The sequence below is a fragment of the Ammospiza caudacuta genome, chromosome 6 (assembly GCF_027887145.1).
Source record: "Ammospiza caudacuta isolate bAmmCau1 chromosome 6, bAmmCau1.pri, whole genome shotgun sequence".
Classification (NCBI taxonomy): domain Eukaryota; kingdom Metazoa; phylum Chordata; class Aves; order Passeriformes; family Passerellidae; genus Ammospiza; species Ammospiza caudacuta.
In genome coordinates, this window is record NC_080598.1 from 53483524 (window position 1) to 53771881 (window position 288358).

The window sequence follows — 288358 nt, forward strand, 5'->3', positions numbered from 1 at the left end:
TTCAGAACATAATGAACTGAAAAATTTCACACTCTCTAAAGTGAGATAAGTATGAAGTGAAGAAGAGAGAATTAAGAAATAGTGCTCTGAAAGTGGCACCAGCTAGTGCCTGATGAGACTCAGGCAGAAACACAACAGAACAGTTTGTGAATTAGGATGTTATGTTTTTTGGGGGTTTTTGTTTGTTTGTTTTTTTTTTTTTTCCAAATTCCTCAGAGTATAGGAAATGGTCAGGTCCTTTTTTTTTTTTTTTTTTTTTTTTAACAAAGGGTGACTTTGTAATTGTGCTGAAATTGGGGATGCACATACCCTGTGAGCTTGGTTCAGTCATGTCTGAAGTTAGGCACTTCTGGAGGCACAGTTTGTCAGCTGCTCCCTGCTGTGGGATCAGTGGATAATCTGGAGCACAAGTCCAAGGTTCTGGCCTGATATTTTGCTAACACCAACTCCTTCTGCAGTTCTTGCATTTACTAATGAAGTAATGTTCTCCTATGACTCCTATGACCAGACACACAGAGTACATTTGAAAATGCTCATATGCAGCTATGGAGAATGATGCAGCAAAGACTGTCCATGCTGTCCATTTCCTCTGAATGTCAATTAGAGGAGAAAAGGGATGAGCAAAGGTAGAGATCTGCACCACAGCATGAGGCACTTGCTCCGGAATACTGTAGAATGCTTTACAAAAGGGAAAACTGACACTCAGAGTGCCAACACACTGCATTTTGGTAACTGCTGACTTCAAACTGGGGCTATTCTCCCTTTGTTCCATGGCTGGCTTGTTAGCTTTGGAGGCAAATCCCTTTACAGACTTCCATGATCTCTAAAGCACACTTATTTGGTTTGAAATGGAACAAAATGAGCTCTCATTGCAGTAAGTACCGTATTTATCCTGTTACCAGAAAGGGCACGGGTGTCTTTAGAGATCTTGCAAATAGAAAGATGTTTAAAAAAACCAACAAACGTAAAAACCAGGCAAATTGACACACTTCAGATTTTTAGGCTTATTAGGTTTAACATTTCTATGTTTGAGGTTTTAACTGACTCATTACTATTTTTCTGTCTGTATTATTTTATAGCAACCTTTCAAATAACTTGGTAGCAACTGCTCTAGGCACATCCTTGTTCATTTTTTTAGCTGGTGAGCTCCTATAGCCAAATCCCAGCTGACCAAAGCAGCTGTACTCTCTAGGAGCCCAAGAAGACTGAAGATGATGGACAGCCATATCAATCTCTTCCAAAGCTGATGTGTCACTTACACACTGCATTTGACTTGAAACTCTTGAAACTAGACCAGAAAGGACCAAAAGCTGAAAAGTAAGTCAATCTTATTTAGTGGCTACTTTAAGTCATGGACAGTTAACTCAGTTTGCCAGCAGGTGTTCATGGGGATATTAATAATCAGGTGGGAGTCAGGAGCCTGCATGTATTCCAGTTTACCTGACATAAACCCAGCATATGAAAAAACTGAAGACTACAAAACCCATTTATAAGCATATGTTGCAAGCCTAATGATTTAGGGGTTCTATAAAAATTGTAAGTATGCTCTGATCTTCAAAAAAAGGTTGTCAAATAAAATAAAATAGGAGGGAAACTTATGCACATTTCCTCAAGCTCCATATTGTCAAACTGATGAGTCTGTTATCAGACTTGGTCTGACTGGTCTTTTGAGGAATGTAGGAAATCCAGCCCAAACCACTGAACTTTCATTCTGTTATGCATAGAAAAAGCATCAAAAGCAATGCAAAAACCTTGCTCCTTAGACAACCACATAATTATTTGCCCATGGAATAAGTTTCTACCTTTCCCCCTCAATTCAAATCTGCTTGCAATCTTAGAACTGAGGGCCAATTGTCATCCTAATTTTGCCTATTTCCTTTTACAGAAATCTGAAGCATTGAGGCCAATGCTTAGCCTTTTCAGACTCCTCCGGAGTGGTAGGTTTCTTGTTTTGTTTGCCATAGCATGAAGTGTCAGTGGTTAACTATATTTTGTTGGGTCAGTCTGATGCTCTCTGCCTTTCAGAATCTGGTTCTCCTCCGTAAAGGAGGATGAATGGGATTGCAGCTGGACCAAACAGCAACTTCACAATTCAGCTTCAAGGTTGTTCTTCAATTTGCAGCAAAATGCGTTCTTGACCACTTGCACCAGAGGACAAAAAGCTGTTAAGATATTGAGCTCTTCAAATCTTTGACTTCAAGATTTCAAAGAAAAGGGTTGAAGTCATAGAATCATACAAGCTTATACTCTTCAAAGGTCATTTCAAACACAAAGCAGGGTTTAAATTTTAAGTTGCTTTTATGAACAAGGCATAGATTTCTTCTGACTCTCATGACTGACCATGAACTGTGTTTTGGCCTGTCTCCACATGCATTTTCTGCTAGCAACATATTAGCTAATGAAGAAGGTTTGTCCCTAAAGCAGGGCCCTATCTGACTGGTGATATTAATGGGATTCAGCAATCTCTGAGCTTTCCACAATTTTGCTAGATTTGAAGATGACCAACAAATTCTTAACATTTGACACATAAGTAACATATGAAATGCTTAAACAACATGTAGGGAAATGCAGAGATCATGTCACTGCCCTGTTGTTGTTTTTTTCTTTAACAAATCAGCCTTGAAATATCAAAATAGGATGTTTTGACAGATCAAATGTTTTCAGTTTTTTATATGAGGATATGCTAAATCTCACCATTTCCTGCAGATTTGTGCAGTTTAGACTAACACACCCCTAAGAGAACATTTTTGTCAGTAAGCCAACCAGCTATGCCTTTCCCTAAATACCTTTTCTTACTTCATATATCTTTATCACAACTAGCCATTACCTTAGTCTTTAGAGGTTCTCTCATTTGGAGACTTCACCTTGAGTTCATTGTCTGTATTTGACTCTGTGTCTTCTTGGAAATGGGATGTTTCTGAGTGTTTTCCAAGTTAACAGTTTATTTGCATTTGCCACCACTGACCAAGCTCAGGAAGATGCCAGACCAGAACAGGTAAAATTACACCTGTGGATCCCAGTCTGTCCTTGGGGGAGGCTTAGCACTGCTGTCACAGCAATACTTTCTTCCCTCAGTCCATAGCTAGGGAGAAAAAATCCCAACAATTAATGATCTTCTGTTCATAAAGAGGAACTGCTTATTTTAGTAAACATTTGTTCTAAACAAGTACCAGGCACATCTCTTTTCCTCTTTCTAGAAACAATCGTGTAGTTTGTTCACAAAACTGTTTCAGATGAACTTAGAAACGTAACCCGCTCTTGTGACCAGAACTAGAGATTCAGGCTCTGCCACCCTATTGCAGCCCCTTCTTCATGTCAGAAAACATAATAATGCTTCTTCATCTCAGAAAAATACTGCAAAAATTCAGCTTTGTGAGTGCTGCAAGGCATTTAGAAACCATTGGGAGAAAACGTGCCATGAAAGTGAATGTCTTCACTGCGGGATGCAAATATATGTTAAGCAATAAAATTCTACTTCCTAAATAGGCTTGTCTTGCTTTGATATTCAAGGATATGAAAAAAAGACATACATACTTCTCATTTAATCCTGCCAAGATACAAAACTTGCCTATTTTTATACAGTTGCCCAATATGGATGACAAAAATAGCTTTCTTAATAAAGAGAAGGAAAATACTAGCTAATTTCTCTTGCTGCAAAGCAGGAGAGGTCTACCTCAAGACTGCACATCATTTTAGGCTGAAATTCTACCTGTTGAACCTAATTTTGGTGAGGAAAAATGCTGCTGCTTCTGAAAACTCAGCTGAAGATAACTGAATTGTCCTGTCAGAGGATATCACTACTCCCAAAAGTAAAATCTGAAGAAAAGATTAATATGCTTTGCTCAGAGTAAGCTCGATAACTACCATTGTGCTGTGTATTTGCTTCTCACAGCAGATGATATTTGATCACTTGAAATGATTACTTAGCTTTAGCTGAGAATGTTTTGAATCAAGTGGCTCTAAATCATCTGTCCCACAAGTATTGCTACCAGCTAGTGAGCGTTTAGACAGCATTAGCACAGGTTAACAACACCTCTCAAAGGGAGAAAGGGCAGGGAGTACCTCAAGAGTGTGTGTGCATGTGTAAAAACCTCTGGGGACAAGGCAAGAGTTTTTGAGGCAGCAGCTAGACCTCTCCTGTGAAAAATAAACCACATCATGCCAAACTGTGTTGCATTTTTAAAACAAAAGACACGCTCTGTTTCCAGGGGGAAATAATTTCATCTAATCCTGAGCGATGACATTCGAATATGAATGTTGTGCACATGTTAATGGTGCTGGACAGTTTGTATCCCTGTACTTGAAGTGAGCCTGTTCAGCAGCACAGGACTGAGAATTTGTGAAAATTATATCACCATTTCTTAGGTTTGGGTAGTAGTACTTGCACTACTTAATGAAAAAAATTATACAGGAAACTATTATTTTCACTCCACACCTTATCATTTGAAAGATTTGTGTGTCATTCCTGCATTGAAGTGTTTACCATCGACCTATAAACTGCTGCTGTAATATTCCAGGAGGACTCACTTTCTTAGTCAATACATAAAAACTTCAAAACTGAAAGTGAAAAACAGATTTTCAAACATCACTCAGTGCTGACAAACTACTAAAGGTACAGTGATTTTATTAACACAGCAAATGACTACTTCTGATTTGTCTGCATACATTTCTTCAATGGATGATACAATTTAAAAGTAATAAATATGCTTTTTGATAGATACTTTTCAGAATTTTTAAGTGATAGCTTAAGAGACACAACATGCCAATGTACCCTTTAGGAATTGATGCCACTAGACAGAACCAAGGGCTTCTTTTTACCTAATCTTGTGGCTCCTTTCATCCAGGAATTATTAAGGAATGCAGTATAACTAGGTTTTGGTCACCTGAAAACACCACCACCACTTCCTTACTCACTTTGCTTGTTTATGCCTTTTAGCTGTGGTTTGATGCTGTTTTACAGCTGTGGAAAAAATCACATGTGTACCTGGAAAAAATTAAAGGGACAAATTATGGATTTGCATAATTTAGAAGCTTAGGTAGAGTCAGTCAACAGGGATGCATGTAGAAATGACTTTAAACACTCACTATGATGTACACTTTTCTATTTTATTTACCTATAGTTTGATCTGTGCTACTCCTTTTATTTCAAATCCATAGCAGCTCTGGTCCTTTTGTTACTAACCATTCAATAGTATCTTGACAGCAGAACTACATCTTCGTTCTCATTTAATAACTATTTATCATTCTGTATCTGCCCATTTTCAAGAAGGAATAAAGTTAAGTGTTCCAGAAATTGGAAAAAATTGAAACTTGACCTTTATTAAGTGGGTTAATTGTCACAATCTCAGCATGTACAAAATTAATGACCAAAAAGTGGAACTTCAGAGTTTCAGAAGACTAGGTTAATGTCCAAAAAAGCCTAAACTCTGACCTTCTTGACATATGCCAAAAGAAACAGCCACCCTAATAAATTACTACCTGTGTGCAATTATAATAAACCATTTCTAGCATCCAATCACTTGAATTAATTGCTGCAAGGCAGTGGGACTTATAGATATTCAAGGCAATCTAAAAATTCCTTTGCAGTTCATAGAAGGCTGTTTGTGCATGCCTGTTTCAGCATGGAGATTCAGTTTTAAAGCACATTATTCATACCTTTGTAGCACAAATCTGTGTACAAGCCCACTTAGTAGTGCTGAAATTAGGAGCCTTGGCTGAGGTATTAACATTACTGAAAGCAGTGAACCAGTGTGGAATACAGCAAAGGGAATGGAATTTCCCTTAAACCCATATCATAAAGCAGTTGCTGGATGCAGGACACCTACACAGTTTCCAAAATTCAGCCTTACACAGGAGGAACAGGCAACTTCTGTGAATTCGACAACAAACTGCAGCATATTTAAATCAAAGAGCATTTGCAAAAAGAAAGCTAAAAGAAAGAAATAAATGCTCCATTTGCATGGGTCCAAGGTAGCAGTACAACAGGAAATCTACTGACTTCCACAGCACCATGTCAAGCACTGCTGAACTGGCCAAGAGGACAGCCCACACTTCTCCAGAGATAGAAAAGCATCTAGGGCACAGGCAGGTTGCCCCAGCTGAACACAAAGCAAGAGGGAACCTGGTCAGAACCATGTGTAAGTGAAACAAGGATACAAGTTGGAATGAAGCTACTCTTGGTGTTTGCCATGCATGGGATGTTACAGAGAAATTTGCTTTTGGCCCCTGTTAATCCTATTCAAAGGACAACTGACTTGTGCACTCAGGGCTGGCAAGTTAGCCCATTTTTTAAAAACAGCAAACTTACATAAAATACCACTGTTTAAGTTCAATTATCTACTTCTGATGGTGTTTGAATCTGTGCTTAAGTAATGGCAACTCAGTTCTGAAACCAGTATTACTCACGAGTAAGATTCTATCCCCTATACTCCCACAGATTTTAAGCACCTTTCTGAAGAAACAAAGTCAAGTCTCGGTGTCAGCAGCCATTCACATCTGCTCTTCACTGCCAGTTCAACGCAACTGTTTGTGATCCATATGTGTTTGTGATCCATAGTGAAGGCCTTGCCTAATTGTGAAATTTCACAGTAATTACAGAACTAATTTGAGATGATTTTGAACATGCACTGAAATAATTCCTGAACTTCCTGTTCTTCAGAACAGCAACCCCTGCCTCCCTGGCAGGAGACAAACTGGTAGCTAGACAAACCAGCTGTTGATCACTTGTCCAGCTCCTCTTTTCCACTTAGGAAAGGACACCTCCTCAGCTTCCTCCCCTACCTAGCTTAATCTTCCATGATTACAAATTACACCAGATCCAAACCCCAGGACCATTTGTGGTTTGCTTTTTTCTTAATTATGGACTGAGAGTTTTTTTTTTTTTAATTTTGACTGAAAAATCGTCCACATGGTTTCCAAACTTGTGGCATTTGTTAGGAAATAGATGTAGAACCCAGGAAATGCTAAGAAAGCTCTCCTAACCATGAGTCACCAATTTATGTGCTGTACTTTGCACAGCATGCAGTGCATGCAAAGAAGGAAACTCGATAGAAACTATTAAATATAGATGGTAATTACGTGAAAATCATGTGGTCATATCTGACTTCAACAAGGATCAGTTAAAAATCTTCTAGAGGAAAAGGGATGGGTATGCTTCATCAGATAAATTTGGGAGGGCAATATTTTTACTGAAAACTCCTGTTTGGAACAGAGTATAAGAAATACCTGGACTGAGTTTCATTACATAAAATCAGAAAAGAAGATTTTGGGAGCACCTTTCTTTTGTCTGATTGAAATACTTCAAATGTTTCATAATTACTTCACATGCCTTTCTATACAACTAGGGAGGGAGAGAGAAGGGGCAGCAGTAGATACTGCATACTGGTTTCAAACATGTGAACTAGAGGAGATTTTGTAAACTAAATCTTCCAGAATACCATTGAATCATGCGAGTTTCAGGACTCCATGATGATCATTTCTCCCTAAAGGCAAATCAGCCTCAAGAAGGCATCTACTGTTGGGCTGCACAGATTTTCTGTACGTGCCACCTTATAATAATGTCTGAGGCAAAGAATAAATATTCTAGCCAAGAACAAAAACCATCCCACCTCCCCAGCCAGAAGGCTCTCATTTCTCCTTCACTCATGACAGCACTTAAGCTACAGTTGCATTTACACTTTAAAAACATTTTTCAGGCTGGCAGTTGTTGCTCAATTTTGTATATTTGACTTTATCAAGAGGGAAATATGGACATCACCTCGTGGCACGGACCCAAACTAGTTACAGGTTGTTAGGGAAATGATTCATCAGTAGGTAGGTTCATGTAAAATTCAAAAGGCTTTTTTTCCCCTGTTTTGCTTTTGGAGAACAGTCCGAGAAATGCAAGTGATGTCTTTCTTACAGGAATACTTTAGATAGCTAAACAGAAGCAAGATTTGGCATTTAGCCTGGGATTAGTGTGAACAGCCTCTTAACCAAACATTATGAAGAAAGTTAACTTTAAAATGCTTTGAAAGGTCTGTTTTCATGACAGATGGTAATAAGGGCTCATCAGTGCCAATTTTTTTTGTTTTCACCTCAGTTTTCAAAAGCTTAAGTTTTAGGTTAGTGCTTCTGAAGGAACCATTATATGCATAGAGGAAAAATGCAAATTACAAAATTAGATTACTCACTATTTTTATTGTGTGTAACATATTTTTCTAAATAACACTAACAGATGAAGAGTAAGAATTTGACCATGCACTCAGTAGAACACTTTCCTTTCTTTTAATTGAATCCTTTTTTTTTTTTTTCCCCAGCTATTTGTCCTTTAATCTTCATCTGTACACCTGGACAGATATTCCTCTCCCCACAGACCCCAAAAGATACAGCAGTCAGTATCAGGTAGAGGTTTTGTTTGTATATTACACTCACTAGTGAAGACATGGTAGAACTATATTTTATTCAAGAAAACCCACACATTCTGTCCTGTGGTGACCACAGGCTTTGCTAAGCCATAGATATTAGCAAATACTGGAACAAAATACAGTGTATCAGATTGAATCAAAGCATTTAAATTCTGAATTACAGTTATAATTTTCAGGGAAGGCTAGTTTCAGAATTGCATCATAGTATCTAGTACAATGTTGTGCAATGTAAGTGGCAGAAACAGAAGTGGAGTATTGGTCCTAATAAAAACCAAAACGTAATGACTCTTGTATGACATTTAAATTGTCAAGACAACAATTCCATGACATTCTACCAAAGGCAGCATATAGTTACAAAAATACTGGTCCAGCATCTTGTTAGTGATGAAGCAATATCCAAGGTGCAATGGCAACATGCCATTCTTAGTGAAATACGTTTTAAAAAACTATTTTTTCTATTTTCCCCACACTGATACTAGCTGAACACCAGAACTTCTATGACAACCTGAAAGAAGGTCACTATTTAAATGTGTATTGCACCAAAGATTGATGCAAAAACACATGTTCCAGGTTGCAGTATGAAAAAAGCAAGGCTAAAAAAACTACAAATGTGCCAGAAGACAATTTACTGCAACTGATCTTCGATGAGCAGTTTGCAACCTCTATTGAGTTTTAAACAACTGTCCAAGCTTTCCATTCTATCCATCATCATGAACTTAAGGATACAAAAGTAAAAGACAAAGTCCTTAATATTGAGAATGGATTGAAACCACTTTATACTCCTCTGAATTGATCCATAAAATAAAAATATTCTGCCCTCCTCTCCTCCTAATAGGCTGGTAATTTCAAAGTCAAGCCATGGAATTACCCTTGCTCTGATATTGCACAGTGCTAGGACTGTATGGTTTCCACCCAGAAATTCAAACATGGACTATGACAGTGACCAAAACTGCTGGTGACAGTAGACCTGCTTAAGTTGTGGCAGTATCGCAAGAAATGTGCATCAGATGAAGACACAATCTAAATGGCAAAAACCACTGCAGACTTGGCTGTGGTTTGGACTTGGGCCAAAAATACATAAACCTGATTGCCATTTCCTTTGAGAAAGCAGGATCAATTAATATCTTAACCAAAAGATAAAGTTGAGTAAGATCAGGTAACCATGTGAATTCAATGTTACATTCAACAAGACAGAAATGAAGGAGTAGCAGACAAGAACATTATTAATATTTTCCTTTTAATAATGGTTTAGTCAAAAGTGTAGCTTTGAAAATCTCTAGCTCATTGTGAAAACCTGAAGAAGCTGGGAAGTGACCTCACTTTGATCAGTTTAAAGCTGTGGCTTGGCCTATCTGCTTGCAAAATCTCCAGTAGCTCTACCAACACTGTAAATAAAAACTGCCTGGAAATAAAAAGTAGTCAGCCTTTAAAAGTTCATGAATGTTGTATTGTAGCAGCCTAACTCCGACTGAAGAAGAAAGATATTTCATACAGTAAACAAAAGACAAAGTAAACTGAAATCTTCAGAGATCACTTTAAGTGTATGCAATTTGGATTCTCATTGACATTTAAAACTACCAATCATAAGGTTGCCACCTTACCTTTTCCTGGACTGGCACACCTGATTTTAAACAGGTTTTCCTCCAGTCTCCCAAGTTTCTCATCCTCTCATTCAGTTTTCTGCTGTATTGCTCCCCTACCTTCATGCTGAATACCGAGTCAGTCCTGCCTTCTGCTTTTCTTGGCAGGAGGCAGAGCAAGCTTTTAATTTCGGTAGTCAGAGTGACAGAACAACAAACGCACAGCAGATAGAAGAGCTTAATTCTTCCCCAGGAAGAAAATACATTTGGTTCAACAAAGGGCTGCAAAATCTTCCAAAGGCACCTCTTTCCCCGGTTTTTGCCTGAAAGCAAGATGGCAATCTTAATTGAAAAGGGATGCTAAATCTTTTAAATAACTTAAAATTTCATTTTTATATAAAGCAGCAAAACCATTTTTCTCTGCAGAAAGAGAAATGTTAACAAAGGAACACACCAACATAAATGCACTGTTGATAAACTTCAGCTAGTTTAATTTCACAAGAAAGTAAAATTTTAGGACTATTCTTTAACCTCATCAGTACTTTCTGAAGAAGATTCTTTGGCATCTTCAGTCCCTCTGTTGCTTTTCTCTTTACTAAGATTTTCACTTTCTGATTTGGTCCCATTAAATAAAGAGTTTTCACCATTTACAAACCCATTCTCTGTGACTTCAGCATCAATGGCTTCATCAATCTTTAAGTCCCCTTGCTCTTCCACATCTTCCAGGTTTCTCAAGACAATAGGGAGTCTAGAGTCTGCCACAGTGTTCTCCAACAAGGCAATGTGGCCCTTGTCATACTTGGGCAGCGGAGCTCCGTCTGCCATTTGTTTGCTGTAATACTCTCTGCTGGCAGCGGCGCTCTTCACCGCCTTCTCCAGGATCTCCTTCTCACCCAAGCGCAGTTTGATGGCCATTGTCGCATGTGGGGTGAGGTCATGGGTCTCCAGGAAGGACTTATCCACCTGGTGGGAAAGAAAAAGCAACTCTGCTACTGACACCTCACACAACCAAACAGCCCCTCACCTCATCTCTTTCTCCGAGCAGGAGAGACACCAGGCAGAGCCAAATGGACATGAGGGGGTCTGCAAGGAGTCCCAGTGAAATTTGTCATGAAATCATAAAAAAGCCCAAAATTTCTGCACATAAATCAGTCTGCATGACAAGCAAAGTCAGGTTACTTCACAAATACATGCAACATGTAGATGCACTTATACATTTGCAATAGATGCACATTGCTTTGCAGTCTGGAGAATGCAACTAACAGACAACAAGTTGAAACTGATTCTCCATCTTATTTGCAGAGAAAAAAGCAGGTAGTCTCTACTTGGAAAATCAAAGGAAAAATACATTAACAAAATTACATTAACAAAATTTTCTTTTTTGCAATCTTATTTGATTTTCCTTAGATAATGCAAAACTGTTTCTACACTTAAAAAAGTACAGAATTAATTATGTACTAACATTCAGGTTGAAGTTTGCAAAGACAAGATGGAGGACAAAATATCTTTTCCTACAATTACAATGCACAGAAGAACTCAGACTTTTAAATTACACATAATGATAATTTTACCTCCACAGTTGTTTTATAGGTTTTCAAAAGAAGGGATGCTCTGGCTTCCAGGAATGTCCAAAGTTTAACTTCATTGTCCCAGCTAACAGGAAAGTCAGAGTTCCCCAGAGTGAAGATTTTGCCAATCGCATGCTCACCTATCAAGTGCTCCTTCAGCTCTTCTGCAATAAGTATAAAACCAATCTGTTAAAAAACAATCTCATCATTCACTTTGTCAGTTGACAAACTGCAGAAAGATTTATTTTCAATCGTATATCTTTGAGCAGCTAGCAAAAAATAACCCTCTCCTCAAATAACAATTATCAGATATGCTGCTTTTTTTCTAGGATTTGCCTCAAAGAGACAACTGCAAATCTTCAGGTCAGCAGCAAATGGGCTTTCTCTCCACCTGGAAATGAAGATACTTTAGACATCACAGCCTCTCATACACAGCATAAATCTCTGTCAGTGAAACAGAATGTTTTGTAAAATCATTCATAAATTAAAGGGAGTAAATTTGTAAAGAGCGCAATGAACTTTTTGAGAATAAAAGGAACAGGCCAAAGAGCGTGCAAATAGCAATGGAATTCTTTTTCCTATTGTTTTGATAATCTTTTTCAGTAGCAGAAGCTTCCTACAGGTGGTCAGAAAAGACATCCATCAAAACTCAAGAGCAGAAAATATTTAATGAGTTCCTTGATATTACACAAATTTCATTTGAGTTTTAATTAATAAATTTGACTACTGCAAAGCTGTTATGACAAACTTCACCAAGAGCTTGCATGTAGTTTCTCAATAAACAGTTTTCTTAAACACTATTTAAGACATATAAATAAAGTGAGCACAATCATATACCAAGAAATGCAATTAAAGCATTCACTAGCTATATTTTCCTCTCCAAGTCAAAATTCACTCCCTCATCAGCATCCTAAAATTTTCTTCCCTTGAATTTACTTCCCAGAAGTATGAGGCAATTGTAAGAGATGGAAGAGTCCCTTCCAACTGAACTGTTCCAGTATATTCTAATTTCTTAGTAAACTCTAAAAGATAGATGACAAGAGGAAGTAAAGGCATGACACTAAGTTACATTGTTTTTATTAAAGAAAGCAAATAGACCACATGCAGAAACTCAACTACTTCAGTATTCCTGCTGGCACAAAAAATCCACATCATCTGCACAGTATTCCTTACTGCAAGGGAGTTCTCTCACTGTCATGACAAACTGTCACATCCATAACCTTCAAAACTGCATCTAACCAACAAGGAGCTATTATGAGCATTTAATGAGAAGTTTCACATGCACAAATAAGGTGGATATTTATTAAATGTACACATATTTTGCCCCACAAATAAAAGTAACAGAAGAGAAACACTAGAAAAACAGTCTGCAAATACAGAAATTACCAATTACCAATTACCAAAATATTGAATATTTAGTTCACAAATTACTAAAATATTGAAAATACTCAACTTTGAAATGTCTCTTCCATATTTCCTCTATCATATAGAATATTCCAGTTTCATACATAAATTATTCCAGTGGTGATGACTAAAATGCTGTGATTTTAAGCATGTAAACCCCTAGGTCTTGCAGGATCTTGTTCTGCAAACTATTTTGAAACTTAAGAACTAGAGATCCAACTCCAAAGCTCACTCATTCACAAGAGTCTGGGAGATTAAAAGAAATAAAAAAATTGTATCATCTCATACTTTCAGAGTTACTGAAATATTCCCTCAGATGACATGGCCAAAGATTGGGCTTCTCAGTAGCTTAAAAATTTCTTTGTAACTGAAACTCCTCAACTTTTCTGATCACCTATCTTAATGTTTTATATATATAAATGTCTATTCCATTCCTACATTAACAAAAAAAAAAAAAATCAAAAATCCCCCCAACAAGACAAAAATAAATTAGGTTATCTTCATAAAATATCCTACCTTCACTCATACAAAACACTCGAAGGAAAGCCAAAAGCTGGGCAGAGATTGCAGGCTCAGTGGAGTGCAAGGCAAAAACACTTGAACTAATAAAAGAAACAATCAAATAACAACAGTAAATACAAGTCCAATTGTCATACCTTTTAACTTATTTTAACATAAAAGACCATAAAGTATACAACAAATGTACTGCTACAAAAGTAACTTAAAAAATATTAGGTAACATTAGCTCAAACAGAAAAGCTTCCCTAACTTGTATCTGAAAAGAATGATTATCTCTACTATTTTACACTTAAAATTATTTTACACAGCTTTCATAATAAATTCATGAAAATGCAATGTTTCATGTCTGCTGCTCCTAATAGTACCCTCTGGACTGAAATGACTAAAGGAAAATGCTGTGATTCACATACTGAGCATTGTACTATGTCTACAAGGGATAGGAAAGAAAGTAAAGCCACAGATTGCTTCAAATTAATCCTTGCTCTGTTTTTGTTCAAATGGTTATTAAAGCAAAGGCTTTTCTCGTTATATATGGTTCAAATTAGATGATAATACAGTTCAGAGAACTTCTGTAAATATTATTACAATAACTTTAATTTCCTATACAAACAGGAGAAATATAACACCTAAGAAAATTATCACAAAAGAGCTCCATATATGCTTTCCTGGACACTCTAGACTTTGGAAATGTTTTGAAAAAGCCATGGCATTGTGTTTTACTTACGTTGGGATACCAGCACGAGCTAAGACCTCTGCCTTCATAGCATACAGCCTGTCACTTTTACTCACGCCAAGCTTTATTTTCACTCTGTCATGTGAATTATTATCAAAGAAAAAACCACTGTGGATCACAAATTCAGCGTTTGACCGAGTGCCATAAAAAATGTAAATCTAGAAGGATGAAAAGAGAAGTGAAGGGACAGGAAAAAAGCTTAAGATCAGCTCACAAAATTGACATAATTTAAAAGTTATTTTCTAGAAGAGTTACTATTCTGAGTACAATGTATATTTGGTTATATGAAGAAACATGCTTTGTTTCCTGGTATTGACTAAAATGCTGTATACAATATGGCAATTACACTTTAGAGGTAGATGTAAACATATACATGTATAACAGAGACTTTGAAAGGCAAGAAGAAATTCTTATTCTGTACTTAAAAAAAAATTTTTCTGGTTTTTACCACTTACATAAAGTGCCAGCATACAGAAATAAGCTTTCAAAGGTTTATTAAAGGCTAAAAAAATCAGAGACAAGGAGGGCCCATTAAAAGAAATGGTGTTTCTGGAATCATTTTCCCCAACCAAATGTCCACTCAAAACTATACTGCTGATAGATCAACTTTGCTTTCATTTAAATGTTACCTTAAGATATGGATATACCACAGTACAGCACACAGAGAGATCTGAGCTGTGTTCAGCCAGTATTTATTTTTGTTTTACTCTGAACTCTTTTTTATAAAGCATATAGTTACTTTAATTCACATTTAAAAAGAAGTTCCTAAATATAACCTGCAGAATGGATTTAACTCAGGGCTAGGCAGTATGAAATTCATGGGACTAGAGGTCAGAGTAGCAATTGTATTCTCCCACATCAAGAGGATATTTTCCCATTTGTGTTTGATAACAAAATTGTCAGTCAGAAAAAGAAGTCCCATCAGTTACAGAATTCCCTTCAGAACCTCAGGGTACAGCAGTGCTCTGGATGCCTGCAAGCTTCCATTCCTCTCTAGCTGACAGAGAAAGACACAGTGCTCTCAAAAGGGCTCAGTAACAGCAATGATGCCATTTACTTTCTCTGTTTTCCATTTTGTATAAGAGCTGTTTATCCTAAGCACTAAATGCTAAAGTATGATGTTGAATTATACTGAACATTATACTGTAACACACTCATCTGATGAACATGTGACCTGACCAGGTGTATTGAGGCAGTGGGTAAGGAGAGAGTTGCTCACCCTCTCAAGTTTTAAAACTGTTGTGATACATCTCATATAAAACTAAAAGTCACATATCTGTATAGATTACACAGTATGCTCTTACACCCCAAGACTGTTTTACAAAAAATCCAATTAAACAGAGTGAGAATTGCTTTATTTCAGGCCAGTGTTTGACAGACTCTGTGGACCTCTGCTGCCTAACATTTTTTAGTAGTAAAAGCATGGATCATACATTCTTCCTGCTAAAACTGTAAGAAATGACATCTGCATGGTATATTAAAGGACTGAAGCATTATATAATTACAGTGCTTTAAAGATGTCACTAACAGTTAAAGTTTGCACAGAAATTCTGATAAATAGCAGACAAAGTGAAACTACTAAAATAAAATTGAAATATAGGAACCCTCTATAATTGAAATGGAGAAAGCAGCCAGAACAGCTATATGACACATCCATTGCCAGCTGTGGAAAATTATAAATTGGATCACTTCTGGAAAAACTGTGGACCCCTTTTAACTCATCACACCACAACTGGAAAAAACAGAAAATATTTGACTACCATAACAAATTCTGAGAGCAAAAATATACAATCACTAAACCTCAGCATAGCAATGAGGATAAATACACTTTTGGAAAGATGTATTCAATAAAGAAAAAATGCCAGACACTTCTTTGTTACAAAAAGGTAGCATACAAAAGAAAAATTAAAATCACAATATTATAAATTGTAAGACTGGCAAAATAACAGAGTAAAAGTAAAAACTCAGAGGCTGAGTTACAAAACATTTCAGGATGTTTCATAGACAAAGGCTTTGTCTGGCCATGCTGGCTGCACAGGAGCAGTCAGAGAAGGAGTGCTGCTCCACTTGAGGGTTTAGGCTGGCAGCTGACACAGCACAGGGGCTTCCTACACTCCTGGAACCACTGTCTCCAGTGCATCCCTGGTTTGGACACACTCAGTTTTGGTTTTGAGCAGTTCTGATCAAAAGACTGCATTCTGAACTGTTCCATGCATCTTTGCAAGACTCTCCTGCTGTCTCAGCATGAAGAGGTAAATGCATGCATGCCTGTGTGAAAGGGGCACAGGATGTTTTTAGGTCCTTTCTCATTTCCACTAAGCATTGCAATGACAACAGCATGGGTTAAAATGACTGGCAACTGTACTGCATTTCACCTCTTTTACATGAACAAAGACTAACAAGAAACATAAGCCAACAAACACCATTGTTAAAAAAGACTCTACAATCCATTACTACAGACAAATCTAAAAATTATTTATCTTTGGTCTTTTGGATAGGGCCTTTTACTAAGCTCTTCCAGAATTCCTAACTTGGTGGCTCTGTATGTTCACTCACCAATTATTAAATATTTCAACTAGTTCTTTAAAATACAAGGAATAAAACTCTCCTACAGTCGGGGTCTACCAAGTCATAGAAAATATTCTGAAAAATGTACATGTATTTAGTTTGGTAGCATTTTCACTCAAAATTAGCTCAGCATAATAAATTTCAAATGTAGCAGGGTTTCATCCACACCACTACATCATTAAAATTTTCTAGGGAGTCACCAAGTGTTCACAGAACTTAATGGACCAACAATAATGTAGCCAACTCTTCACACTACCTGTTCTCCAGCCTTGAAATCTTGAAGGGCTACACATTCACACCGGTCATCTTCCAAATTGTAGCCTGTAGTGATCTATCCAGGAAAAGAGTGACAAAAGCACCTTTAGCATTTTATATTTCTCTCTCCCACCACTGACAAATTTCCCTATTGGAAATAAATATTAACAATAGGAATTGCACACATTTCTTTCTCAGCACAACAGAATATAGCTGATAGTGATTGCTTTACGATTCCTGAGCAATCTCTTTTTTTTAAAAAAGTCTCTGTATTAAAGAAATCTAATGGAGGAAATAACCTACCTGAAGGGAACAGAAGGCTCTGAGGAAGGTACCCTCCACAGAGCACAGACAAAGTACCATGCTAAAGCTGGCAGCTTGTTATAAAGTTCTGGAGCTTTCAGTCACTCCCATGAGGCCCAAGGGAGCAAGGCACTGACAGCTCTATATGCTGTGCTTTATCCTTCAACTGCCAACACATTTTTGATCTCTCAATGAAAAAGGATTAGATAACTGTGGATCTTTAGGGGATACAATCTTCAGAGAATTATAATTTACTTGAAAATAATCCCTTTATCTAAAAGTTAAGTAATACTCTTAAAATGCTAAAAGGATTTTTGAGATGGTAGCTGGCAATGGAAGAGGATAAACTCTCTTGACAAACCTGCACTTCCCCCAAAATAATTACTAAACTGTAAAGGGGTCACACTAACAAGTAAAGCTATCCTAAAAATGTAATATTTTTTATTAAGTGATGAACAGCATGTTCTTGAAAAGTATGACCAGAGATGCAGCCACAGGATGGAACATAAGCTGCTGAAAAATCAGAAAGCAACTTTTATGGTAGGTAGTCTGAGTTCAGTACTGACAGAGGTAACTTACGGAAAAATATGCTCTGAGCCTGGGGAAAAACCTAGAAAAAGCCAGCAATTCTCTCTCAGCCTTCAAAAATGAAAACATACTTTTTTGTAAGCTGACGTGAGTTGCAGTATAGCCTGATTCCCATCTTGGATGCAGCTTGTCCAAAGACAGAACTCCTCAGATTATTTCAAAAGCTTGCTTGATGGCTCACACATTAATAGTTTTGCACTGCTTGCATCATTAAATGCGCATTTGTCAGCCGAAACAGTGCTTTCAAATGGAGCAAATCCAAAATGTCAGCCCCAAGCACGGGCAGCCCGGCCCTGCAGACGCTTGCAGAAAGCTCCCTGTGCAGATGCCTCACTGCAGGTCTGTTAAATGGGCTTGTGGAGATCAGTAAGGAACACAAGAGTCATCAATACAGCCCACTGCGAAACACAGGCTGCACTACTTGAACACAGAAATTCCTGTGCAGTCTCTAATTTGGAGTGCACAATTTTAATTAAGATTTTCGATTTAGAAAGATATCCTACCCTGAATTGCAGGTTACAAATGCAAGAGGATAGCAAATCTACCTTCTACAAATCAGTCATCTTCTGAAAAACTGTACTTTTCATCCAAACAAGAAACTTTTGACCTGTCCTGAAATTTTCTTAGTGTGTAAACTCAGTGAAATAGCTCTGAATGTGAAATGTCCACCCCAATCCTTTGAAATGCTGGTGGAACAGAAGGCTTTCACAGACTGGGGAAATTCCATTATTTTAAGAGGAGGATTCTGTCAGTTTAAGCATGCCTCACTGGAGTACTGATCTTTCTTTTAAATTTTTAGTTTTGCTTTAAAAAAAAAAACCCAAAACAGCACACAAAACCCAGCAGCACTTCTGAAAGACTTTTCTATAAAGCATAATGGAGTGCTAGACTCCTATTTCCTCTTTCTTTTAATAGCAGTCACGTAAGAGAATTAACAGGGTGTTTACTTCTCTTCCCACATGATAGCTGACAAATTGCATCCCTTCAGTTTTATTTCTGAAGCAGACTGATACATGAATTTCAAGTTGTGTATAAAGCATGCAATAGTCTGCCTGGTCAGTGATTAAGGATGGACCCAGCCCAACAGGCAGAATGTAGCTTATTCAAAGCTCTGTCAGAACTGGTAATCAACCTCTGACTGTCAAAATACAATCCCACTAAAGAATAACAATGAGAAATGCATGAAGACAACCATTTTGAAATAGTTCTTAGAGGCAGGTTGATCTAATTAATAGTGTCAGAGGCAAGAAAAAGCTGGATGGACCTAGCTCCAGTTCAAATCCAAAGAGCATTTTATTATCTAGCTCATGGAAAGGGGCCCTGCGCAATAAAGCAAGAACAGGGATATGTATGGCAGCTGATTGATTTGGGAGGTGTTTCAGCACTACATTTGGAATAAACTACACAGGGTGCATTCAATGTCATCTTTTGTTTCTTACTTTCCTGCAATGAATAACAGTTCCCTTCATGTATTTTACAGGGATTGTGCTGTGATGAAAGCAGAGCCCACCCTCACCTCACTCTCCAATAATATAAACTACGATATAGGCAGCCTACAGTTATCTTAGCAGTCACCCCCCATTTCTAATGGTAAAAGGCAACTAGCACACAACAGAAATAGCTTTAGTAGTTTTTCTTAGCCCATTACCAATAGTACAGTTTTCTATCCTTCCTGAATTTATATCCATTTAAATTATTTTCCCTAGAAATATTAAATAAATGACTGAAATTTTTATATATATACAAAACATTTAAGTTCAGCACAACCTCCTTTGCCCTTTAGGATATATTTCAGCATAAAAAAATGTTTCGAATCCTGATATACTACTGCATTAGGAGGTTTGGCTCCAGAGGCTGGCTCCAAATCAAACCCACTCTTAAAGAGCATAATAAAAATAAAAATTACTTTATCAATTTAAATAGAAGTTTGAATGAGTAAAACAACATAAATAGCTGCTCTTTTAATATATGTTTAAATTTTCCCTCACAGAACCTTGATTCTCTTCCTCTTTACTCTAATCCCAACTTTGAAGGCATTCATTAAGAGTTGTCTAATGAATACAGACAAGTCTCTGCAAAAGCATCTGAAAGAGATGCCCAGCAGGAAAAGGGTACAGGAAGTACTGATGCTTGCAGCTATGACTTATATTACAAAAATACACATTTCTGAATTTTAAGCAATTTTCTTTATACTGAAGACTCTCATATGAACTTTAGTGCTGTATCAAAGCTGTGAGATTGCATGACAAATAGGCAAAGGCAAGAATCACTGTTAAAGAACAACATGTAATCACCTTGCAATAAGGAAAAATAAATAAATAATAAACCCCAAACACTTGCACCTTCGTAGCCTAGCCTACCATGCTGTAATTGATACAGTCATAGTAACACTAAATTAGCTAAATGTCAAGTGAAAAACAACTTGCTTTACAGTTTGTTCATTTAAAACAGACTTTTTTTATACCAACAGCACTAACACATACTGCTGTCCTAACACTCAGGTCAAGCCTCCCACAAAAGACCCAGATCACTTCAATAGGATGGTTATAGCCAGTGCTTACAATAAATAATATCTACTGGAAACACAAGTAGGGGGTATGATTTTTGAAGTGTGCATGAGTATGACTAAACAACACTGATAAACCAGCCTCTCTGGGTTTCCATTTCCTCACCTCAGCATTAACTAGTCTGTTAATGAAATCAGGAATCATCCCCTGAACTAGCGCACGTAAGCCAAAATGTCAGCAGGTCTGACTTTCTATATACATATGTCACCTTTTAAATGTTTAATATGCCCTAAAGTAGTATTTTTGCATTTTGTTTCTTTGATGTAGTAACAGATGTACTGTTTTTGTTGAACTAGGCTTTGTTCTTGTTGTTGCTGTCTCTGTAACAAGGCTCTTTGGGCACGGTTAGGAGAGCAGGCAGTATTTCTTAGTTGCAAATCTCTAACCACTTTCCCTAGTGGTAGCTACGAGAGGCAACATCCATCAGTGCCTGCTTTCTGTTCTCAGAACAATTCTGTCCAGTGCCGTGCATCTTCTTCAGCCCACCAGAAACAAAGCTCCATGTCAGGAGACTTTGCAGACTTGCCTGGACATGTCATGTAAATAAAAACTTTTTAAAGTACATTATATGCACATAAGACATAACTTTACACAAGTACCAAATCTATTGTAAAGTTTTCTCTAGATGAAGAAAGGTCTGCCTAAAAAGCTATCATAAGATATTTGAGAAACTGACAAACCTTTCTTTCAGATATTAGATTTTTTAGCATTTCTTGGGAAGATAACATACCTGTGTTAAGAAGCATAACAGAAAGTGCTACTGAACTGTTGTATAGCAGTTGAAAGACTTAATACTTAAACTTTAAAGTCTTTCAGCAACACTGAAGAAATCCTTACCAGTCCATTAGTATGATTACACATGTCCCATAAAGGTATTAGAGCCAGTGTAACTCTGGAACCATCTTCTGTTGGAATCTGGTTCTGCCGTGTCATAACAGAGGAAACTGCCCATCTGCAAAAGGCAAAACCATGAGCTGGTCAATGTTCAAAGCATTAAAACACAATTGGCCATATCCCACCTGAAGCAATCATTTAGATTGGGAGTTTCCAAACTTAGTTTCCTTCAAGATCACACTGACTATAGGAACAGTAGAAGGCAATATCACTTGCAGGAAAAGCAGCAGCTCCCAGGTTTCCAAGACATGCACACAGAACAAATACCAAACCAGGACTGAGATCCTTCTCTTTGCAGAGAACCTTCCATTTCCTGCATCCTCAGCCAGGATCCACTCCCTGTGTCAGCTTCTGCTTCCCAGCCCTTCACCACATGTTCCTCACAGCACACATCCCAAGCCCAGGGTCACCTGCTTCTGCAGCTTCTCCTGCTGGGCAGCAGGAGCTCTCATCTGTGTGCAAACTCTTGTAAGAGCCAGGGTGTGTTTTCCCCCTCACTCTCTAAAAAGCTTAAGTACTGCATGCACTGGAAACCAGTGCAACCACCTGACACATGCACAATCTTTTGCCAAGTATTCCTCTTCAATCTGCAAGATTTTGGCTTAGGTCAGTATTGCCAAACTTTTTGCTCAATAGTATTGAGAGGAAAAAAATCCACAACATTCCAAACAGATATCCAGGTAAAAACAATAGAGTATTACGTAATTCTTTAGCACATGGACATCATTCAAAACCCTTCTAAGTCAGGTTAAGTAAACAAAATGCAAGCTACTTTTTCAAACATAAAAATCTTTAGAAAAGCTTAGGATTTCAGTACTTTCTAGAATTTCAATTTTTATTTTATACCTGAAAAAAATTAATATTAAACACCAGTGGAAAAAAGTATCTTAGTCTCACCATGTTCTGGCCTTACTACATATATGTGATGTGAGGTTTTTTGAGGGAAAAAAAGATGTCACCAGGAGAAGGTCAAAATAATTTTAATTCCCACAGAATCCACCACTAACATGTACTTAATATAGAGAATAAGACTTGTGAAGGATTTCTTCAGAAGAACTAGATTGATAAGAAAGACAGTGGCAAACTGAAATCAACCTAATGTCTAAAAAGAAAGTTAAAGTTAAATTGTAGATAATTCTAATATACAAACACTGCTTGAGACACAGTAATAATATGCTTCATGTTAATTGTTGCAATTTGCCTGTAAAATTTTAGAACACCTCACTTGTAAATCGGTGTGTTCCTTCCTTTAAGTGAAGGAGGCATGCTTCAGAAATCCCACTTTCATAGCCTTACCCACAAGTACAACTAGGCTAGAAAATCTCTTATGAATGCCTTTTATTCATGCTATTTTAATCATTTAACAGAATTAAAGCTCTCATTATCTTAATTATTATTCTTTTAATCTTAGTTCTGTCACCCCTTATAGCACCTCCAAGTGACACTAATGCTTCATGTGTACAACTTCCATTCTCCAGCTCTCCTGTTCAACAGCAGCAGCTCTAGATACTAACTTTTGCTAGTGTGTGCTGGTAGAGACTTTTATGAAAAAAAAAAGAAATTAAAAAAATTTCTCCAAACCCTAAAACTCCTGCCACGTCAACTGAATTATTTTCTTAAGAAACAAGGAATTAACCTTAGTAATCTGACTATGTGTGCCAGTGGGATAAACTAACTGCTTATAATGAATGACTATTCCTTTGTAACAATTAAAATCTGCATATTTATTTCACTTTCTTCTTCATTAATAAAGTGCATTAGTATCAAATTCTACAATTAACATTTCAGTAACAATAGGGCTTTCCCACCAATTAACACTTCCAGGGCCCCATAGTTTACCATAGTAAAAACAGAAAAGAAACAAAGAAAAAAAAAATTAAAAGACAGACCAACCTGTAGTCGTCATAAGTGAAAGAATCCTTTAAGGGCAGTTTGCTGGCATTAGGATGGGTCTGCAAAATGTAAGTTGCATAAAAAGGTGAAAAGAGGAAGAAAAGAGAAATCAGAAATCAGTCAGCAGAATTTCATTATTTAGCTGCCTAACAGATCCTAACAAGAGCCAAATGAAGCAGGAGGCGTCCAGCCGCGCTACAGAGGGATCATCATGCTATTATGCTCTCATACATCACTGTCAACTTAATTTGTTGTGCCCAGCAGCCGCCATAAATCTGTTTCTTCATATTTCAAGGTTGGAACCCACAGACATTGTACAAAAATAAAAAAAATTTAAGGTGGACTGAGTATGTGAAGGTAAAACACAATCCAGCCCTCGATGCACAGTGGGAGAAAGAAATCAGACAATAAGTGTGCATTAGCTTTCACCAACTTCCACATTTTTTTCTCCTCTGTGATATCAGTGAGGTATTTCAGAAATGCAAGAAATATCATACAAGATTTTCAATTCTGCCTTGATACCTGTAACAGCGTTATTCAGTAAAAGTTGCACTACACCTCTGAAACAAAAGCAGATTAAAATATTTAAATAGCTTTGGTGACAAACACTGATTAGGCAGTATCTACATTAACCCATCTACACACGCTCCTATCTAAAAGTGGAGCTGTGTAATTTGAGAATGTGTAACGCAGCTCTCATTAACAAGCAAACATTTAATGTCTAAAAGCTTTAAGAAGCTCTGATACCCGTTATTTTTCTAACTAATTAACTTATTTAAAGTCTCGAAAATACAGGTAGCTTTAAGCCTACATTCACACATTTTCTTTAGAACTTTGTTCCAATTCACAAATGGAAAGCCACAGCAGCATAAATTTTAATCTTCAGGTTCAATTAGGTCTCTGAGACGAATTGAAGCAAATGATCAAACGGTTATTTCAGAAGATACAAATGATTTTTTGCATAGCTCTATCTTTGCGACGCTTTTAATGCATGAAGCTCCATGTAGTACGCAGTTTTTTACTCTTGATGCATTAGCATCACAAGTGCGTGGTAATTTATCATTTCTCACTGTAATGTACTTGCTGGCACTGTGTGCAGGACAGTAGGGGATGAGGTAAAAGTGGCTCAAACCGTAAATCAATTAGAAAACAAAAGCTTGTGCTCAGCGCGCAATTTTAGGCAAATTATATATTACAAAAGACTGCCAATTGGGTGTGAGGTCCCAGGTGGCTGCTCTCCCTCAGCCCCTCGGTTAACCCTTCCGATGGGCTTTCTCCGGAACACGACCGAAGTTAACAATTCCAGCGCCTCCTGTCCCTCCCCTCACTTTTAATTTTTTTTTTCTTTGTACAGCACTCTACGTTTCCATATGACTTTCACTCACATCGATAGCACGGTCATTGTGTAACAAATCCCTTCGAATTTAATTGTAGCAACACATTGTACAGTTGTTTCTTCTCACAAAAATATTCAGCATAAACCCAGGACTGAGACAAAGCCAAGACATCTCAGGAGGCACCTTCGCTGCCGGACAGTCCAGACCCGAGTCCAGAAACGAACACAGAAACTCAGCCTTCAGCTGGAATTAATTATTGCTAACAAAACCCTCCCTGTAGTTTTTATTCATGACAATCTAATTTCAACTCTTATTGCTAGTGTTAGTGATGTATTTTGCAGCAGCTTGATAAATTAAGCGGGGAAAGACAACACCAACACTGCGAGTATCAGCCCCTCAGTTTCCCTTTCCAGCACGGCCGTGCTTCCCTCCGGCCCGTGGCGATCGGTGTGAGGAGCGGGGTCTCATTGTGCGCCTCGAGTTTACATCCAGCACTCCGCCTGCAGTGCCCGGAGCCCCGCGGGTGCCGCTGCCCCGGCCCCCGGCCGTGCCCGGCCCCGCCGCCCCCGGGCCGGGCCCTCACACCGCGGGCCGCGCGGGCCGGCACTGCCCCCTGCCGGCGCCGCTGCGCACTGCTCCGCTCCGCTCGGCGGGGCCAGGGCACCCACAGGCCAAGCGGCACCGCGCACTGCTCCGAGGGGCCAGGGCACCCACAGGCCGAGCGGCACCGCGCACTGCTCCGAGGGGCCAGGGCACCCACAGGCCGAGCGGCACCGCGCACTGCTCCGAGGGGCCAGGGCACCCACAGGCCGAGCGGCACCGCGCACTGCTCCGAGGGGCCAGGGCACCCACAGGCCAAGCGGCACCGCGCACTGCTCCGAGGGGCCACGGCACCCCACAGGCCGAGCGGCACCGCGCACTGCTCCGAGGGGCCACGGCACCCCACAGGCCGAGCGGCACCGCGCACTGCTCCGAGGGGCCACGGCACCCCACAGGCCGAGCACCGCCGGCACCCCACAGGCCGAGCGCCGCACCGCGCACCTGCAGTGTGGACAAGCGCCCCGCCGAGCGGGGTCCGACCTGTCCATCCCAGGAGAAAGGTCCCGGGAACGCAAACACCCCTGTGTGTCCTCTCTGTTCTCTCCTGCTTGCTCCTGTCCCCGAAACAGCAGGATTTAGCGGAACATGCTGTTTTTCCAAGGGTAAGAATGACTATGGCCATAATGCACTGGAAGTGAAAAGGCATCACAGACACTGCAGGGGCTCAACAGCCAAAAAGCGACGGCTACAGCCCCTGTGTGCCGTTCCAGCACACACCCCGTTCCAGGAGCACCAGCCCACAGCCTCAACCCCAACCTGGAGCAAACAACCGTAGGATGCAAGACCTATACATGTTGTCATTGTCCTCTCTGTAGGAAGCATGTATTAGATCAGTGGATTGCAGGGAGATCAATTGTTCATTTCACACAAGCAGCCCCCTGTAAGAGCCAACCTAAACACCCAACCCATGGGCAAAGATCCTGGATGCTGCCAAATGCTCTGTCATCCTTCTGGTTTGTATGTCTGTGAAAATTTGGGATGGCCCCAAAGTGGACACCATCCAGATGTAACTCACATAAAACCACTAGGAAATTACAATAAAGGACAAAATATATGGTCTAAAAGACGCAGGGCAGAATAAAAATCCCAGCACATGTAATTACCATATTTATAACATCTTGTGGTACAATATTCTAGTAGCTCTTTTAAAGTTAAGATACGTCAGCATATTTGATCATGTTAGATTTCTGATTTGGTCTATTTTACTATGTAACTTTAAAACCCTATAGATTACAAGAATCTGAAGACACACAAAAAAGAACAATATTCTGATTAAGAATTTGATTTAGTATGCAGCTTCTCTTTATAGTCCCTTGGTAAAAATGAAATCTCCCTAACAAACACTTAATAAAACCTGTCAATATATCTAGAAAGAAAAATGACACAAATGCATTAAGTATTAAATACCCTTGAAAAAAGTCACATATTCCATGAATTTTTGATGTACTATCTTGACATTAATGTAAAACCTTGATATTTATAATTGACAGATATTTAATAAAGTATAGAAGATGACTGCTGCATAGCATGCAAATTGCTCAGACTGCTCAAAAAAGATACAGACATATTTAAACTAAACAAACACTTAATATGTAAAAAAAAAAAAAAATCAGATCTAGCTTTTGCAGGTTCATGCAGCTAGGTCTCTACAGATTAGCTTTCAAATGTGACATTATCCACTACATGAACCCTAATTTTAACTTACCAAGTCTGTATGAAGTAGTTTCAGAAAGTTGGGAGGGAAAGCTTTAAATAAAAAATGGGAACATGAAAATGTGAATATATTCATTTAGATGCAGGTCCTGACATTCTACTGAAAGAGTTATTATAAAGAACAAATACCATTTATTTCGTTACCCTTTCTGTGAAAATATTGTCAGAGCTGGCAATCAGGGTGATGACCACTGCAAAACAAATAGTGGCATGCTGAATTTCATTTTCCTCCTGATGCTGCTATTCCTAAAAAAAAAAAAATGAATAAAAAATGCTTTTTCCCCTTCAGTGTTCCAAGGCTTCTTTGAGACATTTGGAGGATATCTCAAAATAACCAGAAATATTAAAAAGTAACAGTGATTGCTGCCAGATTGTCTGCAGCCACTGTGGAAAGAGACAGACTGTTATTCTAGTCACCTAAAACACTATCAGACTAGAAGCCAGTTACTCAGTATGGCAATCAGAGGAAGGGGGGTGGGGGGGGAGAGAAAAAAAAAAGGAAAAAAAGGACACTTCCAAACATATTTTCTCTTTCTGTGAAGCAGCAATATCCAGTGGTTCACATCTCATGTTTAATGCCTCACAAACAAGCAACACTCCTGATGTGCCATAGGGGCCTCTGTGGTATTAATTTCTCCATCAAACTTTTAGATGGACATCACAAGGTAATGATTCTCAAGTTGCACAAAGTAGATGCTAAAGGACTCCCACTTTGAGGACTTGTTTCATTTCAATGGCATGAAGGCTGCAGTGCAGAATAGTGGGTGCCCTTCCAGCTAAGAAGCCATCACAGCCTTCACTCTGCTTTCCAGCCCAGGGGCATTCACCTCCTGTCAGAGTGGCCAGACTTCTGCAGACAGTAACCCTTTTCCCTATTCAATCACAAAATGCTACAGCTCATTTATCAGAGTTCTTAATCTTGATGGAGAATTTCCATTAAAATTGGTTTAACATTTGCTTGTTTACCAAGTGATGCAAAGAACAAGTCCAATTACTATAACACACAATACAATATCTGAGTAGAAGGAAGAATTAAAGTTTACTTAGTGTTAAATTTGTGTTCACATCTACATTACTAGATGCCTTGAAAAGAGCTGATGTATTTTTATGTGAAGTCATATTGCCCAGTGTATTCCTCTGTGCTATTAACCCTTGTATAATCCAAGTAAGAAAAAATTATTTTAATCATTAGATGTGATCAAAGTTAATTGTCTTTTAAAAGACACCACCTCTAAGCTGAGATAAACTGATCATTGGACCCATCTACTGCTCCACTGTAATACATAGCCAGAAAAAGGTTTTTAAAAAATCCTCATTTTTGTTTGTTTCCTGAGTTTGTAGACAAAGAGATTGTTGGACTTCGTGACAACTATTTCAAGTACTCACCAGGTCCAAGGCAAAGTTGTGGGCAATCACTGCATGGATATCACTAAATCAGATTTCAATAATCTCAGAAACCTCTTGTATCCCCATTGAAGCAGAGACAGCTCCACTTCTACCCCAGGAAATGATCATAGCTAGTGTTAAGAGTAAACTGAGGCTACCACTGCACTCCCTTCACAGCCCCCAAAACACTAAGGGTGCTTGAAACAGTTAAAGCCAAAACCACTTTAAGTTTCCACCTTGTTAACTTTCATTCCTTTGAACATAAACCCCAAGGGTTAGTTGCTTTTGACCAAACAATTTTTTCTTCCTCTTCTTTGCAGATTCTTCCCTCTTTCCACTGTACTCATTAACATGGGGAGATTTTGTTATGAGCCTTGGTGGATGCTACTTGATGGTTTCAGGCCAATGTGAAGGTGTACAAAAACACAAACACACACACATTCAGGGCCAGAAGCAGGAAGATCTGTCAGCATTTGCTGGTTACTGTCCCTTTCCCAGCTCTGGAAATCCTTTGAAGCAGCAGCCTTGAAGAGAAACTCCTCTCTGTGGAGCTGCTGAGGCTTTAACTGCCCTAAAGCTAAGTAAAATAAAGAATTCAGAATGGAGGATCCTAGTGATCTACAGGGAAACAAGAATTCGCTTTTTCCATTGGACATATGCTGCCTAACCTAATGAGGGAAGCCAGTTTACTGTACAGGAGACAGGACAGGAGACAAAGCCAAAGATTATTTTACTTTGTAACAACAGTTTATAACTACAGAAGCATGCTATAGAATTTTCAAACAGGCCAATTCATGAAGTGCTAGGAATAATGTTCCCAAACTCATGCCATTATATGATTTTCCTAACAGAAAAAAGATAATTCTACTTTGCAAAACCTAATAGAATGAATCTTAATATAAAAAAAGGACTGAAACTTTTTAAATCTAAATAATATTCTTGCTTAATTCTGTATGTCAGCAATTTTTATTTACTTTCAGCCAATATACACAAGAAAGCACTGTTCCAGACTATTAGGGGATTCACGCAGCGGAAGCAAAGTGGAATGACTCCTTCTGGTGCAATGGAATTTACTGTGCAGTCCCTTTTTCTGTACCTTCTACCTGCAAAGTTGTTCTTTGTTAATGAGGCAGCAGTGGCACAACAGACAACTCAAATCATTAACTATTAACTCAAGGGTCTGAAGGACTGACAACCCACTTCACATACAACGTGGATATTACTGTTTGGTAGACAGATACACAGAAACAACTCTGAACTGACTGAAATGAGCACCCCACCTCCAATCGTGTGCCATCTCCTTTTTTAAATGGAGGCAAGACAGCCATGGACTCCTTAACATCCACTTCTTGATTACTCCATTTCAGAATACTACTTATTCTGTATGTGTGTACATATACATACACAATTCTGAAACACTAATCTTTCCCAAAACAGAAGACACTCAGACACAGCATTTAAATAAGTGACCAAGTTCTCTATACCACTTTTTGTCCTTTCACAAAATCACTTAGAGCTGAGTGCAGTCCCATTAAGGGCTGAAATGGGAGAAGCTGGGCTGAAGTAAGAGAAACTATGTTTTGTAATGAGACAGCCTCCTGAGTCCTTCCCAAAGCAGTTCACGTGACAGAAGGACACATGAGCTCCACTATTTCCTGTGGTAAATCTCCTTGCAAAGTCTGAGTTTACTGTTCATGTTGAGCCTTAGATTTATTTACAGGCTCATTCTGCAGCGTTTCATTCACACAGATACAGTAAGATAGCTACAAAACACAGCTTCCTTGCAAGGGTCTGTGTTTGTATATCATGACACATCTTTTCCTCTATAGGCTCCTCCTGAGGTACAAAGTTTACCTTGAGCATTTTTCATTTCAGGAAACATTTTACCTTGTTAATTTCAGGAGCTGGACTTTGATGATCCTTGTGGGTCCCTTCCAACTCTGGATACTTTATGATTCTGTTTAGTGCAACACCCAGGAACTACGTTCATGCACAAATCCATCCCACAACTCTACTATTAGTGAACTCCACTATTAGGTGAATCACAAGCCACAAATAAAATGCTGTGATGGAAACCCTGAAGTGAACTGCTTTGAAAGGACAGAAATGGTGTTTCCAATTCACAACCACTTCTCAACAAAAGAGTTTGCTAACAAGCACCAATATTATGCACCATAGCGAAGTTTTGTTACCTGTGATTCTATTACTCAAGTTTTCCAACAAATCCTACCAGGAGCCACTTAGGTGGAAGGCTGGATCACGATCACCTCATAATCAAGCTCCCACAGGCCATGGTAAGTCCTGGAATGACAGGTACCGGGGCTACAGGGGCACACACATCCAAAACTAAAAACCTACCATTTCCTCTTCAACCTGCATTCAAACAACAGTACAAGAAAATAAACTTTGGTTTACTTAGCAACATATCAATGTCCTACTGTGTGGAGTATTAGCATTGGGTCTGACTGAAGAGGATAATCCACTTTGTAATTTAGTTAAATTACTAATTTTAACAAAGATAAGTACCCTGTATAATTTTGCAGTGCTTAAAGAATACATCCTTTGAGTATTCCGCTCTAAGAAGCATCAGCTTGTTATAATATTTTAAATTTATGGAACATTTGTAACTGCTGTTATATCAGGAAAAATATTAAATCTGCACAATAAGTACAAACTTTATATGAGAAAGTATACTTGTAAGTGCATGATGATCTCCTGATGTCTGCTGAGGCACTCACTTCCACAAAAGACACAGACAATATCCGTGGGGATAGACTCAAATGTCCCACAAAGTGCAACTCAGTTTAAAAAAAAGGCTACTAACAGAAAAGCAAACAAAAAACTGTCTCCACTCTATTGGCTGTAAAAAGAGATGCTTATCTGCATTCTCAACTAGGAGAGTGGTTGAGAACCCCATCTTCAAAAAAATGCCTTAAAAGCCCATACTACTAACAAGAGAATGTATTATTCCTCCCAAATGTGGTTTAAACTAAGCAGAAACAAATTTTGTTTTGCATGGCACATACGCTTTGAAGTACATCTCTGCTTCTCCAGAGGAAAGCAGGCGTTTAGGCCACTACAGCAGAATCCATTCAGAATATAAAATAAATTAAAACCTGCTGATTAGGAGATCTTAACAATGTCTGTACAATGAAAGATAACATCTATATCCAAAATGAAAGATATGTTTTATCCTGTCTGTCCTCCAACTTCGAATCATTTTGACTCTAAGAAATAGCAGACACCAAGCAGGATGTGCCTGTATTCCGATCTAGGCCAGCATGGTCCAACTGGTGCCCATCGTCTGAATCTGGACCACAGGATGCCTCCATATGGCCTGCCACCTTTCCCTTGGAGGAGATAGGGAACAGCTGCTTGAGGAGCAAACGCTGCCTGAACAGCCCAACACCTCCTCCTGTGTCCGGCTGGCTCCAAGCCCAGAGCTGTCGCCGTGTTCCCGGGGAAGGCAAGGAAGGAACGGGGGAAGAAGGCAGCAGAACCTCCCACCCACGCAAGGACTCGAGCTCTTCATCTGCCTGCCTTGGACAGACACAGCCCAGCAAAGCCTGGAGCTGCTTCTGCCGTGGAGAGGGGCAGCCACAGGAATGGCCCCACGAAGCCCCAGGATCGCTGTTCCTGTCATCATGGCCGGGGGTGGGATATATCAGAAGTGACACAAAAATCAGGAATTTGGCACACGTTTGCAAAGTCTAAACCACCTTACAATAGCTACACTAAGTGGTACAGTACAAGCATACTGTCAATCTTCAATCTGCTGCCAGCAAAACAGATTAATACAATATTTTGGCCTTCACAGAGAGGAAAAACACAGAAAAGCATAAATATATTTCATTATTAACTGCCTATTTATTTATTATTGATCAAGAAGAACAACTTGGGCATTGAAACACAGACAAAGCAAATTATATAGCAACACTATTTTTACCTTTGCAACTGCCCACTCAATGTAATTTTAAATCTCTCCTTAAGGTGACATGCATAGTAGACAAGTAAAAAAAAGGGAAAGATTTTACAGGGTTTACAACTGTGCCATCTTTCTTCCACTCATTTTTCACAGTGTCGCTGACATCATTTCTGAAAAAAAAGCTATTTGACTGGTATGCCAACGAGTATAAATCAAGCAGGGAGGAAAATGGAGAATTCTGAAGACCTACCTGGTACAGAAACAAAATTGAATTTCTGTTTCAAATACACTGCTTTTGACTGCATTTTGGTTAATCTCTTTGGAAGCACTAAAATATTCTCTATTACTCTATTATTATCAACTTAAAAATTATTACTCTATTATTATCAACTTAAAAATAATAGAATTTTCTGATTACTTCAATAGGGTGTTTTAAAAGACAGTATACTTGTCTGCATTCAGCTTAAGTAACATTTAGCACACAAAAGTTAAATGGTGGTATCTTCAAGCCAAGTACAGAGAGACACCAGATGTTCTACTTCACGCTGACCTGGAAAATCATATGCTTATTGGAATAGGATAGATTAAAAACAACACAGAAAAATAATGTAAGAGCAGCATAAGTCACATTGAAAGTATCATCACAACTTCAAAAATTGGTGTAAAAATTATGCTAGAGATGTGAAATCTCATCTAATATACCCAATATTGAAGTCACACACAGTACCAGATTTTAAAGATGCTATGATGAAATCTAGAACTCGATGTGTTAAACATCCAAACTAAAATGATATTCCAGTCCCCAACAGCTAATGGCTGAATTTTAGAATTTCATTCACGCTAAATCAATTAGTCAAATTTTATATGAATATATGAAATTTAGTATCTGATCAAAAGGGATTACAGCCTCCAGGAAATTAAGTTCTCTGTCCAGTACTGCACACAAACAGATAAAAACATCTTTGGATAGATTACTGCAAAGCTTGTATTCACAACAGGACTACAACAACACTTTCACAGTGTCCAGATGTCAATACACCCTAGTCAGAAAACTGTTTGACAGTGTTCCTGTGAAATGCTGGAAGAAAATCAGACTACAGATAATACCTAAAAATTGTAACAACTTCTACCAAATTCTATTTTTAAAAAATATTTAAAAGAGTGTGACTCATGGGGCAGCTTCTGTCTCCTTGAGAAAGAGGAGCTTGACAGAAGGAAAAGAAAGCAAGTATTTGCTCATTAACTTTGCAAAGAAACATAAAAGTGAGTCAAAGAATCTAAGTTTACTTGCTAAAATGTTACTTAAATAGGTGACTGCCTTCTTCATTCAGTAAGAATTTTAGAATTAAACTGATCCCTCTTGTACTGGGGGGCCCAGTACTGGACACAGTACTCTGAGCGTGGCCTCACCAGTGCTGAGCAGAGGAGAAGGATCACCTCTCTCAACATGCTGCCAGCAATCTAATGCAGCCAGGATGCCATTAGCCCTTTGGCTGCAAGGACACATTGCTGGCTCATGCTTAGCTTGTCCCCCAACATAATAATGGGATCATTTCACTCCAAGTGCAGGACTTTGCACTTCTTGCTAAATATCAATTAGCATCCCATTTCTCCAGCCTGTCAAAGTCCCAGTGGATGACACCTCACCAGAAACTGAAGTGAGGATAACAGGCTTGTAGTTCCCTGGAATGATCTTTCTATCCTGAGGATAGGAGTGAGTTTGCTTTCTTCCAATCCTCAGGAAAGTTTCCCAATCATCATGGGAAGATGATTCGGAAATCATTGCTCAAAGATCATTAAGAGGCATCAAATTTGCTTTGAAAGGACCTCTAAGGGTCACCTACTCCAACTCCTCGCTGTGATGAACAGGAACATCTTCAACTGGATCATGGTTGCTCAGAGACCCATCCAACCTGACCTGGAATGTTTCCAGAAATAGGGCATCAACAACTTCTCTGAGCAACCTGTGTCAGTGTTTCACCTCTCTTTTTGTAAAAAATACCTTCTAGTCTAAATCAACCCTCTCTCTTTTTGTAATACCTTCCTTAGACCTAGTCTAAATCAACCCTCTTTTTTAAAACCATTACCCTTGGTCCTTGCAACAAGCCCTGCTAAAAAGTTGGTCCCCATCTTTTTCACCCCTTTTAACTATGGAAAGGCTGCTTTAAGACCTCCCTTTTTTTTTTGTCCAGGATGAACAAGGCCAGCTCTTTCAGCATTTTCTCACAGGAGAGACGCTTCAGCCCTCTGATTATTTCTGTGGCTGTCCTCTGGAATCTCTCCATGTCCTTCCTGTGCTGGGGACAGTACTCCAGGTGGGGTCTCACCAGAGCAGAGGGATTGAATCCCCTCTCCCAACCTGCTGGCCACCCTGCTTTTGATGCAGCCCAGGGTACAACTGGCTTTCTGAGCTGCAAGCACACATTGCTGGCTCCTTCACCAGCACTCCCAAAGTCCATCTTTGCAGGGCTGCTCTCAATCCCTTCAACCCACAGCTGTATTGATAGCATGAGTTGCCCCAACACAGGTGCAGCACCTTGCACTTTCCCCTGGTGAATTTCATGAGGTTCCCAAGAGCCCATTTCTCAAGCTTGTCCAGGCACCTCTAGATGGCATTCTGGGGCTTGCAACTCTTCAAGGCCAGTCTTACCAGTTAAGGAAGGCATTTGGTACCCCCATTTGACATGTACTATGTCACAGTCCCCCACTCCATCCAGCAGCAGGCCCACATTTCCTCTAGTCCTTTGGTCACCTATGTACATATAGAAACCCTTTTTATCACCTTTGATATCTCTTGTAAGATGCAACTCCTACTGGGCTTTAGGTTTCTTAACCACATCCCTGGATGACTGGACAATATCTCCATATTCCTTACAAGTTACCTGTCCCTGCTTTCACCTTCCCTATGACTCCTTTTAAGGTCTGAGTTTTTGCCAGGAGTTCCTTGCTGATTCATGAAGGTCTCCTGGCACTTTTTCCTGACTTCCTGCTTTTGGGATGAACTGCTCCTGAACTTAGAGGAGGTGCTCTATCAATAGCAACCATGTTTTCTTTCTTGGATCCTTCTTCTCTCCAAAGCCTTATCCCATGGGACTCTTCCAAGCAGGTCCATGAAGTAGCCAATACTGCTCTCCTGAAGTCCAGCATCATGACCTTTCTGTTTGCTCCTCTCAGGATCCTGAAATCCACCACCTCATGGTCACTACTGCCAAGGCTGTCTTCAACCTCTGCATCTCTAACAAACTCTTCTTTGTTTGTAAGTCTGAGGTCCCTGAATGCAAGTAGCACCTCTCCTCACTGGGCCCTCCACTGCTTGGCTGAGGAAGCTCTCCACAAACCTCCTGGACTGCTTATGCCCTGCTGTGCTGTTCCTTTAACAGATACTGGAGTGAGGTCCCCACTGACGACCAGGCCCTGCAAATGTGAGGCTGTTTTTAGCTATCTGTAGAAGGCCTCATTCACTTCTTCCTTCCTCCTGATCAGGCCTTATAGCAGAGGCCCACTGCACTGTCAACCATATTGGCTGAGGTTCAGGTCTTTTGTTTTTTTATTCCAGACTGATAACTTGCTCTTCAGGAAAAAAAATGTGGTCCCTCAGTGGTCCAAAGACTACAGGCTGAAAACACTGTGTACATCAAAGCCAAACTGTCATTCTGGACAGTCCCACAAAACTGGTGTTTTTTCCAGCACATGAGAGGCAGCTTTGTAGAGATACTACTTACTCACAGAGTGTCACTGAATGCATACGGTCATGGCAAAAGGTATGGTTAGCTAATGGTCTGCTGGCTTTGGACTTACCACTTCAAAGATTTTAAAAGACAACTAAAAGTTATCATAAAATTATCTTTTATTTAGGCAGGTAGCAACAGCCTTTACTGCAGCTGGGGAAAAGATACAACACTGCTTCAAACTCATCATGTTCAAAATGTAAATAGTTTGGACACTTCCACCTTCTCTAAGTGCATTCCTTGTCTTCATATCTTGTTTTGATTCACAAAAACTTCTCTGTAGCTGACTACAAACAGGCATAGAGATGCACCTGAAAATTAAACACAAAGACCACTGCATATTCTTTTAAAAAAGCTTCAAACTTGGCTGTATTTTCTTTAGGAATATGATCTAACTGTGATTGTCTGTAAACTATATGGCTCCCTCTTGTGTCTATCTTACCACATTTCAGTGGACAAAAAATTTTTAACATTAAGCCATAAATATCTGGGCTTTGTTCACCCTTCTGCAGGCATACAGTGCTCATAAATGTTAAGGAAGTCACAGACATACCTTCCTTTCTCTTCCCCTGAGAAGGGAAAACCCTGCAGCTTACAGAATTTCTCTTTGGAACAAACTATAAAAAATCTTGCAAACTACAAGTCTGCAGCAATGAAAATAATCTTTTGAGCATTCCTTGTATTTTGATACCAATGCAGAGGCCAAATGCACCACTGAAGTACATCTGCAACAACTTTTAACTATTTTTTAGTTATCAATTTACATATGTTTAGAGAGGTGTCAGTGTGGTTTATAGAGCCTGGCTAACATGCTCAAGAGTTTATTTTTGTCTGCTCAACATCCCACCTGTTTCTGCTTATCAAACCAGACTACAGTTTAGCTTGCAACAGCTGTGAAATTCATAAATCTGCCCATTCTTCATGTGTAGCCAGACTAAGCACTTGGAGAACGAGTCAGGACTGCAGCACTCACCCTTCATGGAGAAGCTAAAGAAATAAAACAGAGCAGCACTTCTCAAACCATGTTTGAAACTGCTCACCATCAGAAGCCAAATTATTTTAAAAGCAGTCTAGCAACCCTATTTGGAAAGAAAAAGAAGCATTTGAAGACAGGACCTGTTAACCCTTTTATTCCCTCCACCATTAGAAATATTTTGTTTGCAGAAAGCAGTGCCTTTTTTAGTATCTTCAATTAGCAAAAACCCCCAGCTTCTATTTCAGGATGCTGTTAGCATTACTTCCCACAGTAGAACAACTATGAATAAAGTAAACATAGTTTTAAGGTTTTTGTATTATAAAAAATGTATCTGTACTTAAAAATATATACTTTAAAAGGTATTTCTACTTTAAAAAAATTAGTCTGCATATTGAAAGCAATATGAAAATCCTGGTCACACAGGACAGCTTTCATTTAAACACTTCTACTAAAGCAGTAGTAATACTGAATGAAATGATGGTATACAAAAATCTAAAACACCCTCATTTAATAAAGCTTGCAGAGTACACTGCCTTTCATAGACAAGTGGGTTTGCTTTGCTTTTTTCATTTATATGAAAAATTTCTCTTTCTCTGTTTGTTCCCTTTTCCATCTGCTCATGAATTACCCTTAGCATTAGTATTTTGTGGGTCAATTTTGTTCAAAACATGATATGAGTACGTGCAAGCTGATACTAAAATTAATTTCAGCTTTTACGAATAAGGAAAAATGGTACTGCTTTAGGGAAGAAAGAGACTTCTATTTTTTCCTCTATGAACTCCTTTTCTCCACCATTTAATAAATTAGAGGCTCTTATTTTTGAGAGCAGAAGCAGAAATCAAAAATTTAAACTTTTCCATAAGTTTTCATCAAAAACATTAATAATAGCTGCCCAATACATACAGTTGGCATTCCTGGAGCCAACTGAGTTCATTTGATTTTCTAATGTGAACAGCACTATTTGCTGAATAGTAGTGAAGAAACATTCAGCTGAAATTGTGGTTACATGGCAGTGCTGTAGTAAGGCACCAAACAACCAGGGCCCACTTAAAATTTAACTTATTAAATAAAATACTTATTACCTCTTATCCTGCACAGGAAAGTAAATAAAGCAAATGAATCCTACCTGATCTACCTTCATCTCATGTTCAACAATGTGAAACAATAGCTATAGAACAAGATATGTAACAAGAACACAAGGCAAGCAATAAAAGCATTTGTCAGGAGAACCAAAAAAAAATTGATCTAATTTTCTGACCATTCTGCATTTCAGAGGTTTTTTTTTTAACTAATGTTGCAGCCACACAACCTCTCCCATAATAGTACTGGTGCAGGATTAGTGAAAACGAAGGAACTGGTCATATGATAGTTCAGCTGACTCAGTTCTGAAAAGAACTGCAAGAGCAAGAATAGCAGCTAGAAGAATTGGATAATGTTCCACAATATTCTGCTAATAACTTGTTAAAAACAGAAGACCCTTTTAGGGTGAAAAAAAATGTTCTAAGGCCCAACATTTAGAAGCTGTGTTTGATCGGGCAGCATATTTTGAGAAACTAAGTGAAGGCTGGAAGACCAAGTGTGGACTGGCAGTCCAGGAGAGGCCACAGCAAGAAAGAAAGAGTTGGCTGAACTATTGCCTCTTCTACTGTGACAACTGAAAGGAAGAGTTCATTTCCCTTCCAATATCAAGGCCACTATTTCTAGCTTATTCCTTGTGCATCAGATTTGACTTTCACCAATCCTTTTCAATTACTTCAGTTTTCAAAATGTATCCCTCTGCTCCTTACACTCCATAAACTGAATTTGTGTTTGAAACATATTCAGTTCTTGAAACACCAAACAGCTACACAAAATAATGTAACTTTTATTAAATTAAAACAGTTGACAGAACAGCTTTGGAACTCTGATAACACTAAAGGAGAATAGAATTGCCTTGTGTCTTCTGACCTCTGTCATGGCCAAACAAAATGTCTCTAGATCACACATTTGGGGAGATTCAGTACACAGAGCCATACATTTTTTATACAGATTGTGCCACAAAAAGCTTTGAGTGTTTGGACACTGAGCACTACCTTGAGAACAACACATCAACATTCACTTACAACATTATATCCAGATATCAGTCAGACCAACAGAGTTCTGTCAGAAACTTGGTTTAAATCATTACTTCAGAACACAATGAAAAGTTCACCCATCTCAAGCCTCTCCATACCCTAACTGTTACCAGATGGGTTTATCTTTGTATTTGAAAGCAATCAAAAGTAATTACACTAAACAGAACTGAAAACAACAGTTAATCCAGTTCATTGGAAATACAACATATGCAATGGTTTTATTCTGTCAATTAACAATTATAATTTTACTTTAAGTGCAAATTACACAGTTTTCAAAGAATCATACAAGCATGCATAGGTTGCAGATCTCTGCAGGTCATGTAGAAAAGTTCCCAACCCACAAACTTCTAGAGACTGGCTAACAATAGCAAGATGAAAGCAGTGACTGGATCATTCCTAATCTCCTTTTCTCCAAAACAAACAAATCCAGATCCCTTGGTCTCCCATACAGATAAAGGGCTCAAGTAAATTACATCTTAATAGCCCTCCTCTGGTCTCAGTCCAGTTTCTCAACAAGTGTCTTTTGCACTGGTGGGCCCAAAATTGTACAGTATTCCAGATGAAGCCTCACCCACTTTTAAACAAAGGGCAATAATCACTTCTCTCAACAACCTAAATACATTTTTATATATCTATAACCCTACAGAACTGCAGAATTTCAACAGCAGTTAAAAAAAAAAAAAGGCAGGAAATTGCTTTAATGATTCAGACTTTCAAGGGCAATATACTTGTACTATTATTCAGCATCACTGCTTTCACAGCTTCCACAATAAGGATCATGAGAACCACATGTATATACTATATTTAAGATTCTTACCTGAATAACTTTGTAGAAATAGGCATATTGTCGAGCTGTATTTTTATATTGGCTAAAAACATCATGTATGGCCTGAGTTGATTGAAGATGCTGTACTTCATCTTCTTCAAAATAGAGAGGAGTATCATATTCACTGGGGAGAGTCTGGATGTAGGGCAGCCAGAAAGAGTTGGGGTTGGCTCGCTCACAAAGGAGATGGAATGCCAATGTTATATTGCCCATGGCTTGAAGAATTCGATCTTGAGAGTACAGAGATCCTGAATCAACCAAGAAAGGTGAGGAACTAAATTGGTTCTCCATGGAAAATATCATCCTAGATTTGCTTTAAATTAACATGATTAAATAACAGGTAAGCACTCAACAAAAAGAAAAAGCTTTTCAGGTTTCTAAAATATTTAGCCTACGCTTTATTATACTGCAAGATTTTTGACACAGCAAATGCCTCGTGTACAATTGCATTACAAAACTAGAACAATATTCTCAATAGCTCAGAACATTTTATCTCCAAGTACTATACAAGCTACATAATACATGTTCAAAATAACACAAACACTTGTGGAAGATATCCAGTGCACTCAGCCAGAAAGTAACCGGGAAATTAAATTCTTTCCACTGACACTTCAAGTTTCTAAGTATTCCCAACCTGATGGCTGGCATGATAAGCAAGCCCTGTAATAAAGAAGATCAGCTAAAAAAAGAAAGTCTCCTACTGAAACATCCCATAAATATTAATTTCTTTCTTAAGAACTTCCTTGAGCTCTTACCTAAAACTGAATTTTTAGCTGACTCAACCGTCATCAACAGTTTTCTAGGAACCCACAGAAACAATTCTTCAGCCTACAGAAAGGAAAGAAATGCAATAGAAGGTCAGCCAGCATTTATATTGTATGCCAAGTGTCTCAAATATACACCAACTTTAAATTACAAGTTGTTTCCATTATTTTTTTAAAATCAAAATTATTCTGAATCAAAATTCTTCCTTCTCTTCCACTGCAAATTCAACAAACAACCTGTGTTTCACATTGTGGTAAGCAGTGTTTTAATCTGCATTACACAAAGCTTTAAAACAGGCACTCAGATACAAAATAAAGCCCTCCCATTTTGGAACTGCTAAGATGTAAAACACAACCTTAAAGCTATCAGACACATTATATTGCTAATAATTACATATCACATATTTTCTCACAGTAGAGTTTTTTCATATTGGCTGTTTTTATTCTAGCAGAACTGATCAGGATTTTTATCAATGTATTAACTGAGTGCTAATGAAGCTCTTAAATTATTATACAGGGCTTATTTTCTAATAGTCATTCTACAACAGCTGATTTGTCTTCAAACCTGTTTCCCAGCTAAAAATGGGAATGGAAAGACAATTTTAAATGCTTACTTTTTAGCAGTTACCTAACTCTGTGTGTGTCTATACTCCTTATCTGATGATAAAAAAATCCTTTAACATTATCATAATATCATAATTTCGGGGTTTTTTTCCTTTTCACTGGAAAATAGGTATTGCAAACATCTCTTTCTGAGACAAAAAGACCAATTCTTTAAAAGAAGGAACATGAATGAAGAAGAGACTAAATAGGTACTGCAAATACCTCTTTTTCAGGCAAAAACTTTTTCAGTTCTTTAAAAGGGACATGAAAGAAGAGACTAAATAGTTAGAAAACATGGAATAAAGGGATACATCAGTGTAAAAGATTGATTAAAAATTCACAGTACTATCAGTAGTCATCAAAAATAATACTCTATTTTATCAATTTTTATCAATAATGTTATTCTCAAGTACATAGAATTGGTAATGTTTCAGAACAGCATAAGCAGTTAAAAGGGGGAAAAGGGTGAGCATTTCAGAGTTTTGCAGATACATTCCAAACACAATTTTCTAATCTAAGTCAAATGTTCACATGCTCACCTTTATCTCTCTTGTTGCTTTCAAACCAAATCCCTCCTCTTCAAAGTTAGCTATTTCAAAACCCTCTGTGGATGCTCCATTTTCAGTTGCCCACTTTATCAATTCAGGGAAATAGTCATCTCTTTTTCCATCAAAGACAACAGACAAACCTATATACACAATTTATTGAAAAACAAATGCAGAAATAAGAGGATCCAGAAAGATAAAAAAGCTCAGTATAGAGGCCCATGTTAAAAGCTATCTGCCATCTCACAGCAGTGCTACTTTGAAGAAGCTGAGTCAGAACTGGTCTCTGTTAAGTGTTACTCAATATTATATAAATGTCATACCCAATTTTCCTCAAATTCATTATTGTGCCAAAATGGCTTACCAGTCATCTTAAAAATGCAACTGCCCAAACTGAGCAGTAATGAAATATGAAACTCTCCTCTTCTTTCCCTTTTAATAAAAGCCAAAATATTCCCAATCTTAATATCAATGATAAATGCAATCACCACAACATGTTGATACAGACAAGGAAGAATTTGAGAGGCAAGCTGCAATTTCATTAATTCAGCACTGCAACTGATGATAAGCAGATCTTGAGTTCCTTCTTTCACATACAAGACAGATAGCCCTTTCCTGTAGCATATGGATCTACTAAAATATCTAAGGATAGATCTAAGGATAGATCTAAACTATCTAAGGATCATCCTCCTGACATCACAGAGCTCATCCAAATTTTTACACTTTAATTCTCCAACAGCATGTGGTCCACCAGTGGAATCACAAGCCTCATTCATTTCCTCAGCTTTCTTCTACTGTGAATGCATTTGAATCTCTCTGTAATAGTTCCTGGCTATTCTCAGCCAGCTCCTTTTGTACCTCTTTGCCTCTGTGTGTTCTCTTCAACCCAAACTCAGATAACATTAAATGAGTACAAAGAACCCCAAAATGCTCAGGCCATTTTATGAGTGACAAAATGTCATCAGCATTACATCCAAAGATATTTTGGCTAAGCACAAAGAATAAAACACATTTTGAGATCAAAATTATTTTAGGCAAGTAGCATTAGTGTATTTAAAATATCCCCCTCCTGCCTCCAAATTTTGCATTTCAAGGCCCAGAATCAAACAAATCTGTAGTTAACTTAAAAATACAAGCATCATTTAAAACTTTCATCTTTGATAATGCAGTATAAAAATTTATTAAGCATTTGCAAAGCATTTTTTTAATATAATGCCCTCACAAACATAGTACGGCTAGTTGCATAGTTTCTACAGAATTTGGTAGGTATTTACACTGTCCAAGATTTTGCTCTTGTGATTTCCAACTTTTGTTACTGCATGGGACTACTGGAAGCTTTGAACATCCAGTTTGTACTTGGGACCATTCTTCAAGCATCTCTAAAATTCTACTTCTGTTTCTCATATACAATGTGGACCGATACTTCCCAATTTTTTCCAAATTAAAGAGAAGGTCACCTCCTTCAAGTCATAAGCACCACTGGGAAATAAATAGTTTCTACATGGAACAAAATAAAGCTGTACTGATGAAAATCTATATTGAAAATTAGCTTTATTTAAGATTTTGCTAATGAGTCAAACAAGGAAAATTTTAGAAATTTAAAAAGCTCAGTTTTCAAATTAAGAGTTTTCCATACCAAAGATCATTCTCGTTCACATCCTGCAACCCCATGTTCTAGTAAAGAAAAGCACAAAGTATAACATTTTTGGCAATATATATTAATTATATATTATTAGGTCTAAAGCCTTTATTAAGTTAGAAAACTCTGTAGATTAACTACTATGTTCTATTAAAAATAGTCTTGAAAGACACCATTGCTGCTCACTATGTATGTAAAAATGTTACATGCAAAGACACTTGTATGTCAATAGCAGTGTGGTTAGTAGGTTTTGTATCATCCAAAGAAAAAACTATGCTCTATTAACATGATACTGTTACACTAATTCTACCATCTCTGCCAGCAGCATCTTCCCTGTGGATAGTTTAATCTTTCTGGTGCAGAAGAAAGATTCAGAGAGGCCAACCCCAGTGCTAAGTGTGCTCTTATTAACCTGAATTATGACTTACTTTAACAATTATATTACATCATAAAAACCTGCACATGCACAGTAAGTTTATACCAAGTCATGGCAGAGTTAAAAATGAATCAAGTTCACATCTACATCACTACAGAATGCAGTCACTGAAAGAGAATCATTTATTCTTCCATACAGCCTCTACCAAAAACTGATGTTCAGAGGTGTGCAAAGTCCTTTCATGGAGTAAGATCTTCTCGCATCAGTCAAAATATATTAAAAACAGGTGTAAAAGGGAAATTTCAAGCCTCTTAAGTATTTACTTTATCAAGTAACACCATGAACTAGTCAAGCTCCATCTATATGTAGTCTGGCTTTCTTGCTATAACTGTATAAATACCAGAGAAGAAAGAATTGTTTAGGACTTTTTCAGGTACATCCAGGCCAAATTTTTTCATTGCAAGTTATTTCTCAGTCATTAAAATATATCTGTCATGAAAGAAGTTCCTTTTACTAAAATTATATGAAAAAGATTTTTTAGAGTATGCCTCCAAACATAAAAAATTAATATAAAAAAAGTATTATCAACAGCAAGAGGTTACATTCCATAATAGAAGAAAACTGATCTAGTATGAAAAAAAAAGCATACCTTAAACTTTGGAAAACTGGTAAAAAAATTCCTCATGAACTGTGATATTACGATAATTTCTTTATTTTGATTATGTGCATCATTTAGAGCAGAGAGAGACTTATTAGCTGCTGCATTTATTTTGTGACTTTTGTCATCACTTGATGCCCTGATGTCGTCTTGCTGAAACTGTTTCAACATCCAGTAAAGCCTTAATGTAAAACAGTTACAAATTTAACTTTAGAATGTTCAGATTTTTAGAGGCAGAGCAGCAGACCATGCCACAAGGAACCAAGGCAGCCTATTATTCTCTAAGGATTGTTATTTCTACTCCTTCAGATGGTGATGAGAAAACAATCTCAAGCTCCTTTTGTACTTATCAGACAAAATTCTCACAGGATCATTTGTTTGTCATAATCATTCAAAATTCTGAGTATTAAAATGGTTAATGCCAGTGGTGAAGCCCACCTGAACATTTCAGAAACACTGCAAGTGTTTCACATTTACCTTTCTGCTTTTTGCGGATTTTCTCCACAAGCGAACGGATCTGGACATATTCCTCCCATTCCTTACCAGGACCTGGGGGAGGACTGCTGCATTCTGGAAATATAAATGTTTTCTTTAATTAAGTACATTTTGAAAACATATATATATAAACATTCACATATATATTTATATATCTACATATATATATATATATACATATATATATGCACACACATATTTTAATCTCAGAATTATGTTTTCACAGTAACTTAACAGAACCTGAGTACTATCTGTCCTTCAAATATGTTTATGTTTATATGGCAAATAAAACTATCTCCACTGTTACAAACATCCTATTATAAGACAAGTAATTAATTTAGACTTTTGAAATCTTAACAGTATAACTTATTTTATTTTTAATATTCCTTCAGATATAAGAAATAGCAAATGTCTAAAGAGCTGGCAAGAAAAAAAAAGTAAACAACCAGGCCATTAAGTAAATAATATCTCAGATAAGACAAACAACAAAAAAACTGTCTGTTTTCAATAATTCAAGCAAAGCACTCTGTTTAAATTACCCTGCTTGCCATCACTCTTGCTGTAATGAAAGTAGATAATAATAGCACAGAGAATACCTTAAATAATTGAGAAATTTGTTGGTACATACATTTGACCTGCCTAGTCATTACTGTTTTCATAGATGCACAAGTACTGCAGGGACAAGTAAAGGAACACAAAGCCATGCTTCAGCTTTAGATTACATCCACAGTGTCTCTGCCAATATTCTAAATGTCAGTGTGTGGATTTCCTGATCTAAACCATGTAAATCCAAGTGGACAGCTGAAGATTACCTTGCTCAAGTGATTTGAAAAATCTTAGCATTGAAGAAAATATGGAAGCTTGACAAAAAGAACAGCTGATACTTGTCTTTGCTTAGCAAATTAGATCCACATTTTATTTTTGGTAGCAAAGCAGAGGCCAATTGTAGCATAAGCATCAAACTGCTTTGCCAACTCCTTGTCTCCTCCTCATGAGCAATGCTAAGAAAAATTTTAATTTTTCTAAGGCAACACTTAGATGTGTCCAGAATACGAAAATCTGGAGTTGTGTTGTGTTTCAAAAAGAACTGTATCACAGCACAGTTACTAATGACAGTAGAAAGAGTCAATAGTATTTTAGCATCATTGTATGAAATTATGCTCTGCTTTTCATATTTACTAGAAATAATGGATGAGTTCCAAGTTCCTCAACAAGTGAAACAATCTTTGGTCTATACACAAGATCTAAGCACTATGAAAAGTTTCCAAACAACAACAACAACAAATTTATCTAAGCAACAAAAATATCTGTGCAGTTGAACTGACTTGTATTACTGATTCCCACAGTTAACTTCCCTACTCTAGTATCAGTTCAAAGCACTGTTCAAGTGATAAATGGAAACAGGGTAATTTTTCAAGGTTACAAGAAAAACATTTTTGACAAAGCTTCAATGCCAAGATATCTGGTTGTTTAAAAATCTAATCTCACCCAGTATTTATACTTGTATTCAGATGAAAAGCCAAATGTTGCCACAAATATGGTCTGTCCAATAAATACCCATTTAAATAAGCCAATGGTGGCATATATTAACAGAGGTGGTTTAGTATGCATCTCAAAGCACCTTAAGCACTCTGAAATAGCAAGCTTGGCCAGTTACAGAAAAAATACAACTCACTAGCTTCAGTAAGAAAATGTTTTTGTGTGGTTTGCACAGCATCCCTTTTCCCAGAGAGGCATACAAACAAAACTTACTTTGCAACAACTCACTAATTAGATTCAACATTTCCTTTGGAGATACTGTCGCTGTGGCTCCTGTACCTGACTTCTGAGTTTTTACTCGGCTTTTCTTCCCCATCTTCCAACTAAAACAGATTAAGAAGCACACTGTCACCAATTACAGTGAAACAAAATATGATAAGTATGAATGAACAAGATCTTCTTTCACTAGTCACATGAAAAAGAAAAGAATGAGAAATTATTTCTCACACATATATATGTGCAAGTATTATGTGCATGGCCTGAACATAAGAGCTATACAGTACAATCTGAAGTAGTATTTCATGTAGTTGCATATTAATTACTTCATGGTAATTAGAAACTAGAAATCTTAGAGACAAAAAGAAAAATTATTCTAATCACATGCAAATTCATTAGTTGTGAACAAATATTATGGATTCCAAAGTATTCAGGCTATAGAAAACCAGGTTATTTTATCTCATCAGCTGCATGGCCAATAGCAGCTGAATTAGTATTTTGACTGTATGTTACACAGTAATTCAAAATGAATTGAAAATTAAGTATTCAATTTCAAATAAAATCAAAATACCATCTGTATGTCTTTGCTGCAGCTTCTTCTGATTCAAGGCAACTAGTTAAAGAAAACTTATTTTCCGTTCCCAAAGTAGATGGAACATCATCTTAGGCTGGTATTCCAATATTCAGTGCCCCTTGTTCTCATGCAGGACTTAAATCACACAACACCTCCTGGAACAGCATTGTAGTAAGGTGTGAAATATCCAGGGAATTTCTCACATGCACTGGGAGCAATTTCTGATGCTGGCACTGAAGAGGCTCCTAGAGGAGGGGCTGAGCAGGATCTGGTACTCATGAATAAGGAAGAACTGCTTACACATGAGACAGCCAACTGCCTCGGATGCAGTAATTGTGAAATCATAGCAAAAGTCTTGAGAAAAGAAAGGAAGGAAAAAAGCAGGCTAAAGGCTCTGGACTCACTGCAGCAGACAGAGCTGGGGCTTGCTCAGGGAATGGTAAGCAGAATGACTTGGGAGGCTACAAATGAGTCCATGACAGCCAGTCATCTTCCTGGACTCTATTCTCTGAGCACCAAAGAGCAGGAGGCCAGCTGACTGTGCACAGGACTCCTCACTGACAGAGCTCAAATGAAACAGAAACAGAGGTAAACTGGAACTGGGGACAGCCAGCTGGAGGAGAATATAGGTACACTATCTGGGCAAGCAGAGGATGAAAGACGGAGGCCAAAGCTTGTTTGGAGCCGACATTGAGGATAAATGTGAAAGGCAAGAAGAAAAGCTTTTACCATGAGCAAAAAACACTCTGGGGAAAGTGTAATTCAGCTGCTAAATCAGGAAGCTACCTAGTGATAAAAGGTACAGAAAAAGTTGAGACACCCGACACTTTGGGCATGGTCTTTACCACTAAGTGCTGCTATCAGGTTTACCATATTTCTGCATTTAGCAAAGTCTGAGGGAGAGGGGCAACCAAATCAAAAAGCTATCTAGGTAAACTGGACCTATGCAAGTACATAGGATCAGATGGGAAACATCCAAAGTACTAAAAATGTTGATGTCTCCGGAAGGCTGCTGGCTACCAGCTTTGAAAAGTCATGGTAACTTAAAATCAAACAAACAAAATCCAACTGAAAGGCAAGGTGGAGGCAGCAGAGAGTAAAGGATCCAGAGAACTAGAAAACAGTGAGTTTCAGCAGTACCAAATGTAGAATGAGTTCTAAAAGGAAGCTATTTCCAGGCATGATGGACATAAATGTGACTGGAATCAGAAAACAGACTTCTAAAGGCAAACCCTGCACTGCCTTAAGCAGAAGAGTAAGTGGCTTCATGGACCAGGGAGAACTGGTGGTTGCCAGTGCTTTGACTTATGCAAGGTTTTTAACACTATCTTCCATAGCACCTCAATTGTCAAACTGAGGAGACATGGACTGAATAGGCAGGCAAATAGTTTTGGTCCATAATCCTTTATGCCCACAGATTAGGTGCAGTATTTCTCAGTAGACAATACCAGACAATAATCACCAGATTTGGATGCTAGAACAGAAAGGATTCTCACACATTTACAAACAATATAAAATGGGAAAAGCAGTCAACATGATGAAGGGCAGGAGCAGCATTCAGAAGGATCCCAACTAACTGGAGGAAGAAGCCAGAAGTGACTTGAAGTTATACAAAGATAAAGTATCCTGAATTTGGGAAGGAAAAGATCATCATAGCTGCAGACTGGACCAGCAGCAGCTCTGTAGAAAAGGATTTGGAGACTCTAGGAGACAGCAAGTTCAACAAAGGCAGCACCCACAAACCAGTGAAAACTAACTGCAGTTTGAGCTGCATAAGCAAGAACACAAACAGCAGGTCAGGAGAAGCAATTATTCCCCTCTGCTTGCAGTGGTGAGGCCACATGCCCAGTGCTGCAGCTTTGGGCCACACAGAGCAGGAGGTGCTGGCAAACTGAAGCACGTCCAGAGGAAGGCCACTAAAAGGGCTAACACATAAGATGAAAGAATCATTTGTGCAGTCTGGAGATGAAAGGGAGTCCACTACTGCCTTCATCTACGCTTCATCTATCTACATGATAGGGAATTATGCAAAGGTGAAGACAGATTCTTATTGGAAAACACAGCAAAAACTCAAGAGACAACAGACACACAATGTCTCAAAGGAAATTCCACATAGCCATAAGGAAACTCCTCACCCTGAGGATGGTTGAGCACTGAACAGGATGGAGATTTAACAGCATCTCCAAGCAACCTTGGAGAATTTAAAAATTTGACTTGGCAAGGCCCTAAGCAACCTGATTTAACTTTGAAGCTAAAGCAAAAAAATGGAGCCTCTCAATCTCCAGATCTAGTTTTCTTCTTTACAATTCCACATGTTATTGCAACTGAAGTCTTCACATCTACTAGTAGTCTGTACAGTAAATAATATCTTCCTGTACAGCACAGAAGATTCTCAGTCCAGTTACTTTGCAGTGAAATGGGAGAGACAGTCATGTCCACAACTTCATACATCTCAAATATTTCAAACATCTGCCTAAATCATCAAGATCTCCACAGCCACAGCAGCTTAAAGTTACAACACATTGCACAGTAACATCCATAAAATGCAAAAGTCACTGTACAGAAACAGTACTTTAGGCTCCAGTTGTTCTGAACATTCAGTATATATAAAAGAAATAACTTTATCCTTGGTCACTGTAGTTAGCTGACCCAAAATTACATGTTTCCTCTCATATGCTACCAAAAAGTTTTGCTCTTTGGCAACTGGTATTAACACTGCAATGTACTGACCAGCAGCTGAAAATTCTAGTAGTAAAGGTATATAATCTGGCTGCTTTGCTTTTCCATTAAGATTAGAGAGAACAAGAAGCTACCAAACCCAAGGTTTATTTTAAATAGTAGCTTTGAATGATCAGGAAGCAAGCTAAGTTAACACTGTTAACTCATTAACTCAAAATTAAAGGAGCTTGAAACGGACTGAAAAGCAACACCTCATAAAAGGGAAGTAAGGCAAAACTATAAGGTGTTTTCCAAAGGGAAGGCAAAGAAACTGAGTCTTTCATTTTCTGACATTAAACATAGAGCAAGAACAAAACTAGCTCTGAGTACACACAAACAGTGAAGTCCTGGGGCATATCCACATCCCCTGATTTTAGCACTCTCTGACAGATAGATGTCAGAGGCTCAAACAACCCACCTGGGCTGCTTCATTTTATCAGTCCCCCCTGAGCTGCATAACTTACTTTCCCAATACAGTTTCTACCATGAAAAGCCCACACATGCAGCTGGTAAGGAGAGATCCCACAGATTCAATGTGAGAACCATTGTCTGATCACATCTCTTGATGTTTGTGAGTGAACACTGCACATCCCCTTGAAAGGTGCTGTTCTACCACAAACAGTTACATTTGATAGGAGATTTCTTAATATTTTTCAGCACAGATGAAGGGGGCAGTAATGCTCATTATGCAATCCATGTTGAATTTATAATAGTGCTCACTGGAAATAGGATCCATATAAAAGGTCAACCTGCCATAATGCACTGTGAGACAAAGATAAAGAATAACAATATCAACAAAAAATTAACTTAAGAGTTTATTTTCATGGTCTTCCCATTATACAATCTTTCCTTCTGGTTTTTTTTTTTTTTCTTTACCCCCCAGGAGTTTTCTCACGGTACATCTTTCACCAAGACTTTATTTGCACATCACCTATTGCATGTTCCACTCTCCTATATGTCATCCTGCTACATTTCTTTTAGACTCTTCAGCTCTTGAGAAAAATCAAGTCAGATGGGTCTGTAATGGATCCAATAGCAGGACTGTAGATGGAGTCCAAAATTTCTAGAGCAAGAACAGTACAGTTCTGTGTTGATTCATACAAATGTTTTCTACATTCCCTCTAAGCACAAGTCCCTGCATCTTTAGAATCATCAGAAAATTAAAATACTTATACACTGTATATTTCATTATAAAAGATTTGAATGATAACCTATAGGTTATATCAAGATACTCATAAGTATTAAGATATGCATGTTGAAAAAAAAATGAAATTATTTTGAAGGATTTTGTTTTCTCATTTCCAAGAATAAAGCAAGCTAACTGATCAATAAACTGGAGAAAAACAATCTTAGCAAATGTTCTGTATAAACAACTACCAATATACTGCATGCTTTTTTCTTTCCATTATTATTTTAAAGTTGTATTGAGAGGAATAATCTGCTTGAAATATAAACATCCATCAGTAAATTTATGAGAAGAAAAAAACCAAAGAAAACTGTGCACATTTTATAAATGGAGACATGAAAAGTGCCACTGTGGATTCAGAAAAACAACACAGCAATACATAAAGCTGTTCAAATATGGTACACAGTCAGCATCCATTTTTGAATTTTTCCTTGTATGAAACACGTTAGTAGCAATAATCCATTATTCCAATGAAAGTATTGGCAAGGATTATGTCTAAAGATAAAGCTGATTTCAGAGGATGTGAACTTCAGCTTCCCAAATACAATGAAAAGGAAAATTTGAACAATGCTTTGTATTTATATTGCTACCCTAGATGAATATTGTTTCAGAGACCAACACCAGAAAACCAGCTGAAATCTGGTTTACACAAGTAAGAAATTCAAGACAAATACAAGATATGTCTCAGCTACTACTGATGCTCAAATAAAACACAGCAAACATACCATAGGAGAAAACAAGCTCATTGAACACAACTCATAAGATTGATGGCACCATAATCAGAAATGCATTTTTTCAGTATACTGCTACCAGTATATGAATATGAAATAAGTTCTGTGAGTATCTCTGCTCTCTCCTTTGATACATGCATCCTGTCTAACTATTGCTTCTTAGCCATCAGAATTTCTACAGAGAAAATATTCTGCATGCATGATTAAATCAGCAAGTCTCTCTCTCACACACACACAAAAAAAAGCAAAACCATCAGACTGACATCTTGGGACATCTGGTTAAGGAAGTATTTCCTTTTAAGGAATCATCTACCTTGATCAAAACTGTACTTTTGGATCCAATTCCCAATCAGAAAAACAGGTTTCTACTTCCTACATACTCATCTTCATTCACTGCTCAGTAACATGAAACAGATATAACTATTTAAACCTAATGCATTTGACAGCTGTATTGTTTAGCAAGAGCCATAATTTGAAAGGATTTGCTGCTATACATAGCTGTCTGGAAAATGAATTCCAAATACCAGCACTGTGAAGTCTATGTATCATTAAAAAGTCACACATTATATTGTATGAAATAAATAATTTAAAAATAGATTATGAATGTTTTTTCAAAACTTCTGAAATCTAACAGAACACTTCATCCAATTTTGTGGTTGGGAAAAAGTTTAGTTAAGGAGTGCTCTGCTGTATTTAACCAGCAAATGATGATTATAATGATAGCAGAAGACCCGATATGGAGAAAGTAAGTGTGCTTCCTTTGTGAAACCACCTTTGTAATTCAGCTCATGAAACAGATTATAGAGTTAAATTTCAATTCAATTAAAAAAAAAATCCTAGAATTCCATGGCATATTTGTAACTTCAGGTGTGGAAGAAAAACAGTATATTTTTTATTTTAAATAAAATTTCAGACAAAAAGGTGGGGGTTTTTTTCTGCAAGTGACTAAAACAATTGTTTAGAAAGAAAGTATGAACTCTCTTTTTGACACAGCAATGAAAGGAAGGGGTGTTTGGCAGTACCTGCATGACAACAGAAAAAGCAATAAACACATATAAAAGATACATATATATATAAAAATACAGCAGTACTACATGAGGGGAAGCAAAACAAAAAATCCTTCAGATGAATCACAAACTTTATGGATGTCTGAAGAAGCAGCACACATTTCAGTGGAAAAGCAATTTGGGTTTTTTTTTTCTTTTTGAGTTTGGCTTTCTGGCTGTATTCTGGTGAATAGCTTTTAAGTACTATGCCATGCTTTCTTTCAAATGAACGTTGCTGAAAATTCCTGAAAGCATTTTCCAAAGAGCGAGTACACTGACAGCAATGATGAATAAGCTTAGTAATACAGAACACAGCCACATTTCCAAATATAGTGTATCAGCTGGCTTGACAAAGAGCACCATGCCAAAACTGGCAGTGAGGGGTGTAAATGATCCATCTCCCTAATACTGCTATCAAAGAGCAGTATTGGGTCAGACTTTGAACTGCTTTCCACATCACACACAAAAATAATATTTTAATGAGCTGTAAAATACACTTCCTTTTGACTTACAGCTTTAAAAAGTGAGCATGTTTACCTAACAGCTTTAGAAGGTAACCATGAGAAGTCCACACAAAACCCCAGAAGTACTAAAGAACTGCCACCAAGTGAATGCATTTTTGTTGTTTTATTTAAAAAATAACCATGACTGCTTTAGTATTCTATTTAAGAAACCTAATACTTCTGGTATAAGAGAGTTTGACTTCATCACAGGACCGCATTTTGTTATGGAAGCAATGCCAAGCTTGCATGATAAAACACAGATCTTTCCAAATAATAGGTCAGAAAAAAACTTCCATTTAATCATTAACAAACGCCTCAGTTCACTGTAGTGCTACATAGAGCTGCAGTCAGATTTGATAGGAAAAAAAAATTAAAAGATCTGTCATTGACCACTGTAAAGACACCTACCTCTCCCTCTCTTTAACTGGGTAAAAATGCAAGTTGCAACCTTTGTCACAAAACTGTGAATATGATCATTGAGCTAAGTAAACACTATGTTAAAAATTAACTGTGCTGGACTTAAAAAATTTATCCTACATGATGCAGACCACATGAAATCTGATTTCTTCTGGATGTGTATCTCAATTTCTTTTCCAGTGGCCTCAGAATCCCTGCTATGCTCTGTCACCCTCCTCATCTCCTCTGGGACTTGGAATAGCTTCAGCTATTACTTTTACTTTACAGAGCAGTAAACCAGGTACCCAAAATTTGCCAGACTTTTACATACCAACCAAGTTAGGAATTCCCACAGCAATAGTTATCTCTCCAAGTTCAACTTTGCTTCAAGGACTCAGTACATTTCAATGCATTATCTTAACATTGTATTTTCTTTAACACAGATCCTTGTAGATATTAATTACATTATGTTCTCATTATTACATAATAGTTACCACTCCATGCATCTACTTGGCATACACATGCACAGATGGCAGAGGGTGCAGATCTAGAATCTGTATTAGAAAGATACATATGGGTAAACAAGGGCAGACAAGGAGAAGACAAGGGAATTCTCAAGCCATGCAAAGGGCAAGGAGAGGTGAGTATTGTAGGTGGCTGTGGGATACATTCCCTGGCTGCATCAAAAGGGAGGACAGATGAGTGGGATGCACACAAATGAGGCTTGCAACTTCTTTTTCTGGCTTGACTGCCTAGCCTAAGTCCTTTTCCCCTCTGCTTCAGAGAGGGAAGTGTATCATCTCTTACATCAACATATGTTAAGAAGCCAGGGTCTTAAAGGACAAACTTAATGCCTATAGGCAACTGACAGGAGCTCTCCAATCTGTATGTAGGAGAACACAATTTTACACTTGATATGACCAGTTCTACACAGGATGCGATCTTTTGCTTCCACTAATCAAGTCTGGCTTTTTCTCCTAAACTTGAATCTTATGACTGTGGCTAAAAAGATAAATACATTTCATAGCAAATAGATGAAATCAAGAAGTGTAAGAACAGTGTGGGTGGAGGAAGAGATCTGTGATCTTTAAGAAAAATTCAGCTTATACATTTACAATGAACGCTATGTTTTCTTCTGAAAACCACCTACATCATGTCACTTGGAAACCACATTAGCATTCTCATCACTCCTAAGGTATTAATCTAAATGTTCCCACTAAATAAATGACTAATTAGTTACTGATTCAATCCCTTTCCCCCCAGCTCTTTCATCTTTGATGTACTCCACCCCTTCTCTTCTTGCTATTAATTCTCCTCTCCTCTGACCGCTTTTTCCTTTTTCTTCCACTTCCTCTACAAACTTGTCCCAAAATCTGTTCTAAATACAAATGTCACTGCAATTCACTGTCTGTGTATTTTCTTTCTCCAGCATGTCTCAGTTCGTCTGTTTAAGTTGCAAGCTCTTTTGGAAGTTGGACCTTCTGTGATTGTACAGAAGAATAATAACAAATTAATTTTTTTTTAAACAGGATAGGAAGTATTTCTGTAACACTGATGACAACGCTGATAAAAATGACCTAAAGAAAGCACTAATAAGATTAATAATAGAAAACCCCATATTTTTTGCACTTATGACTGCATTCCACTTAAAATACAATGTGAATTTCTGATTCCCTTAGCCATAACCCACACAATTTCCTTGAAGAGCTACCTTTGATGCACATGCTCCTTGTGACAAGGTGCTGTATTTATAATCAGTCCAATGCACAACACAGCTAACAGAGGGTGCCCTAGGATCTTCTGCTCTCCCAAAACAACTTGCACCCCTCAAATGCAGCTCCTTCTTGCTAGTTAATCTGAACACTCTATTCTATATAAAATATAGGCCAGCTGCTTAGGCTTTCCATTTGAACATCAAGTCAAGAAAGCCAAAGCCACCTCCAGCAGCAAGCCACAGCCCCAGATACTCACGTTCTGCAGGAAGAGAGACATCCTGGAACACACTTATATTGGTTACATGCTGCAGGTTTTTTTAAATTCCATTTTATGAGGTTCTGCTTACCATTGCCCCATCCCTTTCTAGTGTCTGCTTCCTGGACTCAAGACCAGCCAAAAACACAGGTCTTCCTCCACAATCTTCTTGGTTAAAAAGCACTTACTACACTCCCTCATAGTGAGAAGTTGGCCTGCTCTGTTTCTTTGTGAAGTCTACAGTTTTCATCCTTACCACAGTCTCCTTTATTTTTCTTCTCCTCTCACCTCTTTTACCAGAGGAAAAGCAACAGTGACGGCAATCAAGAGCAGGCTACTTAGAGACCTACAGGAAAAGCAGGACAGAGGGATTTTCCTGGATGTGTTCACGCTGCTTCTTGCAGCCCAAGCTGCAATGTAGTAAGCTTCCCTTCCTTGTGAAATTATCCAGGGCAGCTTTTCCTACTTCATACACAAACTCACATTTATTTTCTTTTCAAAGACCTGATTAAACTGCATGATCTATTTGCAATAGGACTCTGAACATTTCGTTGCTCAGGTAAAGCAAATTAAATAGGTTGTCACCATCACTTCTTAAAAAGAACAGTATTCCTGAGAAAAAGTCTTTGAAAGTCTCAAGTCTTTTGATTCAGTTATTTCCTTCCCATAGCTTTTCTCATCTCTCTCACTTAGCAGATGGGTTTTATTCCCTTCAGGAGACAGGTACCATTTCCCTCTGTCTGCCCTCTCTGGGATACTTGCTTCTCACAAGCATTTTTTTTTCTTTGAGGAATCTACCACACCAGTGGTTATAAGCTTTGCTCTTCTCTAAAGACACAGTACAATATAAAAAATACAATCATCTAAATAAATTTAACTGCTTAAGAATAAACTTTTACCCCAATGGGGAAAAAATAAAGACTGATACAGAAAATGTCTCTCTAGCCTTCACTAATGAAAAGAATTTACTGGCAAGAAAATTACTAGAAATGTATAAAGAAATGTTCTTAATGCTTCCAAATGAATGCTTTCTCTTCCTACAGGATGAGTTTGAGTACAATTACAGTATATGTATGCCATTGCTTTAAAAACAGTTAACATCAACTAAGTAAACAAAAAAAATTGTTAGGTAACATTTTTGCTTTTGTAGTTATTCAGGAAAATCCAGTTCTTGCAATGCATCTTTTTTCAGCTAGACCATCTTTTTACTGAACTCTTTGTAAGGGCTGTTTACTAAGGCATAAGATAGTCACATGACTGACATATGCTTCAATAAACCCATATGCAAAATTCTGATTGTTTGTGAGAACACTACTTGTATGTTTTATCCTGGAAGAGCTGTTTGCTATGGCAGTGTAAACCCAGAAGAAACACCCTCAACATATAAAAGAAACTTTGAAAAAGTTCAGTCTACAAAACAAGTAAGATAATTGTTGTGTAGATCGAGCCTCCCAGTGCTTACATAAGAAAATTTCCCAAATGGCAATACCATAAATACAGAAATGTTAATATGGACCAAAATATTTATTAGCCAGTATGTAATAGAAAGTTACTTTGATTTTACCTGTTATCCTGTGCACATACATACTACACAATGCTTAAGTAAAAGTGTTCATATGCTAAGACATGAACTAGTAATTATGTGCTACCTTTGCTGTACTTAAATGGCTTTGTAAAGATCTAAATATTCCACAATTTTCAAAAATAGGTCCTGTGATGGCTTAACACAACCTGTTCTACTTGCCATTGCAATGTGCCAACAAGGCTCAAAATCACTTCAGTATGTCATTTCAGACAGCAACTCCTTGGCCATGCTGGCACATTTACCAAGCAACTTCATGGAAATCTCAATATTAATGATGACTAATGAGATCAAAAAACTTGCCATCACCATTTCCTGTATTTTGCTTAGTCAGACTACTTCGCAAAAGTAGAAAAAATTAGTTACATTGATAACTATGAAGGCACAAGTTAAAATTAAGTAATACTATGTTAATAGAGGTGCAACAAAACACTGTAACACTCACTACATTGCTCCAGAGCGAGCACCTAAGAGCAGAAGCTCTGTCCCAGTCCAAGAGAGCTGATGTGCTTCGAAATTCTGGCAAGGTCTTGCATGCAATTAGGACTTCAGAATGATGCTATCTAAGCATCATATTTCCATGGCAATTGTCTTTTAACCCAAAATGTGGATGTCATATAGCTCTGTCTTGGTTACTAAGAATCATAGTAATTTCAACCACCAAAAAAGAGGCAGCACCTATATAAATGGGGGAAAGAACTACTAATAAAAATTTAACCCATTCCTCCATTTGTGTTAGTGGAAAAAAAGTGTGGGTGGACACAATCCACTTTTTTCCAAATTCTCTAGAATGCACAGAAAAGATTAATGCATATTGATACATATAACTACATATTTACTGTGACTTGCTTCATGTAACTGCTAGAGCAGAAGGAAAGGAGCCTAGCTGAATAGCAAAACAAATTCTTGGCTATCACTGTGTAAATTTTTTTAAGTCCCTTTTTAATTACATTATAGTCAACAGCATCAATAACACATAACTAGGCAATAACATATATTCCAATTAACTGAATTGTCTCAAAGGAAGAGATTTAAAGCTAAAGACACTTAATGCCAAGGACTACTGTTTAATTGCAACAATAATTCCACATAAGTGGAATGCCCTCAAGCAACCTAGTAGCAATTGGGCCCACAATTATTGCTGCACACTGAAAAATTCTCCTCTCAGTTCAGCTTAGTTTTTGCTTTAACACCTTTGCCTACTCTCTGCTTTCCACACCTACTGCAACTCCAGTATGATTTACTATTGCCTCCCACACTGCTCCCTTCCAATTAGATAATTATGTAGGGCCATCATGCTGACAAACCACAGCTCCAGTCCCAGCATGGGCAGCACATCCTAGAAAGGGATGGCCACAGCCCTGGCACCTTCCCATGCAACTTCATGTTGAAGTTACTCCTCCAAGCAGCCAGGTGATGCAGATGTAACCATACATCAGATTCATCACCTGCATTTCACTGAAAAGAACTTACTGCCCACAGAATCCTTCCAATATGTTCACAAAGTTACAAAACACCTCTTGCAAACCACTCTAATGAAAGGCAGGAAGGAAAGATGATATCCAGAGCTGAAAACAAGTTTCACAAGCTTCAAGACTTCTTCTAGGCTATGTGGCAACACACACAATTCTTGCCCTCAAAACGAGTTTCATTATACATTCACGTCTTGTACCGACTTAAATTGGCTGAATGTTTCAATACTGCTGCTGGAAACAAAAAACTACTTAAGTATCTATATTTGGACACTGAATTGACACTACCCAGCATACACAATTAAACTGTGTTTGAAATTATAAATATCTGAATTCAGCTACAGTTTCAAGTTGCTTCCTGGAATACCCTGTCCTTAAAGAAGGGATTCTAAGCAGTTTTAAAGGAACTGCTGTATTTTTTCCAGCTAAGAGTATGAAGCACAGCTGCTCCATCAAGCTTCTGAAGCAGATGAATTCCTTAAAGATGTAGTCAGAGATGGTACTGGCAGCACTTCATTCTGACCAGGAGAGTTTGGGATCACTATCAGACCACAAGAAACAAAACATGGTCCAGAAATGTCTATTGAATTCTCAGAGCTTCCAAGCAGCCAGGAACCACAGCAGGAACTAGAGTGAACAACAAAAAGTTTGGAGAAATCCATTGGGTATTTGGTACCTGTTCTCAGGCCTTCCAAGATGTGGGAATAGTTATGCCAGTTAATGGGCTTGCTGTTAAATTATGCTGTGTGCCTTGTGCACTTCTGAAAGACACCTGACAGATCAGGCTGGTATAGGATCAGGGTTGCATGGAGGCAAAAAGTTCAGAGTGGCACTGCAGCTCCATGAGAATGTGCTGCTCTTTCAGCCACACAGAGGGTACACCTGGCCTGCCCTCCTGCTCTGGGCTCAGGGCAACATCAGCTCATTGAACACACATATATATAAATCTATCACTGCTCATTTGTGGAAATAATGAATGAGCATTACTGTCATTCATTCCATGTAAAGTTGGAGGAGAGTCATACAATGGTTGCCAATGTATAAACTGGAGCAGTGCACAGATTTACTGCAATGCAATTGATAAGAAATACTCTGGGGATGCTCCTTAATGGCTTGAAATAAACATTTTACCATTTTACATTTATTACAGAGCTGCTTCTTTTGCTGGCAAACCCTTAGAGAAGAGATCACAGCCCTCAAGCCCAGTTATGATTACACTTCAATTCACTGCAATTTTAGTGTCCTCAAACCACCCACGGCAGACCAAGCACTCTGCATTTGTAAATCCCAAAAGACAGTTGGGTGAGGAACTTCTGACAACATTTAAGAGCTATGCACATTGAAAAAAAAGTTAAGAAGTTTCTGCTATGAATGCCTGATAAGTGATGTAACCGAGGGCTGAACAACTGTCAGAAAGTCTTCCAAACCCATTTGCCTTAAGCCCACTCCCTAGCTAGGGGTTAAAATGGTGATTATTCCACTAGGTGTCTAGAAGTTTTAGGAAAAACACTGGCAGTTTTCAGATTTTTTTTATTCTAGACCTTGAAAATGAAGCTGCATATTCTTCCAAGCCCCTTCATACCTTCTGGCATTCATAGCTGGCAACTTGAGACCTTACAGTCTCTTCCATGTTTACTCAAACTCTGCAGTGGTTTGAAATAAAGCAGCTTTTAACATACACATTTACTGGGCTCTAAGGAACAAGAAAGGCACAGCAGTATTAAGTGTTACCTAGCTTCATCCCCGAGCTTTCAGATGTTTGATAAAATAATAAACAAAATGCATACAGACTATAAGGTCCAGTAAACTGCCATAATCTTCTCAGAATATTAATCCTCACCATTTAGAAGAATAATAGGAGAACTGCTAGGCAGCACTTGTTTTTCTGGTATGCTCACAGGTGACAACACAAGCTGAAGAAATAGTTTAAACATTTATTTTAGCACACATTACAGAGTAAGTACATTGCCCACTCCAGTTCTAAAATATCTAGGAAGGCCATATAACTTTCTGAACAAAGGTCTCCTCTCTGTATTAAGGCAGAAAGATTGACCAGCATGTTTTCACAAGGTAACTGCCTCTAGTATCCTAATAAACTGTTAGCATGTCTGCTGAGAATCTGTTTTCCTGCCCTGGCTTAATTTGGTGCACACCCCTAGTAATTTCCTCAGCCTATCCCTCTGACTCCCAGCCTGCACTGAATCACAGAGTAGGGCTGACCAGACCCTACAAGCAGTGTTTCAAAATGTTCAGATAAAGAGCTGAAAAGATTTCTGTAGTCTTTCTACAAACCTCTAGGAAGCCTGAGCTTGTCTTGCCTCTGCCCCCTCCAAACTGAGATTTCAATGCTTTTATTTCTAAGTACCTTCCTTGCTAGTTTGCTGGGCCTATCTCACTTCTGCACAGGCAGCAAAGATAATCCACTTGTGCCAGATTCCAGCAGTCTGGACTTTCAACAGTCCCAGGTCCCTGCAGACCCCTCATCTTCCATCTCATCTGAGACCTGCATGGTTCCTGTGCTGCAGCAAGAATGCAGCTCCAGCAGCAGCCTCAGGCCTGCTGTCACAGCCCCAGCCCCACGTCCCCCACCAGCAACACCACCAGGTCTCCTTTGGCCATAAAGGACCACAAAGGGACACTGTGTTAACAAGTCACACCTGCAACACTTGCAAGAGGATACTTATATCCATCAGCCCAAAAAGAAAATTTGTTCCTAATGAATATAATCTCAAACAAGGGAAAAACCATGACTCCAGAAAAGACTGGCTGTCAGTGTTAGGATTCCCAGTTCTTGTAGCTGGGTTTCCTGCTACCACAAATAGAACCATAATCTACAAATCAGGCAAATTGTAAATAGACAGAGATGACTTCTACTCAGACCAAGTAATTCTTCCTGAGAGACACAGAGGACAGAACTGAATACAAACACCATGGCTATTGTAGCAAAGCTGCACCTGATATTTTGCTGCAGGTGACACTGGTGAATCTCTATCCACCAGAGAAAAATCCATTTTGGGAGCAGCAGCACTTTCCAAACCTAGAGCAGCCATGCCCTAGGCCTTAGGACAATGCTTCATGTAGGGTGAGGACAGAAGTCTGCAGAAATGTGCTCAAACCAGCTTTGTGTTATTAACCTGATCTGGCATCTGAGAGCTTTCTGGAAAAGACACAACTTTAACTTTACAAAAGGTAAAATATTCCTCAAAGTTGCACAGAATTTTGCTGTCTTGGAGTGCTATGGTAAAACTCCAGTATGACAAATAAAACCAGCAGCACTGCACTAACTTCCCACTTTCAAACCAGGCATACACCATGCCTTTAAGACTGCAATCACTGTTTACTAGAGTCTGCAAAGTTTTTGGCTGTTCATATCATTATGAAACTCTACACTATACCTCCAAGCCATTTCGAGATCAACTCTTAGACATCACAGAATATAGCAAGCAATTTTTTATTAGTCTATTCATTTTTTTCTTCAAACTCAAAGTGCAACAGGTCAGGGTTTTTTTATATTCAGGCATGGATTCAAAGACTCAGAAAGCCAGAGAAACAGGCTGTAGAAGCCAAGCATCCTACAGTGACAGAAGGAAATCATAATATTATCTGTCATTGTCTTGAAAACAGGAATTCTTTTTTCAAATAGGGAATTGACAAATGCAAAAATTGTAATTTCATGAGCCCTTACAGAGCTCACTGTTCCCAAGCATCAGCTGGGAACAAATAACTGCTTGAATGCTGACTTTTGGAAATAGGGGCAGAGAACAGCTACAATCTGAATCTGACAACCACATGAAAACCCAACAGTCATTTTCTGCAGCTCTAAGTTTTACAGTTCTATTAGTGTACTCACTGTATCAGCACACAGAGCTTCTCAAATTGGTCTGACAACATCCATTTTCCTTGCTCCTGACTGACAGAATCAGGTGCAGCATACCCCAGAGGGAATGGATGCTTCTCTATTTTAAGTAAAGTTAATATATTAATATGCTATCAATGCAACTCCGCTTAGCAAAGGGGAAGATTACACATTGTAGGTGGTCATCCAAAGTAACCAGCCATTTCTTTCTTCACCAGCCAACCCTGATTACTTTCTGCAATTCTAAAAATACTATCCCAGCACACCAAGTTCCTTAAGCAAAGAAATTCATCCATACACAGCTCAGCTTCCTGCTGAGATCCACTTCATTTGAAAATGGCAGTTTCCAAAGAAAGGATTATCAAGGACTATCCAGTTGCAGGACCATCAATACATACATACATACATATATATACATACATATATATATAAGCATATATATACACACATATATACATATACATACATATATATATATATATATATATACACACACATATATAAAAGACATACCAGGAATATCCAAAGACAGGCAGTTACCCTTCAAAGTGAGCAGCAGAAGTTATAGAATGGCTGCTGGTTTACAGAGATTGGAGCTGGAGTTCCACAACAAGACTGTTGCAATGTGTCAGTCACCAGTTTCCTGAATCCCAGCAGCTCTAACCTTGCCACCTGGAAGCTCACAGACCACCCAGATGCCACAGCCTGTATGTGGCAGTGGAGACTAACCCAGAAGGCTGTGAGGCTATTTTGAAAAGTCAGTTTTGTTTATGTGAAAAACTAAACCCTGGACAAATGGGTCACAGACTTTTAGATACAGGCCAGTAGGTATTTCTGAGTAATATATTCAACAAGAAACTATGCAGATGCATTAAAGAAATGCTTTTGTATCTAGGGTTCAATTGACAAAACTGAATAAATAAACCTGTAAATAGACGCAGGGAAAACCAGCTAAGTCTGGAAGATCTGAACATTTTATCACTGGTTTTGAAGAAGCAAGAAAACCAACTTTATGAACACTGTCCCATAAAATATCAACCTCTGTCCCATTCTATCAAAAGAATAGAAGAGCATAGTGGTGACAATTCATCATATCCCAGTGAAAGTCTGGAAAAACAAATGCTGAAACCAGAATAAGGAATAGTGACTACCACTGCAGTAAAACAGAACCATTTTAACAAACACTGGAATGCTGTCTGTACAGCAGGTATCAAAAATGTAACAAAAGCATCTATATGCTTAACACCTTCTACTTTTGAAAATGATAAATTCTATTCTGTTGTATTTAGGGGAAAAAACAAGTAACCTTGCATGCTAAAACAAATCTTATACAGCTGCCTGGAACTAGAGATTTGATGCACAAGGCTAACTTGGTGTTTGTTAACTCGGGCATCTGCTCATGGTTTCACAAAATACACTCTAGAGGCCTACTACTTTCACTTCTTCTAAGAGTACACATTTGAAAACTACAGGATAGAAACAAAGCTATTCTGCTACTACTCCATCATTATAAAGATCTTAAGAGGTGAACTTTCAACCATCACTTCTTCCAAGCTCAGGAATGCACCACCTCTATGTGCAGGATGTTAAGTGAAAATGACAGGTCTGCATCAATTGACAAGACTCTCCTGACAAAACTCAAACAAAGAAACAGAAGAAGTGAAAGCATGGCCAGCCGACTCCGCAAAAACCAAGGTATTGTTTGAGCATGCCAGGAAAGCTGAAGCTCATTTGAGTTGAATCTGGCAAGGGACAAAGTACAAGAAAGACAAGAAGGTCCTGAGATTTGATGGATCTTTGGTGAAATAGGATCAGGAATACAAACATTTAAACAAACTTTAAAAAAAGTCACAGTGAAAGTGATCATTGGAGACTGACTGTTCAACCCCCCTGCTCAGGCAGTGCCACCTGGAGCCAGCTGCCCAGGACCATGTCCAGACAGCTTTTAAATACCTCAAAGAATGAAGACTCAGTCTCCAAACTGTGGTCAGTCACCTTCACAGTAAGAAAGTATTTCCTGATGCTCAGAGAGAACATCCTCTGTTGCCTCTTACTTCTTGTCACCCCTGAAAAAACCTGGCCCTCATTCTTTGCACCCTCCCTTCAGGTATTTGTACACACTGAGGAGATCCTGCTGAGCCTTCTTTTCTCCAGGCCAAGCAGTCTCAACTCTCCCAGCCTTTCTTCATGTGAGGAAAGTCCCTTAATCACCTCAGGCCCCTCCTCAGTAACTCCAGCTCTCACACTGGGGGCTCAGAACTGGACACTACACTCCAGATGTGGCCTCACAGGGCTGAGGGGAGGGAAGCTGTCGAAGCAAATAACCTTGATGGGAGAGCAGTGGATGCTGCTCATCTCTGCATTGATAAGGCTTTTAACATCATCTACCACCACATACTCACACAAGCTGATGAACTACCAACTAAAGTAGTGGACAGTGAGGTGGAGTGAAAACTGGCTGCACTGCTGGATTGAAGAGGCTGTGGTGAATGGCAGGAGGTTCAGCTGGAGACCAGTCACACCAGCATAGCCCAGGGATTAGTACTGGGACTAACACTGATTATCATCCTCACTGATGACTTGAGCAGTGGGACAAAGCAGACATACAGTTCCACAAATTATATAATTGCAGACATCAGTTCATTTGAATTACCTAGAGGGAAACCTGTAAAAAGAGATCTTTCAGAAGTCCTTGTCAGAAATATTTAAATGCAAAATCTCCTTCTCTTAGTTCTTGAAGTTATTATGTGGCTACATCTATAAACTGTCATCAAATAAAGATAACCAAGCACCTCCAACAGTGGCCACAAAGACAACTCCCACAGGACCTGTAAGGGCAGGAAACACCTGCACCTCATGCTTGGTTGGCACCAACCCCTTCCCACAACTTATCCTCCCTTAGCTTGGCACAGGAATGGGCACACCAGGCAAGACCCAGCATACTGGAAGTTCTGAACCAGCAATTCAGGTCCTGTGGAAGCAGAAATCCACACACCACATCCTCTTCCTACTCTGCTGAAACATTACTTGAAAACTTTGGGCACCAGTGCTATAAAGCATTAAATACAAAGCAAGATTAACTGAGAAATGCAGGCAGCATTTGTAACGTAAGAGACTTAGTTTTATTGAGATGATTCCATCATTATTTATCATATTCTAAAATATATACAAACATATATAAAGGACAATCTACAAACTGATCTGCATGCAAAAGGCTAGAATCAGATAGCTAACACAGGAGCCCCAGAGACTGACTCCCCTCCTTTCAGTGCAGGTTATCACACTCTGAACAGAAACAATAACAAAGGAACTGAATAGAACTGTCAGACTTTACAATCTATCTTCAATTACAAAAACAATTTTGGCCTACTTTAAAACACTAGCTGAAAACCATATGTTCAAACACTGCTGTAGGCACTTACAGGACAGGTTAGCCAATTCCTTCAGAGATATTGGGAATATACCCAAGAATAAAATAAACCAACTAATCTGTCATCCCCCAGTACACAACACACTTTAACATCAGGCTCATAAAATCCTTCTGAAAAGTAAAATGATATCTCTCAAGTTACAAGTTATATTGTATTTTGATTCCTAATAGGATATTAGCAGCTAGATTCTCAGAACCATGTATTTTCCTTTATTTCTGCTTTATGTGTTATAGGTACATCTGGCCAGCTTCAGAGCCTGTAAACACCAGTGCTGGAGATAAAACTGATCTCAAGCCCAGTCATTCACACCTCTGCATGATGCAGCCCAGGTCAGATACACAGGTGGAAGCCTCCTGCAGTGACAGGTCTGCTGCTCTGGCCTGGTCACAGAACCCAGAAATGAAATGAAAGAACACAGCTCTAATTCTTCCTTATTGCAAAGAAAGAAAAAGGAGTAACAGACTACCTGAACAGGATGGGAAGTGGTAAAGGAAGGGCAGGAATACATGGAGCAACTGGAATAGTCATTTGTTAGAAAAGATGCAATCAAGAGGCAATGTAGGGCAGAGCAGCTAAAAACAGAAAAAGGGAGCAAGGAAGGTTAAAGCAGAGGAAGGGCAAGACCAAAAATGCAAAGCAATGTTAAAATACACTTGGGCATGAAGTCACCTCTTAACTGCTACAAACACAAGCCTAGCTCCAAATACACAAGACTAAGGCCAAACAATACTGATGGACCATTTTTATGGAGCAATGAAAAACTCCAGCTGTACTTTTAGTTTTGAGAGGTTCTTTCTTATATTTTACATAACAGTCTAAGTTAAAAACATTATTAGTCATCTAAAGCCAAACCTAGGAAGCTGAAGTGTCTCTAACAAGTTCTTTGGCAAAGGATGGTCAGAATCAAATAATTCCCTTTACTATAAAAAGCTTTACCACCACAGGTGTGTCAACCATGAGCACAAGCATAAAGTATTTGGAAAAGAGGAAAGACTGAACCACTGCTGTATGCACTGCATTCATCTACTCTGCAAAGAACAAACTGCTAATCCCACTCCAGTGTAAGGTTAAGGAAAGAATGATGGTGATAGTGGTGACTGTGATACTGGGAAGAAGCCAATCTATCAAGAATAATATCAAAAGAAGCTCCTAAAATTAGCTAAACATTTGGCTGATGCACTTACAAAAAATACTAACTACCACAAATTTAGCTAATTGTCAGGAATCAAATTCCAAATGACATTTATTCTTACAATTAGGATCCAAGAAAACATGTCTTGACAGTATTCTGATTACAGATGCATGAGGTAGTACTAATCTACTGAAAAAAGGAAGTCCTGTCATTTTGACATTATCTCCCTCCCCACCCAGCTGAACCTAGCTAGATACTAACTAAGCACAAGACTGCCTCATGCATTAAATATAAACTTCTGGTAAGAAATTATTAATTTGAAGGTAGCACAAAATGCTGAAAGGCAAAAAAAAAAAAAAAAGTCCAGATCCAACAGAACAGTTCAAAAAAAGTATGTACTTCTTAATTCACTTTTATCAGCTTGCTAACTTGCAACTATTACATTATTTACTACAGGTTTGTCCCCATACCTCTTGGCCTCCCATTAAAGCTTTCTTAAGCAGATGGAGTGCTTCTTACTATCAACACCTGACTGATCTTTCTAGGGAAGATAGTTTACTATCTATCCACAGAAAACAAGCTCTTAACTCCCTTGCCTCTTTCTTAAATCAGATCTTCAGACAGCCATTTGACCAGAAAAGAAAAAAGAAACTGATAAGCTCTACCAATTTACCAGCCCACTTTGTAATTTTATTTCTTAGCTTTAATTTTGTTCATCCTGAAGACACCCACAAACTTTTTTCCCTAATTCCTTTAGAGCAGAATTAATTAAAAACCCTTATGCACTGTCTTTATCTGCATGTTCCTAAATAATGTTCTTAATTTAGAAAATATTAACCTCACTTTAAATAATATAACTCCTAATTAAGAATAAAGCAAGCCACCCTGACTTCAACCATCAGTAGGGCAGACTTAACAGAAGCACACAGGCTTCCAAAAGGTTGAGCCACAGGCATCATGAGGTCTCATGCACTGAGCACTATGCCAGCCCACCAGAAAAGATACAGATCCCTTAAGACCTCCAGTACCCTTAAAGTGCCTTTGTTTTTTCAAAAAAGCAACCACTGAAATACTCACTTGCTGAGAACTACACAATTTTTCACATTAACTACATAACCAGCACCACTATGATGAAGTATTACACAGATACAGTAGACATGTCTAAATAGATTTATTACAATGAAAACACCATCAAGATGCACACTTTTCCATACAGAGAGGCATAATGCAGTCTATTTTTAATTTCTGTACCATACTGAAATCAGAATTCTATTTCAAGCACATCTGATTTCAGCAGCAGATCAGGCCATCTCTGGAAACAGTGATATAGATTACAAATGATTTTGGGGCTTGTGGCATTTCTTCCCCCAACAGCCTAAATCTATTTCTCAGCACACAATGTCAAGAATGTGTTTTCAACTCTACTGCAATATATACTTCAATCCCTGCTAAACATAACTGAAAACTTTACTCGGGCACAAGCCAGCAGGCTTGAATCTCTGCCATATTAAGTTACTTAATTGAGCAAAAATATCAGGAAGCCACCCCCGCCTTTGAGCCCATCGTGCCTTTCCTTCCCACAGCTTGTACACTGGCTGACTATTTTGTACCAGGAACCTGATAGTGGACATACAGAATGCCACAGTTGTTTTTCACTCACCGACAAAATACTTATGTTTCACTTGACAGTCATGGCATTACAACAACTGAAGGCAGAAAACACTTGCGAGACATTAAGCTAACATTGTAGCAATTTTCAACGAACAAAGCAGTCACTTGAATAGACAGGTGCCTACATTACATGCTCTTAGAAGGGACAAAAACAATCTACTTTCAGCCTCATCTCCGGAGCAAGCTTAGGTTCCAAGGACAAGTCCATCCAGAAGAGCAGACACCAAGATTGGAGCAAGAGCAGCTTAGAACCATGAGGGACAACTACCAAAAGGAAGAACTGAGCTTATTCTGAGAGCTGAATGTAGGCTAAAAAATTGCATGCCAAATTCAAAATTTAAGAACTGAAGGCAAAGCACAACCTCAGCTCGAGCAACTCTAATCAAGTGTTGCTGGGTGAGGAAGAGGAGGAAGGGTTCATGGGACAGGCAGCTGTTGTAACGATAGGGGAAGGCTGAAATAGCGAGGCTGTTTCAGGAGCAACACCCCTGTCAATAAACAGTTTACGATTTATTCTAGTTTCAACTCCCCCTCCCTTTTTTTTCCTCCGAAGATTTTACTGCTCTGCTTAAGCAGAGGGGCTGAGAAAGGAAAGAAAGCAGAGCACTCTTCTCCAGCCAGAGGAGGGCTCTGAGGAGCCGCACACCCGCAGAGCCGCCCCCGAGAGCTGGGGCACGGGAGGCTCCACGGCAAACTGAACTAGGAGCAGGGAGCATTCACACCGTATCAAACATGTTTAAAAAAAAATCAAAACCAAAAATAATCACATCATGAGGAAAGCAGTTTTAAGCCATTTGCTTTACTCTCGTTTCGATCAGCCTCTCGAGGGGGGATGGGGCAAGGGAGAACGCCAGTGCCGCCGCCTCGCTCCGCACAAACCCGCGCAGGCCGGGCTGGAGCGAACCCGCCCACGGCGGACCCGGGGGACGCGCCGGCCCCTCCGGCCGGGCAGCGGGACAGGGACAGGCCGGGCCGGGCCGCGACCGAGGCTGCGGCTCCCGGGGAAGGAGGCCCAGCCCAGCCCGCACCGGCCACGCGGGGGAAGGCAGGGTCGGCGAGGCCCGCGGAGCGCGCCCTGGGGCGGCGCGAGCGGGTGTCCGGAAAGAGCGGCGCCTCCTGCGGGGAAGGCGGTGGAGCGGGGCGAGCCCACGCCGCGCGGAGGGCTGCGAGGAAGGGCCCGCGGCGCGGCGGGGCGAGCGGCGGCGGCAGGGGAGGGGGCGCGGGCAGGCCCCGCCTTACCTCCGGCAGCGGCCGCTCCTGCCTGGCCCGAGGGAGCGGCGCACCCGAGCCCGCGCCGGACGCCGCTGCCCGCCGAGGGGAGGCGGCCGCTTCGCCCGGCCCCGCCCCCTTCTGCGCCCCCTGCCGCCATTGGCCGAGCTGCCGCCCGCCGGAAGGCCCCGCCCCTCCCGCGCCCGCGGCGGCCTCAGAAAGGGCACGGCAGCGCGCCCATTGGCTGTCATTCAGTCCCCGTTGGCCCGCCTTCAGGTATCTATTGGTCTCTGAGACTCGCAATCTTCCCCCTTAGCGTTCCGATTGGTTCGCTCCCAGGGTACGGCGGCCCGTCGGCCTCCTGCCGCGGCTCAGCAGCCGCTGACGAAGCCGGGATTGGGCGGGAGGCAGAGGGGGCGCTGCCGCTTCCCATTGGCGGCGCCTCCGTCCTCGCGCGCTACGCCCTGGCGACGTGATGACGCAGCGCGCGGCCTGGCCTGGCTCCCAAGATGGCGGCGCGCAGGGCGCGGAGGCCGCGCTGTCGCTGAGAGGCCCCGCGCTCCGGTGCGGCTCCCGCTCCCCGCGAGCCCTGTGAGTGCGCGGAGCCCGCCCGGGCCGCCCGCCGGCGACCGCCGCCGCCTGGGCACGGGGGGAACGGAGCGGGGAGGCCGGGGTGGGGAGCGAGCGCCTCCCCGGGCACCGGCAGCCCCGTGCAGGGCGGGCGGGCGGGTGTGGGGGGCGGTGTGAGCATCCCCGGCCCGGTTCGGGCTGCCGGGGCGGAGCCGCGGTCCGTGCGTTCGGCTCAGGTAAGGTATGGAAAAGCCGCGATCTAACTCTGGAACTCTCTTCCACTTTACTGGGGTGCGTAAAAAGGCAGGGAAAACTTATTGTCGGGCGTTGCGGTGTGGATTGGGACGTTTGAGATGGTTCATTGAAGATGTTTGCGGGTGATGATTTTAATTCCTGGTTCCGTATTCGGAAACGCGTTCGCTCCTTTATAGAAACAGATCGTGTCGCTTCAGGCGCTTTTAGTGTTACTTGGGTTTCAAGTGCTTTAGAAGTTAGAAAGCAAAATATCTCGGAAGGAAGAAGAATCGTTACAGTTATAAAAAATCGCATCTTTCTAGTAAATGTGATGGGAATGTGTAGTCGTGGCCTGGCGCGCTTTTGTTGATTCTGGAAATAGTTTGTAGTAGCCATTTACTTTTTCTTGTGGCAGAATTTAGATCTGTCTGTGACCGATACCACGAGTTGTGAAGGTGATTCCAAAACCTCCGTGAGGCAAAGACAGTTTCCTTTATTCTGAAAAAGAGAAACTTTTTGAAGGTGAGCGAGGTGCTGATGGTAGGCATCGTTCTGTGGCTGTTCTCGTGATCTTCCTTCCGTTTTCGGAAGGGAAACGTCTCGAAAAGTAATAGCTGATTTTAAGAGTCTTAAATTTTGGGTCTTGCTGTGAGTGTCTTGCTTAGAGCGGATATATTGCATCATATGTTAATGACTGTCTGTTATGCAAACCTTTGCAGGCTACTGTAGTAATCTGTGAGTAGTATCTGTAGCTGGTTGAATTGGAGTAAGAGCAGGTTTGTGCCTGAAAGAAATAAAGGCAGCGAGTGCTCATTGTTTAAGCTGAGGCATGGCTGAATGTCTGTCATAATTCAAAGGCCAGAAAGGTGCCTGCAGAGCTTGGTGATCTGCATCTGTGTGCACAAAGTGCTGGTAAACACAGGCAAGTAGGAGACTCTTGGGGTGTGTTCAGTTGCTTTGTTTGGGGGATGATTTTAGATGCTGCCTTACTCTGTAAACTCACATTGGTTGTCTCAATTTTGGTATGTGAAAGAACACTGATACATTTTTTCTTTAAGTAATGCAAGTGCAGATCACTTTACAAAGCTTCTGCCAAGTGGTTGCTGCTCGGGGTATCCCTGGGAGCAGGCAGGTATTTAAGGCTCACCTCACCAGGGCCTTCCCTAGTTACCAGTAGTCAGCTAATCCCCCTAACTTGCCAAATCTCCCTACAGCCATCACTGAACTGCTTTTTCCTAGTTTTATTGACAAAGTAGATGGAAGTTGTTCTACTAAGAAATAGCAGATATTGTTGGAGATGTATTCTTGAAGTGTCCTTATTAAACAGGTAATAGCAAGGATAAAACTTATGGCTTTTTCTTTGATTGTATTTGCAATATATGGTGAGGATAAAGGCAAAATTCTTTATTCCTTGTCTTTGAGCGTAGGAAAAAGTTCTTTCCAACAGACAAGGCTAAGCACTATTCTTCTTTACTCCTCTTTGAGCAGGAACTGGAGAAGACAGTTCTCTCTATTTTTAAAAAATTCCTTTTTCTTTTCTTCAAGGTCCTAAAGTGACTCTCTGAAGACTTCATTTTTTGAAAATTTAAACAGCAAAGACAATTCTGTTTTAATAAATGAAGGAGAATAAAGAAAATTCCAGCCCTTCTGTAAACTTGGCAAACCTGGACCATACAAAGCCATGCTGGTACTGGGATAAGAAAGATTTGGCACACACACCATCCCAGCTTGAAGGGCTTGATCCAGCTACAGAGGCACGATACCGCAGGGAAGGGGCCAGATTCATTTTCGACGTGGGAACACGCTTAGGGCTGTATCCTTTGCACCCCTGTTGGTGTGACATGTCTTTCTGAATGGTGAGATTTCAGAATGAAATATACAACAATTGTGATATACTCAGCTGTTCAGATGTTTAATTGCTAATCAGAAATATATTTGTGTTGAAGTGCCTTTTGATGTGATGTGATCCTACAAAATTTCCATCCAAGGTTCCAATTTGGAAGTTAGATGATACAAACTTTCCAATTAAGAGTAACTTCTGTGAGTTATGAAACTCTGTTTCAGTATATGAATCTACATGACTTCTCAAATTTTGAATTTTTCCCCCAGCTTTCTAGATTGTGCCTTTGAGGCTTCTAACCTCTGCCTCCCCAGTCTTGGTCCTTGGTGGCTGTTTTTTTGTTTCATTGGGTTTTTGGGATTTACTGTGTGTAAGTTCTCCAGACTGTCCCACTCCCTCTTAGACAGCCACTTAAATTTTCTGCTTCCTATATTCCTGTGCTCTAATCTCCTTAGTTGTTTCTTAATAAGGCATGGTGAAGACAAAATTTTTACCTGTCTTAAAGTGAAGAATACAGAGCATGTTCAGATTTTAGCTGCATTTTTTAGGTCTTTCCTCCATGCCAGCACTTGAATGTGAAGTGATAATTGTTCTGTTCCTTCGTGTATTCACTGCTGGATTTGACCTTCTCTGAGGCAGGTATGGTGAAACCCAGGGGTGACCTTATGTGCATCCTCTTGGAAATACAGTCAGGACTTTGCACACCTTCAACAAATGCTTTAGATATCAGCTGCATCTGGGCCTGATCACAGTGTTTACACAGCTCTAAGGGCTTTTGTGGCTTTTTTTTTCCCTAAAACTCCTGTTTTACTTGCAGTGTTTTCTGAATGGTCACTGAACAACCAATTACTTGAAGTACTTGATAAAGCATAATCCATTGTGCATGTTTGGTTTTAAATTTGTTTTGTGTGCTGTTTGAAAGTCCTTAATCTGCACCACAGACATTATGACACTCTAGCAACCGGAATAATTTATTTCCATCGCTTTTACATGTTTCATTCCTTCAAACAGTTCCCAAGATATGTAAGTATTTAGAATATTGATGACTTAATTTAGTGATTGCACTAGGCAGGGACTATTTGAAATGATGGTTAATCATTTGGGTGCTACAATTGCTGTTCACTACAGAAAGATGGAAAATTGGCATTTTTTTCTTTTAATTATTACAGCTTAAAGTTCATTGTTCTTTCCTGTTTACACATTTCTGTTTACTCCCAGAAATGTATTGACATTGCAGTTATGACTTGCTGATATTGTTCTTTAGGAGTAGCAGCTGTAGTGCTGGCACTTCTGTATTAGCTGAAAGAAAAAAAGAAGTGTAATACAGTTTTAAAACTGCTTGACAGACAGCATTGAATTGGGACAAATTGTGCTTTGGGTTTCTGACCTTGAAATGAAGTTGTATAAAATAGACAGTCCTCCAAATTCTGTGTATTTCCTCTGAAAAAATAAAAGTTTAACACTATATTAAAATAGAAATTAGTATGCTCATTAAGTCTTTCCTGGGAGACTTCTACAGTACTGTTAATGGAAACAGACAGTGCTTTTGTAATGCTACACTGTATTGCATATCTACATGCAGACCACTTTGTGAAAGTACTTGCCTTTTTTCAGGTGACAGGAGCCTGCTGTCTCTTCCTGGCAGGAAAGGTTGAAGAAACACCCAAGAAATGTAAAGACATAATTAAAACAGCTCGTAGCTTGCTAAATGATGTACAGTTTGGGCAGTTTGGAGATGACCCAAAGGTAAAAATACTCATGTTGGAATTGATTTCATCCTGTTGTACTGTAGTAAAGTGACACACACTCAATAGAGCATTGACTGATTTTCAGTTGTTCTAAATTACATTAGATGTTCAGCATGCATTTATTGCTCTTATGGGTAACATGGTGGGTAGCTATGAAAGTAATTCTTCCTAATAAAAGTAGCTTTGGGAGCTTACTAATAATTGTTTTCATTGAAAGTTTGCATTTTATTTCATGTAAATTCTGATATTATTTTGCAAATTAAAGTAAATTGAGTAATTTCAGCCAGAGCAAGAAATGTTACCAAGACATAAATCATCTGAATGGGATTTTAGGAAGTAGTTAATAGTGAATCTTAAATAAGAGAACTAGATCTCAAAAGCATTGAGAAGTTTCTTGTTTACAGCACTGACTTAGCAAAACTATGCTTTTCTTAAAATTTGTTTATTTTAAATAGCAGAAGGATTTGAAACTTTTGAGTGAAATGTGGTAGAGCTTATATTTTTGTTGTGATTGTGTTTTTGGCAATTTCATGCTGTGTCTAGTTCAGTTCATTCCTCTGCAGAGGAATGGGGATTTTAAACATCACATCCCCTGTCCTCTCTCAAATAAATGTGAAGAAAAGGTACCTGAGTTTAAAATAATATTGTAAGTTGGAGAGCTTTCTGTTCTCCTTGGGGACAAACGTGGCTGCCTGGAGGTGCTGTGAAGTCATGGCCAGTACTAGCATAAAGTGTTTTTCAGTGAAAAAAGAAATAATACTGTGGTTACCTTGTAACTCTCTATAGGAAGAAGTGATGGTACTTGAAAGAATCTTACTACAAACAATAAAGTTTGATTTGCAAGTGGAACATCCATACCAATTTCTTCTCAAGTATGCCAAACAACTCAAAGGTAAAATATTGGCAGGGTGAGCAAGTAATGCCTGTTACTGATTTCCAGAACTTAATATATTAACAGTGCAAGAATATTCTACTTCCAGTTGTTTGTCCCTCCTAATTTTATGTCCTATTTTTTTTCTGATTGCTTTTCAGGAGACAAAAATAAAATTCAAAAACTGGTTCAAATGGCATGGACATTTGTCAATGACAGGTAAGATACACCTAGGAAACATTCTGAAAGTGAAATAGTTACTGTTGCTTGCATTGTTCTGGTATTGGATATTTTTTTGACAAATATTCCATTTTTTTTTCTGCTTGTTACATGTTTTCTTGGTCATGTTCCTCAGTTTTTCTTTCCATCATCATCCTGATAGTTCCATTGAGCACAGAATCTGGAATGAGTATGAAGTAGACCAGTAAGATCTCTGCAATGTTGTAGCACTAATTTAGTGCTGCATTAAAAAGAAACTTATTGTTTGAAAGGGCCAAACCAAATTCCTAATTCCCAGAATACAAACCAGCTTCTTGCCAAATCTATGATATATTTTACACTCTGAAAAAAATAAGTCACTTCTGAATTCCATCAATATATTTTTAATGTGATATTTTGGTAATAATGAAATAACCATTGAATTCACTGAGGAATACAGTTTTTAATTCTGGATTTACAATTTCTTGAATAATGAACTTGTAAGAATGACATCAATTAATGGGAGTGCATGTAAAAGCATTTCTCATGTGATATTTGAAAAAAACCAGAACAACTTGACACACTTTAATCTTGTTCAGGGGGATTCTACAGAGCTGGGCAAGTTAATTTATTAAGGACTTGAATATTACTTTTTATTTCCATAGCAAACCCTTCAGAAAATGTGTAAATGGTCTGACTGTCCAGAAATTGTGAATACATGGCTTTCAGTCATGCCTACAGCAGTAGAACATCATGAAAAAGAGGTGTATTTTTAATAATGTGCCTGATTTGAATTAGCCCTGTGTGGGTTCAGATTTTGTAAACTCTCCAAATTATTTTGACCAAAATTAATGGGGATCTCAAGAGATGTTTACTTCAGCGGCTGTCAGTCTTACATGTAGAACAAAATTATAGCATAACTGTCACTGTTAAGCCTGTCAAAGTACTGTAACTTATCCATCAAAATTTGGACACCATTGTACTTGGAATTAGATGGTGTTTAATATTTAAAAACCTAACAATTAAAATGCACTTCAGGAAAACGCTTGCATGAAGTTGGAGGGGTTGTTTCAAGTCATGCTTAATAATTACCTCTGTTCTGAGGAGCTTATGTTGTGCTTGGTTAATAAGCACCATGTTAGAAGTTTACTTTGGTTTTGGATCCTGGGAAAATAATTCTGTGCTTTGCACTACAGACCCTTAGAATAAAGGGTTCTGTTCTTACACAGCCACAGTGAATTAATGGAAATTCAGCTGGCTGGCTGGATTTAAAATTCTGTAAACAGATTATATGCTACAGAATCTGTGGAGAAAATAGAGAAAAAATATTTCATCATTTAAAATTGATATCAAAAAACAGTAATTGATTATGACAGAAACTTAGTTCATATCAATAATACCAATAACATCAATTGTTTTAGCATTAGCTTAAACAAAGTCTATTCAAGAGATAACCTTTTATATGTTGATCTAAAACTTGTGTTGTGCTTGACAAATTGCTTTACAAATTCTTGTTGGCTGTTCTGTGGGGTTCTGGAGGTTTTTCAGTATTTGTTTACATTTTATTGACAAGCATTTTAGAAGCTCTAAAATCTGATTTGGCACCTGATTTCATGACAATGGTAGTCTAGAAATTGATTTTGTAAACTCTTTTGTTTAACAAGGCTCTTAATTAAAATTGCCTGAGAAGTTAGAATTGTGGTGGGACTTTATACCCTGTGAATTATAGCTGCTGTACATTAAAGTGCATTTGGACAATCAGGTAATCTGCAGGGTTGTGTTTTGCTTGGTTTATTCTCTGCTGCAGCCTCTGCACTACGCTGTCCCTGCAGTGGGAGCCTGAGATCATTGCTGTTGCAGTCATGTACTTAGCAGGCCGATTGTGTAAGTTTGAAATACAGGAATGGACATCCAAACCAATGTACAGGCGCTGGTGGGAGCAGTTTGTCCAAGATGTTCCTGTTGATGTTTTGGAAGGTATGAAAACCATTTCACACAATATTTCTTGTAACTGTGTGGCCTAGGTCATAAGTAAATGCAAATAGCATTTTATCCAGGTTGCAGTCAAAATAACCTTGTGTCAAGTATGTAACTTGGGTTGCATGTGCTGTGCCTTAATCAGGTTTTAAATAGAACTAGCTTAGCTTAGAAGCATATTTAATCATCATGATTAGTCTTTTGTTCAATGTTTGCTTTACAGTTTGTTTAGTTTATAACACATGTAATTAGCCAGAATTGTCATGATGTGTTTTCTATTTTTTAAATTATTATCTACTCCCCTTTTTAAATAAGTGTTTCTACAAACACTGGAACTAATGAAGCCTGATTTCCAGCAGTTTTCCCATTGATAATTGTTCTCTTTGACCAAATTATGCTAGGATAGAAGGTTTTTTGTCTTGTACCATGAATGATGAACAGATTAAGGGGGACCTTGAGCTCCTAACATGTTGGAAGAAGAATTTAATGCTAATCCTTTGCTTAGTTTCCTAAAACTTTTTTGACTGGCCTAACAAGAGATGTATGTTTTGACATATAATCTTCCACGTGCTTTCTTGCTGTATTACTGTCCTGGGAGTGTGGCTACCTGGCTCTCCAGGCACAGTAATGACATACAGTGTGTTATTACCAAGACACTGTATTCTTCTTCTGAAAGTGTGCATATACATATTGCTCAGGAGAGACAGAAGAAACTCAGAAATGCAAGTATAAGTTGAAAATTAATCTGCTTTTAAAAAGTTATTTCATTCATTATTATGATGAGTAATATTTGTAATTAATTTTTCCAAAGTTGATGTCCAGTAAAAATCAGAGTTGATAATTGTGTTAAATATACACTTATACATTATAAGGCTGTAATACTTTGGAATTTTCTTTCTTTATTATTAAGATATCTGCCATCAGATCCTGGATCTATACTCACAGGGAAAACAGCAAATGCCTCATCATACTCCTCATCAGTTGCAGCAGCCACCATCTCTTCAGTCTACACCCCAGGCACCTACAGTACAGCAGTCCCAGCAATCCCAGAGTTCAGAGCAATCCCAGACCCAGCAGCAAAAAGAGTCTCAGCAGTCAGCACAGCAACAGCAGCAGCAGCAAACACAAGCACAGCAATCTAAAAAGCCCTCTCCCCAGTCAAGCCCTCCTAGGCAGATTAAAAGACCAGCAGTAAGTTGAACTTTAACTTGCAATTTATTTTCAGGCTGATCTGATGCCCATTTGATTTAAAGGCCACAGTGTGCAGAAGACTTGTGTTTGCTTTAAGAATGAGCCTTGTAATTAATTTTATGTAGTTGATTTTCCTTGTTTATGTGGCAGCTTTGTTAATGCCAAACAGCCTTTACAGTCTGACATGTGGCATTCTTACTCCACTTGAGCCAAAAGCCATGGAGAGGCTTTGCAGTCAACATGAGCTGTTCAGGTTCTCAGTGCTTGTGGTTCTGGGCTATCAAACTTCATTGTGTTCTTTATTAAGCAGGTTTAACTTAGGGAGGGTTTCTTGTGCTTCACCTGAATGTAGAGATCTGCACAATGCTGATGAAGACGTTATTTGACTCTGATTACTAATATTAACAGAACAGTGACTTCTAAAGTTATGTCAAAATTCTTGAAAGAAAAGTATTTTAAAATAATCCTTTAACAGTCACAGCCTATATATTATCAGATTTTATAGCCTCACTTTGTCCATAATATCACATCATAATTGAAAATAAGAAGCTACGTTAGCAGTTGGATAGTGTCACAAGTAGTCTGAGCACTTTTCAACAGCCATCAAGTTCAAATGAAGCTTTCCGATTTTAATGTGTATTTCTGTTTTGGTTTTTTTTCCACTTACAAGTTTAAAAAAGTCTTACCCAAGTCTTCTTTTGTGTGTACTCAGCAACAGGAGTGTTTTCAGAAGTACAGTCTTTGGAACAAGTCCATTTAGGTTGTAAATTTTGTTCTGACCTTTTGCTCCAGCTTGCAATGAATGTGTGCCCAAACTAGAGAACAGATATCAGAGAAAAAAACCCAAAACAACAACAAAAAAACCAAACCAAAACAAAACCTTGAAGTAAGCAGCAAATATTGGAATGAAATGGAAGTGGAAAACTGCAGCATCTTCCTGATGGCAGCCTCCCAAAAATGACAAAACTATAACTCTGTAAAACCTTGGTCTTGCAAGTGCAGGATAGAGCTTACTAGAGGAAAAGACCTGCTCTGAAGTTTTTAGTTGTTGCACTGAACTTTAGCATTGTTCAGGATAGAAAGGTGATAATATTAATAATTTGCTTATAAAGTGTGAGAGTTCTTTATAGCTATTACGTATTTCTTATACTTTTTACTTCATACTTTTTATGTCATCAGCACAAATTCTGCTTGAGTTGTCAGACCTGTAGGATCTCTTAGTATTTTTCTTCAACAAAAATGCCTGGGGTAGTTTGGCACATCAGAAACTGTTAATAACAATTTTGGTTTTTCCTATGTGTGCCATCTGAGTTGTTACAAATGCTTGTTCATTCCTGTAATTCAGGATCATTCAGAATCTACCATTACAGTACTACTGATTTTGCCCCATACCATATATTAATGAAGTATCTTGTGGAAAAAAGTGGTGCTTTTGCATGGATACTATCTGTTGTTCTCAAACAGTCACCTCTGGTCAAGCCATCAGTGGAATTGATCTTTTCCTGAAATTAGTTTGAGGTCCATCACCTAATAATCATGGAAAAAATAGTAGATACACTCTAAACAGCCACAACAAATAAAAAGCAAAGGATGTTTCAAAACTCAAAGGAGTTTTGTAGGAATACACCACAAGCAGCATGAATTTGAGAAAATTAAATGTGATGATCCAGAATTGTTCTTTATTCAGAAAGCAGTCTGGGAGAATAAGATGTGTGGTGTTTGAAAGATTTACTTGGTGCTTCTAGAATGTTCTTGAGTTAGATGTACCATAAACCTTACTTAAAATCTTTGTCTGCTTCTATAAATAGGGCTTTGCATGACTTCTCCTTTGGTCTGTGCAGAACAGAAATACACTTTGTTCCTGGGGCCAGATTTTCAATTTACATGAACTCTTGTAACTTCCATTACCTTCTACTGAGCCAAGATGCTTTCAAGCAGCTGAGGCATTGGCCCATGACTTACAGACCCATATCAGATGTCTAAAGCATCTGCACATCCTCTACATCTCCAGTGGTGAAGAGTGCTTGAATTTTCAGTTAATTTCACTAAAAACATACTGGTGAATCATTAGATGTAAATAGTATTTTCATTTGGATTGAACTAGAAATTGTTGTGGGGACAATTTTATTGCTCATGGAAACAGCAGTAAAGGAGCAGTTCCATTGTGTAGATTCAGCTGAAGGTATTAAATATCCACCAGCCTGACAGTAGATAATGTTGATAATTTATTATTGTTTATTGTGACCCTCAGGTGTTCTGGCTGGGGCAGTACAATCTACAGTGCAGTAGAATGACCCAATAAATGCGTATCTCTATTTTAGCAACTGCTGTTGTTGGACAATTGTGGCTGCTTGATTCTTTTTTTTTCCTTTAGCATAAATGCAGTTTAAATTTGTATTTGTTTTTTTCTCTCATGAGTTATTTTGCTCCAGTTTCTTGTTCTACTGTAATGGTGTACCTTGATGTTGTTTTTTTAATATTGCTCTGTATTAACAAATGCACAGTAATTGAATTGTTTCTCACCCGAAGTGATCAACTGACTTCACAAAATAAGTGATTTTTGGAAAAGATCCAACAAGTAGTGATTTGCTTCTATTTGAAAGTGCAGGGAGAGCTGATGCAGTTTTACAGGCATGGATTTAGTGCTAGAAAGTCAAGAAAAGACTATCCAAGTAAAATGAAGGCAGCAGATGAGTCCATGAGAGTCACTAAGAAAAAACTGTGTGTGTGTTTGAAATGGTAAGATAAAGATTGTCCTTAAAAAGCAGGAAAGCAGCTGGATGGTGTCTGGAAAATTGAAATGACTATCAAAGGAATATAAGAATGAGGTTGCCTCAAGCAGGCAAAAATTAGACACCAAAAATTTTGAGAACACCCATAAGAATTAAGGGAAAGTACTGTTCAAGTTGGATTGAAGTGTACTGTGGAAAGTGAAATGAAGGAAACAGAACAATTTGTGCAGGTAAAGCTACTAGAGGTAAACAGTCCCTTAAAAACCATTTTCATTGAAAAGACAGAGAAGCTATGTATTGTACCCCTCTGACCTGCCTCATTCAATCTAAATATACTTGTACTTAAAATTTCAGTGAAGTTCTCTTGCTTTTCTCAGAAACCATCAAGTAGTCATCTCAGTGGGACCATGTAATCTGGGAAGATTTTTTTATTTTGTGGTTGTTTCATAAAACTGCAGTGAAAGAACAACCAACCAAACCAATAAAAAAACCCAACCAAAAACTTGTGCTTGAAAGGATGATGTGAGGGTTTGTGGATTTTGTTCAGTGTGCATACATTTTTTTCCTGGCATAACATTTGGATTTTATACAATGCTTTCCATCTGAAGGCTTCTGAAATGTTTTATGCTGTGCAACACTTTCACTGCCCTCCTGTACTGGTAAATAAAGCATAAGAGCCTGAAGTGATTTTGGCAAAGGTTGAGTGACAGGTTAAGGCAGAGCTGGGAACAGAGGCCAAGCCTCTTGTTTCCAGCTCAGTGAGCAGTGAACCCGACCATGACGTGTGTGCAGTGGATGATAAATACATGAAATGAGATGTAATACTCAGCAGTGGGAACAGCAGGAAGTCCTGCATATAAAATACCTGCTATTTTTCCAGTCTTTTCATTCTACTGGTTAAACTGGGCTTTCCCAGTGTGATTTGAACTTTGTTCATCTTGCATAAGAAACTATAGAAGCATTAGGTTGGGAAAGATCTTAAAGATCATCAACTCCAGTCATTAATGCAGCACTGTCAAGTCTACCCCTAAACCATGTCCCCAAGGGCCACATCTACACATCTTTTGAATGCCTGCAGGGATGGTGATTGAACCACTTCTGTGGGCAGCCTGTTCCAATGCCTGACCACCCTTTCCGTGAAGAAATTTTACCTCATGTCCAATCTAAACCTCCCTTGGCACAACTTGAGGCTTATTCTTCTGGTCCTGTCACTTGTTACCTGGGATAAAAGATTGACTGCAATGATGTTATTCTTATCCTTTTTTTCTTTATTTTTTTTCAAACAGGCTGTATCTCCAAAAGAAGAAACAAAGGCAGCAGGTAAATATTAATATTCTATTCATGTTGCTTCCATTTTAGTGTTTAAACCAGAATAAGTAATTTGCTGACATGCACTTAGTTTGTCTGCTTACAGGCTTGGCAGTTCTAAACTATTTTTGATCCTGATAATGTACTTTAAATATATACAATAACTGTTTTTAAAATGTTCCTAACTACAAAACTTAAAATAAATTGAGTATAACTGTGCCCAAAGAGTTCCTTAATAGAGTCAATTCAGTAGAAATCTTGCTAAACTAGTCAACTCTCAATGTATAACTTCATGGATCATTTGGGAATAGTTCCTCAGCAAGCTGTGAGGCCCTGAAGTGACTGAAGGTACCATGTCATTAAATAGCTGCACTAAGAGTTAGTGGTTGGTAATCAGTGATGTCTGTAGTTGGTTGTTGGCATGGCTGCCACTGAAAGGCACTTTGTGTCAATAGATAGTGTAGTGAAAGAAATGTATACTCACTGCAGTGATCATGCCTGGTTATTTTGTTTATTTGGGGGTTTTTCTTCACTTTACTGGTTTGGAAAAAGTAGTTCAGGATCCTAGGATGTACTTCTTAAGGAAACCTGGCACTTATTCCCCTGTAGCTCTGCAAATAGATTCCAGACAGCTGTCTCTTCTCCCTCCTCTCCCTGTCCAATCGCTATTTTGTTGGGTTCATGACACATATTTCCCTAGCTGAGCAAAGGTCAGCTTCTTCTGAGAGCTGTTCCAACTATTTACAAGTTAAAGTTTTGGGCTAGAAAGCATACACTTGCTCATCTTCACTTACATGCTGTTCTTGGGAGTTTGTCTCTAGTTACAAAGTCACTTGAACTTGTAGGCATACGTTCTCTTGGAAGACTTGTGTGTGGTACTTGATGCTACTTTATTTATGCAAAGGTGTTGATTTTAGTTTTCTTTATTAAGCATACCTAGTAAATAGGATTTCCACTGTACTTTTGTATAGTGTAATGTGATATGATAATCATTATCATGAGAGCAGAGTTGGAATTTGGAAAATATTGCAAAGCAATAACCAATCACAAATTAATAAATGTTTTTTAGAACCACCGCCTCCATCTAAAATTCCTAAAATTGAAACTTCACATCCACCAATACCTCCTGCACATCCACCTCCAGGTAAGCTTTTATTTTCTTAAAAACATTTATTCTTGTTAATTTCCTTGCTTTTCATTCAGGTGGGGGCAGGGGTTTGTTGCCTTGATTCATCTGCTTGGCAAGTAAAAATATAAAATTGATAAGCTCTAGAGGGAATTTCATCATAGTAGCACAGGCTTTTCCAGACAGAACTAAAAAACTTACAATGGAAACAAGACTATACTAGATGGATAAAGGCAAAACAAAGCTGCAACAGTTAAAGGCCTAGAAGATGAAAACTAATTGTTAATAGGAAGCTAAAAGGAACTTCTTGATCTCAAAATGATGATAGATGCCACAATGGATTACTAGAGCAGCCTTCTGCTTTCCTATAGAAGTTTTCCATGTTATGTCTGTCGTACAGGAATTCTGCAGGTGTGCAACTTCCAAACAATAATACAAAAAATACCAAAAAAAAACCCACCACAGGGGGATGCTTTCTTTGCTGTACCTAAAAAGAGGATTTTTTTCTGCCAAGGAACACTAATACTGCACACATGCTGTATGTTTGCAAAATAAACTGTACTGTTGTAAAAATGTGCTTCCAGCACCCTGATGCATTAGCTGTCTTCCAGCGACCCTTAAATATGACATAAATATTTCACTGCCCATAGTCCATAATGTAACTGTAAGATGGCAGTTTCTAAAGAGAACTAGGAGAGAGAAAAGCAGTGCTCTGAAATATAGTAGGACAATTTTTCTCATTTGTTAAATTCTAATTAAGAATGAAGGTTTTCTAAATACCATGGTCATTATTCCTTCAGTTGTTAAATCTTGAATGCACATCTTGCATCCAGAATGGTTCTGAAAATGAGCAAATGAGGAAATTATTGTCTGCTACAATTTAGGAGCTTGAAGTCACTGAAATCAGGAGTACCACAGCCAGCATGCCCACCTTGTGTGATTTAATTATGTGGCTTTCCTAGGGGGCAGTTTTGCTGTTAAAATCCTACTTAGGCAGGTAATGGATTTATTTCCCTTGTTACCTGAAATTTTCTTTTTTGTTTATACAAGGATGTAATTGTACAAGCACTGAAACATAATCAAAATAAAGGGCAGCTCAGTGCAAAAGTCAGGTGAAAACAAAGAATGCATCTTGACCAAGTGAACTAGGAGGAGGATTTATCTCAAATTCTGTTTAACAGTGTAGTATGCCACTAGAAATGACAGCCCTGCATGTGTTTCTAAATAGCTTTTCTTACTGAACAATTTTGTAGATGCTCATATATACAACCTAGATGTCCCAAACTCTTTTTTGTTGGTTCTTCTAATAATCTCTCTGACCATACAGAGAGGTTGCTGTTAAGTTAGTCATCCTAGTGGTATTACTTACTTTACAATGTCTGCATTAAGAGGGGAAAACAAACAATTCTTATTTAAAGAGAAGACTGCCTAAAGCATGTTCTTTCCAGAAGTGGCTAATTATAATTCTTTAAATGCTGACATTTTTATGAACTTCTCCAGAGTGTCAGGTACTAAGTTCACTGAAATTAATCAGTGGGCAAAGCTGATCAGATTTCATGTCCTTCTTACTTACCCTTTGGTTTTCTTTTTCTCTTTTTTGGTAAACAGGTTTAGAACTGAGCGTTAAAGACTTGAGACTTTGGCCTGTGCTCTCAAATAAAGTTTCCCAATATGGGAGGCAGGTGAAGTGCAGAGGGTAATCCCAGGCCACCTCCTGCACTACCAGAGAGGTAGAAAGGAGGCCTGAGCTAAAGGTGTAAGCACTGAACTAAAGATTTTGGTATCACAAATCCTATGACTTTTTAATCCACTAGTTGTGATTCCATCCATCCAGTCTGTTAATTCTGATGATTGTACAACAATATTTAAAGTATAAAAAATAGTTATAAGAAAGATGAATTTAACTTTTAGAATGGGAAAAGCTGACCTTGAAGCTTTGATAGGCAGCTTAGTTGGTTTTTAGTGACCTGAGATGGTCTGACTGGATACCATATGGCATTCAGAGACTTACAACATTGAGTTCTCTTTTGCTAATTTACTGGAGGAAAAATATGAAGTATTCAGAAGCTGTTCTTGCCACTATCCTTCAAAAAAACAAATTAAATTTTCTTTTTCAGAGCGCAAGCCTCCTTTGACAACAGCAGTTTCAATGGGAGAACCAGAGCAATCTACTACTGTGGACTCAGTAGATGTGCCAAAGGTCCAGATTCCTCCTCCTGCCCATCCTGCCCCAGTACATCAACCTCCCCCTCTGCCACATCGTCCCCCACCCCCACCCCCCACCAGTTACATTACAGGGATGTCTACTACAAATTCCTACATGTCAGGGGAGGGTTACCAGAGTCTGCAGTCAATGATGAAGACAGAAGGACCAACATACGGAGCTTTACCACCGGCCTATGGACCACCAGCTCATCTACCATATCATCCTCATGTCTACCCTCCCAACCCTCCACCACCAGTTCCACCTCCACCCCCTGCTTCTTTCCCCCCACCCAATATTCCACCTCCTACTCCTGGATATCCTCCTCCGCCTACATACAACCCTAATTTCCCACCTCCGAGACTGCCTCCAACTCATGCAGTGCCACCTCATCCACCTCCAGGGCTGGGAATGCCACCAGCTAGTTACCCCCCTCCTACTGTTCCCCCAGGGGGACAGCCACCTGTACCACCTCCAATTCCACCACCTGGTATGCCACCTGTAGCAGGACTTGGACGTGCTACCTGGATGAGATAGCATGAGGTCATTTGCACGAATATACCTTTATGTTGATTAGGCAGGAGTAGATAGCCAAAACCTACATTGTAAAGATGAAGAGGAGGGTAATCTGTATAATTTAGATGAAGAAACGAGATTAAATGAAAATTTAGCTGATCTGTTTGCAGTATGGTTTATGGTGAGTTATATAGGCTTCTAGATTTTAATCAGCTTTGCAGTATCTATTCTAACTTTTATACATTTGACTTAAGTTTAAATTGTCTTGACTTATTCCAGCACTGGATTACTTTGTACTAGCAAAACCAGCCATATTGGCTCAATTATATCAGTAAGAAGAAAATTTCCTTCTAGAAATCAGTGCCTATTTTTAAGTATCAAAATAGCCAGATACTATGATATTTGATCTATAATAAGAAACTTCATTTTTAATAGTAAGTAAACCAACACGATGTCAAGCATAAACGCTGCTTTATTTAAGAGAGATTCTGAATGCTAGCTGACTGGAATAATTTTGAGGTGTTTGCCTTGCTGATAGTTTTGGTTTGGAATGTACTGGTATCTTAAAATATTGTATGTTTACACCTATTTGCAAATTCCTGTACATAATATATATATTTTCTAAGTGTGAAAGTCTGAATGTAACAGCCTACTGTGATGTACATCATAGTTATAAATGGGACTACTTTGTTCACTCTACCCAAATAAAATTGGTTCTGAATTTAGTGGATTTCCAGGTTTTTCATATTAGTTCAGAGGTCATAACTATGGTTATTCCAAGAGGCTTACTCCAAGGTATTTCAGCAGTGGTCTCCCAAATCTTACTCATCAGTTTATTTAAAAAGAATGTATTTTATTTTATTCAGCTAGAAGTATACACTATCACAATCAATCTCTTACTTCATTTTTACTAAAATATTTTAAAAGAATGTTTTACACACATTATCAAAAAAAACTGTACTATTACTTTCCTTCCCCAAAAAAGCCAGAGTGGTTCAATAATAGGTAAAAACGCGTGCTAAGGTCTAAAGAATTTTGCTATATACACAACAGCAGGTGCTAACTTTTCCAGTTCTTTGTAAATCATACAGAAAATATAGCAGGGCTGTAAGATCACAGGTTTAACAGAAATCAAACTTTCAACTGATTTCTAAAGCAGCACAAATAGACTTTCCCCACATTATGAAAAATATACAATTTTATCACTTTACAGTCATGCACTTTGAAAAAGATCAGTAGTACTCTTCCCCCCCAGCTTCTAGAAAGATAAAAGGTCACTTTAACACTGATTTCATTTAATATCTAATATTTGGATAAAAATGTGCCATTCTCAAACAAGGTTGTGCTCAGCAGTCTTATCAAGGTGCAAAGAGCCAACTGAAGCTGGTTACACTGCAGCATTTCATGAACTGGTAGGGAAACACTGCTTACTCCAGTCACTCCAACAAAAGTCAAGGATGTGATTTTACTTTCCTTAAGCAAGCAAAGTCCATTTGTAAACAGTGGATGCTTTCTTTGCCAGAGGATTGCAGAACCCAGGGCTTCAATCTTGAAGAAATTATCTTGGGCTATTGCCCCAAATATATGAATTTAATGGCCACTATTGCAAGGGATGCTCCCCTCCATGTACAAAACTCCTCAGGTAGTTTTCACTGAATACTGAGCGCATAGGTAAGTGAATTTAAATATGCATATAAAATTTCTATTTAGACAGCTGAAAATTCAGCACCCAAGTCATCCTGTAAAGTCATTGAGCATCATTTCACCCCAGGAAGACATTTTATAGCTCAAATGCAATAAGTATGAAGATTGGCAGGCCTAAAAACCCCCAAACAGTAACAATGCAAGGTACAGCACTGCCATGTTCTTCTGCAAAATCAGTGATGTGCATCTTACATTGAAGATGATAAATAAAATCTGAAAAGGGGCAGTACACTATGAGTATGAAGTTTGTTCAGCTGAACTGCTGGCTACCCTATAAAGTGGCTCTTCAGGATTTGCAGGGCTAATTGAACTCACCTGCAGCACTGTTTCACTTGTAGGTGAGATCTGCAGGTGGAACAAAACAAGCTTTGCTTGAAGTCAATGAATAGATTTTGAGAGAGATTTGAGAGCAGGGAATATTTGAGTGGGAATTACATAGTGGTGAGACTAGTAATCTGATGAGTATAGCTCTTGTCTAGTGGGAGGACCTGCTAAAAGCCTCATATACCCCTTAAATAGCAAGCATGTCATGAACACAGTTAACTCTCTCCAAGTGCTGGCAACACTTGTGTTGCTTTAGTTTAAATTCACTGACACAAGTCAACCTTGTTCCAAATATACTTCAACTCTCTGCTTAATCCAGCAATCAGATGCCACCAAAGTTAAAATGGGCTTTCAAGCAGATACACTAAAGTAACCCTCGTTTTGGCTTCAGATGTTAAGGAATAATGATGCTCTGCTTTACATCACCTTTTCTGTCACAGAAATCTCAATGTATAAATTGTACAGGAGGAAGACAAATAATCACCGACCGATGGTGACTAGAAACTGGAGGTCAAAATAAAAAGCAAGGAGGAGGAAATCCAGAATCCTCTAAAGATGCTTAAAGGAGACAGTCAGACTCTAGAATGGATTTTTCCAGACTCCATGGGATGTAAATACTATTAGACTGAGAGCTATCTAGCTCAGTGTTCACTGACTGAGCAGTAGTAGGAAATAATCTACTGGTGGGTGTGTGAGTGAGAGTATGCACTTGTGTTTTGGGGGTGGTTCTTGGTTATTTTTAAATAACCTACTCAACTGTTACATTTATATTTCTGCAATGAATAATGAAGTGGTGCTTACTCTTACTGGTTATTTTGTATTTTGGTTGTATTCCTTCTCTATTTTTTTACTGGTTACAGGTTTCAGCTCTGACACTCAAAATTCTTCAGCCAGGCAGCTGTAGTTTATTGTACACCACAGGACCAATTACCTTTCATAATTCATAATAAACAACATACTTTCCTTGGTATTGTATCAGTGCTCCATGTAATACAATACCACAAGTCAAGAACTCAACTGGTAGAACAAATTAATTTAGAGGAAGAACCTGTCCTAATACAGCTGTCTGTAGCTCTGACTGATTCTTGTAGGGAATAAAAAGAAATTAGTGGTGTTTGAGGTCATTACATCCTATAACTAATCACTAAAATCAATGCAACTTTTGAAGAGGAGGCTTTGATCTTTTCACATGCCTGTCTTTAAAATTATTTTACACCAATGAGTTCTAATAACGAAGCCCCACTTCCTTGGACTATTGGGAAAGAACAGCTAATGAAATACAGGGACAGCTGCTGTGACAACTTGGAAAAGGAGGGAGTCAAATTCTTACAACTACACAGGCAGCTACTCCACAATAGCAAAATGTAAGTCCCATTGTTTTATATACAACCATTTGAAGAAGCAAAACCCACTTGTTTTGGTTCATTAATAAAAATAAAGCTTGAATGGCAGGAAGTAGTCTCACCTGACAGCCTGCATTTATGGAGTTTTTATTCAGCTCTGCAAGGTTGTTGTTTGGTTACTTTACACAGGAACCATTATAGGTGAGGGATCCAGCAAGAACATTAAAAAAACCCACCCCAAATCTTCCTATGTGAAAGATGAGCTGCTTTTGAAGATCCTGTGAAAGCCATAAGCACTGTCAGGATAGCAGTTTCTGCTGAATTATTTCATAGTGAAAGCTTTACAAGAAAAGTGTTGCCATTTTGTAGGGAATACTGTTGTGTGGCTAAGTGACTTCATTCACATTACATCTGTAGAAATCTTGTGTCATTTGATCATGAAAAATTGTTCATTACCACCTGACATGGAGTCTTAACCTTTATGAACACTTGTGTGACGAGTACCACCGTACAAAGTGGGGCAGTACAAGTGTTTTTAGCTTGCCACTCAGTATTTTACACAGAGCTTTGTGAAAACAGTTGCATGTCATTCTTCAAAACAAGGACCTCCAAAAAAAGTGTCAGCAGCCCATGAACTTGGCAGGCAGTAAGCCAAGGAATTTGAATTGCATTTTCCTTGGCTGCCTGGAGCCACTAACCTGGCTACGAATCACAGACAAGCAGGTGGACAGGAGCAATACAAATGGTGACTTCTCCGCTGGTTAAGGGTTCTTCTTGTTCCTCTTAGAAATTCTCTTGAGTTAGTTAGTTCTACAAACAGATCATTACAACAAAGCAGGTTTGAACTACAATAAAAATGATGCAAGTCTGGCATTATTGGATGGTTACCCGGTGAACAGTAGCTCCAGAGCACCACAGCCTGGAAATCAGGCCTTTAGCTGCCATATTTACACTATTGTTACAAAAAAAAAAAAAAAAAAAGTTGGAAAAAAAAAAGAAACAAAGAAACCCTGAAAAACCTCAACCCCAACTCCCAAAGAACAGGCAGCCAGAAACACTGAGCTCTGCCTCTTTAGTCTTCACAGAATCCATCACTTCCAGTTGCCAGGACAGTGTTCCTACAAGGGACCCTTGAACTGGTTTCCTGACAGATGTTGCCTGATGGAGGGTTTGGAGCTCGCAGCATCACCCAGCTTTCGCCAGACAACCTGCAAGAAAAAATAAAGGGTTTGAGGAGAGAAAGACAGGAATTAAAATTTAAAAAAAGTCCAACATCAAAGCCACTGAGGAATAGCAATATTGTTTTAATTGCAGTCTGAAAGCCAAAACCAGCCCTTTCCTAGAGCTGGGCTGCAGTTCTCAGCAGGGACACTGGATGGCATCTTTGCACCAGTTTCCAAGGAAAGAAACCATTGATGCATTTTTCTAATTAGTCCCTCTTGAAATTAGAACCGTTTTTGCCTGGGGTAATAGTACAAAACAAATACACTAGATTCAGAACATAAGTTCAATGGTAGGTCAACCCTGCCATGCTTACAGAGAAGATGCTACCATGAACAGAAAAGATAATGAAAAAGATAATGATTAAAATTATATATACACGACTTTCTAAAAACATACATTTTATCACTCTAGGGCCACTATTTAAATAAAAAATAAACTGCACAAAACTTTATAGCTGCCTTGAATCTACATGGAATGAATATTTAAAAAGAAAACAGCTGATGATAGACAAATAGAGATGAGTCAGTTTGGGAGGATGAAGTTACAGTATTTTACCTTTCCCCCAGCATAGCTACAAGGGAAATTAAGCAGACAAAATATCCTAAAAAGGAGGCTTTAATTTATTCTTTGCTTTACTTATAGGAGATGCTCACATTGATTCAGCTCGACACGGTGCACTCGTGTTCACACCTCCTTTTAGGGTTAAGGTGGGTTTCAGAATTTAAACAGAGCATCAGGCCTCTCTCAACTGCTGGAAGGCACTAAATGATGCCACCTGGACCCACCTCTTATGTGGACCTAAAAAAAAAGAAGGCTCATAGGCATTCTCCTCCCTACTCTGGCAATTGAACAGCACATCCCCAGCTGCAGAGGACAGGGGGCTCAGGCTGTGTTCCAGCAGAAATCTCAAACTTTGTGTTCAAAGCCAGAGCATGGCCAAGGTGCTCTGAGGCTGGAGGCAATGCCATGGCAGCAGCCACAGCAGGGCACAGCACTCACCATATGGGATGTGGCCAGCTCAGTTAACTGTGTGGCTGCCCAAACCATCAGCAGAGTTAAAGCACCCCACACATCATGATGCTGTTCAATGGCTCCAGACAAGATTCTCCCTCTGACATTACCACATGGTTTGGACTCAAACCTGTTCAAGCTGTACAGCTTCAAACAAGGCAAGCAATTGTTGCTTAACCCAAAGTGAGTCCTTAAGGGCACAGTTGAAGACAATTGCCAACAGGGCTCTCCTCAGCAGGGAGGCAGCAAAGTGGGAACTATCTATTGAGCAAAGGCTGCTCTGTGCAGTGAACAAGGCACTCAGATTACCCAAAACTGTGGTCAGCAGAGCATACACTCTTCCCTTGTGCCTATGGACCTCACAAGGCTTACATGCAGCAGATCCCTGTTCCTCCATACTTTTAAGACCACAAAAGGAACCCCAAGAGCTGCTGGGAGGAGTTCTTACATTGCACATTTCACGAACAATTGCCTTCTCCTTTTCACTTAGGTCTTCCTCATAGTTGTCTTGCATTTGCCTGTCCAAATTTTCATGGACCTCAAGGACCTAGAAAAAAAACAGCATTACAAAACCATTATGATCCTCAAACAGTTATGTGTGTCCCTAAGAACATAATTAACAAGTATTTAAATTGGCAGGATTCACAAAACCTCAAGACAAGCAAAGACAAATGTAACATCAAGCTGGGCACCTCTGTCCTCCCTGTCCCCCAGCCATGTCCTGCCTCTGTCCCACCACCTCTGTCCCACCACCTTCATGGAGGGGCTGCTGCCAGTCCTGGGGACCACTGGCAGCAGGTGGCTTGTGCCCACAAGTGTCTCTCTCCCAGGAGGGCTGCTGGTAGTCCCACCTTCCAGGCAGCACCCCAACAAGCATGATGCTGTCCCTCACCATGGGCTGCCCACACCCCAAACCTCCAGAGCAGCTCAAGTGGGAGCCAGCCCTGCCCTGCCACACCCCACTGTCCTGGCCATCCTCACAGAGCTCCTTCAGGGAGAAGGTGCCCAGCTGTCGTCCTTTGATCACAAAAGGAGACTTTAGCCTGGAGCTAAAGGCAGCCTTCTTTTCCAGCTGGAAGCACTGACCCCAGGGATACCCCTCTGTCACATCCCATGCATTCTGACAGTTCCTCCAGACAGGCACATCCCACAAGGTGGGCACAGCACAGGAGCCCCCAGGTTTTATTCTTGCCTCTGTGCTGATTTACACACTCATAACACTCCTCACCCAGAGCTTCACCAGTGCTGAGCCAGGTGGTCAGCTCAGTGTGCAGGGCAGAGATCCTGCAACCACCCAACATCATCAAACACCACGTGCTCTCATTCACCATTGTGCATCCACACACACAGGAATATGAACAAGGTGTAGTTGTGTGAATAAATATTCCTACACGCCCCAGGGAGGTACAGAGCCATGCTAGGATGGGATTCAGCCTTTGCTGAGGGATGAACAGCACCGGCTGCTCCACAAAATGGGATACCAGGGAAGATTATCCCCAGGTCTGCCTCAGCACAGCAATCCTGCTGCACTCCAAATGAGTTACAAACAAAAATAGGTCATTCTCCTAGGGCCTGCAGCCTACTTGGGACCAGTCTCTGCACAGACAGGAATTATCCACATCCATTCTAAGAGAGGAAGGGCAAGAGGGATGCAAAAAGCATGTACGTGCTGACAAAGAGAGCATCTATTTTCTGCTAAAGAGGAGGGAATTAATTATTGATCCAGCTGGACTCACACATTGAACTTGCCTGTCTGGAGCCTGTGTGCTTGCAGAGCTGGCTGCACAGCCTGCAGGAGCACAGCCTGGCAGGGAGCACAGGGCTGCCTGCCTGCAGCCAAACACTGCCTGTGGCCACAGGGCAAGAGTCAAGGAAGCCACGGGGTGGGTTGGTTAAAGATCTCATCAGCCCCAGCCTCTGCTCCCCACAGCCATCCATCCTGCAGGCACAGGAGTCTCAGAGGACTAAAATAAACTGTTTTTCTACAACTTGTGCTCAAACTAAACCCACATTCCTTAGCCCAGGAGGTGTGAAAAGGTGGCACAGCATATTATTTCCTTCAGTGGAAATGTCTTTTAATAGTGTTACCCAGCCAGAGCTGGAGCTGAAAGATGATCAGATGGAAGTTATGTTTGTATTTCATTTCTGAATCTCATTTACCCTGGAAATCATCCTGCTTCCCAGGCTCAACCCATGTCTGGCTAGGCACTTGGTAAAGATGTGTTAGCATCTTGGGTATGGGAAAATGGGATTCATAGTGATAAAATGCAACAGCCTATCCAGGAAAGGCATGTTGGCAGAAAATACACTCTGAAGAGTGGAATAACCTCCTGAAGAAAGACAGGAAGGCCTTTCCTTAGTGCTGACCCAGCCCCAGCTATTCTCAGACCCTGCCAGATGCCTCCTCAGCTGTTTAGAAGGAGCAGGTTAATGTTCCTCCAGTTACAGCACTGGGGAATACAAACATGCCTCCACATCAGCTACCTCTGGATCAGTAAAGTTCAAGGACTGTGCATTCAGTGAGGGTCTAGGAAACTGGGGTGTGTCCTCCTGTGCTTTCTGCCACCCCTCAGCCCAGGAGCCTGAAGGAAACACACAAATGCACCCCAGGCTCTAAGGGGCTCATGCCATCCCCGGCTTTTTGCTTTTCATCACGCTGCACTGACAGCACTGGGCCCTTTGCTGACACAGCAGCCCTTGGTGATCTCCCTTTGTGGTCTCTCTGGGTAAAATGCCAGCAGTGAGAGCAGCCTGCCCTGCTCAGGCATGGGGCTGGAGTGGGAAATGCTGCTCTCCTGCACAGGGAAGTTACTCCCCAAAAACAACTCTGACCTAGCTCTCAGTGGGCATGCTGGCTTCTCTGGCATTTTCCCTGCTGATAAATAAACTGAGGAACACCTCAGTGTTCTTTGAGACCACACTGATGTCTGTGAGCCAGACAGTGTCACCTCAAAGTCACCTGATATGCCACATGCCTTCTGACTTGCTGTACTGACCCCATATAGCCAAATATATTTTAAAAACAAATATTCACTCTAAAAATCACCACTAAAGAGTCTGAATGACAGTAGTAAAGAGTCTGAATGGCAGCAGTAAAGCTTTGGAAGGGAACCTGAAAATTGAGGTATTCGTTTCTGCAACACAAAGCACGCTGAAATTGAGGGATACTTCCCAAATTGTGCAAACCTCACTAATTTTCTTGCTTCATAAGTCTGCTGGACACAGCACTGGGAAACATCCCACTTCAGCAAGGGAACAGTCCCTATGCCCTGCTAGGATTTTTCCCAAGTTTTGGAAGGCCAAATCCCATCTTGTCCACAATTAGTGGGAGTGATGATCACCTGCTTGACGGCTCAGCGTGCATGGAAAAGGTCCAGGCTGCTGCTGTGGGGGCAGCTGGGCTACAGGCTAAATGTCATTCTTCTACATTTGTCTCCTCATCACCTCCCCACGTCTTTAGCAGGTTTGCTCAGCTCCTAAGAAAAGTGCTTTGATGTTCAGTGAGATAGTGAGCTGTAGCATATGTACCTTTTATTCTTGTTAGCAAAAACAGCTGTTAGGAGTGCCAACCTGTCATCTTGCTCCTTATTTAGTAGGTGCAAACAAACAAAACTATTTCAGAAGGAAAAATAAAGAAAATCCTAAACATGCTCAAGGAAGAACCTGTGCTAAATTGCAGGCAGTACTTCAGCCACACAGATAGAATTTAGCTGGTAGAAAATCCCAAGGAAAAAGCCCAGGGGATATTATGTATGTGGGGGCAGACAGAGGCCCTGCAGATCCATGTGGAGTGGACAGTCCCTCAGTGGCTTTTGCTGGGAGCCACATCCTTGCAGCCTCATCACTGGTGGACAGGCTTGCATGCAGGTGTTCCACAAGACAAGTGGAGCAGAACTGCACAGAATCATGGAATAATAGAATGGTTTGGCATGGACGCCATCCATTAGAGCAGTTTGCTCAGATCGCCATCCAGTCTGGCCCTGAACACTTCCAGGGATGGAGCATTCACAGCTTCTCTGGGCAACCTGTGCCAGTGCCTCACCACTCTCACAGTAAAGAATTCCTTCCCCACAGATAATCTAAACCTGCCTTCTTTCAGTTTAAAACCACTGCCTCTTGTCCTGTCACTATGTGACATAAAAGTCCCTCTCCCTCTTTTTTATGAGCCTCCTTTACAGGACTGGAAGGTGCTACAGGGTGCCTCTGGAGCCTTCTCTTTTCCAACCCAAACACCCTCAGCCTTTCTTCGCAGGAGAGGTGCTCCATCCCCTTGATCATATTCCCCTTTCCATCTCTCCTTGCCTGTTCTTGCAGTAAGGAACTGGCCTGCTGAGCCATAAGCACTCCCTTTCTCAACCAAGCAGTGCCTCTTCCAATATCTGCTGTGGTACAAAGCCAAAGCACAAAGTCTCATTTGTAAGCTGCTCTCTTCTCAAGAGAGAGCCATGATCTGTGCCACAGGAGGTGAGGGTGCAAGGCAGCAGCTGCATCCACCTTCCCACGTGCAGGGCTGCCACTGGAAAAGCTGCCCAGTTCTGCAGGGGGCAAATAACACCTATCCATCTGCTACAGCATGGCATGGCAAAATAGGTCTGCAGCTGGAGACCAGCACCTACCAACTATTTAACTGTGCCACAAGGGAGAGGAGAGATTGAGACCATGACCAGATTCCTAAGGCTTTCAGTTTCCAGATGATCCCTGGAAATGGGCCACAGGATGGAAAAACAGACACCTCCGCATCCCTCTGTGCCACACTGGCCTACAGGAGAATTTCCTCCTCACCTCAGATGTGAGAACATTTTCAACCTCAAGTGAGTGAGCAGAACACATTGGGGGGATCATTCATGCCCCATGAGATGTGACTGCTGTGTCACCTGCTCCCTGACTCAAGCCATGACAGATTCCAGGGTTTTGGAGACAGACAAATGCACCTCACCAGACAAACTATGATGTCGAAGAGGAGAATTTCTCCTGAATTTCTTCTAGCCCTTCCTAGGAATCCACAAAGCTCTGAAGCAGAGGGATTACTAATATGTGCAAACAACCATCCAAGTTCCTTTCAATTCCTTTAAATGAATCACTGCACCAGACTTTCCAAACTTAATTTCCAGCTTCCGTGAATCTTCCTTATTAATTTTCAATCCTTTTCATATACTTATCAAATCATATCTTAAAACCATTTATGTTTCTTGCCCTTAGTGAGAAATTCAGTCCTGCAATTCCTAAAGCAAATAGGAAACTAATTGCTCCCCAGAATATGATCATAATCAATTTAGAAGTATTTGATCTTGTAATTTAAAAACACTACCAGCTCTGCTTAGTACTATCCCTCACCACCACCTTGCCAAAAGCAATGAAGAGAGGAGCAGAAAGGTATGAACTCCACAGACTGGGAAGAAAAAGCCAACAGCAGTAGTCTGGACTGCATCAGAGCTTTGATGATCAAATGCAATCAAAGACAAATCAATGCAAAGTGAGAGAAAAACAAAGGTTCCCATGGGTTTGCAACATTCTGCAAGGCAACAGTTCAGCAGATCCATCAGTATGTATATATATATATAAATATATGTATATATCTATACACACAGAGGAGAAATGTCACCCACAAGCACATTGCAGCATAGTACAGGATGGAGCTTTCTCATAGCACAGAGCCACTCACAACAAGCAAAGAAAAAACTTGTTGGAAAACACAGGACAAATATATGGCAGCAAGTGAACTGCCACTTGTGTGGTCAGCTCCTTTGGGAACAAGCAAAAACTGTGCTAAAGGTATTTCTTAATCCTTGGCCATGCTGGATATCCTCCTCTTAAGGAGTTATACAATCAATCAATAGGGGTTATACAATTTGGATGTATAAAGTCTCAAGAAAGCTGAAAAATCAAGAGATTTTCAATTTGAAGGATCATTTATAATTTAAATTCTAATTAGATCCAAATGAAATCAAACTTGTCTTGCCTTTAATAGCTACTTGAGAAATAGTGGCATTAATTCAAATCCTCCTGGGATCTGGCAACTGCCCAGTGGAACCAATATCCTTGCCAGCCACACTACTACTGCTTCTCCTGACATTTGTTGGTTTTACCATCACCACCACCATCACAATATCTGTGCTGGAGCCAAGAGACCCTGGACAGGCATGATATACTAAGACAGAAACACTAAAAATTATAAAATTTAGGAATTTGTGGATCACAACTACAAGCAAATCTGTGCCATTTATTTATGTGTCAGATGTGGAAAGGTACAAAGCAAAGAGCTTTGTAAGCATCTGTCTCCAGGTCTAAGATAATCCAAGCTGGTGATGCCACTGCTGGACCTTTTTTCCAGCTAGGACCATAGGGATCTGAGCTCCAGAGCAGCCATCCAGGAATTCTCCTTTGAGTTGATGTAATCTCTTTAAACCCGTACAAAATGCTTCAGCAAATCCAAATCTATAAATCACTATATTTCAACCAAAGACTAATTTAGTTAAGGGACTTCCCAGCCATCCCTATTGCACCTTGTAAAGGATTTTTGCTTTAGAAGGAAGCACAGAAGTATCTTGCTTAACTAGTTAAACATGTAGCACTGGGGAATTACACTTTTTCTGCTAATGGATGGTCACTAGAACCTGAAAGCTGCTGTGAAATCACAAGTTTTCTCCTTTAACTCCCCTACCAGTCTCCCATGGTCCCACTGTGAATGGTCCTGACTTAATCCCTACTGATGATGCACATCCTACACTGTTTGTTGTATATTTTCATAAAATAAAATCTTTCTCCTTTGAAGAGTGCTGCAGGATTTTCAATAACAAAATATATGAGGAAATGCAGGTTTTGTGTCCCTTTTTAAAACAGCATTTTGGTCACCACTGTCACCCCAGCGCCCCAGTTTACACAGGGCTGATGAAAACAAAGGGCAACCAACACCTTCAGCATCAGCAGCTTTTATTGGAGGCTTCCAACCCCCAAAAAATAGCTGTGCATAATCTTGCTTAGCTCTGCAACTATTTTAAGAAGCAATGCTTATTCATCATGATACAGGTGCTGGTTACCAACATGCTGCCTGTGTATCAATTTCTGTGCTCAGCTGTTCCCACAAGCAGGGGCAATGCCCAGCTCTGACACCCCAGTGCCCCACACAGCCTTACCTTCATAGCATGCACCACAGCCTCTGGCTTCTGCCCCACAGGGACATACCCTGCTGCAGGGGAAGGTGCAAGGTCAGATGCCATGCGAGCTGGTCCCTGTGGAAACCACATAAGATATGTGTTAACTCCCCTTTGGGGGATTTAAGTAAGGATAAATAAAAGATTCAGAAAATTTGACCACTAGCTTGTCTCAAATTTAATCCCCTCAGCCACCTTCAGAGACAAAGGACACCACTACTCCTTCCTCACAAGTCACTTGATTTGACACTATTTAAGTACCAGCACTCAGTCTAGATGTGTTCAGGCAGGAGATCACCCTGGTTTAAATCTAAATTTATTCAAGAAACATTTTTTGTTCATTTAGGATAGCTTTCCACAAGGACAAGATCAAACAGTACCCATCCTTCTAAACATGGGAGCAATGCAAACAAGAAGATTTTCCAGCATCAAACAGTCATTTCTAAGAAGCTGTGCTCATGAAAGAAACAGTTGGCATAACTTCATTGCTTCTCTGGCAGTGCTTCCACATTGACATCAAGTACCCATCTTCAGCTACAGAGAAAATTGTGAAAGCAACCTTAAAACAAGCAGATGTCCAAATCTAATGTTGGCTGGGTTTGTTTCCAAAATGCTGGCCAGTCCTCCTGCATGAAGGATTCCAGTGGGAACGATGCCGAAATTACATTTTACAAAAGATTTCTACTGTCCAACCAGCCTTGTAAGCATTTTTCATAGGGCTTTCCTTTTTCTACAGGCATCCAGCTTGAATTATGAGAGACACAATATCTTTATTCAGTGAGATGCACCCTGCCTGTCCTAATATTTTTGCATTGCTTTGTAACTCCAGGAGAAATCAACAATGAAATCATTGACCAAACTTGTATTTAGCCTTCACATCCTTTAGGAAACACAAAGAATTATTATACTTGGGGGCCTCTGAAAGCAAATTGGGATGGCAGAGCAGCATGTAGCACCATCACAGGAATGCTTTCACACACAACACACGAGGCACTCCATTCACCTCTTCCCTGGTTTAAAAACACAGCATTTTTATGCTTTGTCTCATCATTTTGCCTTCCATACCAAGGCCAGCAAGTTAGTTGTGCCAGAAGAATCACAGAATAATAGAAATACAGAATGGTTTGGGTTGGAAGGGACCCTAAAGATCCTCTAGTTCCAAGCCCCTGCCATGGGCAGGGAACCTTCCACTAAATGAGGCTGCCTGAAGTCCCACCCAGCCTGGCCTTGAACACTTCCAGCAATGGAGCATCCACAGCTTCTCTGGGCAACCAGTGCCAGAGCCTCACCACTTTTACAGCAAAGGAGAACCAATGGATGGGGCACTTTCTCAGCTCTCATTCTTCCAAATGTTTTAAGTTGTAGGAGCCTTTTTACTCCTAAAAGCATTTGTGGCATGTTAAAAAGGAAAAGTTGGGCTAATCCATTAGGCTACAGACAAAAAGCACAGAGCCTTTCAAGCCCTGGCCACAGATCTGTGCCTAACCCATGCCATGACCAACAGCCATTCACTCAAAATAGCAACCTTCATGAACTGAGTTACAGGTGATACACAAAGTTCCTTTGCAGAGGGGTGGCATCACAGAAAAGGAAAGTTAGACTTACTAACCCCACAGAAATTCTCTAAGGTTATTTAACAGCCTGAAAAAGCAGAGGCACTCACACGATTCTGGACCTAGGGGCAGAGTGTTACAGCTTGGCCATCTGGGGACACATCCTCAGCCACCCCATCCATAACATCAGACAGAAAAGCCAGAGGCTGAGGGGAGCACTAGGGACTGGATCCAGCCAGTCTACAGCTGCAAAATGGGGTACAAACTTCTCACAGGGCTGGTAAATGCAACAGAGTCCTTTCTTTCCATAAATGAGCAGCTTCATGACAAAAGAAAGAAGAATATTCAGGAATTTGTGGTCATACTTGATACGGATCTTCTCCCATGGCCCTCTTCAGAACTAGCACAGGAAATGCCAAACAAAGGTCTAACATCTAATATCTCTTTGGAGTTGGGAGTAATATAACAAAGTTTAAAGGAATTCTGCTGGATATTGCTGCTGACAACATTTTAAATACAGTTTCTTGGCCAAACTAGAGTAGATCACGAGGTCTCCCATATGAAAGACAGCAGCAGCTTCTCCTCACATAACTGAAGGCACTAATGAGCTACAAAGCACTTCCATGATCACAATCACTCTCAAAGTTATTACAGAATACAAATGAAACAAAAATGATTAGAGAGAAATGTTTTTTTCTAAAGAGCTTGATCGTACTTAACCAATCACCATACTGACAAGATAAAAGCATTCTTGCAAACACAGTGATACACTGGATATATTATATCACACAAAAAGCATTCACAGGGTCACCTTCCTTCTCAGACAAAGGCACTCAACTGAGTGGCCCCTGAACACAGGTAGAGAATTTGACTGATGAAGGGAAAAATAACTTTATAAAGGATGAGAAATGCAGCAAAAGAGGTAGACCCAAACCTTGTAGTCAAAGTGACAGATTGCTTCATTTCTAAAATAGGCACGATCCTTGATCCTTAGAAGTCAAAAGCCCCAGCCAGCAGAAAGAGATCTCCAAATTGCTGAGTGCCATCATCATCAATGCTGAGTGAACCATGGCCATGCCATTGAGCCATTGCTCCAGGCCACAGAGAGCTCCCCACCATGCCAGGCTGGTGCTACAAAAGGTCAAACACACCTGTGAAGAAGGTGGGGGAGCAAGCAAGGATCTCACCAACATCCCCAGTCTTTGGGGGTGCAATATTTGGCAGCAATGCAATCTCTGCAGCTTTGGGATGCACCCAGCAAAATACACACATGGCTAAGGGTGGCTTCATGTTCATCACTGCAGGCAGAGCTTCTTGTGCAGCTGCACCCCCAGGGAAGGCTCTTCCCAGACACACAGACAGTCAGCATTTTTAAAGGGGTTGGTGCTTCATTCCCACTGATTTCATGTGGTTCACAAAAAAGAAAAAAAGCTTCAGCCAAACTCCTATCAGCTTCCTGCACAGAGGCACACATAAAGGAGGCCAGAACTGCAGTCAGCAAGGAAAGAAGTGACAACACATCCAGCAGGATGCATGGCCAGCCTTTGGAGGATGGAGGAGAGGAAAACGGGCAGAGTTCACCAACAGTGTTAGCTGAAGAGGAGGAAATGGAAGGAATTGGAGAAAAGGTCAAGGTTGCTATATTGGAAAACTGCCAGCAGTGGGAGAAGGGAGGGAATGGGAAGGAAGAGGAGGATGTGTATTTTACCCAGCAGGAAATCCATTGAGGTGAAATGCAGAGGAGAGGGAACCAGAGATTTGAGACAGGAGGTTGGAAGTAGGGCAGGCAAAACCTCAAGAAGTCAGTGTTTAAGTAGTAAGTAAAACTGCACAGATGGAGGAGATTCCTCATGCCTAGAACAGATGCATTTGGAAACTGTAGGCAAGAATTCCCACAGCTGCACCCCAGCACTCCAACTCAGCTAATCTGAGGAGCCCCACCACTGCAGAAACCCATGCCCTTCCTGTTCCCTACAGCTGACATTTCCACAGGCACAGGAACACCACTGACTCAGCACCCTGGCAGACAATAATAGCAAGGTTAATCTGGTTACATCCTAAGAAGTAGAAATTGTCCATATAGGCAAAAAGCAACATGGTGTGTTCTGAGGCAAGTGTCACTCTCAGTTTCCTCTCCCCGTCTGCTTTTGTCGAACGTGCAGTCTCTGTATTAGATGCACATATGGCTTTTCCACTTGCCAGGTTTTTATAGTGTTTGGTAGTTCAGAGGTGGTTTACTCTCCACCCTCAGACACATGGCTGAGGCATTATGTAATTATATAAATGAATGGTGCTACAAGACTGCTCAGAAGTCACCAAAAATGCCATTAAAATTTATAACAGAGATGTTGAGAAACAGCATACCACTTCCAGCTGCAGCCACAGCCAGTCACCCCAGCAGAGGAAGAGCTGCCCAGCAGTGAGATTGCCTAATTAAGGTAATGCCTAATTAAGGAGAGGGGTATAGGGAAGCACCTTTCCTCCTCATGCACAGGGTTTATCAACCACTGCACCTCTGAGACCCAAAGGTAGCTCTCCTTAAGAAGCAAAAGTCCCAGGGAACCAGAGGCTGTGGAGCTGTGTGTGACCCATCCCAAGCCTCCTCAGCCAGTTGGTGCTTTTGCTTCTCTCCAAACCACTGTGGCTGCTCAGACCACTCTAGATTGCTGTGGCATGGATCTCTGATGAGCTCAGCCCTGGACAGAACAGCCCTGTCTCTGCTGCCAGGATGGCTCTGGGACTGCAGTGTCCTCAGAGGGTCCTGATGAGACTCTCAGCATCCCTCAAAGGAGGACAATGCCAAGTACCCCCATATCCAGGGCCTTTTCCACAGGGAAAACCACAAGAGCTATTCCTCTGCTGCCTCTGTGCAGACAGCAGTACTGAAGCACCACTGAACACATTTCCCTAACAGCCCTCACTTGTTCTTCCATTTCAAGCACAAATATTTGGTGGTATCAATGATGGGACCAATGCACTTCTCAGAGCTTACTGCTCCCATGTGGCATCAGTCCCCTCCCCACACCATGCACACCAAAACCACAAATCTACCAGAGAAGCTCAATTCCATCTGAGACCCTCCCAGAAACCTCTCCCTGGAGTTGGCAGGGCTTGTCTCCAAGGCTCTATGGAGACTCACAGTCCAACTGCAGAACTGACTAAGAGAAGAGAGAAACCCTGCAGTCCCTCATGCCAGAGCACCCTTGAAGCAACATGTTACACACAGGGGATAAGTTCCCCAATTCTCTGTTGCTAGAATGAAACTGACACCCTCCAAACCAAAGCAGAAAACAAAGCAAATCAAAGTAGCCCCATTCACTGCCCCAGACAAAGACCATCATCAGCAAAGCAACAGTGCTAATGTGAGAGAGAAAATCCCCAGACCACAAACAGTGCCAATGATCCTTTTCAATCTGACACCAGAAAAATGAAAGCAGAGGCTTCAACTTGCAGCTGCTGGCCAACATCTGCTGCAGTGTCACACCACAATGTCATCACCCCGGTCTAAAACCAAGTCTCCTAATGAGTCCTTGCTGGCTCTGTGTGACTGCATGGGATGTGCTCCAGCACAGATGCTGACAAGCACTGCCATACTGCAATTCCTGTGTACCAATACTCCATTCCTGTGCACTTGGAGGACTAAAATTAAGAAGACTCTCTGCAATAGGGCACACTGAGAAATCCCAGTAATGACACACCTCCACAGAGGTAAAGTAAGGCTTAAAACATGAACATCTCTTCATAACAGTGGGAATGCTTTGGAACCCAGGAAGAAAAAAGCCTAACTGGGCATGACAGGTGTCTGCTCTTTTAGAGGTTCTGGATCAGAAATTAAAAAAAAAAGAAAAAAGAAATTGTGATAAACAATTTCTCCTTGATTCCTCCAGGGATCTGAAAGACATGAGACCTTGGGCCTGCCGTCAGTTTTCAATCTCTTTTTGCTCAATTACATTCTGTCTTTTAATGACACCCTTTCCTACCTCACTGCCAAGAGAGCTATTCCTGATCTGCAGAAAGACTGCAAAAGACTAAATTTCAAAACCCAAAAGAGAGCATCATGCTGGTTTTACTTCAGCCAGCAGGCACAACCTAGGCACAGGGGATGTCTCAGACCAATATGGAACATATGAGCAAATATTGATGCTTCTGAACCTCACATCTTCCCCTTGCCTTCTATTACTTTTTGTCTCCCATTTCAAAAAACAAGCATTTAGAATTCAAACCCGATTATATAAGCCACATTTTTCTAATGGCATACCTCAGACAGCATTAAAGCTAAATGGAGTCATATCAGACACCGTGAAGTTTTTATTGCCGAGACAGAACACAGAAAATTACATTACACCAGGCACTGTCAGACAGCTCATCATAAAATTCCCAGGCATGTCTATTTATCTCACAGTGGTTTTGTTTGCAACCTGCTTACCCAGATTCGAATTGTACTTGGACCCTTCCTTAGCACCTGTCACCATCCAGGTGTTTTAAATAAATAAAAAATAAATGAAGGTGTCAATGCCACTCTGCAAATTAGGAAGTGTTAAGAGACAAGCAGGAGGCAGTAACATGCAGGAACAGTTCATGGGAAGTGGGTGGCAGGGCCAGGACCATGGAAAGGTGCCATGGCTGGCACCCCAGCCCTGCTGTGCTGACAGAACAGGGGCCCGGCACATTTTTGTTGTGAATGGCACATGTGGCTACAAGTTAAAGGGAGTGCCTGGAGCAGATGAGGGAAAACCAGCATCCAAACCAAGGACTGAGAGCACAAGGGCACCCTGGCATGGGAGAAGGGAAGGCAGGGAATGCATCAAACCCCTGAAGCACGGTGTCCCCATCACAAGAGTGCACAGGCAGCACCAAGGGCAGCACTGGGTTCACACGGACTGATGGTCCATTCAGAGTGAGAAATCTCCCTTCACACAAAGATGAGGGGCATGCCTGGGTGATCATACACAAAAAAATCTCCTGTTACCAGCCTGAGAAATTCCCTCATCGTTCTGCATCCCGGGCCACATTTCCCTTCCCTGCAGCTGCAAAGGGTTAATGGCTGAAACAAAGCAAGGGCCGGCTGGAGCAGGACAACTCCAGGCTGACATTCCACCCTCCCTTCCTGCAAAGTCCCTTCCCTCCCTGCCCAATCTTCTCATGCCCACGGCAGCTCTGCCATTGCCACCACGTGTGGTGCTCCTGAGGGATCCCAGCTCCTCCCAGGGCCCTGCAGGGACAGGGTTACTGGTGGCACTCCAGGGCTACAACATTTCCTGGAGGTACAAAGAAGTGACAGTGCCAGCTCCTCTGCAGACCACACCTTTTTGCCACCCTACTGCAGATGATGCCAGACCTCTGATATCTGAGCATGGGACACCCTGACAGGAGCCAGGGAGCATCCCTGTGTGTCCTGTCTGCCTGGCAGATGATCCAGAGCACTGATGGTGCTTGGCTGTGGTTATTCCATGCCTATTGTACAGAAATCCTGCCAGCACCTACCTCAAACTCAACCTCCAGCTCCTTCTGGGACACTTCAATGGCTGCACAGTCCCAAAGACAGGGTGGGCTGCCCTGCAGCTGCAAGCACCTGACAGCCTGGCACCAGGAGGATTCCTAGACAGACCCAGCTCTCCAGCACAACACAGGTCCCTGACAGGCAGTGAGTTCAGAGCCATCAGTCCCCTGTATTAGCATCTTCCTTATCAAATCAAGGACTTTATTGCAGATGATAATCTCCTCTGGCATTACTTAATTTGCTGCCTTTAATCACAGAGAGCAGCTGGTCATGTAAACATTCAAATCCATGAATTAACTGCTGGGTCCACACGGGAGCCAGACAGAGCCCGTCTGTGTGTCCCAGCCAGCTCCTCCTGCACCTTCATGGTGCCCCCAGCAGGCATGGATGTCTGCTTAAGTAATAACAAGGACTTACATGGCACTTTCTGATTATTAAATAAGCAATTTAACTCCTTCATTGCTTTCTCAGCAAACATCACAGAAGAATGGCTCCTCTCCCTGGCAGGCTGGCTGCACGGGCTGTGCTGGGGCACCCAAGGGAAGGGAAGATTTCAGAGACTGCCCCGAACAGAAAAACAAAGTCAGGACATTGTTTGCAATGGATGTCATTACAAACAGGAAGGGTGTCTTTTCTCAGCCCTGAGCTGATGGAAGCTCCAGACTCGGGAGGCTCCTTGGAGCACGCAGAGCCGGTGAGTCACACACAGCTCCTCCGGCTGGGGCGAGGGCAGCGTTCGCTCTGTGGGCAGCAGTGGGGATGGGGCATGGTGGTAAAATCACAAAATCACCCCCAACAGCTCCAGCTGCCCCCTCGGACTGTGAAACCCCCTCCAACAGCTGTGCAGAGCGGCTCCAGCCCGTGATTACCTGACAGGAGCGAACAGAACCTGGACAGAGCCAGCCCAGCCGTGCCAGCAGCCGAGTGCACCAACCCTGACTGACTCACAGGGGCACTGTCAGCGTGAGCAACCCCAGAGGCGCTTCTGATAAAGGGACACCAAGCACATTTGTTTGCAGAAGGAAACGGTGGGCATTCTTAAGACTTCCATGATTTTGAAGCAAATCTGCTTAGGGGACGATGCAGGTGAAAGCCTCTGAGTGGTGGAGGATGTGCACAGGAGGGTGCACATCTGCATGGCCCATTTGAGCCTGGCACCCCTCCAGACCTGCGGCAGACCAAGGGTCCCTTGTGCTCCTGCCGCTCCCCTGAGCCACTGCCAGCCCCACACAAGGTACACGAAAAATGAGCATGAGAACCCACAGCAGATCCTCAAAGCAGATAGATTTTTCTTGCTTCCTGTGGTCACCTGTAAGGGTGGATTATGGGCATGGCCTCTCAATGCCTCTTTTGCTCCTCAAAACCCCCAACTCTGTCACTGCCCAACTTTGTGCTGGTCAGCTGCCATGGGGGAAAAAGCCACCCACTGCTCAGAGCCTCTGCAACAGCAGCAGATGAAGGGCACCTGCTTTCAAAAATTAATTGGTTTGTTCTCAGTTTCACCATAGCACTCCCTGTGCCATAAATCCTGACAAACCTTTCATTTTCCTCCACAGATACTGTTGCTGCAGCGGCAAATCAGGCACCTTGAATTCCTCTTTTTGCCTGCTCAGTAACATCCTGGTGGTATCAGTGAAGCCAGTGGGAAGGAGCTGCCTTCTTGTCATGTTTCTCTCAATCATTGCTTCCCCCTGCCTAAAAAGGCACCATGGCCACCACTGATGTGGGAAGGTGAGAAATCAGCCTGGAGTCATCCTCTGACACACACCAGCTGAGCTCAGCTCACCTGACAGTGACAGGGGATGGGTGCAGGGATGGGAGAAGGCAGGGGACCATCAGGGAACAGCACAGGAGGGGCTTCTGAAGCAACAGAAGGGGCTGGAGGCATTTTGAGAGGCCACAATGAGATGCTGAAGATGTAAATGCAGTTCTGGAGATGCCCATGCCCAGGGTTCATGTAGCACTGTGAGGGCTGGGGGTTCCTTGCTGGCAGGGGAGGGGCTGCTGTGCTCTGCTGAGACACCTTGGGGCCCCATGCAGGGGCAATCAGTGCTCCAAGGGTTCCCCTGACTCTTCTTGGGTGCATCTTCAGGACATCACAATGAGAACAGTGGGGTGATCTTTAGCGATTTCAAGCTTGATTTGAAAAGTCAAGTTGACTTTAAGAAGCTGATCCAGTTCTTCTCCCTGAGAGGAATAGATTTATTCCCATGCAGGCTGAGGAGGGACTACAAGATTTGCCCTGTGAGTCCCCAGACCAGGCCTGGGCCCCAGTTACATCTCCTTGCCTACACCAGGTTGTTCAGGAGCTTTGTCCTTCCTCTGCAGGGAGCTGAGGGAGAGATAGACCTTTACCTTCTCACTTTTCTTCTGCCTTAGCCCTTGTACTGAGCAGGATGGAGCCACTGTTTTTCCAGCCAAAAGGGAGAGCCAGGACTGCCACTGGGGTTGGGGTTTAGCTGCTACGTTCCCTCACATCACCTCTCCCACCACTGCTCTCACAGGCTCAGCAGACAGCCAGAGCTTCAGCCAAGGACTCATCATCCCTTCCCACTCCATCTAATGGCTTCTCTTTACACCTACAGACCACAAACATTTGGGCTTGTTGTTGTAATAGCAAGTGTGCCATCTGGCAAAACAAAATCCACTTCCCTCAGGCATCTCTGCAAGGCAGAGGTACAGAATGTGACTCCTTGTGGCAATCAAGGCAAGGGGCTGGTGCTGCCAGAGGTATCTCCCAGGCTTTGCATCCTTCAAGAAGTGGGCACTGGAGAAAAATACAGTCAGGAACAGTGTCAGGAAGCCAGAGACTCAGCAGCCCTCTAAGCTGAGTGCCCTCCAGTACATAACCACACTACTATGGATTTTCCTATGGACCTGGTTGGGTTTGGAACCGATTTAGAAGGGAAAAAGAAATTGTGTCTCTCCAGAATGATCTGTAGTCTACACAGACTCCTGAGAAGCAGCTTTGAATACTCTAACAGAAATCTCCCTTTTATCTGGAGATGCTTATTGTTGTCCTCAGGGACCTGTATAAAAGCTGGGTATTTGTTGTCAGTATAGTGCAAGAGTGCTATTGTCACTATACTGCAAAGGTTCCATATTGCTGGAGTTTTGTACCTCCTTCATGTTTCTTGTAGGCAGCTCCTCCAGGCACTGACTCCTCCTTGTCCTCACAGCAACCAACTGATTCCAGTTCCCTCAGCTAACCAATCCATTCTTTTATAACACTCTTCTTATTGGCTACAGGCGTGGCCTGTTAACACCAGGCCTGTTCCTAATCCTTACTAATTAACCCAGCTGCAACTCTTTAGGGGGTAAGACTACATTCTATACTACCTTATATTCTATCCCCCTACAGGTATTGGCATCATCAGCAGTCCTCTCAAAAAGACAGAGCTTGTCTCAGCTCCCACAGAGTGTATCTGCAGGTACTTTCCCCAGGGATTCCCAGTTCCAGACCCAGGATGGGCTCCAGCCACAGCACCAGCAGACACATCCTGCACCCACATGGGGAACCACAAGGAGCTCCTGCTCCTCACCAAGGGAACACTACAAACTTAGTACAAAAACTGAAGGAAGAGGAAGGTGAGGATTATTCTAACCTAACCTGTCACTCACACCCACACACCTACAAACACACACTCACAAGTTCACCAAAAGGTGGCCAGGGTCCCTGTGTGTGCCACAGAAAACAAGGGACACCCACTAGCAAGCCCTAATGACAGCCTTAGCATCCCTCCTCATTGACAGCAAAGAAATGGGCTCTGGGACACATTTTTCACATGCCTTAGGAGTCAGTGGTGATTACAGGCTGACCTTTATCTCAGCATCTTGTTTACCCTCCAAAAACCCTAGGAAAGCTGCTGCCTGTTGCCTCCTTTCCATCACTTTGGTCATCTTATCTATTCCTTCCTCTTGGAACCACAGGAAGAAAAATTGTGGTGCGACACTGCTCCTGTTATCAGGGAACCAGTCCTCTGCTGGTGAGCCATCTGTGCTGTGGCCTTATCACAGCCCAGACCTCCCAGTCCTGACATAAACCACACATCCTGGGGTGTTTACCCAGTTCTTTGCTGCCAGTCACATCTGTGGCCATCAGCAGGGCCAAAGCATCCCCTCATCTAGAATTCCTGCTGCTTTCACACACACTTTCCCACCCACACTCCATGCACACCACCCTCGGTATTTCCATTGAATTACTCCCACCAAAGGCAGGATTCCCATTATAAATCACATGAACACTGCTAGCAGATTTAAAGTGTAAGCCAGCCAGGCTAGCTCTGACTGCTAGCAACAAGCTGGTTCATGTTTAATGGTGTTCTTCGCCAGTGTGGATAAATGGTTCCTCCAGGCAGCTGGTTTCTGAGCCTCTCAAGCTGATGGTACCACCACAGGAGCATCAGCAGCCCTCAGGTCACCTTCTCATGCCTGGGCACTGAGATGGGCCTGTGGGCAGCAAGCAGGTACATGAAAGTCTGCAGGGAACATGTGTCCACATGGCAGCCACGGAGAGGCCAAAGAGAGAAGTGCAAGCTCTGGGCTATACCTCAGCCCCCCAGCTGTGCTGCAGGGGTCTGGGATGTCCCCCTGGGGGAGGGGGCAGTGAGCAAGCAGCTCTGTGGGGTTTAGCTGCCAGCTGCAGTGAAACCATGACACCCAGATGCCAGGTGGGCCACAGAGTCCTCAGCAGGGCACGGCTCTGGTACCTCAAAGACAGCTCTCAAAGGCAGCTCTCATGCCTGGGACAGCAGCTCACATGAGACTGAGCAGCTCTGGAGGCTCTGGCAATGGGAAAAACAGAGCCAGCCTATCCAGTCCCATCCCAGAGAAATGGCAGATCCCATTAGGAGCTTGTTGCTGCCTCCTCTCATGAGTCCAAGCCAGAGGAAATCACCCTCACCTCCCAAAGGACACAGTACTCTGGTACTCCATGAAATGACACTGGGTGGCAGCTCCCAGAGCTGGAAAAGTTGACTCTTTGCTATCAGTTCAACCTAACAATATATCACACCTTCCCCTGCAAAGGACAGGGTCTTGTAGGCCAGACTAACAAGGACTGCTGTTCCTGGATATTTGGTAACTGCAGACTACACAGCAAATCTGTAATTATCTGTATGCGTGAAGCCCAATGCACAGAGCACAACTGTGAGAGTCTTCTGCTTCTGCATCCTGAGGGTGCACTGCTGTCCCTGATCCAGGACACACCAGGAACACCCAGCTGTGTCCTACACTGGGCTATGTCAGAGCCTGGAGATCTGGGGTGATGCCTGCTCGTTACCTGTGTGACAGTGACAGGGATGAGCTGGGAACTTCCCAAAGGGGTTACACAGGCAGTGCCAGTGATGGAACCCTGAATGGATGGGGCAGCTTTGAAGCTGACACCAACTGTCCATCACTCACCCACAGGAAGCTTGTGCAGGCACAGAGAAGAATGATTTCTCACAAACTCATGCCTGCTTTCTGTTAAAAAAAGCCACAGAGAAACCCAGGTACATCTAAATATCCACTTCTGGGCATGCTCAAGTCATTCAAATACATTTTCATGAATCTGTGGTCATTATCCTCGTCACAAAAACAGTGTATCACATCAAGCCACAAACCAAAGATATTTTGTTAGAAATAAATAAATAAATGGCTACATAAGCATCTCAGACAAGGTGGATTTGGATCCAAAGCTGTTTTTGTTTTTCTCTATTGACTTCCCACAAAGAAGGCAGAACACAGCTAGGGTGACAGATGAAAGTGAATGCCACACAGCACCCAGGACTCTCCATAAATGCCAGGTGCCATCTCTTCCTTGAGGAAGGAGAGAAAACAGGGACAATTGGCCAGGAAGGAATCCAGCAGGCAGGACCATCTGCCACCAGCCCTCACAGAGCACCAGTGAGCTGCAGGGGCCAATGCTCAAGCAGAAAACTCTCCTGCCAGCTCCCATCCCAGCACAGCCCCTCTGCAGAGAGCTGCTGGATGTATCCCAGCCTGACTGACAAGATCAATGTAAATCATGAGTAGTAAATGTAAAATCCTTGGGGCAACCAGCACAGGCTGACTGAGCATCACCAACCTGGAACAAAGCTGGGAATCAAAAGCCTGAGCACCAGGGAAGCAAAGCAAAATCTCTAAAATTGTAAGGCTGGCACAGCCAGACAAACATCTCCTGGTTCAAGTCTCTCTGCACTCCCTGTAAAGTGTCCTGTCTTTACACATGGGGCACAAAGTTACAGAAGTGAATATTCACCTGGACAGCTTTATCCCTCTTTTTTTAGCTTGAAGCATCTCTATCTATCCTGACATTTAGCAGGGATAGGAAGGGGATATGCTTCCATACTTGAGTTTTATTTATGCAAACTTTGTTAAATTATCATTGTGCCCTTCTTTACAACTGTAAGAGATAGACAAAATCTACAGAATGACTTTTTCCCAGTCAAGCAGCCAACACATGACTGGTCCTACAGAAGCTGCAGCCCTGCTGTCCAGGGTCCCAGATATGGAGCAGTGAGGTTCTCCAGCTCTGCTGCCATCAGGATTTTGCTCACATTCCTAACACTCACAGCCCACTCCCAGCAGGACTCTCTGACTGTTTCTGCACTCTTCCTCTAATCTGGAAAACAGCATCACCACCCAAACATAGAGGCCCAGGCATGAGGGTAACATCTGGAAGGCAAACAGCTGGCAGGGCTCCTCAGCCATGCCCTAGCACAGCAGCACAGATTCCATCTTATGCAGGAGGCTTTAGTCAAAGTTGTTCTGAGGTTTGGGAAGCAATGCAGGCAAATCTTAGGAAACCCAAACCTCATTTGTGATACAGAAAAACCTAAGAACTTACTCACTAAACAATCCTGTCCATGCACTGCCAGACACATGGCAAGCTTCACCCACAACCAGCTTTTTTACAGCAGGCACAGGGCATTTACCAAGACGCTGCAGGTGTACCAAGCATCACCCCAGCTTTAAAAGATTCACAAGAGTGACTGTCAGTTGACTGAAAACCCACGCTGGGAAGCTGATGAACTAAAATCAGGCAAAGATTAATGTTCCAGGGGCTCCAAATCCTCCCAAGGTTTTTGCTGCATGTTTGCAACTCCAGGTTCAGGGTGAGCAATCCCTTGTGAGAGCTCCCCTGTAACTGGATGTATCCCAGCCTGGCTGACAAGATTAACAAAAAATCATGAGTAACAGCACTCCTTGGGGCAACCAGCAGCTGCAGGGGGGGAAACACAAAATGTCTCTTACGTTCTGCAGGGCGTCCTGGTACTGTGGCAGTGAGGAGAGCTGGGACTCAGAGTGGTACGGGGACAATCCTTTCCTTAGGGTCCGCAGGTCCCCCGCGCTGGACTGCTGCAAAAACAACAGAAAACAGGAAATGTTAGTGGGAAGAAAGAAAGCTGGGCCCCTCCTGATGTCCTGGCTTTTGCCATGACCACATTTGTCCCCTCTTTACTTCTCCCTGCACCAACAGTGACAGTGAACACTGGAATTAAGTGCTTTTTCCATTCCAGTCCTAGAGAAAACACCTGCAAGCAACTGGAGGTGAACTGGTGAAGGTCTGCTACATTAAGTGATACTGCAGGAAGGCATTTTTGTTTTACCTAAGTTCCTACATGCTCAATACAAAACATTTGCTAAGAAGCACATAAAAAATAATTTTTTTTAGTCTTATGCAGATTAATCAATATTAATTTTTTTAGTCTTATGCAGATTAATCAAAATCTGCAAAAAATCCAGATTTTTTTGCAGATTTTTCAAAAAATTAAAAAAAAATTGTTAGTTGTGCAGATTAAATCAAAATCTGCAAAAAATCCACAAACCCCAAACAAACAAACAAACCAATTAACCAAAAAAAACCCACACTAGGAGACATTTTCTAGATTAAGGCTGTGTAAACTACTGTCATTCACGAAAGCTTGCAAAATGTGTGTTGTGACAGGAACAGTTTCTTATTTGGTTATAAATTTGCTTGTACCCACAGGTCTTAAACATAGTCAAACAAATGAAGGTGGTTAATATGACCCTAAAAACCAGATAAATGCAACCAATAGTCTGCACTCACAGAGGAAGGAGCACTGGGTGTTAGGAGGACTGAACAATCACCCTGGGACAAAGTTTCTGCCTTGTGTTTTTAACTCTCTGTGATCTTGAAATGTGAAGAATGAGAAGTGTTTCTCATTTATAAAAGTACACCCAGAAAAAGCCAATACACAAGCAGCCAAATCAAAGGTCTGTGAGAAGATTCTATCTTTATCACCAATAAACATCTCATTAACTTTTCATATTTTTAGCAGTATCAAGCAGTGCACTGTCCTCTATATTAAAGTTTTAAAATCATGACCTTTCAGATTTTTATGCTCTATTAAGACTTTCAACTGCCATTTACTACAGAAATTATGTTTTCTACTTCAAAAGAACCAAAGAAAAATCATTGGAGCAATAAAATTTAACAAGAAATCTCATAAATCATATCAATTGTATGTAAAAACCCCACAGTAAACCAAAGGCCTGAACATAACAGGGACTTTGGAGACTGTTGTCATGCACAGATCTCTGGAAACATCAGAAGTTCATTTCCATTTCCTGCTCAAAGAGAAGAATTAATGCACTCTGAGTGGATACATTATTTTCTATCAGTGTCATATATATTTTCTTGCAGCTACATGGCCTGTTTCAGTTGATATTCAGCTTTGGTTTTATTCCAAAGTGCTGTTTTCTTAGGTTAAAACTTCTACAGTGACCCAGTACTTTCACAACCATTCTGGAGGCCTCACCCTATCAACTTTCCTTTTATAAGCTGTGAAGAGAAGGGCAGTTCTCAAGAAAGCCATAATGAGAAATGGATGCCAGTCCTGTGTGACCCAATCTGCTGGGAGCTGCAGTGTCTCACATGGAGTCAAGTGGTACAGAATGAGTTCAGCATATCAGATATCTGGGATCCCCTTGAATTTATGAAGAGAGAAGATGTGGCCTGTATTTCTTTCACATTTCACAACAGAGAGTCAGAGAGAGAGAGAGATCTGAAGGAGATAACTCCTTCTGAAGCTGAAAAGTGACTGCTGCAAAACTGAGTTTCCACTACTCCTGGGAGGTGTATCACTTCAAAGCAAGGTTAGCAGGTCACAATTGAGGATGATAAGAAGACTCTTGGTTTACTGGCAGTGTCCCAGGCATGTGATGTCTCTTGGTGGTTATCCTGACAGGATTTCTCCTTGGCTGGTCGTGCTCCCACATCCCTGCTGTGTGCAACCCCTTCTCCCCTCCTGTGTGTGTGGACACAGCAACCTCCTGGAGAGCTCCTGGCATTGCTCTGGGCTGCCAGCTCGGGAGCTCAGGCACTCTGCCCTGACGTCTGGGATGAAGGGGCACATGTGTGGCCAAGGGAAAAGCAGAACAAAACAGCAGAGGCAAAATGTGAGGTTGTATCTTTGTGCTGGAGACCCCAGGGGTTGCAGATCCCCTCAAATCTCTGCTCCAGAAGAGTGTGTGGCCTCAGCAGTTTACAGACCATGGGTTACTCAGACTTTTGCAAACCACACTGAGACCTGCAGGATGCCACACCATGGTGGGGTACCAGAAATGTGTAAACAGGCCTGAACAAAGAGAGATTTGCTGGGCATTTGCATCCCAGAAACTAGCTGTCTTGCCCCCAGATCTGAATGGGTTGATCTACATTGGATTCCCCATGTGTTTCATCACATTACAGCTTATCCTCACAGAAAGTCAAAATGGTTTACCCAGCTAAGGAAGGGAGACAACCAAACCAAGTCCAGAGAGCCCCCAGTATCACACTGCTGTCACTAAAACCACACTAGTCTAAATTGATTTAATTAACTGCCCTATGCTCCTGCCTGGAGAAAAAGTCTGCCTTAATTTCAATTTGGTTTAAATTGGTTGAAATTGTGTTGGTAAATACACAGATACAGTCAAAACTCTGCTCTAACAAGTGTCTATAATGGATTAGTTCTATTGCTTTTTTTAAAGCAAATCCCATTTAAGATTTCACTAGCGTGTGACAAAACTATTGTTAGGTTGTTTCAGTGGCGGCTGATTATGAATCTGACCTAATGCATTCAATTTGATGGAAAGATTCCCACTGAGTTCAATGAACAACAAAACGAGCTCTTAATTAAAGAACAGAAAGGAAAAAGAGAAAAAAAATAGGGCAAGAAAAAGGAAAGACATCTAAGAAATAAAAACACTGAGCAGAGATGTCTCCAGAAGAGGAACAAGGTGTTTGGAGCGAGTGGGTTTGCTAGTGCAAAAAGAGTCTTCACCTGCCATTATTTATAAGACATCCCTGTCAGAGATGGGCAAAGTAAACTTTTTCCTCCCACTGTCTGTCATAAAGCCTCTTCCACGAGCCCTGCACTCAGTGCAATTTTCCTTCTATATTTTCTAGAAGTTATTTGGGAATGTATCTTACTTTATTGCTTGTGGGTTTTTACAACAGGCTACCAATCACAGCTCTGCACTATTTATCTTCCCTGTACTAAAGGGAAATGTGTGGTTTTTCACCATTGAAAGAAAACTGCTTTTTCTCCCTTTTTAAAATTAACATGGTGCAGTGACACATATTCAACAGACCTCCCTAAACATTTGCACATTCCTTGGGCTTTGCTATCAGTGTTAGAGCTAACCAGGGAAAGAAAGTGAATCCCTCATTAAAAAGCAATATGACTAATGATGCATCAGAATGAGTAGCCATTACTCCACTTAAACCTAAATTAAAAATCCTGGTATTTGCATTGTCAATTCACTCACAAAATGAAATCTCTTATTACCTTACCCAATTTTCATTACTGAGATTTAAGTGGATCCCAAATTGCTTTTCTAGTCAGAAAGACATTTTAAAAGTAGAATCCCTGATCATCTCTGTTCATCATCATTGCTGGAGATTATCTCAACTAAAGGGCAACATATCTATAATAAATTATCCTTCAGGTAAAATCACTTCACATTTCTGGAGTTTCAAGAAATTTATCAGCAGAATCATTTTCACCTGAACTAAAACTCCATGGGAGCATGCTGTCCCAGCTGAACTTTTATTGGAAATGTTTCCTGAGCTGAGGAACAGACAGAAGGAGGGACACAGCAAAGGAGACCAAGGGAGAACTCAGGAGACTCACACCCCCAGCAAACACCAACAACTGGCCTCTGACTGCTCCAAGAGTGGCTCTTGCTGTCTTACTGTCAATATTTTTCAAACCCTAGTTTCATCCATAGTTCAAAGAAGAAAAAAAAAATAAGAAAAAGAAAAAGCAAGCATGTCCTGACTTTCACAGTGGTACAAAAGTGCAAGACCTGCCCTTGGTCCAGCTCAGCACTTTCTGATAAGCACAGGGACAAGCCTGCAGAGCCAGCACCTTCACGTGGCAGCACAAACCTGCGCCCCACACTGCCAGCACTGACACCCCACTGCCAGCATTCCAACACAATCACTCCTCAGCACTCACAAAATATGACAAAACATTTATGGATAAATTTTTCAACTGGGCAGGACTTCACAGTGACCCAGAAGATGCCACTGGACCAAAGCCCAAGACTTTGCCAGCCTGTTATGAAACAAATGGACACAGGCCTGTCCCTCCCACCAGGGAAGGGAGTTTGGTCTATTCCTACCAGTGAGAAAAGTGTAGGGTCACCAAACCAAGTTTTTTAGTATAAATAACTGCAAAACCAACTTTTTTTCTGTGTAGAAAACAAGCAATTTGATGGGTGGAAAGGGATATTTTCCATAACAAATAATGTATAATTTTAAATGCTTGAGATAGAAATTAAAGTCTTGGTACTTACCAAAGACTAAAATTACATTAAAAAAAAAAAAGGCAAAACAAAACAATGAAGAAACAGCAAACACTTGTTCCTATCAAAGCTTTCCATCCTGCTAGCAAAGAGAAGAAATGGTGGCCTCTGACTTTTTGACCTGCTGTGCTGAGTGATTCAATTGAAAAATAACACAAATAACACAAGAAGATGGATGGTGTTTGTGGTATTTTAAGGTCAAAGTGCTACAAAGCAACATTTATTTTCCTCTTCGTTTCTGTCCAGTAAAGTCAGATCAGTGCTGTGGCCGTGTTGGACCAACTGTGAAGATAAAGTGTTGAAAACTTAGAGACAAGTCAGACAAATTATCTTTTCTGCTACCCTTCAGTGTTACTTCTGCTAGAAGGGAGAAAAAAGAAGACAAATATTTCATTCTGAAATTCTTTGATGCAACAAAATGGACTGTTCTTAACATAAATTAAATACAGAAAGACGGAAATTTACTTGACAGAAAGTTCTCAGTATTTATGAGAGATTAGCAAAAAATTATTTCAGTTAGAATTATGTTCTGAAGTGACCGTGGAAAATTAAAAAGCAGCACTGTCAGCTCCCAGTAATTCATGAATTAGCATTCAAAACAGGGTTGTTACATAAGTAGCCTTTAATTGAAAACACTTTTTTCTCCCTTCACATAAATTCTAACAGATGAAGGCTGAAGACAGATTTTAAGAAGTATTTAATCATAAATGATCAGTTTGACCCTGTGCCCTGTGGAAATATTAAAGCCTTCACAAAGGGTCACAGCTTCCCTTCTCCCCATGGGCTGTGGGGTCATTGGGGAGCAATCTGGGTGTCTAAACATTGGCATCCAGTGCCTGAGCACCCCTGGAGCCTTGGCAGAAGTGATAAAGAGCTGCTGGAGACCAAGAGCATCCTCCAGCTGCAGGCAGGGGAAAGGAAGGACAGCCTGCAGGCACCTGAGCACCACAGCTCTCCCCACCCCTTTGGAACTCATTTCTAACCCCCTGCACCGTGAAAACTTTCTCTCTTGGTTCACAAGTGTTTTTTAAAAACACACAACAAAGCACCAAACTGAAGGCCCTGAGCCCCTTTTTATTTACCTCTGGGGAATATAAAGGGATGGCAAAATGTGTCCAGAACACAGAGAATCAAGCATACATGAGTCACAGACAGCAGACTTCCCAAAGGACTGTCATTTCCAAGGGTTTATAATAATCAGCCTCATTTTCCCACAATGCAGACCCACTTGCACTAAGCTCAGGAGACAGCAGATTACACACCACACCATTAAATGTATTAATATTGTATCTGCTTTCAACACAACTTTAGAAGAAATTATGTAACAGCATGAAATGCAAATAGATGGAAAGGAATACTGCAAGGAACTCAACATTGACAAGAGAACATGCCATTATTGACACTAGTTCAGAAGATTTTCTTTGGACAAATCGTTATGCCACACCATCAGCCAGCACTGTGACAGACAAGCAATTTCCATTTTTCAGTGGCTAACTTCCCTTTCACAAAGCACAGGATTTCCTTCAGCCATCATTTAAACATCAGAGTGAACTTGGTCCTCAGCTATAGGGCAAGGGCATCACACCCTGACCATGTATGCCCATAAGGATCTTGGTTTATGATTTGGGTAATTCTCTATATGGGGAAAAAAAAAGCCAATATTTAAAAAAAATTGCTCTTACTTCAGATTTTAGTTTCATCCATAAATCTTGGATGTTAGATGGAAAACTCTGTTGAGACCTTGGCTTTTGATTATATACGTTTGTGAAGAGGAAAAAAAATGGAGAAGGTTTTATTTCAGTGTCAGGCTGCCTTCATCTTTATGGACTCTTGCACTGCCCATTACCTGGATTACTTGTCTGTCACTGTAATATAAATTCTTAACCTACCAGCAACAACACTCTAAACCATAATTGTTCCAGTAATTGAAACTGCCTCAATTTTGACACTCAACAACCCATTGTTTACAACTGAGTAATTAAATGGAAGATTTAGCTCAAGACCTTTTTCTGTTATTTCCTGTAGCAATTTAGCTGAAAGTGCACGCTTCTCTTCACATAGGCAAATGGCATTGATTTGAACTTGGCCAAAACACAGATATCACTAACCAATGTCTCTTGCACAGGTACAGGGCAGAAATAAAAATAAATTAGTGGCATATTTAATACATTCAGATGATTAAAAAATGGAAATCACCAACATTAGCAAGTGAAAGAATGAGCAATCAGAGCCCTAAACAATCAGCAGCAGCACTAAAAGGCAGCCCCCCAGTTCCAAAAAGCTGCTTGTGGATGCATTAGCTCTCTCTGCCTTACTGAAATTCCTTGGGAAGCTGTTGCACTCAGCCAGCTAGAAGAGAACAGAAGAACGTTATACAAGTGGAAACCTAACAGAAAAAAAGTTATTTTATTATCTTGAGAAAAACTCATAACTGTGCCATAGGTGACCAAAGGTCTTATATGCAGGTGTCAATATTGTCTTACTTGGCAAGATAACATCATTACCTGAACTTCAACCCTTTTCCCTATATTCATGAATGAAGCCTTGCAGAACCCATCTGCACAAACACTAATACCTGACTATCCAGATTCAGAGCATGGTGATCCCCCCAAACAGTTGGTAAAGCTTGACCACCTTACTCTTCTTCTCAGCTACCACACTTGAGCACACCTGCAGAGGGCAAAGGCACTATCAGAGCACACAGCCCTGTTGTTGTGGTGTTGTGAGGGTCCCCAGGATGGGGTGAGAGATGAGAATCTGACTCCAAGTTCTTAGAAGGCTGATTTATTATTTTATTATATGGTATTATATTATATTGTATTGCATTGTATTGCATTATGTTATGTTATGTTATATTATATTATATAAATTATATACTAAAACTATACTAAATATAGAGAAAAGAGCCATCAGAAGGCTAGACAAGAATGATGACAAAAACCCGTGACTGACCAGAGAGTCCGACACAGCTGGACTGGGACTGGTCCTTAATTAAAAACAATTCACATGGAACCAATCAAAGATGCACCTGTTGGTGAGCAAACTCCAGGCCACATTCCAAGCAATTAGATAATTATTGTTTACATTTCTTTTCTGAGCTTTTCTCAGCTTCTCAGGAGAAGAATCCTGGCGAAGAGATTTTTTAGAAAACATCATGGTGACACCCTGTAACAAGGAGCTGGCCCAAGGCAGGCCCAGCTATCACAGTACATCAGTGATGTTTTACTGAGCTAAAGCAAAGCAGAAACACATCTCAAATAACACACAGGTGGTGCAAAGCACCTGCCTTGCCCAGCTCCCACAGGGGCATTAGGGCAATGGGCACTGCTCCTCAGCACCAGGAGGGATTGGCCCTGTCAGGCAGCCTCGTGCCCCAGAGAGCATCCCCTGCCACACACCCCTGCACAAACATTTCCCCCTTATCTCATTAGTCCATGTTTTAGTGTCTCACGCACCAGGAATCTGAGGGATGGGCAATTTCACTGTGTGAAGCTAGCAAATAATTGAATTAAGGTTCAGTAATTGCAGTTATCACTACAAGACATATTCAGGCAAAAATAAGCTCAGCATAGCATATATCTGACTTTAAGTATATGTGAAGAGTCCCATTAGCTTCAGCAGCATTTATCAGGTAAGCTGGAAATCACACACATGAGAGTGCAATAAAAAAATCAACAGTTTTGATTTTGAAAGAACTCTGCAAATAGGGAAAAAAAATTAAAGGATGAGATTAAAACTATTTAACATCTTCCATGTCATGCAATAATATGAGTTTTCTGTAACAGGAGAGATTAAATTCCTTCACACTGGTTCATATCCCTGTTGTACATGTAACACATCTGGGGATCACTTGAACTGGTGACAAAGGCTTTAGGGGATAAGGGTCTGTCAAACACCCACTCTCCTGATTCCCTCTTCAGTATTCAGCCAGGACGTCACAAGCACAGCCTCAGCCAGCTCCATCAGTAAATCCATTTTTAGTAGTCCATGTAGAATTGGAAATGCATTTGGGCATTGTGCCATGGCTGGATCTTGGCCATTCACAAATGTAACACAGGGGTGAGGATCCCCATTTCTGCCTAGGCTCTGACTTCCCCCTCACATCATGATCCGTGTTCACAAAACCAGAGGGGCAACCAGATTTCACCTGGCTGCACTGGTGACAGCTGGAATTCTCTGTTGTTGGGGCAGCTAACAACTTTGGGAAAGGCAGGAGACAGTAGATTAGCAGATTCTACCATGTAAAATCACTCTTGGAAAAAGAGTTTTATTAGCATCTCAGTGGGGTACAGGATATAAAAGCAGTGCAGGTTTCAAACTTCTCCATTCTCTGTAGCAACTGAGGTAGGGAACTTAAGTACACTGCTAATATTCAAGGATGTCTGCATTTTTGTCCTCTTGTTTGAGATCTGCAGAGAAAGATCAAGCCCATAACTCACAGGAGACTCAAATAATCAGTTCAAACCAAATTGCAGTATATAATTATAATCACACAACTGGCAAGCTTTGCTCAGGAGGGTATATGAGCTGGCACAACTGAGAGATCCAAGTATCACAGCCTATAACCCAAACAGAAATGCAGCTCAGTAGTTAACAAAGCCAAATGGAGCTACAGCCACTGGCATTTGGTGCAGCCCAAGTCTGGTCTGTGGCTTGCAGGGCGGGAGTTTCAGAGTCACAGATTAATAGAGCCCATCATGGCTCATTAGAACCAAAATCAGCATCTTTACTGGGGTGCCAGCAGAGAAACTACAGAATGCTGCCCCAGCCCCTCCAGGGAAGCAGATGTTGATATGGATGTAGGGTCAAGCACAGCTCTGGACTATCCCCCAGAGTCACCTTTCATTTTCTCCTGTCAGCTGCACTCCAGGCAAGGAGGCTACAGGGAACCAGTCCCTCCTCCAAAATCACACCACAGCACCGCTGCTGGGCTGCCCTCAGGGCAATCCCCACATCCCATGAAACAACAGAGCTGGGAATAAGATAAATAAAGACCTGAACCTCTGCTGATAAAGCAGCAAAGGTCCCTTTCAGGATTCAGCTCATGCTGGGCAGCCAAGTGCCTCCCCTCTGGAGGACCACTCAGATGTTCCAAGCTCTTTGCTGAACCAGAACTCAAGCAGCCAGGGAGAATCAATTACAGCCAGTCTCAATTTTTTTGAGATAATCTGAATATTCTTTAAAAGTCTCTTATAAAGATTTCGATTTGCATTGTTGGCTTCAAGAAAAAACAAAACCGAAAGTCTTGTCATAAACTTGCAGTTTTGAGTAAAGAGGCTTTTTTGTTCTCAAAGCAATGAACGATTAACATCCTTCCCATTGTTGCCCAAGTAGTTTTCAGATGTCAGACTCTCAATCTTTCTTGATCTGGGCTTGAATTTGGCGTTTTACTCATTGTAAAAATCTGTTTTAAAGCCTCTGCAGTTATTGCATAGTTTCCCCTCAAGACATTTTTCAGTACTTCTCAGATGGACGGATCACTGGGACTCTGTGTACTTTGAACTTCTCCACATGTATCAAAGACACAAAAAGCTGCTTCTTCATAGCCTGATCTAACTGCAATTAAGAGCTTTTTCTCTGGCCCTGCCCTCATACAGAGATAAAAAGTGGAATTTAGTGAAATTATTACAAAGCTGGTTAAGCACAGGATATGACTAATCCTGTATTTCACAGCTGGAGGTTAAACTGAGCCTCATTAAACCCAATGTTCTTGCTTACCCACAACAGAAACAAATGGGGCATGACAGAGCTTTGCATGTGTGCATCTCTCTCACACACACTCAGACACTGAAATTCAGCTCCAGCCCTTCCAAAATTTGAAGTTGCAAGAAATTATATGATGGTCTCAAATTTGTAAGAGTGAATTAACCCAGCATGTCTCTTTCTATCTGTTAGTTGACTTCTGAAGCCAGATCTTTTGAATTATATTTCCTAGGTTTTTAGGGAACTCTCTTTACATTCTCATAAAATCCCTGGATGCCACAGGTGACAACCCCCAGAAGACACAGCAGCCAGATTTCATTGCAAGTTGCAAAAGCTCATTTCTGTCACTGATCATGTACTTTAGAAGTATATAAATGCACTTCTAAATATTTATTTAGAGAATAATTATTTTGGTAGGGAGCAGCTCAAGTCTCATGTCCAAAGTAAACTGAAGGAACTCCACTATCTTAGAGGGCTTGAAGGTATTTTGAACTGCTTCTATAAAAGTTTACATTTCTTATCTGGGGAAGAAAAACATTTCAACAAGTACATATTGTTACTTACATCTCAAGTCAGCTTATTGGATAGCAAATTGGTCAGATCAGTCTTGTTATTGCAATTCATAGAAGAAGTGAAATGGAACACACTTGGACATTTGTAGGGGGATAGAATATAAGAAAATAAAGGTAGTACAGAATGTAATCTTACCCCTAAGGAGTTGCAGCTGGGCTAATTATTAATGATTAGGAGCAGGCCTGACTTTAACAGGCCCCAGCTGTAACCAATAAGAAGAAGAGTGCTATAAAAGAGTGGGTTGGTTGGTTGAGGGGAACTGGAGTCAGTTGGCTGCTGTGAGAAGAAGGAAGAGCCAGTGCTCTGAGGAGTTGCCTACAAGAAACACCAAGGAGGTGTGAAACACTTGCAATAAGGGAACGACAATATGAACATTTGCAATATAATGACAATAGATATTGATTGGCTTTGCATCCTACGTTGGATTTTTTTATTAAGATTCTGCTTCCACAACTAAGGAAGCAACATTTGAGGGGTTCTGTTATCATATTTTGCATTTGCACATGTAAGCAATGCAGTGTTCTCTCAAAACTATATCAAAGTTTTGGTCTCAAGAGAGAAGGTCTCTGAAAATCTTTCTTCAAGAGTTGTACTCCAAAATGCATGGAGTCCTGTAGGAATTCTCACCGTTGACTTGAAAGGAATATTTGGATGTGACCCCAAATATGAATCTCCTTTTTCATTACTTAAAATTAATATGCAACTAAACATTGAAACACTGTCTAAAAATGGTAATAGAGTAACTGAGGGCAAATCCCCTTCAGTATTCTGAATTTAAATGGAGACCAACTGCCTGGAAAGCTTTCATGTCTGAGTTGCTCTATATTACCAAAAAAAATTCTATTTCCCTTGTGAGGCCTTAAATTAAAGCAATTATACTTATCCTCCTCACGCACAAACAATAGGCAGGCTTTGGGGAAATCAGACAGGTTTGTAATTTTGTTCCTGTCGTGGTGAGCGTGTGCAGTGCTCCTGGCACAAGCCATGGCCTCAGACAAACCTCCAGAGCCAATTCACAGAGAGGCCCCAATGCTGAGACCTTACAGCACCTCTGAGAGCCAGAGGCAACTCTGCAAGCAGGCACTGTTAATGGCAGACTTGGCACAGAAGTGGCTGATAATAAAATAAGGGGGAAATTGCACTCTGACTCTGCTGAAGCCAGCCAGCACATTGTGGGCAATTTCTTTTTCTCCTCCTTGGGAAGAAATCAGAATGGCATTTCTCTCCACTGAATGGCATTTACATCTTTGTTCTTTGCAGTGCTAATGATTGTCAGGCTCCTTTTCCCCCTTATTTTCAGAAGGATGTGCTGGAAACTGCCTGCTGAGTGCATGGTTGTGCCAAGATCCCATTTGCCCAAGAATTGTGGCAGCTGCAGATGCTGTGACCATGGAAGTTCCTTGCTCAAACACCTCAGCCCTGTTTCAATAGCAGTGTTCAGGCATTGCCTCCTATCTAATGAGTTAATAATATCTACCATTCCTACTATTAAATTAGTTAATATTTTATTGACTCATTTAGCTGCAGCTTTTTAATTCAGGGAAAGCATGCAATTTCTTAAAAGTGAGACTAAGAACAGTTTTCAAGAACTTGTAGGGATGCTCTAAAGATCTTCCAAGGAAACTCTAAATCTCAGCCACTTCACTGCTGTCAAGTGCTGCTACTGAAGTCTATTTGGCAATTTTAATTAAATACTCATAAATCTCAAGGGCTGTCACTCCCTAGAGAAGAATTTTTTGTTTCTGCTCTGCACCAGGGAACCTGTGAAAGAGGCACCAGGACTTCATTGCCAAATGTCCAGTTACTTAGAGCATCACCTGCCCAATGCATCTGATTTCTTTAAAGCTGGGCTTTTTGAAACAAAGATGTGTAATGTGCCCTGAGCATGCCTGAATAGAAAAATGCCTCTGGCATTCCTGCTATCAAGGGAAAAGGTAGACACAGCTCAGCAGAGACTACAAACCAAAAGGAGCCCTGACAGCCAGCCCATGGTGCACAGTACTTGGTTACAAAAAGAGAGAAAAGTGATAAGTCCACACAGCCTATAAACTCCAGTTTTAGCTAAAAGTGCTCAACCTTTGCATGTGTACAGAATGAGCTGAAAATGCAAAATAATGTGAAAGAATGGCCAGAAGTTTGTTACCCTTATTACCCCTATAATGTGTGCACTAGTTATGAAACTACCCAGAACTGACCTTTGGAGCTCCCAAATGTTGTAAATACAGGTCTCTCTAACCTAAGGGGAAAGTGTGAAATTAAAAAATCCAGTTTGTTCAAGGGGCAGCATGAAGTAGCTTAAGGGGTTTATTTTGTGCTTGGACACTTTTAGCTCAGAGGAATGGAAAGCAAATATGGTCTCCCACCTCAGGGATTGTATCTTAGCAATATGGAAGGCACCCTTGCCTGGGCAACCAGACACCACTAAAGAAAGGTTAACATCAGATCTTCTGGGCACTTCCCTCAATGACACAGAGGAATATCAGGACTTTACCCACGTGATGTTGCACAGACCAAATCCATGCACACAGCAGAGCTCAGTGCAAGTCTTCCCTGGAGAATGTGAGGCTACAGAAGTGATGCCCGTGAAGCTCTCTGAAACCAACACCCAACATTTCTCAGAGATTTCATTGATCTTCTTCACACTGCACAACTAAAACTTCCAGAACCCACCTGCACCTGTGAGAAAGGTTCACACCATCCCCACCAGGCTTTGTGGGGTCTTTGCCACTGTGGCCACACCACAGACACCTACCAGCACTGGAGAGCAGGACTGAGTGGCCTTTTCTGGTAGTGGCATTTGCTACAACCTCTCCCCAGACAATATAAACCAGGGCAACAAAAGTTGTGGGTTGCCAGAATTGCTGCCAGAGACTTTGCCAGCACAGTGATGCCAGCCAAGAGCATGACCTTCTAGCTGACATGGTCACACCAACAAAGCATCACAGCATAAACTGTGTCAAAAAAACTAAAAACAGGAGTTATTTCTCCTCAGAGAAAAGAAAATGGAGAGAGTGATGAATACTGATGGGTTAGCAATGTCAGAAGCATATCATTTTCCAACTGGAAATACAGATCATACCCTTCCCTAGAAAACCAAAGTCAAAACAACAACAAAAAAACCCCACATATATGGCTATTATAGCAATACCCTTATCTCCCTTTGCTTTCCTCCCACTGGAGTGTGGCTTGTGAGATGGTATTTCTTGATCTCTAAAAATAAGAAAAGCTCTCTTCATTAACCTGTTCAAATAAGTCACTGGAAAAACAGAAGTGTGAACCCCAGCACACCTGTGCTGCAGGTGACATGTACAGTGCAGAGCAGCTGCCAGGCATGGGCTGGGGAGCTTTTGCCTGTCCCACTGGGGCTTTCTTCTAAAGTGCTTCTAGGGAAAGGATATGTGGGAAGCAGGAGAAAAAGTGCAAGCTTGAGATCCCCTGCAACATCTGGATTCCAGAAGGGGCTACAAAGGCACCACCTCTCAGCACACCTTCACTCCAGAGATGCTGGAGAAGATAAAGCAACAAATCTCACTGAGGATGCAGCAGCCAGCAAAATGGTATTGTGTCACTGGCCACTGGAATATAAATCCATCCATAAAGCTTGCAAATATCCTTTGCAGCACCAGCCTTCTCAGGTTTCTCTGGATGAAGCACAATTTCAGCTCTATGTTTAGCAGTTGGAAGGAAGCCAGGAAGACTTCCATAACCACCCCTGATTTGTTAATCCCTTAATGCACAGGCACTGTTTGTTACTTAGGACGTCAGGTTTCATCACCCCTCAGCACACTGGTGATAGAACTTCTTGACACCAGGCTGCAAATATTATTGCAAAGTCAATACTCCCAGGGAGAAAGCCAAGCAGAGCTGAAATGTGACTTTGGTGTTGACAAGCCAGTTTGGCACTGCAGAGTTCAAACAGCCAGGATCACCTGGCAACTTTGAAAACAGGAGAAAGTTTGCCAGGATCCTTTCTGAGTAGAGTCTTATCCCAAAATTCACATGGTAACAGCCAAACACTTCCCAGTCAGACAAAGCAAGTAAAAACACAGTAAGTGGATTATGCTTTCTGGGAAAGTGCTGGGAACTGTATGTACATATGCATGTGAGCCTGTGTCTATACAGATTTTTCTAATCTTTCTCATTAAAAGAGAAAAAAATCCAGATGTGGGTGTGTAGCATGACAGGCTGGAGGTGATGCAGCTCAGTATTCCCAGGGAGTTCAGTCACCCCATGGCAGCTTCAACAGTCCTGTTGCCCTAAGGACAACTAAGTCCCTGCTTATAATAAAAGAAAGTTATTTCCTGAATGTAATCTAAATCAAGTTGGGTCCTGGTGTTTTTGGAGAGCCATTCAAACATCACACAGGAGCTGCACAGCACATCAGAGCCAGGCCAGGCTGGCATCAGTGCCTGCTGCCACTGAGGATGTGACTGGCCTTCTCCAGAACACAGAGCTATTTTAAGGTAATTTCCCACCCTCCTGGATTCAAATATTTGTAATAATACAGCCCAAAAGGTGATGACACCTGAGGACAGTGGAGGAAAAGGCACAGCCCTCACACCCAGGGCAGCATGAAGGTGAAGGGCTGATGAGCCTCAAGCAGCCCTGCACAACCCAAAATTAACTGGGTTTCATCCTCCCAAAGCAACAAGCCCATGCAGCTATGCAGACCCTGTTCATGTTCACCATTAGTTACCAACTTCTTCCTGACCTCCCAAGGCAGATGTGACAGAGTAAAGTGCTTGGCTGTGGCAGGACAAAGCCAGGCCAAGGGCACACTGAGCCCATCCCTGAACCCATGCACATCCATCTGCCTGTCAATAGCTCCAATTAAAGCCACCAGACACCAGCTCAGTCACAGTTTGGGAGAAAGACAGGGGGACTTAAAATCAAACTAGCAATCAATTAATACATGAAGCAACTACAAAGCTGGTGAGTAGAGCACCCTTTGGGGTTTAACCCTTTGGTGCCCTCTGAGTTTTTTTTCATGGCTAGTAATGCCAACAAGTATGCTGGGAGAAAGGAGTAATCTTTTAAAAAGCTCAGAGTCAGGTAAAAATATGCATTTAAAAAAAAAATTGACAAAATGATGTTATTAAAATTTCAGTACACATAGAGCTCTCTATTATTTTTGTGAGTTTATTTTAAATGAGAATGTTTTAAAAATGTGACCTGGAACAATCTATTCTCTGATTTGGTGAAATGCAAAGAACAGCACAACTGGAAAAAAGGCATTTAAAAAAAATATTACCAGGGCTTTTCTACTTCCAGCCCTTATAATTGGGAAGAATCTGGAACAAAATTACTGTGAAACATAGTGCTTGAAATAAGAAGCAAAGTATAGGGAAAAAATCTTTACAAATCACAGGAAGATAGAACATAAAAGCAGTGAAAGGATGCAAAGAACAGGTAAAAAAAGGATCATTTTTCCAATGGTTTAAATAGACAGTGCCTTATTAAATGCAGCAGAGCTGCCCCTGTTTACACCAACTGCTGTGTTTCACAGGGGATCCAGAGGACATCCCAGGCAGAATGGCTGTTTTCTTCTCACTGCTTGACATTGCTATATAAAGACAGGTAAGCAGCATGAGTGATCAAAAGCACAGTGGCACGTGGAGTAGACTTTGAAAGGGAGATGCAAGCAAAAAGTGCCCCTTTAGAGAGTCTGTTCAGATTTAAGTAAGATCTCAAATAAAAGCTGGGAGCCTGCACCACACACAACTATTCCCAAGGCTGTCCTTTGACAACAGTCTCCTCTTTCAACAAGATAAAAGTCAATGTAAATGGGCAAGGAAGGCAAAATCCTACAGCAAGGACAGGCAAAGCTGGACTCTCATGGCATCCCCAGGAGCAGAGGTGGGTCAAGGAGCTCTGCAGGGAGGCATTAGTGCATCTCTGAAACACACACAGACACTCACAGAGGATTCACTTTTTTTCCCTATATTTTTTTTAATTTTAACAAAAGGAGACCAAATTCTATCTATTTTTTAACTTTAACAAAAGGATCACACAATTCTATCTATGAATTGTGTTCTTCCTGCACAGGATGTTTACCAAAAGCCAGTGTGCATCAACATGGGCAGTCAGACACAACCATACGGAAACAGGAGAACTGGGGCACACTAGTATCTATTAGGCAATAAAACCTACCTGGGAAAGGAGCTTGTTGTCATCCTCCAGGAGCTTCACTTTTGTTTCAAGTTGCCTGATATAGTTGGAAGATGAATCTTTAGGAAAAGAGAAAAAAAAAACACATTTAAGTTTCTTGTGGTACAGGCAAGTTTTGTGTCAGAAGCAACATGTTTTCCCACTCTGTAAAAGGCAAGTTTGGGAATGACTTGATGAATGAAACCCTATGTGTGTAGGGTGATGGGGGACTCCATCAAAGGTTTTTTTCATTAAAATGTTGAGATTCAGCAACAGCAATATCTTCTGTGGATCTGCATCAATACCAGTTTGAGAGGTGGGTGATAGAGAAGGAAAGTGAAGTTGAAACCCTGTGTTTTGTATTTTCATAAAAGTAATTTCCTAGTTTTGAAAGCTATTCCCATTCATCTACACTGCACCAAAATACTCCACAGCAGAACAAGATGTTTTCTTTTAGGTTTGAATAAACAACCCCTCCAGACACGTGCCTTTTTCTTTCAAAAAACAACTGAGAAACTCACAAAACCAAGCTGTTGGCACAGCTCTAAGAGGAGGTCAGTGCCACAGCTCCCAGTGCTGTAAAAGGGAGAGAAGTGTATTCAGCAGGGCCACAGAGCTGCAGCATGCACACAGCCTGACACACACAACAAGTGCCTGCCCAGGACATCTGTTTTTTCCAGTGGAAGCACGTGACACTAACCAGAAAAACACCAGGACAATAAAACAGGGAATACCCTCACATAAAATGGTAATATTCAACCTGAAGGAATGCAATGGCCAGTTTAGCACTGCAGCAGCACCAGACAGGGTGGCCTGGCACAGAGGATAAGTCACTGGAGAGCTCTGTGGGTGGCTGACTGCTCTCCAAAGCATCTGGCTTTTGTTCTGAACCATGCCTAGAAGAAACACATCTGAAAATTTCACAGGGAAGAAAATAAAGGACACTGGGACAAGCTTTTCTCCAGTCTCATTACAGCTTGATGAGTTCCCCCACTACAACTGGATCTTTGCAAAATTTCTCCTCCACTTGTAATTTGAGTAGCAGAGGCCATTAGCTGCCACAGCAGGAGGAAAAGATTTGAAACATAAATATATTAAAAACTCCAAACATTTTCCACACTGCTAAAGGGGCTCTAAAAAGTGCAAAATTACAACTTCCCTCATCTCATTTATTATGGTGTGACTGCAGAAGCCACTGCCCCACCCCAGGACTTCCTGCTGAGCATGAATGGACAAGGAACCAGGTGCTGAGTGGGGTGTGCTGCTGTGGCCCCAGCACCTTTTGGGATAGCTCTCCATGGAAAGCAGGCACCTCTGGCTATAGCTCTGGCACAGGAACACTCAGCAGGCACAGGGGTGAGGTTTGGGCTGGTGTGGCACCAGCACATTTTGGGATCAGCCCCCCATGGAAAGCAGGCACCTCTGGCTATAGCTCTGGCACAGGAACACTCAGCAGGCACAGGGGTGAGGTTTGGGCTGGCTCTGTGCTGAACAGCTCCTCTCTGTCTCTGTGGCTGCCAAAGGCTCTCAGCTCTAAGGCTGAATGCTCCTCTGGCCCCTCAGCAGAAGGGCCAGCAGGGGAGCCACAGCTAATCACTGACACTGCCTTGGCCACTCAAGGGATAAACTGGAATATGCTCAAAGAAGTGCCAACAGACCAGTGCCAAAGCACACAAAGGAACAGCAGGATGGATCTGAGTCAAGTGCCCATCTAAAGCACACTCTCAGAGGAAAAATGCTCAGTTTTCTGACTGGATTATGCTTTGTTCAAACCCAGGAAATCCAAACAAGTCCTCATGAGAAAGGTTAAGAAGACACTGTAGGGAGCTATGTAAGTTCAGTGAACAGCTTAAGTGGTGGACACGTTCACAGCAACACCAGCTTGAGCTGCAGGGAGCACAAACTCAGCCCAACAACCACCCCAACATGGGGGAGTCTCCAGGTCAGAGGAGAGAGCAAACCAAGCAGTTACAGAATCAATCTAAAGCACTTTCCTGCGAAGGCCTCGTGCACCACAGCATTACCCGTGCACAGCTAAGGGTGGTGAGCAGAATGCTGCTGCAGATTGGTGCTGAATGCAGCAAGATTTCAGGATCAGCTTGAAGGACCTGCTGAATCAGTAATGAACCTGTCCTCCAGCAGGGTGCAAGGGGAGTTTGAGATTGTCAAAGCCAGGAGGACCATGGATTCTTTGGTCTGACCTCCTCTGTGCCCCAGGCCATCCCACTTTGTTAACTTACCCCTAATATCAGTACAACAATACCCATTTGGCTAAACAGCTCCAAAACCAGTCTCCAGCTCTGTCTGAAGACAACCAGAGACTACTGGCTGTGTGCTGAATACAACAGCTTCCACTGGCAGATCTGGTCAGATAAGGTGTCCTTCCCGCCTGCATTCCAGCTCCGCCAGTACCCTCATTGTGCCAGCAGCTACAAGGAATTTAGGTTAAGAGGATGAATGGTGATGCAAAAGCTGCCATGTTCAGGCTCTGAATGCTACCAGGACTGACTGTCTGGCTGATGAAAAGAATAGGGCATGACTGCCAAAGAAAAGGAAATAGAGAATTATTGCCTCTCTGTGGTTTCATACCCCTTACCAAAAAAAAGGATATTCCTCGGGCAGGCAAGCCCTGCATTCTTGGGAACCAATGCCCACCACTGGCTCTGAAAGCCTGACCTGAGAACTGCTAGAATTCTTCAGACACCACTGTTCAAACCCAAACCATGCTTGATGTCTGACCTCAGCCAGAAAACACCCTATGAAAACATAAAATATACACAGGGAAAAAATAGAAAAAAACCCCAAATGAGTGCTCAGAGCCATCCCAGTCTTTGCTATGCCCTCAGAGAGGAATCAGCTCCATCTTCTGGACCTGCCTGTGTTGAGGCAGGTGCCAGATGAACCATTTGCATCTTGATCTCAGTTCTAAAAAAGCCCATAACTCTCACAGCAGCAGGCAATAACACTGCCAGGCTAAGCAGTGAAACTCCAGGCTAGGTCTCACCCATGTTATATCAAGAAATACATTCCCAACATTTTTCTGCCTCTGACCTTTCTCTTATCAGTGAGCTTCCGTCCTCTCCTGCCTCCCCCAGAGCCAGGAGACAAGGAGAGGCTCACTGACCATCCAGGACAGGCAGCAGAGCTGGATCACTGACTGATCAGACCCTCACATCCCTTTTCATCAGAAATCATACAAATGGTCCTCACTGCTGTGCCAAAGCTGTGAGCAGGGCTCCACTCTCACCAGCCCCAAAGCACTCTCCTCAGTGGCTGCAGCAGCTCCCAGACTCAGGCCCTGGAGCAGTGTAACCCTGCACAGCCACCCAGCCACACCTCATGGCACTGACTTTGAGTCCACTCATACCTGCTAGTGCCCTGCTGGTGACCAGACCAGCATGGTGGCCAAGGACACGTGGTCAAGGATAACCTTTCTGGCACTTTCAGTGCTGCCTGGGATGCCATTGGGGCCAACATCCTCCTCTAGTTACCCCTTGGGGCCATGAGAACCAGCTGCACGAGCAGTGGGTGCCTCAGTGGGCCAGATGGCACCAGAGGGAAGGAAATTTCCCATCACAACATTTCACATCCCACTCAGCAGCCTCCCTCCCTGTGGCAGCCATCACACAGCAGAGGAGGCTGGGGAGAGGCAGAACGTGCCCTGCCAGGCTGCTGCCCACGACAGGGAAAACTGCAATCCCCATCAGCCATCCTCACTTGCACCACGTAAATTCTACAAGCTAAATTGTTCACAGAGCTGAGAAACCTGAAGTCCTGTTTCTTTACAAAGCCTTAGGAAAACTAATTGGATGTAGAGCTCCCCACATTATGTCCACGAGCTGCACTCCAGCTCAGGAAGGTTCATTACTGTTATTATCCACCCTCCTCAAGATTTACTGTTCTAAAAAACATACTCCATCTGGAATGGGATGCAATTCAGCTTGGGTGTAATCTAGCTGAGTAACTTTTCTCCACACAGATAAACCACTTAATACTCATTACAGCTAAATGGAGGCAAGACAAATCAGTCTACCTTGTTTTAACTCAATGGTCTCTTGGAGAGCAGGGAACTGCCTGGCTCCTCAAGCTTTGTAAAAACATAAATTAGAAATTGTTTTTACAAACGGAACAATCTTGCAGCCTGCAGAGCACAGAACAGTGTAATTTTAAAAGACACTTGTAGCCTTTCTGATTCTCATCTGAGATTTCAGAGGAATCTGGCAGAGGGGTAAATATAATAAATTACACATTTATTTTGACAGCAGCAAAATAAATGGTTTCATTTCCTTGCATGCCACTTCTCCAACCACAGTAATGCAGAGCAGAGGTTTGTGTGGTAGCTGCAAGGTTGGGATTGAGACACTTTTATTTAAGATCTTCTCATAATGAGGTGCTAGCACCTAAATGAATATAAGGAAAAAGCTGCCCTTTACTTAGGGCAGCTCACACCAGAGATGTCAGAAAAGGTTAATGTAGGTGTCTGTGAGAGGAGAAAATTGTCAAGAGCCCTTTGATAGGACTCATTCCCAGCAGGACAGTCCTTACACCCAGCCGGGGCAATATCAAACAAAATGACACAAGCAGACCTGAACGAACAGAGCTTTAGTTCTCTTCCACAGCACCCCACTGAGGTTTGATTTGTCACAGAATCACAGAATTTTCAAGACTGGAAGAGACCTATAAGATCATCTAGTCCAGCCGATGTTCTAACTGTTCAACTAGATCATGGCAGCAAGTGCCACATCCAGTCTTTTTTTAAATTCTTCAAGGGATGATGCCTCTACCACCTCACTGGGTAAATGATTCCAGTTTCTGACCACTCTTTCTGTGAAGTATTTCCTTCTTACTTCTAACTTACATCTAGCTTGATGCAACTTGAGACTGTGTCCTCTTGTTCTATCCGTTGTCGCCCGGAGAAAGAGCCCGACCCCCAGCTCACAACAGCCACCCTTCAGGAAGTTGTAGAGAGTGATGAGGTCACCCCTGAGTCTCCTTTTCTCCAGGCTGAACAACCCCAGCTCCCTCAGTCGCTCTTCATATGGCTTGTGTTCCAAGCCCCTTATTAGTTTCGTTGCTCTCCTCTGGACACGCTCAAGTAACTCAACGTCCCTCTTAAAGTGAGGGGCCCAGAACTGGATACAGTACTCCAAGTGAGGCCTCACCAGTGCCTTGTCCTTTTGTCTCGGGGCCTCTCACTGGTCAGAGACACCCCGAGATAAGTTAAAGTCTCTTTTCCCAGCCCAGCACTTGAAGAAGGAGCCAGGGCTCTTCATTTCTCAGTCTCAAGGTTATTTATTGTATCTTATCTATAAAATTCTTTCTCCTGTCCTGCTGAAGTCCACTCAGCAAGACAGTCCAGGCACTCTGCCTGCCTCCAGGCGGTGTTGTGTCTTTATACTAAAAATTACATATACAATGTTTACAATCACTTTCCAATACCTATCACCTACGTTAGACAGTGAGCTTCTTCTCTAAACCAATCTAAAAGTGCCAACATCACAGCAGAAGATGGAGGCCAAGAAGAAGAAAAAGGAGAAAGGCTGGACATGCCCAGATCCCTCCATCTTGCCCCCTGAACCCCCATTCTAAAAACCCCAAAAATCTATTTTTGACCCCATGATAAATTCACTATCGTTCTACTCAAATGTCGTGGCCTGCAGATCTTCATCTAAGGTTGGTAACTTGCTCCATGGGTCATAATCAAAACCACACAGGCATCTTGGGCTCTGTGCCAGGGTCTCTGAGCCCCCTGCCAGGGGTCTTGGCTGCTCAGGACAGCCAGAGGGATGTTCTGGGTTCCAACACTCTTGATTTGCCTTTTTGCTACAAAGCACAGGTTACACAGAGCCCAGCTGGAGTGCTGGCTGGCAGGCCAGGGCATGGTGCCCCACTGCAGCTCTGTCCCCCCATGCAGCTCAGAGGCGCCCCACACACCCAGCAGCCAGGCTGGACACCCCCTGCTTCCATGCACTTCTTCCCCAGGAGCTCCTTTAACTGAGCTTGATTCATGACAGCAAAGCACAGCTATATGTTGTCAATGTCCTGCAAACAAGGCTCCTCCTATCCTCATAAAAAGCAGCATCCCTAAAGCATTCTCCCAAACCACAGAGGAAAGGCACACGAAGGAATGATGCTCTGCCAGCTGCCTTCTTTGCATGATAGAATGCTGACATTTTCTCTTCCTCTCCTTCCATCAAAGATCATCTCATAAGAAGGCCTTCACCTGTGCTCAATAAAACACTTTGCTGTTTGTTGGCAGTTTCATTATCACATCTCTGCTCTTCCCCACTATATTTCATATTCGTAGTGCTCTACTGGTCTTGCTTCTTGACACACACAAGCAGGCTGAAAAATGGCCAGTGGTTATATCTTGTAAAGAAGATGATTTATTAAAGCAACAGCACTCTTTCAGAGGAGTTGGAAAGCAGATGAAACTCACACATCTTGAATATTGTCATTAAGGGAAACTATTGGGAGAGATGGACAAATGCACCACCCTTGGTTTTCCTAGGCAGCCCCCATCTTTCTGTCCCTACCAGAAAACCCCAATCCCAAAGTCCTGTTTCACACTGGTATGCAAGGCAAGATTTCACAACAGGCTGAAGTCAGTGGATGGCTCAAATGTGAGCAGGGGCACCACAAAGCCAAAGCTGAGTTCCTTTGGTTTCACAGGTGCTGCCCTCTGCTATGGCACCACCAGAGGTTTCAGGGAATGCTCTTTGGTCGGCCTTGGTGCAGAATCTCAGAATAATCTGTGTGGAAGGGACCTTGAACAGTCACCTAGTACAGCCCTGCAGCAAGCAGGGACATCCTCAACTAGATCAGGCTGCCCAGAGCCTCATCCACATGCCCTTGAATGTTTCCAAGGATGTCCTCTGGGACAACCTGTGACAGCATTCCACCACTCTCATTGTACTAACTTCTTTCCTTATACCTAACCTAAGCCTGACCTCTGTCAGTCCAAAGCCATTAACCCATCTCCTTATCACTATATACCCCTGTAGAAAGTTCCTCTCCAGCTCTCTCATACCCTTTGGGTACTGAAAAGCTGCTCTAAGACTCCTTGGAGCCTTCTCTTTTCCAGGCTGAACAACCCCAACTGTCTCAGCTTCTCCTCAGAGGAGAGGTGTTCCAGCTCCCTGATCATCTTCACATCTTCATGATCATCGTGTCCAAAATATCATACTCTGCTATTCCCAAATCCCATGCCTTTCCAGTAGCATCTTAGTCACAATTTGGGGTCTCCCTTGAGATGTGGTAAGAGAATACACAACAACGAGGTCTATGGTAAATAGAAGCTCCCAGTGTTTTGTACCTCTGTAAGATATTCAGCAAGCAAACCACACCAACCTGCTCTAGCTCTTGTCCCACCACCTCATTCACTGTGGCTTGTGCAGGGAGAATTTCCTCTGCACTCTGTCAGCCACTGTTAAAGAGATGGCAGGAATGCACTCACAGAAAGAGAACTAAGGCCAAATCTTAAATATTTCCATAACTGAGGTGCAGCACATCTACAGAACAGACACTGCCTTAGACTACACTAAATAAATAAAAGGCCCATCTGCAGCATCCAAAGCCACCCACAAGAACATCTGTCTGAATGAGCCTGGTAGGATGAGGCCTCATTCTCAAGGTGCAGGTGATAGCTCAGGCATAGCTCAGGTACTCAAACACCAGTCAAAACAGCAGAGAAGGGTGCAGCCAGTCCAATCACGAATAACAAAGAAATATAGTCTCAGAATAACACACATTTTAACTCTAACAAGACTGGCTATGCACAGGCAACATGGCTGTGTGCAGCTCTGGCAGGATGGAACATATGCTGCTGCAGCTATTTAATTAACATTTCATAGCAAGCCTCTAACTACGAGCTCTGAAGGTTTCCAAGACTGCATGTTCCTGACTCAGTTTCAGTTCATTAGACCTCTCAGGGTGCTCAGCAGCCTCAAGCTGGTCTGCAAGAGTCTGGTACGGTCTCTCCTGACCCTGGTTGTTACAGCTCACTACTGTGACTCCCAGCCATGACATCATCTCTGCACACAGCAAAATATCTGCCCACAATGACTGCCAACAGTTGAGGAGCTCCTGAAATCAGGATTTCACTAGGAGGTGGCTGATAGGGAAGGAGCAGTGTGTCCATGTGCTGCAGCATGGTGGCTGCCAGTTTCTCCTTCCTTGCTTGGGTGATGTGGACATGACAATTTCTGTGGGGCTGTCCCTCTATCACAGCACAGAACAGCAGCCACCACTGGAGAACATCTGCATCTGAGGATGTCCAACCCTCACAACCATGAAACCTGCCAAACAGGAACGTGGTAAAACTCCTCCCAGTCCTGTCATCTGAAACCACACCTTCCTCCTCCTGAGGGACAACCAGGAGCTGCCCTTCTGCTGCTGGCAGTTGGCAGTGCTGCTGTGGCTCTCCACAGCCCTCCTGTAAGCCTGCATGCAGAGGATAGCACCTTCACCAGGCTTCTCAGAGGTGCTGCCTGTGTGACAGACTGCCTCAGCCCTGGCACCAGTCACTGCTGCCCAGCCAGGTTTCCTGGGGAGATCTTCCCTGCTATTCCCCCAGAAATTCTGAAGGTAAACAGCCAAGGAAAAAAAGGTGTTTGCTTTATAAGTTGTGTTTAATGCCTGACTGTGGGCATCACCCTGAGAAAAATCAGTGTGAGTTTCTGATGGTTCAGCCTCAGACTACGCCTTCAGTCAAGAGTGAATAGACTGTAATTAGATGAAATAAGCAAACACACTGATAGAAATATTAATTTCCAAGACACGCACAGCCAGACAGCCTTGACTGGTGTACATGTAACAGAGAAAAGCTGATTTGCATCCCCTGCAGTGCTCTCCCTCCCTGTACATGGAAGCCTGCCCTGTCTGAGAAAGCAGGTGCTCTCCAGATCAATCCCAGGTGCTGTAATACCTGCAGCACCCATCACAGCCCACTGACACCAGGCAGAATCCAGGGTCTCCTTGGCCTCTTTAAGAAGCCATTTGCTGTGCAAGCACTAGATGTACTCAATGGTTTCTGCCTGAATGCAGAAAGGACAATTCTAAAGAAATTATGACAATGTTCAGGTTTCAGGTGGATCAGAGTGATCCTGTCTTCCAGATACTGTGGGGCAAGAATTTCTACACCAGAGCTTACTAGATGATATGAAGGGAGACAAAAGAAGATACAGTTGGAGGAAAGACAGAGGAGGATCAGACTGACTACTGGACATGATGCTGCACTCATGAAAACTTGCAAGAGAGAAAAAGATGAGTAACACCAATAAACTAGAGGCTCTTTGAGGGCCTCATGCCTTAGTTAACACAGCTTCACTCAAAAAGCTTTGCTTCCCATGTCAGAGCTGCCTTGTAGCAGTGCAGGATCTTCTGCTGTCACCAATCCAGCAGAGTAAAGCCATAGCCCACTGACCAGTGCCAAAGAAGTGACTTAGGAGATCATCATAATCTTCCTTATCCTGTACCTCTCTGCTACAGCCACAGATGGACAAGGGCTGATCTACCACAGTACGGCCTGAGCAGGACCTTCCAAGAGAGTCTAATTTTAGAAACTGAGAGATAAATCCTCTGCTTTTGATAGACCCATGGATTGATTCTCCTTGGTACAACAAACTCCTCAAACCACATGAAGGAATGGCCAAACTTGGCTCAATGTTTGGGTCCAGCTGGGTTGCTCTCTCCTGGGGGGAAAACAAAGGTGAACAGAAAGTTGTGTCACCAGTGCTTGTTAGAGGAGAGAAGCTGCAAGTCACTCACTGCTAATGGGATTCTGCAGCTTTAATGATTATGAAAAGGTTAAAATGACCTGCTAGGCACCCTCAGCTGTTTAAGCCTCTTTTCCTTCCTCGTGCTGCTTTAATCTTGATAGCACAATCACGTGACCAGGTCAGAAAAAGCCCCAAAGCCGATTAGTGTCTTTCCACTGGCTACAAAGGACTCAACATTTGGGGTAGTGTGGATCTTTCTGCAAGAGTGGCCCATTTTGCTCCACAACCTCCTTTTGGGGGCACTGATGAACACTGCAGCATGAGAGTATGGTCCCAGGGGAAATTCCCTGAAACCTATGGGACAGGCTGTACTCCTTTCTGTTTGTATCAATCCAGTTACTCAATTCCCCTCTCCCATTGCCAAAACCCAACCCTTCCTGCCTGACTTTGGATACTGCTGAGGTCGCTGCTCTCCCTGTCTCTACAGCATCAACCCAAGGCTCAGTCCATCCCACTGCCAGCCTGCCACACTCACAGCCTCTGCCAAGGTGATCCCAAACCTTTATGGCAGCATCCTTTGATTCCTCATTCAGCACATAGCAGTCCTGAGAAAAAGGATCTTGGAGACTACATTGCAACTTGTAAACTGTGCATGAACCAGTTGTTAGGCTGAAAACAATATCTGAGATCGTATCATGATGCAGAAACAAGAGACCTGTATGTAAACAAGGGAAATAATCCTCCCTTACCAGTACTATTAAAGATCTTGGATACAGATCTGTGTCCACTTTTAGGCATCACGCTTCAAGACTCATGCAGGCTATTTGGAAAAAATTCAGGAGAGAAATAAGGAGGATCAGAGTGTGGAAAGTACAGTCTAGCAGGAGAGCTTGAAAGAATCCAGCTTGCTTAGCCTGGGGAAGAAAAGACCAAACATAGATAAAGTAAACGACTCAAACATGTAAATGATTGCCAGAAGAATTAAAAAGTTAATAAATTGTACTCCATCTCCATCCAGGAAGAGCAAGGTCTCTAATATCAGCAATATTTAGGGGTAGAAGAGGTTGCCTTGGGAGGCAGTGGAATTGCCATTGATGATGACTTTCACAAGCAGGTTAAACAAACATCTGTCAGGAGCAGTTTAGGTAGAGCCGAGTCTGACCTGGGGCAAAGGGATTGCTTAGGTGAAACTGAGAGCCCTTCAACCCTGTTTTCCATGTCTACCCTGTGCAATATCACATGAGGAAAAACTGTGGATGTTTCACTTTAATTCCAGAAAGCAAACATCACGAGTTACTTGAAGGCAAAAAATGAAATCACTAAGCAGCCTCTGTTGTCTTGTCAGATTCGGCAATCTGAAACCATCCATGCCTTTTGGTTTTCCATCACCTGCAGAAAGTCTCACCTAATTGCAGAGTGGCTGGCAAAGGAGAAAAGAGAGCTGGAAAGACTGTGGGGAGAAGAACAAGTGCTGGGGTAAAGCTCTCTGACACTACTGGGATGTTTGCAATAAAAAAGTTATATTAGAAACAGATGGCTGTGTAAAATACAGACAGAGGTTTCAAAAGTACTTCCCCACCAAAAAAGAGGGTTTTTATCTTTAAGAGTTATCCAGCTTTTCCACATAAATTCACAGTCCTAAATCACAGAAGGCCAACATGCACGAGGCTTGGTATGACTATAGTAACAACATATGGTCTCTAGCTGAAGAAGCTTAAAAAAGAGGCTGCTCAGTGTATGTAGGGAAGCTGGAGAATGCCAGGAAACCACGTGGGTGAGGAAGCAGCCTCAGAAGCACTGACAGTCCAACTGTGGTCAAGGCTTGGAGGCACCCTGTCAGAGGAAAGGGCTGGAGAAGGCTACAGAGACAGCACAGTCTGTGTCTATGGGTCTTTGGGCAGCACAAATGAAAGCACTGATTTGAAAAGTGAGGATGGGAAATGGAGACTGGGTTGTTTTAAGCTATTTTAATAACCCAGAAACCCCCACAATAAATTGCTAACTTCCCCAAAACAACCACGTGGTCTTTTCAGACTGGAACGTAGCTAGCAGAAGCCCAAATCCTCTTGGGTTCATGCCAAAAGAACTTCAAACAAAAAAGAATTGCAAATGAAAGTCAGGCTGGGTTCAGAGTCCTCTGCCACCCTGTCACAGTCAGAAAGCCCTGGAAATATGGCCTGTCTGAAATGTTTGCATGCACAGCTGTCCTGCTAAATTATCTCTTACAAATCCACTGAAATGAGCACAAGTGCTTCCAGAATCTCCTCCCCGGTCCCCAGTTTGCACTATTGCTGCTCCACTTCTCAGCAAGGAGAAAAAGAGTGAGCATCCACAATGAGCATTTTTCTCTTTCATCTCATCACACTAATCAAAGTTGCACAGGATGTTTGCCCCCAGATCAGATCCCACCCGAACACATGCAGATTTCATCCCACCCTTGGAGGATTTAGTGGGATTGTTGCAGTTCCAAAAGCTTCCCCAGATTTGACCAGACCTTTGCTGAAATGTCTCTATTTTCATGGCAAACTTCAAACTATCCATGGTTCAAAACCCAGTGAGAAAGACACGAGGTTAATCCAAAGGCTTGTGAAAGAGAACAGTTGTAAATGAGCTTTGCTTTGGCATTTTTGGTTTCTTTGAATCCTTTAACACATTCTCCTGGATAGATTAACATTACCTCCTAGGTAAGAAACACTTCCAAGTTTTGGATGGCTGTAAATCTTCTATTCAACACTCTACATACAAATGGGACAGTAGATTTTATGCAGAAATTCCCACTGCCAGGAATTCTGCTTAGAAACTGATAGCACAAAGCAATCCAGCTGCAGAAGGGCTCTCTTAGTTTACAAAACTATTTCCTAAGCAACCTGTGAGGGGAAAGGCAGATTACCAGATTAATTGATGGGGGTTATTTTGTTGAAAGGGTAAACAAAATCTCAAATAGTTGCAGAAGTTTCCCTTTGCAAACATCAAGTTGAAAGTTTTGCAGGCTCTAAAAATGCATTTTGGGTTGTAAATCTTCTCCCCCCTTTTGCTTGGGAAGATTCTTCAGGACAATAAATGCAGTGAGCCTGGGAGAGGGCTGCATAATTATCCACTCCACACAATGGAAACCAGCCTTTCCAACACAGTCCTCAACCGTCAGGAATCCAAGCTGCGTGATAATTAAAACTCAAAAAATCTTCTTCCATCCAGACAGAAATTCAACTTTCATTTCCACTCCTCAAATAACCCCACTATGTCCAGGAAGCTCCCTATTAAATTAAAAAAAAATCTCATAGATTCAAATGATGCCCTTCTGAGTACTGACAGGAAAAATTTAATTGGCAGTGAGGAAAAACTAATGATTAGGTTAATGAAAAATAGGCTGTATTGACTCAGGCCACTCGACCATTCTGATGAGAGTAAACAGCCCCCCTTCCTCTTCCCTGCTCCCCTCGCCTTTGTCTGCAGTGAGGGCAGGGCTGAGAGCAGGAACCATTCAAAGTTGGGACAAGGCTGGAGTCAGATCAAAGTCCTTCCACCCAGGGCCCCACAGGAGCCCAGAGCTTGCTGAATGGTCTCCATGTGCCCATGAATTCATTATCCCCCCCCTCACAGGCTGCCCTACATCTCATCTTTAACCTCAGCACTGTCTGCTCCCAGCTCTCTCCCTGAGCCTAAAGGAGTGCAATGTGGCAAAGGTGTTGATGCTTTTTGCAGCAAAAAGCATTTCCCCAGTTACAAATGGCATTTTTGCACAGGATGGCAACAAACCTCATTCCCACCTGGGGGCTGGCAGGGAGGGCTCTTGGCCAAGAGGCCAGGGAGATGCCTCATTTCACAGTGCCACACCACTTGGGATGAGGGCTGGCTGGGAAACTTTAGGTAAAGCAGCTTTTGGTAGGAAAACACTGTTTTATCAAAAGAGCTTTTTTCTTTTTTTTTTATCCCACATACTCAGTTTCAAGTAATTTTTAGCTCTGGATGAAATTTCTAGTCAGACCCTCAGAGAGAAAAGGGGAGAAAGCCTAAAATAGCTGTGAGTCCATCACCAGGAAATGTCTAAATCCCTGCACACTAAGCTCTTCTGGAGTTGGGGATTGTGCATGAACGTGTCAAAGACACAAATTTCTGTGGCCAGGGATATGGAGCTTTGCTAAACTGCAGGCAGAAGCCCCACACCCAGTCCTACTTGCCAAAAATAACTGCAGTTGTGGAGTCAGTGACTCCTACCAGCAAGGATGGGCACCTGGGAAGGCTCCAGTGTTCACCTACAGCTCAGTTTGGGATTTCTCTGTGTGTTTTGCAGTTAGCTGGCTTAATGTGCTGGCCTCTCCCCGAGACCCAGTGTTTTGGGAAGAAATACTCTGCTGCAGTCCAGAGCAGAAGAGAATGTTCCCCTGTGATCTGGGGGTTTTCTGAGGAATTTATTTTCTCTTCCCCTGCCCAGTTCCTCCTTCCCATCCAGCAGCAGAAACCCCCTCAGCTTCACGCTCTCCTACTGCAGCTTATAGTTAAACATTACATATTACAGTTGTCTTCTAACTTAACTGGTTTGTGATAAACACAATCCAACGGTGGTGTGAGATCATGAGATGAAGATGTGCTTCCTCCTAAACTTCTCCAGGGACTCACTACAGTCAGGAGAAACAGCCACACATAAAGAATTATAAAGTATGCACACTTTATTCACTGTACTTCAGTGTCAAGCTGGAAGATGGCATGGATCCAATCCCTGCCAGCTTTCACCTGAGAAAACTTCAACCAAAAAACCACAAACAACTGTGCCACAGAGGAGACCCTTTATGCCATCAAATTACACAAAGAGAGCAGAGACTGTTGCCTCTGTTCTTACCTGAGGGTGAAAGGAAATTCCTTGTTTTGGGAAACAGCAATGCCCCTACTCCTACCTGCAGCCCTTTCCTGGCGTGGGAGTCAGCAAGAGGAAATTAAACAGGAGAAGGGCTGTCAAGTGGAATGTGTTGGCTATGCCAAAACAGCATGGGCTCTGTCAGGACCAGCTGGGAACAGCAGTGGGCCAACCAAAATATGCTATAACCCAGAACTGAGCAGAACAAGAACTCCAGATACCCAAGCAAGTGACACAGGGTATGGCTTAAGAATCCAAATACTGCAAATGTACAATTCATGCCTGGAAAGAAACGCTAGACAATGCATACCTAAGACTTTCATAATGCAGTGTCTGATGGGAGCAGAAACAAGGTGGAGGCACAGATTACAGTGTATCACTGGGCTGGATTGAAACAATGAGACAAGGGAACAAAACCTGTTTTAAAACAAGTTAATAGTACAGCGCTACTACAATAACAATAGGAGATATCATTTAGAAGCAGCAAGTCTACACTCAGATAAGTTCCCCTAATAATTGTAACTCACTCTTGTCCTCGCTACCACCCTGAGCCAAGAGTTTTAGGGAAGTACACTACAGAGCTGATTGATCTCTGCCAGAAATGGCCTTCACAGGGGATGCTGAGCAACCCTGGCTGTCAGGGCAGCTGTCCTGGCAGCACCCCACAGGAAAAATCCCTGGGGGTGACAGCAAACCAGGCCTGGGGTAGCCAAGGAGAGCCCAAGCTCTCATTTGGCCCCTGGGGATAATAAAATCAGTCCCACAATGATTCAGAGTGCAGGAAAAGACCTTCTGATCCACCAAGCCAAACAAGTGCTCACACAATGTTGCAAAGGGCTGTGCGAACCTTTGCCACGTTTCTCTGAGGTTGCATGCAGAAACTAAAACTATGCAACACTGCCAGCTTTCCCTGTTATTTATTAACCAGTTTATTGCCCCTCTCTCCAGCTCTTGGGCCTGGCTGCTGAGGGCACTCTGCCAGGCAGGCTGACATGGCTCTCCTAGGCCAGGCAGCCTTTGACATGTGCTTTCTTGGGCCAAGGCAGCCTTCATGGCTCACTGTCAGACCCACCACGCAGCAGCACACAGGATCCACCTCTGCCTGCTGGCTTTCAGATGCATATTCTGTGGTGGGTTCATTTTCTAGGGGTGCATGCTGCACAAAGATAGGAAACAAATCATTCACCCTAAGATAAAGGGTGTTTCATTGGTTCAGGCACAAGGACAGTGATGTAAAAATACATGGATGGTCAAAGTAACACCATTCATAAAAGCATAAATATCTTTCAGGTCATCTAGCACAGAGGTTCCCAAATTATTTGTTTGCCAGTTACTCCCACTCCCGAGAAATATGTTCTGTGCCCTCCCTCTTACAAGCCAGGCATTACATAGAAATAGCATTTTGAAAGGCCAAAAAAATTAGGGGGTGCTGTTTCAGGAGCCCTAACACCAGGGCAATTCCCAGCTGCTCGCTTACTGGTAACATCCTGCTTTGGAAGACAGTAGCCCAACCTGAACCTCAGCTGACGACCCTGCAGCCCCCCATCCCTCCTAGAAATGCACTACCTCTGGGGAGCAGTCACATCTCCCTGGAGCCCCTGAAGTCACCGATAACATCCATCTCCTCCCCAAAGGCAGATTTTTCTCAGATTGTCATTTAAGCACAACCCAGGTAGGTAAGTGCCCATTGCTTCCCTTGAGAAGCTGGGCTGCAGCCTAACAGCTTTCACCTTGAGGAAACATTTCCTGACAACTTTCTCCTTCACCTAATTTCATCCTATTAATCCTGGTTATACAGGCTGGAGTCACCCCCCACCACACCTCCCCCACCTTGCAGAGACAGGGCTTGGTGAGTGCATCCCTGCTGAGGCTGCTTGCTCCCACTGCTGCCAGAAAAGTGGAGACCCCACCTCACACTCCCTCACTGCCAACTGAACCTCGGCAGGCATGCGAGAAATGCCTGGGAAGTTGCCTGCATGGGGGGATTTGTTCTCCCCCCCTCCTCCCCATGGCTGCCAAACACCCTCTGAATGTGGTTTTAAGTGACAGGTTGCCCCTGCCTTTCTCTAGGAAGTGCTTTGCAATGCCAATCTCCATCCCATGAAGGCACAGCCTACACAGCACTATTTGTGTTGACCAACAGGAATTTAATCAGCCAACAATAATAAAGTGGGTAATACTCAATTGTACGGAGCCGCCAGTCAGATGAAAGGATTTACAAAGGCTGGATTGATCTCCAAGCCCTGGCAGCTTTCCCACGGTCCCCTTCTAATCTGTGGAGCCAGAGAGAATGCATGAAAACTCCAAAATCTGCGTTTTCCTGCAGGGTGGGTTAAGTTCAAGTAAGTCAAGCACATATGTGTATTTTTTTTCACGTCCCCCTGTTTTGAGGCAGGCTCTTCCCTCACCCTAAAGGAGCATCCTGCCACAGCAAAGCCCCTTGGAGACAGCCAGCTTATGTAACCAGTAATGCCATAAGCACTACAATGTCTTTAGTGACAAAAAGGCTCAACAGACTCAGACCAACTGCAGCCAATTCACTGCTGAGAGCTAAAGAGAAGAAACTGGTGTTTCACTGGGAAATCCGTCAGCACGAGCAGTCTTGCTTGAGCAGATAGGAATTTTCCAGCAGGTATGGGAACACCACAAAGCATTGGCAGGATGGTGTTTGCTTATTTGGGGGAAGAAAGGAAACCAAGGAAATGCTCCAGGGCATCTTTTAGCTGTAAAAAGATGCCTGAGAGTATGAGCTCTCGGGGTATTTGCATGTGCCCCCCTGGCCCTGCACTTCCAGCAGGCTGCTGGAATCCTCACCTTCCTTCTGCAGAACCTGCCCACACTTCCAGCAGGGAGCCCTGCAGGACAGGGTGAGATGAGGGTGACAGCACTGTGGGAGCTGACCCATCTGGGGTGACACTGGTCACCTCTGTGCAAGCCAACACGACAGAGGGAGGAGAGGCTAATTCAGGCATGCCACCCCCTGCACAAGACATGGTCCATCAGCACTGTGGGTCTCCTCTCCCAGCCCCTCAGTGGCTCCCCCTGAAACACACAGACACCAGCACATGGCTGAGCAGCCCCAGCCCATGCAGCCCAGAGTACCCAGTGCCTTTGGAAATGAGCTATGGCTCACATCACCCAGACAGCCACAGCACGGCTGATTTTACAGCCATCCCCCCACTAACCAGGTGAGCATCTGGGCTTTGGGCCTGAGCTGCAGGAATTGAGAGCACAGCAGCTGTGGCACTGCCAGTGGTGGCTGCATAGGGGCCACCAAACCCAAAGGTAACACTTCTGGCTTGGGAAGTCCTTCAGCTGCAAATCTCGGGTGGCTGGGAGAGTATTGTAGGGAAACCCATCATCATACGTGGTCACCACTTTGCCCTGGTTCTTATTCCCCTGAGCACTACTGGAGACAGGACATGAGGCCAAGGGGATCCTCAGTCTGACCCAAAGCAGCCATTGTCACAGTTTCCAGGCTATTTTCACCTCTGCTTATCACAGAGGTGATAAGGTTCAGAGGCACTGCAGTGGAGGAGAGGACCACAGCATCAGGGTGTCCATTGCTCTGGGCCACATGCAGCCAGCTATAACCACACTCACCCACACACCATGAGATGGGGGCAAATTCAAAGGAAAAGAGAAATTAAACAAACACACAGAGGTACCCAAGCAGGGGAGACAGCACAGCAAAACAGCAGCATCAGCCAGCAGCACAGGCAGACAGACTGGCAGTAGCTGCTTTCCAAGGGTCAGTTGCAATATCTGATTCATCCACATCCCTATCAACTGTCATAGCAGAGGATCTAATGAAAGACACCTTAAAAGCCCATCAGAATAATAATTTTACAATCAATTGATGAAGAACAAGAAGGTATGGGAGGGCCCTGCAAGCAGAGATGCCTCCCCTGGCTAGGAATCAACTGCATGAGCAAGCTGAGAGCCCACAGTATGGGCACTGGCTCTGCTTTATGGCCAGATGTGGTTTGTGGTAGGAAGAAATCAGGGACAGAAATTTCCTGTAGTGGGAGGAGGTTTGGGCAGAGGTTTGGCAGCTTTAGCCCTTGAAGCCAAGGTTGTGTTTGGTAGGTCAAAGTCCTCTGTCTACAGAGGTATTCACCACAAACAAGCATCTCTACACAGGTGTGAGCAATCTCCATTTCCATCCCCTTATTCTTTAGTCCTGAGGAGAGACCAAAAACGCCAGCCTGGGAGTCATACCTCCATCCCACACAGCCCAGCCCACAGCACCTCCAGCAGCTGGTTCCAGGGAACAAACACACACACATGCACACAGCAGCTCCCTCCCCTCCAATCTGCACTAATCTGTGCAGTGTCTGTGCTGCAGAAGATAACTCAGAGGCGATGGCAAGCTCCTGAACACATCAGCAACTAAACGTACATCACTGCCTGGAGGCCCCATATCCTTGGGGCAGGAGGGACTGTCAGCATCCTAAAGTCATGATTTACAGAGGTAATAATCACAGCATCAGACTCATTACATGCCAACTTTTGGGAAATTAGGTGATAGATATTATTCATTAAGTTGCTACATGATGCCCATATCCATCCATCTGTTACAGCTGAGCTAACATTTTGGTTCGGAGCATGCACGCTAATGGCTTCTTTAGGAGGGAAGCAGGTGCTGTCCTGAAAGGCAGTGAGGAAAAAAGAGGAAGGCTGCAACTGGGTATAAATTATTTAACAAAAAAAATTAAATTAAACAGAGACCTCTGAGACTTCTCAGACCTTGGAGGCTCCATGAGTACCCAAGAGCAGGACACTCAGGCCAAAGCAGAGCAATACACAAGACACAACATGATGCTCAGAAATGTCATGCATGAGGCAAAAGCTTCATTCCCGGTAAGCTCTGCCCAACCAGCTGCACATGTCACAGAGCAGATTCATTTTGGGTTGCTTTGTCAGGCTACTCCATCACCCTGAGCTGTGTGAGAGGCTCCAAGGAGCTGCTTGGACTTTGCCCAGTGCAGTGTCCAGGCTGCTCCCCTTGCAGCAACCAGAATGGGACTGCATGGGGTTATGTTTGCAAAGGCTCATCCACACCTCAACCTCAGAGTCCAGGGGTCCTCCAGCCATCCCTGGCTGCTGCCAAGAGCCAAGACCTGCTTTTGAAGCCTCAGAAGAATGGAGATACATGTCCTCAGTCCCTACACCTGTGTCAACACACAAGGGACTGAAGGAGGAACGTGGTGGGGATCTGGCTGTCACCCAGAGCTGGGACAAAACACACACACAAAAAACACAGAGTGCCCGTCCCAGAAGAGACATGGGACTCCCGAACTTCTCTGTTTGTCCCCCAAAACTACTTATCACTCAATTTTGCCTCAACAAAAACTGAGATGAGAATTTTTAGAGAACTCATTTTCAGAATTATTCACTCTCAAAAAGGAGGAATGAAAGGATTCCAGTAAAGCACTTTTTGGCTTTTTTATCTTTTTAGGGAAGGCTGTGTTCTCAGGCACAAAACCCAGACAGAAAGTGCTAAGACCTCAGACTGACACACTCCTGCATTGCTCAGATATCACTCTTAAGTATTAGTCATCATTAGTTAAATAATACAAATGGTCTCCCAGCAAACTGCTTGCCAGAAGGAGGAGAAAAGCAAGTCTTGATGGTGCTGCAGTAGCCAGTGCCAGCCTTTGACATGATGGCACTGCAAGCCCCTGACAGAGGCAGAAACAGAAAGAGCTTCATGCCCATCAAGCCACAGAACGCCCAGAGGCTCAAATTTATCTTTCTCTAACCCTACTCGACCTTTTTAACAAACACTTCCTCAAGCAAAATGCATTAAGAGGTATCACAAGAATAAAAACATTCCTACTTGCTCCCTCAATGCATAAAAGGGCTGGTTTTGGTCACAGAAGATACCAGAGCTGCCTAGGGACCTCAGATCTGGGGAATCCTGTAACAGTGACTGCAAAAAGGGCAAGAACTGGAGTGTGGGGGAGGCAGGGAGCCAAAGCCTGGGACCTGGAAAGCCTACATTCTGCTTAAAAGCTTGCCACTAACAATGGGCAAGGCCTCAGCTTTTGTGCCCACCCGAGCGCAGGCAGCTGCCTAAAGGGGCAGCGCTTCCCCGTGCCATCCTGGGATGACCTGCTGACGCAGAGCATCCCTGTCTGGGGCTGGCACCGGGCATGGGGACGTGCAGCTGGGCATGGGCAGCCAGCACCAGCCCTTGGCAGCTGCCCAGCACGAGGTCAGTGGAAGCTGCCTGTGAAACCACACGCCTGGTGCTTCATCACTGAAGCAGAGCTAATGGCTCCCCAGTGCTTTCCCCCTCCACAGCGCAGGATACTCGGCTGAGCGGAATGGAAAGGGCACTGTGGTGCTCTGCAGCACAATTCAGGCAGGGCAGCATCCCAGCCACACTGGGTAGCAAACCTGCTGTCCCTGCAGCATTAACAAATCTGGGACTTCCAGTGTGCTTCACAGGACTTATAGCACTTGCCACGCAGCTCAGGGAAACTCTGAATACCAGCCTGGTACTCCCAGGCTCCAGTGGTGCTGTACAACTTCCCCACCCCAAGTTCTGACCTGGGCCTCCCCATCAAGACACAAAATCTGAATAAACTTAATACCAGCTAAGCAAAACTTCCACCAGAGCTAAGTGTTAAACCCTGGCTGAACAGCTCAGTAACCTGAGGAATGATAAAAAGCCATTGCCTAGAGTCAGTCATACTTCCATATGCTTTTCTGGATCAGAGCTGTGCATCACAAGCCTTCAGCACAGCCATGAGCAGCATCTTTTCCTTGCCTACCCCCAAGTCCAACACCTCAGGCAGCAGGTTTTCTTCTCCCTGTCCCTCCTCCCCTGCCTGGCACAGCCCACAGGGTAGGGCCATGTCCTGCTCACAGGCAGCAGTGCTGAGCACAGAGCTGCCAGGCACAGCAGCACCCTGCACACCACAGGGGCTACACTACATTTTTGTGAGCCTAGGCTGCCCCAAATATGTTTCTCTATAAATGTACCAACCAAGTGGGAATTTTAAGGTGCCCTTGACTGTGTTCATAGAGTCTTCTTCCAAAGTAATGCATTAGCACAGGTTCCCAGGTGGGAAGGCTGCCTGTGACATTCACAGCATATATCATGAGGTTAGATGTTGCTGTTAGGATGAAAGCAACATCATGATAGCAGAACCCAGGATTCACACCGACAGACTTGTGTTCCTCCAGGACTCAGCAGCATTTGCCTGGGGCAATAATATGGCAGGAAAGGCAAAATGTTCAGCAACTGAAAGAGATGGAAATATGAACACAGACTAAATCTGAAGACATTCACAATGGAAAGGAAAGCATGAGATTCAGGAATATAATTTGCCTTGCAATAAAAGCAGCAGGAACAAAAATTTCAGAAGGCAGTCAGTGTCAAGTGTGAGTGCTCACTATGGCACAAGACCATATTCACCAATCCCAAACATCCCTTCTGATCTCCTGTCTCCTTATACTGGTGCATTTTGGATATATCCATCACCACATGTCACACACGGCCTCAGTGCAAGATTAATCTAAGGGGCTGGGCATACTCATTCTGCTTTGGATATCAGAAAATATTGTGTGTTTTGGACGCTAGAGCATTTCTCCCTTGTGATAGTAAATCTGGTATAATTAGGTACAGCATAATTAAAAATAGATTTCACAGAAATTAATTTGCAAACACGAAGATTCCAGGAGCAAATTCAGTCCTGTTTTAATCCTCCTGGAGTCATCTGAAATGACCTCAGGGATGAATTTGGCCAACTTGAATACCCATGTCTCATTATTACCAGATGAGCTGTGCACCTACAAAGGAGTAATGGGTCTTTTGGACAAGTATGATGACATACAGAGATGAGGGATGTCCAGGCTGGAGGCAATGGATAAAGTGCCTCTTGGTTTAGGATTCTCTAGCACTGCTGATTTCACTGCTGTTTTTGCTTAGCCAAAAAAAATTCATTTCAGCTTTTCTTCAAACTAACACAAGTAACACGCTCTCCTTCAGGTCACTGCCACAGCATAGCAAGCACTGGGTGGCCCTTGGGAATATGAGCTTTCAGACAGATTAATACAGCTTGACTGAAGAAGTGAAGATGACAGACACTACTTAACAGACTCCAAGTTGGGCTCATACTTGAACTGAATTTTCTTCACAATCTCACGATTCCTCAATTGGAAAAGTCAGTCCTCATATAATGAAGTGTGAATACTTCTGCTCTGGGTAATTACTTTTGATTTAGACAGTGGACAAAGGGCAAAGATTTGCTTTTTGGGTTATTTTTTTGCTTTTACTGGCATTGCTTTAAATACTGAAATACAGAGACACCAGACCCACAGGTTCAGTGACAATAACTTAAAAAAACACAACAACCAAATATTTTTCAAATAAGTCTCCTGTTTCCATGAAGCAACTGTCTTGTTAAGGTACTATACACTTACTCAATGGATTTTCAATCACCAGAAAAGCCATGGGGCCTTGAGTACACAAGGCCCTTGGAAAGTTTATCACAGGGAGTTTACCACAGCTACAGGGTCATCCTTGACTTTTTAAAACCTTCTGTGAATTAGAAAGAATGATACTAAAATGATGCACACATGTCTGTGGTTTGGCCCATAAAGGACACCACCAGGGACAAGAAAAAGAGATACAAAATTTAACTCTTCACCCTCTTCCCCCTAGGCCCCCAAACTGCCAGCGGGTCTGTGGCACAAGAGCACAAAATGTTTTATTTCCTGCAGACCATGGGTGTGCTGGGTGTCCCCCAGGTCCAGGCACAGGGAGAGGCAGCTGCCAGGCCCTTGCAGGCAGCCCTGATGTGCCCCTGCCGCCGCGGGGACACACGTGTCACCATCAGGGACCACAGCCCCCGCTCCCATTCCAGCTCCAACAGCCTTGCTGGCATCTGGGGAAGGATCTGCCGTGCAGGCAGCCAGCAGCAGAGCCCCAGCACTGCAAACCCCTGGTGAGATCTGCCAGGAGGGAGTAACAGCACAAGGACACAGCCGGGAGCAGCATCTCCGCTGATGGGGCAGGAGCAGCACAAGGCATGGGCAGGATGGCAGCTGGAGGGGCAGGATGGCAGCTGGAGGGGCAGGAGCAGCACAAGGCATGGGCAGGATGGCAGCTGGAGGGGCAGGAGCAGCACAAGGCATGGGCAGGATGGCAGCTGGAGGGGCAGGATCACAGCTGGAGGGGCAGGAGCAGCACAATGCACAGGCAGGGTGGCAGTAGAGGGGCAAGAGCAGCACAAGGCATGGGCAGGATGGCAGCTGGAGGGGCAGGAGCAGCACAATGCACAGGCAGGGTGGCAGTGGAGGGGCAGGAGCAGCACAAGGCATGGGCAGGATGGCAGCTGGAGGGGCAGGATCACAGCTGGAGGGGCAGGAGCAGCACAATGCATGGGCAGGATGGCAGCGGAGGGGCAGGAGCAGCACAATGCATGGGCAGGATGGCAGCTGGAGGGGCAGGCACAGCCAGCACTCAGAGCAGCCCTGCATGCTGTGCTGACCCAGGTGCGTGCAGAGCCCATTTTGTGTCCTCCTTTGCCCCTGGAGAGCAGGGATCTGTCCAGAACCTGGTCAAAAATGCTGCACTCTGAAAACCTTGTCTGATTCACCCATCTCTCCCTCCAGGAACAGAGCTCCAGCCACCTCTAGCTGCCAAGGATAACAAAGTTGAAAAAGGGATGTTATATTGTGCACCCAGCTATTGGAGAAAATCCCACTTTTATCTTGGCAAAACAACTTTCCCTTTCTACTGCTGGCAGAAGGAAAAACTGTCCCCACCTATCTGCATTGCATAACACAGCTGCAGCATCTTAAGCAATGTTTACCTGAGGAAAAGATATTGGGCAAACAATTTGTGCCTGGTTTCCAGACTGCAAAGGGATGCAGCACTTGGAATCCAAGAAAACAACAACAGCACCAGGTCTCAGCCAGATCCAGGGATCACCAGCTTGGAAAAGCATCCTTCTGGGGGGACAACAGACATTAGAGGCCAGTTCAAAGTGAGCACTGTAGAGATAGGCAGGACAAGATAGTCAGGCTTTTCCAGCATTGAGAGGTGTGATCCCAGGCAAGGCTATTTCCCTGCCATCACAGCCCCTGAGAGGCACCAAACCTGCCCTGCACCTCCCAGCCCCAATGCCCTCTGCTCAGCCCCTCCGGCATGGTGACCCAGCCTTTCACCTGTTCAGCACCCAGTGCTCAGTTCACAGACACCAATATGAAAACAGCGGGAGCACTGAGCCCCAGTGGATTGAATCCACCACTCCTTGCTCACACAACATGCCCACACAGCAATGGGAAAATTCATGCCTGGTGCTCCTAAGAGCAGGAATCTTAGCTAATATTGCTGCTCATTAAAAGTAAAAAACAACAAAAAAACCCAACAAACCAAACCCAAGACTCTTTGCAAGGCTAAAAGGAAAAAAAAAGGTCCTGCAGTCTTGGGAAACGTCTTTCCCATTGGCTTCTCCTGCTTCTCCTTAAGGATTTGGTTTAGGCTTGTGGGAACTTAACAGAATAGAAACTCGCCCATAATTTGCATGCCTCAAACAGCAGGGAAATATCATGAGATCTGGTAGTCCTGAGATTCTTTTTCCTCTGGCAAAATTTATTCCAGAATTCACTTGAAGAAAAGTTCACACATCATTACAAGTAAAGTGTATTCAGCCAGTGAGTGAAGAAAGGGCACAAGATGACACATTATCCTGTGGTTTTGTTATACAAGCTTTGCTCCCTTACCTCATTTGCAAAATTAGGGTTGGTCATAATCCTTCCATCAGTCTTTCGTGAAAATTAGAAGGGCCCAAACCAGATTTTTAAATTAAAAAAAAAAAAAAATCTTCCCACACTTTTAAGGGATGTGAAAATGGATTTGCCAAATATTTCATTTGAAGGAGCTTTCTGAAGTACCGGCTTGGCATCTGAATGCTAAAATGCTTCTTTGCAAGTCACCTGGGAGATGCTCTAGTGAATATTCCCCAGAAACACACACACCCCCAGTGATCCCCTCTTTCACCCATTCATCTGAGAAGGAATGAAAGGCAATGTGGGCCAGAAGGTAGACAAAGATTAAAACCTTTAAATTATGTGCTTTAAAAATAGTATTATTTAAGAATACTGCTTATTTTCCTGTAAATTCTCAGGTGCATGAATAAAAGTAAGATGCAAGGACTCAGAAGCCTGCAAATGCCTTGGTGATGGGCACCTCCAGTACATTCTACCTGTCCATTTCACCCCTGAGCTTGGCAAAGTCAGACCAAAGAAATCCTCCAAGTGAGATGCTGAAACCCCCTCTGAGCCACTCACTGCTGTGCAGGAACCCACATGGGACAAGCTGATGTTTCTGCTTCTGCAGGGAGGACAGAGGCTCTGAGCACTCAGAAAGCAAACAGCAGAGCTGTGGAGAGGTAAGGGAGCAGAGTCTCCTTCTGCAGGACTGGAGGAGAGACAGCCCCTGTGCCTTGCCTAAAGCTGGGGACCAGGCACTCTGCCCTTCAGCCCACCCGTGGGTGGCAATCCTCAGTAGCTGTGTCCTCCTGGCTCCTGAGGCAATATTCCTTACTTGCAAAGCAGTGGCCTACCTGAGCATGTCAGCCTGGCTGTGACAGCAGCACCCAGAAAAGGCAGAGCAGAGCCTGAAGCCCTGTTCTGCAGTGCCAGGAAAGCCAAGGCTGCCCAAAGAGCCCAGAATTCAGCTGGACGTGCTGAATGGAACAAACCCTGCTATCCCCATCATGCCAATGGCACCCCAGACACAGAGAAGCCAGGTGACTTGCCTAAGGTCACACCAGCAGTCTGTGGCCAATCCCAGTGCCAGGAGGCCCAATCCACTGCCCTAACCACACACCAGCTCCTCTCTTTCATGTGGTGACCAGGCTCTTCAGGAGTGAAGAGCTGCAGATGTTTCTCAAGGCAAAGCCACATCCTCAAGCCCTTCCTTGGCACACTCCTGCTGCAGCCAGCAGATGTGAGAGCAGCACTGAAGCCCCATGCAGCAACTGGAGATCAGGGCTCATATTTCTCCCCTTGGCCCCTACCCCATGCCAGCCTCTCCACCACCTGCCCTCCTTTACCTTCACTCTGCAAACTGGAAGTCAGCAGTTGCCATAACACTGTTGCCAAGGAAATACAACAATATGCTTATCAATAAAGAGTGTTGGGTGCGCACAGAGAAACCAGTTAAATTAGCTGGGCCTGGAGCCACTCCTCCTGCTCTCCAGCTGTCCTAACCCACCTGTGACCTCCTCTGTGGCTTTAGACATTTGCACATGCATAAGCAGAAACACAAAGACTTATTGGCCTGAGGAGCTTCCTTTTCCTTCAATCCAACACTGCAGCAAACTGACCTGAGAGGCTGCATGGTCTCCAGACCCAAGAGAACCTCCTCTGATCTCATGGACAACCCTGCTATGATTAGCATGTTGAAGAAAAGATGTCCTGAAGCCCTTTCCAGCCTGAACTACTCTCTGACTGCTGCTGGTCATTGTTCTAACGCCAATTGCTCCCTCACTGGCACAAAATGTCACTCCCAACAGGCAGCAGCACTGATGGGATCTGAGCATCTCAGTTCCCATTTGACCACCCCCATGGGGAGCAGCCCCACAAACGTGGGTATCACTATCCATGCTTACAGCTCTTGATCCTGCAAGAATTGATAGAACTTGGTACAGAAGAGCCAGACTTTGTAAATCCTTGTTAAGGGAAAGAAGCCTGGGTGATTCATAGGCATGAGGCTGGGTACAGCTGACCCAAAGCTAGGGAACAAAGGCCAGAACCTTGGTGCTAATACTGGAGTTAACCAAATTAGGCTCCTGGAAATCCACCACTGAGGATTACCCAGACAGCAAAGGAGGAGGATTCTCAAATCCACAGCAAATAGGAATAACGAAATAGTAAAAAATGAAATAATGACAAAATAAATTTGAATGTTTGAAGAAAAAGATTTTTTAAACCTACACATATAATCAGGCCAGTAAAAAGGCTGTTGCCAGTGTTACAATCTAAAAGAAAAAAATGAAAACATATTTCTAAAACTACTCCCCTGCTCCAGAATAATCGCCAAGAGAATCTTATTCTCTAATATTGGGCAGAAAAAATCTGACCAGCAGTGCTTACCAGACTCTGAACTTTTCCCACCTACTCTCTTCTCTTTTAAGGCTTGGATGTTTTAAGAGACCTTACCTGGACCTCAGGATTTCCCCATACTTTGTTAAACAAAATTTTAAAACCAAGCTACCTGAGTGCTCACATTCTTCCCAACAAGTTCACACACCCCTTCAAAATCAGAAAGAGGAAATAACCTAACTTGATGAACAGGCTGAGATTTATTTAATTTCAATAATTAAAAAGGACAGTGTTAATTTCAGGGCCTTCAATAATTCAGCTTAATTACCCAGGAGACAAAACTGTCAGACCAAACCCTGTAAAATATCTATAAACAAAACAAACCATAGCAGCAGCAGGCAGAATGACTGACTGTATTACCCTATCCCCCAATCACAGACCAGGCTGCCAGGGGCTGGCATGGCTGCAGGTAGCACGAGTGATGCTGAGCGTTCCGGGAGGGAACAAAGCTCCCGCCATGTGCAGTCACAAGTGGGTGACAGCATCCCTTTCTTCCACTCAGCTGGGCTTTTTAAAGCCGTACCCCTCATCCCCTCCAAATCCTTTTGTTTGGCGAACGAGGCGCCCTGCACAGATGGCAGTGACTTGTGAGACAATCCGTTCTGATAATTGTGCACCCTGGCTGGGAGGAGAGCGCACGCAAAGCACCCACCCTGCGAGGGGCATCCTTGCCTTCCCCCAGCAAGGGAGGGGTGGTGGGAAAGAACCATGCCCTAAAAGAAAAGCCGAGGTACCAAAAAGAGCTGAATCAGTCGTGACAGCAACACAAACGGGAAAGCTCTCAGCACAAAGGAGCGCATCCCGCTATTTATCCCAACCAGCGCCTCCCTCCGCGCCAATCGCAGCCCACCCGCCTCCCCTGCGCGCTGCTCCTGCTCCCACTGAAAACAGACCCCTCCATTTCACCTCACAATTTGTTTCTTCTCCAAGGCATATTTCAGGGGGGAGGGGAAACAGGTAGGAGTGCCCAGGGGGCAGGACCCCGAAGAAATCTGTGTCAGCTTCTTGTCACCAGACCATTCCTCAGAAAAATAAATGCCAAGTTAAATTCCATAAACCGCCGTAACCAGCACAAATGCAGATTCCTGCAAACAGAAATACCATCAAAAAGGTCACATTGGTAGCAACTGTGACCTGTGCTCAGAGCCAGGCAGAGCCCTGCCCTCCTGCATCTGGAGGAGGAGGACATCAGATGCTGCATCTCCTTTTAGAAACAAAAAGGAAAACCTAAAACCTATGCCTTTTAGTGAAGGAACTGTTGTGGAATTCGGTAAATGGATAAAATGTTCAGGATCTACTAGCATGACTCTAAACACACAAAAAAAAAAAAAAAAAAAGAAAGGAAAAGCCTGAGGCAAGACTAATATTAATACCCAGTCATGTCACTCTCAATTAAGTTCATATCTAATGAGCCCATTTTCTCCTTGCACTGTCCACTGATGCTGTAAGCAATGTCCAATGAAAAGCATAAAATGCTGCTTCTGGAAAGCAATGATCTGTACTGGTGAATTTTGAACCGACCAATTATGAACATTATTTTTAATGGAACGAGCAGGGTTTCTACCAACTGTAGTCATCAATGCCAGAAAATGTCTGTGTCCACAAAATGTCCAGACACACTTCTCTCAGACTGCAACCACTATTGCTATTGATTTCCTTTTACCATTATCTTTGTAAAGATATATATATAAAATGTAAATAAATCTCCTGTGCACCCCAGCTGTCAGCCACTCTCACTTAGCACTGCATTTGTTTTGGGAACGCCTGTTTCCCAGGAACAGCAACTGTTTTTTAGATTAGACAAAATCTGAAACTCAGCAAAACCTATCCAAGAAGCACACTTCACCATTAGGCAGAATGCAATTTAACCATGCTGCCCTAAAATCAACTTTGTAGCATTCATACACGGAAAATCTTACATCATCCCCCAAAAGCACTTATCTGTTGCCTGCAGAAGGTGTGGCAGGGAGAACCAGGAGCAATGCTGGGCAGATCTGGAGCAAGTAGAGCAGGATAGTGCTGCGGCCAAGGGAACAAGTCCTGACACACAACCACCCCTGGAGGAGGTTACGTGATGCCCAGATCCTCCACTGCAGCCTCCATTCCCACAGGCACCCATCCATCCCTGGGTTGCACTCCATGACAAGGTACAGGCACACCCTCCCAATCATTTTAATGAAAACTGGTTGAAGGGAGAAAGTTTACCTGCTCCCCAATCTAGTTCGCTTTATAAAATTAATCTTTGGGTTGACTATATTAATGTAATCCGTATTAGCCTGCATGGCTGGAGGCTCACGGAGGCTTTGTGAGGCTCTGAAGTACATGGAAGGGCAGCTGCTTTGCTCCAGAAGGGAAGAGACACCTCTCCTCATCACGATGCCCTCAGCACACGATTCTCCCTCCATCCTCTTTTCCCAGGAAGAGATCACTTAATCCAAATGATCACACAGTGCGTGCTTGGCTGATTCTCATCCCCTCCCAGGGAGCTCTGGAGCATACAACCATGTCTGAGAAGCTCTCTACCTCAATTCTGAGTTGATAAGAACAGAAATAAACAGGACCAGCTTCCAGTATGGATTTGGTGCTGGTCTACCCTTCTCAGCCAGGGAGAGCACACTATGAATGGGCCCAAAAATCCAGGTCAAAAGCCATTTTAGCCAGTCAGAGGCACACTCAGGTAGGCACAGCAACAACCTGAGAGCAAGTTTTGAAGCCAGGTACAGGCCTGTCCTTTGCAAATGCATCAACAGTTGTGCCTTCACTGTTGGCCCAGTCACCCCACAGTTTTGTTCTGCCTTCATCCAGCGTTTCATCAGTAACATCTCATCTTCTGTCCAAACCCAACAAACAAACAACTGCAGGCCAGAATAGTAATCCCAGTGGGATGCTGGATAGACTAAGAAGACTGTGTTGATCTTCCAGCCTCCTTTCTTTGCACTGCCAGAATTTTCTTACTACTTTCCCTGTTTGAGGTAACAGGTGTTTCAAGGAGCAGAGGAAGAAACATGCAGTACAGTCCACTTCTCAAAGATTTAAGAACACAGGTTAAATTCTCCATGAAGGTTTCCCTCAAAACCTTTAGCAAGAAAACACCACTTCTTTTTCCCCTCAGATAGGACCTATACTTTCAAGAAAATAAAATCTCTCCTTTGGGGTGGGAGAAGGGGGAGAAGAAATACTCTGAGCCAGTTCAACCTCAAAGAAACAATGCTGTTGTTTTAAAATTACCCATCCTTCTGAAGTCAGCCAGTCAGAAGTGATTCTTTCCAAACCTATCTGCTTTGTTTTTTTATCACTGCTTTAGCACAGTTTTACAGGAGAGGGAGGACATACAAGAAAAGCGAGTATGTTCAGGAGGTATTTGAGTCCTGCATGACCCCCACATTCACACACTGCAATCTGATACAATCATTTTATTACTGCCTCAGCTCTGCTAAATCCAATTTATCCACCAGGCCATAAATCTTGCTGTGTATAGCAGCAGAGCCTTGGTTTCAAGCCCTGAGAGATGTTTCACCAAGTAATGAGTGTCCCAAGCAGGTTACTGTTTAACCTGCCGAGTGGCAGCGGAACAAACGGCGTGTCAGCATGTGCAGCTCCAAATGGCAGCACAGCAGATGATCGGGACCCAAATGTTTTGCAAATACAGAGGAAGAAAAAGAAAAATATTTGTATTCAGCAGCTCCACCAAGTCTGTACAAACACTCCAAGGTCAGATCCACACGTGGACTGCTGAATGATCAGTCATGTGTTATGAAATTCTCCCTCCAAAACCCTCAAGTTTTAAGAGTGTCTGGCAGAGACAAAAGACCTGGTAAGAAATCAAATCTGTTTCACAGGGTAATTATCTTCCATCTTTTACAACTGTTGCCAGAAATGGTGGGGGAAAAAAGGGGGAAATTAGGATTATCTACTCCAAATGCTGCAAGAAGAGCCCTGTGTCCCCTTACCCCATGGCCATGCCTGGCAGCCTCACAAGGCTGAGAGCTTGCACAACTCCAGGCTGGCACCCAGCCCACTGGTTCAGGGAGGGGAAAGCAAGGAAGCAGCATCCATCAACAAGCAGAGAGAAAAATGCACAGGGGTGTGATCCTAAGCTCTGGGAAAAAGGCTGGAGGGCTCCTTTAATCATTCCTTTGCCACAGGTAATGCCAGTTGGGACATGGGCTTGATGCCTGCTTTGGGCAAGCAGCTTGGCTGCAAGGTACCTGTTGGCCATGTTTGGGAGCTTGCTTTGTTTTATCCTTTATTCCAAGTGTGAATGTAGGAGTTGGCTTGACTTTAATGCTGGAATTCCTGGACCAGGACAAGCAGACTGGTGGCAAGGAAGGAGAGGCTGGTAAGCAACCAGCTTTGTCACTGAAGAAGACATGCTGGGTAGCTGGACCCTTTCCTGTCACCCTGTAAGGTCTGTTTTGAGGCCAAGCATAAATTGCAATTCCAAGGCAGAGGAGGTCCCTCAACCCATATCACACTAAGGAAATAAGGATGATCCCTTGGTTTCATTTCATTGCACAAGGTATTCCCCCTGCCCCCACTCCAACAGTTTCTTATGGAATCAGCAGAAGCTCTAGGAGCAAAGAAAAAAAATTAATTCCTAAAGCAATGGCAACCTGCCAATTTTTTAAAGAGTCAAATCTTGAGTGGCTCTCTGGAAACTCAGGCAGCTCGCTGCATGAGCCAAATGAGAAACTAATACTCCACTCTTTTCCCTCAGCCTCCTCTTTTTCATGTATTTCTGCTTGATACAGAAGTCAGTAACAATCTAAACAGAAGACTGGACTACAAAAGCAAGGGCCTGCTCATGGATACTTCTAAGACCCAGTAGCCCTGTCAAAAAACTCAGGCTGCAAACTCTGCTAGGGCTGTTGGGCATGTGGGAAGCTCAACGACACCAGCCCCTGTGCCAAGGTTTCTCCCTCTCTGAGGGCAGGCCATGAGGCATGTGAGCCTTTCTCAAGGGCTTTAGTACTCCCCACAGAGATGGGCACTCTGAGCTCCTGGTGACCAGCAGTTGGCCTGTACCAGCTCCTCCCTCTCTGCTTAGCATCACCCTCACACAGCCAGCTGGTTTGGGGCATAACACTTCAAAAAAGGAAGCACATTGATTTGACAGTCCACTGGGGAACAAGACTTCTCTGCAGCCTAGAAAACATGACCTACAAAGGATGACTGAAGGAACTAGGTTGTTTAGTCTAGTGAAGACTGAGAATAGACACGATAACTATATCTGAAATACGTGACAAGTAGGTGGAAAGAATAACCTGTTCTCCTTTCCCACAGCAGACTGGACATGGCAAAACCAGACCTAAATTGCAGTGATAAAGATTTCGGTTAAAGGTTACAAAAATCCTTCCAGTTGGGAATGACAGTGCCACACTGGAAGCCACTGCCTGCTGAGGTTATGGAGTTGCCATCTGTGGAGGTTTTAAGACCAGGCTATAAAAACACCTACTTAGATATGAGGTGGTCTTGCCTTAGGGCAGAGAGATGAGCTAAATGACCCCTGAAAGACTCGCATCCTGTTGCTGCTTAATCCATTAGTAACAGTTCACAAGTCAATATCACAGTTTTCAAATCAATTGGTTCATTTGAGGCCTGTTATTGATGTCTGCATATTTTGTGCTAAGCCCAGTCCCTCCAGGACTAACTGCTCTGTCTGAGGCTGGTCCCAGACCCTACCAACAAAGCAGGCAAACACAAAGCAGAGCCTATCTGCTTTGCACACTGTATTCCATGAAGCGGAGGAGGTCCAAAGCTGCTGGCCTTCCTCACAAGGACAGGATTTCCAAATTATGCTGGAGCTAGCAGAGGATCACACAACACTCTGAAGCGCAACCAGTGCTCTCCTGACCTGGTGTCCCTTGGTCAGCCTTTGACCAACACAGCCCCAAGCTGTGCACACAAATAGAGAGGTTTTGAAAACAATCATAAAACCCCTAAGAACATTTTTGTTGCCAGCCACAGAAGTCTGCAAGCTGGCTTCTGTAATCACAAGGAGTGTGTTCTGTCTCTTGGTACACGTACGTACCACAGATACATAAAACATATAACACCACAAGAAACCATCGGGGGGAAAAATCCCAGTGTCTAAGCAGACATCAAGAATGCATTAACCTTCTGAACCCAGCTCTCCTGTGACACCCATCTGCCTTAGTTTCACCTCTGAGCAGAAAGTCTCCAGTTCAACCTGTGCACAAGAGGAGAGCTGAGCCTTTTCCACCTCCCTACACCAAAAGGAAGGTCCAACCTGGACCTGGTTAAAGACAACAGAGGTGGGCCACTCTTCTCTTCCCACGACAGTGCAGCCAAGATGCCCCTCAGCATTTCAGCTGAAGTGCTGGCTTCCCTTTCAGCTCCTTCTCCCTGAGGGCATCGTTTCTTCCTTCCGAGGCATGACAAGGGGCACCTTGCATTAGGGAACACACATTTTTGCAGCCAAGGGGACAACTCAGGTTAACAAACTGAACAACCTCTTCCTCAAAACTCTAATTTCAGAATGTTTGTGGCAATCCCAAACACACAAGCACCTCAATGGTACAGAAACAAGTGTAAACAAGCCATTGGCTTTTATGCACCACCAGAAATCAGGTACTGTGTAAACTGATAAAGGTCTGGCTTTAACAAGGGGCATAAGGAGACATATTTAGCATCTTCTTTTAATCCTTCTAAATTGCAAGCAGTTTTTCAGCTATATTAATTCTTTGAAGTGAGTGGTTCTCCACTAATCATCCTGGTTTATGTTTACATTATGAGGTGTAATGATGCATCTCAGGAATGTTATGGTATTAGTTAAATTAACTAAGACAACTCTGCCTGCAAACTGATGAATTTTAATGTGTCAACATCAGATACGAAAACGCAGTTGTGTGGGTCTCCAGATTCACATGACCATATGGTTCAGAATTCTAATTAATTCCTTTGGATTTCATTTCACATAACTTACAGCTACATTAATTCAATATTTTTTTCAGAATTTCGGAGAAACATATATTTTGCCAAGCTGTGACTTTTCAGCTCACAGTAAGTGTTAAGTGTAAGAAAAACCTTTCATTTCCCCTTTCCCTGATAACCTTGTCTTTCCTCCCTGCGGGCTGGCATTCTTCCCAAACCAGAGGTCAGGTGGAGCTGTTCTGCCCCAAACAGACTGTGAAGACCCACTTTGCAAAAGCCATAAAGGTTCATTACTAAAAACAAACTCGTTCTCAAATTGTTATGTGCTGTGGGCAATCAATCAGACAAACACTCCGGGAGGAAATGCAATCCAGGCTTCTGAAGCACAGTGATTGTGACAAGTAGGGATAGCACAGACCCTGGAGCCAGGCACTGCTATCATCACTGCAGACCATCACAGTCATATGAGCATTGACAGAAGATTTCCAGCTCCATGGGGCGTTGCACAGTGCATGGGTTTGCAAGTTCCAGTTTGGGGACAGTGGTATTTTCTCTTCTTTATCTGACCCCGTTTCTTAATGATCCACATTCAAGATCTCCCTCTAGGCAACAAAGAACATTTACTTGTGCTTCTCATTAGTTAAACCAAATCTGAATAAAATGAAAGCACAAAGCACACTCATCCCAGAGCTCAAAACAGATCTGGTCAGACACACATGCCATCCACTGTTACTTTAGAAGAAAATATTTCAGCATAGAAACTAATAATCCTTGAGATCTCCATTGTGTGAATGGAGCAACTACACCATAACTGTGGTTTTCTGAAACATGCATTGCTTTCAAAAGCACTGACAACAGCCCTCAGTAGCCTTGAAAGACCCCCACGAGTGACCCTGCCCGTGGCAGGCACTGGTTCATGCTCAGCAGGAGAAGGCTGAGATCTGCAAGCACATCTTGGCATGGCTACATTCAGGTAGGAATTTTCTGATACACATTCTCACAGCACGGCACAAAAGGATGGGCATGAGAGGTTTAAAGATTTAAGATGTTTCTCTCCCTTCAGGAGAGTAACTACAGGCACTTTCAATTTAACAGCTCAGCTCTGCAAGAACTGAACACACTCAGCTCCCATCTACACTGCCCAGCGGGGAAGGTTTTAACGCGTCAGATGATGTTTGTGCCATTTCTGAAAGGGTCAAGAGGACCCAAGCCTGGGATTGCCAGAGCTGCAATTTCCTTACTTCAGAGAGTTGCTAGGGAAGATCTGAGCACAAAACCCCAATGCAAGTGCAGAATTACTGGTTGCAATCCCCAGGAGGGTGTTACAGAAGTGCTGCTAGGGGCTGGGTGATACAACACACAGTGACAATGGGTCCCTGCTGCCTCCAGTCTCTGAATAAAAACACTCTGGAGCAGTATTTTTGCTGCCGCAAGGGCCAATCCCTCCTTTAAGTCTGAGACTGGACATTAGCCAACCAATAGAGCAAATAATTCACCAAAGCAATCAACATCATTATCAATGAGCATTTAAGTACTCAACTCAATTTTCCTTCAAGGGGTATGAGGCACTTCGACATTGCTGAGAATTTGGGCTACAGACCTATCCTCCTGAAATCATGTTACTTCCACCCTTGCACAAGAGGTGTAAGAAAACATCAGAAAGCAGCAGGGCAAAGGGCCATTTCAGCTAGGGCAGAAATACAACCAGAATCCAGCAACTTTTGCTTTTCCCATTCTCTCAAAGAGACTACAACCACATCAACGCAAGCCACCAGCCTCTCCATTCCTCTGCCCAAGTGGGAGAAGCTCACCTTTACCTGGCCTGGACCAGCTCCAGCATCAACTGCCCTTGGCCACCCTGTTCAGCAAAAGAAGGGGTGAGAGAAGAGAGCCTTGTCCCACAGCTGAAGGACATCACCAGGGACTGGGAATGCTGCTGGTCCTTAGGCTCCTCTTGTCACAGCACATCACAGTTGAGATGGCCACAATACACAGAATATCACCAAATACCTTCAGAAGGCTTTCAGCATCTGCCCATACAGCGTAACACCATACCACATCAGAAGGTGACATCTGCCCATGTAGAGTAACATCACATCACTTCAGAAGGCTGCAAGCATCTGCTCTTTCTTGTTCTTCAGCAAGAGTGCAAGAACAGCCTTTCATTCTTTTATACTCCTATGGTACATGCATTGCACCTGTGTGCCCTTTGGTCAGTGCCCCTGGGCACTCCATGGCTCATCACCTTCAACACTGTTCACCTGCCCTGCACAGCTGTAGCCCATTGGGGATGAGGCTCAGCTGCAGCTCCACTCCAAATTACAACAAACCGTGTATCTACACCCTCTTAGCCCCCTCCTCAAATCCATTTCCAGATCTGGCACCTTGCTACTGGAGGGAGGCAGGTAGCCTGACTTCAGCGAAGTAAATTAATAGATCTGTTGAGTTTAAAACATTCAAACTTCCTCTTTCCACCCCAAAGAGTTAAAAGAAAGGGACATCTTTGGGCTTGTTTTGAAGCTTCAATTCATATTAAATGGCAGTCCTACAGGGAGGGAACAATGGTGGGAAACAAAACCCCAGAGGTATTGAAAAGAGCATTTCTGAAGTGAAGCAGCTACACAGTTTCATCTCATGAACCTCTATAAAAAGATGTAACTAACGCACAAGAATCCATCTCTGCAAATGCTGCGTGACAAGCAGTCAGACAGAGCGGATGAGCATTTACCTAACAACAAAACCCCAGGAAAAATTGGGGAAAAAACCAGATTGGAATCTTAATCCTGCTAGCAATCTTTCCCTTAAATATTATTATTATGTAGTTGCTATTTGCATTATAAGCCTAGTCACAGACAGACAAGTCTTGTCTGAGCTGCTCTTCAGACACCAAATAAAGTCAAGTTTTTCATCCCCAAGTGACTGGAGATATCACAGCTAAAGAAGGGACACACAGGGGACCGTGGCAGCCATTGCAAGGGAAGGGCTGCCTCTTTGTTTCTGCCCAGAGAATAATTGCAACAAGTGCATGAGATCCTATTTCTGCCTCCCTGTTTCTGCCCAGAGAATAACTGCAACAAGTGCATGAGATCCTGTTTCTGCCCAGGGAATAATTGCAACAAGCGCATGAGATCCTGCAGTGGTGCCCACTGAGGTAGAGCAGCCCCACCTCAGGCTATGATAATCCATCCCACCTTCCTGCCTGTGCTCTCCTTTGTAACACTGAATTGTTATTTCTCCTGGGGAAGTGCTTACAGCCCCATTACCCCAGGCACCATCAAAGCAGGGAGCCCAAGGTCAGCTCTAACCACAGAGACAGGTGAGATTGAACACATTAACCACAGCAGTTTCCAAAGCCTCAGGTGGTTCCCACAAAACTTTTAACTCAGCCTGACAACAGTTGGTGGATGACAATTCACCCTACACAACTGAATAAGAGAGGATGGCTTCTGAATTTCTCAAAGGGGGGGGAAAAAGTGATTCCCTTACCAATTGGAAACTTGTTCAAAGTGGCTGTTAAAGAAGAGTTTGTTCGTGTTCCACATTTGTGTGAAAGCAACATAGTTTTGTGACAAGAGATTTCTTTCTTAAGGCACTTGGGCTTTTGTACTGAAGTTTTTCACCCCATGGTGGGACAGTGGCAGTGAAGCAGAACATCACAGACAAATAAGGATGTGATGTGCTGAAATGCTGCCCTCAGATGAAGGAGTTGTGTTGTATTCATATTGTTATTATCATTTTTCTAGAGTCCCGTACCTTCTGAGTGGTTTTCTCACACACAGCTCTTCACAGCAGTGCTGCTCCTGCTTCTTCATCAGGACTCCTCCAAGACTCTCCCTGCCCAGCCAATCCACCCCCTTTTATCCCAGTTATCTTCATTAGCCACAGCTGCTGCCCAATTAAGGACATCACAGCTGCAGCCCATTTAGAACAACTAGGATTGGGGCAAGGCCACTTATACAATACATAGATTTTACTAGGACTCCTACTATAGAGTTGGACATTCTTAAGTTGTGACAATGAAATGCTGTTTATTAAAGCATGGAGAGTAATATCCTATGAAAACACAAAGTTTTATTCAAATCCCAGAGAATTCCATAAGCTGGATGCTAGCAGCCACCCTCGTATAAATCACTGACTAGGTTTTGATAGCAATCTCATTAGCTATTGTACCAGGAGTTCAAGTACACATTGATGAGTGCTGCAGAGCACTACCTGTCTTCCCACATCTTTTCAAATAGGTGGAACAGGCAAAAATAAATCTTCTGTAGGCTTTGAAAAGAACAAGATGCTTCAGAAAAGGCTTCTCGTCTCTATTTTTTTCAAATACAAGTGAAAGAAAAGATCCACTGAAGTCTCTACTCTTTGACTAGGAGATCACAGCTGTATCGCTGGTCTCTTCTAGTGCTCAGCAAAGGGTCCTTTCTCAGACTACACCCCTGCTGATGCAAGGGGAGTTAGGAGGCTGGACCCTGACCTGGGAGATCAGCCACTGCCTCCAAGGCAGATGGATCCTGCAGTGCACTGCAGGCACAGATACCACAGCTGCCTGTGAGAGAGGGTCTGCACCCCCTGTGCTCAAGGAAAGCCATGTCTGACCATGCCTTCACCTTGCATTTATTTCTTAGATCCTATCTACATTTTCATCTCTTCTAGACTTTGCTGAAGTTCTTCCTCCTTCACATCTTCATTTCTTGCTGCTTCTCTGCCTTCTTTTGGTGCTGTTTTATGCTTTACTTTCATTTCAAGAATATGTATTTAAACAAACAAGATCCCAAATGCCTATTGCTCCCTTTATAACAAAATACAGACTTCTGCCCCAGCAGCTTGATTGCTGGCTCTGGCCAAAGAAAGTTAAGAGTTTTTCCAGGCAACTTGTGCCTGGCAGATCAGTGGTGACACTAATGAAGGTCCCACTCTGCAGGGAACAGCAGCTTCTTCCACCAGGCCAACCATCTCCAAAATGGCACTTTTTTGCCCAAAGCCTTGTCTGAACACACAAAAGTCACATCACCACAACAATGCCAGTGCAGCCAAGGAAGAAACAGCCCCTTCCATCCTTGCTCTGATGCCATCACACCAGGGTACACACGTGTTCAGCACCTCCAGCACGCTCCCTCCCCCAAGAACAGCGATGTACAGCATGTTCCTGCAGTGAGGCTGTGCTCAGACAGGAGGAACTGCACAGCACAGAGCAAACAAACACCAGAAGCAGGCACCAGACCCACGGACCTGAGGATGTACTGCAGCAATGACACACCCTGGGAGGCTCCCATTCCTGCACCTCCCAGTCCTGGAAGCATGTGAGAACAGAGCAGGACAAGCACCATGTGCTCTTCCTCCCTCCCAGCACTGCACTCACCCCCAGCTCTCCTTTCAGACAGGAACCACAAAAAGAGGCTGGAAAGCATCAAACGAGCCACAGCTGAAGGGTGAGGATTGGCTGGAGACTTTTTTGGAGGAGTTCAGCTCTTTTGAGGGAAGGATGATTTGTTTTAAATACAAATAAATAAGCCAAATTTTTAATTTTAATTTCATCAGATCAGCTCTGGGACTTTAATTGTATCTGTTTTGGCAGCGTGACTGGGCACTTGAAACCAGCAGTGATAAGAGCCCTGTTTCCCACCAGCAGCAGCAGACAATGTGCTATTTCATGTGCTATTTAATTGCTATTTCATGAGCTGTTTCATGAGCTATTTCATTGCTATTCCATGTGCTATTTCATTGCTATTTCATTGCTATTCCATGTGCTATTTCATGAGCTGTTTCATGTGCTATTTCATGTGCTATTCCATGTACTATTTCATTGCTATTTCATGTGCTATTCCATGTGCCTTTTCATTGCTATTTCATTGCTATTTTATGTGCTATTCCTGTGCTATTCCATGTGCTATTTCATTGCTATTCCATGTACTATTTCATTGCTATTTTCTATGCTATCTCATGTGCTATCTCATGTGGAGACATTAAGCAGATTAGCAGCAGCCTGTTTGAACCCATTTTGCTGGCTTGGCTCCGGGGAAAGCTCAGGCTGAGGGAGCAGCTCCAAGCTGGCCCCACAAGTCCAACTTCAGAGCCCTGCAGGTGCTGAAGTCCATCCTAGAGCAGGTCACAGGCACATTCTGGCAGTTCTGCAGAGTGATCAGCTTGCAATCCCAGCTCAAGGGATGGCAATTCAGAGCTTGAAAGCCACCCCTGATATACATCAGGCTCTGAGGGATACAAACAGGATCATGCCACCAAAAATTTCAATGCAGCCATTGGAAACCCAAGTGTGGGTAACCCCCAGGGCTGGCTCACTATCCCCAAAAAGGACCATTAATACCTCCATCTGCACAACAGGGAATTGCTGTTATCTATTGCTGCCAGTGGGATCAGTCCTGCACAAAACCTGGAGAAGGACAGCGTGCCTGATTCAAGTAGCCAACAAGCCCACTGCTGCCTAAAACAGCAGCTTTGTGCTTTCATGAAATACTGCAGCCCCCCAGACAGCATGAGGAGGAATGGAGAAATAAAAACATCCCTTATCACTCAGGATGCTTTAGCAGAGATTAGATAAATCAGATGTGTTTCAAGGCAGGAACCCAGGCTGGCAGGGGAATCTGTGAGAGCATCCCTGACAAGCTGGGAGGTTATGGACAGTCCAAGGGGTCACTCTTCATTTCCTTCATTACAGGGGAGAAAATTCTTGCCTTTTTTTATTTCTGTTGTCACCCAAGGCCATGATACTGCAAGACATTAGAACCACTGAAATACTTTTTTCCTATCTTCTGCCTGGAACTCAGCAGCCCAGGATGGACTCTTTGACTCAAATATCTGTTTTCCCAGGCCTCATGTCTGTTTTGCAAAACTCTCAGTGCAGAATTAAGGCTCTTTATTGCCCAAAGCACAGATTGCCTAATCAAAGCACAGGCTAACCCTCCTCAAAGGCACTGTGCTCAAGACAGCTCCAGAAGCAGCCCTAAACTCAGCAATAAAATAATCAGAGGCCTCTTCCCAGGCCCCAGTACCAAGCATGAGAGGAAGCAAAGGGTCAGGCAGTGGGGAGGAGGTGAGCCAGGTCAGTCTCCCCCAAACCAGGCTGTCTGGGGAGCAGTTCTGCTCCAAAACAACTGCCCCAGTGCAATTGCTCCTGGCAGCCTTGCTCCACACTTTAAACTTCTGCATTCCTCCACAGACCACTGTTCCTTGCAGCTTCTCCCTCACCCTGCCCCAGTCTCTTCCACAAAGAGAACAGAATCAGAAAATGCTGTGCTATGGTGAAGAAGTATAAATGGATATGAAAAGTTTGGCTGGGAAGGCCAACATTTGGAGCCTTCTTCCCTGTAGCATTCCCAGATGAAGAGCATCATTTCCAGTTTCCAACTCTGACACTTACTCAGTTCCTGCACGTCTATCTCATCCAGCAGCTTCAATGGCCAGGCCACAGTGGAAAGCCAGCTCAGACAAGAGCCAGTTCTCCTGAGCTTGCAGCAATGAGGGGTTTGTAGGTCCAAACACCCAAGATCCGAATGCCTGGCTGGGCTGCAAATCAACCTTTCTGTGTTGGATGGACTTTCCAGCAGGACAAGCTTGGTTTTCCTTTGGGTGCTTTTGCAGTCCCATGGCCAAGCTTAGGAGAGAATTACAGCTCCAGCAGCATTTCCATGAACCAGTTGTCTCAGCAGCAGCTGCACAAAGCCTTAAAGTACAACTGGAAAGCAGTATCTTGGCACCTGCCTTGTGGCTTCCTACAAAAGCTTCCCTTTTCACCTCCTTCACCACAGGAAAACCTCACTTGTCTCCTCTTAAAATAGCAAAAGCTGCAAGTGAGAGATCCCTGAAGGAAATAAAGCCAACATCCATTCCAGATATAGCTTAAAGAATTGGTCACACCAGGACTTTTTCAAGTGTCCTTACTGAGGACTTCTATGAGGATCCCCAACAAGGACTTTTCCAAGTATCCCCAACAGAGGCACTTCCAAACATCCTCACCAACGGCCCTTCCAAGGATTCCCACCAGCAGTGATGGGCTGAAGCAGGCCAGCAGCAGCCTGCCCTACCTAAAACTGAGCATCCCAGCAGCAGAGGAGCTGCTGTGTGTCAGCTTGCAGCAGGGCAGGCTCCCCTGGTCACCACCAGGAAACAGGAGATCAGCACAGGCTTGCAGGGTTCAGGCTGCTGTCACTTATTTCCACATAAAGACTGCTGAAATGCAAAGGCTTGTAACCACCTCTGTGCCGATCATTTGGCAATAGGATAAATACACTGGTGAATACAGAGGGAAAGCAATAGCAGGACTTGTCACTGCCTTGTCACTCATCCTTTTTTGAAGTGGCATATCTGGATTCACAGCTCTGCAGCTGGGAATGACACCCATACAGGATGGCTCTGGTGCAGACTGTACAAACAAGGAAATTTGTAATGAAAAGTAAAAAGTTCTTCCCTAAGAACTCCAGCATTCAGGAAGGTCCCATAGCACCACACAAATGCTTCAGAGCACTTCTCTCTCCCTTGAACACCACACAGCAAGAAATCAAGAATTTCTTTTACCCTTGATCGCAAACAAACAATGTACCTCCCTATTTTCAGTTGTGACCTCGGATACTCAATGACTTCAAAGCATATGCTTAATTCACACACATGCAAGCAAGAAAAATTACTCATAGGCAAAGAATAACAAATGTTTGACATTTAAATGAGACTTATTTGTAAGACTAGTTAACATTTGTATTAATTAAGGCATACTCGATGAAAGATTGTTCTGTGTCACTCATCCTAGTATAGGTGAAGACTGTTGTCTATCTCAGAAAAAAAAAACATGGAAATTATGTGTAATTACCTGCCTGTACTTTCCACATGAGTATCATTAAAGACAGCAGAATTTTAATGCAATATTCTAATTGAATACCTCACAAAAAAGTCAAATCATGAATGTCATCAAGATCACAGGCCTTGGTGCACAGAAACAAAATAGATCTAAAAATTATCTGGTATGGATGGATTGACAACACTCTACTCCTTAAAAAAAATCCATCAGTTTATCACATTTTTGGGAATGTTTGTGCCTGCCCAGATCTAACTGGATCACACAGATACCTGGATTGGTGCTTTCACCTTCTGGAACAGAAACAGCAGTAATAAGGCAGGGACACAAATGGCAGAGGGTGAGATTTGGCCTGGCATCTGCACCAGGGAAAGAAAACTAAATCAACCAACATTCCCTCACCAAGAAAGGGCATTTTTTTCTGGGTCTCTAGTTTCCAGCAGAAGGAGATGATCCTAATAAAAAAAAGAGGGAATGGTCTCAAGTTGCTCCAGGAGAGGTTTAGTCTGGCTTTTTGGAAAGCTTTCTTCACCTAAAGGGTTGCCCAGCATTGGAACAGGCTGCTTAGGGAAGTGATGGAGGTATTTAATCGAGGTGCAAATGAGGCATTTAGAGCATGGGTTAGTGATAGACTTGGCAGTGCTGGGTTAAGGACTGGTCTCAGTCATCTTTAGGGTCTTTCCCAACCTAAATATTTCTACAATACTATAAAAATTAAACAAACAACATTTAAAAAACAACATTACTGTCAGTTTTGTATCTGTGAGATCATCACTGGACCATGCCCACCAAAGAAGATGGGACTGAGGCCCTTGGAGATGGACCTCAATGCCACAAGCTATTCCTTAGAAAAGCTTCTTCAACACTCAGACCACTTCCCTTCCAGAAACCTAAACTTTCCTAAAGAGAAGAGCTTCTACCAGCACAAATAAATAAATAACAATGTGGCTGCAACCACCCCAGCTTTTAAATAAAGTGCAACTGAACAAACAGCCTGAGAGCCGCTGTGCCGGCACGGCCGTAACCTGCTCCTGCCGCTGCCCTTTTGGCTTTGTGCTCCCAGGGTCAGATTCTCAGCATACCCTTGCCCACAGCCCTGCCTTTCCTTTGAAGCTGCACAAGCCCTGGGTTTGTTGGGGTTTTTTTTGAGGTTTGTTTTTGCCATAAGGGCAACATCACGCCTGGCACACACCCAGCGGCAGGCGGGGATTTCCTCACCCTCCCCGGGACTGGAGAGGTGTTCACAGGTGGAAACAGTTCCCAGGAGCTTAGGAAAAAAAGGCAGAAAGCTTCAAAAAGATACTATATTTATCTCACAAGTTGCTTCCTACAGTCAGTCATTATCCTCTAGGAGAGACCTAATATTTCTAACAATTATAAATGGATCTATGGCCTGGTAGCACACAATCATCACAAGCACAGTCCCAATTTGCCTCCGCCCCGCTCCCTGCTCTTTGTCAAACCCACCTCTTGCTTCTAGAAAAGAAAAGCCCACGAAAATAAGCACCACACCTTTGTAGCCTTATCTTTTAATACAACACAGCACGCTGTGTTTTATTTTAACAGCTCAAGTTTTCAAAGTTTTCCACCCTGGATTGCATTATCAGATCTCCCTCAACCCAGCACTGAGAGGAAAAAAAAACAGTACTATTGAAATGCAAGTACTTTATAGTGACTGTGCATTGTTCATAAGAGATCAGGGATAGCTTTTCCATTTAAAAAAAACCAACCAACCCTAAGATACCAGGCATCATTTTCACTTCTTCATTAAGCCAAGGATCTGTTAAAGTGCAGATTTCCCCCCTGTGCCAATAACACCTGGCAGTACATAACACACCAAGCATTTTTACTGTAATGACACTTCCATTGAAATTCATGCAGGCACTTGACTACACTTCCAGAGAGGTGGAATATTATTCAGTGAGGGAACACAGATACGCTGGGAGGTGAGAAGGGGTAGAAGGAAAATTGCAGGCAATTAGTCTTTTCTTGACCTAACTGTAATTTGTGAATTTGTAGAAGTTCTCCTCTGAAACGTTGGTTAATCTGATCCAAGAATAACTCAAAGTGTCTGTCACGTTCCTGCCCTCACAAACACAGACCAGCACACTCACACGAGTCAAAGCCATAGGAAAAGCAATGCCAGTCCCCTCTGTCCCCTGCATCCCCCCAGCGAGGGCAGTCCCCTCCACAGCACCGGGGAATCCTGGGCTCCCCTCTGCAACCTGATCGAGGGCTGATGCATTCAGCAAAGGAACAAGGGAGGAGACTTCAAGTGACTAACAATACTCTTCAAAGAGAAAAAATATTTTCCCATGGTTTAAAATTACCATCTGAACCTCAGTAGAAAAGCGATAGTGGTGCTATAGCCTGAGGGATGGGATAGCATTATCCCATCCCCTGTCATATGGGAATGTGAACTGCAGCCCCACCACAGGTAATCCACATTCTCAAAATATACTGCTGATCCACATGCCCAGGTGCCCCATCACATAGGTGGTCTGTTTCTTTACGAGATTGCAACTGGGATTTCTTTGCTTTCATGCCTTCTCTGCTTGAGAGGCCACCACACACATGAAATGGGGAGAGAGGGGCTGGGGGTGGTCAGGTGAAGCCTGCAGAAAGGGTAAGAAGTTTCTATGACAAGATAAACAGTGATCACTTCCCAACAGCTCAGACACAGGATACCACTTCTCATGGAAATGTATTTACACTTAAATAATACATCTCTGTGACTAAAGGCAAGGGCTAATCAAAAGCTGCCATTTCAGCTGTGCACTGCAAAAGTAAACCACCTCTAAAAGTAAAATCCTAGAGGAAAGAGTGTGATATGCTTTTGATTTATAGGTTACTTTTAAAATTAGTGGGGAGTTCTCCCAGTAGCACTAGAGAAGATCTCTGTTTATTTGAGGAGCTCACAGGAGCAAAGCAGAGACTCCTGTTCAGCCCCACAGCCCACATGGAGCCCAATCTACTCTATCAGTATTTATTTACCTTTACATACAAAAGGAAGGCTATCCAAACAAAAGTTGAGAGTGTCCAGCAGATAATTAAGTACGCTAATGCACAAATCTATTTAGATAAGAGTGAGCATATTGGTACAATCAAAAGGCAGGTCACAGCTTATAATCCATTCTCTGTATAAACAAGCTCCACCAGTGCCCCTTTAGGGGTACCACCCTTTCCCACCTGAAACCCTTAGCAGTGCAGGATTTTGGCAGTGCATGGGCAAGGACACTGCATTTGGGCTGCTGAATGCACATCCCAGCACTGGCTGAACAGCTCTGGGTTTTCACTCCTCACTGTGTCCTCCTGAGTGTTCAAGGCCCTGGAGCCCCAGCCACAGGCCATCCATGGAGCATCCTCATGGAGCTGCCACTGCTGGAAGCAGGCAGGAGGGCACCAGCATGGATCATGGAGTCCAAGCCACTTTTGGCTCAACTGTTCTAATGAAATCACAGCTTATCTATTTTATTGTTCTCTGTATACCTGCTCTGTTTTCCTGTACATAAATTATTCTTCACTTCCTTCCTGAAAGAGCTATTATTTAACAGCATAGCTGGCATTAACTATTGTATCACATTCCCCAGAGAAGCATTAGAGCAATGATAGAGTGCAACACCAACACAAAAACACATGCTCAAACACTCCCTGAACTAAACCCTTCTAAAGCAGCCCTTTCAAACAGAAGAGGCAATATAAATAGAAGGGATCACAAGCCTAACCAGGCCATAGTTACAGTGCAGACAGATTGCTTCTTCCACTTTACAAAATTAAAATACATGGGCTATAATTAATTTTTGTTCTGCTTGTTCTGAACATATCTAACCCCGAATGGTCAAAGAGGGGCATTGCTTGGATTTCTCCACAATTATCAAGGGGTCAGACAAGGCTTGCTTTGGATTCTCTCTGTCTCTTGAAGCCTGTTCTTATTTAATCATAATTCAAATTATCTGAAGCAGAGAAACACTAGACTTAGGCTTGAAAACTGTCCTTCCTAGTACCCCAAGGAAGAGGTATATTTTGCACACAGAAAGTCAACTAAAATAATAATTCCAAACCCTGGCTGATCTGAAGCAATACACCAGCCATACAACACACTTAAAATGGATGTTTTATTTTATAGACATCCTTTCTTAGATTCCAATCTCATTTCTGCCAAAGCAGCTTTCAGTGGAGGATTCCTCCACCCTAAGAAAGTTACACCAAGTCAAATACCTACACGAAACCACTGGTCTCTAATTAGGAATTCTACTGAATTAGTATTATAATGAGCCCCAGAAAGCTGCCTATAGGCATGGATTTATCTAACCAAGGCCACACTGTCTGGAGATTAGTGAATAAAGTATTTCCCAACCCCGCAGTGCCGGGAGCCCCCACGGCCGTGGGTGGCTGAGGGCTGGCAGCAGAGGATGCAGCACCAGAGGCTCCCAGAAAGGAGCTGCCAGCAGGTGCTGAGGAGCCTGCTGCTCACCAAACCTCCTCCCAGCACATGAAGATTTGCACTCTGGACCAATACAAGTTCTTCTCTCAAGTGTCTTGCTTCTGCTGTCCTTACCACCAAGGAAGTGGGTGGGAAGAAGTCACACCACCACCTTCTAAGAGAGCAAACAAGGAGTTCCCCTTTTCTGAGGTAGAAGGGTTTAGGCTTCTCTTAAGGTTTTAGGAGCAATCCTGCTCTGATCAGCTCCATCAGAAGCTATGACATAGGAGGTGTCTACAGCAGCACTAACACTGCTCTGGAGTGAAGCATGCAAGCAGTAAACAAAAACAGACATACAAACCCAACATTTGCATCTGTCCAGGAAACCTTCACACAGATCACCTATCACAGGCAAGCCATGAAGTTGTGGGCTGAGCAACTTCACTTCAGCTCCTGCTTCACCTTCCCCAAGCACCTGAGAACAATGCAAAACCTACCCTGATGGAAGGTGATGCATGAAACACAAGAGTGGTGGAACAATATCCACTTTACACCTGTTGGTAAGATGCCCAAATGGCCTGGACAGGCCACCTGGCACCAGATATTTAGTCTGTATCATTTGCTATTTACAGATTTTGACTTCACAAAATCAAGTCCAGTCCAACATTTATTTAAAGCAACAGAAACTTCTCTTGATTCCCACTTTTTTGAACAGAGAAGACCAGTTAATGCAAAGCTGCCTTGGTCAGAAAGGGAAGTCAGTGGCTCCTCTCCTAAACTCTGGAGGCAAAGGTCCAACAGCAAGCCCTGGCTGGGTGATAAAAGGGAAAACAGTGCAAAGCCACAGGGAAGTTGACACAGAAGCCCAGCAAAGTGCTCTCCCAGGGACAGGGATGCCAACCTGGGACCTGCCAAGGTCTCACCAACAGCCAGGCCTTGGCCAGGTCACTTCCCAGTCCTGAACAGACCATTAGAGAATTTAACATCTCCAAATTCCCCCATAACAAACTAAAAAATTTAACATCACAAAGACAAGATTTTGGTTTCTCCAGAATCTCTAATTTCTGTGGCCTGCCACCGCTTGGGGGTAAATGTTACCCCAGTGATACTTCTCTTACAGCAAATGAGGATTCTCAGGCCTTTTCAGTCTCAAATACAGAGCTAGGTGTTCCAAAATACAAGTCAAAACACAGGAAGGGCTAAGAGAAAAACTAGAGAAGCAGGAATCCCAAATGCGTTTTGCCTGGAGGCAAGGGGCATAACCAGTGAGATGTAGTAACTTTAACAACTTAATTTATAAGATTAAAAAGAAATAGGTCATCCTGTCACTACAGAGATTGGGTGGGATTTGTTTAATACCCGTTTGCCAAAATAAAGGCCAAAACCAGCTCCTCTGAACAACAAAGTTTTGAGGATTTGGGTATTAACAAGCTAGTTTCTTGGATCATATTTGTGTACTTGTCTAGGTGGGTCTGAAGAAAAAGAGATGCCATCCAAAATAGTCCAGAACAAGGCAGTTTGCAGTGGCTCTGAGAGGCAGATTTCCAAGCCACAGATTAAAATGTTAGGGCTGCATGGGCTTGTCTGGATTTGCAGAGTGAATCTGCCAAGCATTTCAATGCATATATTTGTAGCACAGCCCAAGATCTGTACACGATCCAACTGGAGCTCCCACATTGTGCTTAAAGGATGGCACCAAGCAGCAGGTCTCTGCAGCATGCCATGAGGCCAAAGCTCCCCAAAGAGCAGACCCTGGAGAAAATCCAATAACAGAACATACCACAGCATCATACTTGCTGTGCTGTCTTAGCCCCTGGCCTATGGTGATTCATCTTTGCCTGCAACCTCTGACATTTTCCACCACCATTCATGCAGACACGTTACCAGGATTCAGTCACAGACTAATACATCCAGCATGGATCAATCACCACAGGCCAAACCCACCTAAGACATTATCCTGGATCACAGGAAAGGGAGCCCAGTCTAAAAAGATGACAAAAAACTCAAAATAGTGCCAAGAACAGCCACAGATGCAAAAATTGAAATGCGAAAGTTTGTTTCCCTGTTAAATATTCTACAAGTCACTTTAAGCCATAGCCTGCACCTTTATTTTCGTCTGAAAGGAGCAATCCTTGGTCAATGTGAATATTTGTGACCAGCTGTAGCAAATGTTAAACTGGGTTTGAAGTCACCAGTTGTATGACTCTGCCTCCAGTTTCACACTTTCTGTGGCTGCCTCCCTGCCCCAGCATCCCCCTCAGGAGGGGCTGATCAGAACCTGCCCCAGGTCACCCAGAAACTCCCCCACAGCAGGGGCTGATCAGAACCTGCCCCAGGCCCAGGTCCCTCAAACTCCCCCACAGCAGGGGCTGATCAGAACCTGCCCCAGACCCAAGTTACCCAAATTCCCTCTCAGCAGGGGCTGATCAGAACCTGCCCCAGGTCCCTCAGAAACTCCATCACAGCAGGGCTGATCAGGACCTGCCCCAGACCCCTCAGAAATTCCCTCTCAGCAGGGGCTGGATCAGAACCTGCCCCACACCCAGGTCACTCGAACTCCCCCACAGCAGGAGCTGATCAGAACCTACCCCACGTCCCCCAAACTCCCTCTCTCGCTGTCTGCAGTCCCCGCAGCTCCCCGGGCCTGAGCAGGCCTCGGGCTGCATCAGCATCCCTGCCTTCAATGTCTGGAATTAGACTCTGCAGATTAGGCAACGTGCTGAGGCTTATCTCTGGCTCTAATCACTAATAAAGTTGCAACCTGGTGCATTTGCACCGTATTAGGTCTCACTCAACCACACGGACTCCAGAGGTCATCTGCCTACCCCAGTCGCTGCCAGGTTTGATGCAGCAGGTCCCGGTGGGTCCTGGTGGGTCCCTCAGAATGGCCACCACGACCATCAGCAATCCAATCCAATCCAATCCAATCCAATCCAATCCAATCCAATTAGGGGCACAATGGTCCCAGCCCGGAGAGGCTCCCGGGCCCCCAAACCCTCCCGCCCCGGCGCCCTCAGCACAATGCCGGCTTTTGTCTCAGCCCCGCCATTGTTCGGGATTCTCTCGCATCCCTGGACACGGGATAAAGAGCCGTGCTCTTTATGAGAGATGTTTATGAATGAGGTCTCAGAGCACAGGGGTGCAGCAAAACTGGGCTTGACCATGGACAAAAAGGGTCATGGTTTCTAAAAGGCGCGTTGAAGAGAAATCATTGAAGATGTAATATGCAATAGCCAGGAATGAAAAGTTGCAGGCAAACAGAAAATAAGAAGTAACGTTCCAGTCCTTTCAAAGCCAAGGAAAGTTTTGCCACAGACCTCAGTGTAGTCAAGGTGTCTCACAAAATATCTGCACTAAATAAAATACCCAGCATTTCCCATTGTTTTAGGGCACAGTTTTGAAAAGATTTTACATTGCGCTGATTTCCAAAGCAGGAAAAAAATTATTTTGATTTCATGTTTTCTGATTAAAAATGTAGCAGATAATGGCAGTAAACAGTAAAATATGGGCCAAAGAAACTAGGTGAAAAATATCAGCTAATAAAAATCTAAATCATCCTTCTAGTGTCAGAGAAAATTCTGTGATCTTGAGCTGGTGTGATGAATATGCTACAGTAAATCCATCAAGAGGAAAGACCTACGCCTCTTTGAAACCTGCAGGAGTTACAAAGGTCTTCACAGTTAACAACATATAAGACCAGGTCAGTCCTGCAGCACAAATCTGTGAGAGTTCAGGCAAAGTTGAGCAAATCTTCTCAAACACCTTCAGCACGACAACTCTATGAGTCTTGCTAACAGCCAAAACCCACCATCCCTCACACATCCAGGCCTACCAGAGACAAAGCCACCCTCAAACCCCATTCATCACACAGCAAAGTGCCTCTTTGTGAGGCTCTGCTGAGCAGAGGAAGATAGAAATATTGTGAAACCTTTCTGGACTTTAGAGAGTAGAGGCAGACGTAATTGCATTCAATGAAACATCATATGGTAATGAGCAGCAATGGAATAGCCAAGTATAAATCTCCCATTCAGTAGAGTGTCACATGTATAAATCTATTTACCAAGCATTACTCTGTAGCTCCTACCATAATAAATCTTTAGGAGAATGCCTTGTGCACCACTAACAGAGCAGGAATTTGGAAAAACAGGCAGACTATTCTTCATAAGGAGTACTGAGAACCAGCCAACCTGTTTGTTAAAAAGATTATATTAATTGTGCTCTACTTATTTGGTGTGCTTGTTTGGGTGCTTGGAAGGCCAAAGTCGATTTTTTTTTAAATACAAAAACATCAATACACATAGACTGTAGTACTAAGTCAAGTGGTACAAAACAACAAAAGGGGTACTAAGACAAAATCCAGAGCTAATGTCCACTCACTGAAATAACCACAAAGGCTCTTTTGATTTTAGAAGATGTACCACACTGCAATTCATAGGATCATGGAATTACCAAATCATTTTAGTTGGAAAAGATCCTTGAATACCATTGAGTCCAACCATTAACCAAGGACTGCCAAGTCCACCACTAAACCTTGTCCCACAGTGCCACATCCACACATCTTTTAAACATCTCCAGAGATGCTGCCTCCACCTCTTCCCTGGGCAGCCAATTCCAATGCCTGACAACCCTTTTGCTGAATAAATCTCTCCTAATATCAAACTCAACCTTTCCTGGTAAAACTTAAGCTAATTTCTTGTTTTCCTATTGCTTGTTATCTGGGAGAAGTGACCAACCTCCACCTTGTTCTAACCTCCTTTCAGGTAGCTGTAGAGAGCACGAAGGAGCTAAGCCTCCTTTTCCCCAGGTCCCTCAACTACCCCTCATCAGACTGAGTGGTGTTCTGGCCTAGTTTCTGCTCAATGTAGATGTTTTATGTAGGTTAATCCCAGATAAATAACTGTTTTCTTGCATTATCTAGATCTTCCACTACACATTATGGGATGTATTAGAAAGATTAAGCACTGCACAGTCAACTAGAGCCTCCCTACAGGATGCTCCTGCCCCCAGCTCTGCAAGGATGCCACATCACACACTGAAATAGCCCTTGTATCTGCATGACTTGCCAAAACCTCTTGCTAATCACCTGAGGTTTCTATTCGTAGCCATGTGCAAACAGTTTCAGGAAAGCTTTTGTTCTGTGCTGAGGAGCTAAGGCTAAGCTGTGTTCCAGAAGTAACCAGATAAGGAAAAAGTCACATGCCAATATAGCATTTCATATACCAGAATCAGACAGAAATCCAGTCATAAGGAAGAGGCAACTGCTTTAATGGCACTTGATTCAGTGATACACAGGTCTGAAGTGCAGCAACACACTGAACACAGTTTCACAAATGAAAGACATGAACCTGTTTGTCCATGTTTGGAGCAGGTCCAAAAGAGAGGTACAGAAATGATCAGAGGGTTGAAACAGCTCTCCAAGAGAAAAAGCTGAGAGAGTTGGGTTTGTTTAGCCTGGAGAAGAAAAGGCTGCTGGGAGACCTCAGTGTGGTCTTCAGTACTTAAGGGAGGTTATAAGATAGATGGGGACAAAATCTTTATTAGGGCCTTTTTGGATAGAACACGGATAATGGTTATAAACTAAAAGAAGGTAGATTTAGATTAAATCTAAGAAAGGCATTTTTTACAATGAGGGTGGTAAAACACTGGCACAGGTTGCCCAGAGAGGTGGTGGATGCCCACCCCTTGAAACACTCAAGGTTAGTTTGGATGGAGCTTTGAGAAACCTGATCAGGTTGAAGTTGTCCCTGCTCATTGCAGGGGGGCTGGACTGGAAGATCTCTAAAGGTCCCTTCCAACCAGACTATTTTATCATTCTATCAGACCAGAAATGCTGCTAATTCTAACCACCACATCATGGAGATCACCATCTCCACATCTAGAACTCTATAGACTCTTTGCTTTGATCTTCACTGGTCTCCAGTCCATGAAGAAGCTGTGAGATTTGGAAGCAGTTTTTCAGGTCAGGGATGTGAAAGCACTGTGTGAAATGCCTGCTTGCATATGTTTATCCTACAGCTAAAGAGGGACTTATCCCTCTAGACTTGTCTTTGCAGCATGTGTCACCAAACACTAAATTCACACCAAAACATTTACAAAATTTATCCACAATCCACATGGGGCTCATGTTGCAGAATATCCCACTACATGAATCTGTAGAAATAATGCAGACATTCTGGGATGAACATCTGAGAAAGCTGCTAAGGAAAGATCTGAGTGTGCCCACTGCAGTGTCTGATCCCACCTACTTTGCAAGGCGTTTTTCACAGGCATCACTCTCACTGCCCTTTGACATGGGCAATTATCTGCTCCCAATCCCCCTGACCTCACATTCCTTACCCACCTGCAACTCCCACGTAAAGATAACAGAAGTTTGCATTCACATTAACTAAGTCTCTTTGTTCTGGGCAAGGAAACAATATTCATAATGCCCAATCTGATTTCATTCCAGCAGAGGATTAATTTCAATCTCTGCTGCTGTAGAACAAAACGGCAAGCACGAAATTATCATCAAATAATTACAATGCCTTATGCTTTACAAAGGACACTCAGAGGTTTGCAAAACACCCCAACCTTTTTTCTGGAATGAATCTGCAGTAAATTTCTGAGCACATTTAGGAAGCCTAGCAAGTCCTGCAGACCCAGGACTGAGGGTCAGCAGATGAAAGCTCTGCTGCATGTTCTTTGCATACTTAGGCTACTCAACATCCAAACTGTAAAAAAGGGGAATAATGCTTCTTCTCAGGCTTATAAATATGCTATGAGGCCAAACTCATTAGCGTTTACAAAGCACTCCTAGACTCCTTGTCTGGAAGGAGTTATACAACCATAAAGTATTATTCATGCTATTCTAAGGCAGAAAAGTAGGTATTACTGCAAATCCAGCAGTAGCTCTTCATGCACCATTAAGGTTTACTACACTGTCCTAATCTAATCATCAGCACTTCAGAACCCAGATCTGTCATTCGAAACATCCAGATCAGAATTCATCACTGAATAACCAACTGGGTCAACGACAGACAGCACAGGACACACACACCCTTCTTAACCCACATCACACATCTACAGCTGAACCATTTGTATTTTCAAAACCTCAACATTATTGGTTTTCCTGCCATATTGCATTATGTCTACTCAGGATTTTAACAAGTTCAAAACTCAGATTCTAGATCTGTTGGCACATTTTTAAAAAGCTGATATGGGAAGGAGTGCAAAGTTCAGGTCCACACCTCTTCCAGCATTTATCAAGGAAACTGGTTCCTTCAGACAACTTTTTCTGCCCATTATTATTCTGAGATCTCCTTTGCTTGTAATTCTGAAAATGTATTCATAACTAGTGGTACACTTCCTTTTGACTTGCTGATCAAAATACAATCTTAATAGCTCCAGGCACCATCATCAATGCTGAGCTGGAGTGAGTTCAATCCAGTTCAACAAAATCAGCTGTTATTTTTAACAGCTAGCTCCCAAACCACATCTTTGCAGTGATTTACTCCATCCCCTCGTTCAGCTGCTGCCACATCCCTTTGTGGTGGTCTCCAACCCCATCCTGAGCTAGGCAGGCAGCTCTTGCAGCCCATTCCTCACACACTGAGAACATCTTCTCCCCTCAGCACAACACAAGGGCTGCATTAGAGCTTCATCTGAGCTTGATGAAAGTTTTGCCCCCAACTGCCCTCTTGCTCCCTACCCTCCCACAGCAGCTCCAGAAGTCAGCACCTCCATGGCTCCCCATGCCAGGACACACTCCACGCAGCCCAGCCCTTCCCTCCAGCTCTACAGATGTTGTTTCCAACAGAAGAAACCTGTCCCTTTGTGCATGACACAGTTTTGGTTTAAATTCACACATGAAATCTCTCCTGCGAAAAAAAATATTAAATTCAAATATGGCCAACCTTGAACATAACAGAGTCAGGGAGTATTACTCTTTATACAGCATTCCTTTTACGGGGCAGTTGCAAGGCTGTCCCAAAAATATTATCTCTCCTTCACTTTACACTGCCAACTAGAAGAAAAACTTAAAAAGGACAACCCCGTAATTTTTATCCAAATAAGGCAGAATGAAGCACAGGAGAGCAGATCTTCCATTGAAAACCTTCTCTGTCCAACCTGGCCAAGACGAAAACAAGAAGAAAATAAAAATAGAGGCCTTTCCAACAACTGCATCAGCTGCTGTTTATGTGATCCATCCCTCATCTTGCAGGTCTCTGAGCAAACTTGTCTCCAGAGCTGTGGGATCAGAAAACTTGTTTGACCTATGCTGCTATGGACAGAGGGCATTTACAGCTCTGGAGCAATGCTTTCTCAAGAACACAGCCCCATGGCCAAGAAAATCAGCTAATCACCTCAGCCACTTGCAAGAATGAAGCCTGCATCACTCTCAGAATACTCAATACTTGAAAATGCTGAGCACCTGTGCTTTGATCAGAAGATGCCCTTCAATATCCCTGGTGGACCCACAAAGACAAACATGCTCTGGATCACTTGGCACTGTGAGAGCTCTGGAGCTGCTGCTACAGAGCCAGAGCAGGACTGTGACCTGCACATGCCACCTCTACCAACACTCCTGCCCTGGGCTCTCGCTTGTGTGAGGCAGCAGATGCTACTGAGATACAAAATGCTCCCTTGTTTCTTGGGAAAAAAAAACCAAATAACACAACAACATAACACAGAGAAGTGTATAAAAACATAGCTTTACTTTTAAGCACAGATTAAACAACATTGATGTTTAGAGGGTTGTGTTTTTAAAGAACAAATTTCCAGAGGAAGTTAATTATGTTCCTAGGGTTAACAAAAGGATTTACGTGATCCAGTTTCTCTTCCTTACTATGCTGCAAGAGAGGGATGTGACTGAATACACTTCACTTAACCCCATGGGATCTACACCCATCATTTTGAAAATTAGAGAGCATTCATTTGGGATGATCCTTTCTCTTCCCCTCTCTGCTGTTTAGCTTTACATAGAGAAAATAATTAGTGTATAAGGCAAACAACAAATAGGAATAAAATCAGTCCTTTCAAACCAAGATGTTGTTTTACTTAACTAATTGAAGAGAGAGAAAGCAAAATTGTGTGGCTAGTGGCAAAGTCATAAAATGTCACTTTTCTGAGGTTCATACACCAGTAATCATCTTTTATACTAAGAACAGTGACTCATAAATCTGGTTTTCCATAAAAAATTTGCACAAAAAAGTCTGAAACAATAGATGTCCCCTCCCCTTTTTTTCTTGGTCAACTAGAAGCTGAAGCATGGTCTTTATGAGCTGTGGGAGTGGAAAGTCATTAGAGCTTCAATTCCAAATGAAAATTAAGGCTTTTAACTTCCCATACTACTCATACTGACAACCTTTCATACATAATTGCCTAGGAAGAGTTACTGTGGTCTTGTCACCCTCCTAAGGCGTCAGTGATACGCTGACAAATAGATCCTCCCTCCCAATTCCACCACGCAAATGGAAATAAAAGCCCATGTGGTTAAGAAACTCTGAGTTCACACCCAAGAATGACTTTGATGACTTTTCAGTCAGGACTCATTAGGAGTTACCAAATTACCAGCATCAGAAATAAAGCAATCAAGGGATCAGGTAAGAATTTAACTGGAAAGAGGAAGAGTGCCTTCAGCAATTACAGCTGTGACATGGGGAGCAACGTGACAAGCAGGACCCTTCTGCTTCACAGCTGTGATTCTTCACCCCAGTCAAAACTGTACTAGGCTGACAGATAAACATTTTAAATACACATTTCAAATACACATATATAGATAGCATGATATTCAGCTGGGCAACTTAGATGGGATGAGCTGAAATAACAACAAATGCTGTGTCCACTCTCTGGAAGATATCAAGGTAGCCTGTTGCTGTGACAGCAGCAGCATCTTTCTGCACTTGTCTATGTTTGTGGAGAGGCAAACCCTGCTTTTTATCTGATTTTGCTTGTCTTCTCATTTGAGAGAATTATTATTTGACAAGTTTCTGGTTTTTTATGGTGCTGAGAGACTGACCACACTTCATCATCGTGTGGTTCCAAGAAGTATATACAATATAGAGGGAAGCAACCCAACATGTAAAGTGCTTTTATCCCAGTAAAACTGAAAAAAGATTGGAAGCAACTCCAAAACTGGGAATTAGAAATGTGTGGAGTTACTTCCTTGCTAGGTCAGTATAACTCAAAACCTGTTTGTTATCACTGGTGTCATAGCAATGGTCAGAGGCCCCATTTGAGGCAAGGGTCTAATTCTGTTGAGCACCACAGTAAACTTGGGGAAGACAAAGGAAATATATTATCCTGGTTGTATAAAAGGAGAACCACAAATCACAGAAGTTAGCTAAAAGACTACACCAGAAAGCCACGTAACAATGAGACAGCACTCCAAATGTGAGTCCCAGCCCAGTGCTCTAACTTGCAAAACCATCCATCCTTTTGTTATTTTAAAGCTTACATCTAAAGCAATAGAGTCTCAACTGATGTCATAAAAAGAGAACTGCATTTTGTTACAAGAGGTCAGGAGACAAGCATGGGAGAGACTTTCAGCTTAATTGCTCAGAATCCAGGAAGCAAAGAGCTGCACCTAAACTCAAAAAGAACTTTCAGAGGATGGTTGAACACAGTCACACACGTGCAGCTACACCCACATGGCCTGGAGGACAGAGCTGCAGAAACCATTATTGCTCCTGAGGTGGAAACTGCAGCCACTCCGCAAGAGAAGATCTCCACAAACAAGGCATATATTATCATGCTTCAAGACATCAAAGAGGAACAAACACACAGGCTTTAAAAATTGATTCCTATTTATAAAAGGTGTTAAAAGGATGGAAAAGGAAAACCCTGTAAATGTTGGCAGAACTGAAAGATGGAAAAGCTGCTGCACTGACTGAAATACTCAGCCTCAAAAATAAGCCTCACAGAGAAATGAATGAATAACTGAACTAAAGCAGGCAAGTGCAGAGGTATTTGTAACAGCAAAGGACAGTTGTATCAGCAGTTTGACCAGGAGTGAATGATTGACTGACTCCCATGCTGGGTTTCAGCTGCAATCAGGAAAATGAACAAGGGAACATTTTATCAGTTTTTCACAACGTGCCCTCCCTGTGCAATGCATGAACCGCTGGTGGAGATCATATAACCTGTAACTATGTATCACATTCAACAGCAAACAAGCTTTTAACTCACTGGAAAGGGATTAAAAGCTCCGTAGATCCAAAGCATAGATCAAAGTTATATTCAGCTGCTGGGAAATAGATAAATATGAGACTGTAAATCCCAGTAAGGGAGATAAGAAAAGGAAACCAAGAAGACAAAAGAATACTGTGCATCACAATAGCCCTTTAAGATTGTACATTAAAATAAGACTTTCTTAACACCTTTGTTATGAGCTGGAAAAGATTCAGCATCAACCAAAATTAGTTGTTTTTAATTACTGATACTCCATTAGCATCTGATGATGTTACTCTACTCCATAAAAGTAGACTTTCATGTAGACTGTCCTGGAATCTATTCTATTAGATCCTATTAAAAAGAAAAATGAGGGGAAAACAGTGAAAACATCAACATGAAAATGGTAAATTCCTGTATGTATATAACCAGCAGTAGTCCTCTGGCAACACAAAAATCAAGCAGAACATTGCCTAAACAGGACAGATTACTTCCCTTGTTGGAGATTAAAGACACTCTGGATTTCCTTTGAAAAAAATACCAAAGCAAGTGTAAAGAGTCCAAGTCTCAATTTCATTCAAGTCCAACAGTGTCCCACAGTAACTTCACTGGCCACTGAGATGTGCCACAGCACTGAACAGTCCATGGCCTCATAAAAAGTCACAGCCAGGAGCAGAGTGTCACAGAAGTGGCATTTAAAGGACAAGGCATCATCAATAAGTGTCATAGAGTGAGAGAAATGTACCTTAGCAAGTAAAAAACTGCAGATGAAAGATAGATGCCAGTCCTCCAGAGACTGCTTAGCACTTAATCAAAAGTCAGAAACCAGGAATCTTGCATTTGTGATGCACAGCAACCTGTCTTCAGATGATCCAGAGATGATGGAAGATGTGGGAAAGAACAAACAAAATCTAGTCAGTCCCACTAGATCAGAGAGTGACAGCAAGCCTCTTCCTGCTATTTCCATAGAAATATTACACTTTGGGGACTGGAAATGCTCTCTTTTCTCTTCTTTTCTAAAACAATGCTTTGGTTTTGCTGCTCTACTTTGAGTAGTCCTTTTGCCTGCTTCTTTCCTCTTCATGGATCTTCTACAGCACAGGGACAGAGAGGCAGCCAGGGAGTTCTCATTGTCCTGGGAATGCAGGACAGGTCAGACACAGCCATCAAACCCTCAGGCACAGGCACCCCTAGAGATGGTTTGATCTTACTCTCCTGGAGATGGTTTGAAAGAGCAGCTAAGTATCTCCTCCTGCTTCCCAGCCTGGGCCCTACCCCATCCATTTGCTCCCCACACTTCATCTCTCACCTCTCACAGACATTCCAGTGCAGCTGTACATGAATGAAACCCCAGCAGCACAGGAGTTTGGGCTGAAATGGGGGGAAGGCAGCATGCATGCAGTCCTGAGTGTCACTGCACAGAGCCCAGGGATGGAGCAAAGTCTGAAGGGCTTTTCAGAGCACTCCAGCTTTGATTGAACGAATTCTGCCAGCGAGCCGGCGTTGACACAACCGCAGCAGACAGCTAGCGTGTCACCCTGCCGCTGCAGCGTGCAGCTGGCCACAGCCCTGCTGCCACAAGCCCGACTCACCCACGGTGCTCCCTCTGCTGCAGACAGCCCTCCCACCCCGGGCAAACAGGAGACATCCCGTCCTACAAGCCCTAGAGAGCCCCAGCACACAATGAGATAACTCACATCACATTTAGGATGGCTTCAATCTCACTGCAAGATCCATGAAGTCTCAAAGCCAGTTAAAACTAACCTGTAATCTACTTCACAAGGACTTGAGGTCACAAAGACCCTCACAAAGAGGCTCTGAGCAAGGTGAACCACCATCTTGGAGACATAAGGCAGAACAAGCAATGAGTTCCCTGAGAGAAGCAAAATAGCAAGGCAAGAAACAATTTAAGGGAAAGAAGACTATATACACCTGTATGTAGAGGGGCTAAAGTAACCTGGCACAAATGGTCTTGACCCAGACATGAGTCACTAGAAAAGTGTTCAAAATAACCTGCCCAGCAGCCTTCAATTGCCATGGTGATAAATGTTTCCTAATGCCTAAGAGCAGCTGAGTCCTGAACCCCATGCACCTCGTTCACTAACAAAAGCTTTCATTATACTGAAAAAAAGAAAATCACGACCAAATTGTGGCCATTTTAAGCCCTCCTCAGATCAAGGGCCGATTTACACACCCCGGTTTCAATGGGGAGCACCGTGCTCACATCACCGCTAATTCAGGAGATGGAGCTGGCTTGCTTTTTGCTTCACAATTCAGTAGGCAAGGGGAAGATAGATTCTCTGAGACAGTGTTACTTTTTCTGCCAGGAGTTATCTATTTGCAGAAGTGGGTCAACTTTCTCTTGGTGGACATGTTCGTGTGCGAGTGCCTCGCAGCGCCGCTCTGCCCGCCCCACGCGCACTGGAACCTCTGCACATAACTATTTATGGCAGCCAAGTGTTTCATGAATTGCAGCAAGTTAACCACAAGGGGATGATGACATTTGGCGACAGGGCAGGATGAATTCTGGCTGGCAGACAAAAAGTCAGGTTAAAAATACAGAATGCAGAAGCAAACCCAGCCAGTTGCAGCTAATTCGCAGGAAAACTGGATGTGCAGCCTCCAAACCGTCTCTGTTCCAGGAGAGCAGCGCTGTGTGTTTTGCAGTGGGATGCATTAAGGCCTGCCTCTGAGTGTGGAAAGAACATCAGCCTTCTGGGTTCAAGCATTTTAGCTGAATTTTAAATGGGCTTAGATGTTTCTCATTAGCCTCACTCCACACCTGATGTATACCAGATGTTTTTGCCAGTTTAAGCACCTCACCCCATCTCACCTACCATCAGCTGTTGTCCATTTTTCTGTTCCCAGAGCATCTCCAAAATGCAGCCCCAGTACAGAAGCATGCTATAAGGAGACAATGTCAGCAGACCCTGCCATGGGAATGTCTGTGTGAGATGCAAGCAAGGCCACAGCCATGCTGTGGGGCAGATAAAAAGCCCAGCGCCTCCCAGGGCAGGCCCACAGCACTCCCAAGGTTGCATGGATGCAGGCACCCTTGTCCCCACAAAGTATTAACCCTTCAGCTTTCAGATGCAATGCTCTGTCAGTGTTGGCATTCATGCCTCTCCTCTCCACACACACATCAGGTGTAACACCTGCCAGGGCTGCATTTTGGGCTCCTAGCCTGCCACTTCATTAGATCACCATTTAATTCGATCCTCAGCTTTATTTGATGAAATGTCTCCAGAGGACCAAATCATTTACATGTAACCAGCACAGGCTACTTCCCTTATTCTGACTGCTTTCAATGAGGGTAAGTGGATAATTCCATCAAAGGCCCATAGAAAATTGTCTTTTAATCAATACAAGGTTTTTTCCTTCAACAGGACAGCTGAGAATAAGATATCTCTATATAATACGCAAGAGGAAAACAAAATTAGAACACATTACCATGGAGAATATATTTCCAGATATGGCCCAATTTTAATTTAAGCATCCTGAGCCTTGTTTTCAGGGACACCAGCTACCCTGAGGCTTGGAAACCAAGCAGGCTGGCACACAGGCAGTGCCCCAGCAGAAGGCAGGAGTGGACAATGACAAAGGTGCCTCAAATGAAGCACTCCATGGAAATCCTTTGAATGAGTGGCCAATGGCTGCTGGCTACAAAAACTCAAGCTGTACCCTTCATATCTGAGACCTCAGCACTGATAAGCCAAACAGCAGAACACATTGAACTTACAGAGATGGAAACAGGTGTTTCTCCTGAGGTCTTACCCCTATCTAGTGTACCAACCCAGAGCTGATTTCCTGCCTTAATCACAAGGAGTCTGTCTGTAACAGCCTACAGCACCAAAAATACCAACATGTTAAAAACAGCAGTATTAAAAAAACAACATTAAAGCCATTTTCATAGGATGAAAAGTGCTCTTGATATAAGAAAGAAAATAATTGGTCAAGTAACCAAATCTGTGCTTAATCTTGGCAGGAGCCACTGAGTTCTGAGAGGTCTCCAGAACAGAGAACAGGACTTTCTCTGACCTGGCCTGCCCACACAGTGAGGGACTGTAAGGGGGTGGTATCTGAATGCTGCTGAGAAAGGCAATTTCCTCTCTTTCAGCAGAGTTAGGACAGGAGCACTGCAAAAGTGGACAATGGTCACACAAGAGCTGGAACAGGGCTGATCTCATCTGGCTTTAGATGGCTGCATATGAATGAGCTGACCAGGCATCAGCAGAGGGAAAGAGCACAACCAGCACACAGTTCTGCTCTCTTTGATGCAGACATGGTTCACATAAATCATCACACCACAGTGCCTCTCTCCACATGGCAAATAAAGGATGTCCAGGGCAATGCAGATGTTAAAGCCTCTATTGGAGAAATCTCAAATTAAATGGGATGAACCTCATCTTTTGCCTCTGCCCCTGCATATTCTTGTCTCAAAGGCCTCATTAATATGCCATCATAAATAATAAATATATTGATTATTAATACACTAATAAAACCAAGTCTTTTGGCCTTAAGGGTGTGCAAAGAAGGGCAGCTGCATTACCAATCAATACCAACCCACAGAGAGCAGCCATTTCTCTCTGCCACCATTTTAACTGCAATATATTGTACCCTCTAGGTAAATATGGGGACATCTACAAGTGGGAATCAATACAACTCGAGATCTTCCCACCCCCTCACCCAGAGAAGAGAGGAAGAGAGCATTCTTCTTTCACTGGAGAAGACAGCAACAAGAGGCCATAGATTAATATCTCTGCTACTACAGGCTCTCTGCTGTACCCACAGCTTCTTTCTGGGCTTCCCTGACCACTTTTAATTGTTGATGTTTTCAACAATTTACAAAAACAAAGCATGAAAATTAACACTTCACCCAACTGGAATAAAGTCAGAGACACTGGAAACCACCCAGTCCATTTTGGGAACCTAGAGCAAAAAACAGTTTCAGTGGAAGGTGAGGTTCTATGACAACTTCAGCTGATAGGAGTGAACCAAAACTAAAGCCCGAAAGCTTTCCCTGCATGCACAGGATTCAGTCCCGGGCACATTGCTAGTTGAGCCTGTATGCCTCCAGGCTGGAGATGGATGAACAGTTGTCCCAGTGAGATCTAGATAAGGCCAAAACCGGTGGAAGCCCTTGCCCTGGCCTCAGGGAACTCTGAGTCATCCTCCCAATGTTCCCACATACCTCACAGTCCAGGAATACATCCTGTGGGAATAAACCTGAGGGGTTTTTCTTCCCCCAGGTCATGTTAATATCAATATCACAAAATGTACCGACTTTTTTTTTTAATTCTCTTTTTCAAACCTAATTCCAAGCAGCTGCTTCAACAGAGCTGTCTGAAGCTGGATGGGCAGAAAGATTGTGTGTGCACACAGAGATCCACACCATGCATAAAAAGGAGGGCCAAAGCACTCACAAGCACACACAGTGACTGTGCCTCAATTTCTGCCCTGGATCTGGGTAGGTTTAGAACTGTGACATATCCTTACAGAGGCACCTGGCCAGCTTCCATCCCACAGTTTGGGGTGCCCCTGTCCCACAGCCCAGGCCCCTGGGCACACAGAGATTGACCAAACCTCTCACTTTCCCAACAAGCAGGATTACATGTCTTCTAATATTAGCCATTCTCACACTATGTTACAATTATTATCTTCCATGAGTGAATAATAATCATCAGCTTCTGAAAGACAACTTGCAGAAGTAAATAGACTTCAGAAAAGTGAAGCAAAGCTGGACCACCAGTTGGGTTGGGGGTGTTTTTTACACTTACATCATTTATTCTGAATTCACCTTACAAATCTAGAGTTCATCACCTCACACTGGGGTGGGTCGCTGGGGCAAATAAATCAAGCCCTGGTTCAACAACTCACTTCCAAGGATCGCTGAACAGAAAATTGGAAACATTTAACCCACCTTTGCTCACTAAGATTCTACTAAAAATCTACCTTCCTGTAAGTGTTTGAACAGCCACAATACTCCTGACTCCTTTAGAAAAGCACTTAACAAGTGAAGCTCAATGGATACCATTAGCAGAGGCAGTAGTTTTGCATTTTCCAGCTCCCAATTTCAGGACTTTCCAGCTTTTCCATAAGCAAAAATATTCCAGCAAGCAGCTCAGAAGTAGCAACCTTCCTCCCACCAGTTGTCCAAAGCTTCTGCCGAGTTCTTACTAGAGATGCTAAATTCTGCACTGCAACCCTTTCAGCCACCTCCTCTCCCTAAGAAAGCACACAGGGCTGCTCATTTCAGTAGCAGCTGAGCTGGCCGGGCAGTCCCTGGTTCACCCTCTGCTCAGCTCTCCAGTGCTTTAAAGACATGAGATAACAGCAAGCTTACAACCAAAAAATGAAAGGCCACGCACTCCCTTTCCTCTGGCTTCCTTCTGTTTTATTCCTGAGGAAAATAAAGCTCACCAAGAGGACAGCACAAAAAGGCTGAGCTCTCGGCTGCACGCAGGAAGGCAGGGACAGGAGCAGGGACAGGAGCAGGGACAGCAGACACGGCTCGCTGCTCAGTGACAGCTCCACCGCCCACCTGACTCACTGGAGTGGTTTTTCATGTTCACCTGTTCCTGCCCCGCTCCTCTACACCGTCACAGGCTTAACAGAATTGCTGCTGGTCCCAGGCAAACACTCCCAGGCTTCTTGCTGTCCGTCAAAAAAGAGGCCTGATAAGCCCTGCATTTGCATATGTATTGAGAGGCATTTCCAAAGGCACAGCCAGGGAAATGGCCTTGCTGAATACCGATGCTATCTGAGAATGACAACTATTCAAGTCATTTTACAGCTTCACTACCTAAGTGGAGAGATCAGGCTTGTCTACATCTTTACAAGGATTATTAGCTTTAAAAGTGCCGATCATCTCCGTTGCACCCTCAGAAATGAAGCCGCGCTGGTTCGCAGGAAAGAGCTTCAGTTCTTCTCACAGAGACCACCTTCCACAGGCACCCCAGAACCAGAAGTCACCAAAACCTACAGGTTTTAGTGAAATGCTCTAGCCCATACCCATCGTTCCCACAGAGGAAATGAGAAGGGATGTGCAGAGGCAGGCATGGAAGCACTGTGCGCAGATGGTCACCCTCCCTTTCCTACCCTTACCCTACGGCAGGACATGAGACTCGGCTCCCAGTCCCGTCCAAAAGATGCTGCTGGGCACATTTCCACACACAGCGCAATGAGGACCCAGCTCTGAAACAGAGGTTTCCCTTTTTGAGCTGACAGGGGCGACTCTGAATCCCAGGTGAAGTATCCCACTGTGCTGTCACCCCGGACTGAAGGGACAGCTCTAAGGTATTGTTATGTTTTGTGTACTCAAGAGCCCTGAGTTAACAGAAGAATTCAACTGGCTTTGTCCCGTTCTGCTACCAGCACCTAAAAGGGACACGGTCTAAGGTTCACAAACCAGAGCTGTGAATCCTTTCTGTTCCATAACAGTAACAGTCAATACCTGTCATGTGCTCTTCAAGCCTCTGTGGAGAGCAGTGCTTTATGAAAATAAAGTCAAGTCACGTCAAGAGCAGAAGCTATCTGCAGATTTACAAAGCAGATACTTCTGATTTACACAGCTCTACGAGAGAGAGATTAAAAAATTCCACACCAAACATTTAAAGATGTTTGCTGTACCATGCACCATCTGGTGACTGGATCATCCTTGAAAACAGCAATCCCTGACTACTGGGCAAGGTGGCCAGAACATCTCCAGCCGTGAGCTGACACACACTGGGGCAGCAGGACTGCAAACAGCACGTTCATGGATGAACACTTGTGAAACAAGTTGATCAATCCTCCATGCCCTCAGGTCTCCTGGGACATAAAGACTTGCCACAAATCACCAGAAATATAAAAGAACACCAAAAGCTCTGGGAGCTGAAAGCATGGTTATCTAGTAAGCACATCCACTGCTGACATCAATCAGAGCCAACTTCTGGGGCTCCATCCCCCTCTATGTGCTTATAGGTGGGTAAAGGACACCCCACAAAGAAAATAGCCCTCTTTGGTGGGAAAAGAGGATTAAGAACATTAAAAGTAGTCTTATATATAAGAACTTTTTAGTTTGCTGCCTGGTTTGATTCCTACTGAATCCTCTTGACAACACATTCTAAAAGTCATGTATTTGGTCTTGTTGGTTTTAAAAGATTTTTTTTAAATCTCCATTTTAAAGATATTTCAATGTTATGTTAATGCCTGATCACTATTAGACAACAGGAGAAACTTTGCTTGGATGTGAGCTGCCAAAGAAGGCTTGGCACGATTTCATTGTAGAGCTTGTTTCTAACTTCAATGACTAGCCTGAACAAAATCGTGAGCACAGCGTCCCTTCGAGAGCAATCTCTTCTCTACAAACAAAACTCCTCTTTCTGAAGTGGAGACAGGGGAAAGCCGAGATGCCCCTCTCCAAAACTGCTGAGCACTCCACAGCCAGCCTGCCCTGAGAACCTGTGGAGCTAACAGGTGGGATAAGCCTGAACTTTCATCAGATGCCTCCAAAATCTCATCCCATCTTTATCAATCTTATCAATCTAGCACACAAACAAACCAAACATAAACCAAAATATTTAAAGGGGGAGAGAAAGAGGTGGAAGAGTGGGAACACAATCAGTGTTTATTTAACCCTGAAAACCCAGGCTGATTTTTGTCAAAACAGAAACCCAAAACAAACAAACAAAACCAACCACCAACCCTGCTGGAGATAAAAGAGGCTCCAACCCTGAGCCCAGGACCTCGATAACACAGTGAACGCAGTGATAACGCACACCCCGCACACAGGTGCCCCTCCCGGCTCCCGGGGCTGCTGTGCCAAGGTGGTCACAAGGATGGGCAGGGTTGGGAATGGCCAGGACCCCACGGGGAGCGGCGCGGGGCAGGGAGGGCAGGGCAGGGGCTCGCTCACCATTGAGGCCGTTCGGGATGCTCCGGTGGTGAAGGGGCGCCGACAGGTCATCCATAGACCTCCGCATGGCCCCGGCCTTGCTGTCGCCGGCCTTGTGGTGGTGGAGGTGGTGGTGATGGTGGTCGGGGCTGCCCGCGCTGCCCGTGCTGGAGGTGCTGCTCCCGTCCCCCACGTCCCTGGTGGCCGAGCCGCCGTTCAGGTTGGTCAGGCTGGCCTGGCTGTCGATGGAGCTCCGCGAGCCGGCCCCGCTCCGCTCCTCGTCCAGCATCAGCACCATCTCCTTCAGCTCCACGTTCTCCCGAAGGAGGGTCTCCTGCCGCGCCTCCAGGTCCTTCAGCTTCTGCTGGTACATGCCCACCTCCTTCCACATCACGCTGGCCGTGTGCCTCCCGAAGCGCTGCCATTCCCTTGACAGCTTCTTGCCTTTTTGCCGGTCGTCGTCCAAGAAGCAGCAGAGCTCCCGGAGCTCCTGGTTGTCGTCCTGCAACTTCTGGTTCACCTCCTTCAGCCCGCGGATCTCGTGCAGGTGGAGCTGCAGCCGCCGGTTCACGTCTTTCATCAAGTTGCCGTGTTCCACCATTAAGTTCATCTTTTCATTCTCCACTTTCCTCAGTCTTTTCACCAGCTCTTCCTTGCTCCATCTCAGCATCTCCTCTTCCGTAATTTTGCTCAGGTCTTCTTTAGACCCTTCCATGGAATTTTTTGCCATCATCTGTGCCTAGGCTGCGTTCGCTCTCACAGGATAACAAATGGTTCGTGTTATTCGGATTATTTTGTTCGCCTGATTTCCTATAACTAAAAATCACTGCAGCATCTCGGGAAAGAAATATTATAGTTCTCCGTTGAGCGCTGGACAAGGAAGAAGAGCAACGCCGGACTGGAAATACTGCTCCCCCATAGACCCCATAATAATAATAATAATAATAATAATAAAAAGAAAACACAAACCAAAGGGGGAGGAGGGGGGGATGAAATAAAAAAAGGCGCCCCCCCTGCCCCGGAGGCTGGGGGCGACACGGAGCCGGGAGCCAAGCGCTGCACGCTCGGAGCGAAGCCTCCGCAGGGATCGGCCAACTTACCCCGGGCAAAACAACTACGCGGCGGCCGCCCCCCCCGCTCCCGGGCGCTCCGTCCACTTGTCCTCCCGCCCGCCCGCCGCCCGCCGCGCCCGCCGGGGCACCGCGCTCCGTGCCCGCCGCCGCTGCCGCCGCTGAGCCTCCGCAGCCCCGGAGCGCCGTGGGGCCGAGCCCGGCGCGGTGGCGGCGGCCGATGCCGGTGCGGCGCTGCCGAGGAGCGGTGGGGGAGCCGGCGCCTTCCCGGAATGGCTCAGCCCTCGGGAGGGAGGGAACGAGCGAGGGAGGGAGGAGGGGGCGGCAGCGCCGCGGCTTGGTCCCACCTCCTGCCGGGCAGGGCGGCGCGGCCCTGCCCCAGCGAGCCCAGCGGCGCGCAGGCAGAGGCGGCTGCTGGCGGCGGAGCCGAGCTGAGCCGAGCCGAGCCGAGCCGTCCCTTGGCTGCCGGGCTGGGCGCCGGCCGGGCCCGGTGCGCCGCGCCCGCCCCGGCTCGGGTTACGGAGCCGCGGCCGCCGCAGCCAATGCGGGCCCGCCTGGCGCCTTCGAACGGCAGGTACAAAGGGACGGGGCCGCTCCCTCGCTCCCTCCCTGCGCCCGCCCTCCGCCCGCCCCGCCGTGCCCTGCCGTGCCCTGCCTCGCCGCTGCCCCCCCGGGGCTGCCACCCCGCTTTTTGCCTCTTTTTCTTTTTCTTTTTCTTTTTCTTTTTTTTTTTTTTTTTTTTTTCAGATGGGTTTCCTCGGTTTTTCTCAAAGAAAAGGTACCGGGGAGAGCACCATCCCGGGAAAGGGTGGGGTTGGACAGGCAGGAAAACGCGCCTGCCGGGCGGCCCGGGGAAGCGGCGCCGAAATGGCCCCGGTCCCGCTCTGCCCTGGCGCGGGGAGGGACCCGAGCCACGGGCGGCCGCCTTGGGATGCGAGCGGAGCGGGATCTCCCGGAGCATCTCCGCCCCCGCCGGGGGCTTTGTCAGCCGCGGCTCTCTGCCCTGCTCGCTCTGGGGTGGCCGCCTTTGTCCGCGGGTCCCTCCTGCCTCGGCAGGTTGATGGCTCCAGCATCCCTGCCGCCTCTCTGCTCCTGGGAAGGGCAGATCCCTTTATACCTCAGCGGTGCGGGAGGAAACGGCCCTGAAGTCGCAGACATCGCTTGTTCTTCGGTAATATCGTCACAGGTTCTGGTCCTTACTGCCAGGAGGCTGGGTTTCCAGCCTCAATTTCTGCACACATCGGACAGAGCCAAGTAAAGGGCATGGAAAGTTCATAAAGTGAATTTCCTAGGCAACATGTGGGTAGATTTCCTTTATCTTTGCATCACATCCCCTGAGTTTCAGTCTCATGCACTTTTCCTTGGGCTATGATATCTCTCTGTGGACTGGTTTTTGACCAGTATCACACTGTTAAAATGAAAGGTACACCAGGACACAGCATGAGTATCCTTAAAAAGCCTCAGGGAATTGCCAGCTTTGTGTTCCTTAGGAACCTGAGTAAATGGTTTGACTCCCCGGGTTAATCCAGTGCAACATCAGGTTTCTGACCACACTGGAAAGCTGGTCAAGACACCCTCGAGCTATAAAGAGACATCAAATCCGATGCCAGAGCGTGGGATGCAGAGCATATGGCCCGTGCATGGAGGGAACATGGGAACAGAGAGGGATGGAGGATTGCAACTTCTGCCTTTTGATGTTATCCTTCTCAGCCTCAGTAAAGCTGCAGTTTCTTCCTGTTGTTCTGCACAGGTCTATGCTGCTGGGTTTCTGAGCCCAGATATACCCTTGGCAAACTAGACAGCTGCCTGCTCCCTACTAAAGCAAAACAGCAGACCCTCCCTGCTTCTGGAAGAGTCCATCCCCTCCATGGACAATGTTGTCCCTGTGTCCTAAGGAAGGTTTTTATCCCATTATCAAAAGGGTAAGAGGAGCTTAGGACAGAGCACGGACACAAATCTTTGTGTGGGATTTGCAGGTGGATTCTTGGTAGCACACAGCACAGCACACAGGAGATCTGAAGAGGACAATTCTCCCCTGGCACAAACCCACACCAGGGCAGCTCCCTAGAGAGGAGAGGATCCCACTGTACAGCCAGTGGTGAGGCCTGTTTGCTCTTTCAAGGGGGATGGCTGTGAGCAGGTGAAACAGGCACCACCCAGGACCAGAGCTGTGCTCTGACCCGGGTTCCACCTTGGTGACAGTTCTCCAGAAGGTGCAGTCCTGGCTGTGGCAGGTTCTCCTGATGTTGCCACCTCAGTTAGCCCTTAGGACATGGAAGCAGCAGGTGTCTGTGCTGAGAGGTCACTGCTCCTGGGCTCTGGGGCAGACAGGCCATGGCCAGCATGCCATGGCATCACGCCGTGTCCCACCTCTGCTTCTCACCACCCTGAGCCACAGCTCATGGCTGCATTGTGTCCAGGAGGCACCCAGGCATTTTTTTTGAGTCAAGCCTTTTATTTACAAGGTTTTAATCATATCCTTCCCCACAGGAAGAGGAAAGTGCTTCTCCCAGACCCTCCCATGCTGATCTGACTAGCAGGTCCCTGGTCAGTGGCTGGGGGAAGGAGGAGCAGAGCAGGGGATGTTGCAGAGCAATTGTTCATCATTGACCAAAGTCAAAAAGAGAAAGAAGCCTCTGGCAGCTGTGTCACAGACACAGATGAAGCTGCACTGTGGCAGTGCCTGGCCTGGGCATTTTATTGCTGGGCTCACCTAATGTTTGCTTCATCCCTTTCCCAAGAAAAGCTGTCTTTCCTAGGTAAAACCCATCAAAGTTTTACCTAGGAAAGTTTGAGTGTTATTGGTGTTTCTGCAGAAACAGAGGTCAGCAGACAGGGGGGTTCCTCAGGGGAAGTGAGGAGATTATTCATATCCACAGAGGAAGTCTCTGTGATGATTAAGACTTGCTTTCAGTACTCAGTGGGTATGTTTGTGCTTTTGGAAATGTTAACACCACAGATCCACCCTGATGCCATCCACAAGGGTTTGCTGTCAGTGCTGCCATTCTGGTGCCCAGGTGGCCTCTGAGGGATGGTGACTTGCTGTGCTTGGGCATCCAGAAGCCTGTGTGCTCAGGAGGTGGTATTGAAGCTGCCAGGTGTCCAGATGGCAAATGGTCTGAGTGGCTGTGACCTGAATAAAGAGGACATCATCACCTGTACTGCTCCCTCATCTCCCCTTCAAGGTGGGCCTTGCAGTAGAGGAAAATCCCCTCATTTTGGAAAGGCAAGGCAGCAGTGCTAGAGGAGAGGTATCAGAAAGTGTCTGTGGCCCAGGTGATCTGTGGGCACAGTGAAACCAAAGGCTGGGTGTAGATAAGTCTTTAAATACTTAGATTGGAGGGAAAGGACTAGGTCAGTGCACAGTTTTATGGTCAATTACATACCCAGTGTTGCAAAACATACTTTAATCAATACAAATAACACATAATGTTGGGGTATTTTTGATGGGTTCATAGTTTCAGTTTTAGTGAAAAAAAACCTATTTCCCAGTGTTTTTCAGAAGGCACTGTGATTTCCTTGTGCATTTTAGATGAAGTGTAGAAGGAGTTGATAAACAACACGCTATGGATTCCCTCTTGTTACATCTGGCCATGGGGCCTTCTGCCAGCTGCCAGTGAAAAACACTTTTAATATGCATGTTATCTTAAGCTTTTGATGCTCATGTAAGACAGCATCAAAGCCTATCCCTTGCATTGAATCAGATGGGCATTTCCACCCTGTTCAGTCGGGGATGAAATTTTAAAGCGAATTGTAGCAAAATAAGAATTATAGGAAAAATTCCCAGCAAAACAACTACCAGCAACCTACTGGGTAAAAATGCTCTTGATGTTAACTCCTGAACTCAGCAGGTGATGCAAGAAGTGAATTTGGTCCCTGATAGAACACGATGATACACAGCCTCATTGAAGTCTTACCAAAGCATTCCCTCTGCAGGGATACATCAGTATTACAGAGGACACAGCTCAGAGCTGTGCTGCCGCTTCCCTCTCTTCCCCGGAGAGAGTGGCTCTTCCAAAGCCCCCTCTGGGCTGCGGGAGTGGGCACAGGGGCAGGATTAATCCCAGTGAGACTCTCCCGGAGCTTGGTTTTCTGAGGCAGCCTGAGGAATACACACTGCTGCCTGTGCATCCAGACTGTGATCCAGTTTATATGTGCCAAGGACCCACCTCGAAGAACACATCCTCCATTAATCATTTACATGGGATATACCCTCTGTGGCACTGGTGTTTTCCCAATAGTAAATCAGCACCAAGACCTAATCCTTGATTAATGTTTTGAAATCCAGCACCCAGATTGCAACAATGGGAGCTCTCTTTGTGAGACAAAGCTGTGTGATAATAAAAACTGAGCGATGCTCCAAACTCTGCTATCAAGATAGGAACCTCCCTTCCAGCCTGATTAAGCAGTATTTTCAGCCAGAACACTTTTCCAAGAAGCAACGACCTGAAGACCTGTCTTGTGTCATTCTTCCTGCTTTTCCCAGATCAGCTGAACCATCCTGTGAGAAGCCTTTGTGCCTCCATTTGCCCATCTGGCTGAGCAATGAGGAAAATGCAGTCTCTTGGAAGATTATGCAGCACTCCTAAATGCTGGCTTCTGGCAATAAAACTGGGCCATCCAGTTCATTCTCTCTCCTTATGAAAATAGTATGTTTTACTGGAGGTTTTTATCTTGTGTCCACAAAGCCTTCTTATTTTGTGCCCTGAAACTGCTAGTAAAATTCTCCAATGCACTAACTTGTTTGAAGGACTTCAGGATATTCCAAGAAGGATTGTGGTTGTGACCAGCAAACTCTTTGCCTTGCCAGAAAAACAGGTCCTTCAAAAGGCATAAACACTGTGCAAAGAGTAGCATCCAAACTGAGGACCAGTCAAGATGAGGAGCTGTTCCTTGAAGGAAAGCATGGAAGGTGTGTGTTCTCCAGATGTGCCTCAAATGCTGTTTTTCAGTCCATTTCAAAGTGTCCTGCAGTCACCCAAGAGGTGCACATTCACGAGTTGGGTCCAGATCTGCTCTGTGAGGCACCCTTGCAGGGTTGGAGCAATACCAAGTCAGATCTCTTGCAGTGGCAGCTGCAGAGCAGGCATACATGGCATGCTTGAGCCAAATAGAAAAAGCCCGTAAAAATCCCCTCACCCACAATGTTTACTACCACTTCATTTTCATGGAAGCTTATAACCATTTTGTGCAACTCTAAATATGGAGTCTTTTTCCTTCAACCCTAATCTTTACATTGGGAAAGGACTGGAAGCTAAATCCTAAGAAGGAATAGTCAATGCTGCTCCTACCTGGGAGCTGCAGGTGACTGACATGTCCAAAACACATACCTAACAACTAGAGCAGAAGTTTCACTAATTTAGTGCATGTTGGGGATCCAGCTTCCTTGTGAAGTCAGAAGGCTACATACAATCCATTCAATATCTGAGTAATTTTTTGAAGTACTAAGAAAAATCTCCCAACTCTACTTACAAGATTTGAATCATCAGGATTGCCAAATGCCTGTGAGCTGAAGCCATGTGCTGGGGAGCTGTCACATCCTCCACCATCATCCACACAAAGAGAAGAGACGCTGAGATTTTGGATCCAAGTGTGTGTCAGGAAAATAATTTGACAGAACTTATTCTGAATAGGTAAGAAATCAATCAGTAGCAGGAATAGAAAGACAGGCAGACTGGATCCAAGTGCTAGCCCCTGTACTATCTCTGCCAGTGGCAAATACCAGATGCTGATGAGAATACTCTGAAAAACACCTGCCCATAGGGTGAGTTTCCTCCTCTCTGCCATTTGGTACCTCTTGGCTTTTTCCCAGCAGCATTAAGGTTTACACCCCCTCCAAAAATATTTACCATTCTATCCAACATGGGAAGAAGGCCAGCAAGGTTTGATATATCTTTGCCTTTTGTAAATACCTCTTTTGTAAATACCTACAACAAGTGTTGCAACAAAGAGATGGGAGAAATGGAAAGTAAGAATTTACATCTGCCTTGGCATCACTAAACCTCGGTTACCCTGACCCTAGCATCCACACACTGACAAGGCACAGGAAACTCCAGGAATTTAGATCTCTATCATTTAAGCCACTGGTAATTTAAGCCCTGGCTTTGCCAAGAGTATTCACAACACATGCATTTTTTTTTCTCTTGTCTCCTCTATCTTTGTTTCTTTTACAGCTCTAACAACCCCTCAGTTTTGGTGAGGCAGAGTGAATGTTCTTCCATGCTTGACAATGAATTTATAACAGTTTCAATTGAATTGTCTTTGACATCATTGGTTAAAAACAGGAGAAAAAAAAATCAATGCAAGGATAGAAAATTTATCAGCACTTTTCCCAGGGACTGTTCAGTTTCATGGCAAGTGTTTGTAGCCCAATCAGCCTCTGAGCTTGAGAGGTTTGCCCTGAACAGTCTGTAGGGGATGCAGCAGCCCCTGGGCTATTCTGGGCTCCTGCACTCCACATGCACCCTCCTTTTCCCAGCACAGCTCTGTGCTCAGGCTCAGCCCTGCTGCCTACAGCACAGACACCTCACTGCTCAGCACATGAGCCCATTGGTATTAGCAGCATGGGGTCAGAGCAACCTGAGTAACTCTGCAATAGAGAAATAGGCAATGTTACACTATCCCCCATCTTCATTACGCTCTGATTTCTCATTCCTGAACGACTTAAATGACCTTTTAGATGTATTGATGCATCAGGGAATTACAAATATCTGCTTTTATACTATAAGCAAGGCCTGTTGGTACCCTTCACTCAGTGTTAAAGAGTATTTTCTGCTTGCAAGACAACAATGCTGCTGAGGACCTAATTTTGCCTTTTATAGTTCAGTGAAGCCACTGGGATTTTATAGCAGATAAGAGAGGAGAGTCCTGCCCTAAAATGCTGACACCACTTCTATATATCATAGAGATATCTGAATAATTCATAGTGTCAAGCAGCACAACTTAAAGGAACAGTGGCTTAAGTGACAATATCCAGTTTTAGTACATGCTGCACAAAAATTAATACTCCTCAAATTCCTTTCTTACACAAAATCCATTATCAGTCTTCCCAAGGAAGAACTGCAGCAGTGTTACATGAAGTGGGGTGATACACAAAACCTGGGGATTTCTTTGTGATTTGTCACATTACCCATTACCTTTGCCTTGTGTGGTATTTGAAATGGAATGAAATAAAATTTGGCCTGGATTGGGAAAAGGGACAACAAAAAGTGCCCTTCCCTTGGGCTCATCCTGGTGCAGAGATGTTGCAGACCCCAGGTTGCTGTCACAGGTCTCCAGGATCACTTTCTGTTCCTTATAGGACCTGCCTTTCAAAACAATTTAACAAAAGCAAAGGCTGGAGATCAGGTGTGTATGCTGCTGGTTCATCAGGGATCTGGGAATTCTGAGGATGTTTTGGACTGAAGCCAGAGTCATGTTTTTCCAAAAGACCCTTACCATCACACTGAACTGAGTGAGGCAAAGCCCTCCAGGAAATCACACTTCCACTTCTGATTTAAAAGTAGCATTCCCAGCTTGTCTCTCCTTGCCTGTGTGAAAGTAAAAAATCCTCTGGAGGTTGCAATCTGTTTTCTACTCTGTTTTTCTCAGGCCATAGTTTGGACTGGTGCCCCTTGCTGGGGCTGATATTTCAGGCTGGGTGCTGGACAGGTGTTGTGTTGTGAGGGTCCCCAGGACGAGGTGAGAGATGAGAATTTGACTTGTTCTGAGAAGGCTGATTTATTATTTTATGATATATATTCTATTCTATTCTATTCTATTCTAAAACTATACTAAAGAATAGAAGCAAGGATACATCAGAAGGTTACACAAGAATGAATAATAAAACCTGTGACAGACTCAGAGAGTCCATCACATGGCTGTGATTGGCCATTAATTAAAAACAATTCACATGCCGGGCTAACAATTCTCCAAATCACATTCCAAAGCAGCAAACCAGGGAGAGGCTGAACCTTCCCAGGAGAAGAAATCCTGGCAAAGGGATTTTTCATAAAATATCAGGTGACAGGCAGGGGATGTCCTGGCAGCACTGACCCCTTGCCAGCTCCGTACTGTGGGGCTGGGTACTGCATGATATGCTCTGCAAATGTGAACCAGGCAGGAAGGGGATGTCATTTTGGAACTCCTAACAGGTGATCTCAGTCCACACATGTAGTAGGAGTCCTAGTAAAATATCTGTATTGTATATTGGATATCTCTATATAGGCCTCGCTCTGATAAGCCCTGGTTGTTTTTGATGGGCTGCAGCTGCGATGTCCTTAATTGGGCTGCAGCTGTAGCTAATGAAGATAACTGGGATAAAAGGGGCTGGGCTTGGCCAGTCAGGGTGAGCCTGGAAGGAGCTCTGATGAAGAAGCAGCAACAAGCAGAAGAGGAAGTCTGTGCTGTGAAGAACTGCCCCCAAGAAGTATTGCTGAGAAGGTACAAGACTTTAGAAATATGAATACAACATGATAACAACACACACACACCTTTTGGTGTGGCTGAAATCCCCTTCCTGGTCTCGGTGACCACAGCAGGTCCTGGAGGCAGGTGACTCTGTTGTCTCTTGTGCCCACATCTGCTGCCACCATCAGCAGCAGGGATGCCATCTGAACACAGAGAGGATGCAGGACACCTCTGTCCACCCACGGGAGCCCGGGGGAGCTCCGGGTGCTGTGGGGTGATCAGATTGCCAGGGTGAGGTGGGGCACCTTTTCAGCATGGCCCTGGCTGTGATCGCATGCCCTGCACTCTGTCCCCGGTGGGATGAAGGCTTTCCCACGGCAGCCCTGGTCCGGCTGGGGCTGTTCCCTGCAGCAAGCAGGTCGCTGTGCCTTTGCATCCCCGCTCGTTCTCTGCCCCTGGCGTTGTTTACCCCGCTCCACTCCCGCCCCTCTCGGCCGCCCCCTCGTTGTCCCTGGAATCGTTGCCGCAGAAGTGAAACTCTGGAAGTGAGGAATTAATTGCCTCGGGGCTCTGATCATTTTTAGCGGCGCGGAGATAATCTGTCAGACACAGGAACCATTCTAGCGCTGAGCAGCCAGAGAAGCAAAGATCCCCATATTTATAATCTTATTTTTAGTCTCTTCATTTCCAGAGCAAACTCAGGAATTTACATTTTGGGTACAACTCGAGCTTTGTTTTGCAGATACTACTTTTCAGCCATGATGTACATTGATTTTGATAGCGTGCAGGATGTACCAGGCTTAATGGATCAGTTCTGCTTGCGCATTTGAGCTTATTTGTTGTACTCCCTGCTTTGCCTTCATTAGAAGTGAATGTAACGCTCAGGAAAGTTCCCAGAATCGACAACTCCGGAAAGCAAAGTTCCAGCTGAACAGAGCCAATCAAAGCAAATTTATCACGCCCATTGCTCCCTGCAGCTCAACCCCTGTCCCTGAGGTCAGCCTCAGTGCTGGGATCACCAACAGCATCAGCCGTGAGGGCCTGTCCTGTTGGTGGGGGTACTCTGCTCTGGGTGCCTGCCTGTTAAAAAGTGCAGTGGACTGAACAGCCCTCCTGGTGCTCCCAGAGTGGCTGTCTGATCCTGGGCTGGCCTTCTGGGGGCTCAGGAGCAGAAAGTATGGCAGGGTGGTGCCAAATGATGTAGTGCAACAAGGGAGCAGCACACATTGCCGCCAGCAGGAGGTTGTGCCCATAAAGTTTCCAAAGCTGCCCATAAAGCTTCCAAAGATTTTCCTTAGCTCTGCTTTTTTCAATAAGTCTATCTCTGGGCTAGGAATAGTCCCACACAGTGAATTTCTCTGTGCCAAGGAAAAGAGTGGTTACTGCTATACATGGTACTTCTGCTTTGTTTGCAGCTGAGGCACCTGCAGAGAACAGTGAAGGAGAGAAAAGAGGTTTTCATGCTGCCTGGACTGGGAGGTGTATTTCCACACAAACCCTGTGCAAGTAATGAAAAGAGAGAAGGAAAAAAAGAGGTGGAAGCTTCCTTGGCAGGCAATGTGTCTAGGTTAGACCTAACTCCTCAGGGAGCAATAAAAGTGTCCCCCAGGAGCCATCCCAGTGCCTAGGGAGCAGTGATCAGGCTCCTGATCCTGCTGTACATGGGACAGCCCCCTTGGCCCCCTGGGATCTGCTCAGCCCCTCAAGCTTGTCTGCTGCCATCACCACTCCCAGAACTGCATCTGTGTGAGAGAGATCTGTGGTGGTAAAAGAGCTCCACCTCCCTTTCCTACCCCTGATCACTCAGCACATCATCATCGTGCATGGTTTGCTGTACTGAAGGATTGCTGTTGCTGCTCTTGCACAGGTTATCCAGAGCAGAGAATTCCTACACTGAAGTCTGGCATCCTTGAGAGATCTGCTGATCAGAGAGGAAGCCTTTCTGCAGTCACTGTTACCCTGCATGGCCTGGAGTCTGTAACTGGGGACCACAGAAGTGACTGTTGTACAAACTGTATAATAATAAAAATAACAACAATAACAACAACACTAATACTAATGATATTAGCATGCAGAGGATTTGAGAGACATGCTAACTCTCTTCTTACTTCGCCACCTTTACTTTAAACCTTGAGCAAAGGTCTCTCCTCGCTGCTGGGGGCTGGGGCAAGGTGGGCTGGGGGAGGCACAGGTCACTGCTGCCATCCCTTCCCCTTCCTGCACACAGCAATGCTTTTGTTCTTCCCTTCACTTACCTGACCTGACAGACTGGAAAAGCTGCCGTGGGGCTTGGGAGGGGACCCTGCCCACTGTGGAGCACAGCCCTGCTGGTAACAGCATTCCTACCAGAGCTGGAGCTGTTCATTTCCACAGGCAGAGCTCAGCACTGCCAGGTTGAACGCAGGGGGAAGGGAAAGAGGGAGATGCAGGAGTTGTTTTTGCCTGTAGTGTCTGCAGGTAACATTTTATTGCCATTTCTAACCCAGAAGCATGTTGTTTTGGAGCTTGTAGATACAGTCTGGGTAGTGCTCACTACTGAATACTATCTGGATCAGACTCCTGATAAATTGAAGCCAAAATGTGTTTGGCTGCTGATATTTTCATGTATATCCTTAGAGGAAGATTATTTTGCAGCCCCTGTACTTATCAGGTATGTTAGACAGGTAAGCCTACTCATTTCATTTTCACTGGGTGAGCTGAATCTTCTCTTAGGGTGAATGGGAGCAGCTCAGCTAACTTGAATGGATTTTATACCTGTCTATAATTTGGTGCCCCTTCCTTTGTCCCCCAGCTATTTTAAGAGGCCATACATAGTGCTCTTAATAATAATATAATGAAGATTTTTAGCTTGGAAGTACAGTGGGCTCTGAGAGGAAAATGGATGTGGGAGTGTTGGAGCCAAGATGGGATGGACCCTGCAGTACACCCCTGTCAGCTGGCAGCCTGAGACAGAACTTTCTGGGTCAGGAGGGAGCTTTTAGGTGCTGTACAGATGTATCTTTGCAAACTTCTTCCTTTACATGCAAGATTCTGACATTAATGCAATAGACAGCTGCTGGGAAAGAGGGGTCTGGCTCCAGGGAGAGGCAGTAATGAGACAGGAGACCTTTGTCTCTGGGTTACTGGCTCAAACCAGGCCAACTAGGAGTGACTGGAGTCATTACTGCCTGACAGCTGCTAAATAGTTGGTGTCAGTGGAGCTGCTGTCCTTGGTCAACTTTCTCATTAACAGGTGTCCCCACCTCAGCACCTCAAAGAGAAACCAATTTTCAGCCCCATCCCTGGCAGGGCCTCATCCCTCCCTGGGCATGAGGCAGGAATTAATGAGCTTGGAAATGTGCTCCCAGCCCGGAGTGGGGGGTGCTGATGGGGGAAATATCTCTGCTATACTGCCCCTGGGGTAAGAGAAGGGTTAAACCTTTCGAGATACCAAGCCTTGCTGTTCCAATAATTTCACACACTCCTGCTCTTTACTGTGGTGGTGCTTAAGTGCTTATCTTCTTCTTAAATCTTGGGGAAATTGTCCCTGCCCTTCAGAGACCTGTGCAAGGCAAGAGGTAGAAGATATGTATCTGCAGCAGCCAAACAAAGAGAATGCACACTAAGGAGATATTTTTGATCACATAATTAAGCTGCTTTAAATCTTAAGCTAATGGTTTCATTGAAAAAAGTAAAGAAACCCAATGCAACACCAAGAGTTTAAAAATCTCAGGAGTGCAACTTTTATATATTTGTATTTGACAACTGAAATGCAAAAGTCTTGGAACAGTAAGAAATGCAACTATGACTTTAACACACTGCAAATACTCTTTTGGGTAAGTAAAAATAGGACTTGATTTCACTTACAGTATGATCAGTCTCACATGAATCTTAAATTCATAAGACAGAAGAAGTGAAATTAGTTTGCAGTTGATAAATGATATCATATATTTTTAAAATAAAAATCATTATGGCAACCAAGTATATCATTATTTAGTATAAAACTTGTGATGAGAAGGCAATCTGGTGCCTGAGTGAGCTTAGTATTTCTTCTTCTCAGACTCCATCCTACAATCCTTAACTCTTGCTGTGAACCTAAAACACAGGAGTTGAAAAAATGGGCAGCTAATGAAAGCTGTTGCCTGTCCACATGCTGCTTCATTAGCAGAATCACCAAATGAGATCCAGGCCTCAGATCAGTCATTGTCTTTCACCTGCCATATACCAGAGGTCAAACCTTGCTGAAGAGCCACAGGAAAGAGTCTCCCTGGCAGCAGGAACAGCTGATGGGTGACACATAAAATCTCCTGCCCCTGAGCTGAGCAAAAGCTCCATCATAGAAGTCCATCACATCATCAGTCCATCATATCAGTCCATCATATCCATCAGTCCATCATATAAGAGCAGCCTAGATGGGCTAAGTAGGCATTGTGGGTCCCTTCAAACTGAAATATTCTATTCTGTCACAATTTGCACACACCTGTAACAGTGGTAGCTCATGTCCAAAGCAGGAATAATGTTGAACAGCTCAAAAGCACTCTGAAAATAAATAGGGGAGACAACTTATTTCTGCTACAGAAAAATCAAAGAGGAGTTAAAATAGAGTGACCATTTATAGAGCCTTTTTTTTTTTCTAAATTCTTAGTGAAAGTTAAATGCAGGACTCTTGTTCTCTTGTTTTAAATCACTGACTATACTTAATCACCACTAAGAAGGGTGGTTTCCCTGGAACTGGGTTGGCTAAAAGCTGAAGTTTCTATGAAAATGAGGGGGAAAAGAGAAATAGAATAGGATGGGAAGAGAGTGTCTGTATTACCTGAGACACTGGGGTGAGAGCCACACTGAAGCTTGCTTTGCAAAATAGGCTCTGAAAATGAAATCTTGAAGGACAGACCAGCCTGAGGTGCTGGGAGCAGGAGATCCCATCTCCCTCATCCTCCTCACTGCTCTGTCCACAGCCAGGTTTGGGCAAAGAGGCTCTCACCTCAACTGGGACCCTGTTTCCAGTCTGGGTTTCTTTCTTTTGCGCTCCTTCTGAAGGTGATGCTTTCAGGCAGGTTATCATTTTCCTGTAGCTTTGGCAACACAGCAGTTAGCATGATCATAATATCATTATTACTGTGTGAGAATAGGAAATCAGCCATGAGTATGATGACCAGTTATCAGTGTCCAGCTGATTGTGTTATAACTATGCCACAGATAGGGAAAAACTCATTTGACTTTTTTCAAAGGGGTTTATTTAGTATAATTTAAATTCTCTTTTTTTTTTTTTGTAGCCTTTAAGATACAATTTTTATAGATATCTTCTTCTACAGAATCATCTGTAATACAGTTCTCATTTTTTACAACCCCCCCATACTGCTAATTGGGTGATCAGATAAGATTCTTATTCACATTGAAACAACTATAAAAACAATTTATTTACAACTGCAAGGGTACTAAAATTAAACTCAAGTGTGAGAGCTGCTTCTTGCTGAAGGTCTCTGGATGTCCTTTGAGTTTATAATAAGTTCTCATGGGACACATGAATTCATGCCCTTAATCCATTCTGACTTTAAAAGTCCAGCTTCTTTTATGAAATGTCTCATTATTCAAGCTCTTGCTTCAGCAAATGCACTTCCACCACTTTTCTCTGAAGTCTGTTTAATACAACACCTTCTGAATTATTTAATGGGCAAATATATGGATTAAATAAAGCAAACACATCTACTAGAGCTTCTATATACCTGACAAGCTTTGAGACACTCAACAGCTGTCATATAAAATCTCTAAGCCTCAGACCAGGTCAGCATTGTGGTCTCTGTGACACAGCTCAGCCCTTCCAGAAGTTGTGGTACAGGTCCTAAAGGGTCTTTTCCCACTCTGAAAAAATGACAAATCCCAGAAAAGTAGCAAGTCATGGATCTGACCATGGAAAACCATCTTGAAGCTGACAACAGACTTAATCAGAGCAGCTTTTCCCCTGCCCCAGTGATAAGGACTGCCCAGGTAGACTCGGGTCATGCCCACCCATTTCCCTGCTCTGTTGCTCCCCAGTCTCTGCTGAGTGATTTTCACCTCCAGCCACAGCTTTTTTCCTATGGCTTACATTTTGTTCAGTGCTCTGAAATTCAATTCTAGATTACATTTCCATGTTTTGGAGTGATATATAGTCTATGGTGAATGTTTACCCATGTACGTGTAAGCCAGTCTGGAGTCTGCCTCTGATTAATTTGGATTTAAATCTGCATTTCATTTCTCCTGACCTTTGAAATCTCCCTCATGGCTACTCATCAGGAAACCTTGATATGATAAATTAGAAATTCTTTTAGATCTTGGATCAGACTGGAATAATAATCACACCACTTCCCAAATGCCAATTTCAGGATTTGTTAGTCTGTTTCCAGAAACTGTGGATAGTTTAAGTCAAAAGAGTCGCAGATATTAAACTGGAAACATTTCTACGTGTGAATTTCAGAGCAGAAAAACGTTGCCTTCCCTTCCCATGGCTCTTTCAGACATTTAAACCAGACATTCTGACCACAGTTTTAGATTATTAGTGACCCTTTTCTAAACTGTTCTGACCCCAAGACTTCTTCACATGCCTTGATTAGTTTTATTCATAGCTGAAACTGTGAAACAAAACCAGAAATCAGATGCATCTGTTAAAGCTAAGAAATTGAACTGCTGTTTTATTATTTGTAGCAATTTAGGTGCAAATAAAGAAGGTGTGGAAGTCTAAAAAAGATGGGCACAGAGCAGCCAGGAGGTTTGGGGCCCTGTGGCAGCAGAACAATGAAGACTGAAGGGAGTGGAGAGTACCCAGGAGGCACATGGTGGCACATGGCTTTTAAATTATCTCTTTTCCTTAGCAAAGGGATGTGCTGTTTAGAGCCTGTAGCTGACCACCACCAGCCATAAAGCAAAGTTACTAAATGGGCAGAGGTAGTAAAAAGAAAAAAATTGCACAACTTTAATGTCTCACTAATTCCATTCACTGGAATAATTTGTAATAATTATCTGTAATTAGTCCATCAGTGAAAAAAGAATCTTAGTGACCCAGCAAAGGAAGCCAAAGAATTGCTTTCAGTCCCAAGGACCTCACCATCCAAACCATGTGCTGTGTTTTAGATTTCTGGCTTATGAGCTGTCTCTAAAGTCCATTTGAATGATACACCCTGACTGCATTATCCATGATCTTTTCCTTTTTTACTGGGTTATTTTAAAGCTTTTCACATGGAAGCTTGGATGGCAAAGTATCCTGGCTAAAATCCTGGTCCAAATGAAGTCAAGGACTGGGCTGCCATTGACTTATTGTGATCTGCAGAAAACAGGTCTGATTTCTCACATGTGTATTTATATTGGAATTTTGATTCTTGTTTGGTGTTAAAATAATGGAATTATACCTGTGTTAAACAAGATGTTGGCAGTCCTTCAAGTGAGTATAAAGGAGTCAGAAAATAATTTCCCCTCTAGATACCAGGAAACAAATTTTCATAAACATACTTCATAAAGGAACTCAGTCTAGTTTCAGCAAGTCATGGACCCTTCCTTAATGAAACATATGACACAATTAAATCTTATCATGTAGCAGATGAGGTCAGTTCCAAAATTTAACTTGATAATACTAAGTACATGCAATTAGCTTCTTAGAAATTCAGCATTCTTGGTCTGATTTGCCAGTTAACTTTACATCTTTACAAAGATATCTCGAATCCAACATCCCAGAATAATGCAAATAATAAGAGTGGCCTAATTTGGGAGTTATTAGAAAAGTAACTTCACTTGATCTTTGCAGCAAAGTTCTTGCCCACTGCTTTTGCAGCAGAAGGTTGCTCCTTCTGACACTTAATGTAATATTTTACTTTAAGGTTTTAACAGTTAATTAGTTGACATGGGCAATTCCAGCCCCACGAAATAAAGTGAAAAGATGGGCTTGAAAGCAAGGTTTGCATCTTAGAGCTCAGTAGGAGTTTTGCAATAAATGTCATGGGTTGGCACGTAAAGGAAAGACAGTGTAAGAATACGTTGTGTTTACACTGCAAAATTGTCCTGATATAAAAATCATAATTACAAGCATTTTTATAAAATTTTAATCCTTATAGTCTATTAGTCTATTTCTATTCTATTCCTTCTCTTTCCTTTTCCTTTTCCTTTTCCTTTTCCTTTTCCTTTTCCTTTTCCTTTTCCTTTTCCTTTTCCTTTTCCTTTTCCTTTTCCTTTTCCTTTTCCTTTTCCTTTTCCTTTTCCTTTTCCTTTTCCTTTTCCTTTTTCCTTTTCCTTTTCCTTTTCCTTTTCCTTTTCCTTTTCCTTTTCCTTTTCCTTTTCCTTTTCCTTTTCCTTTTCCTTTTCCTTTTCCTTTTCCTTTTCCTTTTCCTTTTCCTTTTCCTTTTCCTTTTCCTTTTCCTTTTCCTTTTCCTTTTTCCTTTTCCTTTTCCTTTTCCTTTTCCTTTTCCTTTTCCTTTCCTTTCCTTTCCTTTCCTTTCCTTTCCTCTTTAATCTTTTCAGTGATGTACTGGATTCCTGTACCTTGCTGATATCCAGGACAGGACAGAATTGTGATGAGGTGGCACTGGATTGGGTGCATTTCATGCCAAAATCCTAGTCCTGGAGATTTCTGGTCAGCAGTTACAAATGTCATAGAAATATCACAGAACTGCTGAGTGCATCAAAACTGTGTATGTTGTATGGTTTAAATTCAATCCATGGGGCTGTGAAATGTTTGAAATGGCCCCAGGTGATGCGAAAGCTTAACCCTGACGGGGTGGCAGAGCTCGTGTGACCCAGTTTCAAAGGCTGGGTGCTGCCACAGGCTGGGAGGAGACTGGCAGAGCCTCCTTTTGTCCAGAAGAATTCCCTTTGCATGGGAGGGGTTGCTTGCACGTATAGGAGAGCTCAGATGAATAATCCAGAAGGATGTGGCATTAATAGGGGGAAATAGGATGTCAGGGAGGGATGGAGCATGCGTTCGTGTGCGTGTGCCCCTGCGCAGGAGGGAGAGGGCTGGCTGCTCCTGCAGTTTTGAAGCATTTCTCTAATAGCAACAGACAGACAGCCCAAGCATATATTACCGCTCCTCTGCTTTGCTGCTCATTGCCCAGACAATCTGGTGATAAGCATGGAAAAATGCCCAGGGAGAGAAAGGCAGGAAAAACCTCAGTGTCCTTTCCTACATTCACATCTCTTCTGCAATATTAGCCAAAGCAGACAGATGCCCAGACATCATCCTGTATCAGCCCACCAAGAGATCTCAAAGCAAAAAAACCAGGAGTAATTGTGAGGCACGAGGATGTTTTGTTTTGCATGGAGTGCATCTCCATTAGGATGGTAACCATTTTAAAGTCTGGAGGAATTTTGCACTCACTAAGCTGATTTTACAAGCAAAGAGAAGTGCTTGTCAGCAAAGGTTAATGTAGCTGTCACTGCAGGAGAGCCCTGTGGGTAGAAAGTCTCATCTGGCTGTTTTTTAAAGGGCAAGAGTCATCACTGTGAAGGAGGAATTTTTCCATTTCTAGGAACCTTTCACATCATTGTAGTGAACTGCTACATCAGTTACCCCTTCTCTACAGTTTCTCTGTTTTAATGATTATCAATATTTGTATCTATTATATATATTTTAAAGTCTTATAAGATGTTCCTGTCCAAAATTAACAAGTCTTTATTTGAGAGATGAAAAGAGAACTTCTGTATGTGTTTATGGTTTGCACTGGTACAATACTAGGGTACTTGTGAAGTATAAAAGATCTGTCTCCCTTTTTTATTGATGGAAACAGGAAAAGAAGAGATTAAGCACTGAAATTAGGCTACATACTCTAACCTCCTGCCTGGGTATCCTGAACACCTTTAATTCATGGTGGTCTCATCATAAGGGAATTGAATCCAAGTTTTCAGCATGGCTACCTGCTTACTGCTGGGTAGGCTCAACTCTCCTTAAACCATCAAAGGTGAGATCTGTTATGGGCTAAATACTCCTAATTCATGTACTGTAGTTGCAACAGAGAGATATTTGGCCACATCAGGCTGACCATGGAGGGTCTCACACTGGAGCCACCCAGACCCTGTGGTCAGCTTCCATTTACACCTTCAGGATGTCACTGGCACAGCCAGGGGATACACACACTCCATGTAACAGCCAAAAGCCAAGAATGATCCTGGGACTCCCAAAGAGCAGATGGCTTTATTTCCCCCTGGTCACCAGGAGATGGAGTCATGCCACATGAAGCATCAGTGCAGGCAATGCTTTGCCTCACAGAGAGGACCTTTAGTTGAGATATTCAGGGAATTTTCTCTTGGAGCTTACAAATAAGGGAGCTGGCAATGCTGAGTGCTTGGATGCAGAGGCATGGAGGGGAAGAAGGCTAAGCGTGGGCATTCCCTTGTGAGGACAGTGCTGTGAACAAGCCAGTTTCCCAAGCTGATATAGGCTAATAAAGATGCCATTGGACACAGCTCACATGGCAGCAATTTGTGTGGTAACAACCTTCAGGTGTTACTGAGCTAGATTTGAAACAAAGACTCCGAGGTGAAAACCTGGATTTGGATCCACCATACGCATGTCACATAAAGAATAGAGAAAAGAACTAATCCTTAACCCACATCCATCCCATTGTCTCTGCCATGTCAGGAAATATCCCTATGGTAGCAGGCTGTGGATTGGCCACCACAATTTAAGTGAGAATCTGTTGACAGCAGAGTTGGTACCCTGGCAGAACTTCATGCGTGAAAGCTCAGAGCACCTGCAAGGTTTGCATTATCCCAAGAGCTCAGCTGTCTCCTCCAGTGGAGTTCAGAGGCAATCCATCCAGGAGCACCTCAGTGCCTTCCTTGAGCTTTGAGTGACCCTGAAAGGCATCTTCTCTGCTCCTCAATCCACAGCATTTGGGAGCAGTAATGAGCTGAGAGGCCCTGAGAAGCTGCTCTCAGTCAAGGGATAAATGGTGGTTATTTCATGGAGCACTGCCTGGGTTGCATAAAACAGAGTCAGCATTCAGAAACAGCATGGGATCCTCCTTAGCTGATGAATAGCCAAAGCACCAGGAGCTTTTTTCACTGCTGATGCTTGCTCAGAGGGGATTTCCTTCTGCTCCTGACCCAGATGTTGATACAGTGAACAGGGCTCTGCTCAATCTAGCTTGGATTACTGCAGGATGCCCCAAGGGCATCCAGAAATAGCAATGCTGTGTGATCTCCAGTGACCTCCCAGTTATCTCTGTGTGACAAACAGGCTGTTAATTTTGACATATATTAGCTGTAGTTAGTTCAAGACCTCCTTATCTGACCTCCCCCTTGCTGGACCGCTGGGGCTGTGGGAGGTGATCAGACCATCATTTCCCAGATATGACCTGTTCAGGGCTTGTGACAGGTCACTGACAGGGAAAACCCCTTTGCTCCTAAGCTTTGCTCCTTCCTGCCTGCAACAGCCAGAGCTGACAACTCCTGACACCCATCAGGTCCCCACTGAAAATGCTGCAGCCAATGCTGAGGCCAGGGAAGAGCCAAGAGCAGAAAATCTTTTAAACCCATGTACTTCTACAGCAACAGATACTATTGCTCATGAATTAAACATCAAATAAACACAGCTCTAATTTGCAGTTATTTCCAGCAGATCTTATAAAACTCTGCAAAAATAAAAATTCTGCACAACACCTAGAGTTTGTGCCTGGTGATGTGGTTGTGCCTCTTTGGCTTTCACAGCCATGTTTCTGCAAAGCTTTTAAAGTGCCACATCTGCTTTTGAGCATTTTGAACTATGTCAGGTTGACTCATAAATCATAACTGATATACAGACTATGAGACATTTTGCTTATGGCAAAATAACTCTAAGTGTCTGAAAATGCCATTCTTTCAAAACTTAGGAATTAATTCCATTATTTAGGTCAATAGGACTTTGGAGCGGGAAGTGCAAAAGTCTAGAGGCACATAGAGACAGTGGAAATGCCAAACATGTTGAAGCACTGAGCCCATGTGGACAGCAGTAGCAGGCAGGCACCTAACCCACTTGGATTTGTAAAAGGCCATCATGAACCTCCTCCAGAATTAGGCTGTGAGAGAATTTAGTAGTCTGCAGTACTGTTGCTGCATTACAGCCTTTTCTGTGGGGCAGAACAGCAGCAGGAAGGGAAGCAATCAGAACCTGCTCAGAATCTCCCTCAAGTTTCCAGGTGCTGCCCCTAGAGCAGGTTTTGGTTGCAATGTTCCCAGACCACTGCAGCATTTGCTGCTACCAAGAGAGATGCTTGAAGATATCCCACAGTGGCAGATACCCCACAGCAGTTTGGGGACAAAGCCTCCTCAGCTTTGGGGAGGGAAATGATCACATATTTCTTCTCAGCCTTGCCCAGAGAATGTGAAAGGAAAGGCACCAAGTCACTGATGGAAGACCATGGTTGTCTTGGCCCTTAAATGCAATATTACTGTAAACAAAATGAAAATTTGCATATTCCCTTAACAGAGAAAGTTGTTTGAGTATTTCATTAAGACACTGGATTTGATTGGAACCCAGTAGCAGTGTGTTTACCAGATGCCTGCTGGTACTGGGGCAGATATTCAAGGGATGTAACTACCCAAGAGTTGTCAGATTGGTCCAGGATTCTCCAGGTATCCTAAAGTATGCATGGTCCACACAGCCATGATCCCTGTTCCTCCAGAAAAGAGCCCACTAGGATATCCACATGGACTTCTGCAATTTCTTTTTTTTTTTTTTTTTTTTTTTGCTTTCCTATTTTGTCCTTCCTGAAAATTTGTTTGGCCTCTAGGTATGTTTTTTATGAAATACATGTCTGAGGGCTTTGTTGAGCTGTCAATGTTATACACCTCATTTCTCAGAAAGAGTTCAGAAATACTAAATTTGTAATATCTCTGGGTTTAGACCAGCATCCATTCTTTGCTGCATAACCTGATTACTTTGGGGAAGAATCCTTCAAGTTTCAGCTGGCTTTTATTTGCTATGACTTGTATTTTCAACCATTAGAAAATATCTGAACAAGCTGTTTATTAGCTTTTTGTCCTTCAACAGGGGTGGTGTAATAGCAGCATTGGCTGCTGCTAGCTTTCTTCCAACAAAGTAACATTTTTGTGGTTCTTAATCAAAAAAACCTTATTCTCTCCAAACTAGAGATGGAACTGAATGATCCTGGGACAAATGCCTGGATCCAAATGGGATTTTTTCCTTTTGAGTATGAGCTCAAGCTATGATTAATCACCTTTTCTTTCAGTGGAATATACTAGCTTCTGTAAGTGAGCTTTTTCACCTCACAGAGGGAAATGAAAAAGGGTATTTTATTATGCCTTGGATCACTGATGAGGAAAGGCTCATTTGTACAATTCACTGAGCAAGTCTTTTGGTCTATTTCTTGTTACAGGCAAATTATATGGTTATATGTTAAGTTACAGCACAAAATATTCAGATGTTACATAAAATCAATACAACACTTTCTGAAAAGAAATATACATTTTAATGTCTTTATTTCTCTTGTGACCAAAATAAAAAGATCCATGTACTATAAAACAGAGAGAAGCCATTCAAGGGTTGTTACTTATTGTTCTATTGCTGTTACCGCAGGGAAAATAGTAGTAATTTAAAAAAATCATTTCTGCATGATCTGCTTTTGTGTGAACTGATAAGAAAATGTATTCTTTCTGCACATGCAACAGATAAGGAATGTTTACTGCCCATATGGTCTCTTGAGAACTATGACATTAGAATTTCTATGGTAGCAAGTTGAGAGCAAAAAAAGCAATTATCTGAATGCTGTGAATGCTGTAAAACTGTGATGTTTTCATCCTGCCTGTGCATAAAATGAACATAAGAAGGACAGGAAAAGCATTTATCAAAGTGTCACCTGTGTGAGGATCCTGGATATTATACACCGTGGTTGAGCTCTGCTGATTTACATCCTCTGCAGGGTTGCCTCACTGCTTTGTACAAAAATCTGCCATGACACATGACACAGAGCCCAGAAACGTGCACCAAAGGCTACTGCTGAAGGTGCTTCATCACAGCACGATTAAAGGCTGTGATGGACTCACATGGTTCCATTAGAATGAGAAATTAGGTCTTTGATGCTGCAGCAGTTCGTTTCATTCCACATCTGAGTCATCCCAGCATGGCAGGGAATTCTGCACATGGAGCCCTGTGCCAGTGTTCCTGATCCAGCACACAGAGCTGCCTGCACTGGGCTGGCTCCCCAGGATTCCAGCATTAAACACTGCCCCAATATCAAAATGGATTGCTGGGCCTGTCACTGCCTGTGTGACTTCAGCTACTTGTGTTCCCTGGAAAATCACCTTGAATAGAAGATGCCCATTTGCTTTTGACTGTGCTGTAAAACTCTTCTTTAATCTTTCCTCAGGTTTAATACATTTTTTCAATTGTTTGTGTAGAATAGTAAGAGCTGTGTGAAAGAGCAGTCTCCATGCCAGTGGATCACAGACTGCCTAGCATGGGTTCTGTTCTGTTCAGGTCTTAGCTCACCTGCATTGTGGGTTTGTGTGTACAGGCACACACACATTTTCCTTTATTTTATTCTCATAATAACAATCTGTCCTCAGTATCTGCACCAGTCAGGGAAATAAAACACTGAGAAGACAAAAGAGGAGCAGAAGGGTTTTGTGATCAGATGAGCATTGAGAAAACAAAGCCTAATTTCTTTTGAGAAGAGCCATAACCCTGTATTTAATTCCTGACTGTTAAGTTTTTAGGGATGCTGTTCACAGCTGACTTGGGTATGAGCAGTGTGTGCTTTGGCTATTAAACCTCAGAGCATTAAGCTCCCCTTAAGGATGGACTTCTAGATGCAGGGTCTAATAGTGGTCATTTGATCAAGTAACTGCAAATTTTTTTTACATTTTTAATTAATGTGCCCACATTCACTCATTAATGCCCACAGTCCCATGAACACTACCAAATTCCAATGTATGCAGGAAGAGAAAAAATCTGGATGTTGCACATTCAAGGAGCTCAATCTGAGGTACATAAGGAAGTTTTTTTGAGCTGCAGGGTACCTACAATTATCAGTTGCTTCAATGGTCACTAAAGATTTCAGGTTTCATACATCAAAGCAAACAACATTTTTTAAATATAGTTTTTTTTATGCCTTAATGTTGTGTTGTTTGAAAGCAAATACTGCATTTTCACACCTGGCTTCTTCAATTTCATCCATCAATAAAAATTCTAATATTGAGAATTAATTAAAGTTAAAAACTTCAATGTAAAGTCAAAAATTCCAATATCTTAACAAAAAATAGAAATTAAAAAGCCACCAAAAATAAAATTTAAAAAAAAAAAAAAGGACTTGTTTCCAATAGCCGATATACAGCACAAAATATTTAATTGATTGATTCAGGCCATCAGGCACAAGAATGAATATTCAAATTAACCAAATTAAAAATGAGTCATTTTAATACAAAACCTTCTGAGCACAAAATGCTCAAACTACCATATGATCTTGGAGAATACTGCTTAAATCAAACTTCATCCCCATTCTGTGACTGCTGCACAGATGCATGTTATTGCCCCTGGGTAGGAACAAGGGCAACTTCAAATTTAGCATGTCAGGTCAAAGGTAGCAGCTCCCCTTCTGAGCTTAGTCTTTAGCAATGGCTCAGCAGAGAACTCATAAAAAAAGAAAAAAAGGTGGTTAAAATATAAATAAACAGCACCTTGAGAGCTTGCCATGGGGTGGATGAGCATTCACTGCCCTCATTCCATGAATGGGAGAATCCAGGCAGAAGCACAGTGTCTTGGGAATAGTAAGTTAAGTCTCCAGGCAGAGCTGGGAAGAAAGGCAGAGCTGTGTGCTCTATGCACCACACCACAGATCCCTCAAATGCAGCCCAGGAGCTCCTACCTGTGGCCTGGGAAGCCTCAAAACTCAGCTGACAACAAAATAAGGCATCTTTAATTGAGTGATCTCCAAGACAGCTCCAGTCTCTGCTTCAGCAGAGCCTTGCCTGTGAATTGCTGAGCAGCCTGAGGGGCAACCAAACAATTGCCCTGCCTGAAAGAGCAAAACAGTGGTAGCTCTGGCATGGGAGGTGCATTGTAAATGCTCACAGGGAACTTCCAGAAGGTATTTTATGCTGTTTCACAGTGATGAGCAGACCGAGTCTGTAGTTCTTGTTCTACAACTCACTGCTAAATATGCACAGCATTTAATTTTCCTTTCATTCCTGAAACATTTTATGGATGCCAAACTAATCAAGAACTCCAATAGCAAATCAAGAGGCTATAGGATAAATCTCATTATCCAGAATATGTTTGGCTACTGCAATCCATTCTTTATATATTAAGCATTGTTTCAGTGTTAATTAATAGTGTCTAATAATCATTATAAACACTGAAACAGCAGCCAGTGTTAACCACAGGAATAAAAGATTAGCTGAGATGAACAGGGAGATGTCTTTACATCAGGTTTTTTATGCAATATGGAGTTGCATAACTGCATACTCATTTTTTGCATGGCTCTCAAACTTTTAAGGGCCAGCAACTTGATCATGTGCTTTCCAAAGCACTTGCAAACATTGTCTGTGAAAAAAAGCATTTTTAAGTGACCAAAAATATAAAAAGGTAGAGAATTCTCAACTGAGATCATTGGGTATTCTGGTTGCCTGCACATTTGGAGAGTTTTGAGTGACCTTAACAGCAGTTACATAAGCATATGGAGAGAAAATAAACTTGTATTAAACGTGTAACACATATGGTCTCCTGACAGGATGTTCTAAGCCATGCAGTGATTTTATAGTCCACGAGCATTGTACAGTAGTTCTTTGGTCTCAAAGTAGGAGTTAGAAATAGTAAATCACCATGAACTCCATTCTTTGTCTTTGAGGGGCAGTCGGTGTGTTAATATTAAAATACACAATACACTTTGACTAGCTGTGTTTAACAGCAAAGAAATGCCATCTGCCTGGGACTAGATCTTATTAGCTGATAACACCACATATGATATGGCTAGATGAGGTGCATGAGGAGTAACTATTTTCCTGGGGTGTGCCATGAGGAACATTAGGGTAAGTAAAGTGTCCTCAGCAGTTTTGTTTTATTTTATTTGGGCAAGGGAGCACCATTCTGAGTGCTTCACAGAGCAAAGTATGTCACCTGGGCTGCCTAGGCCGTAGAGACTACACCAGACCTCTTCTTTCCAGCCTCAAAGCTAAATCTAATCAGTCTCAGCCCAGGATGAGATTGACAAAGGATGCAGAAGCACTAGTTGTACTGAAGTTAGGTTTTCTTGTTATTAAACATTAAACACCTTGTTATTAAACATGTCCATCAGCCGCATAAACTCCGAGTGCTATTATTCTTGTCTGGGTCACACAAAACCCTCAGCGGCAGAGCCGAGTCCTGCAGACATCCCTTGAGGAGCCGGCCTAAGGAATCAGTTCCCAGGCCCAGGGTGTCACACTGCGGGGCTGTGTGACACCCTGTGCCGACTGTCCAGCCAAGCACCTGCCTGGCTGCTCTCTGGGCGGGATCAAAACAAAACCTGCCGTCCAAAGGCACCGCGGAACCCCGCGGGTGCGGCCAGCGGCGGTGCCGGCCCCGGGGAGGCCTCTCCCTCGGCAGAGCCATGAGGGGCCGGGCCGGGCCGGGCGGAGCGGGGTGGGGGCAGCGCTCCCCGGGCCGGCCGTGTCCCGGCAGAGCCATGCGGAGCCCGAGGGCGGAGCGGGGCGGGTGCAGCGCTCCCCTGGCCGGCCGTGCCCGGGCCGTGTCCCGGCAGAGCCATGCGGGGCCCGCGGGCGGCCCTGGCGCTGCTGCTGGCGGCGGCGCTCGCCCCGCGGCCGGCGCGGCCGCACCCGCAGTGCCTGGACTTCAAGCCGCCGTTCCGGCCGCCGCGGGGCCTCGCCTTCTGCCGCCGCTACGGGGAGTTCGGCTGCTGCGACCCGAGCCGCGACAGCGCCCTGCTCCAGCGCTTCTACAGCCTCAGCGCCAGCCTCGACGAGCGCACCTACGCCGCCTGCGCCGGGCACCTGCAGGAGCTGCTGTGCCAGGTGAGACCTCCGGGAGCCCCTGACAGACTGCGGGGATCCGCCGTGCAGGGCTCAGCCACACTGGGCTGGTCAGCCGCTGCACGGGGCTCTGTGTGGGCATGGATGCTTCTATCCCATCGCGGTGCTTTGGCCCAGGTGTGTGTGCATCTACTCATGCAGGGCTGCTTCGAGCCCAGGTATGGATGCTTTGGCCCAGATGGGTGCATTGATCCCACGGGTGCATTGATCCGATGCACTGGTCCAGGCACTTTGGACAGTCGAGGGGAGTGTGAGCCATGATGTGAATTCCCAAGCCCAGACTGAAGTACCCACCCACAGGTACATCATCCATGGAATTGGCACCTGGGCACAGGCATGGATACATCAGCCCACACATCAGAGCATCAGGGGTAGCACAGCAGCTCATGTGCTACCAGGCACTGGAAGGAGTGACTGTCCATCATCGAGTATTCCAGTGGACCTTTTCTTCTTTGGCAGTTGTCTAAAAGAGGAGCAGGGATGTTGCTCTTCTTTAGTTTAGGAGCAGCAGTCTCTGAGATAGGTAAGTGGGCAGTTCAGTTTGCACAGTCTCCTCCCCTCCCAGAGTTAGGATACCAATCTGGTGAAGAAACCCACAGGGCACCTGCCTGCACAAATCTTGCTCCTTGTTATGACCAGCTGATGGGATCAGGAGCTTTTTTTGTATTGGGTTACTTTTAGCAGGTGCCAGATGCTAACAGTCCTGGGGATGGGTGCAGAGCAATGCCTGTGGATGTGGCCCAGGAACCTCTGTGGTGGTCATCCTGCACAGGGGGGAATTTCCACTCAGAGCTGATGTTCTGGGGCCAGATATGATAATGGGATGATCACAGTCTGCACAGAGCAAAGTGTCTCACCCTATCATCAGTGGAGGCCTCGCATGTATGAAAATGCCCCTGAGACAGAGCAGCTCAGCACTGTGCAAGTGTAAACCTTAAATTGATTCAGACAGTGGAGTCTTGTCTGCTGTGCTCAGATGGGATCAAAAGGACTTTTCAGAAATCCTGCTCTTAGTATTTTGCCAGTACCTCCTTAAGGTGTGAAGAGAAAGACAACACTTTTCCACACCAGGATCTATAGAATTGACTTCTATTTCATCTCACATTGTACTGGAAGCAAAAAACATTTGAATATATTTCTGCAAGAAGCAGTGTCTAAGAGTCCATTCGCAGATAGGACACCAGTTAGCAACGTGTGCTAAGCTCTCCTGCTTCTGGAAGTGATAACTAAGTCTCCTGTGTTTGTCAGAAAACAACCATTGAAAATGTCTTCAGAAGCAGAGAAATATTTCCCTGTGGGAGCAATGATTCACTGAAATGTTCTGATGAGCTCAGTGCATCACCAGCCCAGATGTGGCCACACACCACTGCCTCTGGCTGCACAAGCACGTCACGGAACTTCAGTCATTGCAAACACTCTAGAAACATTCTGCTTCTATTCATTCATTGTATATACAATTGATATCCTAGACCTCAATTACCTGTGACTTACTCAGCACACTTCTGTCTCCTTCTGCTCACAATTCATGATTTCTCTCAAATGTGATCAAATTATTGTGACAAGTGTCTCAGTTTGTGCTTGTGGATCCCTGCCTTTTCCTGAATTCATAGAATAATAGAACAGTTTGATTTGGAAAGGACCTAGTCCAACCTCTCCTGCAATAAGCAGGGACAGCTTCAACTGCATCAGGTTGCTCAACTTGTCCTTGAATGTTTCCAGGGATGGGGCTTCTATCACCTCTCTTGGCAACCTGTTACGGTTGCCAAGGGAGGTGTTAGAAGCTTCATCCCTGGAAAATACCCTCATTGTAAACAACCTCTTTCTTAAATCTGATCTGTGTTGACCCTCTTCCAGTTTAAAGCCATTACCTTTTGTCCTATCACTACACCTCCCTGTAAATCATCCCTCTCCAGTTTTTCTGAGGAAGGTGCCATGAGATTACCTTGGAGCCTTCTCTTCTCCACCACACTGCAAGAGCAGATGCCTCACTCTGTTTCTCAGGGAACAGCTTGCTTAAAGGCTTGAGTTTCCACATGGAGGTGGTCAAGGAATGCCAGGGATGTTGCGGAGGTTAAATGCTTTTCTGAGGAGTCCTGTTGCTTCCTTCAGGCTGATAGCAGCAGTAAATAAGACATTGTCTGATGTGGGTGTTCCATCAGATTCAGACTGTTGGAATTCCCCAGATAAGGAGCTGCCACTGAATTCCTGGAGCAGACAAGATGCATTTGGTTAGCCTGCCTTAATATGACTTGTTTTGTTTTCTGATGAGTTATTTTCATAGTACAAACTTGTTCCAGCCCTACTAAAGTAACTGATCATCTGCCCAGTAGTTTCCTCGGTCCTTGGACCACATCATAGTTTAAAATTAATGAACAGACAGCATAATTTGGAAATGAAAATTTAGATCTAATATTGATTCTGGGCTCTGAGTACGGGTAGAGCTTCTTGATATTTTGAGTTATGTGAACATGACAGTATGATGTGAATGCTGAAGGACCACAACATTTGCTTTCTAAGCAGAGAAATTCAGCAAAAGGCGTGAGGCTCCATCTCTTCCAGAAAAAAATTTGGAAAATATTTCACATGTCTTGAAAATACCGTAGGACATGCTTAGGTGCTTTCAGGCTAGTGGTAGATCTCTGAATTTCAGTGCCAGTGTAATGCTGCTGTAATTAGCTGTATGCCACCAGGAATGTTGTAAGGAGGGGAGAAGTTGCCCACAGCTTCTATTCAGACACAGCTGAGGCTGTGGTGAGCAGACTGCAATAGCAGAGACAGGGAATCCTTGTCTCTGGGCTGTTTTTAATTCTGATGCTGAAGCCAGGGCATTGCTTTGTAATGCATGAGATCCCTGCTTGCTTTGAAAGAGGCTTTCACAGAATGAGGTACACCTGAGTACTTGAGTGAGGGGCCTCCTCTGTCTGAATGGGAAACCTCCATAGGCAACAACAGATTGAGCTCCCACCCAGCCCTCCCATCAAATTCCCTTTCTGTCTCATTTCAATTTGTTTTCTAAGGCAATTTTTTCAGTCATTACAAGTGAATTGACAAATGCTCTGTCTCTTTCTGTCCCTGGCACACCTCGTGTAACCAAGCCAAGTGTGTTACCCAATCTGCCTGGGTAATTTCGGTGTTTTGTTTCACAAGCAATCTTCTTTTTACCACATTAATTGCTGCTCATTTGGAAGCTTAATAACCTTCATTTTGCAATGAATGGCTTGACATTCCAGGAGGAAAGCTTATTGTACACTAATGATCTGTTATATGGCCTCTCAGTTTATTATGATATGTAATGGAAAATAAAATAAAAATTAAATATTGTGTATGCTCATCAGCTAATTTAAACAGTTCGGAATCTCAGATGTTATATCTTTTCAGCTATTGAATAGAGTTGTAATCTGCATTAATAAATGTCTCCCTATAGATCTAGAAACAGCTCCCTATTTTTTTTTTAATTAAGCTGGTTTTGCTTCGTAAAAGAAGCAGCAATGCCAGATAGGAATTAAAGAATACAGAATTTATTTAAATAGTGGTTTCTCTTCTGACCTTTGTTGCCTCAGGTATTTACTGAAATATAACTTTGAAAATAATTGAGCCTCCACAGAGTCATGTTGCATTATTTGAAGACCACTTTTGAGGTGGTTGTTGGGAAGATGCATCATAACTGGAAAATATTGTGTTTATTACAAGCAAAAACCCTTGCAAAACAGAACTGAGTAACTTTGGTCAGTTTGTAATTTATAGACAGTTTGACTGAATTGCAGCTTTTTCATAAGGAAAATGTGTCTGTAGGAGTTCTCATCATGATTACGATGAGCTGTGTGAACTTGATCCAGTCCTTAAGCAGATTTCCAAGGCTGCACCTTCCATAAACAAGGGTTGAGCTGCAGCTGCTGCCAGGACCTTGCCTGGATTATGGCTACTCGTGCTCACTGGCTGAAATCCTGTAACCTCAGCATCCCTCACAGAACTTGGTGACCCATGCCATGATCATGAGATGCCTTTCACCACTCCTGGCTGGGGATATAAACTATCTGTAGGCAAAGGTCCACCAGCAAAGGCAGCTGGACCCAGGCAAGGATGGTGTCCTCCCCTCCTCCTCCCCTCTCACATCCCACTCCTTCCAAGCTGTAAATCACATTCATGTTTGAGATCCATGCCTGGATTATCAGATGGTGATGAGGTATGAATGTCCCAGGCTTTGGCCCTGATGGCCTTTCCCATTCTATCATCAGTGTGCAGGGCCTGAATCTTCTCAGCTAATTCTTTGGTTTCACTTCTGCTCTGTGATTAATCTTATTATAGATAAAGTCAGAGCATCCAAAGAAGAAAAGTCTCTTTTTCCCCAGTACGGTCTGCTAGGGTGATGTAGCAACATAGGCATCATTGCAGGGTTTTTTGAAGAGTTCTGTGGTTGGAATAAATCAGTAACAGCTTGAGGAAGTCAGCTTTCACCAGGAACATTGAAGATAATTTCCATGAGTGCTGAGACAAACCCCCTCTCTAAGATCTTTCCCTCTGCTAACGTATCTTCAGAATAAACCACAACATATCTTGTAATTAAGATGAAATATCTCCAATTAGTATCACGTCTCCAATTAGCATCACTGCTCAGCTGTTTCAAATCTGATCCAATAAAGGACTTGAACCTTTTTCTCCCTCCCTCCCTCTAGGAGTGCTCTCCATATGCAGCTCACTTGTACGACGCTGAGGACCCCTCCACGCCCGTGCGGACGATCCCAGGGCTGTGCCAGGACTACTGCACGCAGCTGTGGCACAGCTGCCGCTCCATCTTCCGCGCCCTCTCCGCAGACCCAGAGATAACCGCGCTGGAGAACAACGCAGCGAAGTTCTGCCGCTACCTGTCCCTGGAGGACGCCGACTACTGCTTCCCCCACCTGCTGGCCAACCAGCACCTGAACCAGAACCTGGGGCTGGTGACGGCCGATGCCGAGGGCTGCCTGCAGCTCTGCCTCACGGAGGTGGCCAACGGGCTGCGCAACCCCGTGGCCATGGTGCACGCCAACGACGGCACCCACCGCTTCTTCATCGCCGAGCAGGTGGGCCTGGTGTGGGCCTACCTCCCTGATGGATCCAGGCTGGAAAAGCCATTCCTGAACATCAGCGAGGCTGTGCTCACCTCGCCATGGGAAGGAGATGAAAGAGGCTTTCTGTGCATTGTCTTCCATCCTAAATTCAAATTTAACGGTAAAGTGTACGTCTACTATTCAGTTGAAGTTAATTTTGAAGAGAGAATCCGAATCAGTGAGTTCAGAATTTCTCCCACTGACATGAATGCCTTGGACCATGGTTCTGAAAGGTATTGTGCACACGTGTTTTTAAAGATCTTAGAGGGCCATGTGCATTTTTAAAGACCATTAATGAATGACACTTACTTAGCTTAGTTTTTGCATTCCAGAGTGCTAGCATGTTAGTCCAAGTCCATGCCTAGTGTATTGAGATGCAAAAGCTGTGTGTCCTCCATGGATGAACTGCAAGTGTGCAGGGCTAAAACATGTATAGTTCTCAGTTCTGGCATGTCAGAGGACTTAACCAAACATGGATTAAACAGTATTTATAGTTAGTGTTTTGAGGTTATTGTTGGGTGGGGCTTTGAAGTTTGTTTGTTTTGTACTTTTGTGATTGCCCTTTAAAATAGACATCTGCAAAGAATAAGTGAAATTCATTCCAAAGCCAAAATTTCCAAAATTAGTATAAACATACTAAATGATACCAGACCAAAGGTGGATTTGGTCCCATGTTTCTCTATCTGAACAACAACTCAACCCTTTGATATTACAAATTTAATATCATATTAAATAAAACACAAGTCACCATGGTATTATGGAGTGCATTTTAATTGGAAATGTCATTTGTTTGAGTTTGGTCTTGCAGTTGTTCCACATTAATAAACACAGATGATGAGAGACTTGTTTGTGGAATCAGGCTCACAGATTTATAACCTGTTGCAGAACTATGTTCTACAACATACAGAACCACTATTGTATATGTTAGTTATGTATAATACGTATATATGTAACTATATATGTATATAGTTATAGAACCACTGTTTTAAGAGACCCTTGGCTGTTACTAATTCAAAGATTTTTTCTTCATTATCTGGATTTTATGAGGGGCTTTCCAAACACCCAGCTGTAGATGATTCTAGCTCAAAAATACACAAAATGATAGCCTAATGATAGAGAGGGGATACTGGTTTATAAAGCGGTTACAGCAATGCAGTGTAACCAGCACTGTAGATGACAGGTAAGGGGAATTACAACGTGGCACTCAGGAAAGCAAATCAGAAACCTGCAGATATCAACAGCCCATGAGCTGTCTTGTTTAAGAATCCTCAGGCCTTATGTTTGTAACAATTTCTGTGCTTACTTAGCTTATGGTTAGTACAGCAAAAGCTTAAGAAAACAGAATTGTGGTCCTATTGTGCTTGTGTAGGCTCAGGTCCCACTGACTTCATCCTGAGCTGCTGCCCAAAAGGGAGCTCAGGCTGACATGTGCTGTGCGCTGCCTTGGCTCAAATGCATGTGTCTGTTTATCCTCAGATGTTTCTCAATGAATTTTGGTTTTTTCCATCTTCGGGATGCTGAGGAAGATTCACCTTTTGTCCATACAGGATCCTCCCTCACTCCTTCTGTCAGCTGGAACCTGTGCACTTTTGCACAGTTACCTTATCACAGAGGTGCTGACATTTAACAGGACCATAACTCCATAGCTGGGTTCCTTCACACAACTCACAATAACTATCAATATTTCAGAATGGAAAAAAACTGTCTAAAAATGAGGTGGTGTAAGTAAGTGTTATAATTTGCCTTATTAGCTATTAAGATGCACTGCCATAATGAAATCTGGACTATTTTAGAAGCTGGAAATAATAAACTTCAGTTGTTATACTTAGGAACCTCCACTGCATGTATATGTGGCTTTACCATTCTATGAAATTATAGTTTATATATTTTCCCCTTTCATGCTATGGAAGGGCTTCCAGGGCCATAACATAAACAAATAAAATAGAGAGTTTGGGGTTAAAATTAAGGTAAATTTTGTTGGTACTTCTTTAAATAACCTTTGGTAAATTCACTTTGTTTTGGGTCTGCTTTTAACTGCTCTTTAAACTCAAAAGGTCCTGAGTGTGTAATTATCATTTAAAGATTCTTCTCTCTCTAAGAATTTAGCTATTCCTTAATGTTTGAGAAGTTTTATGTTCGCCTTGAAAGTGCCTGGCAGGACTGTGCCAAAAGCTGTACAGATGTACAGATGGACTGGAGTCCTTTCTCTTACAATTTTCAGTTGGTTATAAGCTCATATGCTTTTTCTTTAATAAATTAAAAAGAAAAATAAAAAAGAATATTAACAGGGAGGAAGAAAGAATCAGAGGAAAGGTTTAAGCAATTAAAAGTATGTTTTGTCATGTGATTTCCCAGACTTTCCATATTACACAATTTGGTGTTTCTGTAATCTGGAAAATATGTTAAAACTATTTAAGGTTAGAAAATCAGCTATGCCCCAGAAAAAATCAGTAACATGGATATGGAGGAATTTGTACCAAAACCAATCTGTAGCTGCTTCCATCTGTCAAGAACTACATTGTCATGATGTTGCTCTGCCCTTTGCATAGTGCTTGTGCAGTAGGAAATTGCTTTCTCCCCGTTTTCACTTAGGATAATCCTTGAAATTGAAGAACCTGCTTCCAACCATAATGGAGGAGAGCTGCTCTTTGGAGATGATGAATATCTCTACATCTTCACTGGAGATGGAGGAATGGCTGGGGATCCTTTTGGCACCTTTGGAAATGCCCAGAACAAGTAAGAGTGTGTTGGAATAATACCAATATAGCCGGACAGGATGTGCCTGAGCTTGTCTGGCCCTTGGTGCCGAACCCAATAGTGGCAACTGTGGTGTTTCATCCCAGAGACACTTTTGGCTGGCTGGGTGCTGCAGCTGGGTGCATGGTGACAAGTCCAGGCATGCAGGAGCTGCAGTGACTGTGGGATGGAGCTTTCCCTGTAACAGGGTCTGCTCCTTGGGTTTACCTCTGGTGGAGAAGCTTTAAGGCGATGGTGAAGGAAAGGAGTCAGTTTTGATAGAAGGATTTGATCCAGAGATTTATTCCTGGCCCACAGGCCTCTGAATCCAGCAACAGCTCCAACAGAATTCCCTGAATCTTGTGGTTGCTGGCTCTTTTAACCCTGGGGAGGAGGGGAGGGAAGGGGTAGGGATACATAAAAGGAGGTCATAAGGGACAAAGGACACCTGGGTGGCCCAATCCCCCCACAGGGGTAGAGAGCATCCTTTGAATCTGCCAATCACTCGATGCCCTTCTGGAATTCCAGGATTGATAGACAGTGCTGGGAGGAGAAAGGAGAGGTGATGGACACACCTGGGATGGAATTATTGGGGAGGGACCCGAGGTTCTGAGGTAAACCCTGAAATCACAACGCAACAGAGTGGATCCATCCCTATGGCACTCCAGGGTGTGGGAAATCAATACTGTGAAACCCTAGACTTTCCAACCCGATTCCCACCCGCCCAGTTCTGACTTTTTGCCAAGGTCTAGCCTTATTTCTTTACCTTTTTCATTGCTTCTCCCAATGCAGATCAGCCCTGCTGGGCAAAGTGCTGCGGATCGATGTGAACAACAACGACCGCGGGCCCCTGTACCGAATTCCGCCCGACAACCCCTTTGTCAGCGACCCCGCGGCGCGCCCCGAGGTCTTTGCCTATGGTGTGAGGAACATGTGGCGCTGCTCCTTCGACAGGGGGGACCCTCACACCAAGGAGGGGAAGGGACGGCTCTTCTGTGGAGATGTGGGGCAGAATAAATACGAAGAAGTTGACATCGTGGAGAAAGGGAAAAACTACGGCTGGAGGGCGAGGGAAGGGTTCAGCTGTTATGATAAGAAACTTTGCACCAATTCTTCCTTGGGTAAGTAGATGTGCTCTTGTTTTTGTGGTGTTCACATTCTCTGAACAGGGAGAGGCATAATTCTCTCTCCCAGGGTTTTTCCTGAGGAAGGTAGTGAGAAGCACATAGCGAGAAGAGAAAACAATTCTTATCTCTGCTTGCTGCTCCTGTTGTTTGGCGCTTGTAGAATGTGTTATGGAGATTGTTTACCGAGAGGGATTTGTTAATTGGACACCAGTGATGATTGTTTTTGATTGGCCAATTGAGTCAAAGCTGTGTCCTGACTGTCTGGGGACAGTCACGGGTTTTTCTTTAGTATCTCTTTAGTATAGTTATAATATAATATTAGTGTAATACAATATAGCTTAATAAAGCATTTGTTCAGCATTCTGAAACATAGAGTCAAAGCACATCATATATATTGGGGTCACCCTGAATTGATACATTTTTAATTCCTGCCTTCAAAGCCTGGCTGCTTGGTGGTAAACACACCTTTTTGAGATGTAAACCTCGGCTGTCCCTCTAGAAGGAAATTGGCTTGGGCATAAATACTGAAAGTACAAATGTTACTGTTTCTGAGTTAGGAAGAAAGTGAAACATGCTAGCTGTTGTTTTTCTAGGTGATTTGTGTTGTTAGTGATTCTGTGGTTTAGAGGGAAAATTTCATCTTTGCCACATAAAATAAGCTTTTTGCAGAAGCAATAAAAATTTGGAGGAATTGTATTTTTCTCCATTACTCACCCTTATTAAAAAAAAAAAAAAGAGAAAAACACTGACTGATCAACCCTTATGCACGCTGCCTGCTCTGCAGGTAACTGAATGTATGATGTATTTTCATTTCTTTTAGCTGTGCCACAAAGAAAAACTTCATTTTAATTTAATTTCTTTAAACTGTTCAAAACTGGATTGAGGGTGTTTGCTGGCTGGCTAAATTCCAGTGAATATGTGAAGTCAGAACATATTGAATTGCAAGGGCTGATGTGGACCATGTCCTGTGCTGGAACCTCTCCTCAGAGATTCAGGGGGCAGTGGAGTGGGCTGGCACAGATTTGCACTAGCTGAGATTCTGACTCTTTTATCTTCCATGTGCTGTGTGTTGTTGTCTAATTTTCTTCCTAATATTAACTCAGGTTAACTTCCTTCCTTTTATTAGCTTTGCTATAAGTACAAGTGATTAACTATTTTTTTATAAAAATGTCAAGAGCAGGGAGCAGATTTTTTGCACTCCCTTTGCTGAAGCAGTTGTCAGAGAGCTCATTTATTGCTCTCCTGTGTGACAGTACCCACATGAGCATTCATGGCAGACACTTTACTGAGGTCCCCAGGGATTCAGAGCAATTTTTGATGACTTTAGAGACCCTTTGTTAGAACAGTGAAATGTCACAGCCCCTTTAGAATGATAAGTACAGCTGAAGTGTGGAAAACACCTGCTTTAGAGGAAATTCCCCTGGTGCAAATTTCTTGCTGGCAGAGCTGCTGGGTTTGCTACTTGCAGCATCTGCTCCATGGGCAGGGAGAAAGGCTGTGAGGATGAGGAGGAAAGGGTACCAAGAGGTGAGCCAGGAGTTTCAAAAGAAAGGGGAGGGGGCATCTAATGGAGACCCTCAAAACCAGGACATCTCTCTCCGTTTTACATTTGTCTTATGTTTTAACTCATATTTCCCAATGAATATGCCTGTACTACATCATTCATGCCTCTGCCATCCCATAAATATTTGATGGCCCTTTCAAGTTGCTTCTCCATCTCAGAGGAACAGAAGCTATTTGTGCTGACATCTGACATATCTTTTCATCAGTGCCTGCAGTCTGGAGTCACCCATCTCTTTTTTCCCTTTCACCACCTAGACAAAGCTGCATTGGGCAAACATTTCCTGCATGGGTGCAGTGGCTCTAGGAGTGACCTGTGAATTTGCAGCTAGACCAGACAAGCTCTGTAGAAATGTGCCTGAAAGGGCACTAACAGAGATGGATTCTAGTGGGAGGAGAAGAGCTCAGGGGAATGCTGAGGTGTCTTGGTGAGGGACAGGGCAATCAAATGTGATTCTGAAAAGGTGAAAATCAAACTAAATACAACTCCATTGGCAATTCATTTAAATAGAAGATGCACCAGGGAACCTGATTGTACTCTGCCAGTCTCAGAACAATCCAGATAAAGAGCTATTCTTCAGCATGTGCAAAACAAGTCACAGATCTTTTCTGCCTTTCAGATGATGTGCTTCCAATTTATGCATATCCACACAAAATGGGGAAATCTGTTACAGGAGGCTACGTTTACCGAGGCTGTGAGTCTCCAAACCTGAATGGCCTGTACATATTTGGTGATTTTATGAGTGGGTAAGTAAACACTTAGGGCACTCACAAAGTTGTACCCCCAGCTAAAATTCCCCCCAAAATGGCCTGATAGGCCTTCAATCCTCCTCTCTTGTTTTTCCATGGGCTTGTGTTGCCCTTGAAGACAAGGAGTTGCAGGGTTTATCATATATTTGGGTTAATATTAAACAATCTTTCACTCAGAGAAGCTGCAGTTCCTCTTGCAGCTTGTGTGGGCAGGAAGCATTAAGTGTCCATTCATGTGTCCATTCATACATCATCTGGGTCAGGCTGTGGAAGTGTTCTTTTGCCTTGCAGACGCCTGATGTCTTTGAAGGAGGATCGTGCTACTGGAGAGTGGCAGTACAGTGAAATCTGCATGGGGACAGGACAAACGTGCATGTTCCCTGGGCTTATCAATAACTACTACCAATACATCATCTCCTTTGCTGAAGATGAAGCAGGTAATCTTTTAACTTTGTGTCACACTGAATGGCATGTTTGTGATTTCTCTTCAGAACAAAACACCAGAGAAGGGATCAGAGAGGGCAGTAGGTCGTGGAGAGGCACAGCATGAGTCTTTAAAATGCCAATTCCCAGCATCTCCCAGATACCAAAGCAATGTTGCAGTGCTAATTTTGAGGTCTGAGTGCCATGCAGTACCTGCAGTGGGAGATGGAGTCAGCTGCCTTGGGACTGAGTCTGGTGTGCTGGATGTGCTGCTGCCCTTCCCTCTGGAGAACAGGGAGCAGAGGGGGCAAGTAGAACAAAACAAACTTAGAAAAGAAACCTCATTCCTCACAGTGCCAAGCCAAGGGAAATGCAGGCCTGGGAGCCTGAGAAGCTGAGACCCAAGGGAGAGCAAGTCTATCCTCTTGTCTAGTTGAGAAGGCTGTGGGCATTATTAATGGATGCAGGGAAGCAGATGTCAAGAGCAGAAATTATATATCTGCTCACCCTGGGCCGGGGTATTTGTACCTCTCAAGATGAAGCAGAACAAAAGTCTGTGTTATGTCTTGCATGAGGCATCAGCAAAAGAGTCTTTAAGACCATATTTTATTAGTGCCAGCTGGATTTTGCCTTGCATAGGACTGAAGGATCTCATGTGTTTTCATGACTGCAGACATTTTGCTTTCTGGAAGGGACCTGCTGCTGTGATTTGAAGAGGAAGAAATAAAGAGTCCTGGGGTGCAAGCTGGTGGTTTCTCCCACTGTTTGTACAAGGGTGTTGCAGAATGTGCAGCCCATGCAGCCCCTGGCTGGGGGCAGGCAGAGGTTGAGCCCCACAATGTGTGCTTCATGTGTGACCCAGCAGTGCAGGAGTTGTGCTCTGCCCTGCTCCAGGGAGGTCTTGGCTCGTGATCACAAGCACCTGCTTCCAGAATGCCCCAGCTTTTAAACATCTGTTTTTTCCTGCAGATTATGTCAAGTTTGGATGTTGCTCAAATCATATAAATGCAAATTTTATCTTGTGAATGCAAATCCTCCAAGTTAAGTATTAGCTTGAAAGTTTGACTTTTTTTTAGAGTTAAATTCAATTTTCTTTAATGGTTAATATTAATGGAATTTACAGCTATTTCACAGTGCTGTGGTGAGAAGGATATCTTAACCCAAAATCAAATAATTTAGTTCAAATCAGCTTTGTGCCAAGTGCAATATCAAGCTGTTGATTGCAGTCCTTGCTCATGCACATGAGGATGATCTCCCTCATCCTGTGCTTGTCAACAGAGTCTGAACAAAGCAGGGGTGAATTGCTGTCACCCTTTTGCCCTACACATACCTTGCATAAGTATGATAGAGCTGAGTGGAGATTTGGGCTGGGCTGGAGTCTTTTTTCAGAGGCAGATAATTGCCTTGTGTTTGCTTTATAGTAATGGAAAGAAATCTGTTGATAACAATGTGGTGAGGTTGCTTTATCTGCTGTGAGCAGCCTTTTCTTCACCTTTTTTGTGTACTAGGAATCTCATGTTTTACAAGTTTGCCACACAGTTTATTTTAACAGGGTTTTCTTCACAGAAGCATTGAAGTTTTGGAGTTGTTGTTCTGATGGATGTTAATCTCCCTGCTCCAGTGGGTGTGTAAATGTCGTGGGGAGATCTCTATTTATGGCTCATTGCACAGCAATTACAAAGCCATCAGCCACATCCCTGGCCAGCAGAACCTGTCAGAGACACCCCAGCACTGTGTCTGTGGGTCACATGTGTGTAGCCTGCGTGCTTCATGGCCTGAGCATCCAAACTCCTGCCTGGTAACTTCCGGGAAAGGGGCAGGATGTAAAACACACCTCACCACAAAACCCAGTGCCAGCTGTTTCCTGTCCCCTTGGACCAAGGCTGCCTCTGGCCTGTCATTAATGAAGCTCACCAGGAAAATGAAGCCACCAGCCTGGGGTAGGCAAAGGTTTCTGCCCTGGGATTATCTGGAGGAGCTCAGCCCAGGGCAGCACAGGAGAGCAGGAAGGAGGATGGAGACTCACCTCAGCTGCCACCAATTGCCTATACATTCCTTTGGTCTGACCTCTGTTCCTTCCTGACCTCTCTGTTCCTTCCCCTCTTCTCCCTGGATTACCAATAGAACGCCCAAAAAAATCTGCCTTACTCAGTAAGCGTCTTGCTTCTTTTTCTATCTTCTCTCTCTCTTTTTTATTTTAATATTGCAAATATATTTTTTCTCTCTGATCCTTTTTGTTGCACTTCTCAAGCACTTGAGCTCTCAAAATAGTGCCAGCAGGACTGTTTATCCCAGTCTCCCCTGCACAACAGGAGAAGAAGGATAGAAATGCAGTTAAGAGAAAATAAGTCAAATAAAGGGTGATGGACATTGTTTGGTTGAAAGTTGAGCCCTGCACATGTGACCTGACAGAGCTGTGATGAATCAAATGCCTTTTGTCTGGGGTATGTCTCACTCTGTGAGTGTGCTAGAGAAAGCAAAATCTTGTTCTCCTGTAATTCACCCCAAAGGACTGCTTCATCCAAATGAGCAGAAGACAGTGGACTTTCTTAATTTCCTTTCATTTCAACAAAAGTAATTCAGGGTTTGGCTGTTTTACTTTAGAGAAGTCAAAGGACACAGATCATAATGAGATGACAAGGAAGGTGGGGGCAGGTGAACCTGCAGTGGAAATTTGTCCAAATAGTAATTCATGACAATTTGTAAAAGCTGCTACTCACTAAGAGTATTTTATACCAATGGACGGCAGATGATTCTCAGACCTGTGATACAGAGTTAATGCCTTTGTGCTGTAAAAGACAGAAACTCCATGGACAGTTTTCATGGGTGTATCTGGTTTGTTTTTTTTTTTTTTTTTTACCAGGGGAATTGTACTTCCTATCTACTGGTGTACCAAGTGCCACAGCTCCCAATGGAGTGGTGTACAAAGTGGTGGACACCTCCAGGTATGAGATGTTCTTGTTGCAAGGCCTGATGATGGTGCAGTGACTCCTGGTGTGGATGGTGTGGATGTGATGGTGTGGATGTGATGAATCATGTTGGCTGACTAATTAACTCTCCTCCCATGCTGGGTCCTTCTGGGGAATTCAGTCAAGGGACATCTGGAGCAGCCCACTGTGGGTCTGCTTTGCCACTGCAGTCGTGGGGGTCTACATGCCTGGTGCCAAACTTTTGTGGGGGTTGTTGGTGTTATGTGGGTTTGGAGATTTCCTGAATGTTAAAGAAGTATTTCATGGGTGGCTTGTCTTTCTTTGGCAAAGTCTCTCTAGATTTCTGCCCAAAAGGAGGCACTTTTTCTCAAGGTGTTTTTTTGAGCTCCTCTCCATCTCTTTTTTCATCTCCCACAAGAGCCCTGTTTCCCCAGACCACAGCAGCCAAAACTGGATCAGCATGACCTGCAGTGCCTTTTTGGGCAAACCAGACATGAAAATCAAAGAGTACATTCTTCTCAGTGTTTCAAAGAGCAATATGGATTGAACAAGAAAAAAGGACCATCATTAGACCTCCTGGTTTCCATGTGCCTGTATCTGAGACTGGGCAAGGCAGGGAATAGCTGTGTTTTATGGGAAGACTTACAGCTGTTTTTTCCATCTTCCTGTTTTTGAAGTGTTACTATTATTGGCAGAACACCAAGCTACTTTCAGCCAGAAATGGAGAGTGAGATTTTTTTATAGTTTTTTTTAATGGATTAAATTTGCAGCTTTAGCTATCTGAGGATTTTGAACCAAGCCACTTGTCTAGTTTTACATTGAAACCAATCCCCAAACTTAAAAAGCCCCCAGATCTGTCATGTGTTTCCTCCAACTCTTTTCTGTCAGGAGCATTTTCCATTATCTAATGCAACAGAAGAGTTCCTGTAAACTGTGTATGAAGAAGCTGGTATTACGCAACCTGTGCAGAAATAGAGAAAGCGGGAGTCAAACACCAGCCGTGAGTTTAAGCTTAAAAAAACCTTCATTCATGTTCAGAGTACCAAAAAAAGTAATTGGAAAGTTCATAAAAGTAGGGAACATCCTTGTATAGACAGTTAAGAGAGAGGCTCTCTGCCTTCCACAGAAATGCAAATGAAAACAGTCCTAATTGCCCAGGAGTTTTATCCTCCAAATGCATTTTTGAACCAGTTTAAAAACCTCTGAAGAAGTCTGAGGATTACCAAGACCTCTGTCATAGGAAAAAGTGGTGATGAGCTGGATGTGACTTCCCAGAAGTGAAATACATCTCTGTGGCAAACAAATTGTGTCAAAGCACCATACTAAGACAAAGCCTCTGAGGAGACACTTAGAGTTCTTTTCTGAAACTAATGCATTTTTGGCACGACATTTGTTTGGGCTTTCTGTATGAATAATAGTGTGTTACTTTGCTTCTGTGAAAACAGTCTGAAATCGTGCGTACACATGACCTTTGTGTCAGATGTTCAACATATACTGTCTAGTTTTGTAATTTTTATTTTCATTTTTATTAATCTCTTTCTATTGTGCTTGAACCTGCCAATGTTTTATTTCCTTAATGGCTTCAATAGTGTCAGCTGAAAACACAGAGGACTCCACTGCCTTGTGAATATTTGGACTTTCATCAATGGTGATCTGTGATTCTTTAGTTATGTTTTCTAATGTAAGAGATTAGTTGCATCATTTAAACAGACTTTTTTTTTTCCTCAATAAGAATTATGTTCTTAGAAAAACAATGGGAAGCAAAGTGTTGCAATGCCAGAGGAAAGGAATTAATTGTGCAGTGTATGTGTTCCTTTCTTTCAAGGACAGCACCACCAGGAAAGTGCCGAGTTGAGCCTTCGCCAGTGAAAGTCAAAAGCAAGCGCATCCCGTTTGTGCCAAAGGAGAGTGAGTGCAACTCTTGCTATTCATTATTGGTTCATGTTAACTGGCAGTAGGTACAAACTCCAGACTTGCACTATCTGTCCACATATGTGGAAAATACCCAGAACTTCACTCTTCAGGATATCCTCAAAATTAAATCTTTCCAGATGTTTTGGATCTGAAGAGTTGGTTCAAATAAGTCATACAGTATTTCCCCTTTCCTGGCCATGTGAGATTTCCTTTGTAGTTTCTGATCCTGTTCGTTTTCCCTTTTTCATGCTACATTGTACACATTTCATTACCACCACCTTGGTTTCCCTGTAACTGTGCCTGTCCAGAGACCCTGTGGTCAATGGTGCTTTTCAGTGACAAGTGATTTTTTGCAGTATCTTCAGGTAGTGGAGAGGATATAATGGGTAAAGGGCTGGGAAGTAGTTCACTGAGCAAGATGAGAGCTGAGTCATTGTTAGTTGAAAGTGAGAAAATATGGGATGAGAAAATGCTCCCAAAAGAATCAGTGATCACACACTGAGGTGAGCTTTTGGCTTACCCAAACCCTCCAGGGCCTTTTCGTTGCTTCATGATGCATGAAGTATTGTACTGCTAAAGCTGGAATAGTCAGTGGAGCTGAATCTGCAGCAAGCCGAGTACTCTTTATGTGTGGTACAAAAACCTAAACACAATATTAGGATCTTATGTGAGGTATAAAAACCTAAACACAATATTGGGGTCTTATGTGAGGTACAAAAACCTAAACACAATGTTAGGATCTCTAGGCAGTATCACTGTTCTTTTCCCCTGTGCTTTTAATTTACACATGTAGGTACCTAGGCAGCACCCCAACAAATTCCCTTCCAACTCAGCATAGTCCATGAACTTTCATAGTCCATGAACAAAGCTAATGGTACTGCAGGAACTCCAAAATCAGGATACTTTTATTTAATTTTTAATTACATTAATCACGTTACATTGCATTTGAGTCACTAACAGTGCCTACAGCTTTGGCTTCAGGGAATAATGAGGGCACTCAGCACCTTGCAACACTGAGTCTTTAAGGTGGAACAAACTCTAAGGCTAATTATTGACTGCTGACATGTCTGAGCACTCAGTATCTTCAGAGATGTTCTCCTTTTCTAGCTGTGCAGGCAGTTTCCAAATATTAGTAGCTTGGTTCATGTTCAACCATTTTTGTCTGTTTCTGCTTGTGCATTATTATCTACACAAGTCCAAAGTTCAGGTTTTTAAACTACACATATAACTAAATCTTTTGGGCTTGTTTACAAGGTAGCTTTTTCATAAATTAAAACTTAGAAATGGTGGGAGAGATTCTACCTAGTGTTTCAAGAGCTACACTCTCTTTTTGGTGAAAAATAAGCATGTCCATTTTGATTCAGAAGCATGCAATCAAGGATGTGTAGCTGTAAATATTTATTGTTTTGGTTAGTATTTAGTCTTTTATTTAGTCTTTTATTTTGGTTAGTATTTAGAATGTAACAGAATCACCAGGGCATCTGCCTTGTATTAGCTATGAGTGCATTTTTTAGAAGTATATTTAATAAATAGTTTAATAGAGAGTATTATATAATGAGAATTTGATCCAGTGAGGTGAAAAGCTCTCCCAGGTGACCATTAGCTTTCATGCAGTCCTACACAGTATTCAATCAGTCCCAGGGTTTTCAAGTGCTTTGCCAGACCAGGCTCCAGCAAATGAGCTGTGCACAGGTAAGGCCTTCAAATCTGTTTCTTGCCTTGAGAACCACAGCTTTCAAAGAAGGAAATATTTTCATGTCATGAACACAATTCCTTTTCAAAGAGCATGTGTTCCAAACACATGGACCACTGCGAGGGTTTCTCTTTTGGGGACAATGGATACTAAGCACAAATAAGACAGTGATATTTTTCCTCCTCTCTGTACTACATACCAAATGATGAATGAGGATGCGTAAATCTGGGATATAATTCAAAGTCATGATGTCTTTGCAAAAATGTCTGTGACACTGTCCCAGCTCTGTTGAATGTTATTCCATGAAATTCTGAATTGCTTCCTTCTGGCAAACTAAAACTTATTTTTAAGCTAAAAATAAAACACATGTGAATAAGTAAATCCAGTAACACCTGGAAACTGTGACAGCAAAGAATTTTCATCTCTTCAGAGTTCAAGCTCTTTTATTTTTTTTCCTTTTTTTTATAAGGAAGAACAAACCCAACCCCAAATCCTGTTTTATGTGTTGTCCTGGCAACTCTGTTCCTCTTGCACATTCCAGTTGCCAGAGAGAATTGATTTTGAATGTTCCTGATTTCAGCTCCTCTGAATAAAGCATCTGGCCCAGTGGGGAGGCCACTCTCTCCTCTGGTACTGATCCAACCCTCAGTAATGAAGAGAAGAGCAGAAATAGAGCCTGTCTCTAAAATGCTTTCAGTGGCTCTTCACCAGGATATGGTGAAGAGCTCCTCTCCTGACTGTGGAGCTCCAGCACCGACCCTTTAAGGGTCAGGCTGGCATTTGCCAAGAAACCTCTTGGAGCTTCCTTTTTGGGAGAGGCTCAGTGTTGGCATTGAGCCCTGTGGTCCTCTCTGCTAGCTAACAGCAGCTGACATTTCCACTGAGGAAATACCAGGTCGCTAAGAGTGTCATTGCTTCCCAACAGGACCAAGTAGACAAATTCCAAGAAATTAGTTATACAAGTCAAAAATCAGCACTGGTTTTGTGAAAAAGGGGGGTCAGTCTCCCCCCAAGCCCCCAGCCCTCAGATGGGGCTTAACCCCGAGCAAGGCAGGCCTGTCTGGATAACTCAGTCCCTTTTGGAGACAGAGTGCCCGAATACCCAGTCAGCTCGTACCCTAAGCAAGCTTAGTGGATTTCAGCTCTTCAGTGATTCTCAGCTCTCTTAGGATTTCATCTTGAGCTTGCTTGCTTAGGGTTCCTTTGGGCTAGGGGTAGAAGCAGATGGCGAGAGAGGAGAAGAAGGGTCCTGGTGTCCCACAGCTATGGTTTATTGAGGGGTCTGTGAAGTGTTCCAGCAACAGCTCTTCTTCCGCCGAATGGGCTAAAACAGCCCCTTTTTATAGGGTATAGGGGGATCCAAACTTGTCCAACAGTAAGGGTTAGGGGAAAAGTGGCCTATGGGGTTACAGAGACAAGCTATGGGTCAAGAGGCAGAAGACAGGAGCTTATTTTGCTGTCTCATCATGATTCAGCAGTTCCTACTGTTAAGTCTCTATAGTTGTCTTCAAGCATTGCCCAGAGACTGACAGACTCACGGTTCTCTGCCTTTTCCCCCAACAGAGTTTATTATGAAAACACCACCACCACGTCCCCGCCTGCAGCCCACGACCGAGGCTCCGTGGGGAGGCGTCCCCGGGCCGGGCAGAGCCCCCCGGCCGGGGAAGGGCCCGGAGGAGGAGAAGGGGCAGCGCAGGCAGAAGAAGAAGAAGAAGCAGGGCCCCGGCAACGGCGCGGTGCGGCTGATGCGGCAGGGCCGGCGCGGGCGCGGCCGGGGCCGGCTCGAGGTGTTCATCGACGGCGAGTGGGGCACGGTGTGCGACGATGGCTGGAGCCTGCCCGCCGCCGCCGTGGTGTGCCGTCAGCTCGGCTTCCCCCGCGCCGTGCGAGCCGCCAAGAAGGCGGAGTTCGGGGAAGGCAGCTCGCTCCGCATCCTCCTGGATGATGTGCAGTGCTCCGGGCAGGAGAGGACGCTGCTGGAGTGCTCTCACGCCGGGGTGGGCACGCACAACTGCAAGCACGAGGAGGATGCTGGCGTGGTGTGCAGCCGGGAGGAGGTGACAGACCGGTGACAACAGCCAGCTGAGGGACTTGGAGACATCCCTCTCTTGCCCAACTCTCTAAACCAGCTGCAGTATTGAGGAGGGTGTGCCCTGCCTTGAGGATGCTGCATCTGTTCAAAGTAATCTTATGTTTTCTTCATGTTTGTCCTCATGCATTTGCCTCAGAGGGAAAAAAAAATGAAGCACTGAATTCAGTCTGTGGGCAGAGGCTGCATTTCTATGGGGTTTTTTGTAGGAAGAAACCCCCAATCATCAGCCTTTATAGATCAAAAAAGAGATGCATCCTGTTGCCCTTTCCCATTTCAAAATACAGCATTCTTCTTTCTCATTTCAAAATACACCATTCTTCAGCTGTGCATCACAATGTTTTGCCAAAAAATAAGTTCCCAAATGACTGTTTTTCACTCTTATGGAAGCATTTGCATTGTTTGCCTTGCTTTGCCACCTGCAGCTCTAAGCTGGGGTTTCTAAGGACGTGCCTTTCTAAATCTGTGCCTTTCTTTGCAAATTATAAAAGCATATCTATTTTTTTTAACCTTCCACTCAGTAGTTTAAAGGAAAATTATTTTTTCTGTAATGCTTTTTATTTGTATAAACCTATTGGTCATGAGGGTAAGCAAAATCAGGTGATTTAGAAGGAACCATAGTGTACTGCATGGAAAATATTTCTGCAGTTTATATTAGCCTAAACGAAAAGAAAATCTAATCCCTTTTACATGAACAGGATTGAAAATCTGTCCTTTTTTTAGATGGACAGAATCATTATCCAGTTTAGCTCTGAAGATACTTTCGTACATGTTTTTCCACTTTCCCAGACTTTATAACATGTACATGTTTTTCCATTCAGTTTTTCACAGGTGTGAATGACTAGACAAGAGGTAATGTACTGGGCCAATAGTCCAGTAATATTTACCCTTTTTTTAGAGAATATTAAAAAAGAAGCAAACAAAAGCAGCCCTATTTTGTCTGAAATGTGTTTTTCACCTGAGTGGCAATGGGAGACACATGTCTTATTAAAGCATTTGGCCTGGTTATTTGTTTTTCCTGGTGTAATCAGGATAGGTTTAGTCTTGCTGCTCACACAAGAACATGAGAAAGACAAAAAAATCCCCCAAAAAAGTGTTCAAAAAAGTTCACAAGCAAAACCTTGTATCTAAAGACCTTACTGTGGATATTTAATTTAACCCAATTTCAAGTTGACAGTATCTTCTTAAGCCTAAAACATGAATAGGGCAAATGAATCTGTTTTAAATATTTTTCCTGAACTTTCTGATAAATTCCCATTAAATTGGTTTTGGTATTAAAGAACACCTTCAATACACAAAACCAGATGATCAAAAAAAAGTACTTCCCCTTACTTCTTATGAAGTATAAAGGAAGAACAGATGCATAAAGTGCCTTTTGAGAAATGCTACTCTCATTTCATTTGAAAACCTACAAATGCCATCACACACCAGACTGTTATCAGACCTTTCCCTTTGCAGTGAAGTTGCAAACTTATTTGTTTCAAGCGCAGAAATTCACTTCAAAATGTTCAGGGAACAGGAGAGTCCTTTGCAAATATTTCTGTTAAAAGAGTTGGAACCTACTGAGCTGGTGGAACTAGAGGACTGAAAGAAAATGGAAGGTGAAGATACAATCATTCTTTTTCCAAATTCCTCTTCCACTTCTTTTGGCTCCTAGGCCGAACTTCAGCTCCCTGTGTCTGGGAGATTTTAAGGAGAATCTTGGCCATAGTTATACTTGAAAACTTCTGGGTAGAAAAAAAAGACCTGCACAATAAAAGTTACCCTGAAGGAATTGAGGTGATTCCAGGATGTCTGCCACAGATGAATTAGGCAGGAATTTCACCAGCATTTCCTGACTATTAAGTATTCTTTTTCTAATTTAGCTGTTAGTTACCCTGCACCTGCTTTAGTCTGTTTGAACATCCTGAGGACAAGCAGAGGCCACGTAATCTTGGATATTGCTGGTGGGGATTTCCAGCACCCCTGGCTGGCAGGCAGGGTGACACACAGGCTCTGGTGGCAGCCAGGGGCACAGGGCAACCAGCTCTGGGTGAGAGCAGCTGTGCCTGGCAGTGCTGGCACAGAGCCCTGCACCCTGTGTTTGCTGGTGAGGTGTTTGTGGTGCTGCTACATGGGTGCTGCCAGCTCCACAGGGAAATATTTAGTAGCAGAGAAAGAGACAAGACTTGTTAAGTACAGGGTTTTTTTCCCCTCTTATCCCTTCTCCCAGCCTGCACTGAGTGGGGAAGGTGTTCAAATGGGATCGAGCCAGCTCAGCACATGTGGCTGTGTATGCATGTCAGTGCCTGCCAGCTCAGTGCACTGCTGTGATGCTGGCAAAGTATTTCTGACCATTGTGGTCCCTTCCAAGCTTAAAATATATCTGTTCTAACTCCTGGTGTCTGTCAGTCTAGTTCACTGGTATTTAAATGATGAGCCTGTACTATTTAAAGCACATAAGTACACATGCATTTAAATACCTGCTATCTCATCTGTTGTTTAATAGGATTCTTAGTGATATCATTTTTATATAGCAGGATTTCACACCAAGTAAGCATGAACATGACAGTGTACTTCCTGGATGCTAATTCAGGATAAATCTTAAACTAGCCCACAGTGCAACCACACTTCCTCATGTGGCAGTCCCAAAGTTTTGTCTAGTAGCAATATCATTTATTGCCTTGACTCCTGATTCAACTCTGTGACTGAGACTGGAGCACCTGCATTTTTCCTTACATATCTTTCCTTAAGTTAGCACCTGCATCACACAGAGAACCCAGCATATCTCTAAGAGAACAGTGTAAACTCAACCTTTCAATGTCGTTTTCTCTACCTCCAAGGCAGAGTAGCTCTGCCCAGAGCTCAGGATTTTTCACTTGCATCCTTGTGGTACCCAGCATCCAGCCTTAGCACTCACTGACACGCTGTGTTGCAGTCTGCAGTATTGACATTATGTTCATTTGAACTTAACCATGCTCTTTCCAAGAAATCCAATAGATAAATCTTCCCAACATATCTAGGATAATATTTAGAGCTTGCTGCTCAAGCAGTGGAGGGATAGTGAAATAGGTAGGGTGTTGTATCAGGCAAATGCTGGCAAATGCTGGCAAAACCTTTCTGGAGCTGAGCCCTGGCTGGAGCACACCATGAAGATATCCTCCATGTCAGGGGAGTTTTGGCTTTGCCCGGATCAGGCTGCAGGGTATGAACAGCATGAGGCGCATGTATCACATTAAATAAGCACAGAGAAATCCATTGACATTGAAATTGTACCAAAGACATGGCTCAAGTTCAGAAAGCTCAGTGGTGGCACTGTGGGTGACACTGGCACAGGGTGCAAAGGTGAGCCTGGGGCCCCAGCTTCCCGTGCTGCCATCGTGCTGCCATCATGTTTGTCTTGCCTTTATCTCCCCTGTCAGCCTCTCACCAGTAAAACCTTTGTGTTGGGCTTTATGATGGCCAAGGGGGAACAGCAGCTCCTGAATGCCTGCCCTGCCCCAGGGCCCAGACTCAGCAAACCACTCCCAGGGCTGTGCCCAGCTCAGCCTGCACCTTTCACAAATTAGCATTGATGCAGCTGTGGGGGGGGGACAGTCCCCAGCACAAATCCATCCCTCTGTAGGAGAGCTCAGCCTGTCACTGCTTGGGTGTGGTCAACACAGAAATTCAGAAGCACAGAGGAGAAAAACAGTCACAAGTGTCAATATCCAAGTCTGATTGTTTATTGGAAACATGCCAATAGTCCTCTCTAAAGGTCAGTGTGGCATGTGAGGTGCATTGGCCCCCTTAGATACTTTCAGACATAAACACACATTTTTCTATATCAAAAGATGCTTACACGTCTTTTCATAACTACTAACTGTGCTCCAAATTTAAGCTTTAAGAAAACATAGGTTTTTTCCCTCTGCAAACCAACAAAACATGGAACATTTGATGTGTGTTCATACCTTGCTGCCTCGTACATGACTTTCCCAAGGCTCCCATGTCTGGGGCACAGGTGTAGATATAGAGCTGCCTCGAGCAATGTTTCAACATTGTCAGAAAAGCAGCTATGATGGAAATGGCAATCATTCCTCTGCAATAATGTGGTAAATAGGGATGCTATTTTTAACCAAAAAAAAAAAAAAAAAAAGGCTGTTGCATTCAGTCAGTTGTACAAGTATCATATCAAGTAGTTTGTTCCTCAGGGGCATTAGCTGTTGGCAATCACTAAACTCTTAGACTGTGCCTGTTGTTACTAACATCTTGCCATTCACTTGTCCACTCCATGCTGGAAATTTTTATTGACTGAGAATGATCAGGACCTCAGTGTATAAGGGCTGGGGGACAACTGACTCAGGGTGAAAATCACTGCAAAGGGCTGTATTTGGCAATGCTGGTAAGTAACACCTAACCCACTACAGACTTTGTTTTGATTCCTATATCCAGCTATATCAGTCTGTGGCTAGAGGTCTGATTTTAGATCAGCTAATTTATCATTATTATCATTATTAGCTTGTTATTAGAGTTTTCCTGTCCACATCTGGCATGGTAAACTCTGAGTGACCAGGATGCCCAGCCCTCTGGCTATTTGTGTGCTCCTGAAGGCATTTCCCAGCACAAGAGCTGCCTATGCTCTGCCTTCTTGCTGTTCTCACTTCCAACTTAAACACTGCTGCACCTTCAGAGAGAGAACAGAATGTTTTCAAACCTAGACAGCCATGCAACGCCAAGCAAAAGAGAGCAGGAGTTCGGACCAGCCCTATGTCTCACCAGCTTTTCAAATTCGCCTTGGAACTTCACCTAAGAGTTCCCAGTTCTCTCTGCTTGTGGTCGGCTCCCAGATCTCTCTCGCTCCTCGCCTTTTCCCGGGAATGTGCAGGTTGGCAGAATGTCCACGCGGTGGCAGTTCAGTCCCCAGCAGCACGGGGACACGCGGGGAGGCTCAGCTCGGCCCAGCCCAGTCCAGCCCAGCTCAGCCCAGCTCAGCCCAGCGTGTGGCTGCCGGGCAAATCGCAAACACAGGAGTGTCTTGGGATCGCGTCCTTCACTCGAGGGTATAGAAACACGTTAGAATGCAAACAAAGGGTTATATTAAAGTTTGTTGGAACACAAACAAAAGCTTTTATTGAAGGTCATCTTTAAAGCACGAAAAATAAGATAATTTCTTATTCTTTCCAGGCTGAATACTTAGGGGGAGTTATCAGGATAATTATATTTGCCTGAGATTGTGAGAGCATACCTGATTTACTCAGGGATTAGAACTGTATCACATATCCTCTCTTTCCCGTAAAAATGTATAAAATACAAAATATTTTATCACCTCCCAGTTAGCTGCTCACAAACAAGGTACAAGCGGGTCTTTTTCACAGGAATTATTCTGAGACTGATTCCAAATGAAACAACAACTTACACATAGTTATGATCTATTCTTGAAGTATGCTGAAAAAACATTGATGACACTCCGAAAATCAATGTTTCATGAGGAAGTTCACTGAATGTCTTTAAAACCATGGTTTCATCAGCTAGCTTTAAACATCAGCTTTAGTGTTTAAACTTTGTCTGGGTGAAATCTTTCCTAGTGATGGATACTCATAGTGTGTTATCATTATATGCACTGTCTGACCAGTGGGAAGGAATGGTAGCTTTTTTCTGAAAACAGGCAGTTTTAAAACCACAGCCTTAACAGGGAAAAAAACCCCAGTCTTGAAGACTTCCAGGGATGTGGCATCCACAACTCCTCTGGACAACCTGTTCCAGTGCCTCACTACTCTCATAGTAAAGAATTTATTCCTAATATCTAATCTAGATCTACCTTCTTTAAGTTCAAGGACATTCCCCCTTGTCATGCACTTGTGACAAGCTCTTTTGCAGCCCCAGCAATAAGGTCTCTCCAGAACCTTCTTATTCTATGGGCTGAACAGCTCTGACTGTCTCAGCCTGTCTTCATCGGAAAAGTGCTCCAGTCCTGTGAGCATCTTCTTGTCTTCCACACTCCCGCACATCTACATCTATACCCACACCCCACACACACACCCACAGACACACAGACAGACATACATACAGACAGACATACACACAGACACACACAGACACCGTGTGCCTGTGTTTTACAGCACCGCGCAGGCCGCCGCCGCAGCCGCCGCCGCCGGGCTCTTTAACTGGGGCCGTCCCCGCCCGCCCCGGGGCCTGGCTCGGCCCGCCCGCCCTTTGCTCCTCGGGCGGCGGGAGACGCTGTCAGTCGGCGGGGATGGAGGTGCTGGGGGCGGCGGTGGGGCTCCTGCTGGCGCTGGCCCTCCTGGCTTTCGTGCTGTACTGCTGCTACGTGCAGTACATCCACGCCAAGTACGACTACATCCCCGGCGCGCCGCGGGAGAGGTAAGGGCCGGCCGGGCAGGCGCGGCGGCGGCGGGCAGGCTCGGGGGCTCCGCTGCCAGGCCCGAGCCGTGAGGCGGCCTCAGAGCAGGAATCGGCCCTCCGGCCGCTGTCCGTGCGAGGGCCGGGCAAGGGCGAGGAGTCACGCAGGTTGGGCACAGCGCTGGTGGGCGCCCGCTCCCCGGGCATCGCTGCGATCCCGCAGCCTGATCAGCAGCACGGCCTGCCCGGCCGCGGCTGCGCGTCCTGACTTACATGGCCCGAGCGGCTATAGCGGCACTGAGGGGCGCTTCAGAGCCGCCCGCAGGAGCTGCGCCATTGCTCCTGACCCTGCAGCGGGCCCTGACAGCGGCGTCAGCCGCGCAGGAGGGACCGCACCGCCCCCGGCCCTCACTGCGCCTGGAGGCACGCTGACACTAACTCCAGCAGGCGCCTTCCGTGCCCTCCTTCATAAGCCGGGTGTTTAGCTTCTGCCAAAAATAAATAAAGATGTCTTAAGTGATAAGGGGTGATGAGAACGCTGCCAGCAAGGCAGTGGCAGAGCTGTCACAAGGAGTCATAGCTCGTGCAGGAGTGTGTGAGCTCCCCACTTAACCTCACCTGTGGGTGCACATGCCCTCCCTAAGAGGCCACAGGAAGGGACACCAGCACTCATACACAGCCTTACAGGGACACCAGCACTCTCCTGCCCGCCTCCAGGCTTCAGCCTGCTTGTGTAATCAGGGTCAGACACCAAGAGTAGAGAGAGGATGATCTTGTCATACCTGAACCTGCTCGTCCTTGGGTTCATTTTGAGCTGTGAAGTAACACCGTGGTGTGACGGCACACCAGAGGACCTTGTTTGGACCCTGTTTCCTGTGTTGCAGATAGAGCAGTTTCCAGAGCTAACAAAGGAAGCTGTGTTGTGTTTCAGGCTTTCACATCTTTTTGGGATACTATTACAAAGGAAGAGTCAAACAAGTGGAGGATGAAAAGTTTCTGTAGATGTTGAGTAACTTTGTAGAGTTCTTGTTATTTTAAGTGCCTCCCAGTTCCAACAGTAATAAAATAAGAGCCTGTTTTTCCCCATAGCTTATTTATACTGAAAAGGATGATAACATGGCTCTCTGTCTCTCAAATGGAAAACAGATCTTGAGTGCAGCTTGCTTCATTTAGAGAGGAGCTTGGCCAAATCTTCCCTCAGATTTATGCAAAGCCAGTGGGAATTCACTATTCACAGTTAAAAGAAGGAATTCATCTCTAAGTTTTTAATGCAGCTATATTTGAAGAGTTAACAGTTTTTATTAGTTTCTTCAATTTCAATATTAACCAGTAATTATCCTCCTCAGTATTTGAAATTATGCAGTTTGGGACAGAAGGAGATGGTTTCTAATTTCTCTTGACAGAAATCCACTGACAGAAAGGAAGTTACACTTAGCAGGGATAAGCATGTATTAAGGAGCATTTAATGCAAATCTCTCTTTCATGTACAGCAATGTAACAGCTGCAGTCAAGATTCACTCAGGCAAAGAGCAAAGCAGTTCATGGGGGATCCCATCCAGACCCAAATATCTCCTACAATACAGCATAAGAAAAAGCACATCTCTGTGCTGCTCTCCCTGGCTGCATGTGAGCCCCAGCCTGTCTGTGGTGCCCAGTTCACCAGCTTGGTGAGGGCTGGGCATTGGCACAGCTCAGAGTTAGTTTCATCTTCCCTTTCAAGAAAAACATGAGCAACACTCACTGAGCAACCAGGCTTGCAATCCATACAAATCCCTATGCTGGCATCCTCATGACACTCTTAACCTTCATATTCTGCAGCTTTTTATTTGGACACCTGCCAATCATATGGAGAATGGTGAGGAAACAGGAGTTCACACCAGATGTCTTGCTGCAGTGGTAAGTTGAGGCACATCAATAACATTGAATGGGGTAGTCCTGTAGCACATATGGAGAAATCAAGGCACAAAGACCCTTACAGAATTACATCAGTGAGAAGGTTGGGAAAGGAGCCAGAGAGAGAGCATGAACCTTTCAGATAAGATTAGATATTAGAAAAAACTTTTTCACTGGAAGAATGGTTAGCCACTGTAATAAGGATAGTGGTGGAGTAACTTCATGAAAATGTTCAAGAGGCTTCTGGATGTGGCACTTGAGGATATGGTTTAGGGGTGATTATGGTGGTGATGGGTTGATGGTTGGATCTTGAAGGACTCTTCCAACTTTGATTATTCTGTCCTGTGATTCTCTCTTAATGGCTTTATTGGCAGGGGACTGCAGTAGTTCCCACTGCAATGTGCTCTGGTCCTTCAAGGTTATTAGGTCTGAGCTGTTACGTGTTGGTAGTTTGTACCATAATTCTCTTTTTTTAAATGTTTTCATCTTACAGGGCAGAGAAATATGGACCTGTTGTACGAATTAATGCCTTTCACAGAATCTCAGTATTGGTTGTGTGTCCTGAAGGAGTGAAGGTACTGAAATAAAGCCAAATCAATGGTGGGGATAGGCCCATCCCTCCTCAACAGGAGAGCTGGTGCCTGATGATCAGAGCAGCACAGAGCAGTCAATCTGTGCTTGGCTCTGGCTGGGTTAGGAGAATGAAGTGCTTTGCTCTCCAGGCTGCCCTGATTTTTTTTTTTCCTTGATCAGTTAATTTATTTTGTAACTTTTATTTAAACAGCACATAACATATAGCAAACATTTTCTATTTGTGAAAAGCAGGCTGTCTGCAAGACCTTAGTATCTCAAATGAATGGGGCACAAGAAACCAAACTTCTTTCTCTAAATCTTTGCAATTACAACAGAGTGAAATTTCAGGTCATTGGGCAAAAAAGTGCTAGAGGGATGCAAAGCAATCTAGCAGCACAGGAACTGGGGAATCAGGGCACACCAAATAATTCATCTAGTCTTCAGACTATAGCTGCAGAAGAGGAGAGTAGATATGTATGAGTGAAATTTTGTATTTTGTTTGGAAACAGATTGTACACAGTACTCACTGACCTCAGGTTTGATTTTAGGAGTTCTTGATGTCACCACAGTACCCAAAGGATCCAACGGTGTATGGTAGTCTCTTCAGCCTGTTTGGTGAGAGGTAGGCAAAACCCATCTGTAGCCACTGTGATCTGGAAATAAGTGCAAGATTAATAATATCCAAGGAATGTCATTTTGACTCAGACCATTTACCTTAATGTGGGGATTAATTTCTGATTCCAGACACACGTAAGCAGCATGTAACTATTAAACTATATGTCAAGTCAAATGTCTTCCCAGTCAGGGAGGATGATATGTTGGACTTTGTTTTACCTTGATCATGTATCCTTTTTCCCCCTGGGGATGTCCAGTTAGTCTCAGAGCAGTCTGCTCAAGACCGTCATCAAAGTTCTCAGATTTTAGAGCACTGATTTTAGAGCACTCCATAAGGTGTGGAAATTTGCAACTTCTAAATTCAATTCCAAAAAAAAGGGAATATTTCTTTGTTAGCCTGAAGCTTTTAAAAATAAAATAATTCAGTTATAATATTTATTATTTACATAACAGTTGTAATGAACCAGCATCTTATTGGACTCAGCAGTCCACACCTACCTGGAGAAAAAATCTGTGGTTCGGTTGTCATCCACAGTGATGCAATGGTTGCATACTCAAAGGTGCTCCCTACACATGGAAAAATAAAAGAAAGTAGATGTGAAAGACTTACATTTGTGACTACATGGGGTTCAGCAGGCTCCCTTGCACAAACCTGTTCATTTCCTTGTTTTCCTGTGTGCTAGGTTTCTAGGGAATAGCTTGGTAACTGTTTGTAACCATGAGCACTGGCACAAGCAGCGGAGGATAATGGATCCAGCCTTCAGCCGAAGGTAAGGCAAATACTGCTGGGACCTTCCAGCTGGTACTTCTACTGGATTGTCATGCCCCTCCCTGTCATTATTTGATATTTGGATGAAAAAGACCCCAACATTCAGTGACAAAATCATATTTAACATAGAATCCAGCACTCCATTCCCATGCTAAGTATAATTTGACCAGACTTCCCACAGAGCAGTGACACCCCTATGAACACAGCAAAGGCAGAAAGGCCCCAGGGTTGTGTATCCTGGAGTATGGTTATGGCTGCCTTATCCTGATGGAAAAGAGAAGGCAGAGGGTTGGTCTGGTTTGATGCATTGTGTATAGGGATAAAGTCCATCTGCAAAGGGCACAGGCCCTTTGCCATGACACATGTTAATTACATGGCAGGGCAGAGCAGGACTGATGTAAGAAGAATGTAGCTCATTCCATAAGCTTGCTTTTTAATGTATTAAGGCAAATTAATTATAAATTTTAAAAAGCTTTACCACTTTCTATGGAAAATAACAAAGGTTATTTTGACTGAGCAAAGATCAGAGCCCCCATTACTCATCTTTATTGATTGTTCAGCTACCTGATTGGTCTGATGGAAACTTTTAATGAAAAAGCAGAGGAGCTGATGAAGAAGCTGGAGAAAAAGGCAGATGGAAAAACAGAGTTTAGCATGCTGTCGATGATGAGCCGGGTGACTATGGATGTCATTGGAAAGGTACCAGCTGTCCCTTTCTTGTTTCCTCTCAACTGGCAGGAAGGGATGGAAGTGACGCCTACCAGCAGCAGGATGGGATCAGGAGCTGGAGGCAGGCAGAAAGACCTTTACCCAGCAGTGCCAGAAGACCTGCAGGACTAATAGTGCCACTTCCATTCAGGCTGAGCCATGGGAAAGGGCAGGTAGGGAAGGGTTTGCATAGTCTAGGTGTGGCCTGCAGGATGGAGACCCTTTGCAAAAGTCCTTTCAGCCTCATGCCTCCTACCCCTCCAAGCCAAAAGGGACACACCAGGGCTCTTCCATGCTTGGAAGGTTGTATTATTGCCATTGCATGTCAGCAGGAAGGCTGCCTTATGCTGCCTTTTCCCTTTCAATGCAAGCCAATTTGGGATGAATGGAGAATAGTGGTAAATTATTAATCCACTCAAATAAGGAGGAAACATAATGTTGATATTGGCTGCCCCTCACAGCTTCCTGCAAGGTAGGATCCAGCCTGATATTTAACTGAGATATTTTTAGGGGTAAAGGCAGTGCTGTGAGGTCATCCTGCTCTTTCACCCCCACCTCAGCAAGTTGCCTTTTTCTCTCCTGCTTTTCAGGCAGCCTTTGGCCTGGAATTGAATGCCCTGAGTGATGATCAGACACCTTTACCCAACGCTGTGACTAAGATCATGGAGGGACTGAACAAGGCACGCGACCCCTTCATAAGGGTCTGTACTCCCCTCACTTCAGTCCCCTCTCCTCTCGTTCAGCTGCTCCTCCTTGAGTTCATGGAGCTGTGCAAGGTCCATATATGTCAGGAAAACAGCCCTCTGTAGAGCTTTCCCTCCAATGGGCATCAAGATAAAATTCATTATCGCTTTAAAAAACTCAGAAATTAATTTTGTTCCCCCCCTGCATGTGTCTCCTTCTGATATGGTTTTATGCTCTTGTACCCATTACAAATTCAGATTTTTGCCATTTGTCCATGAAGGATGGCAGCCTTCACTCAGGGTGGAAGAGCACTCTTGCTGTGAAAAAATTATATTTTCAACCCAAATTCATCTACCAAATTCATCTGCTAGGACATGATGGATGTCATATGAAATATTTAAGTAAGGAATTATTCCAGTGTCTCATGAAAGCTGCAATTCAGGCTTTTAGAGCTCCTGTTTTCCTTTTTGAGACCAGGGGTGAGATTCTGCATTGCATGCTGCAGTTTGAGAGGTGATGAATTTTGCTCACAGTGCCCAAAACATCAGCTCTGACTCTGACAAGACATGACATCAGCATGCACAGATTGAAATATTTCCTATTTCAGCCCAAACTCTTTATCCCCCAGGCATTCAGTTTGTTGCAAGGAGAGAAAATGTTTCTGAGACAAGTGTCATTTAGTGCAAAACAAGGTGCTCACATGTAAAATAACACTGACATGAATTTTTTACCAGCAAAAGGAATCAAATGACAAAAGAAATTCTGTATTCAGTTCATGCCAGGAAAGCAGAAGATGCTAAAGGAGACCAGGGAGAGTGTGAGGCTGTTGAGACGTGTGGGGAAGCAGTGCATTGACCAGAGGAGAGAAGCCATCCAGAATGGGAAAGAAGCCTCAATGGATATTCTTACACAGATACTGAAAGGAGATGGTAAGATGCTGTCACTGTTTGAGTGAATTTCTCTGTGGTATGTTTTGCTGTGAAATTCAGGGAGGATTGTTTAGGAGATCTAAACTTGGATCTTCCTTTAAAGTTGTTTTCACACTGAAGAGAGTGAGAATTGCTTTGAAAATTCCCTGTGTCTTTGTTTTGGATCAAGTACTGGTCATGAGTCACCACTGAAATGCCCACTCAGCATCCTCTCTTGATGCCACGTCAGCCAATATGTGCCCAACAGGGCAGAGCATTCTGGCTGGTCCAGCTGGGGCACAGGGGCATTTTCTGATTTCATTTGTTTTTCTATCTTAACAGCTCTGGAGGAGACTAGAGATGACGAAAACATTCTGGATAACTTTATTACTTTCTTTGTTGCAGGTTGGTAGCTATTTTAATGCTTGGGTATGTCATGTGGGAAGCTGTGCTCATTCTTGAGCTGACTACAAGATTAAGATTAACATCCTTCTTAATCATAATTAACATCATCATTCCATGTGATGGTGCTGCAACCAGGAGTCTCTTGTTGGCAGACCAAGTATTACACTGGCATAGAACCAGCTGGGTGAGGGCTGAAGAGAATTCTTAATTTAACAGGCAAATGATATATTGTCTTATTTCAGTGATACCAACACAGCAAATAATGCCAGGTTGCTGCTTTCCAACCACTGGCTTCCCACCCTGTGTTCCAGCCTCTGCCTTTCCACTGCCCACTGGGGTGCAAGGCTATTCCTTATGGGTTCTGGCCCTTCCACCCAGATCCCACTAAACTACCCAGATCTCACTAAACCTCACCAAAAACATCTTTTACATATTCATTGTGTCTTTGCATCACCTCATCCACATGATTAAATGCCATTCATGCCCAAGTAGAAGAAGGCACTGTCAAGCCAATCAGAAAATGTATGGGCTGAGTAATTATATGAGATAGTTGGGGTTTTTTTGCAGATTTTGCAGATCAAGATGAGTTAGGTTCATAAGAAGGTGTGGTCAAAATGTTGTTCTTTAGCAAGAAAGATGTTATTGCAGCAGACATCTTTGCAGGAGTCTGTTTTCTGTAATGCTTAAAAATAGTACATATGTCTATCCATGAAAAAAAAGGGAAAAGTGTCCACATCAGAGAGTCACAAAGTGGGTAAGGTTGGAAGGGGTCTTCTGGTCCAAACTCCCTGCTCAAGCAGGGTCATCCTAACATGTAAAGCAGACCTTTCAAAGAAAGATGATAAGAAGCTCTGTTTTCCCTCAAAATCAGTAAATCCTTCCTTTTTGGCAGAACTGTGTCCCATTATATGACAAGGCAAATCTTGGACCTCACTGGCCCTCCTCTTAGAGAGCTCATGACCAGTAGGTGCTGCATGCAACCAGTGCAGCTTTGCTTAGGCATGATGGGTCATATCTTTGCCAGCTATGTCCTTTTCTTGTCATTGTTGAAAGCTCTTTATGTAGACTTTACATGCCTTTTATTATTTCCTTTATTTTCTAGCATATTTAAAATAAAACATTTGGGGTTTGATGTTTAAAACTTCCTATTCACAATCACCTTGTAGACCACCTTTGTATCATGTCAGTATTTCATACTAACTTTTAAACTGGTTTTTGTTATCATTAGGTCATGAAACCAGTGCCAATCAGATGACATTTACAGTAATGGCACTGGGCCAGCATCCTGAAATACTGGAAAGGTATGTGTGCTCCAATTTTCAGATCCAGCTAGATGTTAATTGCAAGGTGAACTTAATTGTAAAGGTTATTAAAAAGATAGGATCGTTAAATTCTAGCCTCCCTTCCAAAATAAACAGTTTCCTAGTACCATAATATCCAAAATGGTACAATGGATTATTTCAATTTCACCTAGGTGATTTTTTTCAAAGCCTTTATACATGCCAGGTCCCAAATGCCCCCTGATTCAGCTGCCTTGTATGCACATTGCCTCATCCTGATATGAGGTACAAGTTCAGGAAGCCTGGATGGGAATTGGTTGGCATTTTGCCTGAGGATGGGTGTTCAAGTCCAACTCAGTGTCTGGAATATAAAATAATGTGGTTTATCAACTTGCCTAGCAAGAAACAGGCATCTGCATCTCACAGGTTTTAACTGACCTGCAGGGCTCAGGCTGAAGTGGATGAGGTTCTTGGTGCCAAGAGAGACGTTGACTATGAGGACCTTGGCAAGCTCACCTACTTATCCCAGGTACTGTAGGAGTGAGGTAAGGTACCAGGCAGAGCTGTTTGGTAGCACCTCTGACATGTCCCCACACTTCTAAAATTTTAAAAACTATGCTAATATTTTATCCTGATAGTGTTTGTCCCCAGAGAGTCAGCCAGCAGGTAGCCTGACACATTTGCAGCAGCCCAGACTTATTGGGAAGATGCTCCTCAAATTTACAGATTCCTTCACTGCTTTCCTTAATTATTACCAGTCTGGAAGCTAGACTAGAGTTGCATAATCCCTATCTGTTTAAGGTGAAACAATAACTTGTAGTAATTTTAAGAAAGGTGTGCAAATTTGAGCCCAACCTGTGTGTGAACCCCACACACTTTCCTTATTCACTGCTCCATTTTTGTTTGATTATTGTTAAAGCATTTCCAGCTATGATCTCACCATATGCAATAAAGTGGGATTTGAGGATAGCCAAAAATAATGGCTGGGTTTTCTAATGTCAATTTTTCATTATTCAATCTTGAAACGCTCTTCAGTCACTTGGGGGTAGTGGGGGAAAGAGTTTGGTCCTAAAAGAGGTCTTGTGTATAGAAGGGCTGGTTGGTAATGAACTGCAAAGCCAGGGTTGGCTATTAGCCAGTGTTTGTGTTGCATTTCCTTTCTTCACAACATGGGGGACACCAGTAGCCCTCAGGAGAGGCTGAATCACAGTCCTGGCAGCTGTTCTGCATAAATTGCCCTGTGATTTTAGTAGTCCACCATGATCCTTTTTGTTTTAAACTGCCCCGCTGAGGTGAGCAACAGTGTTTTACCATGTGGCATATCCCATCCCACAGATTACCATGCATGGATAGCAGATAGATTTCATAGGTCTATTTCTCATCAGGAAAAGGCAATTCTGTGTGATTACAGAAATCAGCAGGCTTCCTTAGGCTTCTCCAAATGCCACCACAATTATACCACTCCAATTAGGATGAGGTATCTAAGCCTTTGAGTTTTAAAACAGATCACATGAGAGCTCCTCAAAGCAGACAGTTTATTTAACAGCACAATCTTGGTTCTGTACAATCAAAATCAGTCACCCTTGGTCAGAGCCAGTCCATCACTGGAGTATCAGAGACTGTGGGGCTCCTCTCCTGTTGTTCAGGCAATCCTGAATCCTTTTGTCCAGGTTTCTTTTCCATTAGTCCACTCGTGCATGCACACTGTTAATTGCATTTTCAGTGTGATGCTCATGTGCACTGTTAATTAGGTTTCACTTTGATGAAATAAGCCATTCTTACAGCTCACTGACACCAAAAGAAGTGGTCTTGTTCCATTTTTTTCTCAACATTCCCTATTCATTTTCCTTTGCCAGGTTGTTTTTTGTCCTTTTGGGGCTCTGACCTGGCTCAGCCCCTCAAGCAGCAGAAGCAAAGGCAGAAACAGACAAAGGCGGGAGCTGAGAGTGAGAAGGAGGTGGGAACCATCACCCACCCTCATGGCAGCCAGTGTCCAGAGCAGCTCATCAGGGGCAGGAGACTTCACTCTTAGATATTCCCTCTCAGTTTGCTTCCTAATACTTTTTTGCTTAGTTGTTCATCTGACTTGAGGTGTTAGATCTGTTCCAGGATCTCTTCTGAGTTTTGTGTTTTTTTCTCTCTGTTTTACCAGCTGTAAGAAAGAACCTGGCCTGAAGGAGCTGACTTAGCCATATATTTTGCCCACAGGAGTCCAAGGCAGATAGACCAAAGTCAAAATCTCCCATTTAGCAGAAGTGAAAGGCCACAGGGAGGTAATTAATTTTACTTCTGCTTCCTGCAGTGTATAACTAACTGACCTCTTGTGCTTTTTGCTGCCCCAGGTTCTGAAGGAGTCGCTGCGGCTGTACCCGCCCGTCTCAGGGACACTCCGCAGGCTGGAGAAGGAGCACGTCATCAATGGCATCAAAATTCCTGCCAACACCACGGTCTTTGTGAGTCCCATCCACCTGCAGCAGCTTGGAGCTGCCCCACTTAATGTGGATGAGAAGGCCAAAATCTTCCCTGGGCATATTTATACTTGCTTCTCTAAAATTGTGACCAAAACTGGGGTATGGATTAAGACTCTCATTTGGGACTGGAGAGTGGAAAGCATTTATGGTGTTATACCTCTGACAGCAAAGAGGCATTTCCAGTGTGTTGCTCCTGACTAATAAAAATAACTCTTTCTTGGCAGCTCAACACTTATGTGATGGGAAGGATGGAAAAGTTTTTCAAGAATCCACTTACTTTTGATCCAGAGCGATTCAGCAAAGATGCACCTAAGTGAGCTTCTTTTTATTCCCATGTTATTAAATATGTATTAACAAACCATTACAGGAAGAGATTTTAAGGGAAAGAAAAGTAGAATAAAACTATTTTTCCATTCCAGTACGACTAACACAAAATCATCCAAATGTAAATAGAGAGCAATAATGCACAGTTCAAGAATTCTTTAGACCACATGTAGCCTTTAAAAAAAAAGACCAATGTTATTGTTATTAAATGTTTATATTGAGGTCAAAGCTTTGGGCCCAAACCAGGTTGAATATTTGCCTTAGTATATTGCAAGCATTTAATGCATGACAGCCCTGGTCCCAGGGTGCTTGAAATGTCTCCATATTAGACAGGGGAGAAGGGCCTGAGGGAGAGAAGATGCTGTTCAGCCACGTGGGCAGGCAGCCTAAGTCTAGTCAGTGGTCAGGAGTGCAATAGAAGGAACCAGTAAGTGACTAAACAGATGCACAGATCAGCACCAACTACTTCATGAGTCAGGAGTTTTCCTTCAACCTAGAGTTAGTCTGGTCTCCTAAACCAAACACCCCCTCACTCACATGGTTCAGAGCTGCCCAAAAGAGCAATAACGGGGCAGATTGTGATGTCCTCATGACAGGCTGAAGATCATCTAGAGTGTGCTTGACATTCAGCTTTGAAATAAGGCTTGCATCAAAACAGCTCTGGCAGCTGAGCCATGCAGTTAACAGAGATGACAAGGAAATGTGCTGCTGAGCTGTATTGCTGCTCTGAAGCAAAAAAGAGTTAATTTGGAGACTGCTTTAACAAGTCCAATAGGTGAGGGGATATTTAGACCATTTCCTTGCTGCTGTGATGAAATATTTGCTTGTTTCTTTACAACCAAGTTGTCAGAGTGACAATTTTGACCATTTTTCTTTGCAGGCCATATTACTGCTATTTCCCATTCTCTCTGGGACCCCGATCCTGCATCGGGCAGGTGTTTGCGCAGGTGAGTAGAGGTCTGGAACAACACTTGGTTAGCAAGCACAGGGCCAGCTCAGGGTGTGCTGACCATGGTGGGGGTGGGCACCAGAGGCCACACTGATGTGCACTGCCCCTCTTCTCCTCAGAGGGAGGATCTCCCCCCATGCCCATGACAGGCATGTCTCTCAAATGCTGCCCCAGGAGCAAACATCCAAGGTGTCTGCAGGGAGGAGCAGCAGGCTGCACTCCTTCCAAACTGCCCTGGGCCAGCCTGCTTGAATCCAAACCCCTTAATGGGAATCACAGTCAACATTCCTTTGCCAGCCAAGGTCAAGCACACAGGGGATGTGCAGGGGGTCTTGGGGATCATCTCATGGCTGCCACTGCCAGAATCAAGGCAGGTAAAACATCAGCTGAAGGAGGACACAAGCCAGAACTGGCACAGAGAAGGTGAGGAAGGGGCTACATGGACAGAAGGAACAATTTAATGTGTGTGAGCATGGCAGAGAGCGTTTCAGGACAGCCAGAGGCCAGTGCTTTGGGTCTGGGCTGTGAGCTCATCTAAGCACCAGTGCTCAGAGTGCTTTAGTTTTGCAGTCTGACTGCCAAAATGGGTTTAACACAGAAACAGAAAGACTGATCTTAGTGCCTGTCAGTTGTCTTCAAATCCAGGAAGTCCCAGGTTTCCTGCCCAAACTCAACCTGCTGCATTAAGAGAATAACATTTAACTTTCAAATCTCTGTATTGACAAAGCAGTATAAGATAGTAGACTGACTTTAAGCTGTATTTGCTGTCACTGACTTCTATTTTCTTCTTAACAGATGGAAGTAAAAGTGGTGATGGCAAAGCTGCTGCAGAGGTTTGAAATACAGCTGGTGCCAGGACAGAATTTTCGACTCATCGAGGCTGGAACCTTAAAGCCACTAGATGGAGTAATATGTAAATTAAAGCCAAGGAGCTCTGCAAGACGCTGCCAGGCATGAGTGCTCAGGGAGGGAGCGTGGCATGTTGCTGGTAGTGGTTCTTCTGATTTTGAAAATCTTGGCACTAATCAAAGGTTGGATTTTGTAGACCCATTTAGAGGACTACTAGACTGAATTATTTCTAAACTTCCTTATAATTTACTGAAGAAAACCTAGCTCATGGTTTCCACTAAGCTTGTATCCAACACAACATGGTCTAAGTAAGCCCTTGTTTGTGGAGTTTCTTACTCACACAATGATATCAGAAAAGAGTAGAGCATAGACATGGGCTGAATTGAGGAAGAGATGTTTGGAGATAGTCTCTTGGTCAAAGCAATTTTTCTATCCCTGCTCTAAATTGATAGGAACAATCTGAAAAAAAACTCAAAAAATCAGAGTCTGAGGCCACTACTTTTTCCTTGTGCTACTGCCTGATTTTTATTCAGTCTCTTCTGCTTTTCTTTTGATATTATGAAAAGCATAGATTCCCAGTCCACACTGTGGAAAGGGAGTATCCTGCTTCCTCCTACCCCTCCACACAGCTGGTGCTCATTCTTCTGAGACACTCTTCTTTGTGAGGAAGGTCTTGCTGTGTTTATTTTAACCTGGATTTTCCCCATATTTTTTGCCACAAAGCTACAGTAACAGTTAAACCAGATGGTCTAGCAGGTACAGGAGGGCTGCAAATAAGTGCCTGAACTAAATGCTGCTTAAAATGGTGTTGCCACTGAAGAAATGTGTCTGCAATTTGAGCCAGAGACAGGAAGGTCCTGCACCCCCTTGTGCTGCAGATGTGCCTGAAGATGTATCTGTGAACACTGCATGTAGGCTTGCAGCCAGGCCCTGCTAGGGAGAAAAAACGCTATCATTTGAAAATGCTGCCTTCCAGAAATGTGCATACCTAATAGGAGTTGGACCTCCTCTATCATGACATACAGAGAATTAAAGGCATTTGATGCTTCCACTTTTGTTTCTTACCTTTCTGAATTAAAAGAGCAAGAACACAGTCTGCACACTGTCAGGTTCCTGTGGTGGTTTCCATACCAGGAGGGCAACATCTCAGAGCTTTTTCTGACCTTGCTGCTGTTGTGCACCATCTCATTCAGTGCAGCAGTGGGATACAGGTCCAGAAGGTTGATGCTACAATCAATACCTCACAGTGTGGTAACTTGACTTTCACCTGGGGTACCAGTACCTGTATTGCAAGGGAAGGTTTAATCCATCTATCAATATACCAGCTCTTCAAGACCTTGTGCTGGAAATCTGATTATATCCTCCCAGACATTAATGAAAGCTCATTGGGAAGGCTGAGGACTCTTCAGCTGGACATGTGTTCCCAGGAGCTGATGCAGGATGTCCCATGCCAGGCAGGCTGGATGTGCTGGTGGCATAACAAATGTCTGAATCCTGGGAATGTGTCAAAGGCAGGGCAGTATCTTGGGGCTGTGGGGAGTGGGGGGGAAGCTGTGACAGGAGTGGCATATGCTATGGACAGCACACAGACAGCTCAACAGACCCTGGCAAATTGTGCTGTGGAAATGTGAGATGCCACCACACCAGGGCTCTGCTCAGTGCTACCAATGAACTAGCTGAGATCCATTAGTTACACACACCTAAGTGCCTTCTGCCACCTCTACAGTGAGGTCAGGCACCTCCAAGGAGGGCTCGGGGGGGTGTAGGCATGTTAAAATTCTGCAGTGAGTTCTGTGAGCCCTCACATGCCCAAGACTGGAGCTTCCTGACTGCTTTGTGCTTACCCTCCTCAGAGGATACTCTCCCTGCTCTCTCTGCAAGCCCAAATGCCATCCAGCTCTTACAGGACCACGGGCCCAGGCCTTGCTCTTTTTCCTGCATCCAGGAGTGTCTCCTGTCAGGCTGATTGCCTCCCAGCAGATGGCAAGCACTCCTTGCTGATGCACCCAAGAGCAGCAGCACTCCTCAGCCTTCACAGCTCCTCTCTTAGGTCAGGCTCTCCTCATACTGGAGAAGGTGGTGGCCTGTGGGCCATGCAAATGCCCTGCAGTGTTCTCATGGTTTCATCCAGAACCTCTAGTCAGGAGGTCATCCTTTGTCTGACCAAAAAAAAAAAAACCAACCCCCCCCCCAAAAAAAAACCCCATACAAACGAAATAAAAACCAAACAAACCCAAACAAACAATCAAAAAAAACCCCAAACCAAGCAAGTTCAGCTGCTTCCTAGTGCCCTATATGCCAACTGGGTGCTGGCATCAGCTTTGCTATACTCTGTTGAGAAAGCTCAGACCAGAAGTGCCTAGGGAGACAGCTGTGCCTGCCATGGGCTGCAAGAACACCTGGGAGCTGCAGCTGTCTTGGACGCCACAAAAAATGACAGGTTTTCTTCCTGCTGGGGAAGAGAAACATAATTTCAGTTCTAGGCAATCATTATTGCACCAAGCTCTTGGCTGGGGTTCCTGGCTGGTAAGGCAAAAAAGCAGAGCAAGGTCTGTCTCCCTAGTTCACTTGCGTGTAGGAAGGTATCATACCTGCATCTGACTTTCTCTTACCTTTTTCCTGGCTCTTGGGCAATACAAAGAGAAATCTGGAAATGGCTGCTGGGGTGGTTTTTTCGTGGGTGCCACCCAGGCATGGCCACACACAGGCCAGTCAGCGTTGCATGCCTGGAGGCTGGATGCAAGAGGCTTTCTCAGTTGACAGGGAGTGCAAAGCCAGACTGTTCAGGCTGCCCCTGCACTCTGCAGGGAAGTGCCTGCCCTCCAGCAGCTCCCCTGGCTTTCACCCTGCCTCAGATGTGCACACTTGCAGCTGGACAGGAACTGTCTGGAGGCAGCCAGAGCTCAGCTGGCAGGAGTCAGGGGAACTACTGCCCTCAAAGGCAAGGGCACCAGTGATGACATGCATTCCCAAGAGTCTTTATTAGAGCTGTCTGAGTCTTCCTCCTGTTCTGAAGTGGCTGCTGCAGGTTTCTTTGATCCCTCTCCCAGACCTATAAACTCCTGGCCTCCCCTTCTGGACTGATGCCCAGGACTTTCATGTGTGTGCTCAGAGTGAAAACTTTCCCCCCAGGATTTCTCCCCAGGTTTTTTATGCTAACCCAAGAGCTTGATCCTATCCCTTGTAGATCAGTGTCAGTGACAAGAAACAGGGAAATGCTCGTGCCTAGATCTCTTGGGATAGGAGGGAACTAGCTAGGGAAATTGTACCCAGAGGCGTCTGTCTGTCAGAAGGCAAACACTTTCAGTGTTGGCATGGGAAAATGGGATGCTTCTCACCTCAGTTAGTCTGGAGCACAGGACACTCCCAAAATTTCATCTACACTTCATGTACAGACTCATCACATTTTGAGAAAGGAGCCCAGCTAGCATTAGTGCCAGGACAATTTTTCATGAGAGGAATCTCATTCCAGCCCTTACAGGAAGCCAGAAAAAGCTAAGAAGCGTGGGATTCAATCACACATTGAAATTATAGCACAGTGTGATATTTTCTGAACAGTAGACAGCCTTCTGCTCCATCTATAGCCTATAAAGGAATGAATGTAGATAAGAAAGTGTAAGGTACTGGTGGGCCTAGGGGAGCACACAGGTTAACCATGTGTGGATTTGCACTTGGAGGGGTTGTATGATGAGAGCTGCAACAGGAGGCCTTCCCTGGATTTAAGCAGCCTCTGCTGCTGGGACCATACAATGACAAAATAGATATCTGTGGCATGTATCCATCTGCTCCACACAGAGCTCACATGCTATCAAAGGCAATAAATTCAGGCAGAACCCTCCAAGGAACTAAAAGACACTCAAATGACCACATACTCCCCTGCTACATCCCTGCTGCAGCACTTTGCTATGTTTCCCATTTCAGGTGTCAGTTCTGTCAAGCAAGGCCACCTCTTGTGCCATAGTCTGCAAAAAGCCTTGCACAGCAGAGCCATGGTCTTGGCAGGAATCCCTAAGTGCTACTGTAGAGCAAGTAAATAATCATGTGTTGTTATTTTTTATGTATCTGTGAGTCTTCTCTAATAGGTTTTGTTGAGGACAGGCAGAAATTAGATAATAGTACACACAGCTGGCATCTATTCCCTTGGAAACACAGGTAAAAATGTATTTAATGCCTCCCCAGTGGCAATGAATATTCATTACTACGACACAGATGTATACTTGATTTGAAAATAAGAACAGTAATTAAAGAGCTATTAAAGTTAAAAAGCAACAAAGGAAATTCAGCTACTCAAAGAGCTGTTCTGGGATCAGCTTCTGACCTGTCTGTGCATGGGTAAGCACAGGAGGCCTGGGATTTTCCACTTGATTATTTTACATGTAGGCAGACCGTTTGTTTGGCTGTTCCTCCTCAAACTCTGCCATCTGGAAATGACCTGAGTTCAGAGTTCATTTCTCCTGCTCTCTTACTGAACAGCTGTGCTCTGCTGAGGTACTTTGTCTCATTGGCTGCTCCAGTGGTACTGTACCAACAAGAAGTGAAAGGGAAACTTTCTGCAGGCTTTTGGGAAGGAAGCTATTTTAAAGTGATCATTTATATACATTATTTTTATTAAAATAGCGTTGAGAATCACCAGTTGTAACTGACTTGCTGTAATCTCTGAAAATCTCCATCCCACTGGCCATGACATTGAAGTTGAATTTCTTAGGGGTGTTTCACAAAGGTTCCTTTGCAGGGGTGACTTGTGGCCGTGACCCCAGTGCACACAGAGAGTTATGAGTGAGGCACAGAGAGGTGTGCATGGAGGTGGGAGATGGAGCAGATGTGCCCGAGGCCAGTGCAGCACTGCAGAACTGAGGTCCCACTGCTTGATCCCAGCCGGGGCACACCCTGTGCAGTCTCACCCACTGTGTGCCAGCGTGTGACTTGCCAGAAGCTGCAGGCTCTCAGCAGGGCCGTGCCACAGGAACAGGGCAGCAGCATCCTCCAAGCCCAGCTGTGCCATGCATCACCTGCTCCCTCTCTGGGGAGGGTCTAGTTATGCCACTGAAAACATTGGGGCAGAAAATGAAGCAGACCAGGTGCAGAGGCAGACTATTATTTTAATTTCTAACTCGGTAGCATAAACATAAATAAAAAACTGAATCCACCCACTTGGCTGTTGTTTCAGGCTGCTCAGTGAGGAGAGTTAACTGCGTATTGCCTAAATTAGAAGCAGACAAACTGCATCTGCCTTTGCCCTAAGCTAACCTGACTGGCTTTCTGCACAGCAGAGCCCGGTGCAGATACGTGTCTAAAAGCAGTGACAGAGCCAGTGACAGGGACCTGTCACCTCTCGCACCCGCGTCGGAAACTTTCCTGTCCTGCTCAGGTATACGTGTGTCACAGAAGGCAGCCCTGAGCTGTGTCACCATCGACACTGATCGATCTCATCGCCTCACAAACGACAGATGTATGTTTTCTGCCTGCACTGGCTGGCTTTGCTGGAGGATGGGTTCGGTTTGGTTTTTTTTCTCCCTGGAAAAAATTCCAATTCCGTGCTTAGGCAGTGTATTACTGATTCAACCTCATAGGGTTTATCCTTCTAATAAGAGAAACTGCCAGTGTTTGCTCTTCTTAGAAACCGAACCTGAGAGTTGTAAGCGGCAGGGAAACGCGATATCCCAGTTCTCACTGCTTTTAACCCGTCGTACATCCCTCGGCTGTAATCTGCGGTACCCTCTAGCAGGGCTGACGATATTCCCGCCCGTGAAACCCGCGTGTTCTGCTATAAACAGCCGTCGTGGAGAGTGGCCGGGTGTCTGCGGGGATGTGCCGCTCGCACCCGGCACCTCCGATTCCCACCCCGGGCCACCTCCTGAAAGACCGCTAAGGCTGCTCCGCCGCCTCCCCTCCCTGGGCGGTCCGTGCCACCGCTGCCCCGTGGGCCCGCGGGGCCGGGCCGGGCCGTGCCGAGCCGGGCGGGCGGGGTGGGGGCGCCGGGGGCCCGACACGCCCCCTCGGTGGCGCTCGGCTTGCCGGCGCGGCAGAACGCGGGCGGTAGCGCGGCAGAGCCGGGCGGGCAGCGGGAGCCGGGCGGGCAGCGGGAGCCGGGCGGGCAGCGGGAGCCGCGCTCTCCATGGCGGCGGCGGCGGCGGGGCGGGCGCGGCGCGGAGCTCGGCTGAGCGCGGCCGCGCTGCTGGCGCTCCCGGCCCTGGCGCTGCTGGCGCTGCTGGCGCTCCCGGCGATGCCGGCCGGCCGCGGTGCCGGTGCCGGTGGCGGTGAGGCGCAGCCGGGCAGATTCTCGCCGCCGCTGCTGCTGCCGCCGGGCTTGCGGGAGGAGCTGCGGCAAAGGCGGCGCGACCTGCGGCGGCTGGAGGCGGCGGCGGGCGGCGGGGAGGCGGCGGCCGCGGCGGGGCTGGGCTGCGGCGACCTGAGTCGGGCCACGGCCGTCAGCGTGCTGGGCTGGGGCTTCACCAAGGTGGTGGCGCGGGCGGCGCTGGCGGGCGGGGGCACCGTGGCGCTCAAGTCGGTGCACGGGGCGGGCCGGGAGGTGCGGCGCTGCGTGCAGCGGTACGGGGCTCCGGCCGGCTGCCGCCGCCTGGCCGCCTACAAGCTGCTCAAGGAGGTGACGCTGCTGCAGCGCCTGCAGCACCCCGGCATCGTCAAGGTACGGCACGGCGGGACGGGAGGATGCGGGAGGCGCTGCCTGGGCACGGCGGGGCGGGGGAATTGCTGCCGGGGCTGAGCCGGTCCGCCCGTGGTGCCCGCGCTGTCCTCGGGCGGCCGAGATCTGCTGGCACTGGCAGCGCCATCGCCCCGACCGTGGCTTCTGCTCTCCCGCAGCTGCACGGCCAATGCTATGACAACAGCGGAGATGCTGAGCTGAGGGTCACAGCCATGCTGGAGCTGGGATCCCCGCTGGAGATGATTCAGCTCCTGCAGACCCCCTGGGAGGAAAGATTTAAAGTAAGAAAACAAAGCAAAGGAGTTTTATCAGTCCCTTTTAGACCACAAACTGGGCAAACCGGCGAAGAGCCGGTGGTGACCGCTGGGACAAACGGGATTCTCCTGCTGACACTCTGTTTGATCCCGCAAATTGTCTGTAAATCGTTTCCTTTTCATTTCTTTAAAATCACATTAACACAGTCCTTGCTTGGTATCTCACGGTGAGTTTCTTTCTCCATAGAGCGGTGTTAAAAGAACTTCATCTGGGAGGAGATAGACACAAAATCGTACTCGGTGCTGGGGCCGTGGTTAATGCCTTCGATTACATGATAACGTTCATTTTGCCTTTATACTCCCTATACATACATACATACATACATATATATATATATATATATGCAGAAGGGCTTTGGTCAGGATGCCCCTCGGCTACCTGAGTCTGACTTGAGAAACCCACATCACCATGTTCGAGTCTGTGGTTTGCTGTGTGTTACCTGTTCCAGGCAACAAGCTGAGCAAGCTGACCCTCGCCATGTGTTTATGTGGTGTTTCTGATTTTGGCCCTTTAGGAATTATTGTAGAAAAATCGCTACTAAATTGCTTTTCTCCTGCTGCAGGTGCTAGGATTGCAGCCCTTCTAGTGAGATCTGCCTCATCTCCTCGGCCTCCTGCACAGGGACCCATATGCTCCCCAGGAATATAAATGACTTGTGGCATGGCACTTACTTTGGTTATAGCTTGTTTTGCAGTTTGCCTCTAGAGCTCAGTTGGGGGTTCAATACTACTTGTTTGGGTGCCAGGAGGCAAAAAAAAAAACATCATGTAGAAAAGCAAGGGTATCTTAGTGTCAGCAAGAAATGCTTTGGGCAAAATAAAAGCACAACAAAAGTCCTGAAATAAAATTTCTGCCTGCATGTGGTCCTGAATGCTGAAGGGGAGCCTTGCCATGTGAGCCAGAGGGGGATTGTGGCAACCGCTCGCTGAGCTGTGGGATGCAAAGCTGGGATTCTTATGATTGCTTCCCTAAACAAGTTAAAATAATATCAGAGCTTCCACAGTCATTTCTCTTGGCTTGGGGAGTTTTACTTTCTTCAATTCTTTACTGGCTTCTACATAGCTTTCCTAGCACCTCATCTTCTTAAGCGTGCCAAAGTCTCCCATGATGCTGGATTAGCTGGTGGTAGAGTTTGGTGTGGTGGCATTAGAGACTTTAACAACCTCCTGACTGCAGAAGACACTAGCTCAGAATTACCCTGGCACTGTCTAGTCCCGTTTCCTAATTAGGGTGTCTAAATGTACGGGATTCCCTTGTTATGAGCCACATCAGATACCAGGGATGGTGTGAGCTGTTCCAAGGGAGAAATCCCTTGCGCTGCACAGATCGCTATCGGCAGTGGCGAGGGGTGACGTGGGGCTGCCTGGCACACCCAGCTGAGCATGCACTTTGTCTGATGCCAGTGCTCCTGATACTGGATGGAAACTGCTGCAAAAAGCTGCTTGAGCAAAGTGCTGGTGCAGTATAAATGCACTTCTCTAGCTCTGGTTTCTATAAAAATAATTTACCAAGCTTTCTGCTGGGTCAGGTATTGTCTGGCCTTTCACTGCTGCCAGAAAGTTGTCATAAAAGCAAAAAAGCTGGCAAAAAATACACTCCAAGCCTTGACTAATTCTTCAGAAGCATGATTGTGTGCCCAAATTCAAACTGCTGAGGGATGCAGCAAGGCATGAATCTGGTATTAATGACCATGGAGCCTCAGTCTGTATTGAGCAGCATGGGGGAAGGGAGGGGAATCTATTAATTTTATGCCAGACTGGGAAAAACCCTTCTGATTTCAACTGGCATATCAATATAGCTCCTGAAACATGAAGACTGCTATTGTTTTCCTCACAGCTTTCTCCTCCAGCTCTTCTGACTGCAAATGTCTCTTTTTGTGTACACACATTTTTAAAAAATGTTGCTAAACTACTTACCAGTCAAATCCTGTGGCAATGTTGACAATAAATTTTGTAGCATACATATAATTACCTTTTAAGTTCTGTATGCCTTTTTTCTCTTTTAATTTAATTGAATGCCCTCCCCTTTGTTCTACTTCCAATTTAATAGCTGTTTTTCATCTGTTTTTTTCCATGCATATTCATCTTCTCTTTCTCAGATTTGCCTGAGTCTTGTGAAACTGCTGTTTTACTTGGCACATTCCCCCCTGGGTTCAATAGCCCTCTTGGATTTCCAGCCAAGGCAGTTTGTTATGGTGGATGGAAACCTAAAAGTGACAGACATGGATGATGCCAGCACCGAGGAGCTGTCTTGCAAGGAAGATAATGACTGCACACTCGACTTCCCTACCAGAAGTTTCCCTCTCAAGTGCTCCGTGGCTGGGAAATGTGAAGGAATAAATGAGAAGAAGAATCTGTTCAATGCATATCGGTATGTCCAGCTGTGAGGGGGAAGATTTGGGGTGGCTGAGCTCACACCCTGCCATGTAGCCTCTAGCACCTTGTTCTTCATAAGAATCATAAGAATCATGTGGTGATTCCCCTCACCTCTGTCAAAGGGCAGTTAAGAATCACTTTGAAGCAAGTTATTTTCCTTATAAGGCAGGAAAATAGTGCAGTTGTTGTCTGGTGGGAATGAAGGCATCTTTCTTCTGCTGCTCCCTTTCCTCAATGCCCTCTAAAAACTTGCCCCAGAGCTTGCACCTGTAAATTTGCTGTTTGCCAAACAAACCCTGGTGCTTGACGTCCACGGGCTGTGCTTGCTGAAGGCAGTGGCAGTGCAGGCTACCTGCCAAACCCCACCAGCTGTGAGTCCCACTGTTGGGAACAGGCTGCCCAGTGCCTCCCTTCATCTCCAAATCTCCCTGTGGGCTCCCATGGGAGAGCAGGGGGCAGGTAAAGGCAAAGAGGTGAGGCTGCTGCAGCACTTCCCATGGGCCATCAGCTGAAAACTCAGGGACTTTTGCTCACCACTGATGCTTGGCAGGTCACATCCTGGAGGGAAGCCTTGGCAGCTGGATATTTGCACAGAAGGACTTAGCAAGGCAGCCTGGATTTCCAGTGCTAAAGAGTAAATCCCTGCATAGATTATTGCAGCCTTGCTGTTGCCCCTGTCTCTTGTGCACTTGTTCCCTAGGACAGGAATTTTTTTGTGTAACAGTCAGTAAATGAGTCATCCTGACTTTTCAGGGGCAATAAGAAGCCCAAACTTTTTCAGGGCAAGAGAAGGATCTTGTATGAGTCTTCTTTTATGCAGGTTTTTTTTGGTTTTTTTTTTTTTTTTTTTTTTTTGTGGGAAATACATTTCTGAGTATACAAAAATTACCCAGGGGAATGAGGGGAAGCTTTATTGCATGAAGCTTTGCAAGGTAGATTTCATGCAGCAAGGACCAGGCTTTCAGCCCAACTCACAGGAACCATCTGAGACACCAAGATGTGCTCAAACATAACTTTGTAACCAAAGCAGACTTACTAGTTGCATATGGATAATCAAGTCACGGGAAAATGTAGACAACTTAATCACCAGGGAAATGAAGGCACTGTATTCTAATCAGCCTGTGGGATTTTTTGCAGGTATTTTTTCACCTATCTTTTGCCACACTCTGCACCACCAGCTTTGCGGCCCCTTTTGAGTGATATTCTGAATGCAACAGGTACCAGCTAATATTCATAAACTTCTTTTTTAGAAGTCTCTAAATGGTATTTCATGGAGTTGTTATCTTTGTCATCTTTTTCCTTAAATGTAGGTGATTTGCGATATGGAATAAATGAAACCCTGAGAGCTTTTGAAAAGGTTTTACATCTGTACAAGTCTGGGCTCTATCTTCAGAAAAGACCTCTTCTTTTAAAAGGTAGTTGATTTTGAATACTCTAAGTAAAGTAACTGCTGAGGGAATGAGGCACTTGGTAACTGGTCAAATTCTGATCTCCCCTAGGTTTAGGCAGTTTATAGTCACTAGGAAAAGAACCAAAAATATCTTTTTTTTAGCAGGCTTTTGTGTTTTTTTTTTTTTTTTTTTTTTTTTTTTTTTTTTTTATCCATGGGAGCTATGCATGGTTTTGAAACCCTGTGTTTTGCAAAGTAAAAGCAGTGCAGACAAACTGCATGGACATGTGTTTGCACTGCTTCTAAATACTCTTTTCATAATGAACATCAGTGTCTCAAGGGAATGTGTTTGGGATTGAGTGGCTCCTTATCCTTTGGGCCAACAGGTCAGTTTTCTGGGCTGATATTCAAACTTCCAATTTGACTGTGTGGCTTCTGTCTGCTGAGCACAGATTATGGAAACGTAGAGTGGGGAGGTGACAGCACCAAGATGAATGTGGCAGGGTACCTGGAGCTTCGGTGCCCTCTAAGTTCCTTTTCTCTGAACATCTTTCTATTGGACCTGTGCATGGATAAATGTGCCTTTATGAGGTGCATTCCTCTGAAAAGGACCCATTCAGTGGTAGAGATGAGGCTGATCAAAAGGAAGTTTCAAAAATCCAGTGGTTACTGTGGCTTGTGTTTTCCTGGGCATTCACATGAGGTGGTGGGTGATGGTGGCTTGCAGAAGGAAATCTCTTTGCATGTGAAAGAACTATAATTTGCACTGTTACAACAAAGATATCTGGTCATTTGCATGGAAGGACCAGCAGCTTTAACAGGAATTACTGGTATTTTCCAACAACACCTGTCTATTGGCTTTGCACTGTGCCAAAATGATCACCATCCTAGAGGTGTGGGAAGGTGGGGAGAGACTCCTAGCAGTGAGTCCTCCTAGCCTGAACAACACCTGCTCAGGCTTGTCAGGTCTCTTTGTCAGGTCTTTTGTCAGGAGCAGGATCAGGCCTCCCTTTCCCCAGAGGGGTTCCTCAATCTCCTGTTTCTGTGGGTGGCACCATGACGGGTGGGTCAGTCTGTGCCCCGTGTAGCTTGGTGCTGGATCTGTGACGAGCTTCTGCTGTTGAGGCTGGGGTGTAGGAGAGGCTGTTTGGAGGTTGGCTTTCCAGGGAAGACATGGAGGGGCTGTGGCTTTGCAGAGCAGCCTCCTCCTCTCACCCACCCCTGCAGTGGCACCCCGTCCCTTTGCCCTTGAGACCTCTGACCCCTCTCCTACATCTCTGCGGGAGTTGCTGTCCTGTGCTCCACTGCAGGACCAAAGAGCAAAATTTGGGTTTCTTTTAGCTTTGCAGCTCCACCTCACTCCACCTTGGCGGGTCAGTTCAGTCTGTCAGCGTTGCAATTCTTTTGAGTTTCACTGATTGTGTAGTGCAGCCAGTCTCTGGAAGTGCACTGGAGTGTTTCCCCAGACTGTCCCCTCTTTCTGTCCCCAGACTACATCTCCCTGAAGGGTTTCCGGACGGTGGAAGGGGAAGGCCACAAGTGCTGGCCCTCCTACAGCCACCTGGGCTGCCTGCTCTCCATCCACAGCGCCGAGGAGGCCGCTGCCATCTGTAACTCCCAGCTGCACTGTCACAGCTTCATTGTCACCCAGCACAGGACCTGGACAGGTGAGATTGGCCAGGGTGGCAGGGTGCTGCAGTTCATTGCAGCCCCAAGATATGTGAAAAGACTCTGTTTCGGCCTGTCTGTTCAAAGAATGAGTTGGAGCTCTTCAGTTTTTTGGTCTCAGAGTTGTTTATTGTATCTTATCTATAAAAGTTTTTCTCCTGCCCCACCCAGGTCAGCTCAGCAGGACAGCCAGCAGCACTCTGCCACCAAGGCAGTGTTGTCTCTATACTACAAACTACATATAACATGTTTACAATCACTTTCCAATACCTATCACCTGTGTTAGACAGTGAGGTTCTATTCTAAACCAGTCCCAAAGTGCCAGCATCACAGCAGAAGATGGAGGTAGAGAAGAAGAAGGAGAAGAAGGGAAGAAGGAGAAGGAGAAGGAGAAGAAGAAGAAGAAGAAGAAGAGGAAGAAGAGGAAGAGGAAGAAGAAGAAGAAGAAGAAGAAGAAGAAGAAGAAAAAGAAGAAGAAGAAGAAGAAAGGCTAGACACGTCCAAGTCCTTCCATCTTGTTCCCAAGACCCCCCACTCTAAAAATCCCAAAATCTACCTTTTCACCTAGTGATAACTTTGTAATTAAACTTCTGTGGCTTTCAGGTCTTCATACAAAGCTGGCAATTTGCTCCACGGGTCATAATCAAATCCCCAGGTGTTCTGGACTCTGTGCCAGGGTCTCTGAGTCCCTGGCAGGGGTCCTGGCAGCTCTGGACACCCGGAGGGATGTCCTGAGTCCCAACAGGCAGGGTGACAGGGTGCTGCCACGTGGTGCTGCTGCCTTCCTCCATAGTGCCTTGAGTCTACAGGCACATCTGAAAGCTGCCTTCCTTATCCTCAAGCTCAGATGGCTGCCACTGTGGGCATGCAGAAATCCCCTGAGTGTTTGTAAGGAGACACAAGAGTAATTATGTTCTCCCTCTGCACCTTTTTTCCTCTACGAATCTTTCTCAGGACTGCCAGGTATTGTTAAACACTTACTCATTTCTTGCAGAGATGGCTTCACTTTGGTGTTAGGCTAAACAATCCCTGTGGTATGTATAGTTTGCAGAGCTGTGGGGATTTTAGAGATGAAAGGAGCTGTGTAAAAGAAGGTGGTTACTATTGTTATAATTAAAAGAATCATAGCTTACAAGTTGTTATCCTCTCTATCAAAACTAAAGCCCCAAGCCAAGGGATTTCCAGAATGTCCCTGTAATTAGCTCTGATTATAGCCTCTTACAGTTAGCATGTTTTCAGAATTATTTTAAATTATCCCATTTAGCTGACACTTCAAGCATGGGCTAAATTGTTTCTTGAAGTAAAACACTAAATGAGGTAAATGAGTGTTTTCACTCACAATGATGCTGAAGGATCATGTTTTGTCAGTTCACATGACATTTTAAAAAACCCCCTAAACTATCAAAAATGCAGCTTTTCTGAGGGCTTGTGTGCAATTGGCATGTGGCAAACTAGTTATGTAAGAGCAGTTACATGGATGCAACATAAATCTCTTAGAGCCACCAAGTTTGACACCAGCGATGGATTGTGTGAGTTGTGCCTAACACAGCACATGTGGCTCCCTCATAGGGCAGCTGTTAGTGCTCTGTGCAGTGCCTGCCTGGAAGGAATCCTGCTTGAAACCACAGTGAGGATGCAGGAGAAGCACTGGGACAGGGACCCTTTCTGCAGTGCCTTGTTGGGGTGCTGATCCCTGACATCCTGCACCATGCCTGAGGTCTTTAGTGCTTCCCTTCCTGGCATTTTTCTTCATTGCCATTTCATGGCTCGTCTTTGCAGCCAAGGATGCCAGAACTGTGTGGCTGAAATGCCAAGTGCCTGAGATTGCCAGCTGGGTTAATGAGAGCTGTGGGAATGTGCTGGTCTCTCCTAAGGCTGCTTGGTAAAGCAAAGCAAGATGCAAAAGCCTCTGGGGTTGGGTGATGCATTCCTTGTGCGCACTGAGCATCTGGAATTTACTGGAAGTGTAAAACACATCTATGGCTGGGCAGAGTGACCCTCCATTGAGCAAGCAGTGTGTTCCTGTGTCTTTTGCAATAAATAGCATGGGTCAAGGTGAACCTCTCTCCTCTATTAAACTTGCATTTTTTCCTTTCCAGGACGCCCGCTCGCCTCATTCCAGAGTAGCTGGACTGATTTAGTACCGGATACCAACGCCGTGGTCTATATTAAACGTTCAGCTTCCTCAGGGGAAAGACTTTAAAGACAATGAGATCACATAAAATGATCCTGGGAGGAACAAACTGCTGGGGAGAGTTTCATCTGCTGGAAAGAATGACATGTTTTATTTTGCTTTGGGATGGGATCTCCCTGCCAGCTCAGATAGAGTCAAATGCTGCTGTCTCCTTGATCAAAGCTCAAATTTCTCATTGCTGCCCCACTAGCTTCTTTTCTGTTCCCACACTGCTGTTCCACATAAATGGTCTCAGTTTTAGTCAGATGTTGCTAGACTGTGCAATACTTAGCTTTGCTGCTTTGGCCAGCTTGTCAGCCAAGAAATAGAAATAGCTGCAAGGGATCCAGCTTGGGTAGGCTTAGTTTTTTCAGTCACCTCCAAAAATCTACAGATGATGCACTTTGGAGAAGGCAATGGCTCTTTCTGCAGCTGCAAACTGGGTTTTCTTACTACTGCAAATGTAAATTTCAGTGATGAGGCCAAGGTTGCAGGGTTGAGATCCATAACCAGAGGTTGATGATGGGGGTGGTCCTCCAAGGAGGGTCCTGATTCAGTTCCTTCCATGCAAGGGAGGGAAGTGGTGTACAGGTCAACACTGGACCCAAATATCTGTGTGTTTGGATGCAGGATTTGGGGTTGATCCTATGTGATTTCTCATACCAGCTCCCATGTATCAACCTTGAAGGTTTTTCTCTGTTACTTTCCATGAAAGAGCAAGACATTCAAATTATTTATATGTAAGGTGTGACTTTGTATGATAAAGAATGACTCTTTATCCTAAGCATGCTGTGAGAAGTTTTTTTTTCCCTTTAATTGCCTAAGTCTTTACTGCAACCAAATGAAGAAATGCCAGTGTTTCCTACCTTCAGCTCACCTAGCATTGTTACCCACTCCTGAGGCCAGCCTGTGAGTGCTCCAAGCAGTGTATGAATGTTCCTGAGCGCCCTTGGACACTCAGCTCCTGAAGGACATTGCGGCTGTACTTGCAGGCTTCTGAGCATAGAGGAGACTGTGTGGTCCCAAGAGCCTCCTGCAACTGCCCTTTGCTAAAACTGTAGATGTGGCCTCTGAAAAATAGCTGGGGTTAGTATAATTTCAGTCTGAAAGAGATGACAGTGGGAATCAGTCACTGTGTCTACCCTGATTCACCCTGGAAGCAGTGACTGTCCAGGACCTCTTCTGGAGGGAAAGCCTAAATCACCACTGACCCCATGCCTCCTAGGGAAGGTCCCTGGCTTTGTGCACAGGAGCCACACTACAACAAACAGTGTGATGGCACATTGTTTTCTGCTTGTCCCACACCGGAAATTACAGCTTACGGTACGCGGCAAGAACCGTGCAGCCATTTCCATGTGGGACCTTGTGGCAGCTGGGCACCCCTGGACTGAAAATTCTGCAGCTCTTGCCTGGAGTCGTGCTGTGTTTTTGATGGTCTCTCCCCACGTTTCCTAGAGCAGGAGCCCATCTTTCAGCTCGTTAGGACTCGATTAACCACAGCAATGCCTTTTCATGTGTCTTTCTCATGCACTGGAACCCTGCTGCTAACTCTGGGGCTGGGGGACTCATAGTGATATCAATTAGTGAGGATTCCTAGTTAGCACAGCAAGAAGGCTCTTGTGATGACATTGCTGCAGGCTTTGTGACAGCAGGGCTTTTTAAATGGGCAGGGACAGACCCCTCTCTCCATTCCAGCTCCTGTGGAAGTTGAAGGGAAGGTCCTGCCAGGGGGCTGCTATTGTTTTACACTGACCCAGTGAGCAGGGCTTCAGACACCTGCTGTGCTCTACACTAGCCAGAGGTAAAGGGGGTTTATTCCATGTCTCCCAGCCTCCTGAGATACACAGCAAAAGTACTTCCCCCAAAGCAGGGCCGTGCAAGGGCCAACCTGGGTCATTTCACCGAGGAAGAAACAAAATGCAAAAGTTGAAGTGGTTCCAGTTCATGTTAGAAAGACCTTCCCATCTTAAAAATTTCTCCTGGTAGAAAGAACATTGTGTATTTCAGTCTTGTGATGCTTCTTTCACGTGGCAGGTTTTTCTGTCAAGTACTCATTGTAGGGTTGGTGCCAGTCACATACAGCCCCTCAGACACAGATGGTGAAGTTGCAGGGAATACCAGTGTCACTGTATAAATGCAGCTTCCAGCATCAGAGCTGCAGTTAGACCCTGGCACCAGAGACCACTGATCATGTCCTGAAAGTTTTGAACACCCAGTGATTAATAAACAATAATAATAAAAATTAAAACATAACTGAAAAGGGAAGCTAGGCTTTAAAGAATTACAATATTTGCTGTTGCCATAGGAAGTGGCTTTTGTAGGACATTTTCACCACCCCATACAAAGGAGTAAGCACATTCTTACAGCATGAACCCTCATTCATCTGGCTGGCACAGAGAAGTAGCCAAGGCACAAGCACTCCTTTATGACCAATGCTGTTCATGTGCTAGACACTAAGAAGTTGCCACATCTAGAGCTGTAGTTTGTAATGCATTTGAGGAGACACAGTCACTGGGAAAAGCAATTCCCACTCTGCTTTTTCCCAGCTTCTTGCTGTTATTGTCTGCTGAGAAACTTTTGCCAATGGCTGTGCCAGTTTAAAAGCATGTAGGATTATCTCTTTGCTATTCTGCAGTCAGCAGCTTGTGACCCCCAAGTTTCAGGCAGCTCACACCTGGCTCAGGTGCAGCCTCAGTGCCAGGTCTGTGTGAAGCTCCCAAGCTGTTCCCAGCCCTAAGGGGAGCCTACAGGAGGAAGCACCTTCTACACAGCTTTTGGGCCCATGTGGCTGCTTTGTAGTGCACTGTCTTTATGCCCCATCTCACTCAGTCAGCCTTTATTCATTCTATCCTTTTACTAAGTTATAACTCAAACAACTTTAGACTTTCAATGCCACTGAAATTTTCAGTGCATGCCTAAAAACTGTATTTCAGTAACTACAGTGCATAAAACCTCAGATATAAACATTTACTGCCCTTAAAACTCCCACTTGCTGGAGTCAATTTTTTCTCTGCTGATCAGTATTTCAGCCACCATTGTGGAATTATGCATCAGAGGAAAGTGCTTGGAAGGAAACAGCAGGGGATCAATTGCAATGGAAGCCATGTGTGCTGGAGGAATGATATTTACCTAAATGTGTCTATCACATCTTCCCAAAGGATGCTGCCTTTAGGAGAGAATGGGTATGAAAATGTTGCCTCCATAGGTATTTTTTTAGACAAAAACTTTAATACTCTTAATTAATTCTGTATTGTAATAACAGATGCTGCATTACTCATGTTCAGCATGTTTGCACAGACATTTACATGACCATTGACTGCATGACAGATGGAAAAGCAGAGTGAGGGACACAGAGCCCAGTAATGAAAAATCAACTCTTGGTGCATCAGACAGGGTTCAAGTACCAATGAGTGTCATATCTCTATTTTGACACGGCATATTCTGCAAACTTTGATGCTCTAAACACCACTCGGATGTAATTTCAAATTAATTTAGGGAAAGAAAAGAGGAATCTGTCACAGTCAGCTGGAGGCCCAAATGACACATCTGGATTAACACTGATTTCTGTGAGGACATCTATAAATTGTTGTACCAACCACTGAACTTTGTGGCTGGAAGTCAGAGCACTTGGTTCTTCTGGGTCAAAAGAGCTGGGCTTGGGCTCCAGTTTGAGGAATCAGTGAAGTGTAACTCCAGTATCCAGAATGGCCCCCCATGATGGATTGGAAGGATTTCAGAGTGGACAATTCCTGCTAACTGTAGTACTTGGAGCAATCTTTCCCCTTGGTCCCATTGTCCCAGTGTACCAACATGTCACCACCAGCAATGTGGAGATGGGAAAATTCACAGAAGAGAATTTTATGAGAGGTAACCATGAGCCCCTCTGCCTCCTCTGCAGCATCTGCTTAGTTCAGGATGGTGGATTTCCCCTGAATTATAGTTCTTGGCTAATGGGAAAATGTATCAGGTTCCATCAAACAGGTCTGGGTGTACCAAGGATGGGTGATACAGGGAACAGCTATTAGATTCCTCTGCTTGGAATTCAGCTCCTGGCTCTGTGTGAGAGCTCCAGGCAAGGGCTTGTGCCTCCAGAGCCTCAGCCTGCCCAGCTGGCCAACCCAGATGGCAAAAGTTCTGGGGTTACTGGTGGAGAAGTCTTCTTGGCATAGCTGTGGAGGAGATGGAGATGCTGGTAGTGTTTTAAGAAATTCATATGCCTGGACTTTGTGGGCACAGAATGACATCCCTTCAGTGCAGCCACTGCCACAACAGCCTTATCCTCACTGCTCCCAGGGACCACAAGCACTACTCTCCCCCAAGCCCACATCTGTACCTAAAGCCTGCCCACTCAAGTCTCTCTGTCCTGTCATCACTCACACCCCTGCTCCCCTGTGCCATCCCAGCACACCTTCTTGTTAACCCCTTGTACACCCACACCCTCAACACCCACACATGGCCCCACTGCCTCTTACTCCTACAGCCAACACATGGAATCACAGAATCACAGAATCATTGAGGTTGGGAAAGACCTCTAAGGTCATCTTGAGTCCAGCTATTAACCCAGCACTGCCAGGTGCACCACTAAACCGTGTTCCTAAATGTCACATGTGTTTTAACACTTTCAGGGACAGTGATTCCACCACTTCCCTAAGGAAGTAGTACCATATAGGGCTTATTTCTATTTTGAGAGCCCTTATTTCCCCATTATTCTATTTGGGAGCCCTTAATTCTATTCTGTCAGAGGTGAAATAGCCCTGTGTGCAGCAGGAGGCCACATCTGAAAGGTGCAACCACAAGATCAGCCTGCCTTTGATTTGTAACCTCTCTTTTCATTTACCATCGATGGTTTCTAGATTAGCAAGTGCTAAACACAATGTAGTAATGGCTTCCTGAAAAACAACCAACTTTAAAGCTGTCCATTAAAATCACATTGCCTTAACTACATTGTATGTCACATGGTGCATCACACCTTCCAAATCCAAGTCTAGACAAGGCTTAGGGAAATACAAATTCTGACATTATGTTACATTTGTCAGTATTTATCCTCCAACCTCATCAAAATCAATAGGAGTCTCAGGTGGACTTTTTGGCTAAAATCTGTTGCTATACTTACTGTACTGGAAATGTAAGATATAGCCTCAAAATTAAGTTAAAGACCAGCAACCCCCAAAATTACAAAACAAACACCCAAATTTTCTGATTCTTGTTTCTGTGAGTTATATCTCCCACATAATGTCTTTAGCAAGTGAATTGTTTTTCTTTGCTGGGAAAAACCCTGCTGCAAATTCCCTCACTACTTCAGATGACAGATCAGAGAGCTCAGGTTTAGATTAAAAACTTGATAATGAAACCTAAGGACACAAGTTTATCATTGCAACAGATAGATGGAGAGGTGCTTTATGAATGTCTTGGAAACACTGGAGCACAAAGGGAATTCTCTTGGACCTCCAGTGGAAATGTCAAGAAATATTTTGGCGCTGCTGCTGTGTCCTGTCCAGTGCTGTTCCTCATTCACTTGGGGAGGGAGTCATTTACTCCCACTCCTAATTAATCTTGCCCTTGTTTGTTTGTTCTGATTCTTTAAATACACAAGAAACAAACCATTGTCCCTCCCAGTGGAGTTAAGGCCATGGCTTACTTTTTTCTGGCTTGACTCTTTCAGTTTGTCTAGCAAAACTACTGTTACATAACCATATCAATTAACATTACCTCTGAAACAAAGCAGTGGCACCCACCTAAATTCACTTGAACCCCAGAGTTGTGTCAAACCCCAAAGTTTTACTGGCACTGCTAAAGAGCTGGTTAGGATGTACTCTGGAAATTGCCTGGTCATTGAAAGTGATTTATTTGTTTGCTGGCTGTATGAAAACAACAACTAAAACCTCTATCAAGACCCTTATAAATCAGCAACATGTTGTTTGATTCACCCACAGAACCTTTGGTAGAAGCTGCTTTCAGCACCGAATTATTAACTTTTCCTAAAAAAATAATGGTGTTTAAGGACTGCATCTCATTAAGTAGTTTTAAATTTTATTTTAACAGAGTGCTTCATCTTTGAAAGAAAACTGTGAATCAGTGTTATTTTAACAGGGCTTCCTCCATCTTACAAAGACAACACAGAGGCATAAGGACCAGTCTCTCATCCTCACCTTCTGTTTTTGTGCTGATAGTGGCTGTCATTCCATGCTAATGGAGAAGCCCATGTGCACATGCCAGTGATGCCTCCAGGGAGAGGGAGGATGGTCTGCAAAGCCTCACTGCAGGACCCTGCAGGATGTCACCGAGGCTGTCAAGGGAGCTGCCACCCTCGGGCAGAGGAGATGGACACAACATCCCCCATCACAGCACTCACAGCACTGCCCTGGCTGTCCCCAGCCAGAGATAAGGCAGTGGCTGCAGACAGTCACTGGGATCTGTCCATGGAGGAGTGGAGGCGCCTCATGCAGGGACTCAGCCCACCCATGGCTCTCTCTGGCAGCACCCATGGAAACAGAGCAGGGGCTGGGTGGGACTGGGACCAGCTCCCCGTGTTTTGACATCTTTTCAGCCCATGATCTGACAGATCACTGTCCTAGGGCTGAATCTGATGGTCATGTGCTAAGAAAAGCATCGGCCAACATGTGCTGTAGCTTCTGTTTGAAATACAGATATAAGGAATTCTTTGTTTGGAGCCATTGTTTAGCAAAGCAGCTTCATTCCTGCTAGTCTGTAGATGAGCTATCTTGGGAAAGGGGAATTGTTCCCACGCCAGGAACCAAATCAAAGTTTTCCTTCATGCTTAGAAGTGCAGTTTTACCTTGCCTGACCCTCCCATCCTGCAGAGGACCCCACGCTGGAGAGGCTGAGCTTTGCACGTTCATGCTCAGGAAAAGAATGGGGAGAACAAACAAAACACCCCACCCTCTTCCACTCATGTGAGATCAGAAGGAGAGTGTAGGCTAAGCCCAGAGGACTGGATTTATGGTTTCAGAAAAACCTGGTTATTAAAATGTTATGAAAGTTTTCCTCTCCTTTAAATGCATAAATATGCAGATGAAAGGAGCCATGTGATCTGGCCAGTGGCCATGCTGCTGCAGGCTCAGTCTAATTATCAGCTGCCAGCTCTGCTGCATTTTAAGTGGTGAACATGATTAAAGATACACAGACAATTGAAGAAAGTTAGATCAGTTCTTCAGGCCTGCTTCTATTTTACAACCACATGGCAGCTTGGCCTTGAGACTAAATCTGCCCTTAGATGCTGAGGGAGGGAAGCTCTGCTATCAGACGGGTTTTTTCAGCCACAAGCTCCACGTGCTCTTGAATTCATCATTTTCATGGCAAGTTATTTGCCAAGTCAGACCGTTTCCCTTCCCCACTCTGAGCAAAAGGGGGCTCTGAAGGGGGGAAGGATGCAGGTAGGACTAGGTGTGTGTGGGGGGTCAGGCACTGCAAATGTGTGGCCAAAATATTCAAACTCTCCCAACCAGAGAGGTGCAAACTTATTTCAAATGAGTTTCAAAACCAGCATTTCCTGGGGCTTCTTCTTTCTCTTGGGACTGGAAATACCATCAAGAAACCCAGATGGTCTCATGCTTTTGGGGTAGAGCCATAGTCCTGTAGGCAGGACAAGGAGCTAGGACTTCTCTTCCAGAGCTGCCAAGCTGCTGAGTGTCATTGCCATTGCAGTGACAGCAAGGCCAAGCAGTCTGGCAGCATCTGTCCCTTTGTCATTGCATTCACCAGGGGCCAGGGCCTGGCTCTGAAAGGGGCAGGCCTGTCAGATCCCACACACTGGGTGTGAATCTCACACTGTGGGGCTTTGCCTCAGTGCTTCCCACAGCCATGGCTGGCTCTGGTGCTGTCCCCAGCCTCAGCCCCATCCCAGGGCTCAGCAAGGTGGATGATCTGCTGGGCTCTGCCTGGGAGCTGCTGTCCAGCTGCACCATGCCAGGGACTTGAAAAGCGGCAGGCTTCTGAGTCACCTGCTTTAGTGTTGTTTGTGGCTTTCCAGAAAGACATGTCTTTTCAAAAGACAAATATCTGGTTGTTTTTTAGCACCATTGCAAGTGTGGCACAGCTATCCATACAGGCCTGGGGGTGAGATGGTGTCTGCACACCTGCCATGGCCCATTCCAAGAGCAGCTGGAGCCATTGCTTGCCTGCGCATCCCTTGGATGGGCACAGCAGCTCTGCCCTGCCTCAATGTGCTGGAGCAGGGCAGAGCAGATTGGTGCCCATGCATTTGGCATCTCCAGACCAGGCTGCTTCTCTGTTTCTTAAGCCAGGTAAGCAGCTGGTGCTGGAAGGGTGCAGCTTGCTTCAGCCTAGCCCAGACACCCTATTTCATGCATGTTCCACTGTTGCTTCAGCAGAGCCCCAACTCCAGCTGGGATTTCAAGATGCCTCGGATATGCACTGGCTGCCTGTGCAGGCTCCCTGAAAGGAACAGGTTCCATGTGGATCCCAGCTCCTGAGCAGCCACTGGGGCCTTCCTGTGGGCCAGCTTGGCCAAGGGCAGCTGCCTCAATGCCACCAAGCTGGGCTCCAGGGCGCTGCTGTCTCTGCGAGGAAGCTGAGGCTCTCCCCAGCCACGTGCCATGGCCCTGTACTGTATTGTCAATCCAAGGTGACTCTGACATTGGTGAGGGACAGAGAATGATCTATCTGACTCCATAATCAGAAGGCTAAATAATTACTTTTTTATACTGCACTGTGTACATTGTATCTAAACTAA

The 288358-nt window shown here is 43.5% G+C and overlaps 6 protein-coding genes across 9 annotated transcripts; 4 read left to right on the forward strand and 2 right to left on the reverse strand.

Annotated features, from left to right (window-relative positions):
- Window positions 1-7377: 7377 nt before the first annotated feature.
- SETD3 (SET domain containing 3, actin N3(tau)-histidine methyltransferase) lies at window positions 7378-70295 on the reverse strand. 2 transcript variants are annotated; one of them, XM_058806491.1, is made up of 13 exons: window positions 70226-70295; window positions 46715-46824; window positions 44945-45037; window positions 41789-41937; window positions 40638-40710; window positions 39874-40130; window positions 23278-23336; window positions 21328-21442; window positions 17034-17108; window positions 14201-14367; window positions 13474-13559; window positions 11557-11717; window positions 7378-10948 (listed from the first exon to the last, which is right to left on the reverse strand). In XM_058806491.1, the coding sequence occupies exons 2-13, from the start codon at window positions 46815-46817 to the stop codon at window positions 10505-10507; spliced, it is 1782 nt and encodes a 593-aa protein (XP_058662474.1). In that variant the 5' UTR covers window positions 46818-46824; window positions 70226-70295; the 3' UTR covers window positions 7378-10504. The 2 variants fall into 2 exon arrangements, with proteins under 2 accessions (XP_058662474.1, XP_058662475.1); XM_058806492.1 differs by lacking the exon at window positions 70226-70295 and adding an exon at window positions 47289-47468.
- Window positions 70296-70664: 369 nt separating this feature from the next.
- CCNK (cyclin K) lies at window positions 70665-87423 on the forward strand. Of its 3 annotated transcripts, none has more exons than XM_058806614.1 (11): window positions 70665-70786; window positions 72545-72812; window positions 73781-73862; window positions 74454-74585; window positions 75374-75479; window positions 75620-75677; window positions 77464-77633; window positions 78544-78824; window positions 82843-82876; window positions 83934-84008; window positions 86108-87423. In XM_058806614.1, the coding sequence occupies exons 2-11, from the start codon at window positions 72616-72618 to the stop codon at window positions 86728-86730; spliced, it is 1758 nt and encodes a 585-aa protein (XP_058662597.1). In that variant the 5' UTR covers window positions 70665-70786; window positions 72545-72615; the 3' UTR covers window positions 86731-87423. The 3 variants fall into 3 exon arrangements, with proteins under 3 accessions (XP_058662597.1, XP_058662599.1, XP_058662598.1); XM_058806616.1 differs by having other exon boundaries at window positions 70774-71001; XM_058806615.1 differs by lacking the exon at window positions 70665-70786 and adding an exon at window positions 71415-71521.
- CCDC85C (coiled-coil domain containing 85C) lies at window positions 86965-199543 on the reverse strand. Its single transcript, XM_058806617.1, has 6 exons — window positions 198602-199543; window positions 130742-130818; window positions 113756-113860; window positions 99449-99544; window positions 92764-92862; window positions 86965-91288 (listed from the first exon to the last, which is right to left on the reverse strand). The coding sequence occupies exons 1-6, from the start codon at window positions 199311-199313 to the stop codon at window positions 91199-91201; spliced, it is 1179 nt and encodes a 392-aa protein (XP_058662600.1). The 5' UTR covers window positions 199314-199543; the 3' UTR covers window positions 86965-91198.
- Window positions 199544-225720: 26177 nt separating this feature from the next.
- On the forward strand, window positions 225721-247224 carry HHIPL1 (HHIP like 1). The gene is made up of 9 exons (XM_058807305.1): window positions 225721-225987; window positions 230679-231325; window positions 233685-233828; window positions 234621-234949; window positions 237136-237262; window positions 237557-237702; window positions 240552-240633; window positions 242444-242526; window positions 245789-247224. The coding sequence occupies exons 1-9, from the start codon at window positions 225721-225723 to the stop codon at window positions 246295-246297; spliced, it is 2334 nt and encodes a 777-aa protein (XP_058663288.1). The 3' UTR covers window positions 246298-247224.
- Window positions 247225-252496: 5272 nt separating this feature from the next.
- On the forward strand, window positions 252497-265500 carry LOC131558944 (cholesterol 24-hydroxylase). The gene is made up of 15 exons (XM_058807076.1): window positions 252497-252653; window positions 254451-254528; window positions 255019-255100; window positions 255647-255720; window positions 256397-256483; window positions 257043-257181; window positions 257781-257891; window positions 258647-258803; window positions 259125-259187; window positions 260416-260488; window positions 260912-260996; window positions 262810-262920; window positions 263163-263251; window positions 264143-264209; window positions 265007-265500. Exons 1-15 carry the CDS (start codon window positions 252526-252528, stop codon window positions 265166-265168), a joined length of 1506 nt encoding a protein of 501 aa, XP_058663059.1. The 5' UTR covers window positions 252497-252525; the 3' UTR covers window positions 265169-265500.
- A 5687-nt stretch (window positions 265501-271187) lies between these two features.
- Window positions 271188-280429, forward strand: LOC131559356 (extracellular tyrosine-protein kinase PKDCC-like; the record flags this gene model as incomplete). The annotated part of the gene is made up of 8 exons (XM_058807686.1): window positions 271188-271289; window positions 271329-271706; window positions 271883-272005; window positions 274138-274409; window positions 275552-275631; window positions 275725-275829; window positions 277295-277471; window positions 279572-280429. Coding segments are annotated over 8 exons (1341 nt in total), but the record flags the coding sequence as incomplete, so codon positions are not given.
- Between the last annotated feature and the right edge of the window lie 7929 nt (window positions 280430-288358).

Coding starts and splice junctions, on each gene's coding strand:
- SETD3 (XM_058806491.1), bottom strand. CDS start 46,817: ATGGGGAAGAAAAGCCGAGTAAAAACTCAGAAGTCAGGTACAGGAGCC. Junction 41,938..44,944: donor AATCCGCAAAAAGCAGAAAG/GTAAATGTGAAA, acceptor TTGTGTATATAG/GTTTGTCTGTTGTCTTTGAT. Junction 13,560..14,200: donor GCTCGTGCTGGTATCCCAAC/GTAAGTAAAACA, acceptor TTCTTTTATTAG/TTCAAGTGTTTTTGCCTTGC.
- CCNK (XM_058806614.1), top strand. CDS start 72,616: ATGAAGGAGAATAAAGAAAATTCCAGCCCTTCTGTAAACTTGGCAAAC. Junction 74,586..75,373: donor AGTTTGGAGATGACCCAAAG/GTAAAAATACTC, acceptor AACTCTCTATAG/GAAGAAGTGATGGTACTTGA. Junction 75,678..77,463: donor TGGACATTTGTCAATGACAG/GTAAGATACACC, acceptor TCTCTGCTGCAG/CCTCTGCACTACGCTGTCCC.
- CCDC85C (XM_058806617.1), bottom strand. CDS start 199,313: ATGATGGCAAAAAATTCCATGGAAGGGTCTAAAGAAGACCTGAGCAAA. Junction 113,861..130,741: donor ACAACAAGCTCCTTTCCCAG/GTAGGTTTTATT, acceptor TTGTTTTTGCAG/CAGTCCAGCGCGGGGGACCT. Junction 92,863..99,448: donor CTGTGGTGCATGCTATGAAG/GTAAGGCTGTGT, acceptor TTTTTTTTCTAG/GTCCTTGAGGTCCATGAAAA.
- HHIPL1 (XM_058807305.1), top strand. CDS start 225,721: ATGCGGGGCCCGCGGGCGGCCCTGGCGCTGCTGCTGGCGGCGGCGCTC. Junction 225,988..230,678: donor TGCAGGAGCTGCTGTGCCAG/GTGAGACCTCCG, acceptor CCCTCCCTCTAG/GAGTGCTCTCCATATGCAGC. Junction 242,527..245,788: donor CCCGTTTGTGCCAAAGGAGA/GTGAGTGCAACT, acceptor TTCCCCCAACAG/AGTTTATTATGAAAACACCA.
- LOC131558944 (XM_058807076.1), top strand. CDS start 252,526: ATGGAGGTGCTGGGGGCGGCGGTGGGGCTCCTGCTGGCGCTGGCCCTC. Junction 255,101..255,646: donor TGTGTCCTGAAGGAGTGAAG/GTACTGAAATAA, acceptor GTTTGATTTTAG/GAGTTCTTGATGTCACCACA. Junction 259,188..260,415: donor TATTACTTTCTTTGTTGCAG/GTTGGTAGCTAT, acceptor TGTTATCATTAG/GTCATGAAACCAGTGCCAAT.